This window comes from Narcine bancroftii, chromosome 4, assembly GCF_036971445.1.
Source record: "Narcine bancroftii isolate sNarBan1 chromosome 4, sNarBan1.hap1, whole genome shotgun sequence".
In the NCBI taxonomy this organism is placed as follows: Eukaryota; Metazoa; Chordata; class Chondrichthyes; order Torpediniformes; family Narcinidae; genus Narcine; species Narcine bancroftii.
The window spans coordinates 123,989,532-124,203,834 of NC_091472.1; the positions used below are offsets into that span (position 1 = coordinate 123,989,532).

General features: G+C 42.2%; 4 protein-coding genes across 7 annotated transcripts; 2 read left to right on the top strand and 2 right to left on the bottom strand.

Annotated features, from left to right (window-relative positions):
- The first annotated feature begins 6,928 nt into the window (after nucleotides 1-6,928).
- Nucleotides 6,929-49,596, top strand: LOC138761097 (ubiquitin carboxyl-terminal hydrolase 30-like). Of its 3 annotated transcripts, none has more exons than XM_069932701.1 (13): nucleotides 6,929-7,114; nucleotides 16,965-17,074; nucleotides 20,305-20,487; nucleotides 22,150-22,253; nucleotides 24,100-24,198; nucleotides 26,930-26,975; nucleotides 29,384-29,478; nucleotides 31,157-31,216; nucleotides 35,670-35,756; nucleotides 36,899-36,973; nucleotides 38,065-38,284; nucleotides 39,757-39,850; nucleotides 44,236-49,596. In XM_069932701.1, the coding sequence occupies exons 1-13, from the start codon at nucleotides 7,035-7,037 to the stop codon at nucleotides 44,498-44,500; spliced, it is 1,518 nt and encodes a 505-aa protein (XP_069788802.1). In that variant the 5' UTR covers nucleotides 6,929-7,034; the 3' UTR covers nucleotides 44,501-49,596. The 3 variants fall into 3 exon arrangements, with proteins under 3 accessions (XP_069788802.1, XP_069788803.1, XP_069788804.1); XM_069932702.1 differs by having other exon boundaries at nucleotides 22,165-22,253; XM_069932703.1 differs by having other exon boundaries at nucleotides 7,041-7,119.
- A 6,886-nt stretch (nucleotides 49,597-56,482) lies between these two features.
- Nucleotides 56,483-67,515, bottom strand: alkbh2 (alkB homolog 2, alpha-ketoglutarate dependent dioxygenase). Of its 2 annotated transcripts, none has more exons than XM_069932704.1 (4): nucleotides 67,415-67,515; nucleotides 64,569-64,952; nucleotides 61,641-61,839; nucleotides 56,483-59,476 (listed from the first exon to the last, which is right to left on the bottom strand). In XM_069932704.1, exons 2-4 carry the CDS (start codon nucleotides 64,900-64,902, stop codon nucleotides 59,167-59,169), a joined length of 843 nt encoding a protein of 280 aa, XP_069788805.1. In that variant the 5' UTR covers nucleotides 64,903-64,952; nucleotides 67,415-67,515; the 3' UTR covers nucleotides 56,483-59,166. The 2 variants fall into 2 exon arrangements, with proteins under 2 accessions (XP_069788805.1, XP_069788806.1); XM_069932705.1 differs by having other exon boundaries at nucleotides 64,569-64,907; nucleotides 67,415-67,503.
- A 744-nt stretch (nucleotides 67,516-68,259) lies between these two features.
- On the top strand, nucleotides 68,260-102,820 carry unga (uracil DNA glycosylase a). Its single transcript, XM_069932706.1, has 7 exons — nucleotides 68,260-68,439; nucleotides 69,063-69,284; nucleotides 73,057-73,152; nucleotides 81,605-81,702; nucleotides 83,433-83,521; nucleotides 92,542-92,720; nucleotides 102,327-102,820. Exons 1-7 carry the CDS (start codon nucleotides 68,341-68,343, stop codon nucleotides 102,465-102,467), a joined length of 924 nt encoding a protein of 307 aa, XP_069788807.1. The 5' UTR covers nucleotides 68,260-68,340; the 3' UTR covers nucleotides 102,468-102,820.
- A 1,378-nt stretch (nucleotides 102,821-104,198) lies between these two features.
- myo1ha (myosin IHa) lies at nucleotides 104,199-190,642 on the bottom strand. Its single transcript, XM_069932707.1, has 31 exons — nucleotides 190,505-190,642; nucleotides 188,420-188,535; nucleotides 184,585-184,783; nucleotides 183,440-183,520; nucleotides 177,255-177,434; nucleotides 175,578-175,676; nucleotides 173,875-173,988; nucleotides 170,956-171,027; nucleotides 170,266-170,385; nucleotides 169,463-169,530; nucleotides 166,360-166,465; nucleotides 164,243-164,323; nucleotides 163,257-163,348; nucleotides 160,776-160,870; nucleotides 159,224-159,270; nucleotides 157,535-157,615; nucleotides 155,389-155,494; nucleotides 154,979-155,096; nucleotides 153,036-153,149; nucleotides 150,633-150,709; nucleotides 137,318-137,386; nucleotides 134,530-134,614; nucleotides 132,633-132,795; nucleotides 131,624-131,707; nucleotides 122,528-122,621; nucleotides 122,365-122,420; nucleotides 117,239-117,374; nucleotides 116,522-116,592; nucleotides 112,981-113,078; nucleotides 111,184-111,283; nucleotides 104,199-108,172 (listed from the first exon to the last, which is right to left on the bottom strand). Exons 1-31 carry the CDS (start codon nucleotides 190,628-190,630, stop codon nucleotides 108,146-108,148), a joined length of 3,075 nt encoding a protein of 1,024 aa, XP_069788808.1. The 5' UTR covers nucleotides 190,631-190,642; the 3' UTR covers nucleotides 104,199-108,145.
- Between the last annotated feature and the right edge of the window lie 23,661 nt (nucleotides 190,643-214,303).

Sequence of the window (214,303 nt, forward strand, 5' to 3'; positions counted from 1 at the left end):
ACAAAACCACCTCCCCCGAACAGAACAATTAAGTAAAAACAATACTTAAAAACATTTCAAGTGTAATACACCGCTTTCAAATCCCTATTAACTTGATCATCATCAATGCCGATTTCAGTTAATTTGTGGCATTCCACCTTCTGTGAACCATTCTTCCTCTCTTCTTGAGCTGGCTTCAATTGTTGAGGGAATTGATCTCAACTTCTCTTCTGCTTATTTTCAGGCAATGAATTAGCGAATAAAAGAGTGTCATCTTCATCAGTAAAAAACTGAGTTTGATATTCGCCATAAAAAACCTTGAGAGTAGCAGGGTATCTAAAAACAAATTTACACCCTTTCTTCCAGAATACAGCTTTAGAAGGATTGAACTCTTTACGCTTCTTAATAATAGTTTGGCTCAGCTCTGCATTAAAAAAAAACACTATTATTCTTGACCAACAAAGGGGTCTGATGCTTTCTTGCAATTTGAACAGCAACTCTCAAAATCATTTCTTTCTCTTGATAATGTAGACACCTAATTAAAACGGAACGTGGCAGATGGCCAGGAAAAGGTTTCTTCCAAATTGCTCTATGTGCTCTGTCCAATTCCAAACCATTCGGAAAATATTCTCTCCCCAAAACTTCAGGAATCCAACTCTGAAAAAACTGCACCGTATCTGAGACTTCAAATTCTTCCGGCAAACCAACAATCTTAACATTATTCCCTATGGCTCTGATTTTCCAAAACATCAATATTCTTTAATAAATCATTTCTTTGCACTTCTCAAGCAGTAAAAGAATCCTCCATTTATTATCCGTATCTTTACATTGTACCACATCTTCGTGACAATCTTGAAAATCCTCAATTTTCTGGAATTTAATTTGCACATTTTGCCACATCAGTCTTAATAGTCAACATTTCTTCCTTCATAATACTAAATTGTTCCTTCATTGAAGAAAAACCTTGACTCATTTGGATTGACAATGTTTTCATTTGTTTAGTTAAAATATCAAACTGGCTTGGTGGGTCTACATACATTGGAGGCCCAGTTTTACTCTCAATATATTGAACGTCTTAGTCAAGGGCCTACTCTGATAAATCACTGTTTCCTCTTCTTCAGTTGTTGGAAAGATTTCCTCTTCTTCATCCACTTTGGCGATGTTTTCTTCCTCCTCCTCTGTCAACATGGTCGGCAATTCCACGTCTTCGAGGTCTAGGCCTCTCCCTCAGCCCCTACCCCCTGCACCACAGGGAGAATCGATCCCTGTGCAGCACACATGCGCAGAGTTAAGCGCATGCGCAACTGCTCCTGGGACTCAGAAGGCAGACGTCTCTGAGCTCCAGCGCTATCTTCCTTAAAGCTCTGGTGGGACGGTGCTGGAGTTACCTGGACATTAGGCGGCGACTGTCTCATCGATCTCGGTGGAAGAAGAATCGACTCCGCAGGCTCCGTTTCGAAGTTAGGCCCAAGTTCTTCACTACTTATTGTTTTTATCAAGACAGTTTTTTCCCTCAATCTGTTGCTTTGTTTTCCTCATAGCTGCTTTAAGTAATGTTAATAATGATTCCAAAAAAATCTCTGTATTGTTGTTTTGTTCAGAAAAACTTTTTAGGGTCGGGTTTTGAATATTTCTGCCGGGAGAGATGTCTTCCCACGTCTCCCACCTATGCCATCATGCCATCCCACCCCCCCAACCCCGGTTCGACCGCATACTTTAGTGGGCCACCACATTACCCCCCTCCCTCCCCCAGAACTGGCGCTATAGTCTCCAATGCCCAAGGTCTGAATAAGTCTCTGTTTGGGTGGACTGCCCCTGCACTGGATGACTGGATCTCCACTGGTTGAGTCAAGTCCTCATGGGCCAGTTTGAGTCGGTCTAGCGTAAAAACCTCTCTTCCTCCCCCAATGTCCAGGACGTATATGGACAGGGTATTCCTGATAACCCTGAACAGCCCTCATATGGCCACTGCAAAGGTGTCTGATTTTTCCCCTTCTAACAAACATGACCTCACAGTTCTGCAGGCCCTTGGGTCCACAGGTCTGGGTGTGTCCGTGATGCGAAGTTGGTAAAGGGGCCAAGTTGTCGAGCCACTCGCATAACCTGTCCTGGACTGCTGCAGGTTCTTCTTCCTGCCCCTGCGGGACTGGTATGAATTCACCAGGGATGACCAGGTGTGTTCCATAGACCAGCTCAGCTGACAAGGTGTTCAGGTCTTCCTTGGGGGCTGTGTGGATCCCCAGAAGGACCCAGGGGAGTTTGACTACCCTTCAGATGGCCCATGACAGCCCAGCCGACAGATGGTATGCAGTCACGTGGTGTAGCTGCGTTCCCCACAGGAAGGCAACAGCCAACCACAGGCTGGAGGTGAATTGTGCGCCTCTGTTGGACGTTACGTGGGTCGGTAGTCCGAAATGTGCCACCCAGGTCACGATCAGTGCTCAGCCGAGTACTCGGCCGTGTGTCAATGGGTGGGGCTGCTTCCGGCCATCTGGTGAAGCGGTCCACTATGGTGAGGGGTACCGTGCTCCCCCTGACACTGGGAGGGGACCCACGATATCTGCGGGTGGGTTGAACTGCTGCGGCAGGGCTTTCGTGTGCTACTGTATCTTGGCTGTCTGGCACTGTGTGCAAGCTTTTGCCCAGTCACTGACCTGCTTCCAGAGGCCATGCCAAACAAACTTGCTGGTGACCATCCAAACAGTTGTCCTGATGGAGAGGCGAGCAAGGTTGTGGATAGAGTCGAAACTGCAATTCTGCAGCTGGGCATCTCGCTTTCCTCCCACTGTGTCTCCACTGCATAGTCCAGTCCCTGAGACAAGGCCTGAATCATTGGCCTGGAAAGTGTGTCTGCCATGACATTGTCCTTCCCCAAGACATGTCTAATGTGTACTCAGAGATGTAGGACAGATGTGGCTGTTGGTGGGAAAACAAGGGATCGGACCTCTTGGCAAATGTGAAGGTCAGCGGCTTGTGGTCCGTGAAGGCGGTGAATGCCCTGCCCTCTCGGAAATACCTGGCCAGAGACAATGCCAACATCTCCCTGTCAAAAGCACTGTACTTCAGTTTGGGTGGCCTCAGGCAGCTGCCAGCACAGGGCATGGCTTGATGGCGAAGGAGGAAGAAGTGTAATTCCATATTCCCCCAGTTGGACTAAAAAATACCTGAATTTAAATACTTGGAAAAGTTTTAAAAGTTTGTTTTGAAGTTATCTGAATGTTTAAAGACTGTAATGGGAGCTAATACAAAGAAATCGAAGACACAGATTCAGAAGAAAGTTCACTTGAAAAGTTTAGAAGAAGTGAGGCCTACTTATCAAATGGAATCCTCAGAGTCAACTGGACACCCAACAAAGATGGCGCCAGGCTACCAATATATGTCTGGAGCGCTGCAGAATCACTGAAGTCCATGATGGACCCGACGCGCGGTGCTGCTGCGGGTCCCGGCAGCATGGAGATTCGGGGCAGCATGTCGGAAGACATGCATGCGCGGACCTCTGTGTTGCCGGGCATGCGCGGTGCATCGCGGGTCCGGGAGTTACTAGATAAGGTCTGGGCTGTCAGTGAGGGTCAATGGTGTTCTGAACAAATTGGGTCTGGACCTCTAGGAGTCCAGACCAGAAGCAAGGTTAAATCGAAGGCTGAATTAAAAGAATTGGAAGAGGAATCGTTGATTGTTGTTGAAGAGAAACAGTAGGCCTCAAGGAGAGGACACTAACTTTGAAGTTGTTTTTACTGTTTTGGAATCAATGGCACATCACATGGACAATATGTCAATGCAAAAATCTACTCAGATGGAACATGGATTTATGAATATAACTAAAAAATTGAATAGTATTTCTGATGAAGTTTCTTCTCTTAAAAAGGACATTTTTACTGTTAAAGCCGATGTCAATAAATGTTTGAATTTGGTGGACACAGTTCAAGTTAATTTTAAGAAAATGGAAGGTGCCTTTCAAGTTTGTAAGGACCAAGTGGAATGTAATAAACAGAAAATAGAAAAAGTGGAAGTTTCTTTCGTTGGATGGAAGATCCAGAAGAAAGATTTATTGAAGAAGATAGACTCTCTGGAAAACCAAAGTCGTCGAAATAATGTTAAAATAGTGGGAATTCCTGAAGAAATTGAGGATTCAGATTCAATAAAAAAAATTTTTAAATGAATTTCTGAGGCATTGGGATTGGAGTTTTTTTCCAGAAGGTTTGGAGTTGGATAGGGCTCATAGGGCTTTAAGGAGTAAACCATATCCAGGTCAACCACCATGAGCTGTTTTGATTCACTGTCTAAAATATATCAAGATAGAGAAACTATTTTGAGAGTAGCAGTCCAGAATGCACGTAGATATCAATCCCTGTTGATGGTACAGGGAAATAAGGTTTTTTTCTATCCAGATCTGAGTCAAGAAATTATTAGGAGACGTAAAGAGTTTAATTCTGCTAAAGAGGTGCTTTGGAGAAAGGGTCATAAATTTTCTTTTAGATATCCTGCAGTATTGAAATTTTTTATGGTAATTTTCAATCACAATTTTTTGAGAATGGCTATGGTGCTTTGCTAATTCTCTGCCTGATAGGGCTGTTGAAAGGCACTCTTCACCTAAGAGGAGGATATCTGAGAAGAAGAAAGGCAGCTGCCAGCACCCCACAATTAACTGTTCTAACACCCACTGAATGTTGTGTTGGAGATGTCCACTGTGAGGGCAGTTGGAACGTCTGTCCCGGGGTGTGCTAGCAGCATGGCGCCCACCAAGGCTTCCTTTGCCTTCATGAAGGCAGTCATGGTGGCTTCACCCCAGGTAATATCCTTGTCCTTGCCCATCATTAGGGTGAACAAAGGGCACTTATTTTGGGCTGCTGGGGGGGGGATCAAGCAGTGATAGAAATTTACCATGCCGATAAACCCCTGCAGGCCTTTGACCAAGTTGGGCCTGGTGAATTGGTGGATTGTGTCGACTTTGGCTGGTAGTGCCATGGCCCAGGAAATCAATTGAGTCCACCCCAAATTGGCAATTGGCCAGATTGATGGTAAGGTCGAAATCACGCAGGCAGGTGTAGAGTGCGTGGAGGTGGGACAGATGCTGCTGGCAATCAGGATGTCATCTCAGTAAATGAAAGCTAAGTCCAGGTCACACCCCGCTGCGTCCATCAGCCACTGGAAGTCCTGTGTGGTGTTCTTTAGTCTGAACAGCATGCAGAGAAACTTGAACAAGCCGAATGGGGTGATGATGGTGGTCTTGGGGATGTCTTCCGGTTGTACCAAGATCTGGTGTTATCCCCGGACTAGGTCCACCTTGGAGAAAATTTTAGCCCCTTGCAGGTTTTCAGCGAAGTCCTGAATGTGAGGCACGGGGTAGCGGTCAGGGGTGGTGACCTCATTCAGCCAGTGGTAGTCACCACAGGGTCTCCAGCCCCCTGCTGCCTTGGGCACCATGTGAAAGGGTGAACTCCTCCTTTGCTAGACAGAGCTTGTCTGGGTGCAGTCTGCTGGCTCTGGTATGGAGTGGCGGTCCCTGGGTCGGTATATGGTGCTGCACCCCATGTTTGGCATGAATTGTGGGGCTAGCACCGATGGATAGTCTGCCAGGATTTTGGAGAACTCGTCCCCCAAGAGTGCGACAGAGTCCAAGTGTGGGGTTGGGAGCTTGGCTTCACCTAAAGAGAACATCTGGAACATTTTGGCATGAACCAGTCATTTCCCCTGTAGGTCCACTAGCAGGCTGTTGACTCACAGGAAGTCTGCCCCAGGAGTGGTTGGGCCATGTGAAACAGCTGGTACCAAACTGCAGCTGGACTGTGCGGGTGCCGTAGGTGCATATTGTGCTGCTGTTTGCCACCCTCGAGGTGGGTCCTGTCTTCCTGTTGTGGGTGTCATGCCACATCGGGGGAATCACTCCAATGTCGAGCAAGAAGTGGTGTCTGGACTGTCAGTCCCAGATGTACAGGAGGTTGTCCTGGTGGCCAGCCACCATAGCCATTAGTGGTGGCTGGCCCCAACATTTCCCAGAAACATGCAGGGTGAGCAGCAGTGGCAGGTTCTGTGCCCCATCTCTGGTGGTAGGAACAGCACTGCTCATTGGGTTGGGGACATTCTGCTGTTGGGAGCGGTCAGGGTTGCTGGTAATTTGTGCGACGGACACCGCATTTTCTTTCTTGGCTCTCCATAGCATGTCTGCTTGGGCCACCACCTAACGTGGGTGGCTACAGTGTGTGTCGGCTAGCAGCAGGTTTATGTCTTCTGGTAGTTGTTCCAGGAACGCTTGTTCGAACATGATGCAATCTGTATAAAATCCTCAACCCAGCTTGCTGTTTCATCATCGAGGAAGCTGACTACATAGTAGTAGCTTGTGGAATCTAAGGTTACTTGCTGGATGTTGAACTGTGCCTCTGCCTGGTCAAACCTGGAATGAAGGGTATATGAGGAATGCTTGATCGTACTCCTTAGAGTTCAGAAGAATGGGGGGGGGGGGGGTGTCCTCATAGGAATATTTCAAATGCTGAATGGACTGGACAGAGTAAATGTGGCAAAGTTTCTCATGGTAGGGAAATCTTCGACAACAGGGCAAAAGTTCAGGAGTGAAGGGTGTCCATTTAAAACAGATGTAGAAACATTTCTGTAGACTGAACGTAGTGAACTTCTGGAATCACAGAGGCCAGGTTGTTGGGTGCATTTAAGGCAGAGATTGATGGACATCTGAATAGTTAGGGTATCAAAGGTTATGGGGAGAAGGGGAGTGGGAGAATGGGTCAGCTCAAAATGGAATGGCAGAGCAGACTGGATGGGCTGAGTCGCCTAATTCTGCTCCTTACGCTCCTGACACAGTTTCTCCAGCAGCTCGTAGTGAAGCGGTAGGTGTGGAGGGAGCCGGAGGATTGTTGGCGGAACCTGCGCCTTCCAGCCACCAGGGGGCACCAAGCTCGCCGGCGAGCCCGGCTCAGCCCAGCTTGCTCCTCGTCGCCCCTGGTTGCGGGTGCGTCCGGTAATCAGTCCGCCGGGAGGGGCGGCGCGTCGCCTGGGCCTTTGGTTCCGGCTGCCGGCTCGGAACGAGAGCTGGGTGGAAAGTGATGCCGAGTGGGCCCGGAGCTCGCTCGGAGTCCGGTGACAGGCTGGTGCGAGAGTTTCTGCAGAGCGGAGGGACTGTCAGGTGAGGTGAGCGGACGGTCGGACAGCTCTGGGCCTGGGCTGGTGCTACTTACCCGGGGCAGCAGGCGGACGAGTGGAGAGGTAGAGGGGTGGGTGGGGAAAGAGAGAGAGAAGGTGGGAGGAAGAGTGGAGAGGGAGAGTGGGGTGGAGAGGGGGGAGGGAGAGTGGGAGGAAGAGTGGAGAGGGAGAGTGGGGTGGAGAGGGGGAGGGAGAGTGGGGTGGAGAGGGGGGAGGGAGAGTGGGGTGGAGAGGGGGGAGGGAGAGGGGGGAGGGAGAGTGGGGTGGGGGGGGTGAGAGAGAGGGGGCTGGAGGACGGGGAGTGGGAAGAGGAGAGTTAAAATGGGAGGGGTGAAAGGGCAAATGAGGGTGAGGGAAGGGCAGAGGGAGTTAAGAGGTTGGAGGAGAGAAGGAGCAAGAAAGTGGAAACAATGAGAGGAAGACTGGAGGCAGGAAGGTCAATTGAAAGAGTCCTTTGGTTTATTTTGGAGTTACAAATTGTCTCCCACTGGACAGCAACAATTCCATCTCAGAAGTGCTTCAATTCGCTACAGAGGTTTTGAGCTATGCTGAGACATGAGTCATTTTGTTGCTTTTCTGACTAGCATCTGTAATAAATTCTCAGAAAGAGCTAGAAATTAAAACTTACGGAACAATTTCTGAAACTGGTAGATGATACAGTTGGTGCTTGCATGTTACTGGATAAGTAAATTGCTACTCAGATTAGCTTACCTTGTGTAAATGATACAAAATGATTACAAATTTGTATCGTTATCTTGTAGCTCATTCCAGCAGCTTATTTCTAGTGAATGCAAAATGCTGTTTTTTTACATACAAGGCAACAGTCAGGAGAGGGAAAGGGAACAGGCATTGGACTCAATAACAAGTATACCATTTTGGATACTGGGGGGGGGGGGAAATGCAGAAACGACCGAGCAGGAACAAGCCACTGCGATCAGTGTCTCTGGTATTGAGTCTGGCCCTGTGGCTAAGAAGAGTAGGGAGGAGAAGAGACAAGCTGTAGTGATAGGGGATGCCATCGTTAGGGGAACACATAAGAGGTTCTGTAGAACAGATTGAGAATTCTGGATGATATGTTGCCTCCCAGGTGCTGGGGCCGAGGTATCTCAGATTGAGTTTATGCATTTTCAGGATGGAGCATGAGCAGCCAGATATCATGGTCCATATAGGGGCATGGGTCAGAAGGCCAAGGAGGTCCAGTAGGAGAGTTCAGGGAGTTGGGCACTAGGTTGAAGGACAAGACCTCCAGGGTTGTGATCTCAGGATTACTACGTCTGCTACTGAGGGTAAAAATACAAGGACAATGCAGTTTAACTTGTGCTTAAAGACAAGGTGCAGAAGGGAGGGCTTCAGAATTCTGGATACAGTAATTAGACTCTCTTCCAGGGAAGGTGGGACCTGTTCTGATGGGACGGTTTACATCTGAACTGGAAGGAGAATACTATCCTTGCAGGAAGGTTTGCTGGTGCTGCTCTGGAAGGGGGGGGGGGGGGGGTTTAAACTAGATTTGCAGGGGAATGGAAACCAGAGTGCCAGAGCAGATAGTGGAATGGAAGAGGAAAAAGATGATGTGAAGACTGCATGTAAAGTCAGAAATCAAAGGGTTGAATGTGGTGGAAATGTTCTCAGGTGCATCTATTTCAATACAAGGTGTATTGTAGGAAAGGCAGTCGAGCTTAGAGCATGGATTGGCACGTGGAATTAATGTGGCCATTAGTGAAAGTTGATTGCAGGAGGGGCAGGACTGGCAGCTCATTGTTCCGGGCTTCTGTTGTTTCAGACATGACAGAACAGGAGGGAAAAGGGGAGGAGTAGCATTGCTTATCAGGGAAAATATCACAGCTATGCTCAGGCAGGTCAGACCAGAGGCTCATCGACTGAGACTCTATGGGTGGAGCTGAGGAACAGGAAATGTGAAGTCAGTGGGAAAGACCATTAGGGGCTCTCTTCCTACCATGATAGACATCTACAACACATGATACAGGTGGGAAGCAATAAACATTGTGAAGGACTTCACACATCCCTCATGTAAACTTTTCTCATTCTGCCAGCTGGTAGGATGTACCTAGCACTTGGGCCCTTACATCCAGATTGGACAACAGTTATTTTTTCCCTCAAGCCATCAAGCTCCTGAATTTCCAGAACATATGTGGATAGTGTACTATGAATTTTTACTGTATATGTCTCAATATTTTAACTTCTATCTATGTAAATCTGTTCCGTGGTCCTGGATAAATACTATCTCATCTTTACTGTGCAATGCTTGGTATGAACGATAAATAAAGGTGTCTTGACTTTTATGACCACATTCATGGGGTTGAATTAGAAACTGCCCAATAGTGAGTGAGAATTGGAGGAGCAAATCAGCAGAGAGATAGCAGACAGGTGCAGGAAACATAAAGTTGTGATAGGAGGAGATTTTAACTTTTCACGTGTTAACTAGGACTCCCAAACTGTAAAAGAGTTGTTCAGGAAAGTTTTCTAAACCAATATATTGAGGTACCAACTAGAAAGAGTGCAATACTGGATCTCCTATTAGGGAACGAGACAGGACAGATGACAGAAGTATGTGTAGGGGAAAATTTTGGGTCCAGTGATCATAATGCCATTAGTTTCAAGTTAATTATGGAGGAGGATAGGTCTGGGCCTCAGGATGAGTTTCTAAATTGGAGAAACACCAATTTTGAGGAAATGAGAAAGGATTTAGAATGTGTGGATTAAGATGTTGTTTACGGGCAAGGATATGAAAGGTAAGTGGAAGCCCTTCAAAGACTAAATTTTGAGAGGGCAGAATTTGTATGTTCCTGTCATGATTAAAGGCAAAGTTAACAGGCATAGAGAAACTTGGTTTTCAGGGCATATTGGGGATCTGGTTGAGGTGTAAAGCAAGAAGGGCAACACCGAGCAAATGAGGTACTTGAGGAGTATTTTTAAAATGCAAGAGAAACCTCAAGAAAGAAATCAGGAAAGCTAAAAGAAGACATGAGGATGCTTTGGCAGACCATGTGAATGAAAAACCCTAAGGATTCCTACAGGTATATTAAGAACAAAAGGATAGTAAGGGACAAAATTGTTCCCCTCGAAGAACAGAGGGGTCAGCTGTGTATGGAGCCAGGGGAGATCTTATTTTTTTTTTTGCATCAGTATTTATTCATAAAACTAGCACAGAGTCCAGGGAAGTAAGGAAAACAAACAGTGAGGTCATGGAACCTATACAGATGAAGGAGGAGGAAGTGCTTGCTGTCTTAAAGGAAATAAGGGTGGATGAATCCCCAGAGACTGACAAGACATTCACTTGGTCCTTGAGGGAGGCTAGTGTATAAATTGCAGGGGCTCTGGCAGAAATATTTAAAATGTCCTCAGCCACAGGTGTGGTGCCGGAGGATTGGAGGGTAGCTTATGTTGTTCTGTTGTTTGTTTTTTTAAAAGGCACCGAAAGTAACCCTGGAAATTGCAGGCTGGTGAACCTGACATCAGTAGTATGTAAATTATTGGAAGGTGTTCTAAGATATCAGATATAGAAGTATTTGGATAGCCAGGGATTGAATGGGGATAGTCAACATGGCTTTGTGTGTGGTAAGTCGTGTTTAACCAATCTTATAGTTTTTCAAGGAGGTTACCAGGAAAATTGACAAAGGAAAGGGTATGGATGTTGTCTACATGGACTTTAATAAGGCCTGTCGAGGTCCCACTTGGGAGGTTAGTCAGGAAAGTTCAGATGCTCTGTATTCATGGCGAGGTAGTAAACTGGATTCAACATTGGCTACACAGGAGAAGTCAAAGACTGGTAATGCATGATTCTCAGACTGGAGGCTGTGACTAGTGGTGTGCCTTAGGGATCAGTGCTGGGACCATTATTGTTTTTCATCTATTTCAATGATCTGGATGATAATGTGGTAAATTGGATCAGCAAGTTTTCAGATGACACAAGTTTGGAGCTGTTGAGGACACTGAGGAAGGTTTTCAAAGCTTTTAGAGGGATCTAGACCAGCTGGAAAAATGAGCTGAAAAATGGCAGATGGAATTTAATGTAAACAAGTGTAAGGTGTTGCATTTTGGAAGGACAAACCAAAGTAAGACATACACAGTAAATGATATGGCACTGAGGAGAACGGAGGGATTTGGGAATACAGATACACAAATCCCTGAAAGTGGTATCACAGGTAGATAGGGTTGTAAAGAGAGCTTTTGGCATATTGGCCTTCATAAATCAAAGTATTGAGTATAGGAGTTGTGATGTTATGGTAAAGTTGTATAAGACATTGGTGAGGCCAAATTTGGAGTACTGTGTGCAGTTTTGGTCACCTAACTCCAGGAAAGAAGCCAATACGATTGAAAGAGTGCAGAGAAAATTTACTAGAATGTGCCTGGACTTAGGAAACTGAGTTACAGGGAAAGTTTAAACAGGTTATGACTTTATTCTCTGGAGCATAGAAGAATGAGGGGAGTTTTGATAGGGGTACACAAAACTATGAGGGATATAGATAGAGTAAATGTAAGCTTTCTCTACTGAGGGTAGGTGAGATACAAATCAGAGGACACAGGCTAAGGGTGAAAGGGGTAACTTTTAGAGGGGACATTAGGGGGAATTTCTTCACACAGAGTAGTGGGGATATGAATTGATCTGCTGGCTGAAGTGGTGAATGAAAGCTCAATTTTCACATTTGCCCCTTGCTTCACAGTTTCAAATCAAACAATTAACATATAATTAAAGTGCACATTCCAGATTTTATTCAAGGTTATCTATATATTTTTGGTTTGACCATATAGAAATTACAGCACTTTTTATACATAGTTCCCCCATTTCAGGACACCATAATGTTTGGGACATTTGGCTTCACAAGTGTTTATGAGTACTCGGGTATGTTTAATTATCTCATTGGTGCAGGTATAAGAGAGCTAGACTTGCTTCTAAGCTTTTGATCACCTTTGGAGTCTGTAGTTGCCATTTTTCAACATGAGGACCAGAGTTGTGCCAATGAAAGTCAAGGAAGCCATTATGAGGCTGAAAAACAAGAATAAAACAGTAAAAGACATCGCCCAAACTTTAGAATGACCAAAATCAACAGTTTGGAACATCATTAAGAGGAAAGAGTGTACTGTTGAGCTCAGTAATTGCAAAGGGACTGGCATTGCGAGGAAGATCTCCACAGCTGATGACTGAAGATTTCTCATTATAATGAAGAAAAATCCCCAAATGTATTTACAACAGATCAGAAACAGGAGGCAGGTGTGGATGTGTCAATGACTACTATCTGTAGAAGATTTCATGTACAGCAATACATGGGCTAAACTGCAAGATGCAAACCATGGCAAAGGGGGTATGCTTTGGTTCTTGCACAGTTCCTTTATGTCTCCACACTTTGCTCTTGCCGTCACGCTAATTCAGGTTAATCTTGGTCTCATCTGTCCACAAGACATTTTTTACAGAATTCTGCAGGCTCTTTTAAATACTTCTTGGCAAACTGTAATCTGGCCAGCCTTTCTGTGGCTAACTAGTAGGGTTAGGGTTAGGGTTGCATCTTGCAGTGTAGCCTCTGTATTTCTGCTCATTAAGTCTTCTAGCGACAGAAGTCATTGACACATCCACACCTGCCTCCTGAAGAGTGTTTCTGATCTGTTGAACAGACTTTTGGGGCATTTTCTTCGTTATGATGAGAATTCATCTGTCATCAGTAGTGGAAGTCTTCCTTGGAAAACCAGTCCCTTTGTGATTACTGAGATCACCAGTATGTTCTTTCTTCTTAATGATGTTCCAAACTGTTGATTTTGGTCATCCTAAGGTTTAAGCGATGTCTTTTACTGTTCCTGTTTTTCAGCCTCATAATGGCTCCTTGATTTCCATTGGCAAACTATTGTTCTCATGTTGAAAAATGGCAACTATAGACTCCAAAGGTAATTAAAAGCTTAGAAACAAGCCTAGTTCTTTTTATACCTGTACCAATGAAGCAAATAAACATACCTGAGTACTTACAAACCCCTGTGAAGCCAAATGTCCCAAACATTATGGTGCCCTGAAATGGGGGGGACTATGTATAAAAAGTGCTGTAATTTCTACATGGTCAAATCACCTTGAATAATGGCTGAAATGTTCATTTTAAGTAGATGTGAATTGTTTGATTACAAACTTAAAACTATTAAGCATTGGGGAAATAAAGGAAAAATGTCTGTCTCATGGAGGGCACTGTATTTCTTGATGCATGATGCATTGTAGAATATGGGAAGAGAGGGAATATGTTATTGGGAAAGACGATGTGCCATGTTTGAGTTGAAAGGTGGAGCAGCCTCAAAGGGCTGAATGGCCTTCTCCTATTTTCTCTCTTTCAATCTTTTTATTGAGTTTTATAGAACAATCACATATTGTATAGAGAACACAAGGTTACCAAATATGAAGAATATAAGTACATTTCCAAAAATGAAACAGTGGCGATAGACCCCTCCCCATACAATGTTGTCAGGATGACATTAAAGAAAAAAAACCCAAAGAAAAGAACTCTTACAAGATCAACGCAAATAAAAGTGAAGTGATGCCAATGAGTAATGCAGACTATACAGAATTTTTAAAAAATCACCATTTAAATGGCAAGCACAAACAATCCAATACCTAGGGATCAGGTTAGATAATAACTTAAGCCACTTGTACAAACTAAATAATCAGCCACTAATAAAGAAATTACAGGAAGACTTCGAACATTGGAAAGAATTACCGCTAATGTTGATAGGGAGGGTAAACTGCATTAAAATTAATGTGTTCCCAAAGATACAATACTTATTTCAAACGTTACCAATTCCTTTAACAGAAAAATTCTTTAAGGAACTAAAGAGAATAATAAGGAAACTCTTGTGGAAAGGGAGGAATCCAAGGGTAGCATTAGATAAATTAGCAGAGAGTATAATCAAGGTGGTTTGCAGTTAACAGATTTTAGAAATTATTATAGAGCCGCACAATTAAGGTATTTATCAGATTTTTACCAGACGAGGGAAAAACCAGACTGGACTAAGATAGAACTAGATAAAGTAGGGAAAAAAGTACTGGAACATATACTTTATAAGTGGGATGAAAAGCTGGTGAAATATAAAAACTCACCAGTACTGCATCATTGACTTAATATATGGAAGAAGATCCACTTAGAAAGGAAAAAAATGAATGATCAAATACCAAAATTACTATTGACGCAAAATCTGCTAATCCCTTTTACAATAGACAACCTTTCCTTTAGAGAATGGGAGAGAAAAGGAATCAAAAAATATGAAATAACTCATGGTACAATGTTTGCATATCATCAATTGAAAACTTATTTAAAGGATAAATTGGGAAATAGCTTGAGATTACCTGAAGGAAGCAGTTTTGAATACGTGATTACAGACACATTGATAATTAAAAGATTTATAACCAACATGTACATTAAGCTGCAAGATAAGGAAAATGAAATAAATTATAAACCTAAGCAGAAGTGGAAAAAAGATCTAAACATCAAGATAAAAAATGAAGTATGGGAAAAGTTATGTTGTGGAACTATGAAGAATACAATAAACACAAGGTTACGTATGATACAGTATAATTGGTTACACAGGGTATATATTACTCCTCAAAAACTAAAAAAATGGAGTAATGCATAACCTTGTGTTTATTGTATTCTTCATAGTTCCAGAACATAACTTTCCCATATTTCATTTTTTATCTTTGTTTAGATCTTTTTCCCACTTATGCTTAGGTTTATAATTTATTTCATTTTCCTTATCTTGCAGCTCAAAAATTTAAAAAAATGGACATTGTGTATATTCAAGAGGGAAATGTTTGTGTGTATTTTGGTCAGTATGGTTCATAGTGTGAAAAATAAAAAAAATTAAAAAAACAAAAACATCTATTATCGGATAGATGTTTTCACTGTAAGAAGGAAATGGGAACAACACTACAAGCAACTTGGGCATGTTCGAAAGTAAATAGGTTTTGGGAAGAATTAAATCAGATACTAAATAAAATTACAAAAAATAACATACCAAAAAAAAACCAGATATTTCTTTTAAGTAACACAAGATTGGAGAATTAGGCCTCAAGTTGGATAAAGTGCAAAAATAAATTCATTATGATAGCCTTAGCGATAGCAAAAAAATGTATAATGTCAACTTGGAAAATGGAAGAGAGCCTGAGTATACAGCAATGGTACATGGAAATGAATAAATGTATTCCATTGGAAAAAATAACATATAATTTAAAAAATAAAGTCACAATGTTTGAACAAATTTGGGAACCATACATGGAACATATCAGAGAGAGCTTGCCTCGGACCTCCATCCCCTAAAATGAGAATGAAAATGATAAGACAAAACGACTAGATTCACTGTGTAATAAGTAGATGATGCACTTTTCTTGATTATTTTCCTTTGTGTGAAGATATTGTTTTATGGTTTTTTTTTTGTATTGTAAATGTTGAATATTTATGGGTTTTGGAGGGGGGTGGGTAGAGGGGAGGGAGGGATAGGAGAGAAAAGACCACTGTATAAATTTAATGAGAACGTTTGTACATATTTTGGTTGATATGGTTCAAAGAGTGAAAAATTTAAAAAGAAAAGAATTCGAACCCCCCTATTGAATAAATCTGGAATATTTTGACATAAAATTAGTATAGTTCTGCTGAATTTATAAAACATTACTAATTGAAGGAAAAACTATGTACATAAATTTAATGATCAAGACAAACTGATTTAATGCACACAAAAATTATCCATAAAAGGACTTTAAATTTTATGAAAGTTAGTGTTAGCATACAAAGTGGAACACCTGATCTTTTCTAAATTAAGGCAAGACAAGACATGACATAACCATGGTGGATGGAACAGGATATTTCCATCAAAGTAGAATAGCTCTTCGTGCCATAAGAGTTGAAAATAGTTACTTGATGATCAGATGAAGAAAATAGCTCGTTAATATCATCTAATACTCAACACAAAGCTATTAAGGGATTAGATTCAAGATTAACACATAATATTACTGACAAAAACATGAAAAATCTTCCTCCAATAAGGTCAAGAGCTCGACAAAACCAGAACAATGTATCATGGTTGCTTCCCTGTCGTTATATCTGTCACATCAGGGATTTAGCTCAGGAAATATACGGGATAATTTGTCTTTAGACATGCAAAGCCGATGTACAACCTTGAACTGAATAAGAGAATGTCGAGCACATAGTGAAGAAATGTTAACTAATTTAAGAATCAAATCCCAGTTTTTGTCTGAGATAGAAAACTGTAGATCATGCTCCCATCTTCTTTTAATCTTATCAAGGAAAATTTGATGCGATTTTGAAAGCATATCGTATATAAATGGTATTAAACCCTTCTGGGTTAATAGGCTCCTCCTATTTTCTATGTTTTTGTCATCAGTAACTCTGATGAGGATAGTACCAAATCGCCCATCAGCAACTGGGCTATGTCCCAATAATGAAAACAATAAATTAAAACAAACTTTATCTGGATCCACACAGCAAAGGGAGGATGATGCTCTGTTGAGCTGGGGAAGGATTGAGTTTTTATTGTCATGTGTATTGAGATACAGTGAAAAGCATTGTTTTGCATACTATCCAGGCAAATCAACCTGTACTGATTGACAGAAGACACTAAATAAAATAATGCAGGGTGTAGTGTTACAATGAGAGTGCAGGTTATACAGAAAAGGAAAGTGAAAACAGTCCAAAGGCATAATCTTTGACAAATGAGGTTCGTTTAAGAGTGATAACAGCAGGAAAGGAACTGGCGGTTTGTGTTCTCAAGCTATATGTAGGAAGTAAACTTGACATTGGCAACAAAAATAAATTGCGCTCATCATTTTACAGAAGCAGAATGATGAAGAATTGGGGTGTCATCGGAGGAATAGCCGCAGCTTTGGCCGCAAGCATCTACGTGTTGTGGGGACCAATTACTGAGAGAAAGAAACGCAGGAAAGGTACGTGAATGAGAAATGATACAGACAGAACTTTCACCTGCCCATTCGCTTCTCAGTGTCACACTTTGCAGGGCCTGTTCAGCTGTACTCCAGAAGGAATGTCCTTTTCTGACAAGCTTTACGTGGCGAGTGTAGAGTCTCTGCTAGTGTTTGTGCTCTGTGGGTTTGCACTCCCTGTAAAACAATAAATATATACGTTCTGTATTTCAAGTGTGGCCACAATGTTTCTGGCCATCAGTGATTGACAACTCGCTCTGTGTCCTGGTCTGTGTTGTGAAATTGGCTGGTCTGATCCTTCAGTGCTTGCAGCTTGTACCAGCCCGTTACTCCCCCTGAGGTGACTTTATAAATGTAAATTATCCACTGGAGAAATTAGGTGTTGTAATATTGCTGAGATATAAACTATTTGTAACAAAAATTACAATACTGGAAACATGAGTTGATATTTTAAGCTGGACACCCTCCATTAGATCTTTCACTGGAAATATTAACTGTTGCCTGACTGCTGAGTGTTTCCAGCATTGCACTTACTTCTGATGTCCAGTTTGGGCTGTGGCAAGCACCTCATGTGCTGGTGTTCGTGAAATATTAGTGCTTTCACTCCAAAGCCTCAAAGGGATTACAGGTCTCAGCTGGTGTAGTAGGAGGGACTTTTTTTAGTGATAGTAGCATGTGGCTGCTTAATACCTCATAATATTTATTATAGAGCTTTTGTATTTATTATCAATTTTTAATTTAATATATACCATTGTAGTTTTTCTCTTTGCAAAGTAGGCTGCAGCAAGTAAGAATTTTGGTGCATATGTACATTGCACAATGTACACCATTGTCAAATTATTATCAATATTTTAAGCACCCTGCTGCCTCTTCATGCAGGGTTATTTATAAAAATCACAAAGAGCAGATCCTTGCAGCACTCCACTAATCACTGACCTCCAGGCAGAATACTTTATTTCCACTGCTACTCTCTGCTTTCTTCCTGCGAGCCAATTTTTTATCCACACAGTCAAGGTTCCTCTGATCCCATGCCTCATGACTTTCTGGATGAGTCTCTTGTGGGGAACCTTGTCAAATGCCTTGTTAAAATCCATGTAGATCACATTTACCACCCCATCCTCATCAATTTCTTTTGTTATCTTCTCAAAAAAACTTAATTAGGCTCGTGAGGCATGACCTTCCCTTCACAAAGCTATGCTGACTATCCTTGAGAAGATACTGTGTGTTGGATGGAAAAAATCTTGTACAATTCCTTGAGCCCTCTTTAGACAGAGCTCCCAGTAAATGTCGTATATAGAGGAAAGGGAGACCCCAGTGATCCTCTCATCTGTTTTAATGATCCTCCTTATACACCTCCCTTCTAATGCTTTGCAACAACCTTAACATACCAATGAATGCTTGATCTGTACATACAAATGAACTCCCATAATCTTTTTGAATTCAAAACATCTGATGCACATACACCTGTTCATTCCTATGAACAACAGAGCAAGTTTTCTCTCTCCATTTTTGGTACTTGTTATTATCAGTCTTGTGTGCTTTTGACATCATCTGTTACAAAACTATGAAGGTTACCTTACTCAACAACTGACTTGCAGACAAAATTGTGGACTTCCGTAAAAATAGAACCCTTTTGATAGCCGGGGCGCCCTGAGCTGAGTTGTTTTTAATAATTATCTTGCATTTGCAAATAGGATTGGAGAATGGGAGGTAAGTGCTGAATAGGAAGTTTGAAATAATGTCTTTAAGACAGGGTTGCTCAAGCTGTGGCCTTTGGGGCTGAATATGGCGTCTCACCCCAATGTGAGGCAGCTCTTGGTCCAGACAACTCTTCCACTGACACAACGAAGGCTGAAGTTTGGAAACGATGGTTCATGAAGCTTTTGGCTCTTCCACAAATGTGACAGCACTAAATCTTTTAGCTTTGTAATGTGTGTAGCTTAAAAAATACAATAACTTAAAGACTGCGTGTGTGATGCACGAGTTTAGATGATAGACAGTTATTGACCTTGGTCAATTTTATTTTTGACCAAGGACAGGACTGAACCTACTGCAGGGTATTTGACAGCTGTTAGGAATGTAGTAGCGCTGTCAAAGCATGGGAACCAAGCACCGGAAGTCAGTGGGGTCTCAAGAGAGTGAGCCTGTGGCTTTTAACCTCTCCCCACCACTGGGGAGAGCTGGAGGCACGTGCTGTGCAATTAAAAAGCCCAGCGCCCTGCTTTTGGAGAGTTCAGTCAGTGGATTGGACTGCAGGCCATTGCAGAGTCAGTCTGACTGTGCATGCTCACCTGGCAGCTTCAGTAAGCCAGACGCAGGGTTGCTTTGTTCATGGGTGCTAGCAATGCTGTCTGAAGCTATGTGTCAGTGTGCTCATCCAGTAGTTTCCATGGGAAAAAGAAAACTGAACTACTTGGTCCATGGGTGCTAGCACTGTTGTTCTGACCGCAGTTTGGGAAACTCTGATATGCAGAGTGTATGCAGGACTCTCATTCCCTTTCACGAGGAGGACTTTGTGTGACAAGAGTCATGTGACCACCCAAGCCAGGGTGTCCAAAGGAGAGGGCTTGCATAACAGAAGGTCACTTGTTAACCCTAAAGAGGTCTTTGAAAGACACGTGTGACAGAAGGTCACTTGGTACCCTAAGGAGGGCTTTAGAGGCGTGAACCTTGTGTGGTGACTCGGAGGTAACTATGAAAATTCCCTGGTGAAGGAAGTAAAGGTGGTTGTTGCCACATTAGAAACTCAAGCCAGTCTTGTGTTCCCCTGACAGGGGTAAGTCTATAGGGACCACGGTCACCTGGATCCACCCTCAAACTAAAAGACCAGTGGGCAAGGAAACCAATAATCTCAAGCCTGGAGACCAGATCTGTGAGCTGTTCCTTCTTGACTGACAGACTTGACATGACTGACATGAGGTTTTGTTTTGGGAATTTTTGATTTTTAGGGGCATTTGAGCTTGGTCTGTAATGGTATGGGTTTTTTTTCCCCATATACGCCATATAATAATCTATTGTTTGCATAGAGTTGCCATCAAGGCTTATGCTCAGGTGTTTATTGTTAGTTTGTTAATAAATTGTGTTAAACTTAACCCATTTGTTTATAAGTCTCTCAATTGCAGATGGGGAGCATAACAAGACAGTCTATCCACCTTGCTGGCATTAACAAGGCAGCATGTTAACTGGTTATGAAGTTCTCATCTGTCATTGATTTTTTTTTTGTTCCTCTCCAGGCCTTGTTCCTGGCCTCTTGAACCTTGGAAACACCTGCTTTATGAACTCCTTGCTGCAGGGTCTGGCTGCTTGTCCATCCTTCATTCGCTGGCTCAGTGACTTCACGACACGTTATAGGTTGGACTCATCCCAGGAAGAGCACTGCACATACCTCTCTGTCACGCTTCTCCAATTACTCCGAGGTGAGTCTGTAGGCTGGGAGAATGTGAAGGCCATCTCATCTTCCTAAGGCAGTGGTTCGCAACCTTTTTTTTCTCCACTCACATACCACCTTAAGCAATACCTTACTAACCACAGAGTACCTGTGGCATTAATGTTCTGTTTGAATGTTAATCCAATTCTAAGAAGAGATTAGATTGTCAGCAATTAATCTAAACAATGTCAACAGATAATATCTCCTACCACTAGATTTTAAAAAAAAATTTAGATCTCCATTATTTTTACATTTTTAAAAAATAATCATTTGGAGAACTTTTGTTCTCATTTATTTTCTTGTATCGGCCCTGTTCTTGGAATGATTGAAAGCCAGTACTTATTGCATGTTCTCCTGCTAGTCCTTGCCACAGTTTGCTGTAGTGCTCCCTGAGGTTCTCAGTGGTTCAGTCAAGTAGTTGTAAACAGGAGAGAGTTGCACCTTTTTTGTTTAATGTAGGGTTAGCTGAACTGTGGACTGAGCTGCCTGAAAGGATACTTAAATATTCTGGAACTGAATTGGATAAATATGTAAAAGTGGGGGGAAAAAATGTGTACAGATGTGGGATTAATTGGACAACTCTCAAATAGCTAGCAAAGGATCAATTGGTTGAATGGCTTGATAAAATGAACTAGGATTCTACTCCTTGCATTCAGATCCTGTCCTAGTTGGGAGCAATGATTTTTTTCCCCCCATTTCCCTTCTCTTATTTGGATGCTGTCTCCTATATCACGTAGGTTTCCTCTGGGTGTTCCATTTTCCTCTGGGTGTTTAATTTTCCTCCCCACATCCCAAAGACATGTGGCTTGGTTGATTAATTGGCTGTTGTACTTTCCTTTATTGTGTAGGTGAGTGGTAGACTCTGGGGTGGGGTTGCAAAGAATAAGGAGTGAATAAAAAAAAGGTTAATGTTGGATTAGAATAAATGGATGGTTGATGGTGTTGCAGACTCAATGGGCTGAAGAGCCTGTTTCCCTGCTGTAGCTCTTCATGACTCCATGATGTATCTGAATCCCAGCAAGTCAGCTGCAGAAATGATCTTAATCTAATTAAATAATTAGTTCAAAAGGCTGATATGAATAAACATGTCCATGAAACTACAACCAGATGCTCCTCCATTCCCATTTAAATCATTCCTTTCTCACCTTAAACCTGTTTCTTCTAGTTTTAAACTCCTCTTCCCTGGGAAAAGAGACGGATTTTTACAAGCCTCTATTAGGTCCCCCTCAGCTCTTGCACTCCATCCCAGCCTATCCAGCCTTTCAATTTAAGGTTGCTAGTTCCAGTGACATTCCTCTGAATACACGATGCATGTGATATTTGATGTTGACTCTGAATTGCCCTCTGGAGCAAGCAAGGGTTGGAACTTGGTGTCCTCATCCCATTCATGAAGATCGATGGTTTGTTCTTCAACTGTGTATCAGATTCAGGTATACGCATCAGAGTTCTTATAAAAAGGCAGCTCTTTTTATTTGGTGGTATGGTGAAATGTTCAGGAATTCAACCTTTTGCATATAGCTCATCATCAGCAGCTGTGGCTGAGCTGCACTTGGTCCATTTGATGGCCAAGCTCTCCTGACATGGAAGCAAAGGAATGGAGACGGGATAGAGTGGTGCAAGCTGTGAGTTTCATTGTCTCCTCTGCTGACAGTGTTATCCAATGCAGAGGAGACGTCGGAGGATGTGGTGGATGCAGGAAGTCTCCTGGAGGTCTTGAGGATGTACAAATGCCATATGTCTTCGTTTGAAGAGCAGGTAAGCACTAAGAAGGCAGAAGACGCGGAGCCATGCAGTGAGATGTAATTGTTGAGAGAGAAAGGGGCTTTTCAGCCCTGTCATTTATCTGTACTTACTGAAAAATAACTTCCCAGTTTCATCCCATCTTCTAGCATTAGGCCAACAGCTTCGCAGTTCTTTTGAAGGACGTATCTAAGTACTGTTTAAATGCAGAGAGAAAATTTGCTTCTTCTGTCCTTTCAGGCAATGAGTTCCAAACTCATTCCAGAGCAATGAAGTCTTATCAGATTAAAGTATACTCCAAGAAATACAGGAGCCTTGTGGAACTCCACACTGGTAACAGTTTTCCAATTGCAATAATACCCATCCAACAACTTCTGTTTCCTGCCACTGATCTAATTTTACTTCCAATTATCTTCCATGAATCCTAGGGCGACCAGTACTCCACATGGGATGCTATTGAGAACCTTGTTAAGATCCACACAATATTCCCTTAACCAGTCTATGCTAAGTGTCCTTGATTAGTCTGTGCCATTTTAAATGACGATTTAAACTATTCCTCAGAAATAATTTGCTGTATTTACACTAACTGGTCTGTAGTTAAATGACTTAGTGTCTCTTTGCAAACATGGAGAAATTTATTTGGTTGTTTTCTCTCAGTGGAAGCTGTTGCTCCAGTGAATTAAACCATAATCATAGGTTCTGGTCATTTAGTTCCTGTCACCATTAACAGTCTGAGTGTAGTATTCACAAGCCTATCTTTAAATAGTAGTTTGGCAAAAATTTCAATTTGAAGATTTTTTTTATCATCTAACTCTGCATATGACACCTGATGAAACAGCAGTTTCTCTGAACCACAGTGCGCCCAACACACAGTATATAATAATCACGTACACACACACATACATATATACTCTATCATTTAAGATAAATATTTTGGGATGATTTGCACAGTTACAATCTCACAGCCTGCAAGTGGAAACTATTTCCCAGCGTGGCACTCCTGATTTTAATATTCCAGTACCTCTATCCTGCTGGTAGTGGGTCAAAGATAAATGTCATCATAGAGGAAAGGGAAACACCAGTGATGATCTCGGCCATTTTGATGATCCTCTGTATTGACTTTTTAAACTTGATTATTCCTGCTGTGGAGATCTTTTTTCTTCTCCCAGAATACAGTGTTGATTTATACTCCCAGAATATGATGTTGATTTACACTCTCAGAATAGGAGGTTGATTTGTACTCCCGGAATAGGACGTTGAGTTGTACTCCCGGAATAGGACGTTGAGTTGTACTCCCGGAATAGGACGTTGAGTTGTACTCCCGGAATAGGACGTTGAGTTGTACTCCCGGAATAGGACGTTGAGTTGTACTCCCGGAATAGGACGTTGAGTTGTACTCCCGGAATAGGACGTTGAGTTGTACTCCCGGAATAGGACGTTGAGTTGTACTCCCGGAATTGGACGTTGAGTTGTACTCCCGGAATAGGACGTTGAGTTGTACTCCCGGAATAGGACGTTGAGTTGTACTCCCGGAATAGGACGTTGAGTTGTACTCCCGGAATAGGACGTTGAGTTGTACTCCCGGAATAGGACGTTGAGTTGTACTCCCGGAATAGGACGTTGAGTTGTACTCCCGGAATAGGACGTTGAGTTGTACTCCCGGAATAGGACGTTGAGTTGTACTCCCGGAATAGGACGTTGAGTTGTACTCCCGGAATAGGACGTTGAGTTGTACTCCCGGAATAGGACGTTGAGTTGTACTCCCGGAATAGGACGTTGAGTTGTACTCCCGGAATAGGACGTTGATTTGTACTGTGCTTTTCTCTTTGTTAGCCTGTTGATGCTATTCTTCTGTTTACAGGATGCTCACGAGCTGTTTCACATCCTCACTTCTGGCCTGGAGGATGAACGAGACCGGCAGCCTCGAGTTGCACATCTATTTGACATTCAGTCTCTGGAGGTAAATTGGCTCGTTGCTGGCATTGTGTTCTGACCATTGCAAATGTGACCGTGAGGTGTCTTAGCCCTTTCAGTAAACTGATCACCTTTCAGAGAGCCCAGAACCAAACTTTGCCCAGACCTAAATAACTTGAATGTTTTGCTGTCACATTTCGGCATTTTGCAGAGCATTTCTTTTGTAGAGTGAATTGAAAATAATATATAATTGCATGACAGGTTTTACATCAAGGTGGGTTTAAGAGGATGCTGGAATCTTTCCAGAAGTGTTTACACAAGCTGAGCAAATTACTGTATTTTTATGCTTACAATGCATGCATTATATGCATATTTTACATACCAGGTACCCTTCCCCCCCCTCGCGCTTTATATGCGTGTGCGTGTTATACGAGAATATTTTTACATGTTGAAAGAATGTGCACAATTAATAGTCATAGGTAAGTTGAACTGACAATTTATAGCGAGTGTGGGCATATTAGCGAGCGAGAATATAATATTTGCATTGAAAGAATGTGCACAATTTATAGCAGCCGAGGGAAAGGTATGCTGGCAATTTATAGTGAGCATGGGAATGTTAAGGCGAGTATGAGAATATAATCTTGGCATTGAAAGTATGGGCACAATTTATAGCAGCTTGGGAAAGACGCAATTTATAGCAGCTTGGGAAAGACGCAATTTATAGCAAGCATGAGAATGTAATCAATGAAGGAATGGACACAATTTATAGCAGGCATGGGAAATTTTGATCTTGGGAATATCTCTTTGTACTGAATGCCATGGTATTCCTATAAACAGGACATTCTGGATAGGGCACTATACCTTATCAATAGGCCTTTTCATAGTTAGCCTCTGCAAGGACACCGGCTTAAACCCAAATGAAAAGGTATTTCTTACCTTTTTATGCAAGCCCAGAAAAGCCTGCTCCGATGTCCCCTTTCATCCTGGAGGTGGCTGGGGTATTGGTGCAGCGTTCAGGAGGCGTGGCTATGAGTGCCATGAAGCCATACATATGTGCCGAACAATGCCCGATTTCATTACCCATAATTCCCCCAGGCAGATGGAACCATTGGCCATTACTTGGCAAAGTGTCAGACGGTCCTGAAATGCCAAGGTTGTTCATCACAAGTGTTGGGGCAGCAATGAGAAATTTAAACTTTTACTTGTGTCTGCTCATTGAATCAGGCTGTCAAAAGGCCATGCATGACAGCTCTGGTGTTTGGTCTGGGTCTGGCTGCTGGTGTTTGGGTGGGGGGGGGGCATACTGAGCAGTAGCGGTGCAGGGGATGTTAAGCGGTGGGGAGAGCTGAGTGGTTGGGGGGGGGGGAGGGTTGTTGAGCGAGACACCACTGCCTCTGGGCTGCTGGTGCCCAGCAGCAGTTAGGTGGTGGCTCTGGGTCATGGGCTGATGACAACATTTAGATCCATTCCCAACAGTTCCCTGTTCATAGATCCCTAGCAGGGCCTTCTCCTCAGCCCTGACACTAGCTTTGGGGAGGATCGCTCAAGGCACATCAGTGCAGATGCACCACATTCATAGAGGTAAGTGGAGCGAGGTAGAGGCGGATAATTGCTTGTTCTTTTCCCCACCATGAAAAGACCTGTCCTTGAGGGAGGAGATTAACATATCAAGTGCCTCTGATTTGAGACATTAGAATTAAAATCGTGCTCATCTCTGAAGCCTTTCTTCGATCTATTTAATTGATTCCTCTCCAAAGCCAGAAACTGGTATGTGCTTTGTCTCATTTAAATGCAAATTGCTTTTGCCTACACTCATGTGTTATATGAAAATATTTTTATACAATTTATGATTTTTTGCACGTTCTATGTGTGTGCGTATGAGATGAGTGAAAATATGGTTGTCTTTTATCCCTTCCAGCTGCTGAATTCTTTTGAAGTACTGTCATTATTGTAATAAAGGAAACGTGGCAGCTAATTTGTATATAGTGAGCTCCTACAATGTGATAATTATGACATTTTTCTTCCCTAGAAATGTTGAGTGAGAGATAATGTTGACCTTGATATTGGTACATTTGGGATATTGAGGGATAGTGGTAAAGTTGTTGAGCTCGCAGCCAGAGTTCTAGTTTCAACACAGCAACTGGGGAATTTAAATTCAAACAATTAAATAAATCTGCATTCTTTAAAAACAAACTAGTCTCAGTAACAATTAACTCCAATTCCATCATGTCCTTCAAGGGAAGAAATATGCCATCCTCATCAGTGGGCCCGGAGGTAACTTCAGGCCCACCAATGTATATCCCTAAATAGAGCTGGACATTAAATTCTGCCATAGCCAGCAATGTCCACATCTTGTAAAAAAGCAAATTATTTATAATCCATGGCTGTGTTTTGAGGAAGATTGTCTGTGGTGCCCTGGGCTGATACAAGGTCATTATCATAGTTTTGGTTGAGGCTGCTTGCTAAACACAAATTGACTTCCTTCATTGCATTATTGACCACGCTTCAAACAACTTCATTGTTTGATTTTATTTTTTGGGGGGGATGTACTGTAATTGTGAAATGCACTAAAAGTGTGAGTATACACCAACCCATCTCCCATCTTGTGACAAGTATTGCAACACCAATGTCTTCTCAAACCGAATTTAAACCACCTTTCTTTTGTTTGCCTCAAATGGGTCAGAGGTGAAATCACCAAATCACTTTTTAGTTCAGAAAACAATTGTATTTGCTTTCCATCAGGTTTGGTAATCTGGCTATCTCCTTGGTTTTCGTAGAGTCCACCAGAATCTGAGGAAAACCAGATGAGCTGCAGGAGCAGAGGTAAGAATATTTGTAGCAAAACATAACTTGCACTCAATCTTCAAGTACAAGTTTATCATCTGACTGTACATATATAACCAGACAAGACAGCGTTTCTGCAGACCACAGTGCACATACAAACATATAATACATAGCACATAATAATCACATATATCTACATACAGATATAATTTAAAATAAAGATATCTATTTTGGAATTATGTACTTGGTTACAGGATGCTATTCATCAATCTCAAAGCCTGTGGGACAAAGCTATTTCCTGGCCTGGTGGTCCTTCTTTTGATGGTCCTGTACCTCCTTTTGATTGTATTTGGTTAAAGATAATGTGTGTTGGGTGGAAAGGATTCTCAATAATTCTTTGAGCCTTATTTATGCAATGTTCCTGGTGAATGTCATCAATAGAGAAAAGGGAGATCCCAGTGATCACTGCAATTTCAATGATCCTCTGTATTGACTTCTGGACTGATGCTTTGCAGCTAATAGCTTTATCCTCCTCAATGTCCAATGCAAGAGTGTCAGTGGGAAACCCTGCATAATGTAGGACTGATCATCAATAATAACCTCAGAAATGCAGGGAACAGGATATCCAACACATGTTGGAAAATTGTGGGAAGGAGTTCTGATTTGAAATAAACCACTGTGGTGGGGCCCATTGAGACCCTTAATCTGTGAAGTTTAAAAATACTTTGTATGTTAAAGTTACTCTGTCAATTAAGGAATATTTAGACAATAACCAGAAACTTGGTCAAAAGAGTTTGGGTTTTACAGCATGGCCCAACTTGCTGATACAGACCAAGATGTCTACCCATCCTTGACCCATTTGCCTATGCTCAGCCAATATTTGCTATCCATATAAATTTAAATTTGTACCCACCTCTATCACTTCCTCTGACATCTCATTGTGAAGAATGTGCCCATCAGTTCCCTTTTTAAGTCTTTCTCCCCCACCCCCTTTAATTTTAAATTGCCCAACTCAAGGAAAAAGATAATGACCTGACCATAACATGCGAGGTTCCACAATCTTATCTGTGCCTTCATGATGCTACAAATTTCAGAGGTTGAGTGATGTTTTAAATGCAGAGGGAGAACCGGTGATGACTTAAGTGTGGAGGAATTTTCAGAGCTGGCACCCAGGTAGCTGAAAATGTTGGAGCCAAAACCCAGAGTTCTGATCCATTACCCCACCCCCCTCAAAAAATTAATCTCTGAATTTTGCAGTAGTTGTGGTGAGAATAGGGAATTTTGGGGAATAGTTTTCTATGCTAGCTGCCAACACTAGGTGTTGTAATAGAACCATAGAGCATTACAGTACAGAAGCAGGTCCTTCAGGTAATCTAGTCTGTGCCAAACTCTTATACTGCCTAGGGGGACCCACCGACCTGCACTCAGACCATTGCCCTCCATACTCCTCCCATCAAGTATCACAATCAAGATTGTTGTATCCCAGGTGAGGTAGGGTCAGATTAAGGTGCAATCAACTTAACCCAATTGTGTGCCCCTCCAAGCAGTAGATCCTACCTGAGCAAGGTGGTGTTTAGTTTTTCTGACATCTGTCATACTGAGTGGCAGAGTGAAGTTGACAGCAGCTTGCTGAGCTCCTGTGATAGGAACATCTAACAAACAGATGTGAGCAAATGACACAGTAGCATTCCAAAGTAACCACAGGGGCAGCAAGGAGGTGTTGGTTAGAAATGGCCAACATTTTCTTGGGATAGTTTTATTTTGGGGTCAGATGCTAAGTCACTCCTGCAATGCCAGACATAATCAGTTAATGTGGCTGTGTTCAAGAGATGAAGCCTGGCTTCTTCCTATCCGTCAGTTCGCCGATGAACTGAGCAAGTTGAGGACTATGGGAACAGGCATGGATGTGTAGTTGAGGTAAGCATCAACCATGGAGATGTTGAATGGTGTGATAGGCTTGAGGGGGCTGGTGGTCTACTCTTCCTCCTGTTTTCTCATGTTCTATGATGGCTTGACCATTCCTCCTGCAGGTTGTCACAAAGAACTCGAGTTGATGATAACAGCTCACACAATTATTCATTGTTGCTTTCTTGGTTTCAAATTTGTTTAAGTTTGAATTTTTTTAAACTGTAATCTTTCTTAGGTTGTTTTAAACATGGCTGATGTAATGCTCCCTCAGCCATCCCAATGTGTTTGCAGAATTTCCCTTGCTGTTTGAAAATCAGAAAACCTGCATATGCTGCAAATCTCAAATCCAATAAAAGCCTGCTGAAAACAGCAGGACAGCAGTGTCTGTGGAGAGAAAAGTACAATTAACCTTTTGGGTCTGAAACTTTTTCTAATGAAAGACCTGAAACGTTAACTGTTTCTCTCCCACAGAAGCTGCTGAGTGTTTCCACTGTTTTTGGGTTTTATTTACCCTGCTAATTGATCTCTCTGTTTTTAAGGGCCTTTGCTGCCACCACCAACTCCTTGGAAGTCCCAACACCCTTTCCATGGCCGGCTCACGAGTAACATGGTGTGTAAACAGTGTGAGAAACAGGTGGGTATGTGTGGGGAAAGGGGTGACTGCGCTGAAAAACACTCCGTTGTGTGTGAAGTTCTATTATACCAATGAAATCTTGTGGTGATACAATATGTTCCTTACCTTGCTGATGGGTTCTCTGTGCAACTCTGATTAGGTCAGATATAAAATTAAATCCCAATCTGATCGCAATGAATCCAAACCTAACCTAAATCCAAGGACTTAATAATATTTCTATATTGAGCCTGACCATTGCTCTGGATGTTAGAAGCTGAAATACTATATGGATCTATGGACACCAGATATTGGTCATGAATTGTCAAGATCTGTGATAAGGTACTCGGCTGGTCAGCACAGCCCAACCTGAACCTGAATGTTTTATTAGCATATAAACACAGCCTGTCCCAACTCTTTTCCAGGCCCATAGGCTTAGGTTGGGTGTCTTGATATGAGCAACCTGGAGATGTGCATGCTGACTGGAAGTAAATCATTAGCCTGAGCTGAATGTCTTTTGGGTGAGATGAGTAGGGGAAAGGGGAATTGGATCCTAAATGTTAGTCCATCTATTCAGATATCAGTTGGCTGCCTTGTGTGTCAATAAAATGTCACTATTTTAGGAGGGGTGGTGCTTCATTAACTGTTAGCTTGCAATAAAACTCGGATTATTTGCCACTATATAAACCTCCACCCAGAGACTCCCTGCACTTGCTCTAAAATGAAGATATGTGAAAATCTCTCTGAAACTTTGGGAGATGCATGTTGGTTAGGATCCATGAAGAAGGGGATCATTTGTCTTTCAGTCTCCATCCTCCAATAGTTTGCTACACTGAATGTGACACCATAGCTTTTACTCTTGAGAGAAGTTTTGGCGTCACTGGCTGACCCAGTGAGATCAGAGGAGAGTAAGACATCTTCTTTGAGATGAGAGGAAACAAACCACAACAACTTCTATTAATAATTGGTTATTTTTTTAATTAAAAAGCTGTGAGCATGAATCTTGAGTATAGTTAGATATGAATTATAAGGATTAAATATTGTTTGGTGTGACAGCAGTGTGACCATCAAGCTTGATTGACAGAGAAATTGACCAACCAATTCCAGCCTGGCCACCAAATGCAGCCTAATTGTTATTAGCTGTTTACTGACTTGCTGAGTATTTCCACTGCTCAAGCTTTTAGCACTTTTCAAATTTAAGCCTGGAGGGAGAGAGGAATAAAGTTTTATCATCAATGCTAAGGTAGAGGTTGTTGACGTGCATGTACTCCTTGCAGATTCAATGTGTTGCAGTGAGTGTCACCAGTGGCCTACAGTCACTTGATAACATTTCTCCCAACCCCCCCCCCCAGTGGCCTTTAAGTTTCTCATTGGGTAAATGAAATGAACCAATCAAATTCACAGTGTTAACTAACCTTGTTGTTTTTATAATTATATATTTGTGAAATTAATATCAAGAATCAATCCTGTGCTGGTCTTAGAGCTCTGTATGCTGTCCATTCTGTTCAGCACAGGTCACGTCTGCACTGCCCTTGCTAATTATCAATGGCCCTGACTTCACAGGTTATGAAACTTGGGTTATAGATACACAGACAGACTGTGCCTGTTAAGACTGCAGATACTACTGGTATGACGTCTTAGATATGTCATTGGAATGAGAGTAAGAAACTGTGACAATACTGACTCCATCTTTTCTCATCAGAGTCCTGTCAGGTATGACACGTTCGACAGCCTCTCTCTCAGCATTCCATCTGTGACGTGGGTATGTACTGTGCATTTTGAAAGCTTATTTGTTTTGTACTAAGTACTTGTATAGTATAATCAAAGCCAAATTATTATTTTTAAAGTAGTTTAATGTAATGGAAAGTAAAGACATGAGAACACAATTCCAGGCCACTATGCATATGCAGTATAGACACAGTTGCTGTCTCTTGAATAAGACATTTGACTGAACATCAGCCTGCTCACCTAGATAAAGACTTGTGCCACAACTCAAAGAAGAGGGGGAGTCTGATGAATGTTGATCATTCAAATAATATGGCTAAAGCCATTTTACTCATTGTTATCCCATTGTGGAAGCTTGCTCTGCACAGAAGATGGTAAGATGGGCAAAGATGATAGATGGGATTTAATCTGAATGAATATAGGTGTAACGTTTTTGCAGGACTGGTGAACAAAGAAGAATTGGGGTTAGAACTTGGTGTAAATGTTCAAGAATCCTCAAAGACCAAAACATAGATTCAGAAGGCACACTGAAAACCTGCCTTGGAATAGATCAAAAGGGCAGGATTATATAATTTTAATGCATGGTAAATAGTTTGGCCACAAGTTATAAATGCACTATTATGCCATAGCTTGGCAGTTCACAAAGTGATATCAAGCAAACACTGAGATCAGAATAATGGGAATAGGTAAATATAAATATTCCAAAAGGAAAATTGGTCAACTCTACACATGGAGAACCAGATACCTTTGTCAAACTACCACCAGGTGCTGCCACCTGGTGTACAACTGCATTCTTACTGATCCCATTCTGAAATTCCTGGTATCTGAAATTCAAGCAACTGGCAAAAAAAATCAGGGAAAATAAAGTTTAAAAATTAACATAAATAAGAATAAAATAATAGGTAAAAATATGCAATTTTAAAATTGTAAATGTTTTCTGAAGTAACCTTTGGTGAAGATGGGAGCAAATATTCAGTCAGCGGAGTGCCTTGGTCGTGATTTGCTCATAGCAGCTGTGTTGATGCCATTTTCCATTTGGTGACTCTCTTAAAGTACTTTCTTATCCCTGCTTAGTAAGAGTTTCCCCAGTCAGAGGTTTTATCTGTAAACTTGGGGGAGGGCGGGGGTTAATTATCTACAGTTATTATTTTCTTTTGGGCAGCTCCATGGAAGAGAAGGAGCCTGCGGGCGTAGCAATGGCTAAGTGTTTTCAAAGTATGTGAATGAAAATAAAGTAAAATGCTTTAAGGTTTATATATTCTTACAAGTGAAGTTTATTCAGTGTAATTACACTATAGTATTTTTGTCTTTTAAACTGTTTATTCTTAATGCAGGTGTATTATTTAGGCATTGCAAGAGTGAGTCTCAAGCAACCTGGCATCTACCTGTTTTTAAGCAGGATTTCTATTAAAATTGTTTTCCCAGATGGTTCCAATTGTAGGTGCTGTCTTTACAGCTGAGTTACAGAGATCTGCAGCATCCAATACATTGGTAGAAAATAAATGTATGGACAAGAAATAAAATAGTATTGTTAACTTCAACTACTTAAAAAATCCAAATGTTTTTAGGAGATAAATTGGGAAAGGTTTGTTAGTGTAGGTCACATACAAACATTTTAAAACCGATTTTATTTGAAATACTGGAGCTCTGCTAATGCTAGACATATTGGCCCCATGGCCTTTGCAAGAGCTTTGGAGAGTGCCCAAGAGACTTCACTAATGGATTGTTGTTTACAAAAAGGCAACAGATGAAAGAGCTTGTCGGAGCCACAGACAGTCTGGAGGGAAGCTTTCTGTTTTAGGAGGGTCATGTAGTTTTGCAAGCAGAGAGAGTCAAACAGACTTTGTGTGTGTGTGTGTGTGTGTGTGTGTGTGTGTGTGTGTGTGTGTGTGTGTGTGTGTGTGTGTGTGTGTGTGTGTGTGAGAGAGAGAGAGTGAGAGAGAGACACACACACACAAACACAGATATCACTTCTACAGTGTTACAGTCAGTTACAGCAGCTGGGACTGGAACAGGACAAGCTGGAAATCTTGTGGAAACCCCCATTTGGAAGACTGGTTGTGAGTGCTTAGTTCAGCCTGGTCAAAGCCCTTGTGGTTCATGCAAGAGGAGAGGACTGGTTGTCTAATGTTTCATTTGGAATAAGAGAAACAAAAAGGTACTCTGTGGTGACCTGAAAGAAGGAGGTTATCATCTGGAGAACCCTGAGGGATCAAGTTTCATCAGCAAGACACTGAAGTGGCTGATGGAAGTAAATCAGTTGTGGGTGTCCTGGAACAACAAATCTCTCTCTGAAAACCAACAAGAATCTTCCTGAGTAGTAACCAGTTACCTTTCAAGCACCAAAGCCTGGTGAACTTTATAAATGTTAAATTCTGTACACAGAATTACCTGCAACTAGTGAACTTGGAGGAATGAGAAGTGAGATTGGACTGTGAATCAAAGAACTTTTCTGAACTTACACACACATTACATACACGTGTGCTTAGAATTAGAAGGGGGTTAAGTTAGGTTAGTTAAGTCAATAGTGATAAGTTAAAGTGTGATTCTGTTTTCATGTTTAAAGATAATTAAAAGCAACTTTCATTTAAGTAACCATTTGTCTTGGTGAATATCTAACAGGTGTTTGTGAGTACTCGGGAATGTTTAATTGCTTCATTGATGCTTCATAAGAGAGCTAGGCTGCTTCTAAGCTTTTGATCACATTTGGAGTCTGTAGTTGCCATTTTTCAACATGCGGACTAGAGTTGTACCAAGTCAAGGAAGCCATTATGAGGCTAAAAAACAAGAATAAACAGTCAGAAACATAACCCAAACTTCAGGATTACCAAAATCAACAGCTTGGAACATCATTAGGAAGAACGAACGTACTATGAGTTCAGTAATCACAAAGGGACAGATTTTCCAAGGAAGACCTCCCCTGTTGATGACAGAAGAATTCTCATCATAATGAAGAAAAAGCCCCAAATGCTTGTTCGACAGTTCAGAAACACTCTTGAGGAGGCAGGTGTGGATATGTTGACTAGTGTCCGCATAAGACCTCATGAAAAGAAATACAGTGGCTACACTGCCAGATGCAAATGACTAATTAACCACAGAAAGGATACCTAGATTACATTTACCAAGAAGTATTTAAAAGAGCCTGCAGAATTCTGGAAAAAGATCTTGTGGACAGATGAGTCCAAGAATAACTTGTATCAGAGTGATGGCAAGAGCAAAGTGCAGGGGCAAAAAGGAACTGTCCAAGATCCAAAGCTTACCACCTTTGCCATAGTTTGCATCTTGCAGTGTAGCCTCTGCGTTTCTGTTCATGAAGTTTTCTGTGGACTGTAATCATTCATACATCCATACCTTCCTCCTGAAGAGTGTTTCTGATCTGTGAGCTTTACCCACTCTGAATGAAATGCTTCAGTAATGCATTACCCTACTCAGTACCACAGCTAATAAAGCTGCTGCCTCTCCACTCCAGCAACCCAGGCTAAATCCTGAGGGTCATTGGGTTAAATAAGGCTCAAAGAATTATTGAGGCCCCTTTCCATTCATCACATAATATCTTTGACCTATGGCCATCAGATAGATAGGCACATGGATGTAAGAAAAATAGAGGGTTATGGGTGTGATTTAGGGGAAAAAAATAGATTGTTTACATTGGTTGGCACAACATCATGGACCAAAGGCCCTCTAGTGGAAAGCACAGTATTCCTTGGTATTTATATAAAGGACGACTTATCATGGACCCACGACACCTCATTAGTCAGGAAGACGCAGCAGTGCCTACACTTCCTCAGGAGGTTGAGGAGGGCAATGTTGCTGGCCCCCATCTTGACAACATTTTTATAGGAACACAACTGAGAGTCCTGTCTGACTACATTATTGCGTGGTATGGTAGTTGCAAAGCATTGGAGTCGATACTGAGGATCATCAAAACGGCAGAGAAGATCACTGGGATCTCCCTTTCCTCTACTGATGACATTTACCAGAACTGTTACTTAAGCAGGACTCAAAGAATTATAGAAGACCCTTTCCATCCAGCACACCATATCTTTGATCCATTGTTATCAAGGAGGAAGTACAGGAGCATCAAAATCATATCTGCCAGATGGGTAATAGCTTCTTCCTGCAAGCTGTGAGATTGATAGATGGTATACTGTAACCAAGTAAATCGTCCCAAATTATGCATAAATTTATTTTACATTATATCTTTGTATATATGATTATTTTGTACTGTGTATTGTGTGTGTATATGTGTGCACCGTTGTCTGGGAAAACATTTTGTCGGGTTGTATATGTACAGACAGATGATAATAAACTTGAACTGTAGATGAATGGCAGAATCTGAGGGGAGTTGATGGGAATGTGGGAAGAATGAAATGGGATTGGTGTCGGGTATGAGTAAATGTATGCTTGAAGTTTAGCAAGTACTCAGAGAACAAAGAACTTGTTTCTGTGCTATGTGATTCCATAACTCTGTCACTGTTCGTACCTTCCAGGGCAGGCCTCTGTCACTGGATCTTTGCCTGCAACATTTCATCTCCTCAGAGACCATTCAGGATGTGGTGTGTGAGAACTGTACCAAGGTAAGTAGCACCCCATCACTCATTCCTGTTAATGTTGATGATCTGAAAATAAAAGCATGCAAGACACAGCAAATATTCATTGGCAGATAAACTCTTGAGCCAGAAAGTATAGTTATTTTAGTAGAGAAAGGAGGAATTAAATTTTTGTGGGTAAGATTGAAAGATAGAACTCTTTGTAATGACAGAGGTTGAGGAGTGATCTGATAGAATTGTACAAGATGAGAGGGATTGGTTGTATGGATGCCCATAGACTTTTTCCCAGGGCTGAAATGGCTAACAGAGGGAGCTTCGATTTAAGGGCTTGGGAGCAAGTACAGGAGGAATGTAAGAGGCAAGTTTTTCACTCAAGAGTAGTGAGTGCTTGGAATGCACTGTCGACAACAGTGGTGGAGGCAGGTACTATAGGATCTTTGAAGATATGTCCATGGTACTAAGAAGAAATGGAGGGTTATGCAGCAGGGAAATTCTAAGCAGTTGTTAGAATAAGTTGTTGGGTCGGCACAAGACTGTTGGCCAAAGGGCCTGCACCATGCTACAAATTTTTATGTATGATCTTTCTCAGATGGCCGTATTGGTGAATGTCAAATCACACAAGCCAGCAGAGCCTTCTTTCCATTCTCAGTCCACGTTGAAAGTAGCTAATCTTGATCGTACTAAAATTGACTCCAGGGAGTGAGCAGGGATTTGTTCCTCATCTTGATTTGTAACCTGTTGATGTCACTTGTGAAAGGTGATTGTGGAAGTTTAATTAAAAATGTAGACTAGAATTGTACGGTCTGTCAATCCAGGGACACTGAGAGAGCAGCTATTTTGGATTCCAGCATTCATTTGACCCTTCCAAAATTATAGTCTGAAGAGCCAGAGAATGGTAGGTGGGAAGTTGGATTTAGCCAGCCCATTTATTAAAGGTACACATTTGTTCTGCTTCGTACTCCACAGTCCTTTGGGTAAAATTCCCAGAAATACTTTTGAAACTGATTTTCATGATGTCAGCAGTATATGTGATATAAAGTTCATTACATTAACTTTGGATGAAGCATTACACTGTGCAGTGTGGAATATTGGAGGGATTAACCATCAGGTTGGGATTAAATGATTTTTTTCAGGTTCTGGCAATCTTCAATGTTCTTTAATGTATTCAGGCAGGGGAGAAACAGAATGGACAGACTACGGAAAACCAGAGAACAACCTTCATCAAACAGCTGAAAATCGGAAAGGTGGGTTTGCATCATTGATTGGAAATAGACACGCAGAGCAAGGGCATTAAAGATTCATTTTAATTGAGCATTCATAGGAAAACAGAAAATCATATTTATATGGTTGATCTGGTTGAGCGATTAATGATGGAACCACAATATAGATGGGGGGGGGCCTTGGTGATGGCACCAGGATGTTGATGGGGATGGTGATGGTACCAGGATGTCGATGGTGGGGGACTTGGTGGTGATACCAGCATGTCGATGGTGGGGGGACAGCTTGGTGATGGTACCAGGATGTCGATGGTGGGGGAGTGCTTGGTAATGGTACCAGGATGTTGATTGGGTCATGGAGTGACATGGTATAGAAAAAGGGCTCTATGGCACATCATGTCCATGCTTTTTGCCCATCTATGCTAATCCTATTTGTCTGCATGAGGTGCATATCCTTTTATGCCATGTCTATTTAAGTATCTATCTGAAAGCCTCTTAAACTTTTTAATTGTGCCTAATTGGATCCTATCTTGTGCTGTCGCAATCAGCAGTTCCCATTCACCACCCCCCCCCAACGCTCCTGCAGTTTTGGACCTTACTTTGAGGACCAGCATTACCCCTTCCCATTACTATACTTGAAGCTAACAGAATTGAGGTCACTGTGTGCAAAGTCTTTTCCCATCAACATTTCATCAACATGCCTGGTATTATTTCCACAGATGAGATGAAGAACTAGATGATAATGGCAAGGTGCTTCACGACAGTAATACCCACACCACCTTGTCAGGCAGTGTAGTCCAGACCTTCTTCATTCTCAGGAACATCAGATGAGAAAGGAGTCCAATCCCCTTCTTGTTGCCCAATGGCAATGTTGTGACCAGCTGTGAACAATCAGTCCTGATGAAGGGTTCAAGCCCGAAACTTTGTCCGTTCTTTTTCTCCCACTGATGGTGCTCAACCCACTCAATTCCTCCAGCAGATTATGTTTGGTCAACAATCCTCGTCTCACTTCAAAAGTGACAAACGGCTCCGTGAGATGTCGTTAACTGAGAGAACTGCTGTGCGCTCTTGTTTCACATCCCTGCCCTCCTGACTTGTCCTCCTCTTGTTACTTTAAGCTCCCTCAGTGCCTGTGTATCCACCTGCAAAGGTTGTCGTGGTCCAACCAGGGAACACCCCTGAAGCGCAACGAGCACGTGCAGTTCAGTGAGTTCCTCTCGCTTGATGCCTACAAGTACCGCAGCCCGTCTCAGAGGCTGGGACACCGCAGGATGAGCAGGCCCGCCAGCACGGGGAGCTTTCCACACATGCTGGAAGCAACCATTCTGAGCAAGCCAGGTAATGGTCACAATGATGTTGGCTCTAGTAAGATTAGTTGCAATGACTAGGCAACACTTCCAGTCAATGACGTGAAAATCATTTCAACATTCTTTCTCATGGTTAGCAGATGCTATTGCAGTGCCAGGTTCAAATTCACCACTTTCTGTAAGGAGTTTGTACCTTCTCCCTGTGGCCTTGTGTGTTTCATCCGGGTTCTCCAGTTTCCTCCCACATTCCAAAGATGTACGGGGTTATTAGGTTAATTGTTCATATGGGTGTATTTGGGTGGTGTGGGCTCCTGGGCCAGAAGGGCCTATTGTCATTCCTGTAATCTCTAAAAATTTTTAAATGTATTTCAGACAGAGTGGACATGTGTCCAATTCCAGAGCCTTTAATAAATTAACATCTTCTGGAAAATCTGCATTCTATTAGTGTTTCCACTTCAGCTGCATGGTGTAATGAGGTTAGCTGTAGATTTCTTTCACTGCCATGTCCTCACTCACCCCTTTCATTTCCTTTTTTTATTCTCCCCTTCACCACCATCATCGTCACAACTTTCCTTGATTTTACTTCCACCTTGTCAATCACTTCCTCCTGAAAGACTGATATATATTTAATAACAGCAAGATTGAAGCTGGTACATTTTCTGGGCTGTGCTTTCAGCAACATACAGCAATTATGATCTTTAATTTTAACAGCCAGAGAAGACCTTGGCTTTAATGCACAGAAGATTCACCCAGCATCAGTATCCATCCCAAAGTTACTTGATAATTTTGCTAACTTGATGTACAAACAAATATCACAGATGCATTCCACTTGACCATATGCAGCTCTAATAAGGTTGTCCAGTGGCATAATGAGATGAAACATTCCAGTTGTGTAACAGAGAGCATGGAGATTGTGTCTATTTTGTAAAATGCCAGGTCTGCCCCTGGAGTGCAAGTTTGTGAATTCCTTCCTGTACTCCTCCTGAGATATAACTTGGTCACTATCAATTTCAGGCAAGTTATTTCCTTTCAAGGAAGGGTGATAGATGAGGGATTACCCCAGACCAGCACTTTACCAATGAATATATTAAAGAAGCCAATCTTTCGGGAAGTGTAACCCTTGGTGTGTGGGCCTCCCAGTCAGTGCGAGCCCACCGAGCTCGGGTCCAGGGAGGGAGGCGGGGTAAAAAAAAATTAAAATTAAAAAAAAAATAAACAGGGAAGTGTAACCCTTGAAGACAATTAAAGTTGTCCCACAAGTGAGGAAACAAAACCTTTAGACCACAAATGTAGAAAGATTACGTGTCTCTTTTCAGTGAGTGATAAATCTTCTTAATTTCCATATACTACTTTTTAACTTTTATCCCTACATGTGACAGTCACTTGCTCTTTCAAGTGCTGTCCTCCACAGTCCCAATCATTGCATTGTGTCCCAGCAGGTGTTAGTAACTTATTTTGTAAATGATCCTGTCTTTTTTTTTGTCCCTCTGTGTTTTCATGCAGGTTCCACTCAACCCAGCCTTGGGAAAATGCAGATAACGAATGGAGCATGTTCATCATTGGTAACAACACCAACTTTTGCAACTAGAAGTTACTCGTGAGTCTATTTAATATTAACCCCACCCCAGTTTCTTCTTTACAGTAAATTAAATTAAGGGTACATTTGGATCTACTGCAGACTCAAAAGATATTTTCGAAAATATGTAAAAAAAAATCATATGGTGTCACACAGTAATAATAAAGCAAACAAAGATCCTCAAAGCTAATAAAACATAGCGCTCCCTGTAATGGCGGAAGCAAATTTTGCATCACTTTAGCTTGAACAGCAAACACAATAGATTTTCAATTATATTTGTTTCATAGTTCTGAGGTGTTTATTCTTTATCAGTGCAAAAACTGAATCCAGCATACACTGTGCATGCATTTCTCCTAACTTCTGAGACATTCTCTTAGCATTTGAACTTGGAAAGAGTTGATGTGTGGTAGGAAGTTGATAGATCCTGAAAGAGTTGGTATAGGCAGGGTGGGCTGAATATGCTGGGAGATTCAATGCTGCAGTTGTATGTCACAAATTGTTATCCATTAATGCACATTGTTTCTATTCCAGTACAGTAAAGCTTCAATAATCTGGCATATGTCGCAAATCCTGATAATTGGGTTGGCTCATTAGTTGAGTGTGTGTGCGCCGGGAGTGTTAAGTACTGTACATAGAGGTCAGAGTGAGGTGAAATTAAAAAAAAGCTGAAATTTACCAAATTCTATTTTCCATTTGTCATGTTAGAAGGGTTCAAAGAAAAGCAGATCTGGACAAAGGCTGAATGTAGAAATAATCTTTATTGAAACACATGCAAGTATTCACAATTACACCACATAGTGCAACCAGTCACATCAGACTTATCACGACCGATACCAGTGCAAGCACAGTGCAACCCAGTCACATGGGACAATACTGCTGATACTAGTAACTGTTTATGCAGACATAGCACAATCTAGGACTACTATACGCTAACCCCCATTCCTTGTGTAACATGGGCATGGCTCAGATGCTATCTACAACTATAACAGTATACAAAAGCCCCAGTCCCCATGTAGTGTACACCTTACTAATGACTCCTCCAGCATTGTCCATAGCAGAGTTCGTCTCAGGGCTGAAGAGCAAAATGGAAAGATCTACTGCACGTGGTGGACTTTATAGTACAGAAAGCTGAAGGTCCAGCCAAGGTAATCACTAGGTGATTAATGGGGCCAGTGGTCAGTTGTACACTAATGAGTGGGCAAAATCCAACCTTGATTGGCAGATTATGCAACTTCTGACTAGGTTCCAGGCTGAGAGGTCACGTGACCATCCACGACCCACATTCCCACCAGGTTCCATACAGGGAAGTCACATGACCCTCCACAATCCACACTACACCATTCTTTTCAAATGTGAAAATTAATGGTGTATCTGGGTATTTAGTGAAATAATATCCAACAGCCTGGAAAATCTGCAGCACCACCAAGGTCCAGAGAGGGAGAAATTATTGCAGTTTTATTGTAATAATATATATAAATATATATCTCACTGAAGATGGCTGCATGCGCGATGGAAGGCTTGTTTCTTCTCTGGCCAGGACGGCTTTTTACGAGGCTCTAAAGGCTGTGTATGGCCCCTCACCCCAAGTCCAAAGCCCGCTGCGCAGCTCAGACGGCAAAGTCCTCCTCAGCGACAAGATCTCCATCCTCAACCGATGGTCAGAACACTTCCAATCTTTTTTCAGTGCCAACCGCTCAGTCCAAGAATCCGCCCTGCTCCAGCTCCCTCAACAGCCCCTAAGGCTAGAGCTGGATGAGGTCCTCACCCGGGAAGAGACATATAAGGCAACTGAACAATTGAAAAGTGGCAAAGCAGCAGGTATGGATGGAATCCCCCCCCAGAGGTCTGGAAGGCTGGCGGCAAAACTCTGCATGCCAAACTGCATGAGTTTTTCAAGCTCTGCTGGGACCAAGGAAAGCTGCCTCAGGACCTTCGTGATGCCATCATCATCACCCTGTACAAAAACAAAGGTGAGAAATCAGACTGGTCAAACTACAGGGGAATCACGCTGCTCTCCATTGCAGGCAAAATCTTCGCTAGGATTCTCCTAAATAGAATAATACCTAGTCTCGCCGAGAATGTTCTCCCAGAATCACAGTGCGGCTTTCGCGCAAACAGAGGAACTACTGACATGGTCAATGCCCTCAGACAGCTCCAAGAAAAGTGCAGAGAACAAAACAAAGGACTCTACATCACTTTTGTTGACCTCACCAAAGCCTTCGACACCGTGAGCAGGAAAGGGCTTTGGCAAATACTAGAGCGCCTCGGATGCCCCCCAAAGTTCCTCAACATGGTTATCCAACTGCACGAAAACCAACAAGGTCGGGTCAGATACAGCAATGAGCTCTCTGAACCCTTCTCCATTAACAATGGAGTGAAGCAAGGCTGCGTTCTCGCACCAACCCTCTTTTCAATCTTCTTCAGCATGATGCTGAAACAAGCCATGAAAGACCTCAACAATGAAGACACTGTTTACATCCGGTACCGCACGGATGGCAGTCTCTTCAATCTGAGCCGCCTGAAAGCTCACACCTAGGCACAAGAGCAACTTGTCCGTGAACTACTCTTTGCAGACGATGCCGCTTTAGTTGCCCATTCAGAGCCAGCTCTTCAGCGCTTGACGTCCCGTTTTGTAGAAACTGCCAAAATGTTTGGCCTGGAAGTCAGCCTGAAGAAAACTGAGGTCCTTCATCAGCCAGCTCCCCACCATGACTACCAGCCCCCCCACATCTCCATCGGGCACACAAAACTCAAAACGGTCAACCAGTTTACCTATCTCGGCTGCACCATTTCATCGGATGCAAGGATCGACAACGAGATAGACAACAGACTCGCCAAGGCAAATAGCGTCTTTGGAAGACTACACAAAAGAGTCTGGAAAAACAACCAACTGAAAAACCTCACAAAGATTAGCGTATACAGAGCCGTTGTCATACCTACACTCCTGTTCAGCTCCGAATCATGGGTCCTCTACCGGCATCACCTACGGCTCCTAGAACGCTTCCACCAGCGTTGTCTCTGCTCCATCCTCAACATTCATTGGAGCGACTTCATCCCTAACATCGAAGTACTCAAGATGGCAGAGGCCGACAGCATCGAATCCACGCTGCTGAAGATCCAACTGCGCTGGGCAGGTCACGTCTCCAGAATGGAGATCCATCGCCTTCCCAAGATCGTGTTATAAGGCGAGCTCTCCACTGGCCACTGTGACAGAGGTACACCAAAGAAGAGGTACAAAGTCTGCCTAAAGAAATCTCTTGGTGCCTGCCACATTGACCACCGCCAATGTGCTGATATCGCCTCAAACCGTGCATCTTAGCGCCTCACAGTTCGCCGGGCAGCAACCTCCTTTGAAGAAGACCGCAGAGCCCACCTCACTGACAAAAGACAAAGGAGGAAAAACCCAACACCCAACCCCAACCAACCAATGTTCCCCTGCAACCGTGTCTGCCTGTCCCGCATCGGACTTGTCAACCGCAAACAAGCCTGCAGCTGACGTGGACATTACCCCTCCATAAATCTTCGTCCGCGAAGCCAAGCCAAAGATATATATCTCAATCGAACTTCTATAGTCAGCAATTTTGTCACAAGGTTCTACTGTAGATATGATCTCCCTACTGCCCAGTTAACATAGGCAGTGCGGTGTAACATTATGCAAGCTGAGTGTTGATTAATATTTTGTTGTTCTGACACTCTCCACTAGTACAGACCCATATTCATGCATTAAGGTTGGCATTTGGGTTCCAACAGCATGATGACTATATTACTGGACTAGTAATGCAGTTGTCTGAGTAAATTACACATCATGGAGAACATAAAAATGTGATTATTAAATATATCTGAAAATTTTTATTAAAGCTATTATCAATAGAGGTAATGATGGTATTCTAAAGCTCTGCCTGCTGGCTATAGTTCTTTAGAGGGAAATTTGCTGCTTTGACAAGCTTAATGAGATTGATCTTTACATAAGTTAGTATGGGCTTGGTGGGGTAAATGACCTCTTTTTGTTTCTGTGGTCAGCATCCACCATGTGACAGGTTCTGAACTGCCCTCTGAATTAGCCCAGCAATCCCACATAGTTTGTAGATAATCAGAAATGGGCAGTGACTAATGACCTAGGTAGGGGCACCACCTTCCTTAGAATACATGAATATAAAGATTTAGACATGAAGGAGAATCCTGAGGTTCAAAAAAGTCATGAAGTTGTACAGCATGGACAGGCTCTCTGACAACTCGTGCATGCTGCCAAGTTGAATTTCTGGGCTAGTCCCATTCGACTGAATTTGATCCACATCCTTCTCTTCCTATCCGCACATAATGCCCTTTTAATGCACTTTGGTGGGAATGGGAGGGGTGAGAAGACCTTGCTTCCAAGGCAAACTTGACCTTCTGCTTTAATCCTGCAGCTCTTCCGTCTACTTGTTCCGATTGATGGCCGTGGTAGTCCACCATGGTGACATACACTCAGGACACTTTGTCACATACCGCCGCTCACCTCCCACCTCAAGGAACCCACTGGCAGTGAGCAGCCAGTGGATGTGGATATCAGACGACATGGTGCGCAGAGGAAGTCTGCAGGAAGTCCTCGCCTCCAATGCCTACCTGCTCTTCTATGAGCGCGTTCGACCCCTGGTGAGGCGTGCAAGCCATGAGTTTGTGCCAGAAGAGTGAGTGTGGGCTGGGTGTGGCTGGGCGCATTGCCACAGCTGTAAGGGGACAAATAAGCTTCATCAATGAAGAAATTAATGCCTGAAAAGAGCTGGAGCCTGAAAAATGCTGACCTGATACTTGCCTCAATATCTGTGCAGTGAACCAAAAGGATAAGAGATCTTTTCTAGAAATCAAAGAGTTAATTTATAATTTAAAGGGAGTAATGTGTATACACTATATGGACTTTGTTTGAATGAGTTGAACTCTTGTTACTTCATGTAGCTGAATATTATTGGGAAAAAACTGAACAGTTCTGTTAAGGTTTTCAGTCAGGATCACAAAGGGACAAGTCAATCCAACACACATGGACAAGATGACAACAGTACTTTGGAGGACAATTGTATTACACTGGGACATTTTGCCACAGTCCTGGAGTTTAAAAAAGGTACAAGGATTCCCTTGTGGGTAAGTGCATCCCTATGCAGATCAGAAAGATCCCAGCTCCAGCTGAACTGCACTTGATATCTCCAAGCAACATCAGGGAAGGATGCTGGAATTGGTCATGTTTCGGGAAGGGGAAGGCCTCAATTAATTGCTGCTGGATCGCACATCCTGTGAGGTGAGTCCCTCAACTGCGAGTTCGCAGAGTTGGAGTCAGAGGACCTGCTTGTACTTGGTGATGTTACTGGAGCACCATCAGCTATAAAGACTGCATGAGGGACTGCAAGGTAACCAGTAGATGGCTTCAGGAGAGAGGCATTAATAAATAATAGGCACACTGTGTAATAGGTGAGGTAATGAATTTGTCTGTGTTTAATTTCATGAAATAAAAATAATTAGAGCAGTGCTGATGGAAATGCTGAATGGTCCAATCAAGGCAATTTTTCACCATTAGCTTCTGTGGAGTGCTGGTATTTCAATGCATCTGCCCTCACCCAATAATCTCACAGATAGATAGTATCAAGAAGAGTCAGGAGGGGTTTGTACTCACATGAGTGTCTATACAAAGGGTTGAGGCCTTTAATGAAGTATCTGTAACTTGCCACCCAATTGGGCATCAAAAAAAAAGTCACTGATCATTTTATTCAGTCTTTGGGAGTCGCAGCTGGAAAATAGCATTTCTCTGAGTCTACATTGTTCTAAGGTTTACTGGCCAGAATGCCCAGGTTCATTGTTTGATATTGGCTGGGCATCTGTTGATCTCTAATATAAACACTGAGGAACTCACTAGATCTTGCAGCCTTCATAGGAGATAAAAATGTATTACTCTCATTTCAGTTCTGAGCCCCTCTTCAAGGAATGAAAAAAGCAGGCAGAGTCTAAGTAAAAGAAATGGCAGGGGAGGAATACAGACCAACAGACAAGGTGATATATAGACATGAAGAAAAGGTGAGGGGGGGGTGGTTTGTGAATGCAAAGCTGAGGTAAAAGAGACAGAGGGAAAAGGGAAGAGAGAGGGACAGCTACGGGAAAGGAGACATGAGCAGGGAGTGGCTAATGGAAAGTGGGGTAGTCGATGTTAATGCCATCTGGTTGGAAGATGCTCAGACGGAGTTATCAGTTTTTCACTGTACCCCTCCCCTTACTACATTTCTTTTGTTCAGACACTGCAGCTTTTTCCATACTTTGAAGAAGGGCTCAGGCCTGAAATGTTGGTAATATTCCTTTACCTCCTATGGACTCTGCTGGACCTGCTGAGTTTCTCCGGCATTTCTGTGTTTTAACTACATCACAGCATCTGCAGACTTTCATGTTTCACCCATTGATCTCTGTCTGGATGAGAGAGAGTTGAGGAGGAAATGAGCAAGTTACTTGTTCCTATCCTTTCTGTTCAAACCTCCTCCAGTCAGCAGGTACCTGAATCATCCTCTGGCAATGAGCAAAAGGCCTGGCTTGGTTGAGCCCCACCTTCATTCATTTTCTCTTCAGGGATCAATGGGATGCTTTGCATTGACAGCCACTTGACAATATTGTAATTTTCAGAATGGCTCCTATTTTCATGTCTTTCATTTTGATTTTATTGGCCACCTCATTTTTATTCCCTTCAAATTAGTCACAGCTCCCCCTCACTTCATCCCAACCACTGATTCTTTTCACAACTGGATACTCTTTGATAACTGATATGAATTCCTGTCTGACTGCATCGCAGATACGGGACTGTTGCCATATTTTCTTAATCGGACCAGGTTTATAGAGGTGAACATCATGCACCTTTGAGTTTAAGAATGCAACACCAATACAGGTAAGCACACTGTGTGGCAATATGCTGGTCCAGGTAGACTGCATTCTATTGCTGCATCATGCAGGATTAGCTGGTCCAAGACAGCTTCACATTTAACCAAACTTCCTACAGATTCAAAGGCCTGATGGATGCCCTTCCCAGTGAGCTTCCTTCTATTTACTGCCTTAGGAATGCTGCAGAATGAAATTGTTAGATACCCTCAGCCACCTGTGCATAGTGGGTCAGCACCCAATTGGGCTTGAGTGTGATGCCCTTCATGGTTGAATAGCCATACATGCTGTCTGAGTTGTTGAACCCTCAGTAAGAACTGGTACATTCAGAGTTGTGATAGGAGCCTATAGCCTATAGGAGTCTGGGTACAGTACTCCATACTGTCATTCCTCAAGATGTGAGAGGCCATTGGTCCATCAGGCTGGATAAAACAGCATCTCATGGACATTTCAAGTTGTTTCATGTCCATTGAGCTCCTTGCATTGACAGCCCATAGTATTGCCCCATACACTCTGGGCCCAGAATGAAATTGCCTCCAGTATTGTTACCTCAGCATCTAGTGTTTGTTGAGATGCTTGCATGTCCTACTTGTGTTATTGACAGTGAAGGGTTGGTGGTGGAAATGGGACAGTGGGATTGTCAGTGGGACAAAGCTACTTCCCACTGCTTCACTTGGCTTATCCAGTCCAAGACTGAACTGTACAAGACTGTACAAGTCAGGTTAGCCCGAGATTTAACTGGAACAAGTCAGCCTATCTCCCAAAAGTCCACCTGTAAACCTCTGCAGAGGATAGCATCTAGACATTTATGGTGTGCCTCACACAGGAAGACCGCCTGGTCACCTCTGTGCTTCAGAGCTACTGCTCTGAGATTTATTTTTCACCTTCTGATTTGGTTAAAATCCCAAAATCGGCATGGTGTCTTCTCTAATCATTGGTATATCTGCAAAATCCCTGCCTTTGAATGGCATGCTTTCAAGTCAAAAGGACAGAAAATACTTGGAGGAGGGAATCACTTTGGATAGGATATGTTCAATTAAAAGGGTTTCATGTGAACAGCAGCAATATGTGATCCTTCTGGTACAAGTATGGTGGGGAAATGGACTGGATCAACTGCTCTAATCTTGTATAGCTTCAAAAAAATCCCATATAATTACTGTTTCTATGGATTTCCAGAAGGCAGTCTGAAACACTTATCCATGAGAAATGGAAGCGTGGACCTGGGGTCAATGTATTAACATGGTTGGACTATTGGATAACCAATAGAAGACATAGTTGAGATAAATGGGTGAAATGGGTGTTGCTCTGGTTGGCAATCAGTGGTGAGAGAGATACTGCAGGGGTCCGTGCTGGGCCTGCAACTGTTCACGATGTACATCAATGATTTGGAAGAGAGGACCAAGTTTAGTGTATCAAAGTTTACTGATGACATAAAATTGAGTGGAAAAGCAAATTGTGCAGAGACATAGATGGGTTAAGTGAGTGGAAGGTGGAGTACAATGTTAGTAAATGTAAGGTCTTCAGATTGTTTAAATAGGGAAAGATTGCAGTGTAGTGTTGTGCAGAGGAACTTGAAAGTGCTTCTGAACGAATTGCAAATAGTTTGTAGGTTCGAAGGGCTATCAAGAAGCCAAATGGAATGTTGGCTTTCATTGCTAGAGGGATTGAATTTAAGAATGGAGATTCTGCTGCAACCATACAGGGTACTGGTGAGGCAACATCTGGAATACTGCATACAGTTAAGGTCTCGTTGCTTGAGGAAAGATAGCTTTAGGTGTGGAAGAGGTTCACCAGGTTGATTCTGGAGATGAGGGAGTTGGCTTTGGAGAGATGGAGTTTCCTGATACTATATTTACTGGAATTCCAAAGAATGAGAGGGGATCTTGTAGAAATGTATAGAATTATGAAGGGTTAGATAAGATAAACTTGAAAGTTGTTTTCACTGGTAAATGAAACAAGAACTAGGTCAGGATTTGAGGTGTAAATTTAGGATGGAGATGAGGAGGAACTGTTTTTCCCAAAGAGCAGTGAATTTGTGGAATTCTCTAGCCAAGGAAGAGAATTCCATGAATTCTAAAGACTTGCTCCAACACCCAAGGACAGGAGAGAGTTCTACATTTCTACTTTGCTTTCTATGAAAATGGCTTCTTGTTTTCATCCAATTAACGTGGATCCAAAACCATATTCTAGCGTTGTTAAAATATGTCAGGGCCTAGAGCACCCAAATCCATTCTGCTCATCTGAACAGAGTTTGTGTGTAACCATAAAAACTTTGATCGTGGATGATTTGCTGTATCAGTATTAAATCAAGAACGGATTCTCCTCAAAGTGCCTGTAGCTTTGTATTGTGACAAAGTCTGCTTTATTTTATACTTGTGGCATATGTACTGGATGGAAGGAAGAAGTGTGAAAGAGTGACGATGTGATGCCAGGGTTTCTGCTGTTTCTTCATTGAAAATGACAGTTGTATTCTGCAATGAAACTCGTGTTTTTTAAGAGATTAATCGATGATGAGCAGCAGGATAAGTCTGATTCAGGAGTTTCCAATAGGCCAAGTATTTTGTCCCCATTCGCACCTTGCAGTGCAGACATGTACCAGTGTCAAGTCTTGCCTTAGCAGCTGGTATACACATTCATCTCCACGAAGGTGTAACTACAAAGTTGTGTGTCTTTGTTGACTGTGTATGAGATAGAAAAAATGAATAAGTTAACGTATTTGATTTTTAATACATTTGTGAGAAAGCAATGTTAAGTTCTGATTGTGTAAATGAAAACTTCAAAAAGAAAGCAACTTTTGCACTAACCCAAAAATTGTACATGTATGTGAAATGGTTAAAGGAGAAAGTATTTTCCAAGTGTTTTAATTTATCAAAAAGAAAAGTAATAAAATGTTATTAATCAAACAACAAATCTCCATTTCAAGGTGGATTTATCATTTACTTTAGCAATTTTTGCCCGAGTTTCACTTTTTCTTTGGGACCGAAGCCACAACTGGCAAAAACCCAGCTTGCTTTAACTTGGAGGTAAATAAGATCTGCAGTTGCTGGGGTCTCTGGCAGTACACAAAAGTGCTGGAGAAACTCCACAGGTTAAGGAGCATCCATAGGAAGTAAAAGGAATTGATGTTTCGGGCCTCAGCCCTTCATCAGGAGCGTTGAAAATCTGACGGATGCCTGAAGGTGGGGGAACGGGGAGGAGCACAGGCTAACGGGCAAGAGGTGGATGCAGCTGGGAGGATAGAAGCTGAGAAGTGATGGGAGAGTGGGCAGAAAGCTAAGAAAGATGGATGTGAGAAGGAAAGGATAAAAATTGGTGGCTTATGATCAAGATTGGCTCATTTATGTTTCAGGTCATGATAATGTACTGGCTAGACCAGTGGACTGTTATCCCGAAGCCAGGATTATTGGTCCAGAGTCAATGATTCAAATTCCACAAGAGCAGTTGGCTAATTTAAATTCAAACATAAATATAGCCATACATCGACTTGTGTCCGGGTTATGTTTTGGAAGAGGGGACGCAAATTGATTTGGGCGTAAGTCAATCAGTGTAGGTAAAATATACTGTACAACATAAGCTACCATAACACCCACATATATTTACCAAAACCTCTATATTGTACATACGTATGTCTAAACCTCACTGACAAAAGGCAAAGGAGGAAAAACCCAACCCCAACCAACCAATTTTCCGCTGCAACCGTGTCTGCCTGTCCCGCATCGGACTTGTCAGCCACAAACGAGCCTGCAGCTGACGTGGACATTTACCCCCTCCATAAATCTTCATCCGCGAAGCCAAGCCAAAGAAGATGTCTAAATACCATAGTTAATAAAATGTAAATACAGTACCTATAAAAATATACATACACAGATAATAGTATTAAGACTGTACTGCACTATCATGACTGGTGCTGAAGTGTTGTACGATGTGAAGGGAGCTGTAGAGTGTAAGGACTGTACAGTACTCTTCTAATGCATAGGGCACAGTATTCAACAAAATCAATACGCTTTTGATTCTGATCTTCTATCCATGTTGCAAGCAACTTCTCCGTATCAGTTATAGGCCTCTCTTGCTGCTTAGTCATTGGTGCAGCTCCTTTAACAGCCTGGGTAATTTTCATTCGATTCTTCAAGATTGTGGTTACGGTTGAGTGAAATTTATCACAAGTCACATGCTATAACATTTACAGTTTTACCACTTTCATATTCCTTTAGCTTCTTTTCCAAATTGATGGCATGCCTTCTATGACTCTGGGAGAGTTCTGGGGGCTATGCTGCACTGTATATTTTCAGATGAAATTTAGCCAACGAGATAACATGCAAACAGGAGACCACATGGGACATGATTTGATGCCGGATGTTGGTGTTTTGTATATTATCGAGACTAGAAAAATATTAAATAGTACAGTGCTTTTTCATTTATTAAGGCCCTTGTGGTGACCTCTGGGATCAGATGTTACTTGATTGGGTGCAAGTCGAGGTATGGCTGTAAAACCCAGCTGTTTCCCTGAAGTCCTCAGCGAAGGAAATCCAGACCATCGCAGAATGGAGGAATCTGGCCATTAATAATGACAATAAATTTCCCATGTCTCTTCAACTCAACTTGTCCATGCTGACCAAGCAAGCCTAACTTGCCTGTGTTTGGCCCCATAATCCCTTTCCTATTTAACACTTCCTCAGCCAGCTCATTTCCAGGTACCACCACCACCCTGTGTGTGAAAATTGCCCCTCGAGTTTTTTAAATCTTTCCCCATTTCAAATCTATGCCCTCTAGTTTTTGCTTCCAAAACCCTGGAAGAAAGACTATGACTGTTTACCTTCATGATGCCATCATTGTATAAACCCCTATACAGTTCCCCTCTTGGCTTCCTACACTCTAGGGAGGAAAGTCCCAGCTGCATTTGAGTACCGATAACATTATCCTGAATATTTTCTGCACTTTGTCCAGTGAAATATGAAAAATGCATTGGGAAGGGAAAAGAACCGTTAGCCAGGGCTCCCACCAACCTTTCTGAAAAAGGGGCAAGAGGCTGTACATGTGGCTCTGCTGCCCTACAATATCTGCAAGCATCTGTTTTAATCCTGAATGAGGCATAAATATTGGCCAGCACACTGGAGCCAATTTCCTTCCCTGTTGATTTAGAGCATGAAGTGCTCTACATCCAATTGATCTGAAGGTGCAGCTCTCTCTCTCATCATTGCACTGGGGTTGTTTGAGCATAGGAGCAGGAGTTGGGCACTTGAATACCCTGTCCTGCTATTCATTTAGATTGTGGCTGCTCTATCCAGGCCTCATCTCATCTTCTGTACCAACTCCACATTGCAACCAATTCCCTGGTCTTTCATTTATCTATTTTCATCTTGAAATAGCTCATCAAGTGTATTGTCATTTGATTGTACAAGTATAACCGATGAAACAGTGCGCGCACACACACAACCGGACATAACACATATACAGAAATAATACATACGCAGGACAAATATTAAATCTATAAAAATAAGTAATTTTTAAAAAAGCAATGAGTGCCTCAGATGGTTAGTGTGAGCAGTTCCTTTGGTCGTTCAGTATTCTCATTGGCCTTGGGAAGACCCTGTTCCTCAGGCTACTGGTGCTAGCTCTGATCCTCCTGTATCTCTTCTCCAACAGAAATAGCTGAAAGATGCTATGTGCAGGAGTGAAGTGGTCCTCAATGCTTTTGTGCACCCCCAGATAGATCACGTCAGGGGTGGGGGGGGGGGGGGGAAGACTCTATTGATCCTCTCTGCCACTCTTATGGTCCTGTGGATTGACCTCCAATCCATTTCTCTGCAGCAACTGTACCACACTGTGATGCAGCCGGCCAGAATGCTCTCAATAGAGCTCCTATAGAAGGTTGAAATAATGGTGGCCGGAAGTCTTGTCTACTTCAGTCGTCTCATGAAGTACAGTCGCTGTTGCACCTTTCTGACAAATGAGATGTTGAGTGTCCATGATAGGTCACTGGTTAAGTGAACACCAAGGAACTTGGTTCTCTCCACTCTCTATTATAGTTGTTGATGTGTAGTGGAGGGTGTTCGATCCTGGACCTCCTGAAGTACACGATCATCTCTTTTGTCATGTCCACATTGTGACTTAGGTTGTTATTCTTGCACCATTTCACGAGATTTTCCACCTTTTCTCTGTAGTGTGACTTATTGTTGCTGATGAGGCCCATCTACTATTGTGTCATCTCCAAACTTGATGAAAGTCTTGGAGCTGGATCTGGTGATGCAGTTGTGGGTCAGAAGCGTGAACAGGAGAGGGGTGAGTAAACAGCCCTGAGATGCTCAGCGTGAAAATACTCGATATTTTGCTACCAACCCGGACAGTGTGGTCTTTCCATTAGAAAATCCAGTTACAGAGAGGGGTGTCGAGTTTCAGCAAGGACATCTTCTCCACCAATCTCTAGGGAATGCTCATATTAAACACCGAGCTGAAGTCCACGGACAGAAGCCTGGCGTATGAGACGTTGTTCTCCAAGTGGGCCAGGACTGAATGAAGTGACAAGGCTATAGCATCATTTATGGAACAGTTTCTTCTGTAGGCAAAATGAAATGGATCCAGCATCTCTAGGTGGCGTGCTTTGATGTATTCCATCATCAGACACTTGAAGGTCAGTGCCACAGGGCAGTAGTCATTGAGACCTGTTATTATAACCCACTCAGGTACCAGGATGATGCTGACTGTCTGGAACCCTGCAGGAATGTTGCGCTGCAGTGAGGTGTTGAAGATGTCTGTGAAGATCTCCGTCAATTGGTCTGTGCAGTCTTTCAGTAGCCGACCAGGTATGTTGTCTGGTCCACCACTTTTTATGGGTTCACCTTGGATAAGGTTCTCCTGACCTCAGCAGCAGCAATGCTGGGGGCCTGTTCATCAGGGGGACAGGGAGCTTTCTTTGGCATCATCCTGTTCTTCTCATCAAACCATGCAAAAAATTGTTCAGTCTGTCCGGAAAGGAGGTGTTATTGTCCTTAATTCACAAGGTTGACTTGTGATCCACAATAGTCTTGATCCCTTGCCTCATACTCTTCATGTCATTGGTGTCACACAGCTGCTTGTGGATCTTCTGGGCGTACCCTCGCTTTGCCTTCCAGATTGCACAGGAGAGTTCGGCCCTGGCTGATCTTTGTGCCATCCTATCCCCTGTCATGAAGGCAGCACCATGAGCTCTGAGAAGAGCCCTGATTTCTCCATCCAACCATGGTATCTGGTTAGCCCTGCTTGTGAAGCATTTGATCCCAGTGATATTCTCAATGCACTTGCTGATGTAGCCAGTCATTGAGCTCATGTACTCTGGCTGTTGTAGGTGGCCACCTCCCCGAAATAGCTCCAGTCCATCGTCTCAAAGGAGTCTTGCAGTGCTACTAAGGCAACCCCCTGGCCATGTCCTGATCTCCCTGCAAACTGACCTAGTTTTCCAGCGGTCTGTATGCTGGGGTTAGCAAGACAGATATGTGATCTGAGTAACCAAGGTGGGGGTGAGGTGCAGCCTTGTGCACACCAGATTCAGGGTGTTCTCTCTGGTGGTGAAGTTCATGTGCTGTTGAAACGATAGAAAGACTGTTTTCAGGTTGGTGTGATTGAAGCCACCAGCAACAATCATGGCACTGTCAGCATGGGTGATTACACCACAAAGCTCCTTCACGGCTTCACCCTCATTAGCCAAAGGTGGAACATCCCTGTGCTAATCAATGTGGCCAAGATACCCTAGGCAGGTAGAAGGGTCTGCATTTCACCAAGAGGTATTTTATCTCTGCTGAGCAGAATGCCTTCACAAGAGAGACATTGGTGCACCAGTTCTCACTGATGCAAATGCACAGTCCCCCTCCTCGAGCCTTTCCAGAAGCAGCAGCGTCTGTCTGCCCTGAAGGAGATAAGACTATCCAAATGGATCACTGAGTCTTGAGCCACGTTTCCGTAATCACCAGAGCACAGCAGCCCTGCAGTTCTCTCTGGTTCAGATGCAGCCTCAGCTAATCCATTTTCTTCTCCAGCCATCTTACATTTGAGATTAAGATGCTGGGCTGAAAGGGGTGATCCAATCAACAACTACAGAGGTTCACCACTCTTCAAGAAAATAAATCTCACTGACTCCTAATCTTGAAACTGTATCCCCTCATTCCAATATTCTCCCTGAAGTGGAAACCTCGACAGCTACCTGGCAATGGCCCTTTAGGTTCTTGTGTTCAAAGAATTCTACATTCCAAAGAATGTAGACTTAATTTCATCACCTGCTCCTATTAGGACAATTGTCTTATCCAGAAATTAGCCTGATGAAATTCTTCTGGACTGCCTTTGATCCCAGCATATTCTTTCTTGGATGAGGACCACGGTTAGTGCAACGCTATTACAGCACCAACAGCCCGGGTTCAAATCCAGCACTGTCTGTAGTTTGCACATTCTCTCTGTGCCTGTTTCCTCCCACCTTTCAAAACATATGGGAGTTGTTGGTTAAATTAGGGTATTTGGCCTGTTATCGTGCTGTACGTCTAAATTTAAAATTGTCTGCATGATCTCACCTATAACACGTACAATTGTAACAATGCTTCAGTTCACGGCCCTCTTGTGAACAGAGACCCTGTGTTGTTTACCTTGCTGACTATTTGTTACATCTGCTGACTAACCTTGCAATTCATGCACAGGCACTCCTGGAAATCCCTGTAGAACACACGAGAGACTGCAGATGCTGGAATCTGGAGCAAAAACTCAATAGGTCATAGCATTAGAGAAAGTAGGATCAGGCCATTCAGCCCTTTGAGCCTACACCACTATAAAATACAACCATATGATTTCAGTGCCCTATTCCTGCTTTCTCTCTATATTCAATATGGCCAAATCCAACATCCTTTTGAATATATCCAATATACTGACCTCAACAACTTCCACATGTTCACAACTCTCTGAAGAAGTCTCGCCCAATCTCAGTCCTAAATAACATCTTTTTATCAGTGGACTGTGACCACTTGTTCTGGACTTCTCCAATATTGGGAATATCATCCTGCATCTAGCCTGTCTAGTCCTTTTTGTATCTTTCCATGAACTCAATGCCTTCTATGCTCTATTTGACCACAACAACAAGGAAGAACAACCACTACACACTCCCACATCCCCGATGATCCTCTCCTCTCTGTATCGGAGGATGATGCAAGGGTTGCCTTCAGGAGAGTGAACCCGAGGAAAGTATCCGGCCCAGATGGAGTAGCCGGCCGCGTATTAAAAATGTGTTGATCAACTTGCCAATGTATTCACGGATATCTTTGACATCTCACTCCAGCAGAATGCAGTACCCATCTGTTTCAACAGGTGTCAATCATACTGGTGCCCAAGTGTGGTAACCTGCCTAAATGACTCAACCAGTGGCACTCTTATCAAGAGTGATGAAGTGTTTTGAAAAGCTGGTGTTGAAGCATAACAGTTCCTGTCTGAGTAGTAACACAGATCTGTTCTGATTCACCTATCATAGCAACAAGTCTACGGTGGATGCCATCTCTCTGGCTCTACACAAAGTCCTGGAACACCTGGATAGCAAAGATGCAAACATCAGGATCCTCTTTATCGACCACAGTTTGGCATTTAACACCATCATCCCCATAAAATTGATCAGCAAACTCCAAGACCTGTGACTCAACATCCCACTGAACAACTGGATCCTTGCTTTCCTCACTTCCAGACCACAATCAGTGAGGATTGGTAAGGACATCTCCTCCTGTTGTGATTTTTTTTGATGTCCAAAAATGAGTCAGGAAATGCAGAGAATTCTTCAGAAAAGTTCAAACCTTTATTTGCAAACAAAAACTGAGACAAATCAAAGCCTGGACTCTGAAATGCCTGTTGCTATGAGACACTGCCCTTTTTTTAAAAAATATACAGATTTTCAGTTAATTATCAATGTTTGACTTTGATTGATATTTTGTACCAATTGGCTCATCCTGGGTTTGTTTCTTGGTCATGGTACTCTTATCGCTTCTCCTTGTGCTACACTTATCTTCTTGTAACCGGCCTGTTTCAGAATAAATCACTCACCACTATGGTTCCCCCTACCTTGTCCTGTCTAACTTCTATCTGATCTCCTGTTACTCCCATGTATGTTTTCTCTCTGGACTTGTGCTTTAAAGTTAGTAGTTTTGTGTAACCTTGGGAATTAAAATATTTTCCCTCTTTGTATTTTAAAGTTAGCAGGCTTTGGAGTCAGCAAATTCTACACATACTATAATCAGCCAACTTTTCGACATACTGTGGCTGTCACTTAATTACATTAATATTTCCCATGAACAGTGTAGTTGAAGTACATAGTTATGGATTAATGAATACATAATGAATAGTACATAGGTATATTTTCCATACTCCACAGTCTCCATCAGTAACAGAGGACCATAGGGCTGCATTCTTAGTCCCCTGCTCTACTCACTTTACACCTCTGTCTGTGGCTCAGTATGACAAATTCACTGATAGTATCATGGTAGTAGGTTGTATAAAAAGGAGCAATGAGATTGAAAACTTGGCTGAATGGTGCATCAACAATACCTTGCACTCAATGTCACCAAAACAAAGGAGTTAATTGTTGACTTCAGGAAAGGAAAACCAGAGGTGTACAATCCAGTGATCATTAGGGGTCAGAGGTGGGGAGGGTGAGCAAATTTAGGTTCTTGGGAGTCAGCATATCAGAGGATCTTTCCTGGACCCAACATACTAAAGGCACCCTGAAGAAAGCACGTCAGCGCCTCCACTTCCTCAGGATTTTGTGGAGGTTTGGTAAGGTAAGTTTCTACAGGTGTGGTGGAAAGGCTGCTGACCGTCTGCATCACTCTCTGGTACGGGAACGCCAATACCCCTGAGCGTAAAACCCTGCAAAAGGTAGTGGACACAGCCCAGGACATCACAGACAAATCCCTCACCATCAAGAACATCTACAGGGAATGATGCTGTTGCAGAGCAGCAGCAATCATCAAAGATCCACAGCACCCAGCACGTGCACTGTTCCTCTGCTACCATCAGTATTGAGGTATAGATGCCACAAGACTCGCACCAGCGGGTTCAGGAATAGCTGCTACCCCTCCACCATCAGACTCCTCAACGACAGACTCAATCAGAGACTTGTTTAAGGACTCTTACTTCTGCACTTGATTTTTTTCCGCCTCCCTGTATTGCACAGTTTGTTTACATTTCTTTATTTACATGTACAGTTTTTTTCTTGCACTACCAATAAATGGTAATTCTGGCTCACTCGTACAGAAAAGAATCTCAGGGTTTTATGTGATGTCGTGTATGTACCCTGACAATAAATCTAAGATCCCCTCTCATTCTTCCAAATTCTAATAACCCTAGTCTATTCCAGCCTTTCATCATGCCATCCCAAGAATCACAGTGGCGAACCTTCATTGCACTCCCAGTGGCAAGATCTTGATATTCAGTCCTGACAAAAGGTTCCATCCTGAATCGTTTTCTATTCCTTTTCTCCCAGTGATCCTTCTTGACCAACTGAGGTCCTCTGACAGATTGCTTCTTTTTTTTGCTCTAGATCTCTGCATTTTGCTCATCTACAATCTTCCTCCAATTACATAATAATCTGTCTTCTGATTCTTTCCCCAAAGTGCATAACCTCACTTTCCTATTTTACACTTGTGCTCGAATCATTGGACTTAGAATTAGCCTCTAAGACAAACTGGGACGAGTTGGACAAATCACAGAGGCATATATTAACAGGATGGAATTATTTTAATAATTTAAATATTTATGATGTACACAGACAAATGGATACGAATCCCTCGACTATTCTACCGAAATCATTACCAAAAAGATAAGTCCTTCAATGGACTGAGGCTCATCACTTATTTAAGAAATTTGGTACTAATTGAAAACATTGAGCAGTTACAGATTTCCCTCATATCTATTTCTGTCTGCAGAAACCTATTCAAGTACTCTTTCACTCTGCATCCTCACACCACACCTTAAAAACACAAATAACTGAACCATGTCTGAGTTGAGTTCTTCATCTCAGAAGAAGCAGAAAGGTGCTTGAAATTGTTGGCAAATCGGATCAGATTTTTGTTTGAATGGCATTGCAAATCTCATGTGTTTATAAAACTGTCCACCCCCCCTCCCCCCAACCCATGGTAGCACGTTTCCAAGTTCTTGGATACTTTGGGCTCTAGAATTCGTTTCTGGGGGCTAGGATGTGATTGGGGATTGATGATACCACTGAGAGAGGACAGTTTTCTACTGCTATATCACCAGTAACACTTTCAATGCATCTGTCCAGAGCAAAGGGAAGAGGAGCTCTGCTTTAAGGCCATCATAGTTAAAGAGAGTCCAGTCATCACCACATGAAGGATGTCCCAAGATTGCTGGTGGCAGAAGACCTAAACCCACGAGCTGAAACAGAATAGCTGAATTCAGAAGCAGAGCATGTATCCTTGCCTGTAATCCTGAGGGTCCAGTGCTTAGTTCTTCAGTGAAGGCAGAACCTGGCGGAAGGTCAGGTTGACCCGGGGGGTCAGCACTTTCTTGCGGGCTGGTAGGCTGTGATACCAGTAGACGTTTGTTGGGTAGTTCATCACCAGCAAACTGCCATGACCCAGCAGCAGCTTCACTGGTTCCAGGCGCCGTGAGGCACTTTTCCCCCGTGCATCTCTATGGCGGAAGACAAAATCCCTGCAGGCTCCGAAAGAAACTGATGCGATGGGGCTGTGTGGCTCCAGTTCCTTCTCATCATCCCTGTGCTCCCCAATATGGTCAATCCCATCTTTGTACCTAGTGAGTGGACGTGCAGAAGCATTATGTTTGCTTATTGACACATATACAAGTATAATGTACTGATGCAATGAAAATATTTCTTGCTGCAGCTTTCTTGATACATAAAAAACAAAAAAAAAAACAAACAGACAAAAAGGAAAAATAACTGATATTTATTGATGATTATCAGCTTGCACTCAGCACTGCAACTAGGTGATGGTGCATACTTTCAGAGTGGTTGAAATTGCCTATTCCTTATCCCATTTAACCTCCTGTCAATCTCCAGAGGTACAGTGTTTGGAGATTGGTTTTTAATTTATCAATGGGAATTTATGAAATTGGCAAACTCTGCAGTAATCCCAAAGTAAAACTGCAAATTCTGGAAAGCTGGGAAAGGGAGAGAATTGACCAGAACCATTAACTCTTTCCCTCTCCATAGAGGCTGCTTGTACTGGTGAGTTCTTGCTAATTATCTATTTATATTCCAGCATTTACTGCCCATCCGACATTAGTCTTGCACCAAAAAGGAAACTGAATTAACCTCAGGAATGTGTTTGGAATTACAAGTGGCTGACCAAGTAAAGAATTTTGTTCCTTGTTAAATTCAAGTAGTTCAAGGAATTTTATTTATTTCCCTTGGTCCCCCAATTGCCTCTTGAATGGAGTAGCTTGTTGGGTACTTCAGTGAGCAATTTAGACCATGATATAGCAGTAGAAGTAGGCCGTTTGGCCCATCGGGTCCACTCCACCATTCCATCTCGAGCTGCTCCATTCTCCTGCTCAGCCCCACTCCCCTGCTTTCTCTCCATAACCTTTAATACCCTGACTATTCAGATCCATCATTTCTGCCTTAAATCCACTAAATAATTTAAACAAGTATTAGAGTGGTGGATTTTAAGTTACACACCAGGGAACAGGCCATTTGGCCCAACTTGTCCAAGCTGGTCCCATTTCCCTGAATTTGGTCAATAGCTTTAAAGTGCTTCCTATCCACTAACCATTATGCCAACCTTCTATTGATGTTCTGTTGAGAGTATCCTGGCCGGCTGCATCACAGTGTGGTACAGTTGCCACAGGACCATAAGTGGCAGAGAGGCTCACTGGAGTCTCCCTCCCCAATTGTGATTTACCAGGATTGTTATCTGAAGAGGGTGTGCAAAATAATTGAAAACTCCTTCCACCCTGCACACAGCATCTTTCAGCTGCTCCTTTCGGGAAGAGATACAGGAATATCAGAGCCAGCACCACCAGGATGAGGAACAGTTTCTTCCCACGGACAGTGAGAATGATGGACAACCAAAGGAACTGTTCACATTAACCATCCGAGACTCTCATGTAAAAAACAATATTTTTTTATATAGATAAAATACTTGTCCTGTGTATGTATTATTTGTCTGTATGCAAGCTATGTCTGGTTGTGTGTCTGCATGTTTTTCACCAAGGACCGGAGAATGTTTCGTCGGGTTGTACTTGTTAAGCTTGACCATCCACGTATTTGTTCAGATGTCTTTTGAATGTCAGAATTGTGTCAACTTCTACAGTTTCCTCTGGTGGCTCGTTCCAGATTCTGACCACTTTCCGAGTGAAAAAGTTAACCCTCAGGTTCCTCTTAAACCTCTCCCCACTCTCCTTACACCTATAACCTCTAGTTCTGAAATTGTCTGCCCTCGGTAAAAGACTGTGAGCAATCACTTTATCTGTGTCCTTCACAATTTTATAAATCTCTGTAAGATCACCCCTCAGCCTTCTACACTCTAAGCAATAAAGATCTAGCCTATTCAACACAAGTTCTCCAGCCCTGGAAACATCCTGATCAATCTCCTCTGCGCCCCCTCCAACTTAATGACATCCTTACTTGTAGCTGGGCATCCAGAACTGCTCACAGTGCTCCAAGTGTGGCCTCATCAATGTCTTGTGCATAAGGTCCCAATTTCTGCCAAATGCCTTCTTCACCACCCGAGCTTTTATTAGTCTTGTTCAGATGTTCATTCTCTGCCTCAAAGCAGTCCATCCTTGAAAGAATCAGGATCAGAAACTGCAGGGGTTTCTGATAGGCATTCTGGCTTTCTGCAACATGCCAAACTAGAACCCCCATATACCGATGGATAATCCATAATTTTAGAACAATTTACAGATCCCTCCCCTCCCTCGCTGCCTTATTGACTTTTCATACTTGCCTCACCTGTTGACCAGAACAAAGTTGAAAGGGCATCCAGTTGCCCACATCACTCTCTCTTTTATCCTCTCCAGCACAGGAATCCAAGGCTTCGGCGACAGGGTCACCCCTGAATATCTGTAGGTCAGCCCAGGATCACCGTAGGTCACCTGTTTGCGTGGAATATTGTGCCATTTCCCAAACACCTGCACCTTCGTAAAATCACCTGAAAAGAAGCATAATATTCAGAAACAAAACCAAATGATGTAAAGTCAATGATTACATCAAAGCTACAGGCAAACATCTCAGGAACTAAGGCCATTTAGTCTGACAGATGTGCACCATTTGGTCAGGTCTACATACACAAGCAAGAGGGCACTGCACAGTCAAGGGTGCTAAGGTTTTTGATGTGGATTTAAATCAAAGTCTTACCTATATTGGCAACAAAACATCCTGCAGCACCATTTTGAAGAAATGCGGGGACCTGACCTGAAGACATTTATCTCCCAATCCAAAGAAGTCTGGTTGTTCCTATTTGCGGGAGCTTACTGAGCACAAATTGGCATACATTTCTGCATTTTTCTTGATAATTTCATTTATTTCCTGATCAGCACAGTTAGTGCAGCATTTAGCACAATGCTGTATTAATGCCAGTGACCCAGATTTGAATCCGGCACTGTCTGTAAGGATTTTGTACGTTCTCCCCATGTCTGTGTGGGTTTCCTCTGAGAGCTCCAGTTTCCTCCCACCATTCAAAAACATTCCAGAGTTGCAAGTCAATTGGGTGCATTTAGACAGCAAGGGCTCATGGGCTGGAAGGGCCTATTACTGAGCTGTTCACATGTTTAAATTTTAACGAAAAATGTACACAGCATTTACATTACAGAAAAAGCACAAAATGATGATGTCATGAAAGTGTGAGGGTTTTTAAAACCAGAAAACACAAACAGTTAACATTTTGGGAGACCATTCAGTCCATATTTTCCCGCATAGCAATCCTAACAATCTCATTCCTCTTCTCCCTATTTTCTTGTAGCACTTATGCTCATTCAAACTCCTATTTGGTTCTGTTGCTTCACTCACTCTTACTGACAATGTACAGTCAGCAATTAACCTACTGTCCTATTTCTTTGGCATGTGGGAAGGAACTGGTGAACCTGGTGGATACCCACTCGTTCACAGGGAGAACATGCAACTCCACACAGACAGCACATTTACCCATGAACAGTGCATGAAGCTGTGAAGTAAGAGCACTAAGGTAATAATCGTGCCACCTGTGAAGGTACAAAAATACACAGCAGAATCACAGATTTTATTTGATTCAAGCCAGCAAGAATGAGTAATATTAATGTCAGGTAGCCAGTGCTACCCTAGTTAATACCAGAATCTTATTCGAAGGTTCACGTGCAAACAGTACAATATTTAAAGCATGGAGGTTGGGGGGAGGGTGAGAGGAACTTTTTACTGTGGACCGCCTGAAGGCGGCCCACCTGGACTTATCACAGCCAGTGCAGACGGCCACGCCCAAGTGCCGGAGCCAGATGTCAAAGCGACAGGATGCGTAGCCAGTTCTGGGGGGGGGATTGTGTGGCGGCGCACATCCTCATGGCAAACCAGTCCCGCTTGTATCACCATGTGGCGGGGCAGCCATGGGGAAATGGCATCGTCAGAGATTTCTCTCCGACTCCAGCATCCCTTCCAGCGCGCGCCCTGGGCAGCGATTATGATGTCGCAATGCACCAGGTGACTGAGCTCATGCTGCCCTCATAGGGGCGTTCTGAATTTGAATAAAAACTCTCATTAATGACCCTCAATGTGGTGGCTGTGTTTCTTCCACTGCTCACACTGCTACATTAGCTCATTAAATTAATTTAAATAGCACAGCTTCCATGACAGATGACAGGATTATTTATCTAGGCCTCTGGTTTGGTTATTTTACTGGTACACCACACAAGACGCATGAGCAGAGTTTGGCTAATAAAGTCTACTCTGCCACTCGCATCAAGAGACATCTATCCTTTGGTTTAATGGGCTTCTCCACTAAATCGTTCCACAATATTATTCATTATCACATGTTAAAAGAAATCCTCTACCTTCTTGCACACAAATCCCCGGTATTTGAGCTGTGAAACATCACAAGGATAACTTTGATCAACAGTTTCAATTCCCTTACTAGTACCAAGAATTTCAGTTTGATCAACTCCAAGTTTCTTTCAACAGAAAGGTACAACTGGCTTCACATTTTTTTGGAAGGTTTAACAACTTACAGGGATTTGCTCAGCTATTCATTTTGCATAATTTGATGAAAGTTGTTGGAAAGAAATTTGTTTGTTGGTTTTTAAATCTTCAGAGAGATTAGGGAGGAAAAGCCCTGGAATAATTTAAGAATCAACTATGTGTTGCAATAGAAGTTTTCTGGACAGAGATTCAGAGAAGGGCTAAAGGATGTTCTTGATGCATTGAATGCCTTGAAATGACAGATGGTTAGCATAGCAGTTAGCGCAACAAATGGGGTCCAAACTCAATGCCATCTGTAAGGACTTTGTACGATCTCCCCATGTCTGTGTGCTCAGGTTTCCTCCCACCGTTCAAAAGGTTACCGTGGTCAATTGGGTGTAATTGGACAGCACGGGCTCGTGGGCCAAAAGGGCTTGTTACTGTGCTATATGTATAATTTAAAATTGAAAGATTATGCATTCGGTTTCTCTCTTCACAGAAGCTGCATAACCTGCTGAGTATTTTCAACCCTTGGTTTTTATTAAAAATAAAAATGAGTAACTTTTTTTTGGTCCAACTGGTATCTTCTTGTCAAAAATACACCAGCCCCTCCAAAGAAAGTGGTGGAACATCCAATGTACTATTTGTTGGTCAGGAGTTTCAGTGATTCACCTTGGTAAGGACCAGAACCCAAGTGCCAAAGTCCCCACCAAATAAGTGATCAAGATAGTCATTCACCTGAAAAATACTCCAGCACTTTCTCCAATTCCAAGAACACGTCATCAGCTTCAGGTTTGGGGAACAGTTTGGTGTAGTCACAGTTTAATCCCTCATCTCGGATTTGCTTCCAAGAAAGTTCAACGTTTCTTCCTGGGTTCTGCTGGGCCAAGAGAGATGCTGATGGCCCATCGCCTCCTCCTGTCTCGTTTTCCTTCCGTCTTTTCCTGGGATTCTCTGCTTCCCCCTGGCTCAAAGCCGCCTTCTCCTTCTCCATCTGTCTTGTCATCTCAAGCAGATTTGACATGCAATTTTTAGGATTCTTTGACTTGTTCACAATCAGAAACTTATCCATTGTTTCTATGGTTACACAGAATACAATGAGGTGTAGTATTCAGCAACAGTCTAGTAAGAAAAAAAAACTTTCACCAAGTGTGGACATCGGAAAAGTTCCAATAATCCAGTACCCTTCAGACTTTCATAGTGTTGAACTAACAGCTTTTTTGGACCATTGGGTGTTACTCTCTGCACTTTTGTATTTTATCTGAACTTGCTGAACTTAGTAATACTGGTCTGCTTGCAAAACAACCTCTATCACTACATTTTGATATATTTGTACGTGTGACAATAAACTTGAACAATCCTAGTTCTAGCTGCAGGCCCACCCTTGATCGAATCCAGTTTCTGGATCTGGCTGCACACTCGGGGTGCATTCTGGATTCCGGTTCACATTCAGGACCAATGTGTGAGCCAGATTTCAGACCATCTGGGGTTTCAATCATTGACTGTCAGATTATCAGGATTTTACTGTATTCCTCCAAAGTTGACCCTTCAAGGCATCTCCCATGGTAAAGTCCCTCAACCTCACGTGGTCTACACTAAACAAGTCTAACACAGAATTTCAGAATAGTGTTATGAGCCCAGAGGACCCCCAACACCCAATAGCAATAGAAATTCACCAAGACAAATAGGTAAATAAAGGTTGCTTTTAATTATCTTTAAACATGGAAACAGGATCAAACTTTAACTTATTACTATTAACTTAACCTAACCTCCTTCTAATTCTAAGCGCACGTGTATGTAATGTATGTGTAAGTTCTTTGATTCAAAGTCCAATCTCACTTCTCATTCCTCCAAGTTCACTGGCTGCAGGCAATTCTTATACTATGCACAGAACTTAACATTTATGAATTTCACCAGGCTTTGGTGCTTGAAAGGTAAATGCTTACCACTCAGGAAGGTTCTTGTCGGTTTTCAGAGACCGATTTGTTGCTCATTGGACACCCACAACTGATCCCTTTTGATCAGTGTTTTGCTGAAGAAACTTGCCCCATCAGGGTTTTCCAGATGATAACCTCGTTCTTTAAGGTCACCCAAGAGTTCCTTTTTGTTTCCCTTATTTCAAGTGAAACATTATGCAGCCAGTCCTCTCCTCTTATAGGGACCACAAGGGCTTTGACCAGACTTAACTAAGAACTTCAAAATGGGGTTTTTCCATAAGCTTGCCAGCTTGTCCTGTTCCAGTCCCAGCTGCTGAACAATAGAACTGAATTCTCTTTCCCTCACTCAAAGAAAACCACATGACCCTCTTAGAACAGCCAACTGCACTCAGACAGACTGCGGCTCCGGACCTAATCTTCTGAGTTCTTTCATCTGTTGCCTTCCAAAACAATAATCCATTACTCCACAGGATGTCCAATTAACACCTACTTGTGAAGTCCTTATAGGCATCCTTCAAAGTTTTTGCAAAGTTTCAGAGCCTGAACTGTCTGGCTTGAGGAGAGCTCTGGCATTTTAAATGAGATCTGTTTTGAACCTTCTAAAACTGATATTTATACACCTATCTATATACAATATAAAATATAACATAATCTGTCATAGTAGGCCATTTGGCCTTTTGAGCTTGCTCCATCTCTCAATCTAATCATCCAAATTAGGACATAGAACAGTACAACATAGGAACAGGACCTCCAGAGCACCTTGTCTGTTCTGACCATGATGCCAATCTAAAGTAATCCCATCTGTCTAAACATGATCTATAATCTCTGTTTCCTGTGTAGTTCATGTGCTTGTTTAAATACCTTTTGAACACTGCTATAGTATCTGCAGTGGTACGACCACTAGTAAAAAGAAACCTTGCACATTTCCCTTAAACTTCCTACCTTAAAATTATGTCCTCAAGCATATGACTTTTCCATCCTGGGAAAAAGAACTCGATCCTATTTATGCCTCTCGCAACTCCTATTCAAGAGGCTCGATGTAGCATTAATGACTAAGAGATCAAAGGATAGCAGCAGAAAACAGACTTAGGATCCTGATAAGTTTATAAAGACATGAGAGAGTGGAGGGTGCTTGCTCGAAGTGGTGGAAGCAGTTACCATATCAATACTTCAGCCCCAGAATCCTTAACCTGTGATCTCTCAATCTGCACTTCTTCCCTATTAGAAACTTCCAGCTGCCTAGTCCCGTCGGCACTGTCGGTTTAATTGAGGTCCTCTCTCCTTTTAAATTCTATAACCCAGAAAACAAGTAGAGACCTGCCAACTTTGGGAAGCATAACATGAGTGGGAAGGGAAGGTTGAGAACCACTGTTTTAATCGTACCTCAGTGACTTGTTATGTGCATGGTTTCATAACTCCAAAGGAAATGGGCCAATAACAATTTTTCTCAAGCAAAATATTTCAGTAACAATTGGGTCTCGAGCAGTGGTTGTCAACCTTCCCTTCCCTTCCCACCCACATCCCACTTCAATCAATCCCTTACTCATCACAGAACACCAATGGCATCGGGTTTGCTTAAAGTTGTATGCGAGTAGAAAAAAAAAGGTTGCGAACCACTGCATTAAAGAAATCTTTATTTTTTTTTACCTTGTTGTTCTGCAATTCACCACTCAACTGTTCTCACGCCAAAACCTGCTCCTGTAATCACTCCTTCTTCCGGGATCCTGAGAACATCGAAGCACGTGCCCTAGACCAGCCAATCAGCCTCCAGCGTCAATTTAGTGTTAACCCCATAGTGCCACAAACAAAAGGGATGGGAATGAATACATTGAATGACTTGAGGGGAACATTGTGAACCATTAATCCAGCACTTCATTGCCAGACCTTCAATATTGTGGCAATCGCAGCAGTTGTAAATCTAGTTTTTGTTTTGTTTCAATATCCACCCTAATAGATTTAGGATTTGCAGGAAGACGTAATAAATGCAAAGGATAAAAATGCGAGAGGTTGAAAATGCCCCATTAATATTTGGCTCTATTCTGTTTGCATACAGACATTAGGGAAGCTACGCAAATTTGTTATTGGTGCTGGAGATATTAATCCTGGTTGGTAATAATTAGATTATTATTAGTTATTGTGCAACAGTGAGAAATCGAAGGGATTTAGTAGATTAGACAGTCTCCATGGGTAGAAATGGCCAGGCAACGTTTTGAGTCGGAAACCTCTATGCAGATTTCAGTCTGACCTTTCTCTCCATGAGGCTGTTTGCTCAAGATTCCTGCATCTGCAATTTTCGCGTTTCTCTCTTATAATTGAATAATTCGTTAAAACTTGGGGGTTTCCCCCCCTCTACTCCCTCTGTTGGGGTACTTCACGAGATTTTCTCCCTGTCAGATTGTTTTATCACTAAATCCCCCGAGGGTGGGGGAGTTTTGGTGAAATCTTTGTCCCGCCCCCACGGAAGCTGGCGCGAAAAAATTCACATGGTCTCTTGTTTGGCCGCCTACCGGGTGACGAATTTCTTTAAAAACTTTAAAAATATTACTTCATTTAGAGGGAAACAGTTCTTCAACATGATCGGACAGAAATCCATTATATCCTATTTCAACACTCCGGCGAAGAAAAGGAGTTTATCTGAAGTTACAGAGGAGGAATCTGAGGATAATCAAGAGGTGAAAACTGGGCGATGCTTGTAAAACGTGTGGCGTTATTGTGAATTCATTTTATTTTGAAATGTTTCAGTGGACTTTTAATAGTTTTGGGGCTACTGTTTAACAACATTCGTGGTTTCTTTGCAAACGTTGTTGAATTTTGGGGAGGAAAATTAGTTTGCGTAATAATCAAGGTTATGTTTTATTGAATCAAAGTGAACTTGGCTTGTTCATTGTTCAGGGCATTTTTATTTTAGTTAGATGGAAATATTATAATTGCAACTTTAATTGTGTTTACTGTTAAGTTCACAAAATCCACATTACATACAAGTGTCGTTGAATTTGATTTGATCTGAAGCTTGTATGTTCAATTCATGAAATATTTTGTCGATTTTTAAAAAAAACCAATGTAAAGTTTTCAATCGAGCCTTCATTTGGAGTTGGCGGGAAGATTTTGTTTCTGGGAGGGAAGGTAACAAACTGGGAAGGGATCAGCCAATGCGAGCGAGTAGGCGGGGCTCTGCCTGGATTTGTCAATGGGAACGGAACGGGAAGGAGCTCCGCCGTGAGCGGACGCTTGTGGGTCCGTGTCGATGCGCCGTCTCGGTCCCCTGTTCACCCGCAGGGTTCCTCTCTGTTCCCAGAATGGCAAGTGGACGCCGGCGAAGAAGCTAAAGGTTGGGCTGGAGGAGGAGCAGAACCAGAACAAGCCCTCGTCCCCACTCAGTCCGCAGCAATTGTCCCGCATCGAGAGGAACAAACAAGCGGCTCTGCAGAAGCTTGCGGCCCGGTACGCGCCCACTGGCCTCGGGGAAAGCTGGAAGAAGGAGCTGCTGACCGAGTTCAGTAAGCCTTATTTCATCAGAGTGAGTGAAGAACAATCACCTCTAAACCATGTACTTGTCTCCTGCCAGATCTTGTGTTTACTCGAATTTAAATTGTGAAGTTTGGATTTTAATTGTGCCTGTTGGACCAATGGAGTATTGTGTGCAGTTTTGGTCACCTAACTTCAGGAAGGATATCAATATCCTTAAGTGCAGAGATGATTTACTGGGATGTTGCCCTTACTTCAGGGACTGAGTTACAGAGTAAGTTTAAACTAGTAAGGATTTTATTCCCTGGAGCACAGAAGAATCTGAGGGATAGACAGTAAATGTAGCTTGGCGTTTTCCATTGAGGGTAGGTGAGATTCCAGCAACAGGACATGGGTTAAGGGTGAAAGGGGATAAGTTAAGGAGAACACGAGGGCGAACTTCGTCACTCAGAGTGGTGGGAGTGTGGAATGAGCTTTTAGCAGAAGTTGCAGGCTCAATTTTAACATTTGAGGGAAATTTAGACAGGTACATGGATGGGAGAGGTATGTAGGACTGAGTGCAGATCAGTGGGACTAGGTAAGATAAAGTGGTTCGGCACAGACTAGAGGAACCCGATGTGGCCTGTTCTATGGTTCTAACTTTACATAGGCAAGACCCTGTTACCAAAATATTCATTTCTTATGCAATTAAAATATAAGTATTTAAATTATATTACCACTGATGTTATATTTCACGGACGACTTGGTTCTCCTTAACAGGTCTTTGTTTTGCAGAACTCCCTTATAAAATTCCTTGCACTAACAGTCTTTGTTCCATTTACATTGTAATATAACCTCTGCTGTGGTGACATCCAACTTATTTTGTCCATTGAACATTCATTAATGAGAAAACATGCTGAATATTAGCATAATGAATAGGTGTGCTGAACATGTACTGGCGTAAAATTAGCAACTCTGAGAATTGCTCTTTAAATTTAATTTGTTGAATTACAGAATACTGTCTTTCATGGCATAACTTGCTTTTCCATTCTTTGGGATTATGTTGCATCTCTTGATGAATGCGTATTTTTTTTAAAAAAATGTTGTCCCCTGACAAAAAAAAGAATATTGTGGTCAATTTTTATTCGCTTTTTAACACTACACATGATGATTCCACTTATTCCCATGCTGGAAGAATAAAGGTTTGATTATTGTCATGTAATTGTTACATTTAGAATGTAACATGCATGCAATTCTTTAACTTTTACCTATTCTCAAGCAGATAGAGAGTTGCCACTTTGTTCAGCGCCCCTCACAAAAACCTACAGCACCTGATGTTTCCAGACAGTCTCCCCTCCAAGTACTGACCAGGCCTGAGCCTGCTTGGCTTCTGAGATCAGATAATCCCAGGGTATTTTGGTAAATATACATATAAAAATATTAAATTCTTCAAGAGATGAAATCCATTTCACAGGATAGTCATGGCAAGTGCTGTAAACTACTTCAAGTTGGAATTTCTTTTTCTGTTCAAAAGTAATGTGGTTACTTTTAAGGCAAGCCTTGACACTTAAACGAATTGATGAAAAGTTTATTCCTTTATGCAGTCAGAGTTCCGTTAAGCAATTAAGTATTTCAATAACACTGATCTTGTTTTCAGTTCGCAAAATCCTATTGCTAAAGAGATATTGAAATCTGTGAAGAAGAAATAATTCGGCTTCGCTCAATGGATTATTGAAAAAGTCAACAAGAACTTTCAGGACCTTTCTTTCAGAATTAAAGTATGATTTCAGTGCTTCAAATAAACTGAGGATTCTCTCAACGTCATTTATTAAAGAGACCCAATGGGTTTTAGAATGCGAGAGTACTAAATGCCAACAAAATCACAAAAATCTTTTAATCACTCAGTTCGAACAAAATAAATGCTGAAGTGAAAAAGCGATTCCTTGACGATAACTTCCATGTCAATAGAAAGGACATCAGATGTGATTTGAGCAGCATTAAGCCGAATGTGAGCAGGACACACTCAACACCTTCCATAGAATCGTTCAAGATTTGCTTAACTTTGAATAGACATTGTTCACACCTTTATGCAAATGTCCACCAATATTAGTATTTGTATTATCTCCACCAAAAGATGTTTCTCATTAACGCCTAACTAATTCTCTGCAAAAGCTTGCTATAGTTTCTGTGGTCTCATCTGGAAGGGATTTTACTCACAACAGCTTTATCAGCAAGCCTTTTTATTGGGGGGGGGGGGGGGGGGTACAATTACATAATTAAAGGGAAAAACATTCTGTGTTGTGACTACTTCGTGAAAAGATGAGGCATTTATGTCTTTGACAATCTCTGCAATGGTATATGGAGCAATTACATTTTTTTATTATTGCAGTAAATTTTGTCCTGGCACTTGAAAATTTGGATGCAATTTTGGAATCAGAAAATACTTCCAGTAGAAGTATGGTCGTACAGTCATTTGAGCTGAACAACTGATGATGAACAGTGGAAGGTCATTTCAACTTCTGCAGCTATTATTTTATTTTCTATATTTCTCTTAATCAAGAAATGTTATTTTATCAGTTTATTTTGTAGTCGAGGAAAGTTGTTTGTATATGCTACTTTATATCCAACTTCCTGCCACTTTCATTGCTGAATGAACAGTTGCATATCCCACAAAGAGCCTCAAAACAACTTTCCACTTGTTTAATAAATGTCCATTCTTCAGAGAATTCATCACAAAATTACACTTTCGTTTTGGCATTTTGCGGTTAAATGACAAAACACAAATGAAAAAATGTTTTGCTAGTTTTGCAAGAATTGAAAAAAATCAAGTTTGGTTATTTCACTGATCCATCAGTAACAACTGCCAACAGTATAACTAACGGGCTGGCAGGTGACGGCCAGTGGCTGCAGCCAATGGATGCTCGTGTAACATGTTTCAATGAAATGTGTCTCGTGTGCATTCGTTGGCTGCAGTTTCAAACAAGTTCATTACTTGCCGCAAATACTTGCCGTCTTCGGGTGACTTCCTTCAATGTAATAGTGTAGTTATTTAATGTTTTTGTTTTAAGTAAAATTCAAGTAGTACAAATAAAATTATTAAAAATTCCATATCATGCAGCTCTAAAAACTGCTGAATTTTGCAATTTACTTAAAATGATCTTAATACAGGACATTTAAGGCATTCTGATAAAGTTGATACAGGACACAGGACAAAATCTTTAAATTCAGGACATATCCTGTATATACAGGATGCCTGGTGACCTTACCTGGGGGTTGGTTTGATAAACTTCTGTTACAGGAGTACCCTTCCTTGTTAGCAAGACCCAGACCTATGCTCAATACTCCAGCTGTGGTTTCACCAGAGCCTTTGTGATTATAGTGAAATGCCTTTACTGTATTCTCCATTCCTTAACAACAAATAAATCAGTTAAGGAGGAAGTCTGCAGATGCTGGGGTCGAGTGCAATCTATAAATGTGCTGGAGAAGCTCAGTAGGGCCTGGAACATCCACAGGAAGTAAAAGGCAGAGACTCAAAATGCTGCTGAGTTTCTCCAACTTGTTTGTGTCTTGTATCAATAAACCATTTGTCTTCCTGGTAATATGGTGCATCTGATTGTTAGGTTTATGTAAAAGGAGGCCATATCCTTCTCAAAAAAACTTGTCATCTCTTGCTAGTTTAATTTTTTTAAATCCACTTTTCTCCTCATTTTAAATTCTGTGTCGCCTCTGGTTCGTGGGCAGGATGAACTTGAGCAGCAACCTTTTTTGGGGTGGGGGTTTTTGAAAGCCACTTCTTTTTTGAAGGAGGCTCAACATGTGTTTAATTCCACTTTGTTTATTTGCAGCTGATGGGATTTGTAGCAGCGGAGAGGAATCGTTACACAGTTTATCCACCTCCTCACCAAGTCTTCATGTGGTCAGAGATGTCTCATATTCGTGATGTAAGTGCAATAGTAAACATTGCTGTGTCTGTACTTTACAAGGCAACCCTTTCTGAGGAACCCTTCTGGTGTCCCAGAGGGGTGATCCTTGTAAAATGGCCACCACTCAGGCTGTACCCCTGAAGGTTGTGGCTTGAGCATCTGCTCTGGTATGAACGCTTTGAATGGGGACAAATGTTTGCTCCATGTATCTGGGCCAAAGTTATCAGCTGTTCACTTCATTTGAAGTGGTTTATGGACACTGATCATCTCCATCTTGAGTTCACAAATTAATTCCAGCTTGCTTCTGGTCTCCTTACTTGAGGAAGGATATATTAGCTTTGGAGATGGTGCATAGGAGGTTCACCAGGTTGATTCCAAAGATGAGTGGGTTAGCTTCTGAAGAGAGATCGAGTCATCCGGGGCTGTGCTTGCTGGAATTTAGAAGAATGAGTGGGGATATTTTGGAAATGTACAAAATTATGTAAATTAGATGTAGGTAAGTTGTTTCCATTGGTGGGGAAGACTAGATCTAGGGGACATAGCCCCCAGATTCAGGTTAATGGATGGAGGTGAGGAGCAGGCTTGATGGGGCAGGGTGGCCTACTCCTGCTCATTTCTTATTAGCCATGTTTTTAAAAAAAATAATTATTTAAAACTTTCATAAACAACATAAAATCAATAGCAACAACAGAATTTTTTTTTATATACAATATAATAAACCCCCTCAGCCAACCCCCTCAATGGGAGCAAAAAAAAATAAAACATGTACAATATTTTAAAATATTTCCAAACCCATATATTCTAAATAAGAATTAAAACTACATTACAACAAAAAAGAGTAATTGTCATGTAAATTGTTATTTTCTCCATATAAATATAAGCTCTCAATTCATTCTGCCAATGCCCCATATTAATCTCTACATTGTCTTTCCAAGTAATTGTTACACATTTTCGTGTCACAGATAACGCCAAATGTACAAATGCAATTTGAAACTTATCCAACCCCAAGCCAGCCAAAGAAACTATATAACCCAACATAAAATCTCTGGATCTAATGGTAATTTAATTTTAAATAATTTCTCCAAAACCAACCTAACTTTTTCCCAAAATGGTTGTATCCTATCACAAGACCAAACTGCATGCAAAAAAAGTTCCAGTACTTAACCACATCTAAAACAAAAATCTGAATTACTAAATCCGTATTTTTTTCAATTTCTCAGGAGTCAAATATAACTGATGCAAAAAATTATAATTAACTAAACCATATCTTACATTAGTCAATTTAGATACCCCTTCATGACACATAACCTTCCAATCCTCTTGAGGTATAACACAAGTTAAATCGCTTTCCCATTTATTTCTAGATTTCTCCAAATTCGGTTTTTCCATAGTTTCCTGTAACTATCGATACATATCTGAAATAAAACCTCTCTTTGGTATAAAGGAAATCAAAGATTCAAATTTTGTTAACTTGGGTAAACTCATCTCTTTACCATAATTATCCCTTATCAAAGCTCTAAGTTGATAATTTACCAGTATACCAAATTTCTCCCTCAATTGATTAAAAGAAAGAAACTGTCCTTCAAAACAATCCTGAGTCACTTTTATACCCTGAAAATACCATATCTTTAGATACCTATTAAACATTGAAAAAGGAATAAGCTAATTTTGATATAACAGAGTTTGAATTGATAATTTACCCTTTGTTCCTATAGCATCATTTCTTTTAACCCATATCTTTAACAAATGTTTTAATACTGGCATATCATATCTCTGCAATAAATTCAAATTCCACTGCTGGTGAACATCAGATTCAGAAATACAGGCTAACTCCACCTTAGCCCAACTAGGAGGCTAATTAATATCCATCATTCTACTAACAAACTTCAACTGTGCTGCTTCGCAATAATTTTAAAAGTGAGGCAACTGGAGTGAGTCCACCTAGAGTATATTTCCATGTCAATTTCTGTAAAGCTACTCGAGCTAATTTTCCTTTCCATAAAAATTTCCTCACCACCATATTCAAATCCTGAAAAAAAAACCTTTGAAAGTAAACATGGTATTGACTGAATTAAATATTGAATACGAGGAAAAATATTAATTTTAATACAATTTACTTGACCTATTAATGTTAGTGGAAGATCCTTCCATTTAATCAAATCCATTTTAATCTTTTTCAATAAAGGTACATAATTTAACTTGTATAAAGATTGATAGTTTGCATTCACAGTTAACCTTGAATATTTAATTTTATCAGACCATCTTAATTTTACCATATTTTTACACTCTTTATAATCCCCTTCCAAAATTGACAATATCTCACTCTTATCCCAATTCGCCTTATACCCAGATAGCTCCCCAAATTGAATTAAACATTCTTGTAAATATTTCAAATACTGTTCTGGATGTGTCAAATAAATCAATATATCATTACCAAATAAATTAATCTTCTATTCATCATCTGCAATTCTTATCCCTTTAACCTTATCATTCTGTTGAATTGCCTGAGCTAATGGTTCAATGGCCAATGCAAACAAGGCTGGTGACAATGGACAACCTTGACGAGTTGATCGTGATAATTTAAATAGCAAAGAGGTTTGGCCATTCGTCACCACCCTAGCAATTGGATTTTTATACAACCAGTAAAAAATAAAAAGGGCCGAAATTAAACTTCTCCAACACCTTAAATAAAAAAAATTCCATTCAATCCTGTGAAAAGCTTTTTCTGCATCAAGCGCAACCACCATTGGTTGGTTGGGATGCTGTCTCGATGCACTGATCAACATTATCAATCTAAGAATATTATCAGAAGCACATCCATTCTTAATAACACCTGTTTGATCTGCATGTACCGAGGTAAATATTTAGCAAGTCTATTTGCCAATATTTTAGCCACTATATTATAATCCACATTTAATAAAGTAATTGTTCAATACGAAGCTACATTCAACCGATCTCTATCTTTCTTTGGAATCACTGTAATTATTGCACTAGAACAAGATTCCTGTAGTGACTGATCTTCAGTTATTTGTTGCAACACGTCCCTAAATATTGAAGATAAATCTTCATAAAACACTTTGTAAAATTCCACTGAAAATCTGTCATCACCTGGTGACTTTCCATTCGGCATCACTTCTATAGCTTCTTTAGTCTCAAAATCTGTAAATGGAGCTTCCAATTCCTTTACAAGGATTCAGTAGAACCATCATCCTGTGTTCCCTCAGAAGTATACAATTTCTGATAAAATGAATAAAATTGGTCATTGATTTCCTGAGGTTTATAGGTAACTATTGAATTCTTTTTAACAGCATTAATAGTTCTTGATATTGTTCTGTTTTTTAATTGCCAAGCTAATACCTTATGAACCCTCTCACCCAACTCATAATAACGTTGCTTAGATCTTTGAATTAATCACTCATACTGATAGGTTTGTAAAGTATTATAATGTAATTTCAACTTGGATAATGCTGCCTTCTTATCTTCTGTAACCTTCTTCTGAAATTCCTTTTCAACTCAGTAATTTGTTTCTCCAATGCCAAACTTTCCGCCAAATACTGTTTTTTTTTAACTTTCATAGAATAACTAATAATTTGACCACGCAAATATGCTTTTAAAGCATTCCACATTACAAAATTACTACTTACTGAATTAGTGCTTTCAGCCAGAAATAAAGCAATCTGTTCCTTAACAAAAGTAATAAACTCTGGTTTCTTCAATAACATTACATTAAATCTCCACTGGTAAGTTAATTGCAACACTTCAGAACCTACACAAGAAATAACCAACATAGAATGATCAGATATAACCCTACTCTTATATTCAGCCTGCACTACTCTAACCTGCAAATGTGCCAAAATCGAAAACAAATCTATTCTAGAGATTGAATCATGCCTAGATGAATAAAAAGAAAAGTCCTTTTCTGTCAGATTTATTCTCCTCCAAATTTCAAATTTTTCATCAAAGATCCCACTTGTGTCGCCATCTTTGATTTCCTTATATTTTTCGGAGATCTATCCAGTAATAGATCCAAAACACAATGAAAATCTCTTCCAATCAAAATATTTTCATTGGCCCGATTTAATGTTAAGAAAGCCTCAGATATAAATCGATCATCATCCACATTAGGTGCATAAATATTCAACAATGTCCATGGTTCTGCAAAATTTTTTTACAATACACCATCAAAACCCTACCAGCAATCTCCATAAATGATTCCAACTCATAAATGATTTCTTATGAATCAAAATGACTACACCCCTTGCCTTAGAATTAAAAGAAGCAATCACATATCCAACCTAATCTCTCTTCAATTTTAAATGTTCTTCTTCAGTCAAATGTGTTTCTTGTTTAAAAAAAAAAGCAATATCAACTTTCGTTTTTTTAATATAAGTCAGTACATGTTTATGCTTAATTGGATTATTCAATCCCTGTACATTAAAAGTTGCAAAATTCAAATTAGACATTTCTTTACCCTAACATTACAATCTTCACACTATTACAGAATATTGCTCCCCTTGCTAAAAAAAAATCCCTTGTAAATAAAATAACCCTTGCCCCCCTTATATATATATATATATATATATATATATATAGAAACACCAACCTTTTTAAAAACAAAATAAATTTAAAAAAAAATTCAATCACAAACTACAATAGTGTAGGAACTCCCTAAAAATCTGGGTGTGGTAAAACCCACTAGTGGCAGATAACTATCAAAAGCTTCAGTGTCATCCACCCCCCACCCCCAGTCAAACTATTCCAAAGTACTTAAACATATTCAGACCAATGATTCCAATCTCAATGACTTCCGGATCTTCAATGTCAAGAAGACACTGTGTCAATTCAACTCCCCTTCCCCCTCCTCCCTTTCCCCTCTTCCGTGACGATAATGGTGACCGTCCACTTCCTTGTAAATCTGGCAACGAATTAGCAAAAGTTAATGAATCATGGTCATTCTCAAAAAATTTAGACTGATAATTTCCATAAAAGACTTCTAACGAAAAGCAAATTTATAACCCTTTCTCCACAGTACTTCTTTCGCTGAATTAAATTCTCTGCCTCTTAATAATTTCTTGACTCAAATCAGCATAAAAACACTCTGTTGCCCTGAACCGTCATTGGAGTCTGATTTTGTTGAGCCTTTTGAACTGCAATCCGTAGTATCATTTCTCTGTCCTGGTATCTCAAGCAGCGAATCAAAAGTTAGCGTGGTGGTTAGCCCGGAAAAGGCTTCATCCTCTATGTGCCCGGTCCAATTCCAGACCATCCGTATATATTTAAAAAAAAAATTCACTACCCCGGACATCAGGAATCCACTTCTTGAAGAATTTCACCAGATCTGAGCCTTCAATATCTTCTGGAAGACATACATTATCCCTCTAACCTTGATTTTCTAAGGAATCAATCTTCTTTGACAGTTTCTTCTTCTGAATCCCGCAATCCATGAAAGAATCCTCCACTTTTTCCATTTTTTCTGTTTCGTTCCACTTGATCTTTCCATTCATAAAAAGCTGCTTCAATTTTAAAAAAAATTATCCTGTACAGTATCCACCACCTTTAAACATCTATAACATCACTTTTAACCACATTCATATCATTCTTCACAGAAGACATTTCTTCACAAATATTATTCATTTTCATTTTAATTTCCATAAATCCTTGATTTAACTGTGTAGACACCTGTACTGATATATTTTCCATCTGATGAGCAATCCCTTCCAAAATCGTAAATACAGAATCCAGTCCAGGTGCCATTACTCCCTCTTGAGGCCTAGCTTCCTTGACCCCAGCCTCCAAAGTAAATTCCTCCTGCCTTGATTCCTGCAAGGCATGACTTCCCTCTTCTTCAGCCGCGGTTGCCATTCGTCCAGTGTGGCTGCGGGTCTGCATCCCCGACAACAGCGGGCCGCGCTGCCGTCAGAGTCCCCCCGCAGCCCACACTTTATCCAAAAGCTCCCGGATGCACGAAACACCGCGCATGCCCGGGAGTGTCACCGGCCGCGCAGGTGTGTCGTTCGACACAGCGCTGCACGCTCCTAGACCACCAGTCAATATAGTGGGCTCACGCAACTGTCCTTGCTTGGTCGTCCCGCCCGTGCGCACGTCTTCACGGGCGCGCGAGTTGGAATCGGCCGAACCTAAAACAATGCCGGTGCCAGAGTTGTACTCAGCTGGCCTGGGATACTTTGAGGCTCCTGCAGATGAGCTTGGTAAGTAGGCCTCAGTTCTTCAACACTTCTATGAGGTAATTTCTTCTGTAACTGTGTCTTGGATTTCTTCGCATTTGTAGTCATTTTGATTCTCCTCTGTTCAGAAACCTGTAAAAACTATTGTAACCACTTTCACAACTTTTAAATTCGGGCATTAATTAGTTCAACTGGGGAGAGGTGGAACTGCACGTCTTCTTTCTACGCCATCTTGTCATGCCCACTTATTAGCTATGTTGACGGAATTGCCACAGTGCTGATACGGATCTCACTCTATGACAAGTGTTGCAGGATACTGGTCAGTTCAGGATGTTGCGTGGAGGGGAGGTCTGAGCTAGTAGGTTTCCCATTTGCCTGTACCATGAGATAAATTGCAGCATGGATTTATCACTGTGGATTAAGTTCAATTGCAAGGACTGATTACATGATCTTAATTTTTTTTAAATTTAGATATTGTGGTGAATGTCTGCCAAGTTGCCTGTCTCCCCCTCTGGCGAGCTTTGCTGTACTAACATTGGCTGTGCATTATCTCTACTGTTAAGGACACTCTCCTTGGATATAACTGTATATGCACCTATTGTCTTTCATTATTGTACCATGAGTTTCTGCTAATAAAAGCCATGATTATTGTTTGACCACATCGTCTTTGTCTATTTCATCAACTGGCACTTCAGATATAGAACAGGGTAACATAGAGCTTGTGTTTTTATGCTGCCCCAAATACACCCAATTGACCGACATCTTTGGTATCTTTTTAAATGGTGGGCAGAAACCAGAGCACCTGGAGGAAAATGTACAAACTCCTTGCAGACAGTGCGGGATTTGAATCCCTCTCCCGATCGTTGGCGCTGTAACAGAGTTGCGTTAACCGCTACTCTAACATTGCTGGATTTTGTTGTGTTTTCTGAGTATCAAGGGCCAAGGGTTAAGCAGCTTGAAATCTTGTCTTAAGATAACTGTTCATGAACAGTTTTATGTGAGGGTGGTGGAATTGTAGAACGATACAACTTCACTGAATTATGGAATGGACTCGCAGATGATTGGCGTACTCCATATTCTGTTCATTATAAGTAATGGGTTTGAGAGATGCAATCAAAGAAGCTTTAGTGATTTACTGCACTGCAATTTTGTAGATGCCTGTGGAGGCAGTGATGAAGGAAAAGGTGCTCATCAAATGAGTGACATTGTGAGGTTGCTGAGTATTGTTGACACTCTGTTCCTTCAGATAGGGAAAATGTTTGAGCATTAGCCACTGCTTAAAACCTATTATCTCACAACTTGAGGTAGTAGTAAAAGTTTCAACGTATGTTTCAGACAATGGGGAGAGGTTTAAGTGGATTGGAATTCCATAATGTAACACCACTATTCTTGGAAAGTAGGAGAATGAAAGCAGGAAACTGCCTGCTAATTAGAGCATTGGGAAAATGCTGGAATTCTTCATTAAGGAAATGCTAGTAGAATATTTAGAAAAAATATAAGATATCAATATGATCTCAAAAAGCAGAAGATGAGTTGATGAGTTTATCAGAACTCTGAGGATGTCACAGGCCAGATGGGAAGCTAGTAGATGTAGTTTCTCTGGAGTGACAGAGGTTGAAGAGAGACTTGATGGAAATAAATAAAGTTGAGAGGACTAGATGGGGCAGACAGAATCTTTTCCTCCACGGTAAAAATGTCAACTACTCGGTTGTGCTTTTAGGTGAGAGAAGGCGGGTGTTTTTTTTAAAATAAAGAGCGGTAGGTGCCTGAAATGGCATAGTTGTGCTATAGAAATGGTCTTGAATGTGCCCCCATTGTCTTCTATAAATGTCCATTCCTTCAATTATTGCCTGTACTTGCACCTCTGGGTCACTGATCACATTCATCATCACATCCTTCCATCTCAATTATGCTCTGGCAGATAAAGGGAATGGGTCTACCTGGATTGATGTGTTAATTAATAGTTTTGGACTGGAAGGGCTGAACAACCTCTGGGGCTGTGACCTTTTCAATGTACCTTCAACCAGAGGCAAAACATCTGGTTCACCCTCAGGTCGATGGCAAAGTCCATTCCTCTGGAACTGGTCATTGGAGTTGAGTACAGTCTGTGATTTAATTCTATGATGAATATGGTTAAGTGAAGCAAAGCTGTTTCTGAAGTAGAAGGTGCAATTAAATTGTGGAAAGCTGGTATGTATTTCCTTAGGAGGTCGTAGCTGGAGTATTGGAAGGATTGAGCATGTGGGGAGAATAACAGAATCAAATTAAGTTTTGTTTTTGCCCAGGTGAAGGTGGTGATCCTTGGCCAGGACCCCTACCATGGACCCAACCAGGCTCACGGACTATGTTTTAGTGTCAAGCGCCCTGTGCCACCGCCTCCCAGGTATGCATGGAATTCTAGGCGATTGGGTTTCATCTGCAGCATCCCACCTGTTCTTTAAGGGGTTAATGACCACCTATGTTTGTTTCAGGTTGGTATTGGTGTTCAAGGCACCAGCTTGTATGTTATGACAGCTGGAAGGTTTCTGGTTCATTGAGGCTGACTTGTTCTATCTGTAGTATTGCACCTGGGTGTCTATGCTCTCCTGAGCAAGGTTTACAATGGTAAATTATTCTGGGGAAATTCCTCTGTCCTACCTCAGATTAATGCCAAGATTAACACCTATTCTAATGAGGGGATGTGTGACCACCAGAACTGGGAAACTTCCCAATGAGCCATTGGTCTTGACTGCTATTGAACACCTGAGCAGATTTATCCTTGGTCTTGGCTTCATAATAAACTCGTGATTTGAAGTGAAGCTGGCGGGTTTACAGAAGACGTGTTGTGAAGAGACTGCTCTGTTGGAAGTTGGCAAAATTGCTGCCCTTCCAACATGGTGAGTGTTGCGTTGAGCACAATGGTATAGCAACACCAGCGACCTGGGTTTGAATCCGAAGCTGTCTGTAAGGAGTTTGTATGTTCTCCTCATGAGTTTTTCTGGGTGCTCAGCTTTCCATCCAAAAATGTACAGGATTTGGAGGTGAATTGGTGTATTTGTGTGATACAGGCTTGTGGAGTGGAAGGGTCTATAAATGAGCACTGCTTCAACATTATCCATGTGAAGTAATGGTTGAAGTGCATTCGACATAAACCTCGAGAGATACGGTTGGCAGACACAAGAGGCCGGTGAACTTGTTCCTTCTAGCAAGCCCAAAGAAAGATTAAAATCTCTTCTGCAATTCCTTCCATCTGTTACCCAACAGAAAGTCAGCTCTGGGCCTATGTGCTTGAATGAAGCTGCTATAATTTGTGCAGAAAGTATTTGTACAAGGGTTTGATAACAAACTCATTGTCTTGGTGTCAATATTGAAGAGTTGGGGAGTTTGAGACTGTCAAATCATGAGTTTATTATGAAGCTAAGACCAAGGATAAATCTGCTCAGGTGTTCAGTACCAGGCAAGGCCACTGGCTCATTGGGTGGTCTCCCAGTTCTGGTGGCCACAGTAGAGTACATTTCTCAACTTCTTTCTCCATCCTTCCACCTGTATCTCCATGTTACCTTTGTTCACAGGACATTACAATGTCGAACAGTGTTCTGACCCCTTATTTTACCCCTCCTCAACCTTTTTGTTTAGGCATCTGCCTGAATTTTGACCCTCTTGAAGAAGGGCTCGGGCACTAAACACTGCCCTTCCTTTTTTTGGATATTGCATGATCATCTGAGTTTCTGCAGCAATTTTGGGTACTGCATTTTACCCTAGTATCTTCAGAATTATTTTTTCCTTTGGGCTGCATTCTGTACAGCATGGATCTACACTTTAGAAATATGGTGACTATTGGAAGAATGCTTGAAAAAAAAAATCAATCTTAACATGAAAACAAAATAGGGACTTGGTATTAAAAGGAATATCCAGGTGATATGGATCCACACAAGTGTTGTATATCTATTCAGCAAATATTGAGCCTAATGTATACAATGCAGCAATGTGTCCTGTTCCGTGCAGAAAGCATCCATGGAAGGTATTAGTTTGGAGCTGGTTCCCTTTTTGCAGACAGTGAATAAATAGCCCAGGAGAGGGTGAGGGGTGTTAAAGGATGCTTTGAGGGCTGTAAATTATCCTGTTCTCGTGCAGCCTGGAAAACATGTTCAAGGAGCTGCAATCGGACATTGAAGGCTTTGAGCACCCAGCACATGGGGATCTGACTAGCTGGGCAAAGCAAGGTAAGTTACAAATATTTGCTCTGCTAGAGTTACGCAGAAGAGGTTGGGATTAAAGCTTATTTGCTTTCACTTGAAATCTATACCACCACAACTTGTGTTGAAGGAGGCCAGTGTCCAAATAGGTGAGAAAAGATTGCTCTTCCTTCAACATGAGGTCCATAGCCCTGCAGTTCAACTGCGTGGATACATCTGATGAGACACCCTCCCCCACACCACCCTCTGGATGATCACAGTTTGCCGCATTAACCTTCTAATCCATTCTCCAATTACTTTGCGTTTCTTTCTTCCTCATGGCTGAGAGAAATAGTCCTTCCAATCTTACTACATCTTGATCCTTCACACTTTCGCCTACTTGAAGCTCCCCTCAAAAAAAATTAACCCAGCCTGTCAAATCTTGTAGCTACAATTTCCCAGTCCTGACAGAGGTAGGAAAATTTTGTTGAATGTTTTAATTGTATAGACTAGATTGAAGGGAATGGCAGGCAGTGGTCCCTACCACAAGCTGTGCTAATTCCTTGAGCGGCAGTTGAGCCTTCAAGTGTGAGCAAACACGGCTTCTGTTAAATGAGCTGCTCATTGGTAAGATGGTTAATAGAAAATTGTAGGATCTTATTTTTAATTAGGTCCACCCAAGGAGGATGTGGCCAAATTATGTCAAGGAACTGTTTTGTAATCAGCTAATTCCAGGCTTCATTGCATTTGAATAAGGTTGGTTTGAATTGGAGCTATGACCTTCCTTTGACTTTTATTGTTGATGTTGCTTTTGGAGTGGTGCCAAAGTGCTTGACCTGGTGAATTTCTCCAACACATTTATGTATTACACTTGACCCCAGCATCTGCAGACTTTCTTGCTTGACTTTAAGACAAATGAAATATTTGAAGCAACATTATTGTTATTATGCCAGACATGTGGCAGCCAATCTGCCCAGTGTAGTCCACAATGATGTTTGGTGGAGTTGATTTGAGGAGTCGATGTTCCCTGAGATGCTGGGGAGAGCTTGCTTCCTTAATTAGTGCTGCGATTGTGTAAGTGCACTTGAGGGCGTTTGGTGTCTCCATGTAATGTCTTGCCTAAAAAGAGCAAGACCAAGAGTTGTCACTCTGTGGCAGAATCACCACAGATCAATGTGCCCAAGGGAGACCAATTGTTACATCAATAGAATCAGAAACCACAAGAAATGCTGAGCAGAGCAAGAGGGTGAAATTTCAGATCGATGTATGATGGAGCAGCTTCAAATTCAATGCTAACCTCTGGGGCTCTCTGTGTGCAGTTTGTGTATCCTCCTTTGACCACCCTTGTTTCCTCCCATATCGTGTGGGGAAGTAGGTTGATTGGCCACTGTAAATTGCCCTGAGTGGGTAGGTGAGTGGTAGAAGGGAGGGCATTGGTGGAATGTGGGGAAAATTTGGTTGTATGATGGTCGGTGAGGACTCTGGGCTGGAGGGCCTGTCTCTGTGCTGTATCACTCTGGACTCCGGGAAAGATAAATGAGTATTTTGTGTGGAGGGGAGCAGGGTGGAGAGAAGGGCAGTGCCATGTGCAGTTAGAAAGAGGAAAGAAAGAAGGGGAGACGTCACGTGATGATGTTGGGCCAGGATGAGAAATATAGCTCCTCTGAGAAAAATCAAAGAAAAAAAGCAATGCTGCCAAAGAAAGACAGAAGAATTTGTAGAGAAGAAGGAAGAGAAACAACCAGAAGGACCTACCTTGGAGAAGAAGCTGAGACCTGTAGTGAAGCCTACTTTCTGATCGAAGAGGGCTTCCCTACTCACCTCCCAGTGAGCTGTGGCATTCCTGCAGCAGGGTCGAGTCGGGGAGGGGAGCGACTCGACTGCGCATGCACGAGGAGTCGCACGTGAACAGTCAGCAGCAGTGGGAGGCCCTGTCAGAGGGGCTTACTAAGCCCTCTAGACAGGCTCCCGGGCAATCCAAGAGGCTGTCTGAGAAGGGAAAAATATAAAAGCTGGTAGAAAAAGAAGGAGAGGCGAAGGAGGAGGAAGAAGAACAATAATGTTGGAAGAATAAGAAGGGGTAAGAAAGAAAGTTAAAGCTATCCCTAAAGTTCAAGATACACTGGTTATGATTATGGAAGAGTTAAAGTTAATAAGATGTGATATGAATTTTAGCCTCTGATCTCTTAATAAAGTATGTGAAATTGTCAAAGAGATGCAGAAAAAACACCAGGAAGTGGAAGAAAAAATTCAAAGCATTAATTTGGGAAATCAATTTCTTCAAGGAAAAAGTAGATAAAGTGGATGAAGTGTTCGCAATGAATAAGCAATTGTCTGGAAAAAGTGGATTTATTAGAAAATTTAGTGGAAGAAATAATGTTAAGATTATTGGCCTGAAAGAAGAAGAAGATATTATTCAATTTTTACAATGTTGGATCCCTCAGTCTTTTGGACAAGAGCATTTTAAAGGAGATACTGAGATTGAATAAGCCCTGAGACCTGAACCTCAGCTGGATCAAAAGCCAAGGGCTATTTTGGTCAAATTTCTTCATTATCAAATAAGAAGAAAAATTCTTAGAACTAGCATCCAAACAGGGCTAAAGAAAGAAAAGCACCATTGGAATATGGAGGGAACAAAATCTTCTTTTATCCTGATATAAGCTTTGAATTATTGAAGAAATGGAAGTGTTTTAATCCAGTTAAAAATATACTGTGGAAGAAGGGATATACTTTTATTCTGCGTTAACCTGTAACTTTGCAAGTATTTGTTCAAGGAGGTTCAAGTAGATTTTTTTATGAATCCTAAACATGATCAAGTATATGCAGAAAGTTTGCCGGATATGCGTTAAGAATTGACCCAAAGAGTGGACACTTGAAGCTGGAAAGTTGTATTCTTGTGGTGAAATAAATCTAGAAGTGGTTTGTAATATTGCAGAGATGAGTTTAATATACTCGAAGGAGCCAGAGATATGCTGACTGGTTCCTGCTGAACCATGGACATTAATTTGTGGCTTTAGTCACAACCTGAAAAATGGAGGGTGGTAGCATTGTCAGGGGACTTCATGACGATGCTCAGGTGGGGAGGGAAGGTATTTCTTTTCTATTTCTTTGAATACTTTGGAAAAAAAATTACTATTTTTTATTGGATTTAATGTTATTTTGTTTTTAAGAGGTTGGTGAAGAGCTGGGGACTGATGAAGGGAAATCATGAACGGGAGGGGGGAAAGTGTAAGAATTTTCAAATTTTTACAATGAGTAAAGGATTAAAATTCATGAGTTTTAATGTAAATGGGATTCAAAACCCGATAGAGAGTTTTGACATGTTTTAAAAAAAATTGAAAGTAGATATTGCTATTCTACAAGAAGCACATTTAATTGAAAAAGAGCATCAAAAATTAATAAGGGATTAAGTTGGAATGGTAGTAGCATCACATTTTAATACAAAAACTAGAGAAGTAGCAATTTTGAAAAATAAAAATCTTACAATTAAAATATATAATACAGTTTTAGGCCCATTTGGTTGGTTTGATTTAATAAATTGTCTGATTTTTTTTTCTGAACAGTTGACATTAATGAATATTTCACATCAAATGTGGATGATGGTAAATTTATACGAGAAATATTTTTAAATATGGGGGAAGCTAATGAAAATATCTTAGTGGGTGGAAATTTTAATTTTTCCCTTGACCCTTTATTGTATAGATCGGCAAAGAGTGTGTCAAAATCTAAGGCAGCAAAAATAACCTTGTCTTTAATGCAAGAACTGAATTTGGTTGATGTTTGGAGAAGGATACATCCTAGAAAAAGAGACTATTCATTTTATTCTAACAAATATAATTCATATTCTCGAATTGATGTTTTTGTTATCAGCAAGACTTCAAGGCAGAGTACAACAGGTTCAATATAAGGCAAGGCTTTTATCAGATCATTCTCCTTTGTTTTTAGCTTTATATTTAGAAGATGGAGGTTTAATAATATATTGTTGAAACAAAGATTTTTGTCAGTTTATTGGACATCGATAAAGCAATTCTTGGGCATTAAAGCTGACTCTATGGATAATAAATTTGTTCTTTGGGATCCAATAAAGGCGTATATACGTGGACAGATAATAAGATTTTCTAAAATTAGAAAGGAGTATATGTCTCAAATTAATACAGGTCCTTTATCCGGATCCCTTGGGGGACAATGTGTTCTGGATTTTTACAGACTTCAGAAAGCCAGATTTAAGCCCACCTGAATTGTGCTGCCATATCCACCCCCACCTCCCCCTTGGCCACCCGCCCATCTTGCGCTGCCACCTCTCTCCCCACTTGCTGGATTTTGGAGCTTTCCAGATTTTAGATGTCCGGATAAAGGATCATGTACCTGTAATTTAGAGACAAAAATATCAACTTTAGAAAAGGAATTACAAGAACAGTCGTCAATAGAAAAAAGAATTCTTTGGAATAAAGAATTACAGTATAATACTTTGCAATCTTAGAGCATAAAAAATTATGAGAAATAAACAGATATTATGAACTGGGGGATGACCACATAAAGTTTTGGCATGGCAATTGAAAACTAAACAAGAATCAAAAGCTGTTATTGCAACTAGAGAAGAGACAGGTCACATATCTTGTACACCCTCAGGATATAAATAATTGCTTTAAGCAATTGTATACAAAATGATACAAATCAGAATCTGCAGGATGATAACAAAATTAAGTAAGGAAGAACAGAAAATATTAGGAACCTCTTTTACTGTTGTAGCTTCTTTATAAAATAATAAATCCCCTGTTGAAAATGGATTTACATCAGAATTTTATAAAGAATTTAAAGATGTGCTGATTTCTGTATTTATGAAAGTTTGAACAAAATTGGAAGAAACTGGAAACTTGCCTGATTCCTTTAAGACAGCAATCATAACTGTAATTCCAAAAAAGGTAAAGATCCATTAATGCCATCGTCTTATAGACTGATGTCATTGAATATGGATTATAAGATGGTAGCTAAATTATTAGCAAATAGGCTGGAAAATATTTTACCAAAACTAATTAACAAGGACAAACGGGATTTTTTTTTAAAAATGACGATCAGTGGATAATGTAACTAGGTTGATTAGTTTAATTTGTAGAGCCCAAAAGAAAGAAAATTTACGTGTAGCAGTAGCCTTAGATGCAGAAAAGGCATTTGATAGAGTAAAATGGGACTTTCATTTTAAAATTTGCTAAATTTGGCTTAGGACAAACATTTATAAATTGGATAAAAGCATTATATATTGATCCAAGAGCAAGAATAGTGAGAAATAATCTTGTCTGATTATATTAAATTAACAAGATCAATAAGACAAGGTTGTCCATTATCACCTGCTCTTTTTGTGTTAGTAATTGAACCGTTAGCTGAATTAATTAGAATAGACTTGGATAATAAGGGTATTAACATAGGGGCTAACGAATATTAGTTTATTTGCAGATGATGTAATGGTTTATTTGATCCAGAAAATTCGTTAGATTAAATTACATATGCAATTAGAACAATGCGGAGCAGTTTCAGGATATAAAGTTAATTGTGATAAAAGTGAAATTATGCCATTGACTTTTGGTGACTATACCCAATGTAGGCAAAATAAAACTATGGACCATTGTTTAAGAAAATTGAAGAGGATTTAAAAAAAAGGATTGATTTGTCAATTACATTAACTGGCTTAGTAAATTGTATTAAAATGAATCTTTTCCATGGGTGCAATATTTATTTCAGTCTTTACCCATTGATAGTTCTGGTAAGTGTTTTAAGGATCTAAATAAAATTATAAGGAAATTCTTGTGGAAAGGCAAGATATCAAGGATTTCTATGGATAAATTAACTTGGAGATGGAGATTTGAGTCGTGATGTCTACAACTTCCAAATTTTGAGTATTGTTATAAAGCGGCCCAACTAAGATTTGTTTTTGAGGAAGGAGAAAAAGTGGCTTTGGTTAATATAGAAATGAATAAAATAAGTGAAAAAGAATTTGAAGAATTTCTATATAAATGGAATGAAATATTATTAACTGGAGAAACAGGCTCACCAATATTAAGATATTTGGTTAAAATGTGGCATAATGTACATGTGTTGATTCTGGATTTGTTCCTGAGGATTGGAGGGTGGCAAATGTAACCCCACTTTTTAAGAAGGGAGGGAGAGGAAAAAAAATGGGGAAACTATTAACCAGTTAGCCTGAGATCAGTAGTGGGGAAAATGCTCGTCAGTTATTAAAGATGCGATTGCAGCACATTTGGAAAGTATTGATATCATTGGACAGTCAGCATAGTTTTATGAAGGGAAAATCGTTTTCTGATTAATTATAGAATCTTTTGAGGATGTAACTAGTAGAATGGATAAGGGAGAACCAGTGGATGTGGTATATTTACAATATATATCAATGACTTAGATGAGGGAATAGAAAGCAGCATCTCCAAATTTTCAGGTGACACGAAGCTTGGTGGCAGGGTTAGCTGTGTAGAGGATGTAGGGGTTCTTGGGCAAGTTAGGTGAGTGGCCCAATGCATGGCAGATGCAATATAATGTGAATAAATGTGAGGTTATCCACTTTAGAGGCAAGAACAGAAAAGAAAATTATTACCTAAATGATGTCCGATTGGGAAACGGAGAGATGCAATGAGACCTGGATGTTGCTGTGCACCAGTCATTGAAAGTGGGCATGCAGGTACAGCAGGCAGTGAGGAAAGTGAATGGTATGTTGGCATTCATAGCAAGAGGATCTGAGTACAGAAGCAGAGAGGTTCTACTGCAGCTGTACAGGGCCTTGGTGAGACCACACCTAGCGTATTGTGTACAGTTTTGGTCTCCTTATCTGAGAAAAGACATCCTGGGTATAGAGGGAGTGCAAAGAAGGTTCACTAGATTGATACCGGGGTGGCGGGACCTGCATGAAGAAAGACAGGATTGTGCTCGCTGGAATTTAGAAGATTGGAGGGGGAAGCGTATAAAATTCTTAAGGGATTAGATAGGCTAGATGTAGAAAGGTTGTTCCTGATGTTGGGGAAAACCAGAACCAGGGGTCGTAGTTTATGGAAAAGGAGGAAGTCTTTTAGGACTGAGATGAAAACAAAATTTCTCTCTGAGAGTGGTGAATGTGTGGAATTCTTTGCCACAGGAAGTAGGTTCCTTATCTTTGTTTAAGAGGGAGTTAGATTTGACACTTGTAGCTAAGGGGATCGGGGATATGTGGAGAAGGCAGGTACTGGGTACTGAGTAGATGATCGGCCATGAGCAAAGTGAATGGAGGTGTCGGCTTAAATGGCCAAATGCACCTATTTTCTTTGTTCCTGCGTTAAGGGACATGGTTTAGTGAGGATGTCATTTAGTGCAATAAATTGATCCTGTTTATGTTGAATAATAAAAATTTTGTTAATTGGTCAAAAAAGAAATAAATTTTATTAAAGATTGTTATCAAGGCAGACATTTGACTAATTGAAAGCTAAATATGGAATACAAAATATACAATATTTGGATATCAATTAAAGACTGATCTACAAGAAAGATTTGCATCTTATCTGCTGTTAGATGATGATGAAATAGAAACAATAATATTAAATCCAAATACAAAAAAAGTTCATCAGTTATGTATTTATTACTTTTGAGGGGAGTAAAGAAGAAAGATTTTCATAAATCTAAACAAAGGTGGGAAATGGACGGGTATAGATTTAAATGATAAAAATTGTTAGATATAGAAGGATGCAATACAATTTCATACATTAGTTATGTATTATGCCACCAAAGCTTAATAGATTGAAGTCAGATATTTTGGATGTGTTTTCAATGTAAACAGGACATGGGCACCTTTTTACATTCTACATGGACATGCCCCAAATTGAATTCTTTTTGGACTCATTAAATAGATTTTTTTTTTCAACAGTTAATAGGTATTAAACTCCCAAGTACCCTATGTTTCTTTTTGGGGATGTATCAAGGATGTCCAGATTTAAAATTGGATTGGTTTCAAAAAGAATTTTTAAAGATCGCGTTGGCAGTTGCCAGGAAATGTATAACTGATTCATGGAAATTGAATGTGGATTTGGTATTAGGTGGCAAAGTGAAATGCAAAGTTGTATACCTTTGGGGGGGAAAAGAAAACATACAATTTAAAGAACAAATATGATTTTTTGAAATTTGGCTTCCATAAAAGCAAAAGATTGGTGTTATAAGTAATTACATCATGTCACTTTTGGTAGAATTTGGTGTGAACTTTGTCACTCCCTGGCCTCACCTTATGTTATCTCATTTTATTACTTTATTAGATGTTGTATGTTTTTTAACATGTGTGTATATAATAAATATCAAATATTAAGTATTATACAGTAGTGTTTTATTTCACTATATACTTTATATTTAAAAGATATAATGATGATTGTATGGGTTAGAATAATTAGGTCATAGTTTAACCATAAGGTAATATCCAGTATTGTTTTAAAAATTAGTCTTTTTGGTTTTTTTTGCTTTCTGTGGGGTGGGGGTGCACTTTTTTTTTAAACATGTGGCAATAAAATTTGGAAAAATAAAGAAATGAAACAGATTGATGATGAGTGAGAGTGCAAGTGGTGAACAAGATGAATGAGGGATGAATGGTGCTGCAGCCAAGATACCTCAGTAACCAGTGCGCATTGAATCAGAAATTGTCATGAACCTCGTCACAAAATTCGTTGTTTTGTGGCAGCATTACAGTGCAAACATTTATGTAAACCACCTTACAAAATAGAGGAATGATGTAAAAAGGGTTTAATTCTTCAATCCAGTTTGTTCCAACATGGCTCAATGTAAACTCAGGGTGCAGTATGTACTGGGGGTAAACAAGACTATCTGCAGATGCTGGGCTTTAATGTAGTGCATGAGTGCGGAGAAACTTGGCAGGACATGAGAACTACTGTGTGACCTGCTGATCTTCAGCACTCTAGTGTACTGCAGATGTGTCTTTTCACACATACATGTAAATATTTGCATAAATATGTGTATATGTACTCAGGTCTCCAGACTTGAGAAGACCTGGTCCAGGTGTGATGTTTCACAGCCATGTGTTTTGTTTCCACCAGGTGTACTGCTGCTGAACGCTGTCCTCACGGTGAGGGCACATCAGGCCAATTCGCACAAAGACAAAGGCTGGGAAGAGTTCACGGATGCAGTGGTGTCTTGCCTGAACCACCACCTGGATGGCTTGGTGTTCATGCTTTGGGGAGCGTACGCCCAGCGCAAGGGCAGCATGATTGACAGGGTACATTATGCCTGCTGGTAGTCTGGGGAATCTTCTGACACTTGAAGTTTCCAACTGCAAGCTGTTCCTGGGGAATGAATGTCTTAAAGGACATTTTGGGCAGGTACAGGGATGGAAAAGGTTCAGAAAGCAAGTCTGCAAACACCATGGTTGAAGTTGAATCACAATGCTGGACAAACTCAGCAGGACAAACTGTGTCCTTTATGTAGCAAAGTTAAAGATACATCACCAACGTTTCAGGCTTTAACTTTGCTATATAAAGGACACAGTTTGTCCAGCTGAGTAGTCGGGAGAGGAGAGGGACAGAGAAGAAAAGAGTCGGGGGCAGGTAAGAAAGCTTTTTTAAAAGTCTTACCGGGGCCTGCAGAGAGGAGTCAGCATCGGAGGCGGCCATTGGTCGGGCGGGCGTACAGGAGAGCGTGTCGGGAAGGTAAGATCTTTTTAAGGGCTCTTACTGGGGACAGGGCCTAGCAGTCGGGAGAGGAGAAGGACAGAGAAGAAAAGAGTCGGGGGCAGGTAAGAAAGCTTTTTTTAAAAGTCTCTTACCGGGGCCTGCGGAGAGGAGTCGGCGTCTGAGGTGGCCATTGGTTGGGCGGGCGTACAGGAGAGCGTGTAGGGGCTAATTGGTAAAAGGCCAATAAATAAGAGGGACAGCGAGCGGGCGGGACAGCGAGCGGGCGGGACAGCGAGCGGGCGGGACAGCGAGCGGGCGGGACAGCGAGCGGGCGGGACAGCGAGCGGGCGGGACAGCGAGCGGGCGGGACAGCGAGCGGGCGGGACAGCGAGCGGGCGGGACAGCGAGCGGGCGGGACAGCGAGCGGGCGGGACAGCGAGCGGGCGGGACAGCGAGCGGGCGGGACAGCGAGCGGGCGGGACAGCGAGCGGGCGGGACAGCGAGCGGGCGGGACAGCGAGCGGGCGGGACAGCGAGCGGGCGGGACAGCGAGCGGGCGGGACAGCGAGCGGGCGGGACAGCGAGCGGGCGGGACAGCGAGCGGGCGGGACAGCGAGCGGGCGGGACAGCGAGCGGGCGGGACAGCGAGCGGGCGGGACAGCGAGCGGGCGGGACAGCGAGCGGGCGGGACAGCGAGCGGGCGGGACAGCGAGCGGGCGGGACAGCGAGCGGGCGGGACAGCGAGCGGGCGGGACAGCGAGCGGGCGGGACAGCGAGCGGGCGGGACAGCGAGCGGGCGGGACAGCGAGCGGGCGGGACAGCGAGCGGGCGGGACAGCGAGCGGGCGGGACAGCGAGCGGGCGGGACAGCGAGCGGGCGGGACAGCGAGCGGGCGGGACAGCGAGCGGGCGGGACAGCGAGCGGGCGGGACAGCGAGCGGGCGGGACAGCGAGCGGGCGGGACAGCGAGCGGGCGGGACAGCGAGCGGGCGGGACAGCGAGCGGGCGGGACAGCGAGCGGGCGGGACAGCGAGCGGGCGGGACAGCGAGCGGGCGGGACAGCGAGCGGGCGGGACAGCGAGCGGGCGGGACAGCGAGCGGGCGGGACAGCGAGCGGGCGGGACAGCGAGCGGGCGGGACAGCGAGCGGGCGGGACAGCGAGCGGGCGGGACAGCGAGCGGGCGGGACAGCGAGCGGGCGGGACAGCGAGCGGGCGGGACAGCGAGCGGGCGGGACAGCGAGCGGGCGGGACAGCGAGCGGGCGGGACAGCGAGCGGGCGGGACAGCGAGCGGGCGGGACAGCGAGCGGGCGGGACAGCGAGCGGGCGGGACAGCGAGCGGGCGGGACAGCGAGCGGGCGGGACAGCGAGCGGGCGGGACAGCGAGCGGGCGGGACAGCGAGCGGGCGGGACAGCGAGCGGGCGGGACAGCGAGCGGGCGGGACAGCGAGCGGGCGGGACTTCCAGGCTTTGGCTCATCAGGCTTCGGCAAAAGCAGGCAGAGAGAAAGGTTGGCTGTTTTTATTAGCCCTTCCTAGGTGAGTGCAGAGAGTGAGAAGGTAAGTGACAGGACCTTAAATCTTCCCACAGGACATACCTGCAGGGGATGTAACGAGACACAAGTATTAAAGAATAAAATTAAAGAAATGGAGTTGCAGCTTGATGATCTGAGGCTTATCAGGGAGAGTGAAGAATTTATAGATACAACGCTCAGGCAAGTGCTTACCCCTGGATTGGGGGGGTCAGGTCAGTGGACTACTGTCAGGGGAGAGGGGAAAGTTGTTAGCTCTGTGGTGAGCACCCCTGTGGCTACTGCTCTTAGCAACAAATATAGTGTTTTGGATGTAGTTGGGGAAAATAACCTGCCAGAGGTTGCACCAAGGGAACCGGTGGTGCGGAAAGGAAGGAAGGGGAACAAGGTGGTCATTGGGGACTCCATCGTCAGGGGAACAAACAAAAGATTCTGCGAACCTGACAAGTGTTCGCGTATGGTGTGTTGCCTCCCAGGAGCCAGGGTGCGAAACGTCTCGGATAGGGTTCAGAGTATCCTGGGGGGGAAGGTGAACGGCCAGAAGTCCTGATACACGTGGGTACAAATGACGTAGATAAGATGAAGGAGGAGATCCTGAAGAGGGACTACCGTGAGCTCGGAAGGAGGTTAAGAAGCAGGACCTCCAGGATTGTAATCTCGGTGCTGCGACCTGTGCTGTGCATGGGTGGGGGGCAAAAATAATAAAATCAGGAGGTTAAATGTGTGGCTGGAGGAATGGTGCAGAGTGCAGAGATTCAGGTTCATTGACCATTGGGATCTCTTCTGGGGAAGACAAGACCTCTACAGGAGGGATGGTTTACACCTGAATGCAACGGGGGCCAATATACTGGCAGTTAGGTTTAATAATGCTGTCGGATTTGATTTAAACTAATTTGGCAGGGGGAAGGGAACAGGACTGATAGGGAAGCAGATAGGAGAGTGAATATAGGGGTGGTTCCGTTAGACGGTGAAACAATAAGGAAAAAGGGAACTAAAAGTGATAGGAGTGTAGGGGCAAGTGCATCGAGAACAAAGGTGGAGGGAGAAAGGAGATATGGTATCAAGGTATTGTCTATGAATGCACGGAGTGTAAGGAATAAAATGGATGAGCTTGAGGCGCAAATGGCAATGGGAGGTTATGACATTGTCGGAGTAACGGAGACATGGCTGCGGGAAGGGCAGGATTGGGAAATAAATGTTCCCGGGTACACGTCCTATAGAAAAGACAGAAAGTTAGGAAGAGGAGGTGGGGTAGCTCTGTTGGTAAGAAATAAAATTCAGGTGTTTGAAAGGAAAGGCATTGAAACAGGTGGGGTAGAGTCTGTTTGGATAGAATTAAGAAATTGTAAAGGCATGAGGACCATAATGGGGGTCATTTACAGGCCTCCGAAAAGTAGCTCAGATATCGGTAGAAGTATAAATCAGGAATTAAGAATGGCATGTCAAAGTGGTAGCAATACGGTAATTATGGGGGACTTCAACATGAAGGTGGACTTCAACATAAAGGTGGACTGGGATAATCAGATGGGAGCAGGAACACAAGAGAGTGAGTTTATTGAATGTCTACGAGATACTTTCTTAGAGCAGCTAGTGAAGGAACCTACCAGGGGGAAGTCGATTCTGGACTTGGTGCTGTGCAGCGACGCAGAGTTAATAAGTGACCTCGATGTAGGGGAGCCATTAGGGAATAGTGACCATGGTATGGTTACTTTTGAGCTGCAATTAGAAAGGGAAAAAGAAAGGAAGTCGGAAGCATCTGTACTGCAGTTAAATAAAGGGGATTAGGCAGCTATGAGGGAGGAGCTAGCCAAAATAAAATGGAAAGATACACTAGCTGGGAGGACAACTGGGGGAAAAATGGCAGGTATTTTTGGACATTTTTCACAGGATTCAGGACAAATTTATTCCAAAGTGGAGGAAAGGCTCCAGGAGATGCAAATGGCAGCCATGGCTAACTAATGAAATCAAATGCAATATCAAATCCAAAGGGAGTAAGTATAAGATAGCGAAGCGGAGTGGGAAGTTAGAGGATTGGGAAACCTTCAAAGAGCATCAGAGGGTAACTAAGAAAGTCATAAGAGAGGGGAAAATGAAGTACGAGAGGAAATTAGCAAATAATATAATGGAGGATAGCAAAAGCTTTTTTAAATATGTGAAGAGGAAGAAATTGGTTCGGTCTAAAATTGGTCCATTAAGAATGGAAAAGGGTGAAATTATTACTGGAAACAAGGAGATGGCTGAGGAATTTAACAAATACTTTGCAACTGTCTTCACCAAGGAGGATATAGGTTATGGTCAGTTAGGGGGTAGTGGTCATACGGTATCAAGAGACTTGGGAACTTTTCTGAGGAAGTAGGAGATCTAATGGATATCCGGATCCAGAAGCAGGAGGTTATGAGTAAATTGTTGGGACTGAGGGCTGATAAATCCCCAGGGCCTGATGGGCTGCATCCCAGGGTGCTTAAAGAAGTTGCTATGGAAATTGTGGAGGCACTGGTCGACATTTTCCAAAGTTCCATAGATTCGGGGGAGGTCCCTGAGGATTGGAGAGTGGCTGATGTGGTGCCGCTTTTTAAGAAAGGAGGGAGGGAGAAAACGGGAAATTATAGACCGGTTAGCCTGACATCAGTGGTGGGGAAGATATTGGAGTCCATCATAAAAGGAGTAATAGCAGAACACTTAGGCAGAAATAATAGTATAAGGGCTAGTCAGCATGGATTCCTTGAGGGTAAGTCATGCTTGACTAACCTTCTGGAATTTTTCGAGGATGTGACAAAGAGGGTGGACTTGGGAGAGCCAGTGGATGTAGTGTATTTGGACTTCCAGAAGGCCTTTGATAAGGTACCGCACGGGAGACTAGTGGGCAAGATCAGGGAGCATGGTGTTGGAGGTAAGGTGCTGACATGGATAGCAAATTGGCTAAGAAATAGGAAACAAAGGGTTGGAGTAAGCGGGTCTTTTTCAGGATGGCAGGATGTGACGAGTGGAGTGCCGCAGGGATCGGTATTGGGTCCTCAGTTGTTTGTAATTTATGTAAATGATTTGGATGAGGGGATTATTAATAACATGAGCAAATTTGCAGATGACACTAAACTGTGTGGTGGTGTGAGGAGGATGTCAGGAAAATGCAGAGGGACTTGGACAGGTTGGGGGAGTGGGCTGCTGAATGGAAGATGACGTTCAATGTGAGCAAATGTGAGGTTATCCATTTTGGGGGCAATAATAGGAAAGCTGAGTATTATTTAAATGGAGACAAGCTAGGGAGTGGGGAGGTGTACTTGTTCACCGGTCACTGAAGGCTAACATGCAAGTTCAGAAAGCTGTGAAGAAGGCAAATGGCATGTTGGCTTTCATAAAGAGGGGATTGGAGTATAGGAACAGAGACACCCTTCTGCAGTTGTACAGGGCCCTGGTGAGACCCCACCTGGAGTATTGCGTCCAGTTCTGGTCTCCAATTTTGAGGAAGGACATACTAGCTATAGAGGCTGTGCAGCGCAGATTTACAAGGTTAGTTCCAGGGATGGCGGGGTTGACATATGCTGAAAGGCTAGAAAAACTGGACTTGTATCTGATGGAGTTTAGAAGGATGGGGGGGGGAGGTACATGATTGAGGTATACAAAATTATCAGGGGGATAGACAGGGTGAAGTCGGATTACTTGTTCCCAATGATGGGGGAGACGAGGACTAGAGGGCATAGTTTAAGAATACAGGGTAGGCCCTTTAGGACGGAGATGAGAAAACATTTTTTTATGCAGAGAAGTGTGAATCTGTGGAATGCTCTGCCACAGAGGGTGGTAGAGGCGGATTCGCTTTTTATGTTCAAAAGAGAGTTAGATAAGACTCTAGTGGGCAAAGGAGTTGAGGGTTATAGGGATAAGGCTGGAAAGGGGTACTGATAGTAGTGATCAGCCATGATCTGTAAAATGGCGGTGCTGGCTTGACGGGCCGAAGGGCCTACTCCAGCTCCTATTGTCTAGCATTGTGGTTTTTACTGCAAAGGATATGGGCTGTACACCTGCAAATAAGGGTGGTTAAATTCCCAGGGCCTGACAAGATATTCCCTTGGACATTGAGGGAGGCTAGTATAGAAATTGCTGGGGGTCTGGTGGAATTTTTTTTCAATATTTTTATTGAAATTGAAGTTCCCACATCAAAGAATACATATTAAAAGTCAAAAAATAGTACATTATACTAGGATCATACCAAGTACCTTGCCTTCTCAATTACATAAAATATATTACAGTACTATTTTATTATGAAAAGATCTAAACCCACTACCAAAACAAAGGTATTTGACAAGTAAAGGAAAAAAGAATTCCTTATCAAAGTGATAAATTACCTTGTTAGTCAACACTTCTTCATTCATATCAGATCCGAGATTCTGAAAATAATTCCTAAAAGGTCCCCAGTGTTTGAAAATTTAAATCAGAAATTAAGCATCTAATCTTTTCTAAATGTAAACATGACATTTTTTTTGTGCAGCCATTGAGCTTGAGTAGGTGGGGGTAATGTCTCTCCATCTGAGCAACACCACCTCTCTAGCCATAAGAGAAATAAAAGCTAATACATGCAAATTAGATGCTGTTTGAGTTATGCCCCTCTCTCCAACAATACCAAATGAGGCAGTTAAATGATTAGGGTTAAATTTAACTTCAAAAAGTACAGAAAAAGTTTGAAATACTTAATTCCAGTATTTCTCAAGACTCTGGCATGTCCCAAACATGAATTAATGAACATTTCCTTTGTTGCACCTATCACAATGAGGAGATACATCTGTATAAAAACAGGATAATTTGATTTTGGACATGTGAGCTCTATGGACTACTTTAAATTGTAGGAGGGAGTGATGGGCACATAAAGACGAGGTATTAACCAACTTGAAAATCAAATTCCACGTTTCTTCAGAAGTGGAAATATTTAAAATGTCCTCAGCCACAGGTGTGGTGCTAGAGGATTGGAGGGTAGCTCATGTTGTTCCATTGTTTTTTAAAAAAAAAACCCTCCAAAAGTTACCCTGGAAATTATAGGCCAGTGACCCTGACGTCAGTAGTAGGTAAATTATTGGAGGGTGTTCTAAGAGATTGGATATATACAAATATTTAAATAATCAGGGGCTGATTAGGGATAGTCAACCTAGCTTCGTGCACGTAGGTCATGTTTCACCAATCTTGTAGAATTTTTCAAGGAGGCTACCAGAAAAGTTGATGAAGGAAAACTGTGGATGTTCACCACATGGACTTTAGAAATGCCTTTGACAAGGTCCCACATAGGAGGTTAGGAATGTTCAGACGCTCAGTATTCATGGTGAAGTAGTAAACTGGATTTAACAATGACTGGATGGGGGAAGCCAGAGAATGGTGGTGGAAGATTGCTTTTCAGACTAGAGGCCTGTGACTAGTGGTGTACCTCATGGATCAATGCTGGGACCATTGTTGTTTGTCATCTATATCAATGATCTGGATGATAATGTGGTAAATTGGATCAGCAAGTTTGCAGATGACACTAAGATTGGTGGTGTTGTGAATAGCAAAGGTGGTTTTGAAAGCTTGCAGAGGGATCTGGACCAGCTGGTCAAATGGACTGAAAAATGGCAGATGGAATTCAATGCAGACAAGTGTAAGGTGTTGCATTTTGGAAGGACCAACCAAGAAAGGACATACACGCTAAAGGTTGGGGCATTGAGGAGTGCAGTAGAACAATAGGATCTGGGAATACAGATACATAAATCCCTGAAAGTGACATCACAGTTGGAAAGGGTTGTAAAGAGAGCTTTTGGCATATTGGCCTTCATAAATCAAAATATTGAGTATAGGAGTTGGGATGTGATGGTAAAGTTGTATAAGACATTAGCGAAGCCAAATTTAGAGTATTGTGTGCAGTTTTGGTCACCTAACTACAGGAAAGATATCAGAGTGCAGAGAAGATTTACTAGGATGTTGCCCAGTCTTCAGGAACTGAGTTATAAAGAAAGGTTAAACAAGTTAGGACTTTATTCTTTGGAGTGTTGAAGAATGAGGGGAGATTTGATAGAGGCATTAAAAATTATGAGGGTTTTCGACAGAGTTTAAAAAAAAAGTTTTTTCCACTGAGGGTAAATGAGATACAAACCAGTTGCCATGGGTTAAGGGTGAAAGAGGAAATGTATAGGGTGAACATAAGGGGGTAATTCTTCACACAGAGGGTGGGAATTTGGAATGAACTGCCAGGTGAACTGGTGAATGCTGGCTCAGTTTTAACATGCAAGAAGAATTTGGACTGGTACACAGATGGGAGAGGTATGAGGGATGTGGATTGGGTGCAAGTCAGAGACTAGGCAAAAAAATGGTTCAGCAGAGTCGAAGGGCTGAGGGGGCCTTGTCTGTGCTGTAATGTTCCATGGTTTTAGTATTGTAATGAAAGTGGACAAGACGGGAGGGGAGGGAGAGGAACAAGTTATACTGTTTATAGGAACAAATGCAAGTACATCAGACATTTGAATATTATTGGGGTTTGTTTACCAGGCTGTCCATAAGTTGTGGGGATATTCATAACCCAGGGAGTGCCAGTCAGCAAAGTACGAGTCGGTGCATTTGGGGGGATGTCATCAAAAAATTTTAGCATTTTAAATTTAAATTTTTAAGTTTAGACATAGCATGGTGACAGGCCATTTCAGCCCACAAGTCCATGCCGCCCAATTTACACCCCATAAACCTACACCCCTCCCTGGTATGTTTTTGAAGGGTGGGAGGAAAACTGGAGCCCCCGGAGAAAACCCATGTAGACATGGGGAGAACGTACAAACTCCTTACAGACATTGCGGGACTCGAACCCTGATCACTGGCGCTGTAGAGACATTGTGCTAACCGCTCAAAGAAAATAAAATCAAAAACTGCAGAAGCTGGAAACCAAAGTAGAAAGGTATAAAATGTTAGCTTGTTCCATGGATGCTCCTTGATCTATTGTGTTCCTAGCATTTTCTGAAATTGCTTAGGAAATGTATTCACTTATATGGACAGGCTCTGGGGAAAGGTCATGACAGGAGTGAAATAAGTGACCATTTCATCTACCATGGTTTTGGGAGGGGGAATATGCCGTCATTTCACATGCCCAATCAAAGACCTTGGCTAAAGCCCACCAAGCAAGTCAATGAGTGTTGGCAGGAACACTCAGTATTTGCCTCTTCGACCCTGGCAGGATGAGGACAGTGAGCACATCACTGCTAGCAATTGCCTCCTTGAAGTGATTCCGAGCTTCAGTATTGCATCAAAATCCTGGAATTCCCTGTAGAAGCAGAAAGCATGCCTTGAGGGCAGTGGGGATGTGTAATAAATGCTAATATGCCTGTACAGTTATATCCCATACTGGGATTGAACTAAAGATTCCATAACTCCATTCGAGCTGATAACCAAACCAGAGGACCTAAATGTACGTCCCTACAGTGGATGCAATGGTTTGATGGCAAGCGTTGTCCTGTGATATAATGTCAAGTTGCGTTTATTTGTCGTTCATACCGTAAATATTGCAGTGTACAATGAAAAATAAGATGGTGTTTCTCTAGACCATGAAGCTGGTTATTAACATGGATAAATAACATCCCTTATAACTATCATATACTTGCCTTGTGTACCCCTGGAGTGTGAAAGATTCTTAGACAGATAATTCTCTACTTGCAGATTTTACCCACTGTCTCCCTCTTTGTTACAGAAACGTCACCATGTGCTGCAGACAGTTCATCCATCTCCACTCTCTGCACATAGAGGCTTCTTTGGTTGTAAGCACTTCTCCAGAACAAATGAGTTGTTGAAGAAAGCAGGGAAGACACCGATTGATTGGAAGTTGCTGTGACTCCAGAGATTGTGAGCAGAGAATGTTGTGGGATCGCACTGGATGAGAGATTTACTGTTGCCACGGTTTGACCAAGGTGTGGGTTTTGTGTTAATTGTGAGGCATTGATTGTATATTTATAGGGTCTGAGATCTTGTAAATCTCACTGGACCAAAGCTTTTATTTAACAGATCAGAGTTGGAAATTTGTCCAAATAACATGGGCATATCTGGGTAACTTAGTATTTTAACTACAGTATTTCAACAAAAATACCTGTGAGTCTAGTCCATGACTGAATTTTTTTAAATATAATTTCATTGAACTGTACAGGCATATTTGCATTTATTTTCTTTGTTAATGTTCTGCTTGCTGTAAAACTGCTAAGCATTGAGTTGTGAATATGTTAAATAAAATTTTATTCCTGTCTTTTCACCAAGCTTGTTCATATCATTTGGGAAAACTGCTTGGGCTTTGCACTGCTTGGTAAATGCAGAGAGTTTTTGGGCAGATGCGACTGCCAGTTTTCACAAAGCAAGATGCTGTTCCAGTACCTTTGGTGTCTCATCTCCTACAAGTAGGTGCGTGTGGATGTTAGAATGGATGGGTGAATGTCAAACAGTACTGAATCTATAGTGTAGCTGCAATATCTGGTGTTCTTTATCTTGGCTAGGAGGCTTCATTGGGCAGCTGTGCAATCTGGCAAGGGGTTTGAGCTCTCAGCCATCTGTCAGCAAGAGTTGAGATGCAGCAGCTTCTCCAAGTATTGCCCTGTATTGATTCGCCCTCTGAGATTTCTGGTGAAATTGATAGTTGATATTGGCCTTGTTGGATCAGGACTCCAGTTGTTGACCTTTGGCCCAAGTCATTGAAGGTGATGTAGTTACACAGCATAAAAATGGGCCATTGTCCCAACTCCTCCACTGAGAGCGGGCACATTAATCTCATCTCAGCACTAGGTCTGTGCTGAAGTAATTCAAGAGCTCATCTGAATGCTTACATGGTGTTAATGTTGGGGCATTTCCAAAGTCTCTCCTGCTGTAGCCTGTTGGCTCTGACACTGAAGCAGTGGTTCTACCAACTGTGCCATCATGCTTGGCCCTCTGCCCTCTCTCCTATCTCTTCTCAGCTTTTTTTCCTACCTTTCCACCTATTACCTCTTGCCTGTTAGCCTGTGTTCCTCCTTCTTCCCCCTCCCCCTGTTTTTATTCAGACAGTACCAGATTTTCCTGATGAAGGGCCCAGTCCTGAAACATTGATTGCCCTTCCAGTTTCTATGGATGCTGGGACACCTCCTGAGTTTCTCTAGTATATGCACTCAGCCCCAACATCTGCAGTCTTTAACACTATTCCCAACCCACCCTACTGCAATGTTTGCCTTTGTTATTGATCGATTGTTCCAGATGATCCATTGAACCATCACTGTTGCTTTTTGGCATGAGCTTGTGTGGAATTGACAAGGAAAATGGAGCTTCAGTAAATTTACCTGGAGTTGCCCACCCAGAATCTGTTATCTATTGCAATAGATAACAATCTTTAGAGATTACAGGGTACAGTGTTTATAGTTCAGGCCTCCCATATAAACAGCAAGTGCAACCCCCCCCCCCAGCAGATTTTTTTCCCCCAATCTTGTATAAACTGCTCCCACTTACCACCGGTACTAGTTCAAGTTCCTTACTGGACAGAGGCTGGCAAACAACTTCTAATTTCCTAAACCTAATAATTCTGCTCGAAGATCATTCTAGAAAGCATGACTTTATTTTTCTATGAAGTTTTATAACACCATCATCCTGTACACAATCTCTCTAATACAATAACATTGCTGCTGTAATATTTATTTGTCACATTTTCACACATTAAACTTGATGCAAAGCCCCTGTGCCTTCTAAATCTCAATCTACAATTTTGAAGCAATGCCTTGTGGCTGACATTCTAGTTGATGCATTCCAGGCATTGTGCCACAAGCAGTAGTTAATTAGAGGGATTCAAATTTCAACCTCTGGACAGTTGAGATAAAGATTGTTAAAGGCAATTCAACAGGGTCCAAGGTCTGTGGAGGGCAAGATGGAGAAGTCTTTAGGGAAGGAATTCTCGGGAAAATATATTGGTTACAAGGACTTGTTTGCCATTTGTAAAGTAAAAATTCCAGATAATGCTCGAGTTCAGATCAAGCCCATGTTCATCAGATTCCTGGAAAGACGGTTAAAAGCAGTTCAAGAGGCAGAATTGAGGTCTGGGGGAGCAGATGGAGGGACTTTGGGGGAGGGAATTCTACGCACCTCCATTTGCTCAGGCTCCTACTGCACCTGACCCTCTGCTGTGGGTGAGGCTTAGTAACCATTGGGGGAAGGAGAGAACAAGGCATCAGAGCTGGGTGAACTGTGATGCTGTGTTTGAAATGTGCACCAGGTTAAAATGGGCACTGCAGCTTTCTATATGTGTACTAAAGCACAGAAACCGGCTAACCCTTGATCCTTGCTGACCACATCAATAAAAAAGTGCTGGAGAAACTCAGCAGATCACGCACCATCCATTGGATGTAAAAGTCGGCCAAAGTTTCTACCCTGAGCCCTTCGTCAGGAAGCTGAGAGCTACCTTTGGCTCTGTCTCCCTATACTTTTCAGCTTCTTTATCTTTTACCCACTGTGATGGATTATGTTAGGTTTTAAAGGAGATCTGTTGTGGCAGGCTTTCTAGTGTAGGTCACAAAAAAATGCAAACATTTCAACACAGATCTCATTTAAAATGCCAGAGCTCTGTTCAAGCCAGACAGTTCATGCTCCGAGTGTCTTTGCAAAAACTTTGAAGAATGCCTATAGAAACTTCACATGTAGGTGTTAATTGGACCTGCTGTAGAGTAATGGATTATTGTCTTGGAAAGCAAAAGATGAACGGACTCGGAAGATTGAGTCTGGTGCAGGAGTCTGTCTGAGTGCAGTTGGCTGTTCTCAGAAGGTCATGTGGTTTTCTCTAAGTGAGAGAGAATTCAGCTGGGACTGGAACAGGACAAGCTGGCAGAAAAACCCCATTTTGATGACGGGTTGTGAGTTCTTAGTTCAGCCTTGTCAAAACCCTTGTGGTCCATGCAAGAGGAGATGGCTGGCTGTACAATGTTTCACTTGAAGTAAGGGAAACAAAAAGGAACTCTGGTGACCTGAAAGAAAGAGGTTATCATCGGGGAAACCCTGATGGGGCAAGTTTCTTCAGCAAGACACTGAAGTGGCTGATCAAAAGGAATCAGTTTGTGTCAAACGAGCAACATATCTCTGAAAACTGACAAGAGCTGTCCTGAGTGGTAACCATTTACCTTTTAAGCACCAAAGCCTGGTGGCATTCATAAATGTTAAATTCTGTGCACAGTATAAGAATTGCCTGCAAATGGTGAACTTGGAGGTATGAGATTGGACTGAATCAAAGAACTTTTCTGAACTTGTATACACATTACATGTGTGCTTAGAATTAAAAGGGAGTTAAGTTAATAGTAATATGTTAAAGTTTGATCTTTTATGTTTAAAGAACGTTATAAGTAACTTTTGTTTAAGTAACCATTTGTCTTGGTGAATTTCTATTGCTGCTGGGGTTTGGGGTCCTCTGGGTCTGTAAAACCACCCACCTGTATCCATCTATTAGATCTTACCTGTTAGCCTGTGCTCCTCTCCCCCCACCTTTTTATTCAGACGTTCACCAGTTTTTCCACATTCCTGATGAAAGCCTCAGGCCTTGACAGCCTTTTACTTCCTATGGATGCTTGCGTGACCTGCTGAGTTTCTCCAGCACATTTGTGTATTGCTCTTGAGCCAAGCATCTAGCGATGTTCTTGTTTGACCACATCAAGCACCTGTTTATCCACTCCCTTTTTTTACATTCTCACATTCCCATCTATTTCCTTACGGCAATACGTACTGTCCAATTAACCAACTAACCATCATGACTGTGGGATAAGAGAGGAAAACCCACATGGGTCACGGAAAAACTGCAAACTCCACACACACCGTGCCAGAGATCAGGGTGATTGCCAATCAGTGAGTCCATTCTCGACTGGTTATGTCCCATATTGTTTAGGGGTTTTTAATTGACCTTTAGCTTCAGGACATTCCCATAACTCGTCACTATTCCAGAATCCTAGAGGAAAGTAGCCACACTCCTGGGTAAAAGAGGATTCATATTAGTGGTCATGAAGTTGATAAGAGATGCGGGTCCTTCAGCCCACAATTCATGTTGACCACCAACCCATTGACACTAATCTTACATAAATCCCATTTCTTTACCCCTCAATATTCTCAAACTCTTTCCACCCCCCCCCCCTAGATTTTACCACTCACTGGAAAGACTGGGGTAATTTACAATGGCCAATTAATCCACTAACCAGTATGTTTTTGAGATGTGTGAGGAGCCCAATACAGACACAAGGAGAATGAGCATACAGTCAGCATTTGAGTCTGCTGGAGCTGAGAGGTACTAATGTGAGGCAGGCCACCTTGGGCAAGAAGTGTAGAGCCATGTGAATGGGGCAGGCTATTCAGACCTTTGGGTAATCTAAGTAACTTGGCAACACCTTGTTTATCAGGAATCTGCCTCCCTCTGCCTTAAGCCTATTCAAAGACTCTGCTTTCACTGCCCAAGCCTGAGAAAAACTTTACCTCATCCCCATCTTCTCTGAGCAATTTGTAATCAGTGACCCTAGTTCTAGTTGGTTTTGATAATGTGGGGCAGGGTGCATACAGCTTGGGGGACTGAGAACCCAGTAACGAGACGTTAACCAGAGTATTCGGCTTCCCTGACATATAGAAGTGATGCTGAGGGGATAGAACAAAAGTGTCTGAGAGGTTATTGTGGACGATCTCCTTGTTGGGTGGAATATGGGGCAAGAAACCCCAGTCTGATTGATGAATAGTCTTCAGAACTTAGAGAACAGAGGGTGAGGGAGCAGACCTTAAGGGAGAAAAATTGTGTGCTGGCATTTTGAACCAGTTGAACAAAGGTTGACTGCAGGTTCAGGTTTGGTTCTAATTCCCTCCTGCTCCATGGATGGAATCCTCTCTGGGCCACATACTGTTTTACTTTCCCTTATTTGACGAAAGGTCTCTGACCTGAAATGTTAACCATGTTTCTCTCTCCACAGATGCTGCCTGATCCTCTCAGCATTTCACTTTTCTACCATTCTAAATAATTCGCTTAACCTTTGATTCTTCCTATTTCTCCTGCAATTTAGGTTCCCACAAGGCCCATTACTTCTCCAGTTTTGATATTGATTACATTTGAATCCAGTTGACATTGAAAAACCATTAAAATGACAGCAAAGTACTTCCTCATCCATCCCTCAGCCTACCCAGTAGGGAGGTTGCTGTACAGTAATCTGCAGCTAAAAACCTTGCAGATTCCTCCCACCCAGAGAAGCCAAATGGAACAGAATGATTTCTGAGATCTGGGAAGCAGGTCTGGGACAACTTCGGAGTAGAATCTTCCCCCACATTGAATCAATCCACTCCTGGCTCCTTCTGTTAGCAGGCACGGCAGTGTGACAAAATTGGGCAGGTCCATGACTCCGACACATAATGCACTGGTGGAAGGACAACATTTAGCAGGTCATCATGGTGATGCCTCATTAAGTGGTAACAGGGTTATACAATTAATGGCTTTGAGACGCAGCATGTTTATATTTCCTATGAACTTTGAAACAAAGAGATGAATGATCACGAAGGTCATCGAGATTTTACCCTTGGAGTCATCTGCAAAAGGAAAAGGGTGAAAATTTGTTACAATCCAAAGAGACTTCCACACATCTAGTTTTGCACACCTTGCCTGCGTTTTACCCCCTCATTGCCTTTCAGTAAAGACAACCATGTAAAGTGAAGAGGATTCTCTGATTGGGAATCAAACGCTGTCTCAGGTGCAGAAAGCATTGTGTGATGAGTGTAGAAATTCACCAGATTAGACCTCAATTGTTTCAACTTTGAGGTTCCTTGTTGCAAATTAGAAAACTTTGAAAGGGGTGGCATGGCGTAGCAGTTAGTGGAACCTCTTTACAGCACCAGCGATTAGGACCGGGGTTCGAATCCCATGCTGTCTGTAAGGAGTTTGTATGTTCTTCCTGTGTCTGCGTGTGTTTTCACCAGGGGTTCTGGTTTCCTTCCACTATGCAAAACATACTGGGGGTTAATTGGGTGTAAATTGGGCATCATGGACTTGTGGGCCGAAATGGCCTGTTACCGTACTGTATGTAAATATTTTTTAAAAATTTAATGTTATGGATCAATAAATTAAAGACAATTAACAAAGCAGAGCAGATTGTTGGTTTAAGAAATCAAGGCCAATAGAGTGCTCTTCTATTCACCTCATTGTGAGAAGCATATTATTGCCCAGAAAAGATCAGAAATGTGGATTATGAGGGACCGAGCGGATTAATGGTGAAATGTGGTATTTGGGAGCTTCTAATTATTTTTTTAAAATAATGTCCTGTAGAATAGGCTTACCATGTAGAGTTAGGGTCTGGAATAAAAGGGTCTAGCAGTAGGGACTGCTAATTGGCTTTGTAACAATAAACAGTAGTAATTTGGATAGGTAGGTGCAGTATAGGGGAATTGGCAAGGGGTGGTTGTGACTCAAACTGTGTTCTAAATATGGAGATGACACAAAACTAGGAGACAGCAAAGTGTAGAAGGCCAAGTAGGTATAGCTAAGCTGGTGGAAAAGTGACAAGAAATATACTGTTGAGAGATTATAGAAGTTGAGTTCAGAGTAATAAAATGGTTCAAAAGGCGAACTGGATGCTGGGCCTTGTAAACGGAGGGAGAGAGTAGAAAACAAGTTTGTCGTGATGGACCTTTATAAAACACTTGTTAAGACGTGTTTTAAGACTCGTAGATACTTCAGAGATAGTACAGAAGAGATTTACAGACATGATTCCAGCGATGAGTAACTTTGGTTATATTAATAAACCTGAAAAGCTCTGATCATGTTCCTTGGAACAAAAAAGTTTGCAAATTGGTCTGATGAAGGTGTTTAAATTCCTGAAGGGAAGAGACAGTTGGAAAATTGGCAGAGGGGTAAGGACTGGAGGGTGCAGAATTGAGGTGGTTGTCAAAGTGACACATAGGTTCAGTTGGCGTGCGGTTAGCACAGCATTATTGCAGTGCCTGTGACCAGGGTTTGAATATGGCACGGTCTTCCCGTGACCTGCAGACGTGTTCTCCAGGTGTTCCAGTTTCCTCCCACCCTCCAAAAAAAAAAGGTATGTTAATTGGGTGGCATGGATTTCACAGGCCAGAATATCATTAAAATTAAAAATCTTTATGGGGTACAGGCAGAGCAGATTCAACCATAGTTTTCAAGAGGGAGTTGACAAACATCTGAAAGGAGAGCATTTTAAAAAAATATTTTAATTAAATTTTTTTTAAAATACCGCACAGCACGGATACAGGCTCTTTCAGCCTACAAGCCCGTGCCACCCAATTACATTCAATTGACCTCAAATCCCCGGTTTGATTTGAACAGTAGGAGGAAACCCACACAGATGCGGGAAGAGGACAATTCACACAGTGAATTTTGCAGAGAATGGAGAGGTGCAGTTGGCTTGCTTATCCAGACTGATTCAACCTCAGCACCAGAGGATTTTTGTGGCTCTCTGATAGCTTAAGGACATTCTACTGAAAGGACGTGGACCTGAAATGGTAGTCAGTTGCTCCCTCCGCAGATGCTGCCTTGACCCATTAAGTATTTGGACATTTTCATTTCAGTTTTTCAGAAACTGCGGAATTTTTCCCGCTGGAAAGATTAGAGTCCACTCAATGCACAGGAGGAGGCCACTCATTATGTGTCTCAAACAATTCTGTCCTACACTTTACTCATTTATCCAGTTCCTATTTAAAAAGTAACTAACCCTTGTAAACGAAAATTTAAATGTATGATCTTTCCTAATTGTGACATGCAGACAGCCTGGTTAGAACAGCCTAACAGCCTAGGGTCACATAACTAATGTGGATAGTTCAAAGGGGCACTTTTGATGAACTGACATGAGAGGGAATGTGAGCACACAATAGGACGTGCATCATTTCGAATGAGGCCCCAAGTAAAATTGGTATCATCAATTGATGGGAAAGTCCTGGGTTTAATCAGAAGGATGCAAAATGTCCAGGACTTTTTCACTCATTGCTACTTCTCCTTGGACTGAGATCATGTGCAATATCGGAGTCAGAGATTGAAGGAGCTCAGCATCTTGGAGTTTCCCTGACATTGATAAGTATATTAAACTCTTGATGTTATTGGGAGGCTAATAAATTAGGCTGTATTTGATAGTAGTTGTGAAGACTCTCTTGTGCCCAAGTTACAAGGCTGAATCCAAACTAAACAATAGGATGGGGATATTTCCCACTACAACTCAAGGGCAGGACAATTCTGATCCTAACAAATGAGGCAAAAAATATCTCGATCTCCCTTTTTGTTCCATTTATGTCGGTCTTGTTGACTTTGAAATGCTGCACAGCCACGCTGTCATCGCCCACAAATCTAATTCCATCTGTGGTATCTGACCTCCAGCAATTCTGTACCTCAGTGGTATCTGCAACAGGAGCTGAGCACCAGGCATGTCATTGGCAATGCTCTGTGTAAGTGGCCAGAGGAGATGAATGAGAGTGGGATCTTATCCTTCACTATTTGAAATTTCTCTGCAGAGATTGGGAACTAGCTCTGTTGGTGAAAATCTGCCAAATCTTTCATCCCATTAATAGTGACCCAGTCTTACCACCATCAGGTGACCATTCTTCCCCTTGAAGACCTGTGACTCGTGACCAGACGTGAAATCGACAATACCCTCCTTTCCCGGTTCAATTGTGAATTTCAGGCTGAAATGGGAAAATGCATAAACACACGTCACTGAAACACATTTAAACTATCTGTTATGTGGATTTGTAAGTCCTTTAGAACAGTGTACAACATGTCGCACATCCCTCATTAATTTCCTCAGATGTTAACGACTCACACCACTCCCATGCTTAACATCATTCTTTGTTCCTCCTCTCTTGTAGTACTGATCCAGAATACAGAGATAACTGTTCTGCCGTTCAAGACTACCAGCATAACTTGTGCTACTGCATATGATCGCCTTAAATGTAACTGTATTCCATTCTGTGAAGGATACCGTTGTGACTGCTTCTGTCTGTCCTTGGGGAGAAGGCTTAAGAGTGTGAGAACACACACCAAGAAGCTAAAGGCAGTGTCTTCCCTGCAGCCATCGAGCTCCTGAATAAATCCTATGACAGCTGCCCTTGCATGGGGCAAACTGATTGTCCTTACCATAGCAATCCTATGATGGCTGTATGTAAGACTAGAGACAACCTGTTGGTCTGTTCGCAGAAGAACCTTTCTCACTGTACTAGTTATCACATGACAAATAAACAAACCCTATATCACATTGCAAAAGTGAAGTACTACTGGTGCTCAACATCTGAAATAAAAGTAGCATTACTTTCCTGGTTCTGTCCCCTCCACCCTGGACAGGTGCTGTCCCCACCGTGGACAGGTGCCGTCCCCCACCATAGACAAAATGCTGTCCCCACCGTGGACAGGTGCCATTCCCACCCTCGACAAGTGCTATCCCCAGCCTGGACAGATGCCAACTCCACCCTCGACAGACGCCGTCCCCAATCTGGACAGTGAACAACCTCTGATCCAAGTTTACCAGCAAAAGGCACAATAATAATCAATGGACCTGTTTGGTGGCAAAGCAGGAATCAATCCTTCAAAATACAGAGACAACTTGGGAACAACCTTGTTCTGTGGAAGTCCCAGGGAGGTGGATAGAGTAATACAACAAGACCATTCACCCTCCTCAAGCTTGGTCCACATCCTACAGGGATTTGTTCACAGCATGTGGGTATAGGTATTGGCAGTTGTTGTCAGCATTTACTGCCCATCTTTGTCTGCTCCTGACCAGAGGGGACAATTAAGAGTTAATCCCCTTGATGGGTCTGGAGATTTCCTCACCAGAAGGACAATAGCAAACTACAAGGGTTTTCACAAAAATTGGATGGTTTCCTGGTTACCATTACCAGTTTAAATTCCTGCTGAATTACTGGGATTTAAATTCTCCAGTGTGATTCGAACCAGTCTCTGAGCCAAAACTGGCTGCCTGACCATTAACAACCACCGCACTAACATAACCCTTCCATTTACTCTATTATGACTCAATCCACTCTGGTCTGTAGCCCTCAGTTCCCACACCTAACAAAATTCTACCAATTCCTCCTTCAATTAATTTCTCCATTCAAAGAACTTTTGGGAAGAGAGTCCAACCATGGGGCTCTGCTAAGAATCAAATTGCTTCCTGACGTTAAGTCTGAGTGTCCTGTTCTGTTATTATAGTCAGCAACAAGCAGCCTATTCTCAGCACCATCCAAGGAAACAGTGTCTCTCCACATACAGTGACACACCTCAGATAGATCGCCTGAACCTCAAGGCAACATATGTTTTAGCTGCCTGATCACCTATCACAATTTACTCTTTTTGTCCTGGTGTTTTGTTCTGCAATGTCTTTGCTCACCTGCCCTGAACAATTTTGAAGCTGTTTTGCTTGCTGGCCATTGTGCAGAGCTTGGTCACTGTCTCAAAGATGTAATCACATTGTAGAATGACATCACCCTGCATGTACGAGAGAGACACAGGCAGTGAGGTACCAGGGAGAGTGACAACCCCTCCTACCTTCACGTCTAACACAGATCTTCAATGTGTTTCACATCCATGATGTGTAGCACATAGGAAAACATGTTTACACATGAACTCATGATTGAATTACCTCATCTCTCCACTGTTAGCGGAGTGAAAAATCAGCCTTTTCCCACCACATGGAAAACAAAACAGAAGTCGGAAGTCATGTGGGGGATTGTTCTGATGCATGCTCTGGACTTAAATTGCTTTACAGGAAGCATGCACAGGAATGGAAATTCTGACTGAGTGATAACTTAAATGAAACATAAGAACGTACATGGCCATAACATGCCTCGAGATTATTGGGCTGGAAATTTGCACACCCACTTCATTAATGTTGTTTTTCTATTTTTAACCTAAAAGCAGGGATCTGTTGTGGGACCCCCTCCTCTATGATTTTTTAAAATGACCTGGATGAGGAAGTGAAAGGATGGGTTAGCAAATTTGCAGATGACGTAAAGGTTGGTTATGTAGTGTATAGTCTGGAGGGTTGCCAGAGATTACAAAGGGATATTGATAGAATGCAGAGCTGGGCTGGCAGATGAAATTCACCCAGAAAACTGTCCATTTCGGTAGTTGAAATTTCAATGCAATGTTAATGGGAGAACTCTAAATAGGGCGGACGAACTGAGAGACTTGGGGGTCTGTGACACACTCAAAACTGCTGTACAGGTTGATAATGTTCTTAAGGAGGCGTACATTGTATTGGCCTTCATAAATCATGGGATCAGGTACAAGAACCATGAGGTAATGTTGCAACTCTATAAAACTTGAGATGGACCCCACAAAATATTGTGTTCAGTTCTGGTCACCTCAGTGTAGGAATGATGTGGATGTTACCGAGAGAGTTCAGAGGAGATTTACAAAATTGCTGCCTGGATTGGAGAGCATGCCTTATGAGATTGAATGAACTTGGTCTTTTCTCCTTGAAGCAGTGGATGATGAAGGGGGGCATGATAGAGGTGTATAAGCTGATGAGAGGCATTGATTTTGTGAATGGCCAGAGGTTTTTTCCCCCCCAGGCCTTAAAAGACTAATGCGAGGGGGCTTGGGAGTAAGTACTGGTGATGGAGGCAGGTACAATGGCATCCTTTAAGAGACTTTGGATAGGTACATGGAGTTGAGAAAAATAGAGGGTACTACAGTAGGGGAATTCTAGTTAGTGTAGCTTATTAGGTCAGCACAACACTGGAGACCAAAGGGCCTGTACTGCACAGTGCATTTCTATGGCTGGAGAAAGACTAAAGGCCATCTTATTTGCCTTTGGCCTCACTGAGATCCACAGCACTCATGGCTTATCCATGTATAGCAGCCCCAGGCAAGTCATCTCACAACCTGCATTATATCAGCACTGGATACATTCACATTCCTGAACCAGGAAGAAAGGGAGCACCTGATTAAAAGAGCACCCCAGGGTATTGAGTGGTTTGGGATTTATGTGTCAATTATTACACTAATCATAAACTACTCGACCCCACTAAAAGGCCAGCCTATCCCATTCTAACACCATTTTTTGGATAATGGTAACTGAATATTTATGATCTATCTTTTGTACATAATATCGCTTTTTAATTTAATGTGTACTTTATGTTTTTTTTAAACTAAGTAAGAATGTTGGCTCATATGTACATTGTACAATGTATATGACAATAAACTCATTATCATTAATTAGGATGCAAGCTAAATTGAAACTGACATCACCACCAATGCATCAATAACAATAAGTGTCTATCTGACATGCAGTCATGGCCCAGTACTGAGTGGATGCTTCTCCTGGTCTATTCTAAGTGGGAACCCTGAGGAAGTATCTGGCACCCACTGGGCAGCTGATGAGCTTTGGCTGCATACATATTAGTGCAGTAAAACCTGGTGGGAGGGGATGGCAGGAACACTGGTAATGAAGGAGAGGCAAATACAGGGCATTTGAGGCCCACATTTTTACGGAAGGGCTAGAGGAGACTTCGTCAGGAATTTCACCAATAGAATATAGAACAGCACAGTACAGGCCCTTTGCCCCATAATGTTTGGCCAACTTGTGTAAACCTACTCTACAACAATCCAATCCTTCCTTACCTCACTCACATGCATCACCCTCTATTTGTCTTGCATCGATGTGCCTATCTAAGTCTTTTAAATGTCTCAATTGTATCAGCCTCCACCACCACCCCCGAAATGCATTCCAGGCCCCATCACTTACTGTGTAAAAAAACATACCTCTGACATCTCCCATAAACTTCCCTCCAGTCACCTTAAACAGATGTCTGCTGGTATTTGCTATTGTCACCCCAATATTACAACAAATCTCTGAAGCAGTGGAGACTGAGCGAATACTAGAGAGAAGAGTATAAAATGTATGAGGGACATATATAGGGGAGACAGTCAGAATCTTTCTCCCAGGTAGATACATTTAGGATCAAAGGAAAAAGTTTCAAGGCAATATGCGGGCAAGTTTTATTTTAAACACAGAGAGTGGTAAGTGTTAGAAGCAGATACAATGTAGCATTTCAAAAACTTTTAGATTGACATGAAAATGTAGGGAATGGAGGGATATGTGAAGAAGAGATTTTGTTCAATTTTGCTGTGTTTGAAGAGACATTGTGAGTGAAAGGCCCATCTCTGTTCCATGTTTTTAAATCAACAGTCCAAAAGAAAAATGAACATCAGCATCATCCCCCTTCTTTTCATGAACGCAATGGGAAGAGAACTCAGTGAGAGCCTTCGCCACAGTCTCAGTCTCCAACCATTTTCAATCCCTTACATGCCCTACAATTACTCTTGCTCATTGGTAGGATTCTCTTTTATTTCTCAGTACTTCTTCAGATGATCTCATGGTTTTCTTAATTTCCTTTCTAATTTCATTTTCTACAGAGTTCCAGGCTTTCAGAAATGTTGAGTTTGATACATGCATCTGTTTTTTTTTGTCTACAGACTTTTTCATCAGGGCTTGTGCCACACATTTTCTTTGTGGCAATGCTGATAATAGACACTGCCTTTCAATCTGAAATGGGGCAGCATGGTTAGGGTAGAGGTTAACACAACGCTATTACATCCGGTGTGGTCTGTCAGGAGTTTGTGAATTCTCCCTGTGTCTGCATGTGTTTCTCCAGAAGCACTCTGTTTTATTCCCACCATTCAAAATGTACAGGGGTTGTAGGTTAATGGAATGTAATTGGGTGGCACGGGCTTGTGGGCCGAAAGGGCCAGTTACCGTGATGCATGTCTGCATTTAAATTTTAAATTAAAAAAAAATAAATATTTAACTTCAAGATTCACGGAAACAGAAGCACAGATTTAAATGGTCAGTTGATTCACAACATCGGCATCTTCACAATGTCACCCTAAGCATGAAACAGAATAGGATTGAACAGAATCTTTACTTTCTGCTTGTTGTTTTCACAGGGCACGTGGATAACAAAAACTCCATCGCTCAGGTTGCTGACAGACACACCTAAACAAGACAGAAAAACAGATATTGTTGGAGCCAGCTGTCTGTAGCTGCAGTATTCAGTATACACAATCACACTCCATAGCTTCACATTAAAATTGGATGAAAATGGAAGCGGAAGGGCAAAATACCTGGAGAAACTATCCTCTGAATGAACTGGTAGCATTCTACAAAAGTGATGCAATAGTTATTTAATTTATAGCCCATTATGATCGTCAATCCTTTCAGTCTTCGGAGGTTTGAGCTTTGCTGGCATGGGCTCCATTTATGGGTCATTCCCTGTTGTCTTTGAGGAAGTGGTAATGTGCTGCTTCCATGAGCTATTGCCACCTGTGTGGTGAAGGTATCCCCACTGTGCTGTTGAGTTGGGAGTTCCAGAACTGAGACCCAATGAAGGATTGGTGATACATTTCTGGTTGGGATGGTGTGTGATTTAGAGGGGAAAACCTTCAGGGATTAGTATTCCCATGTTCCTGCTGCTGAAGGCCAAAGACTTTGGAAGAGCTGTTGATGAAATCGTGCAAAGTGTCGCAACACATTGCAGCACCCGACTCAGAGTTGGCACCTTTCCTAAATGGGCAGGGAGAAGGGCCACTTTCCTTCTACACCCATCAGTGGTTTGATGATGGAACTGACTGGAGTCTATTACCTTTGAGAGTCACATATTCAATTTTCTGCTTGATCTTGTCCTCTTCAACTATGTATGCTTTTGTCTGCATCAAGAGCAGTTGCCTTGGTCTGGGTTTGAAGCCCTTTCGATTATATTTAATTACAGGAACACCATACTGGGAACACAAAAGGAGTAATGTCATCAGTCATAAACACATGCAAACTGTTCATACAGTAGCTCTCCTGTAAGCTGCTGAGTTCACCCTCCCCTGCACTTCCATATAGAGTGTTGAGAAAATTTTGGAAACAGTGCAAGCCTTGTGAAGTGTTGTATCATAACCAAGGTCCCAACCAGGAGCAGGGCAGCAGAGTAGACTTGTTGGCCCAATGGACCTGTTTCTATGTAGGATCTCTCCCTGCTCAAGTGTGATTGAGCTTCTCTATGTACGTGCAATACACAAATGTGCTGGAAAAAACTCAGCAGGCCATGTAGCATTCATAGGAAGTAAAGGGTGACCAACATTTCAGGCCTAGGTTCTTTAACAGGTAAGTGATCTGTTGAGTTTCTCCAGCATGTTTGTGTACTGCACTTTACTCCAGGATCTGCAGACTTTCCTGTTTAACTCCTCCGAGTATGTGTCAGCTCTGTAGAGCCAATAAATGATCCCCATCTGTTATATAGTCAGGATAATGTGAACTATTTTGCAATCGTGTAAGAATACATCCTTCTCATTGTAGTAACTGTAGTGGACCACTGTGGAGCGCATGTATATGTATATGGGAGTGTGTGAACAGTTTTCTGAAATAGTGGAAGCCATCAGTAGGTTAAGTCTCTTTTGATTCTTGCATCTATAAGTTATTCAAAAGCCTCCCATGTAACACAGAGGCATTACATAATGGCAGTGGTATAAGAGAACAAGAATAAAGCCATACGATTGATTGCAAATCACTGAAATACAAAGGGGGAAAAGAAAAAAAAATACTGAAAAAAATGGCTGGAGCAACAGCAGTTCACCCAGTGATGAACTGGGAGGCTTAAGACATTGTTGAATCATTTAAAATGTTTCAGCAGAAGTGAAATTTAGCATTCAAAAGCTATTTTAAAAATGCACCAGCAGAGGAGAAAGTCAGTTATATACTTATCTGCACAGGGAACCGAGGCCTTGACTAATAGCTGGCAGCGTACAGAGGTGGAGAAAAATGATCCAAAACAGATATTTGCAAAGTTTGTTTCTCTCCTTGAACCCAGGTCTAATCATAGAATTGAACACTATGAATTTCAAGGCTTAATGCAAGAGACTGGTGATACCATTGATAACTTCCTCACTAGACTAAAAATTGTTGCTGCAAAATGCAGATTTAAGGACAAGAGGAAAGATTAGCTGATCAACTAATATGGGGGAGTGCCCATCCCGAGGTGAAGCTATAGACACAGACAAAGCCTTCGAAGCCATGCGAATGCAAATGAAATCCCTATCTATGCAGACCCACCCACAGCAAAGAGAAGGAAGAGTTGATGCTGTAAAGAACAGTCAGAAAAATGCAAACCCCCAAGACCTGAGGAAGTGTGGCAGACAACACCCCTTTAAAGACTGAAATAAATGCCTCGCATACGGTTCTGAATATAGAGTCTGTGGTAAAGCAAACCACTGGGCGAAGATGTGCAAGTCTGGTATGAAGAAAACAGTAATACCAGTGAAGAAAAAAGACAAAAAGAAGATCCACCACATAAAGGGAAACAACAATGAGGACTCCGACACCCAGATACTGGACATGGAATCCATACACCTTCACGAGATGTCGGGTGAGATGAAAGAAGGAAGGGAGTTGCACACAAGGATCCAAATACAAAGGACAATCCAGAACAAGCCTACGATTTTTAACCTAAAGGTGAAACTGGATACTGGATCACAAAGCAACATCCTTCCACTCAGACTCTACTGCCAGGTGTTCCCAGAGAACATAATAAAAGGGTATCCAAAAGACTGCATTGGAAACAGCAAATGTCACATTAACAGCCTATGGTGAACCCATGATCAAGCAGCTAGGGAGAGCTAAGATCAATGGCTGCCATAAGGGAAAGAACATCCTTTGTACATTCAACGTGGTAGATGCAGACAGACAGCAATTCTATGTCTGGACAGCTGCCAGGAGTTGCAATTGATCTCTGTCAATTATGAGATCCAGATGAAGAAGATATCCAAAAGCATCAACAGACATACAACAAAAAAAGGAAATGATTTCCACAGAAGTACCTTCCATGCACACAGTGAGACCAGACTTGTTCACTGAGAATCAAGACTCTAAGTTTCCATTCGTCAAAAGGGTGAAAGACCTGAGAGTGTCAACTATCACCTCAAAACTGAGAGCACTCCTTGCTGAACAAGGAATACCCCAGCAAATAATATGTGACAATGGAACACAGTTCACATCACAAGAATTCAGAAAGCTAGCTGCAGAGTATGGGTCTGTAATCATTACATCATCCTCACACTACTGCAAAGGTCATGGGTTCATTGAAAGACAAGTGTAAACTGTGAAACGCACACTAGTTAAGTGTCATGAAACAAAAGAAGACCCATACCCAGCTCTTCTATCATTATGAGCAACACCTTTAAGGGCTGAGATGAAGTCCCTGACAGAACTTTTAAATGGCAGGAGATATAAAACAATACTGCCAAGCAAAATACACCCTCCAGAAGACCAGAATGAAACCAGAAGACTGGCTGACACGCATGAAGAAGGATGTCAGCATTATAACAAACATTCACAAACATTGCCAGAACTCTTTAGAGGGCAGCATGTGCATATTCAAGAGCCAATATTGAAAACCTGGACCCCAGCAAAGGTCATCAGAGTAACTGAGACACCAAGGTCATACATTGTCGAGACAGACTCTGGCAATCACCTGAGGAGGAACAGAATTCACATCCGGCCGACACAAGATGTGATGTAGCAGAAATACCAGAAAAGTCTGCAACACCAATATCGTGAGGTATCAAGTGAAGAGACCACGACCATTTATACTGAAACATCAACACAGCAGTTGTCAGGTGAAGCACAACAAGCTACATCACCTACACATGTACCAGAAACACAAAGCCCAACAGTCCACAAAATAGGAAAGCAACATACTGCCACCAATGTGATATCGACAAGAAGTATTTAAAAATAGTTGTGTAAATAAATTAGCGTACAAGTTCAGTTACTTAAGTTGCACTTGAAAGAATGTGATAAAGAACACTACATTTTTCTTTATCTTGAGAAGGTGGGATGTTATATAGTCAGAATAATGTGAACTATTTTGTAACCGCATAAGAATATTTTGTAACTATTTTGCAACCTTCTCACTGTAGTACACCACTGTGGGGCATATGTATATGTATAAGAGTGTGTGTGAATTTTTCTGAAATGGTGGAAGGCATCCGTAAGTAAAATCTCCTCTGTTATTTAAATCTTGCAACTCCAAGTTATTTAAGAAGTCTCCCAAGTAACACAGAGACAATAACACCATCTGATGCTGAACCATCTATACTTTGGTTGGAGTGAGAACATCAAGAAGGTCATCAATGCAGAACACTAACAAAAGAAAGGTTAGTGAAGATCCTACTTCTTTCTTCCATCTTAAACATTGATCAGAACAATTCTAATGAAGTGCATGCAATTTATATGGAGTATAATATAATTGATGTAAAAAATTATATTGTACCATTTGATATCTAACATTAATTGTATTAGTTACACTTTCATAGCATAATTTTGACCATATTTCATCTTGAATCTATATACATGCAGTCTGGCAATGTGAAAGGTAGATAAGTTTTAGAAGGATACAAGTATTTTATTGGGAGGAGTTTTGAAGACGCAAATTTTGAAGGATCCCATAGTATTTTTATTGGGAGATATTTCCCAATTGAAGTTAGATATTTATCAAAATAAGTTGTTAAAGTGTAGCAATAGCAAATAAATCTATAGCTGTAACATGGAAATCTGGTGATACTGTGGGGTTGAACAGATGGAGAACGGAATTATTAAATTGTATACCATTAGAGAGAATAACATATAATTTATGAAATCAACCAGAAAAATTTGATAAGGTTTGGAATCCCTTCATGGATTTTATTGCTACGACTTTACCTGCAGCGTCCACTCCAACCCCCATGCCCCCCACCCCCCCTTCCCCATCCAACCCGGCCAAATTCGTTATAGTTTAAGATTGTTATGTAAACTGCAATTAATTAATTAAAAGATATAGGTTTATTAGTCAGGCTTTTTCTTTTTTTCCTACTTTTTTGGGGAGGGGGAGAAAATATATAAAAAATGTATTATTTCGGTGTCTTAATTTTTATCATTTTTATGTTATGGATAAATACTGTATATGTTTTGACGCAAATAGAAAATAACATTTAAAAAAAGAGAAAGGTTAGTGGAGCCATTTCAGATTTTATTTAAGACTGCTTCATTATTTTTAATTTTTTAAGTATACAAGAGCATACTTTCCTGTCTTCAATGACAAAAGACTTACATTTTTGAACAGTGTTTATATCTTGCAAAGAGGTTCCTGAATTGACATTCAGTAACAGTTAATAGTTCCATTCACAACTTCAGCGTTGACAGCTGGGTGAACAGGAAGTCCACCAGGTGCTGTGGCCATTCTGTGAGGGCAGCCACTTGCCTGGGCTTTCCCCAGGTCCTGTGCTACCCTCAGCCACACTGAAGTGGGTCATTCCAACGAAAGACTGAACAAACGATCCAACATCCAGTGTCTCAACAGCAAAGAGAGAGAGAGAGTGAGCGAGAAAGCGAGTTAGAGAAGGAGAAAGTGAGAGAGTGCGCAGTGGAAATGTAGAAATCACAGGTGCAGGGACCAGTTGGAGTGAAGAATGGAGATGTTGTTTTACACACCAGACTAGATCAGCATCTCATTTATAATGGGCCAGAGAATGTGCTGGAAGAGATAAACACGGCTGAAGCCCTGAGAGGGGCATTAATATTAACTGGTTCAGCTGAATGGACAATCTGATGTCTCAGTCACTCAAAGGTAATTCTAACCTCACCAGATAGGGGAAGGACTCCCCTCACACACAGTTTGGTATGATTCTCTGCTGAAGCCAACAGTGAACATGGTGTAATCCTGACTAACACCCACATTGGGTGAAACCTTACCCTAAGTCTCTCGTGGCGAATCAGCTGGAGAGCCTTCGGGTTGATATCCTGTTCACCTGTGGATGGAAAGCAAGTCATGCTGTGAAGTGGCTGTGCGGTGGGAAAGAGACCTGCGAATGAGTTACTATTTGTGGACACACAGTGGATGTCAGTCTGTACTTACTGAGTCGGCTGTCACTGAAGGGCTTGGTCACACTCTGTGAATAGCCGTCCTTCTTTCCTTTAAACAGTGCACTGGCCACAACCTTCTGTTGCATCTGATTTAAATACATTAATTAAAGAGATCATTGTCAGACCCTCCCCCACTTATAAATTTGTCCGGTTTCCTTTGCAATGGGGAAAAAAAAAGTCACTGTGTACATTATCCAGCATTTGATGACCAGGGCATAGCAAGTCATTAATATGGATGGATACAAGGGTTAGTATGGGCTTGATGGGCCGACGGGCCTGTTTCTGTGCCATATGACTATTGAGCATCTGTGTGTATGCCATTGGGCTATCCAACTGCAGATGGCTTCGCAGCCAACACAACATCTGTCAGCTCAAGAGTCTCCAGATACTGGAATCTGGAAAGAGAACACAAGTTGCTGGAAGAACTCAGTGGGTCAGGCAGCATCTCTGAAGGGAGGTGGAGAGTTGTCTTTATCGAGACTGCCCTTCTGCCATTGCCCAACAGGGTGCAGAGGAGATAACCCAGGATGGGATAGAGCAGTTCAGTTATGAAGAGAGAATGGAGAAGCTAGCTCTGTTCTCTCTGCAGCAGAGGTTAAGAGGGGACAGGATTCAGACATAAAAAACCTATGAGGGGTATAGATAGAGTAGACTAAAGGAAAATATTCCCGATAACAAAGGTGGATAAAATATATCTACTTAACATTAGGGGAAAGAAATACAGAAAGGTTACAAAGGGAACCTTCCTTCACTCAGAGTGGCAAGTACCTGGAATGTTCAAGTTCATTTTCAGGTGTATTATTATCTTGCTGTACATAAACGGCAAGACGAAACTGCATTTCTCTGGACTACATATGCACATAATATTACGTGTATACAGTACCCTCCACAATGTTTGGGGCAAAGACACATTTTTCCTTTATTTGCCCCTGTGCTCCACAATTTTAAATTTGTAATCAAACAATTCGTGTGATTAAAGTGAACATTCCAGATTTTATTTAACATTATTTGTATACATTTTGGTTTGGCCATGTAGAAATTATGGCACTTATTATACATAGTTCCCCCACCCATTCAGGGCACCAAAATGTTTGGAATATTTGGTGTTTGTGATTACTCAAGTGTGTTTAAATTTAAATATACAGCACAATAACAGGCCCTCTCGGCCCACAAGCCCATGGCATCCAATTGATTTACAACCTCCAGTACATTTTGAATGGTGGGAAGAAACTGGAGCACCCGAAGGAAACTCACGCAGACATGGGGAGAACCTAAAAATTCCTTACAGACAGCGTGAGATTCGAACCCTGGACCCGATCGCTGGTGCTGTAACAGCATTATGCTAACCGTGTCTTAATATAGTATAAGAGAGCTCAGCTTGCTTGTAAGCTTTTGATGACCTTTGGAGTCTGTTGTTGCCATTTTTCAACACGAGAACTAGAGTGTGCCAATAACAGTCAAAGAATCCATTATAAGACTAAAAGACAAGAATAAAACAGTAAGAAATATCATCCAAATCACTGTAATGTGTAATTATCTGGTTTTTGCACATCTATTGGCCGGTTGTACCTGTGGTCCCTCCCTACAGGCTCCTGTATAAAGGTGACTGTTCCATAGACTCCTGCAACTCAGTGCAGGACAACCAAGCAGTAAGGATATGCTACGTTCTCAAGTAAATTAAAGGCTATTGGCTTCTCCACAATAGTCTCCTGTGTGATTTTCGCTGGAATATTTACTTGGAATATTATTAAGAAGAAAGACCGTACTGGGGAGCTCAGTATTTGCAAAGGGACTGGTGGGCCAAGGAAGACCTCCACTACTGATGACAGAAGTATTCTCATCATCATTAAGAAAAATCCTCAAATGCCCATCTGACAGATCAGAAACACATTTCAGGGAGCACATGTGAATGTGTCACTATCTACAGAAGTCTTCATAAACAGAAGAACAGAGGCTACACTGCAAGATGCAAACCACTAGTTAGCCACAGAAACAGGATGGACAGATTACAGTTTGCCAAGAAGTATTTACAAGAGCCTGCAGAATTCTTGAAAAATGGTCTTTTGGACAGATGAGACCAAGATTAAGGTGCATCAGAATGATGGCAAGAGCAATGTGGAGACTTAAAGGAACTGCCCAAGATCCAAGGCATACACCTCATCTGTGAAACATGGCGGTGGGGGTGTTATGGCCTGGGCGTGTATGGCTGGCACAGGTATTAGCACATCTTCATTGATGATGTAACTGTTGATGGCAGTAGCAAAATGAGTTCAGTGTACAGAAACATCTTATCTCTTCAAATTTGAGCCTCCAAATTCATTCTTCAGCACTTCATCCCACAGCAAGACAATGATCCCAAACATGCTAAAGCAATAAAAGAGTTTTTCAAAGCTAAAAACTAGAAAATTCTTGAATGGCCAAGTCAGCCACCCCGATCTAAATCCAATTGAGCATGCCTTCCATTTGCTGAAGAGAAAACTTAAGGGGACAAGCCCCTGAAACAAGCAGGAGCTGAAGATGGCAGCAGTAGAGACCTGGCAGAGCATCACCAGAGAAGATGCTCAACACCTGGTGATGTCTATGATCACAGACTTAAAGCAGTTATAACATGACTAATATATGCACTATTGCTAAGTCCCAAATGTTATGGTGCCCTGAAATGAGGGGACTATGTATAAAAAGTATTGTAACTTCTACATGGTCAAACCAAAATATATACAGATACAATTAATAAAATCTGGAAGGTGCACTTTGATTACGTTTAAAACTGGAGCACAGGCGGCAAATAAAGAAAATAATGTCTGTCCCAAACATTATGGAGGGCACTGTACATATAAAATAAATATATATAAATATTTTAGACTAATTTACTAATTTCATTTATAAGAGACCCAAGGATTCATCGGTCTTACAGCCTGTGGGAAGAATGCACTGCCGGAGAAAGTGGTGGAAGCAGTTGTTGCATTGTAGAGGTGTCTTAGTGAGCAGGTGAATGTCTGGGTATAGAAGGCTACTGGCCAGGTGCTGGGCAATGGGAATGATACTGGTGGGTTGCCATCCGTCATCTTGGACTAGTTGACAGAATGACCAGATTCCAATGTGAGGAACTCAGCATTGCTCCTGATGCAGCAAGAAAGGCCACTTTGCTAAAGTGTGCCTCTCCAAACCCACCGGGAGCACTGCAGCCCTTCGCGACCAACCAGGAGCCCCTTCCAACTCTTTGGATGTCTCCATGTGTGGATGCTGGGCAGCTCCATAACTCCGCCTGCATCGGCAACATCCCCTCTGGCTTGGCTGTCCAACCACACCACCACCATGTGTGCCACCATCTTTCATTGTCCAATTCTGCCCGCACCAGTGATGTCACATCTGCCAGTGCTGACAACATCACATCCAGTCGAGTCACTGGACCACGCCAATGCCATGTGTGTCTCCTGGGTGCCGCCATCATGGGCCAGCCAATCCCCGACCACCCCAAATCATCAACTCGCCGACTGGATAATATGGTCAACACACACGTGTGCAAAACCACTCACTCACCACACCCCATGCTCCGAAAGGCACCCATTGGCCGCTATTCGCCACAACCATCGGGAAGCAGTGACTCAGACCCCAAGGCAGTCCTAGTGTCCACCACGCTAACAGAGGACATTCCCCATGGACTCGGCCACTCGATGGACATCGCTGTCAACGGGAAGGTAATAAAATGCCTGTTTGATAGCAGTAGAACTGAGTGCTTTGTGCACCTGAATGTGGTCCATACGCTGAAACTCAAAGTACACCCAGCGAACTTCGCTATCACCTTCGCAGCCCAGGACCACTCCATCATGGCACTAGGGTACTGCTTGGTGAACTTGACAATAGGGGGGGGTGGCATATGAAGGGTTCAGGTTTCTGGTCATGCCCAAGCTCTGTGCCCCGGTTATCCAGGGACTAGACCTCCAGTGTCACCTCCACAGCCTCACCCTTACCTTCGGTGGCCCACTCCCCCCACTCCCCATCCACAGCACAAAGTCCAGTGACTGCCCCCAGTCCACTTGCAGGCTCTCCACCCTATGGGTGCTCCCTCCATCCCTCTTCAACTACCTGACGCCGGACTGCATCTATAGCCGCCAAGACCAGGCACTATTATGTGGCTGACAGAATCTTTATCAAGGCTGAGGTGAGACAGATTCAGGTGGAAGGAGTTATAGAATCCAGCACCAGCCCCTGGAGAGCCCAGGTCCTAAAAGAGGGAAGCAAACTGAGGATAGTCATCAACTAGAACCAGACCATCAACTGGTACATCCAGCTGGACGCCTACCCTCATGGTCAATGAGATAGCCCAGTACAGGGTCTTCTCTGTGATTGACCTGAAGTCGGCCTATCATCAACTCCCCATCCATACCCAGGGTAAACCTTACACTGCCTTTGAGGCAGATGGATGCCTCTATCAGTTCCACTAGGTCCCGTTTGAGGTCACAAATGGGGTCTCTGTGTTTCAGCAGGAGATGGACCGCATGGTAGACCATCGCAACTTAAGAGTGACCTTTCTGTACCTGGACAATGTCACCACCTGTAGCCACAACCAGCAGGACCACAATGCCATCCTGGAGAGATTTCTCCGGTTGGGAGAGGCACTGAACCTCACCTACAACAAGGAGAAGTGAGTGTTCAGCACCCAACACCTCATCATCCTGGGGTGCATTGTGGAACATGGTGTTATCATTCTCAACCCTGGATGCATGTGCCCCTTAATGGAACTGTTCCTCCCCCACACACTCAAGGCCCTCTGCAGGTGTCTAGGGGTCTTCTCTTACTACTTCCAGTGGGTCCACCCACTGGCCCAGGCCACCACTTTTCCCCTCCCTGCCAAGGCACAAGCAGCCTTCACTCACATCAGAAAGGATATTAGCAATGCCACGATACATTCCGTGGATGAGGACACCCCATTCCAGATGGAGTGCGATGCCTCTGAAGTTGCCCTCGCTGCTACCCTCAACCAGGGGGGCAGACCCGTAGCCTTTTCCTCCAGGACCCTCCATGGTTCAGAGCTCGGACACTCTGCCATCGAAAAGGAGGCCCAGGTGATCATGGAAGCAGTCCACCACAGGCGCCACTACTTGACAGGCAGAAGGTTCACCCTTCTCACAGATCCAGTGCACAGTGGCTTTCATGTTCAGCACCACCCACAGAGGCAAAAAAAACCAACAAGATTTTGCACTGGAGAGTCGAGCTGGCCATGTACAGCTACGACATCCAGTATAAGCCAGGGAAACTCAATGACTTCCCTGATACCCTGTCCCAGGCACGCTCCAGTGCACAGTTTGAACAGCTTCAGGTGCTGCACAACACACTTTGCCACCTGGGCATCACACGCCTGTACCACTTCATTAAGTCCCGGAACCTCCCGCTGACAGCCCAAGAAGTCCGGACCATGACTGAATCCTGCAGGGTCTCTGTAGAGTGCAAACCGCACTTCTGCCCCGCCATAGGCCCGTATAGTGAAGGCCACTCGGCCCTTCGAGTGACTCAGCGCTGACTTCAAGGCACCACTGCCTTCCACGAATAAGAATGTCTGTTTTCTCTTGGTCATAAATGAATACTCTCGTGTTCCCTTCACCATCCCTTGCCCTGACACTTCTACAGCTACCATTATCAGGGCACTGATGCAGATATTCACCATGTTTGGATACCTGGCATTCGTCCACAGGGACCAGGGTCCAGCTTCATAAGTGAGGAGCTGCACCAGTACCTGATGGTGTGAGGTATTGCAGCTAGTCACATGACTAGCTACAACTCCAGGGGCAATGGGTAGGCAGAGTGTGAAAACAGGGTAATCTGGAAGGCCCTGAGGTCAAAAGGATGGTCCATAAACTATTGACAGAGGCCCCACCGAAGCAATCCATGCCACATAGTTGCTCTTGTGCACAGCTACCAGTCAGACCCATCACAAACACCTTTTCTCCTTTCCTAGGAAATCAGTGACTGGCATCACCCTGGCAGTGTGGCTGACATCTCTGGGACCAGTACTCCTCTGTAAACATGCGAGGACCCACAAATCTGACCCCCTGGTCAAGCAGGTGCACCTCCTCCACTCAAACCCAAATTATGCCTACGTCAGGTACCCCAGTGGACGTGAGGACACCATCTTGACCAGGGACCTGGCACCAGCAGGGGCCTAGCCCTCTCACCCCAGGCACCCCTGGCCCATCTAAGATCCCCCAGGCACCCCTGGCCTATCCAAGATCCCCCAGGCACCCCTGGCCTATCCAAGATCCCCCAGGAGCCAACACGCTCTTTCCGCCTCTCCAGAGGCCCCCACTCCCCGTGAACCTGCCCCACACCTACTCCCCCACTCTGCCAGACACCATCCCGCCCACACCACCGGCTGCCCTGGACCCAGCCAACTCTCAGGTGGCCCTGCCCCTACCGACCATTGACCAGGAGCCTGCCCTGGGACGGTCCGAGAGGCACAGATGACTGCCGGACTGCCTGAACCTGTAGATACTACCCTGCTACTGAGGACACCGCTTCCCCCCCACCCCCGCCATGACTCATTTTAAGGGGGTGAATGTGGTGATACAACCAGCACACTGGCCACACTCCTACCAGCCTACTGCAGGGGGAAACCACCATACCTGCAGGAAGGTAACCTGGGAGGCTGTCCCCACCTGTTGGCTGTTAATCACCAGCCCGTATAAAGACATGAGCCAGCTCTTTTGGAGAGCCAGATACATGGAACCAGCAAAGATACTAAGACTGGTATGTACAAGTTTAAGCTAATTAAAGCCTGGGTACGTACTGTGGACTTTGTGTCAGAATCATTCACACAGCAGCACTCACAATAGTGGTAATTGATTTTTTTTCAATGTTACTCTGTAATTATCCTCTAGTTCTTTATACTAGGAATGTTACAGTTAACCTGCTAGGCTGCTCGCAGAGAGCCTTTCTCACTGTACTAGGTAATAAATGTGACAAATAAACTTAAATGGTATTTAGAAAAATCAGAGGGCAAAGTGAAGTGCCAAGAGTTTTCCTTCCTCCACAGCAGCTGTTCAGCTTTGGCGATGATGAGGAGGGTTTATTTTCATATACATAAGTACAATGTACAGATGCACTGAAATTCTTAGTTGCTGCAGCCACTCAGCTTCATGGAATACACCAACAATATGTTCAAACTAAATGACCACACAAGAGAAAAGAAGAAAAAAATAGATAAGTATTCACAGTTGCCGTTAAAGAATGTTGCAATGGCTCATATAATATCATACATAATTGATGATCTTACAGATCCATCAACAAATAACAGGCCTGATTAAGATGTGTGAGATCAGTTTTTTGATGTGCATGGATTATTGGGCAGGTTTCTCACCGATACCTCCAGTATCATCCAAAGCGGTTAAAGATTCTGGGTACTGTCCGCCACCTCATCAAACCCACCAGCACTCTTCCCCTTATTCTTTGACCATCCTCCTTTTCCTTCCTAAACTCCTGAACTGTGCTGCCTCTGTCCCAACTCTCACCTGTTCACCCATCGACCCAGCATGCATTGCTTCTCATTGACTACAGGTGAAGCAACACCTTGACTTTAAATTTCTCATACTTGTTCCCATCCATCCCCATCCCTATCCCTATCAGCTTTACAACCTTCCAGGGGATAATAGGGATCCTCCAGTTCTGGCCTCTCACACACTCCTGAACTTAATCCATCACACCTGCCACATCCATTGCCGCTGCTGTTGACATAAATCAGTTTTTGATGATACTGACTCCCATTTGCTTGCTTTTGACCCATTTCCCTCTATACCTTTCCTAACTATGTCCAAATGCCTTTTAAATGTTATAATTCTACCCACCTGTAATGGAAGATTCTAACCTATTTTTTAAACTGTTTTTTCTTAATTTCCAGCTCTTGGTTCTGCAGAGCTGAGAACCTTTTTTTTAAACTTGCAGCTTTGGGTTCTGCAAGGCTGAGAACCTAATTGTTTTTAGACTCAGCAGACATAAGCTAAATTCCACCAAGGGGCCAAAGATGCTGTTATCTGACGAAAGGACATCTGTGTACCAAGAACATTTAATCTTCCTGCTTGTTTTGGTCACAGACTGTCAGAGACCTAGCCTTGATGTAGAATAAACCATTGTATTAAAAATGATAAGCTGAAAATTATGTTATTCATTAATTAACCTAGCATGCTAGCTTGCTTGCTTATCTTTCTTGCTGTGCTGGGAATAGGTGCTTGGGAAAGCAGTTTTTGGGTAATATAAGGCATGGTCCCGCTGCTGAAGGGGGAGACTCTCCGAGAGGTGGCAACATCTCTCAGCAAGAAGAAGAAGAACTTCTGGAGTCCAGCAACGTCCCGGTCAGGGGAGGTGGAGAAGCTGCTACCGGCGCTCTGACAACCTACTACAAGTGTGCAGTCGTTGCCTCGCTTCGGCAGTTGGGACCAGTCCAAGCATTGATAAGTATAGTTGGGAAGGGCTTGCATATTGTAGTGTGAAATCAGCTTTTGAATTTGTAATAAACATTTGTATAAACTGAACTGCTCTCGGTGTGTGTCTATTTTCTTTCGGTAGCTCAAACACTGTGACCAATCTAAAACGAACAAAATGAGAGGTATAAGTTTACCCAAGACACCACCTCTACCACTTCCACTGGCAGCTAATTCCTGATACTCACCACCCTCTGTGTGATAGTTTCCCCTTAGGACCCCTTGAAATCTTTCCCCTCTCACCTTAAAACTATACTTCTCATTTTCAGCTACCCTAACTTTGGAAGGAGATTAACCACTGAACTACACCCCTCATAATTCTATCAGGTCACTCTTTGAGCCCCTTTTGCACCAAGGAAAACAGCCCCAGCCTAACCAGTCTCTCCTTATAACTCAAACCTGTCATTCCTGGCAACATCCTTGTTAATCTTATCTGCACCCTCTCTTGCTTAATCACATCCTTCCGAAAGCATAGGACCAAGAACAAGGATAGTGAATTTAGTTGGCTAACTCTTTCCTATAGTGAGATAGCAAGAAGTCTAGTCACCCACTTTGCTATGAGATCTTTTGATACCCCCTTACATTGGTCTAGGGGTCACTTTAAAAAGTGTACGTACCTGTAGCTTACGTTGGGCTGAGATCCCCTTGCAGTATTTTCGAACAAGGGTTCGCATCTGCAACTTCCTCAGTAGCTCCGAGGTCTGTTGGAGCAAAATGTTCTGGAAATGTTGACATTCCTTGGTTCAGGCCCTACCTTTCTAAATTGACTGTTTTGTCTGCCCAATCATCCACTGTGTTCTTCAGTCAGCCACTAGGGGGCAGATCCCACTCATTCCTTAAATCTTATCTCCTAGGCTGAAAGGAATCTGGAGCTCACCCTCCTGGGTTCTCAATAAATAAAGATTTATTTCTTGGTCAATCCTGCTAGAAATTAAAACGTAGCAGTAGCAAAATAATTTTCATATTTTGTTAACTTTATTTACATCATGTAAGGTTATTTGGCCACAGGAAAATCCTCTGGGGTAGGTTAGTGGCAAACAAATCCAAAGGGAGTTGATCAGCTTATGTGAGAGAGAATAAGTCACAGGAGCACAGTGGGATAAGGAGAGGGGGGAATGGGACAATAGGATTGCTGTGCAGGGAGCCAGCATGAAGTCAGCAGGCTGAATGGCCTTCTTCTAGGTTCTAAACAAATAGTTATGAAAATATTGGATGCAGGAAGTTAGACCATTGTGTTGGGATTGGGAGTTTGTGCACTGAAAACTTCAGGAGAAAGAAGGATCATTCACCATGATTGTCCCATGTACCAAGGTGCAATGACCTGAATAGTTCAACCAGATTTGGCAGCAGCAGGGGCCAAATAACTTCCACTGGTTTTGGTTTAATCAAGGATTTCATTTGAAGAGACATTGAAAGCTCTCCCATCTGAAATATTCACACTCCACAGATACTATCTGACCTGCTGTATTGGTTCTGCATTCTCTATGTTTTCTTAAATTGAACATCGATGGGAGAGAAACAATTGTCAGATGTTAAAATAACTCGTGGTCTATAAGCACTGCCCTTTGGCAGTTATCCTGCAATGAAATGAGGTAAAATGCTGGTTGAAGAACTTCTATATCTTACCGTCTCTAGAAAGGCAGGAGGCTTGAGCCACGTTGTTTTATCCAAAACTTTCTTCGGCAGCTTTTTCCTGAGGTTCATTAGGTAGTTATACCGAGCAAAGGACAAGAAGTCTTTATTTTCTGGACAGACTGGTTGATTTCTGAGAATGAAGCCTTTAATAAATCTGAGAAAAATACAAAGCAGGACAAATGTGTATCTTAAAGGACTATATTCTTGAAAGCAGCAGTGGAGCCATATTCAATTAGACAGCCCCCAAATGACCTGTGTTGTAGAATGGTTGAATTTTTTGACTCTCATCATATTCACTTATGGATCATGGGCATTGGTAGGTAGCAAGGCCAACATTTATTACATGTCCCACATTGCCTCTGGAAAGGTGATGAATTTCCTTCTTGAACTGCTGCAGTTTGCATGGCAAGAGTTATTAGACAAGACATTTCAGGAGTTTAAAACTGAATTCAATTGTTTTTTTGTCACGTGTACCAAAATGCAGCAAAGAAGCTTAGTTTTGCATGCAATCCAGGCAAGTCAACTCATCAAACAGGTAGTAGAACAATAATAAAAACAAATAAACATACAGAAGTAGAGTTACAATATGACAAGTAGTGGAGGGTCTGGAGAATACAATAGAGTTACAATATGACAAGTAGTGGAGGGTCTGGAGAAAAGTGTAGTTAAAACACTTCAAGGCATCATCGTCTGCCAGTGGGAAAGATCATTTTAAGAGTTTAATAATAACGGGAAAAAAAGGCCTTTTCCTTATTCTGAAACAACGATTCAGATTTCCAGGCAGAGAAAACATCATCAAGGACATCCATCACCCTGGTCACAACATTTTCTCGCTACTACCTTCGGGCTGAAGGTACAGAAGCCTAAATTCAGCACCTCTAGGTTCAAGAACCATAGTTTTTCAACAGCAATGAGGATCTTGAACCTCCCTGTAATACCTTTACCCTAACCAGAAACTACTCCAGGACCACCAAATGATCTGTCTGAACTGTTGAGACATCACTTTTTCTCTTGAATTAATTGCAACTGTGAACATTTATTTATCAATCCCTTTTATTTATTATTTATTTTTCTGTCTTTGCATATTGTGGAAATTTAATGTATGCTATTGTAGTTGATGTATCTTGCGTACCTGCGTGGCTGCTTCAAGCAAGAATCTTAGTGCATGTGAAACTCTGTACTTATGTATATGACAATAAATTCTCATCTCATCCTGACATCTACACTGCAAGAATTTTGCAAGCTCAGTCAGATCACCTCTCATTCATCTATATTCTTGAGACTGTAGACCTAGCCTACTCAATCTCTCTTCATAAGGCAAACACACCATCCCAGGAACCAGTCTTGTGAATTTTCTCTGTACTTTCTTAATGGTAAGGACATCCTTTACTATGTCAGGAAACCAAAACTGCATACCTATAACATCTTTACCTTGGAAATCCAATCCTTTCATAATAGGCTTGGCACAGTTAGCACAACGGTATTCCAGACGCCCGGGTTCAAATTTGGCACTCTCTTAAGGAGTTTGTATGTTTTCCCTCTGTGTGGGTCTCCTCCGAGTGCTCCAGTTTCCTCCCACCCTCCAAAAAAAGCATGCAGATTGTAATTTAATTGGTGTATTTGGGGAACATCAACTCATGGGTCAGAAGAGCCGTAAGTCTAAAAAAAATAAAGGCCAATATATAATTTGTCTCCTGAATTGTAAGCTTTCAATATTTTGTGGATCCTTCTTCCCAACGCTATCTGTGTCATACGGAAGGAAATTGTAAGTCAACTTGATTAAGGTTTTTGGATAAAACTTCACATGATACTCTAGCTGCAGTTTCACCAAAACGAAGATCGCAGTTGGACATCTTTACGGTTTAAGGGGGAAGATAAGAACGCGTACTTTTTGATTACTTTTACAGCCCAGGCTCTCTTTCCTGCATCCTGCCGTGCTTGAATTCCTCTCCAGCATGTCTCGATCTTGATTGCTGGAAGAAATATAAGTGTACAATCAGCACCTTTCTAACCAATGGGATGGTGCTGAGAGAGACTGCACAATCAGAAACAAATAAAAAGAATAAATCCTTAAACTTGCATTGCTAATTTTAGTTGAATCAATTCTAGAACATTGAACATTACATCACAGCCCTTCAGCCCACAATGTTATGTTGACCTATGTAAACCTACTCCACAACAATCTAATCTTTCCCTACCACATGCCCAGAACCCTCTTTTTCTTACTATGAGATATGATGTGACCAATCCCTATACCATATAACTGTTTACAGCACAGAAACAGGCCATGTTGGCCCTTCGAGTCCGCACCGGTTCACCAGAACAAACTCCACTAGCTCAACCCTCCCGCTCACTGCTCATAACCCTCCAACCGCCTCACCTCCATTTACACATTCAACCTTCTCTTAAATGACAGAAGGGACCCTGCCTCAACTATCTCATTGGAAGATCATTCTATTCTGCTACCACTCGCTGAGTGAAAAAGCATCCTCTAATATTTCTCCTAAACTTTTGCCCCCTTACCCTTAACTCATATCCTCTTGTTCCATCCTCCCCTGCCCTCAGGGGAAAGAGTCTGTTTATGTCTAGTCTATCTATTCCTTTCATAATTTGTAATTCCTCTATCAAGTCCCCTCTCAGTCATCTACATTTCAATGAATAAAGTCCCAGTCTCCTTAATCTCTCCCTGTAATCCAGATGTTGTAAGCCAGGCAACATTCTTGTAAACCTTCTTTGCACCCTCTCCACCTTATCTATATCCTTTCTATAATATGGAGACAAGAACTGAGCACAGTACTCCAAACCAGGCCTCACCAACACCTTAACCAGCTGCAGCATCACTTCCCAGCTCCTATACTCTATACTATGATTTATGAAGGCCAGCATATCATATGCCTTCTTAACCACCCTGTCTACATGGGAATCGACCTTCAGTGAACTCTGTACCATAACCCCCAGGTCCCTCTGCTCCTCTGCATGCCCTAATGCCCTCCCTTAACTGCATATGTCCTATTCTGGTTATTTTTACCAAAATGCAACACCTTGCACTTGTAAAGACATTTTTACCCTGGAATTCCAATCCTCTCATAATAGGGTTCTCACAATTAGCGTAGCGGTTAGCACAAAGGTATTCCAGCGACCCGGGTTAGAATCTGGCACTCTCTTAAGGAGTTTGTACATTTTCCCCATGTTTGTGTGGGTCTCCTCCAGGTGCCATGATGTCATGCTGACCTATGTCAACCCACTTCACAACAAACTAATCCTTCCCTACGCTTGGTGAATTTCTTCTGCACTCTTTCCAATGTTACCACATCCTTCTTGTAATGGTGCAACCAAGACTCCAAATACAGCCTAACAGATTGATAAATCTGTAACAGATGTCCCAACTCTTATACACAATGCTTTGCCCTTTGAAGACAAACATGCCAAATATTTTCTTTACTGCCCTCACCACCTGTGTTGCCATTTCCTATGAACTTGCAATCCAAAGTCTCTGTACATCAACACTTCCTGAATCATAGTCATCAAGCCAAACAGCATGGGTACAGGCCTTTCAGCTCAACTTGCCCAAGTTCACCAAGATGTCCCACTTATGCTGGTCTCACCTGCCTGCCTCTGGCCCATATTCCTCTAAACCAATCCCATTTATGTGCCCGCCCAAATTTTTCTTGAACGTTGCAATAGTACCTACTTCAACCACCTCCTCTGGCAGGTTGTTCCATATACCTACCACCTTCTGTGTAAAAATGTTACCCCTCTGGATCCTGTTAAATGTCTCCCATCTATGTCCTTTGGATACCAATGCCACTTCTCTGGGCAAAAGAATTTACTGTATATGTCCTGCAGGTATTTGATGTTAAAAAATGCATCACCTTATACTTGTCTGGATTAAATTCCATGTGCCACTGCTCAGCCTAACTTTCCAGTTGATCTATCTCCTATATCCTTTGATAGCCTGTTTTCAGATCTAGAAACCCCACTTTTTATTGTAGTCAGCAAACTTACCAGTCGGAGCATCTAAACTCTCATCCAAGTAAATTAAATATATAATAAACAACAAACGTTTCAGCACTGATCCCTGCTGAACACTACATCAACCTTCCACAAGCCTCTTCCTCCTACCACCAAGCCAATTTTGAATCCAATACAGACCTCAAATCCCAAGTGCTTTAGCCTTCTGCCCCATAGTGTGGGACGTTGTCAAAAGCCTTGCTGAACTCCCTGTAAACTCGATCTACCATTCTCCCTACATCAATTTTCTCAGTTGCCTCCTCAATAAAGCTCACTTAGTTTTGTGACTAAATGCCCTGCTCAGAAGTATGCTGCCCCCTTCTTTAATCAGTCCAAGTGGCTTTCCAAGTCAACATGGTTCCTGTCCTTTAGAAAGGTTTCCAATAATTAAGAGAAGATGCACTGAATGGTTTAGGAACCTCATGGACAACTTTATTTCAAAGAACTCTTGGGAAAGTGTTGCTCACACCTTGAGGTCAGGTAATGATTCAGGCTTTACACCTATTCAGTACTAACACTGCATGGTTTTGATATTGAATTTAGAGAATCAGCAATACAATACACCCTGCCGGTTTCCCTTCGGGTTAACAGTCTAGCTAAAGTCCACAGAGGTAAAACGAAGGAAAGTATTGTAGCTGCACAGATGCTCCTTTTTTTTTCCTTACCTGCTTTTTTCTGCTTCTGAAACTCCCCCTTCTGGACTTTGCCTTTGTACTTGGCCTGAAGCTTCGCAACTGAAAGACAGAACCCAATTGAAAGCCCTCACAGTTGGCAACACACGGAGAAGTTCCAATTACTCTTTAATTGAAACTTCATGATCCAAATGAGCATGCTCTCACTGAGGCAAAAGTATACTCAGCCAAGAAATCCATCGCAGTGTGACTGCACCAAAAAATGCTAGTCCACTGATGTGTTCTGAAATTCATTCTGCAAGTGTCTTGATTGGTCACAGTGCAATGTACTGGCATGATTTAATGTTACCCAGGATACTTTTAACTTTATTCTCCTCTTCAAAATAAACATTTGAAATAGAGCCCTTCAAATTTGACAATTAATTGCCCTTGCTTTTGATGTAACAAAATAATGTCTGGAGCAACACACCAAGTGCAAAGTATTGCAGTATTTTGTACGTGGCTCCAGTTTTCCGGCATCTGCAGGCTTCTTGAACAATGTCCGAATGCGGTCTTCAAAGGAGCAACCCAGAGGGGTGTAGGGAGTAGAATCGAGTGGTCAGGGTCTGGGCAACTGAAGTGATGGAAGTGAGGGAGCCCCGACATTGAGAAGCACAGATTGTGCTTGTACAGGTCTCAAGGAGGTTCCAGAGGTAGGGAGGGGGAGACCTTACGTGCCAAAACAGCAATTTAAATTCCAAGGTGTTGTTGATGCACAAGGCCAATGTTTTGTCAGTTGAAGTAGGGCAAAAGACAGGAAAATGAAACCCTATTCCCGTCTTTGCATCTTAGATCAAGAAGGCAAACAGCAGCTGGGATTCTGTCCACTGACCACTCACAGTTTCTGAGTGAACTGTTCCAGCAAGTGTATAGGAATCAGTTTTGGCTGCAGTACACACATAGAAGAACATAGAAATCAACAGCACTGCACTGCACGATGTGGTGCCAACTTTTTAGCCAACACTAACAACTTCTGAATTTCCATGCTGCATAACCTTCCATGTTTTTCAGTTGCATGAACATGTCTAATAGTCTCTTCAAAGATTCTACTGTACCTGCCTCCACCACCATTGCCAGCAGAGCATTCCACGTACCCACCACTTTCATTTCAAAAGATTTACCGGTATCTATTAACATAACATAACAATTACAGCACGGAAACGGGCCATTAGGCCCTTCTAGTCCGCACCGAACCAAACACCCCTTTCTAATCCCACCTCCCTGCACAATGCCCATAACCCTCCATCTTCTTCTCATCCATATACCTGTCCAACCTTTTCTTAAATAATACAATTGACTCCGCCGCCACTATTTCTCCCGGAAGATCATTCTGCACAGCTACCACTCTCTGAGTAAAGAAATTCCCCCTCATGTTACCTCTAAACCTCTGCCCCTTAATTCTTGACTCATGTCCTCTTGTTTTAAACTTTCCTCCTCTTAACGGAAATAGTCTATCCACATCCATTCTGTCTATCCCTTTCATAATCTTAAATACTTCTATCAAATCCCCTCTCAACCTTCTACGCTCCAAAGAATAAAGACCCAATCTGTCCAATCTCTCCCCATACTCCAGATGCTTAAACCCAGGCAACATTCTGGTAAACCTTCTCTGCACTCTCTCCACTCTGTTTATATCCTTCCTATAATTAGGCGACCAGAACTGCACACAGAACTCCAAATTAGGCCGCACCAACGTCTTATACAATCTCAACATCACCTCCCAACTCCTATATTCCATGCAATGATTGATAAAGGCCAGCATACTAAAAGCCGCCTTCACCTCCCTATTCACGTGAGTTTCTACCTTCAGGGAATGATGTACCGTCACTCCTAAATCTTTCTGCTCTTCTGTATTCCTCAATGCTCTCCCATTTACCACATATGTCCTATTCTGATTCTTCTTACCAAAATTCCATCTGCCATTTTTCAGCCCACTTTTCTAAGCAGCCCAAATCCCTCTGCAATCCTTGAAAACCTTCTTCATTATCCACTATTCCACCTATCTTAGTATCGTCTGCATATTTACTAATCCAATTCACCACCCCATCATCTAGATCATTAATGTATATAACGAACAACAATGGGCCCAATACAGATCCTTGAGGCACACCACTGGTCACCGGCCTCCAACCTGACAGACAATTATCCACTACCACTCTCTGGCCTCTCCCTTTCAGCCAATGTTCAATCCATTTGACTATCTCAAAATTTATACCTAAAGACTGCACCTTCCTAACTAACCTTCCATGTGGTACCTTATCGAAGACCTTACTGAAGTCCATATAGACAACATCCACTGCACTACCCTCATCCACATTCCTAGTCACCTCTTCAAAAAATTCAATCAGATTGGTCAAACATGACCTTCCTCCCACAAATCCATGTTGAGTGCTCCTGATCAGACCCTGTCTATCCAGATGTTTATAAGTACTATCTCTAAGAATTTTCTCCATTAATTTACCTACCACAGACGTCAAACTTACAGGCCGATAGTTGCCAGGCTTCCTCCTTGAACCCTTTTTAAATAACGGAACCACATGCGCAATGCGCCAATCCTCCGGCACTATCCCCATATCTAATGACATTTGAAAAATTACCGCCAGAGCCTCTGCTATTTCCTCCTTCACTTCTCTCAATGTCCTGGGGAAGATCCCGTCTGGTCCCGGAGACTTATCCACCTTTATATTCTTCAAAAGCCTTAAAACTACACCTTTTGTAATCTCTATATTCCCCATATTTACCCAATTTGCTTTTTTTATCCCACATCTCCCAATATCCTTCTCCTTAGTGAATACCGAAGAAAAGAAACTGTTCAATATCTCCCCCATTTCTCTAGGTTCCACACACAGTTTTCCACTCTGATTTTCTAAGGGACCAATTTTGTCTCTAGCTTTCCTCTTACCATTAACATATTTGTAGAACTCTTTTGGATTAGTTTTCACCCTGCTTGCCATAGTTTTCTCGTACCTTCTTTTAGCTTTCCTAATTCCTCTCTTAAGATTCCTCTTACATTCAATGTATCTTTCAAACATCTCCTTAACTCCATGCTTCTTATATCTAATGTACGCCTCCCTTTTTCTTCGAACCAAGTTTCCAATATTCCTTGAAAACCACGGCTCTCTCAAACCTTTTGCCCCTCCTTTTAACCTAACAGGAACATAAAGCTTTTGCACTCTCAAAATCTGATCTTTAAAAGACTTCCATCTCTCTACTACATCCTGCCCATAAAACAAATTGTCCCAATGCACACCCTGCAAGTCCTTTCGCATCTCCTCAAATCTAGCTTTTCCCCAATCAAAAACCTCAATCCTTGGCCCTGATTTCTCTCTTTCCATAATGACATTGAAGCTGATGGCATTATGATCACTGGACCCGAAGTGCTCGCCAACACTAACCTCCGTCACTTGACCCATCCCATTTGCCAACAGTAGATCTAACACTGCTCCTTCTCTGGTCGGCACCTCTACATATTGTTGTAAAAAACTATCTTGCACACATTTCACAAACTCTAACCCATCCATTCCTTTCACAGAATGTGTTTCCCAATCTATATGTGGAAAATTAAAATCTCCCATAATTACAACCCTGTGCTTATCACAAATATCTACTACCTCCCTACAGATTTGCTCCTCTAGGTCTCGGTCCCCTCCGGGTGGTCTATAATACACCCCTACAAGTGTAACCTCTCCTTTCCTACTCCTCAGTTCCACCCAAATAGCCTCCGTGGATGTGCCCTCTAATCTATCCTTCCTAGGCACCGCTGTAATATTTTCCCTGACAAGCAATGCAACCCCACCTCCTCTTGCCCCTCCGACTCTATCACACCTAAAACAACGAAACCCAGGGATATTCAGTTGCCAATCACATCCCTCCTGCAACCATGTCTCACTAATCGCTACCACATCATACTTCCAAGTATCAATCCACACCTTCAGCTCATCCACCTTTTTTACAATACTCCTGGCATTAAAATATATGAATTTCAGGGATTTCCCATTTTTTAATCCCTGTTTTCCCTCATCTTTAAGAACAACATTATTTACTTTTCCTGCCAATTGCCCTTCATCTTCTTCCAGAGCATTTCCCTTCTCTATCACCTGCCCATCCATATTCAAATACTTACTACAAACTTTCATTGTTTGCATTCTAACCTTCTCCTTACTGCTCTGTACTATTTTGTTCCCTCCCCCCAACCATTCTAGTTTAAAGGATCCTGAGTAGCCCTAGCAAATACCTCTGCCAGGATTCTGGTCCCCCTGGGATTTAAGTGTAACCCGTCCTTACTGTACAGGTCACATCTCCCACAAAAAAGGTCCCAGTTATCCAGAAACTTAAAACCCTTCCCCTTTCTCCACCCCTTCAGCCACGTGTTAATCCTCCACCTCATTCTATTTCTATTCACACTGTCACGTGGCACAGGGAGTAATCCAGAGATTACCCCCTTTGCGGTCCTTCTTTTTAACTCCCTACCTAACTGCCTGTACTCACTTTTTAGGACCTCTTCTCTAATTCTCCCTATGTCATTGGTACCTACATGTACCACGACCTCTGGCTCCTGTCCCTCCCACTTTAGGATATCTGGGACACGAGCAGCAACATCCCGGACCCTGGCACCAGGGAGGCAAACCACCATCCGGTTCTCCTTGCTGCGTCCGCAGAATCCCCTATCCGTCCTCTTAACTATGGAGTCTCCTACCACAATTGCCCTCCTCTTCCTTTCCCTCCCTTTCTGAGCTACAGGGGCCGACCTCGTGCCGGAGGCACAGCCACTGTCACTCCCCCCAACCTTGATGTCCCCCTCAACAGTGCTCAAAGAGGCGTACTTATTGCTGAGGGTTACATTCACAGGGCTCGTCTCTGGCACCTTACGTTCTTTTGTCCCTCTCCTAACAGTTACCCACCTTTCATCCTCCCGTGGCCCTGGCGTGACCACCTGGCTGTAACTCCTGTCTATGACTACCTCTGTTTCCCTAACCAGCCTGAGGTCATCGAGCTGCAGCTCTAGTTCCCTAACACGGTCCCTGACAATCTGCAGCTCGACACACCTAGTGCAGATATGGACATCCGGGAGTCTGGAAGACTCCAGGACCTCCCACATCCGGCACTCCCGACAACACACAGCCTTAACACTCATTCCTTACCCCAATGAAGAAGTAATGAATACTATCTTAGCTTTCTCTCCGCCTGCTTTCGCCGAAGCCTGATGAGCCAAAGCCTGGAAGTCCCACTCCTTCACTGGGCCTGATGAGCCAAAGCCTGGAAGTCCCACTCCTTCACTGGGCCTGATGAGCCAAAGCCTGGAAGTCCATACATACCATCCTCCCCCCAATCCTGTACATCCTCCCAAGCACGTTAAAACTATGCCCCCTAATGGTAACCGTTTCAGCCTTGGGAAAAAGCCATCCACACAATCAATGCCTCTCATCATCTTATACACCCTTATGGGATCAGACCTCATCCTCCGTCGCTCCAAGGAGACATGACCAAGTTGACTCAGAAAAGACCAAGTTCACTCACATGCTAAATTGTCTATTCACATTGGGTGTTGTGGATTCCTTGTGACAAACGCTGGAAGACTGGTCACAACCTCGTCACCAGAGTGGATAATTTGTATAATGAGTATAATTTTACATGTGGTCCAAATTTCTTTATTAATCCCTTTCTTTCTCATGTTTACCTGATACTTAAAACAGATCTGGAGCATTTACCTGGGTGAATGCAGAGCCTTTCTCATTTCCTGAATCCTACATCCTTTTCCCAGAACATGGCCTCAGTTTCTCCCTTCCTCAGCAAGGATGGAACTGAGGGGAATGAGATTCTGATAATCTTTCAGTGTAGGAAATCTCCGTGCTGATACTCGGTGTTATTGAGATGTACTTGATTAGAATATTTTCCGTCAAAGATGAAATGCAAATCGGGGGGAGTCACGTGATGGAGTAGTGGCCGGACGGTGAACTCCAGCCCTCTCCAGAAAAGTCGGGAAAAACAAGAGAAAATACAAAGGCACAGAAATACAAGTTAAAGAAAAGTGAGTATAAAGGTGGAAAGAAGATGGAGACAAAAGGAGAAAAATCAAAATCAACGGAAAGAAGAGAGGAAGAGAAGACAACGGAGGAAAAAGGTGAAGGCCTTACCTGTCCGAAGAGGCCCGCTGTGGAGAGAGGGCCCCACTACCTCAGGTCGGTAGAAAAAGAACTACAACAATGGCTCACAGAGCCGAGTAAAAGTGCGCAACCGCGCATGCGCGACTCCTCGCGCATGCGCGATGCGCATGCAAAAAAACACACCGACGGGAGGGGGGACCAGCTGGGGAGTCGATCTCCACAGCCGGCAACGACAGCTGCAGAACACCTGCAGCAAGAAGAGACCACAGAAGACAATGGAAACAAGAAAGAAGAGGAGGAAAGGGCAGCAAAGAAACAACAGATGGCCAACCCAGAGGAAGAAGAAGAGGAAGAATACAGTGAAATAGATAAAGGGAAAGGCAAGGTAAAGGATATACTTGCTCTTGTTAGAGGATACATGGAGTCATTTAAAGAATGGCAAACACAGGAATTCAATGATTTAAGAAGAAGAATAAACAACACAGAAGAGAAAATAAATAAAATGGATATGACCTTAACAGAAATGGGGAAAAAAATGGACAAGATGGAAGAGCGGGCAGTAGCAGCAGAAATGGAGGTAGAAGACTTAAAAAAGAAATTGGAGGAATCTAATAAAAAAACTAAAGAGACACAAGAATTACTAGCCCAAAAAATAGATATAATGGAAAATTATAACAGAAGAAATAACATAAAGATAGTGGGCCTTAAGGAAGATGAAGAAGGCAAGAATATGAGGGAGTTTATAAAAGAATGGATCCCTAAGGCCCTAGGATGTCCAGAACTACAGCAAGAAATGGAAATAGAAAGGGCACATAGAGCATTGGCCCCTAAACCACAACCACAACAAAAACCAAGATCTATTGTAGTAAAATTCCTAAGATATACTACAAGAGAAAAGGTACTGGAGAAGACAATGGAAAAAGTAAGAGAGGGCAACAAACCACTGGAGTATAAAGGGCAAAAAATCTTCATTTATCCAGATATAAGCTTTGAACTCCTAAAGAAGAGAAAAGAGTTCAATACAGCAAAAGCGATTTTATGGAAGAAAGGATATAAATTTACACTGAAGCATCCTGCGGTATTGAAAATATTTATTCCAGGACAACAAAACAGACTATTCTCGGATCCAGAAGAAGCACGAAAATTTGCAGAACAATTACAAAAATAGACTGAGGGATGAAGACGGGTAATGAGAGCAAAAATTATCACGATTGATATGTATGTGGGTAAAGACAAAAATAGACTGAGGGATGAAGAAGGGTAAGGAGGGTAAAAATGACCACGATTGATATGTATGCGGGTAAAGAGGTATAAGAGTGAATAGAGACAATGGGCATATGTGAAAGTATCTGTAATTAGAGGAAAACATAGAGAGTATAGACAAGAATTAATAAGAGAAGGCAATGGAATAGAGAGAATAAGGAGGGAATTAAAAGAGTGACCTTTGTGACATATAAAAAGCGAAATCTTTTCTGGGGGGGGCTGGGTGGGGGAAAAGAGCGGTCACTGCAAAATCAGTTGACGCTTGCGAGTGGATTCGCAAATCCAAATGGAGAGGGGAGATGTGGTTGTCCGACAAGGGATAAAGGGCAACTCAGGAGGGGAAGGGGAGACTGGGGATAAAGAAGATAGAAATAGGAGAATAAGGAAAATGTTGGATGTTGTAGGAATGTTGTCTGGTAAAGAGTTGAAAATAAGAAAACAGAAATGGAAAAGGAGGAAAGGTAATGATGGAAAAACGGAAAGAGAAGATAAACAAAATATAAAATGGCTACGCTGAACTATATGACTCTAAATATTAATGGAATACATAACCAAATTAAAAGGAAGAAACTACTAAATTTACTGAAAAAGGAAAAAATAGATATAGCATTTGTCCAAGAAACACACTTAACTGAATTGGAGCACAAGAAATTAAAGAGAGATTGGGTAGGACATGTAACAGCAGCATCGTATAATTCAAAAGCAAGAGGAGTGGCTATATTAATTAGCAAAAATGTGCCATTTAAAATAGAAGAGGAAATAATAGATCCAGCAGGGAGATATGTTATGATAAAATGTCAGATATATTCGGAGCTTTGGAATCTACTTAATATATATTCACCTAACGAAGAAGATCAAAAGTTTATGCAAGATATCTTTTTGAAGGTAGCTAATACGCAAGGGAACATACTAATAGGAGGGGATTTCAACCTGAATTTGGATCCAAATATGGATAAAACGGGGAAAAAAATTAACAGGAAGAACAAAGTAACCAAATTTATAATTAAATCAATGCAAGAAATGAAACTTGTGGACATATGGAGGAAACAAAACCCAAAGGAAAAGGAATACTCATACTACTCGACTAGACATAAAACATACTCAAGGATAGACCTATTCCTGTTATCAGCCCACATTCAAGGGAGAGTTAGGAAAACGGAATATAAAGCTAGACTATTATCGGACCACTCACCCCTGTTATTGGCAATAGAGCTAGAGGACATCCCTCCAAGAATGTATAGATGGAGATTAAACCCCATGCTACTTAAAAGACAGGATTTTAGAGAATTTATTGAAAAACAATTAAAAATGTACTTTGAAGTAAATACGGAATCAGTGGAAGATAAGTTTATACTATGGGACGCAATGAAAGCATTCATTAGAGGACAAATAATAAGTTATGCAACCAAGATGAAGAAGGACTATAATCAGGAAACAGAGCAGTTGGAAAGGGAAATAATAAACATAGAAAAAAAATTAGCAATAAAGGAAGATACAACCAAAAGAAGAGAATTGGCGGATAAAAAAATAAAATATGAAACATTACAAACATATAAGGTGGAGAAGAATATAATGAAGACAAAACAGAAATATTATGAACTAGGTGAAAAAACACACAAAATCTTAGCATGGCAGCTTAAGACAGAGCAAACTAAGAAAATGGTATTGGCAACAAGGAAAAAAGACAAACAAATTACATATAATCCAAAAGAAATTAAGGAAAACTTCAGAGAATTCTATGAACAATTATACCGAACCGAAAACGAAGGGAAAGAAGGGAAAATAGATGAATTTTTGACTAAAATTGAACTACCAAAACTACAAATAGAGGAACAAAATAAATTAACAGAACCATTTGGAACAGTAGAAATACAAGAGATAATAAAAAATTTACCAAATAATAAGACACCAGGAGAGGATGGACTCCCAATAGAATTCTACAAAACATTTAAAGACCTAATAATACCGCCCCTCCTGGATGTAATCAACCAGATTGATGAGACACAAAACTTACCAGATTCATGTAAAACAGCAATAATTACAGTGATACTAAAACAAGGGAAAGATCCACTCTCACCAGCGTCATATAGACCAATATCTCTGCTAAACACAGATTATAAGATAATAGCTAAACTATTAGCAAACAGATTAGCAGAACAGGTACCGAAAATGGTAAATTTAGACCAAACTGGATTTATCAAAAAAAGACGCACAACAGACAATATTTGTAAATTTATTAACTTAATTCATGCAGTAGAAGGAAATAAAGCACCCGCAGTAGCAGTTGCTTTAGACGCAGAGAAGGCCTTCGACAGAGTAGAATGGAATTACTTGTTCAAAGTATTGCAAAAATTCAGTTTACCGGAGAAGTATATTAATTGGATTAAAGCATTATATAAGGGACCGTTAGCGAAAGTGACAGTAAATGGACATGTATCAAAGCAATTTAACTTAAGCAGGTCAACGCGGCAGGGTACCCACTATCACCATTATTGTTTGCGCTAGCTATAGAACCACTAGCAGAATCGATAAGAAGAGATAATAATATAAAAGGAATAAAAATAAAAGACAGGGAATATAAAATCAGTCTGTTTGCGGATGATGTGATAGTGTACTTAACAGAACCAGAACTATCAATAAAAGAACTATATAAGAAATTGAAGGAATATGGAGAAGTGTCGGGATACAAGATAAACGTAAATAAAAGTGAAGCAATGCCTATGAATAACGCGGATTTCTCAAAATTTAAGGAGGAATCCCCATTCAGATGGCAAACGCAGGCAATAAGATACCTAGGTGTGCAAATAAACAAAAATCTAGGCCAATTATATAAACTCAATTACAATCCACTAATGAAAAAATTACAGGACGATTTAGAGCATTGGAAAGAGCTACCACTAACACTGATAGGAAGGATAAACTGTATTAAAATGAACATTTTTCCAAGGATACTATACTTATTTCAGGCATTGCCAATACAACTGACAGAAAAATTCTTCAAAGAGTTAAAGAAAATAATAAGGAGATTTTTATGGAGAGGGGGGAAACCGAGGATAGCACTAGATAAATTAACAGAATGGTATAAACAAGGAGGCTTACAATTGCCAAACTTCAAAAATTATTATAGAGCCGCACAATTAAGGTACCTATCAGATTTTTATCAAACAAGGGAAAAACCAGACTGGACGAGACTAGAATTAGATAAAATAGGGGAAAAGATACCTGAACACATATTATATAAATGGGACGAAAAATTGGTACAACATAGAACTTCTCCAGTATTACACCATCTCCTCAATATATGGAAGAAGATTCATGTAGAAAGAAATAAAATAAATTACCAAATACCAAAACTAATATTGACGCAAAATAAGCTACTCCCTTTTACAATAGACAACCTTGCCTTTAGAAAATGGGAAAAAAAAGGGATTAAAAGAATAGAAAATTGTTTTTCAGGAAGTAGATTCTTATCCTTTGAACAAATGAGAGATAAGTACAATATAACTGGAGATACAGCGCTGGCATATTACCAACTGAGATCCTACTTGAAAGATAAATTAGGAAGCAACTTGAGTTTACCAGAGGGAAGTAACCTTGAATATGTGATTACAGATACAATGTTAATCAAAAGATTTATAAAAAATATGTATATTAAACTGCAAGAAAAGGAGAATGAGGAAACAAATGGTAAAACTAAACAAAAATGGGAACAAGATTTAAATATAAAGATAAAAAAGGAAACATGGGAGAAGTTATGCTCTGGAACGATGAGAAATACAATAAATACGAGGCTGCGTATGATACAATATAATTGGTTACACAGACTATACATTACACCGCAAAAGTTAAATAAATGGGACCCAACAGTATCTGATAGATGTTTTCGATGTAAAAAAGAAAGGGGAACAACAATTCATGCAATCTGGACATGTGAGAGAGTAGAAAAATTTTGGGATGATCTCAATCAGATATTAAATAAAATAACAGAAAACAATATACCAAAGAATCCAGAGATCTTTCTCCTAAGTAACATAAAAAATAAAGAATTTGGAATTGACTTGGAAGATGCACAAAAAAGATTTGTCAAGATAGCCCTAGCCGTAGCAAAAAAATGTATTATGTCAACCTGGAAAATGGAAGATAATTTGAAAATACAACAATGGTATATAGAAATGAATAAATGTATTCCATTAGAAAAAATAACATATAGTTTAAGAAATAATATTGAAATATTCGAACAAGTATGGGAGCCTTACATTAAATACAATAGCGAAAACCTACCGGGAACAAACATTACCTAAGTTGATGGAAGGAGAAGAAAAGAAAAGAATGGACTAAGTAGAATTTCTGGTGTATTTTTGTTGAATGACAACATTGTCTAACTGAATTAATGCAACCTAGATTGTATACCTAAAATGGATGAGAGGGGGGGGGGTGGGGGGGTGGCTTGGGAGGAGGGAGGGGGGAGGGAGAAAAAGTCACTGTAAATGTGTGGAAAAGAAAAAGTGTACATCATGGCTATTGTGATTTATGGTGTGAAAAATAAAAAAATTAAAAAAAAAAAAAAAAAAAAAAAAGATGAAATGCAAATCCAACTGCAGAGTACAGATTGTCGGTTTTTTAATTCGGAACATTTCTGCTGTTCATTATGTCCAGGGCATATCATTTTAAAATGGTGACAATTGAATTAGTTGAGCCTGTTGTGAAGTACTGTATATCCTGGTGAGATAATAGACCAGCATCATCAGCTCATCCCATCACTTGCACCATTCCTGTGTGTGATGTTGTAGAATGAAGACGCTGTTTACATCTGGCAGTCTCTTCAATCTGAGGCGCCTGAAAGCTCACACCAAGACACAAGAGCAACTTGTCCGTGAACTACTCTTTACAGACGATGCCGCTTTAGTTGCCCATTCAGAGCCAGCTCTTAAGCGCTTGACGTCTTGTTTTGCAGAAACTGCCAAAATGTTTGGCCTGGAAGTCAGCCTGAAGAAAACTGAGGTCCTCCATCAGCCAGCTCCCCACCATGACTACCAGCCCCCCCACATCTCCATCGGGCACACAAAACTCAAAATGGTCAACCAGTTTACCTATCTTGGCTGCACCATTTCATCGGATGCAAAAATCGACAACGAGATAGACAACAGACTCGCCAAGGCAAATAGCGCCTTTGGAAGACTACACAAAAGAGTCTGGAAAAACAACCAACTGAAAAACCGCACAAAGATAAGCGTATACAGAGCTGTTGTCATACCCACACTCCTGTTCAGCTCCGAATCATGGGTCCTCTATCGGCATCATCTACGGCTCCTAGAACGCTTCCACCAGCGTTGTCTCCGCTCCATCCTCAACATTCATTGGAGCGACTTCATCCCTAACATCGAAGTACTCGAGATGGCAGAGGCTGACAGCATCAAATCCACGCTGTTGAAGATCCAACTGCGCTGGGTAGGTCACGTCTCCAGAATGGAGGACCATCGCCTCCCCAAGATCGTGTTATATGGCGAGCTCTCCACTGGCCATCATGTCAGAGGTGCACCAAAGAAGAGGTACAAGGACTGCCTAAAGAAATCTCTTGGTTCCTGCCACATTGACCACCGCCAGTGGGCTGATATCGCCTCAAACCGTGCATCTTGGCGCCTCACAGTTCGGCGGGCAGCAACCTCCTTTGAAGAAGACTGCAGAGCCCACCTCACTGACAAAAGACAAAGGAGGAAAAACCCAACACCCAACCCCAACCAACCAATTTTCCCCTGCAACCACTGCAACCGTGTCTGCCTGTCCCGCATTGGACTTGTCAGCCACAAACGAGCCTGCAGCTGACGTGGACATTTACCCCTCCATAAATCTTCATCCACGAAGCCATGCCAAAGAAGGAAGAAGAAAATCACTTGCTTTTAACATCGTGTAGGAAATTAAAGAGGGAAAGTCTGTGGACTCACCCATGGCATTTTTGCTGGCTTGATATGCATCTTCAGTGGCAAACAATGTCTTTGGAAAACGAATAAATATCTTTGTTCTGTAAAACAAAATAAACCTGTTAGTACGTTTTTTAGAAAATGTCTGCAAATGTTGGCACGGCAGCGTCCTAATCCCAAATGCTTTAGTTGGATGGAATTGGTGATTGAGGGGAGGGGGGTTGATTTTAAGTAGGCAACAAGACACTAGTGTTATGGTCAAGTTGTGTAAGGCATTGTGAGTATTGTGTGCCATTTTGATCACCTAACCATAGGAAGGATATCAATAAGATTGAAAGAGTTGAAAGAGTGCAGAGAAGATTTACTAGGATGTTTCCAGGACTTGGAGAACTGAGTTACAGGGAAAAAAGAATGAGGGTAGATTTGATAGAGGTGTACAAAATTATGATGGGTATAGATAGAGTAAATGCAAGCAGGTTATTTTTACAGTGAGGTGAGATAAAAAATAGAGGACATGAGTTAAGGGTGAAAGGGGAAAAGTTTAAAGGGAACATTAGGGGGAACTTCTTCACCCAGAGAGTGGTGGTCAGCTGAATTGGTGAATGAAAATTCAATTTTGACATTTAGAAAAATTTGGACGTAGATTGGAGGGGTTTGGAGGAATGTGGTTCGCGTGCAGGTCAGTGGGACTATGCAGAAAAATAGTTCAGGACAGACTAGAAGGGCCAAAATGCCTGTTTCTGTGCTGTAATGTTCTAAGGAAATGGAGGGAGTCTTTCATATTGGACTTTTATTTCATAGTGGATATCAACCAAAAACTCAACAGACTGATGCACTTTCTCCAGGAAGTATTCGAATTAGGGCAGTCAGGTAATGATAAGGCGGTCACTCCCATGTGGAATTGGGAGGAATTCTTTGGGATTGGTTTGAGTTGCCTTTGATTTTATCAATCTGTCCATTGCTGGCAAGGCTGCCATGAAATGTCCTTTGAACCAACTGACTTGCTGTTCAATTCAGAGGACATATAATATGCTGGCATATTCAGCAATGACCACACCCATGGGCCTGGAGCCACATATGTGGTCCCTGCCAAACATGCCAGTGTACTTTGTCTCTAATTATTCCTGAAATAAGGAGGATGTGAAAAGTTAACCTCCTCAATAGGCATGAGTCACATTCAGGTTTCCTCCTCCGAAAAAAAAGATAGATTTTTATGACAATTCTGTGGTTTAATTGTCATCATTAATAGGTTTATTCTTTAAATTCCAGATAACTGTGTTTACTGAATTTAAATTTAAAAAAAATTAAACCTACGGCATGGTAACAGTCCCTCTGACCCACTAAACATGCCTTCCAAATACCCCAATTAACCTACAACCCTGGTATGTTTTTGAATGGTGGGAGTAAACTAGACCCTTCGGAAGAAATCCATGCAGACATGGTGAAAACGTTGATCCTTACAGACAGCGCCAGATTTGAACCCGATTTGCTGGTGTTGCGAGAGTGTTGCACTAACTGCTAACTAACCAGGCCACCCTGGTCCCATACTGGTGGAATTTGAACAAATCTCTGATTATACTTGAGGGCTAGTTGATCAAACACAAGATGGAGAGAAAGACAGCGAATAGCGTTAGCTGATGAGCCTTTTGCAGTACAAATGCCATCATTGAACAGCTGATCCAAGAGGTCTTCCTGTTCTGTAAATTCAATGTAATTTGTGCCTGCGGTTTGTGCTGCGAACCATGATGGCCTTTGCAATCTTTAGGAGCATGACTGGCAAGAGTTCAAATCCACTTGTTGATTATTCACTGGGGTCACACTCCTTCGGAAGAGGCCCTCAGATTGAGGTAGCTTCCAGATGGGTAAGTAAGGATAAGGTTATGTGTGTTTCTTCACAGCTTGATCAGAGGTTCTCTGCTGTATTTCTCAAATATTTGGTGGAGTTGGTAGCTTGAAGTTTGTTGGGGTGAGATGTTTATGCATATAACATTAAAGATAATGTGCCCACAACATGGATACTTCATGCTCAACTGGTTAGGACTAAAGCCTCTCAATAATTGGTGTGAGGTATTGCAGGAGTTGATGAATGATAGAGTCAAAGAATCACACAGCACAGTAAGGGTCTCTTTAGTCCAACAGGCCCACATCAAACATTTTGCCTCTCTACACCAATCCCATTAGAGGTGCCCTGCAGCTATCATCCTCTCCCTGTGTAACACGCAGATGGGAGAAGTGCTCTTTTTAACTTGGGATTCTTCAAAGTACATTCAACTCTCCCCCTTCTCTACAACCTAAGCCAAGTGTACGTTCAAAGTTTTCCAATTTTGATAGACGATTAACTTTGTTTCTCTCTCCATAGGATATTTCCAGAATTTCCCTTTTCATTATATTTTTAGAGGAACTGATGGTAGGGGACTCTTTACGTACTTCCCCATTTTGTATTCCTCCTGTTTGTAGCCGATATGTTTCACCAGCCTTGCAACTCCCTCTGAAGCGGGTCCATGCCAGTTTGGCCACGTGTCAGGACACAGTAACTTGTACCTGCAGGACAAGAACATTGATGTTTGACTATATAACATTTCATCATCCTTATACTTTGTACCCTGCCATTTACAGTCCCAATTTTCTGCCACTTACGTTTGGATAGCCTGCTCTCAAGATCAAACCAGCAGAGAAAGGGATCAAGAATGAGGTTTTCCTTTCAAGATAATTTAACTCAATGGTGCCTGAGAGCCACTGTTCATTATCACAAGAATGTAGTGGCCCATCTGCCAGAGTAGATGCTAATTGCCTCGAGTCATGAGAGATACAGCATTGAAACACATCCCAAGCCCCACTGAGTCATGGTGACTGTCCAGCACCCACTTACACTGCATCTACATTTGTAATGTGTGTCGAGAGAATCAAAGACTTGTTGATCCAAACCAAGGCTTTTATTAAATAAAAGACTGGAGCATATCACAAGTAGGTCGACCAGTCCAGAATGACCTGGTCTGGCTAGGAGCAATCCTTTAAGACCTGTCAGTAGGTGTGGCTACACTCTCAGCCAATCACAGTCATCCTACACTACCATCTGTACATATGTACATATACACATTGGTGATAGAATCTGTACTATCACAACATTAATCCCATTTAATCTTCGCTATTATAGTACCAGCAACCCAGGTTTGATTCCGGTGCTATCTGTAAGGAGTTTGTACGTTCTCTCGGGGTCTGCGTGGGTTTCCTCCGAGTGCTCTGGTTCCTCCCATGTTCCAAAGATGATCAGGGGGTGTCAGGTTAATTTGTCGTGTAGGTATATTTGGGCAACACACCCTTGTGGGCCAGAAGGGCCTGTTAGCATGTTGTATCTCCGAATTAAAAATAAATATTTTCATCAATAACCCAAATTTCACCACTCACCTATGCATTGGAGATTAACAGTGGCCAATTAACCTACCATTTTGGAATGTGGGAAGGAACAGGCGCATGTGGAAGAAACCCACTTGGTCACAGAGAGAACTTGCAAACTCTACACAAACAGCACTCGGTTAGGATTGAACCTGAGTCTTTGACACTGCGAGGTAGTGGCTCTATCAGTTGTGTCACTGAACCAGCCACACTACCGGAAGATAACAGGTACAACTCACAGAAACTGCTCACCTTCCCTCCCCTCCTTCAGTTGGTGAAAGCCACGAGGAAACAAATAGGAAATGGGAAGCTCTTCATTGTAAGGGAAAGGAACAACTGTTCACAAAATTTGCTCCAATACTGTTCATTTGGGACTCTCTCCAGCTCCCAGTTGAATAACTATGAACAAGAGACTAACATGGTTGATACATTGTCACAAACCCACATTCCACTTTCCTGCTCTGGCTTTTTCTTCCCCCTCATGTACTGCTTTTGGACCAGTAAGCCCAGTGGTCAATTAGTTTTACCTTGAGTGCCCTTGATTTAAGATTGTGATTACAAAAAAGTGCAGACCCTATTAGAAAGACGAGGATGAGTCCCTGTTGTGAAGACACTCCTCAGTTTGGATATCCTGTTAATCCCCATTGTTGAGCATCATTGGGGTCTCCCTTTCTTCTGAAGATGACATTCACTGGGAGCATTGCTTAAATAAAGCTCAAAGAATTGTTGAGGATCCTTACCATCATTCACACAGATTATTATCACATATTGTATCAACCACAGAATATTTTGCCATTATCACTAAAGGAACTTGCAATATGCAAATTAGTTTCCCAGATTACATCAGTGATAGTGATCAAGAGAATTTCATTGGTTGGAAAAGACTTAGCAACACCCCTGACAAATACACGAGTTTCATTCTTCCTCTCCGTTTTACACTAGATAATTCAACAGCACTACTTGGCTTAAATTATTACCTTTTCAAGAATGCATCATACTTTCTCCGGTAAGCAAAGCCTGCTCGTCTCACTCGTAGATGTTCCATGAGGCCTAGGTACTTTACCTGATGCCTCACTAATGCGTTGTCAAACCGGCCTGCAAGGGGAACGAGAGGGAAGGGGGATAGAAGGAGAATGAGGAGTGGGGATGAGGAGAGGGGTGGTGAAATGAAGAAGAAGAAAAATTTCTACTGGTTAGTTTTGCTTCCTTACCAAAAAAAAAGAAATACAAATGCTGGTATCATACTACAAAGGTAGACAGTCATGCAGTCATAAAAGTGCAGTATATTACAGAAAATAATCCATTTTAGACATAATCAATGCATACAATTGGAAGACACTCACATTTTAACCATTTACAACATCCTGGTCCAAAGTTGGCAGCTTACCCGGCTGTTTGGCATCATTTGGTTTGACACATCGGACATACGAAGGCTCCTTTGACATCAAGATGTCAATCAGGCCCATCAAACTGTACTTGAACTGTGTTGCCACCTACATTCCAGGAGAAATAATTGTACAAATGATCACTGGACATGGTCCAGGCTTAACTTGGAATTCCATGCAATTCCAGCAAAAAAAAAAGGCTGGATTTAATGACAATGTTGTCAGCAGGCCAGGCTGGAGTTGAGAGGCTAATTTCCCCATTAGTTCTATTCTGGTGACTGCATCCCTGTAAGTGAGTTAAACAAAAAAGTCCGCAGATGCTGGGGTCAAGTCCAGTATACAAATGCACTGGAGAAACTCAGCAGGTCACACAGCATCCAAATGGTAAAGGGTAACTAATGCTTTGTGCCTGGGCCTTTAAGCGACTTAAAGTTACTTTCTCTCCTTGTAACTTTCTAGGAAAAGCGTCTGGGGTTTTGGTCAATAATTGATGATTCCTGCACTCTTTAAACTTAATCTGCTTTCTGAGTAAACTGAAACAAACAGGACATGTTAGAAATCATGAGGAGGCTGGGTGCAATTAATAGAGCATTAAGGATTTGGTCAATGATCTTTCATCAGAACTCAGTGAAAATTACCATTTCAGGTTTCCAAAACTGGTGGTGTTTTGTTTTCAAATTTGATGGATATCTGTATGCTATGTGGCAAATGAATATCATTTTCAGCCAATGCACCTGTTGCACTACCTCATGAGCATTTTATCACCAATTTCCCAGGAAGGTCACATGGCAATTAAAAGTTTCCCCAGTTGAAACTGGCTGATATCAAGTACGGGGGAACTAGAGGGACAGGGCTTAATCTCAGCCTTATGGGTCACCCAATAATTACTCGATTTATCAGAAGAGGTGTTCTCCCACAAAACCTTTATGCTTGAGCAAAATTATGGAAAAAGGCCAGGTAAAAAGCTTCATAGTAACTTTTAAAAAAAAATTTGAGGACGTCACTAGCAGCCCAACTCTTATTGTCCATTCCGAATTGAACTGGGTCTTCTGCCAAGCTATATCAAAATTAGTGCCAGGGGAAGACACTGAAATCACATAGAGATCCGTAAAGCACCAGAGCACAGAAACAGGCTCTTTTGACCATCTATTCTTCTGCCTAGACCCATTGACCAGCACCCAGACCATAGCCTTAATAGAACCATAGAGAAGTGTAGGTAAGGATTTGTAAATCAAATGAATTTTGACAATAATCTGATTGTTCTTGTGGTTTTTCTTTCCAAATTATCTCTTCTCTCTTCTCACAGCTGCCTTGGTGGGATGTGAACTTGGCTCTTTGGGCATTCACTTAATCCCTGTTTTTACTTCAATCATGGTGTCTGCAGACTTTCATATTTTACTCTAAACAATTCTAGAACTGGAGGACATAGGTTTAACATGAGAGGGGAAAAATGAAGAGGGACCTGAAAGGCAACTTTGTTCATTCAGAAGGTGGTGCGTTTCTGGAATGAGCTGCCAGAGGACAGTGTAGATGCCATTACAACAACATTCATAAGGCATTTAGACAGATATGTGGCTAGGAGAGGCTTGCAGGGATATGAACCAAATGCAGTCAAACGTGATTAGCCCAGAATGCCAATTTAGCATTCAGTGATGTATGACTACGACTCTATAAGTGATCTACTCAAAACCACAAGAAACTACAGGGAATTGCAAACATAGTTCAGACAATCACACAAATCCCTTCCCCTCCTACTCCATCTACATCTGCAACTACCTTGGAAAAGCAGCTAACACAAAAGACTCATCCCTCCCTGGCCACATTCTCTTCTCCCTCCTCCTATTGGGAATAATATTTAAAAGTGTGAGATTTCGTGCCACCAGATTCAAGGACCCACTTTTCTTGCCGTTATTAGACTCCTGAATAAACCTCACACAAGCAAAAGTAATGGCATCTCCCTGCACTCTACTGTGCTTGACTTATGTATTTTGTATGGGTTGACTAGTTGGACTTACAAAACAAACTTTGTCACTGCGCCTTGATACATATGACAAAAACCTGAACTTAAACTAACACATCTTTGTAATCCAGCCTGTGCAATAATGTATCTACAGCCAGTCTCCAACCAAGTGTGCAGTTGGTACTCACAGTCTCAGGTCTTTTCTTGGTGTCCAGCTCAAGGGTGCTGAAACATTCTTTAACAATGAAGTTTGTGGAGCTGCACATCACCTGTAGAGACAGAGATAGTTGTGGCACATACATTGTTTGGTACTGCCAAAGTTACATTGCTTTCACTGAGCCACAGTGCCAGATATAAGACTGTGGGTAATTCTGTGGCCTGAGTCAGAAGTGTAGAGACCTGACTTTCAGACTGAGTCTCACTGTAGGAATGCTGTATTCCGAGGTGCTCTCCCTTGGATGAGATCTAAAACAAGATCCTCTATGCTCTTTCAGTACTGCATCAAAGATCACATGACTTTATTCCAGAGGATGAATGGGCAAATTATTCACAATTTATCTTTAGAACAACATCACTGTAAAACAGCTAATCTGGTCATTCACATATTGGTATTTGTGGGAGCTTGCTGTGTACCAGCTGTGACTCATCATCACTCTGTCTTCATGTCAAAAGACTGCAGATGCTGGAATCGAGGCTTGTTTTTGCTTTCGCGGCACAGTTATTTCATTGCCCGCGAATTACCTTATTCTCAAAAGGAAGTGAAGTTGCCTTTCTACACCATCTGTTTTGTCCTTGAGAATTAAGGGTGTCAGAGCAGGATGCACTGAGTTCTGCACTTCAAAGCATCTCTTAAGATGCTGCAAACAATTGAGGCAACATGAAACTTCCATAAGGAATGAGCAAGACTAATCTCTTTCCTACCTCACCATCCATTTTAGTGTACTTCGGCAGAAAGTCCAGTCCAAGGCATCAACATGGATTGCCTGCAAAGACTCAGGGCTAGCAGGAAGCTCTTACAGTAGTTGAATTGCATGAAACAAGGCCCATCTCTAACACTGTTCTACCCCACCTGTGGGGATGGATGCTCCATGACCAAATAATGTAAAACCTGAGGAAACTCTGGTCAATCATGGATTTTAAAAAAAACTTTTCAGCTAAAACACGATTGAGAACCATTTCTATTCGATTTCTGAGAATCCTCAAGATTCACTGAATATTCTGCCCTATTGTAGCATCACATTTCTTTTTCACGAACTGCAATGTGAATATTTATTTTATCATTGATATTTAGCTTATATTTGTATATTTTATATATTTTTTCTGGTGTGGTCGTTTAATTTATATAATGTGTTGTTTTGCTGGTGTTTTTGGTACCTAATATAGCTTCAGCAAGCACATATTTCAGTAAATGTGTATGTTATATTTGTGTGTATGACAATAAACTCTTATTGCATCTCATCCTCTTTAAATACAATTTGCTAATTTACCGCTGGAGGCACATGAATACAAGTCATAGAGTTAACTTTTGTTTTCCCATTCACTCCCCTTATCCCCTGGACTGACCACTGACTTTCTCCAAGCATCCTTCATTAAAGAGACAATCATTCAGAAGAAGTATGAATAACCTGTCTGTTTAGCCGCGTGCCCCCCCCCCACCCACCCTAATTCCACAACAACTCTCACAAAGGATCTTGCAGACAATGATAGCTTCTCCCAACTTGCATTCTCCTATTTCCTTTATTGCTAAACCTGAAGACCTCTTGCCATCTAACCGTAGGGTACCGCTGAGATGGTCTTAGAATGTATGCCGTAAATGATTCACGGTTGGAAGGTAACATGTATACCTCAAAGTATTTTTTTCTCTGGGTGGAGCTTACCTCTTTTAGATTCCTGTACAGGAGATCATTATTTTTATCCAGAAACCCTGGAAGAAAGGGAAAGAAATATCCTCTTAGAATTGGAATAATCATATTTTAATTTTTTAAGCTAATCAGGAAGGAAATCTCTGACACCAGCAGGTATATTCACCCACAAGGTAAAGGCAGTGTCTTAGAGTCAAGTCATATAGCATGGAACAGGCCCTTCAGCCCAGCTTGACCATGCTAACAAAAATGATATCCTGGGAAAGTTAATTATGTATCAAATTGAATTTTTACCATTAAGTTTAACTGTTTCGAGGAAGTGCATTGCCATTACTTGGAAATCAAATGCCGATATAGGAATGGAGAGATGGCATGCTGAATTGTGTTCTTGAATTCCACTTGAGAAAATAACTTATAAGTTGCATAATAAATATCATTCTTTTTGAAAATATGGAGCCCATACCCACAATCTGTTAGTTTGAAAATTTGAAGGACTCTCTGAAAACTCGCCACACTGGGAACCCTTAGCTTCAGTGCTATGTGAAGTGAGATTTTTTTTTTCTTTTTTGGCATTCTCCTTACTTATACATTTTTATTTATTGATTTTAGGGTGCCAGGCAACAGTGGCTAACAGCCACAAACTCAAAAATGGACTCTTATGACTGGTGATGGGGGGAGACCAGCAGGATGACTGGAAAGGGGTGGGGGTGGATACGGCAGCACAATTCGGGTGGGCTTAAATTCTGTTTTCCTTGTTCCTGAATCATGACATATATGCATCTGTTCCGCGACTCGGCTGTAAAGTGGTATGAAATCTTGGACCCCAACTATCACGTTCTATCGAGGTTTTAGTGTGTGTGTGTGTGTGTGTGTGTGTGTGTGTGTGTGTGTGTGTGTGTGTGTGTGTGTGTGTGTGTGTGTGTGTGTGTGTGTGTGTGTGTGTATGAGTGACATATGTATTATGTATATATATCACACACACACATATATATATATCACTTATGTATTTTTAAAAATTTATCCATTAATAATTGTAGAGATGGTTTTAAAATACTGAAATAAAATATTTTTAAAAAGCTAGTATCCTGGGCTAGTCCCACTTGCCTGCAATTGGCCCAAACCCATCCAAGCCCTTCCTATCCATACATTTGTCCAAAGGATTCTTAAATATCAAAATTCTCTGGTACAGCATGGAATTGGACCCTTCAGACCACTGTGTCCATGCTGTCCATCAAGGACCTGTATACACTAATGCTATGCTAATTCCATTTTGTTCTCTCCAGCTTTTCTTCAACTCCTCCAAATTCTATGATTTGCCTGCACACTAAGGGCAATTTATAGTGGCCATTAATCCTACCAACCTGCACATCTTTGGAAAGCTGGTAAAACGAGGTCACCCAGGTGAAACTCAGTCAATCACAGGGATAATGTGGAAACTCCCATGCAGAGGTGGGGAATGACCTCAGGTCACTGGACCTGTGAGTCTATTCAGATGGTGGTACTAGGTTGGACTCAAGGAGGATTCGGCATGTGAGGTCTTGCTCTCAGTGCACAGCTCCTGACTCACCTATTACATTGTAAGTCACTTCTCCTGCATAGTGCAACAGCCTGAAGTCACCCCTGCACATAGTCTTCCTTGTTTTCTGATCAGCCAGCTTGTGTCTGCAAAGTACAGCACAGCAAAAAAATAACCTCAGCTGGAATGCACCCTCTGCAAACTCCACAACACAGTGCACTCTCTGTGAGGTTTTTGTTCCAATGGAAATTTTCCCGAGATGCCTGTCAACGGAAGAGCCACATGCAAATTCATCTCAGGTGACATTTTTACCTCAGGGGTTTGCAAATCTGTCGCATTTATAGCCCAAGAGTTATAGATTTGGACAGCTCAGGCCATTCAGCCCTTCACATCCATTCACCCACATTCAGTTTATGCCTTCCAGCACTCACAGAACAACCATGCTTTGAAGATCTTGGTCTTTATGAAGCTTGTACAACCAGCATAGTGCTGCTCTAATGCAATTAAAAAAAGCAGGAAAACAATTTTGGGATCCCTTTTGAGATCCATCACTTATTTTCAATACAATTTAAAGATTCTTGGTCACGAGTTCCCGAAGATGCTAATTTTAGATATGAATTAAATCAGCTTTACACCAGTCTTCCTTTTAGCTCTGGGGCAGCTATGAACTTCTCATGAAGACATCCTCTAGTAAATTCACCCAATCATCATGGGGCAGGTCAAGCTGACGGTTGAACCCCTTCAGATGAATGGAAAAAATTGTCTAACAAGAGAAAGTTACATACATTTTTATGTGATTTAATTAAATTTATTAGATATTTTAATTAATTTTAAGTGTGGGTATGAGCTTTTTAAAATTCTCACAACAATTTGAATTGTTTTCACATTACTTGTAGTTTATACAGGCCCTGTATGATTTTGAGTGCTTTTGAATCTCATTCAATAACAGCAGCAGCTTTGACAGCCAGTGATCTTGGAGGCGGGGCCTCCTGGATAACAAAGACCTCACTAGGAAATGGCCTGTCACTGGAAGCTTCTACTCAGGACTGCACTTGCAAGGAGCAGTGCAGACTGGAGACAAGTAGACTCTGAACTGGTCGAGCCTGAGCCGATTTGAATCCAGTTCATCCTATTGAAGGATCTGGACATCACGGGTTACTTCTCTGTGTACCTGAGTGCAACCGCCCCTTGGTGAAAGATAATTAGTAACATCCAGCATGAGTTGCTAGAAGAATGATCAAGCCGTGCTCAGCCATTACGGTGGACTATTAATCCAGACATTCGTCTGTTCCAGACAACCAAACTTCATTTTCAAATCTCTTTTATTGAGAATGTTCCTTTCCCCATGACGTCAAATAAATCTTTGAAATTTACTCCAGTGTCTCTGTATCTTTCTTAAGTTAGAACATAGAATATTACTGCACGTAGAGGCACTTTGGCCCAGGATGTGGTGCTGACCTATGTAAACCTACTCCACAATGATCTGACCCTTCCCTACCTCACACCCATAATCTATTTTTCTTCCATCCATGTGCTATCTAAGAGTCTTTTGAATGTCCCTATGGTGCCAGCCTCCATCACCACCCCAGCAATGCATTCCAGACACCAGCACTCTGAGTAAAAAAAAAACTTACCTCTGAAATCTCCCCTGAACTTTCCTTTTTAAAATATCTTTTTGAGTTTAACAAAAAAAACATACACACATATTAATCTAATACATGGGATGAAATATAAGAAAAGACAGATCATTTGTACTTCTCAAATAATACCTTGACATACATGGTATAAATTATGTGTAGCCTTCTCAAACAAATCAATTTTCAAAATATTTGAAAAAAAGAAAAATCTCTCCCTCTAAACAAGGTTAATTTGTATAATTAATATACATAGGAAACGAATGATGACATTCGGAAACCAGACAAGACTGTTCAGCAGCATCTCCCCTGAACTTTCCTCCACTCACCTTAGACCAATGTCCTCTGGTATTTGCTATTGTTGCCCTGGGTTTAAAAAAAAAGGTGTTGCTTCCCACCCTTTCTAAGCCCCTCAAAATCTTAGATACTTCTATTAAGTCGCCTTTCATCCTTTGTCACTCCAAAGAGCCTCAGCTCTATCAACTTTGTTCTCCAATCAAGGCAATATTCTGGTAAATCTTCTCTTCCTCTGCTCTATATCTTCTGTAATGAGGCAACAAGAAATGAACGCAATGCACCAAGTGTGATCTAACCATGGTCTTACAGAACTGCAACATTACCTTGCACTCTTGAACTCAGTCCCCTAATAAAGGCCAGCATACCATCCATTATTAATAAAATAATGTATGGTGAGCCAAGGCAGTTCTTTCTGCTCTGTACCAACTTCATAGAGACAGAAAAACTTCTACACCTCACTGTGTTGCAAAGGCCGCAAGTCATGTGGTATATTTCTTAAAAAGGAATAGTCCTCCCATAGCAAAGATTTTACACTTGTCAAGTGTGATACAGTCAGAGGATGTCAACAGAAGTTGTGGTCTCACACACCACAGGTACCCACGTTAGGAAGTGAGGATGGGCTCCCACTTTCTCCTCCAGCCTATCCAAAAATGTAAAATCGGTGGCTTCCCCAGGTCTCAGACATTCTTCATCCTTCCAGAGAAGAGAAAAACAAAATCACTCAATACTTCTGCCATTATGTTAGAATAAAGTCATGGTTACACTGTTGGAATGCCAGTTAGTACTGTGGACTCCTGATCCAGCGAAACTACACCCCAGCATTCAGGAGTTCAAATTCAAGCAAATAAATAAAGCAGAATTACATATCTGACTCTTGTCCCACAGCTGTGTAATCCTGTTTCCCTTATTATAGTGGAGTAATTACCATTTTTTCAAGTTCTGAGTTCCAGCTTAAGCCTAAATTTATAAAATATTTTCCTCACACCCCAAGAGAGTTGCCCCTCAGGCATTAACGTTGGTTTCAATTGGATTAATATATGTATATTCATTAAAATGTCAAAGGCAGTTCCATGCACATTTTTTTATAAATTTAAATTTAGACCTATAGCCCGGTAACAGGCCATTTTAGCCCATGGGTCTGTTCTGCTCAATTTACATCCAATTAACCTACACCCCAGGCACGTTTTGAAGAGTGGGAGGAAACTGGAGCCCCCAGGGAAAACCCACGCAGACACAGGGAGAACATACAAACTCCTTACAGACAGCGTGGAATTCGAAACCTGGTCCCGATCACTGGTGCTGTAAAGGCGTTGCACTAACCGCTATGCCGACCATGCCGCCCCATGTCCTCTCATAGGCAGGAGAATGATATTGGAGTCAGTGAATGGGATCATAGGAATTAATTACAACTGGAAGTGACTTAAAATAAAAATATATATCACTCTTAATTCATTTGAAAAGAACTCAGAAATTGTTAGATACACAGGAACCTCAGAGGACTTTGCCTGATACTGCAAAATAAACAGAAAATTAAATCACAGTTGTTGTTATAAGATTGTCGTGCAGTGAAAGGGCTGAATTTCTTACCAGGATAGAGATAATTCCTTTGTGTTTTTCTTCCACAAGGTCGCAGATGATCTTGTTGTTGAAGTATTGGATTGGCTCCCACTGTTTTAAAAAGAATAACAAGGTCATGTAGTGACATCTACAATGAATTAGGGTGACCCTAGTTCAGTTGAAGGCCACTTCTGCCAATAGGCTGGTTTAGCTGCACAGACACCATCTACATCCTAGGAAAAGCAACCAACATAGTGAAGGACTCATTACACCCTGGACACAGTCTCCTCCTTTCTCCCGTAAGGGAGAAGGTTCAAGAATGTGAAAGCACACACCAACAGGCTTAAAGGCAGTTTCTTCTCTGCAGTCATCGGACTCCTGAATGAACCCCACAACTATGCTATCTTGATGCCCTTGCTCGGTACTAATTGATCTTTCTTTTCATTGCATCTCTAAACTCTATAAATTGTGTTACTTATGAATATTAGAGATAACCTTTTAGCCTGCTTGCAGAAGAATTCTTTTCACTGTATTAGTTATAATGTGACAAATAAACAAATTAAATTATTTATACAGACCCACCCTGCTGCCCTACAATTTATTTCTCTCTAATTATTATTCCTCTATAAATTAATATTTATTCTACTTTTGTTGTATTTTCAGGCATTGCATTCATAATCACAACATTAAGATATGCCTTTAATTTCATGGTTTGGGTCTGCTCCAGAGGTTTGTGGGGTACATTACAGCAACGAGGTGAAAATGCACATTGCTGGGGCACTGGCATCTGCCCTGGAGAGACAACACACAGTTTTCATGTTATGGAGTGTCCAACTGTGGGCTGGCACATTGCAGAGGCGACCTTCCGGAAATGTCAGTGCAATTGCATGCCTGGGAATCTCAGCAGGTTATGCAGAGCGTCACTCAGCAACTCAGCAGGGTGCATGACCTGCTGAGTTTCGCCAGCACTTCTGTGTACTGCACTAGACCCCAACATCTACAGACTTTTTTCCTTTCCTTCAGGGAAGTCCAACTGAAGTACATATAACACTTAAAGACAGTCAAGCAAGACATTCTGTATATGTCAGGGTCAAGTGCAATTCACAAATATGCTGGAAAAACTCAACAGGTCACACAGCATCCTTAGGACAAAGTAAAGGGTCTGGGCCTGAAACGCTGGGTACCCTTTACTTCTGCTTTATGCCGCACGACCTGCTGAGTTTCTCCAGCACATTTGTGTAAACACTTAAATTCATTTTGAGAAACCAAGATTGAAAATCGAACAGGTAACTTTGTCCACAGACATGAAATAAAAAAAAATTGAATTTATATTTCATCTTTCATTTTTCAGGGATTTGTCAATAAATCATTTCTGTTGTAAATTATAGCTGAACTTTTTTTTGAATAACTAAACAAAATTGAATTTTAGCGATCAATGAGAAGCTGGAGGGACAGTGTGGGTCGAGCAACATCCAGCGAGAGGTAGATGATGGGTCCTGATCTGAAATGTTGACTGTCCATTTCTATCCACGGATGCTGCCTGAACCATTGACTTCCTCTAACTTCTCATTGATTGGATTCCAATGTCTGCAGTTTGTGTGTTTTTCTGAAATGTAGCAATGCAACCAGTGCAAACACCATTATTAGCTATTTTATGAGATAAGTTCCTCCACCTGAGCCCAGCTTTTGAGGCAGATGGACCAATGCAAACTTGCAACCACACAAGTATGGATGATAAATCATCGATAATCGTGTGAATGACATTGCCACAATGTGTCAGGCTGTAAGGTGGAGAATAATTATTGGAAATTTCTCATGGGGGTGGAAGTCACCTTGATCCATGGTGATTAATGAGTCATTGAGTCTGTTTAATTTTTTAAAAAATGTATAGGCACAGCATGGTAACAGCCCCTTCCAGCCATGAGCAAAGACACCCAAATTAATCTATACACTCCATAAGCCTTTAGAATGTGAGAGGAAACGGGAGCATCAGAGGAAGCCAGACACGAGGAGAACGTACAAACTCCTCGCAGACACTGTTAGATATGTACCTGGATTGCTGGTGCTGTAATGGCGTTGTGCTAACCTCTACACTAACTCAACTGGAACTGTGCTGTTTAAATTAATGCAAGAGAATGGACTGGTACCTGGATTCCTTCCACTTTGTATTCCTCCTGCTCTGATTTCAGGGTCAATTCAATCAGCAGTTGCTGCAGCTTCTCATTACAGTAATTAATACAGAATTGCTCAAAACTGGAGAAAAAGAAAACATTCATGATTGAATTCCAAGTGATAGAACAATGTTTCATTGAAGTTTTCTAGTCTGAATTACTTTGGCATCATTCTCTATTCTCCTAGCTTCCTAATAGATATTGCTTGAACTCAAATAGCAAATGATTCCCTTTAATATCTGTGGATTGAGTTGCCTCTTCATTTTATCTGGGGGGGGGGGGGGCACATCATTCACATGCCTGACACCAGACTCCTGGATCAGACACTCTATTCTGAGCACTGCCATGGACGGAGACTGGTGGACAGAGGAAAAAAATTATGGATGTGGTTAAAGTCTTGAAGAACTGTAACATCATGATCAACTCATGAACCTCAAGGGAATGCACTAGGAGCACTCAGACACCCATAGCAAGTAAGGAGCAAAAAACCCAATTTGTCCACTCTTTCAGCCACTACCTACCACATCTGTAGGGGAGTCTGCAGCCCTCATAGAACCTCATCAGTCACCCCAAACCCCACAAAACCTCAACTCAAAAGAGACTTCCTGAATAGAATGAGATGTGGTCAATGTTTGGCTTGGTGTGTGTGCGCGCGCGCGCACTGTGGATGGCCACATGCATGTGCGTCTGTGTTTTCTATTCCCCACACAGTTGTTCTCTTTCTCTCATCTTGCTCTCATTAAGACATGTTCTAATCTTACAGCCTTCAGTGCTTTGTGTGATGACCATATATTCTACATAGCTTATAGAGTGGTGACTGGTTATTTGATAATAGGACAGTACATCTACCCAACTCTTAGCATTAGCTGATGACCCAGGTGAATATTTTCAAGACCAGGTTCAGGAGGAAAACACCTCACTGATCTCCCTCTCTCTCCCCACCCCCCCTCCCCCAGCTCCCCACCTCCCCCCCCCCCCCCCCCCCCCCAGCCTCCCCCACTACTTCTGAGCTGAGGATGCAGAGGCAAGACACATCTCCTGTCTCTACCTCTGCTGTAAGAAAACATGCTCCAGGAGCTGGGGATTCCTCTCCCATTGGCTCAGTTACAAACTGAAGCTCCATGGCAGTGTGAGTAATCAAGGGGATAGAATCGAGTGTTCAATGATTACAGGATTACAGTTACTCCCACAGCTAATGTATCTTGAGTAGCCATGTACTGAGGTGTCATGTTCACTGAATGCATGAGAGGAGGTACTCAGCCTGTTGTTACTGTACCAGTGACAGATGTATGAAGAAAAATGGATATTCACCAGCATCTCTGCAAGAAAGGATTTGCAGCCATGTTGCTTGAACTGGAGGATGAGTTATAAGGAGACATTGGATAGGCTAGCATTGCTTTCCCCTGAGCGAATGAGGCTGAGTGGGAACCTTAGAGGTTTATCAAAATATGAAGAACAATAAATAGGGTAGAGAAATCTAAACCTAGAGCCCATAGGATTAAGGTGAGAGGGGAAAGGTTTGAAGGGATCTGAGGAGCAAGTTTTATTTTACACAGAGGGTGGGTGTAATGGAACATGGTGGTGTAGGTGAGTAATATGTAATGCTTAAAAGACATTTGGATAGGGGAAGTACATTGGAATCCGGGGAAGTCTATTGGCATGGATCGAAAATTGGTTGTCTGACAGGAGGCAGAGAGTCGGGATAAGTGGGAGTTTTTCAGGTTGGCAGAGAGTGGTAAGTGGGGTGCCGCAGGGGTCAGTGCTAGGCCCACAACTGTTCATCATTTACATTGATGACTTGGAGGAGGGGACAAAATGTGGTGTAGCTAAGTTTGCGGATGACACCAAATTGAGTGGAAGAGCAAATTGAAATGAGGATGTGGAGAGTCTGCAGAGGGATAGAGTTAAGCTGGATGAGTGGGCAAAGGTCTGGCAGATGGAGTACAATGTTAGTAAGTGAGAGGTTATCCACTTTGGAAAGAAAAATGAAAGAGCTGAATATTATTTCAAGGGTGAAAAACTACAGCATGCTGTTGTGCAGGGGGACTTGGAGTGCTTGTGCATGAATCGCAAAAGGTTAGGTTGCAGGTGCAGCAGGTTATTAAGAAGGCAAATGGAATGTTGGCCTTCATCGCTAGAGGAATTGAATTCAGGAGTAGGGAGGTAATGTTGCAACTGTATAAGGTACTGGTGAGACCGCACCTGGATAATAGTGTCCAGTTCTGGTCTCCATATTTGAGGAAGGATATACTGGCTTTGGAGACGGTCCAGAGGAGGTTTACTAGGTTGATCCCTGGGATGGATTGACTTATGATGAAAGATTAAATCGTCTAGGATTGTATTCGCTCGAGTTCAGAAGAATGAGAGGAGATCTTATAGAAACATATAGGATTATGAAGGGTATGGATAGGATAGATGTAGGAAGGTTTTTTGAGCTGGCCGGGGAAACTAAAACGAGAGGACACAGTCTCAAGATTCGGGGGAGTAGATTTAGGACAGAGATGAGGAAAAATAGTTTTTCCCAGAGAGTAGTGAATGTTTGGAATTCTCTAACCAGGGAAGTGGTTGAGGCTGCCTCATTAAACATATTTAAAATTCAGTTAGATAAATTTTTACATGATAGAGGAATTAGGGGACATGGGGAGAAGGCAGGTAGGTGGAGTTAGGTCATAAATTAGATCAGCCATGATCTTATTGAATGGCAGAGCAGGCTCGATGGGCCATTTTTGGCCTACTCCTGTTCCTACTTCCTATGTTCCTATGTTTACATAGGTAGAAAAGAGTGCAGAGGGGTTTGGGCTGACACAGGCAGATGGAATTAGTGGAGATAGGCATCTTGATCGGAATGGTTAGGTTAAACCAATCGGCCTCCTCTTGTTCACCTTGTTCTGTTCATCCTTCATTGTATGGAAGCAGGACACAGTGATTCGAGTTGTACTTGAGTTCAATGTTGGCTGCAGTTGCTCAAAATTAACAAAAAAAAAGGATTTTGAAAAATGACCAGGTGCATGACGTTTCTCTCCTGACCTTGTTGCTGTTAAACTTCCTTTAAAGGGTGTGGGGAATCAAAAATTCTTACCTGTTCACATCAAAAACTTCAAATCCATAGATATCCAATAGTCCAATCACTGTTTTTCTGCTAGGGTCCTACAACAAAGTGAAGAGATCATCAATTGCTCTAAGTCTCTCAGTGAAGGTAGCTGAATCTGAACTAGGAAATCGAGACTTAGTTGGCCATCTCAGCTTGGAATCAGTGGGAAGGAGGTTAAAAATATCCATGCAGCAGTAGTCAGTCACTTGAGGGTTGTGCTCTCGTCTGGCAGGGAGGAGGCTGCCTTGTTGTGAATCAAACATCTGGCTGCGAGTTCAAGGATTCCGAACAGGTTGATAGGATAGTTAAGAAGGCCTATGGGATGCTGGTCTTCATTAGCTGGGAAATTGTGTTCAAGAGTCAAGAGGTCATGTGGCAACTCTACAAATCTCTGGTAAGACCACTCTTAGAATATTGTGTTCAGTTCTGGTCACTTGATTATAGGAAAGTGCTTCTCCTCCTCCTCCTGTGTTGTGGGTAGAACTAGTCACAGCAATTCCTATTAGTGGACTTGTTAACGTCAGACCTGATGTTTCTAGTTTGTGGTGCCAATGAAAGGCAAACTTTTACCTTAGGTCTCCAAGTAGAAAAACCATCCATTCTAAAACCTTGGACTAACACAGTAGCGGAATCAATAGAATGGGCCTTGAAATTCCGTACTGCCCAGTAGTGTTCAACATGTCATACAGTACCGGCAGGTTTATAACTCTGCCTCCATCCAACTTAGTGACAAGTGGGGATGAATTTCCAGGCAGAGAGATTTTTTAAATATAAAAAATGTTTTTCCTTACCTGATTAGCTAGTGATTCATTGATCTTGTTAACAAGCCAAGTGAATGTACGTCCATAAATGGCTTTTGCTAATGCATCGCGTGCACAGAATGCCTGTTCAACACTCAGAGGGCTCAGAACCTTCCAAAGGAAAACCCAAAATGTACATTAATAGCCATTTAAGGAGTGTTATTCCCTCTTCCAATAACGTTCTCTTTCTAATCTTGCTTGTTTGGTTTTCAGGGAAGTGGATCAACATTTTGATTTGAAATGAGAAGGATTAGGATAAATTGCTGCTCTGTAAAGCAGGAATGTGATGGCTAAAACTCCAAATCCTCAGGACCATGGGATTAGGTTAGGACAAAAACTGGGAATCCCAGTTTGGTCAGTCCAATTCCTGTTAGTTGACCCTTAGTCAGTCCTAAAGCTGGAAGCAGGAAATACAACCGCATTTCTAGTCAGACAGGTATCCAAATTAAAACAAGATTTTAATCTTAAAAATTCTTTTCAGGTCTCTCAGTGTCTTGATCACCATTCTCAAGCATTTGCATCCCCTTTCTCTGCTTTAATTGACCTGAATTATTAACCCTGTTTCCCTCGCCAGAGATACTGGCCGACCTGGTGAATAGTTCCAGCACTTGCTGGTTATACTTTGGATTTCTAGCACTTTGTTCAACTGCAGCACAGTTTCAGAAGCCACATATCAGTTACCTCGTCGGCTTTTGCTTCAATCTTCTTGTAGGTCAGACCCTCTTGCAGGACCAAGACATGGATACCCAGCAGCTACAGGCAGACCGTGAAGAAGGGTGAGATGAAACACACTGTCAACATGGAACGATCAATACATACTGCCTCATGAGACGCAAGAGCCCAGGGTATCAGGAGCAGGAGTAGGCCTGCCAGACCCTTGCCATTTAATATGAGGCCGGAGGCCTCAACTTCTCTTCTCCATCAGTTCCTCACAACCCTCAATTCCTTCATCTTTATTTATTTACTTCTAGCATCTGCAGCCCTGAATCTAGAGATTCACCATTCAAGAAATTCACCATTCAAGAAATTCTTGCATATTTTTGCTTTAAATGGCTTATACCCTTATATGGTAACCCCTGACCCCTGTTCAAGACTCTCTCACCATTGGAAATATCTTAATACCATCTTGTCATGCACTCTTATCATAAGATTTCTCCTCATTTTTCTAAACTCCAAAGCATGCGACCTAACTTCATCAGCTGCCTGTGACAGGACAGCATTTTCTTCCCAGGAATTAGCCCAGGAGTTTTTTTTTCTGGATTGCTTCCAAAGGCAACACCCAGAGTGCAGGAGGAACCCAGCAGGTCAGGCAGTCTGCCTAATGTTTTCCATCCAGCTGCCTGACCCACTGGGTTCCTCCAGCTCTCTGGATGTTGCTCCAGGTTTCCAGCAGGTGCAGACCTTGTGTTTACCTCCAATGGTAACATTTCCTTGTGTAGATAAGGGGGCCTAGGCTGCACACAGTCCTCCAGGTGTGACCTTGCGGCGCTTTCAATTAGAGCCAACAGACCAGGTCGGGATTAATAGGCTTTAGTCACTATAAATGAACAGGCGTACCTTACATGGCCCGATTCCAAGGCAGTACTGAGGGAGGGGATTGGGTGATATTGCCTTTATTAGGAGTCCAGAGGGGGGGGGAGGAGTTACAGTATCAGGGACTGACCAACCAGTACAATGCCTGTAATACAGTGTTCCACCACATACTCACTAGACACTCTGCACAATTCTAACAAAACTAAACTCCAACTCCCTACAATAAAGGCTGATGTGGCATTTTGTCCCCAAACTACTTGCTGCATCTGCCTCCTAACCCTTGGTAATTCATGCACAAGGACACTGTGTACTCCATTCATTTGCAGTCCCTCTTCATTTAATCAGGGGTGGCCAACCTTTTAATTTTTAATTTAGGCGTACAGCATGGTAACAGACCATTTTGGCCCACCAGTCCTTGCCACCCAATTAACCTACACCCCTGGTACATTCTCGTGGGCCAAAATGGCCTGTTACCGTGCTGTATGTCCAAATTAAAAACTAAAAGGTTGGCCACCTCTGATTTCGATGATAATGTACCTTTTGATTCTTCTTACTGAAGGCTTTCCCCACATTAAACACGATTACCCAGTTTCTAAAGACTTTCTCAACCTACCGACACCCTGTTGCAGAACCCCAAACTCTCCCACCTACGCTCATGTCATCATCCTGCTCATTAATGTACATAGTAAATATTTGAAGGCTTATTTCACTACTTACATCAGATCCATTTATTCTGAATTACTGTCTGCTGCGTGAAAACCAATCATCAATCCATGAATCCATCCCAACAACCCCCTCCCCCAACACACACAATACCAAGACCTCTTGTTTTGTGCACCAGCCTTTTGTCCACCACAGACAACATGTGGCCTCACATACCACTTACTTACAGCCTGATAGCACCATGCACACATTGCAGATTATTTTCCTTTTGCCTTCAGTTGTACTGGGATACTGAAGCCACTGTAGCACCTGCCCTGAAATCAGACAGTTTGGTAGGCCAGAAATCATGCATAGACCTTCTTGCCTCTGTCAGACTTAGCTTCAGAAAGAAAAGTGCCAGAGACTCAATGGCCATCATATAAGACCACCACAATTCCTTGTCATAAAACCACACAGCACCGGATCAGGCTCTGCTATGCTCACTGCACCTTTTTTTGCCCATCAACATGAAAACGAGTATGGGCCTAAGGTGGGATATCACCTGCATGAGGTCCTTAATCTTATCTGGCTGTCCAAGTGCCTTTTAAATGTTGTGATTGTATCTCATTCCACTACCTGCTCTGGCAGTATATTCCCAATATCCATGACTATCTGGATTAACAATTTACTCCTGAGGTCCGCTTTAAAACTTCTTCCTCTCTCCTTATACCTCTGGCCTTGGAAAAGAGATTCTTACTATTAATACAGAACACCACAGCACAGAAACAGGCCTATCAGCCCATCTAGTGTGTGCCAAACTATTATTCTGTTTCACCTCATTGACCTGCACCTGGACTCTAGCCCTCCAGACCCACCCCATCTATGTACTGTACTGATCTAATATTTTCTTAAATGTCAAAACAAGCCAAAGTCTCCACGTGAACTGGCAGCTTGCTCCACAATCCTCCCACTCTCTGCATGAAGAAGATCCACCTAAAGTTCCCTTCAAACACTTCATCTTTCACCCTTAACCCATATCTAGTTCTTATAGGACAAAATGCTTCATACTAGATGTGCAATTAATTAAACAGTGCCACGCTGTATATTAAGATAAAGTATTTTGCCCTGGGTGGTATTGCTCTTTACGTAAAATTAAGCATATTAGGAATCTTCTTAACTCAAACACACCAGCAGGGATTCAGCTCCTTAAACATAGCCATCTGTTCAATCAGATCTGATTATGTTGACTACAAAACCAAGGAAGGTTTTAAAATCTCAGTTCTGATATTTGATCCCAATCTTCAATCAGTGTTTGTGTGAAGAAATGTTCCCTGAAGGACTTGATCCTAACTCTCACCTTCTGGCCCCCCTCTTCGCAGCCCCTCATTTTTTCACCCCTCTGTCTATTTGCCCTGGCAGCTTTACCTTGGAGATCCATCTGATTTGCTTGTCGACGATGATGTTGGCACATCCTTGATTATCAGCAATGAACTGAATGTTTCCCATGTGCAAAACGCTGGCAATGACCTCCAACAGGTTCTGTGGGCAGATGCAGGTTAACAGTACTTGAAGAGATGCCATAAAATGGAACATTAACATACCTTATCAAGGGAAGACTGTTTATGTTCACCAGACCTCATCAGATCTAAGAAGCTGAACACCCAGCAATATGTAATAGGTTCAAGATTCCTTTTATTGTCACATAAAAATACAATATATATGATATGCTTCAACTTTTATCTGTTGTAACGCAAACAAAGAATCACCATGAGCATTGCCTGGTGCCCCTAACAATGAGAGAATAGCAATCAATATGAAATATAAGAACTTACTAGGTGTATGGATTGGTCATGATGTGTCTCCAACAATGCCCAAAGCACCACTTACAATGAAGTGTAACCCATGATTAGCTTGCGGATGGCAGACCACACAATTAATACAGAGACGAAAGAATTGAGGAGATGAATATTGGGAGCTCTCCCTGCCTTTTGAATATCAGCTGGGAATCTTTAGCATTAGTTGCCATGACAGCAGTAGTGTTCCCAGCTAGAAGATCTTACAGGGAAATAAAAGTTAGGTAACTGATGATGTAATTGATGACAACATTGAGACTTCCATGTGTGTGTCCAATTTCCAAAGTTGCGGTCCCTGCTCGCAGTACTTTCCAGGATGGTACTCATGAAGTGCAGAGTGTCAGTGTGAAATTATAATAATCCCACCTTAATAAATTGTCGTGTCAGATCTGGAGGCACAAACACCTTCCCTGCTTACTTTGAATGATGAAGAATGGTTTTAAAGGACTAAGGTAATTTTTGTTCACCATCTTAAGATTTTTAAAGTATTAATTGCATTTAAAAGTTTTTAAATGCTAATTTACTATTAAATTTGTTTAAGTAATATTTAGTGGTTTTAATTGTCAGTAGTCAAAGATTTATCTGACTGGCTAAGCAGAGTTGTGGTGTAGCCAACTGATGGATTTTACAACTGATTTGAGGGCTGGGATTATTGTAGTAAGATTTTCCTCTTGGATGATGTCAGTTATGCTACAGTCCACACAGGATTGTGTTGCAATAAATAATCACAGGGATAACTGAACAAGGTAGGTGCAATCTATTTTGTACATTAGCAGGGAATTCCAACAATGCTTGGTGGGTCCCAAATTCAAAGGCAACATGCAGTTTATATACATTCACAGGTTAAATCAGCAGCTCCATGAATGAAGGAAAAATGAAGACAACTAGAATTACTTAAAACATTGACACTCAAAGCAACAGAGTACAAAATGGAGACAGAATGGTGCAGTGTCCTACAAACAGAATTTGGGTGTTATTGCAGGAGGACAAAACCATGCTAAGTAAATGTCAGACCATTCTGGACTGGAGTGACAACCTGACAGCGAGTCCTGGAATGGAATTGGACCCATGACCTGTTTGCTCAGATGCTGGGTCTGAACAAGCAAGCTGCTCTCATCTGTCAATTCCAGCCACACATTACCCAGCCATCAGAGTGATGCTGAAATCTCTTGGGAGCGCCTCCTTAGGAGTATCATCCAACACTTTGTCAATAACAATCAGGTATGAGCAAGATCAGCAACACCCACAGCTGGAAAATGAATAGAAAGCACTCACGTCAATATCGCCTTCAGTAAAATCAATTACAGACAATGCTTTTCGAACAGTTTTCCAACCACTTTTGTCATTGATGGAGCTCACTTTGGCACACTCACCCTATTAAGACACAATAGAAAGACACATTTTGTGACAGAACATGTTGCAACATCAGGGCAGTAAATCATTGGAAACTTGAAGCTAAAGACTTGGACCTGTTAAGGTCAAATGGTTCTCTGAGTACTGGCTAATTTCTTCTTGGTGGTCAGCCCCTAAGGATCAAGGATAACTTGCATCCACTCTGGGTTTCTGTGTGGCTATGAGATTATTATGGGGCATGCTGCCTCTTGCACGTATGGAGCAGAAGGTGGCCATGTAGTTGATCTGTCCTCCTGATGCATGCACCGAGGTGCTCATTACCATTCTCAGTGCATCTTCTCCATGTTGAACAGTCATGGGACAGACCTTCCCAGAGGTTAGTGGGACCGATACATTTCTTCAAGGAAGTTTAGAGCACATTCCTAATCTTTTCTTCTGTCCACTTGGCAATCTCTTCCTCCCAATAGACTGTCAATATCAGGAGTCCAGTGATAGGACATGCAAACCAAAAACAGGAACACTCGCATAATGTGTCTTCCTCTGTTCACAGGTTTTCATTTGAAATTAAAGCGAAAATGCTGGAAAAACTCAGCAAGCCAGGTGGTATCTGCAAGAAGAGAATCAGAGTTCACATATCAGGTCAAAGAACTAGCATCAGACCTGAAATATTAACCTCGTTTCTCTTTCCATGGATGCTGCCTGATCTGCTGAGTGTTCCTTTTTGTTTCAGATTTCCTGCATCTGCGACATTTTAGTCTTCATTCTAAAGGTTGGACCTTTTGCTCTCAATGTCCCAGGCAGCTCATCCAGTTGAGTCATTGAAATCAGGAAGGATCCTTCTGCAAGGATGAAATTTGTCCATAAGTATCCTGTCTGGATGCATAATGGCTTGGTACAGGAATTGATCTGCAGAAGACCAGAGCTCAGATTATCACGCAAAGCAACTGTCTCTACCTCGACTCAGACCAACCAATGAGAACCTCTGTACAGTTATCGGATGATCCCTAATCAGGGGACACTAATAGCAGAGGAAGTAGAGAGCAACTCCTCCACATAATAGGCTGCTCTGACATGGGAGGCACCACCCAGAGGGTTTTTAGATCCAACAAATGTTATTTTTTTCAGATTTACATTTTCTGCAATATTTTACTATAAATAGGTTAAATCATTAGTTCTTTCAAAGGGGATTGGATATATCATAGAAAATATAAAAACCGAAGAGTGATTAACTCAAGGTAATTGAAAGAACTGGCACAAATATAAGGGGCCTCCTTCATCTGGCAGTGCCTGATAGGATTTTTTACATTCTCCTCGTTAACCAAATGGGTTTCCTTTGGGTGTTTCAGATTCCTCCCACCCTCCAAAACATAGGCGGTAGTCGGCTAAGTGGGCTTCATGGCCTTCTTCCATGCTGCATCATTAACATTTAATTAAGAACATTGCTGAGGTAATTCCTTGAACATGGAAGGTGTTGGCACAGTGTGGAATGTTTTCCTGTGACACGCATGAGAATGAGCTCCAACAGGCTTACTTCATGGTGGGGAACTTGTTCCAGGGACACATTTGATGCCTCAGCCCATCACTGTTTCTTTTTTTTACCTGGGCAAGGTAGTGGTATAGCAGTGGGTTATGATCCAGACCCAACCAACGAAGCAGCTCATCATCTCCTCCCTCCAGCAGCTGGTAGAAGATGTGAAAGTTGCGCTCTCCATGGTTCTGATGGGCCACTCTTGACTTCTCCAGGAGATAACTCAGGATATGTCCTCCAACTGGAGCTCCCTGGAAAAGAGTATCGAGTAGGGCTTGTAATTACACTGATAAAGTAGGGAGCGAGGCTTCATTTCAATGCAACATCTCTATTACATTAAGAGTTTAATACTAGGGATTGCAGGATTTAAAAAAAAAACAAGAATTGCATTCATGTAGTGTGATTGAAATACCACATTACTTCACAGAGGTGTTCTCAGATAAAATTTGATGCCAACCCTTTTAATGAGATCTTAGATCAGAGATCAAAGGATTGAGCAAAGAAATGAGGAATATTGAAGGCATGGAGGTTGAGAGAGGGAATTCTAGAGTCTATGGGTCAGGACCTGAAGGTTTGACCATTTGTTGTGGGCATCAACAAACTCCGGATGGATAAGGGACCAGAAATAGGAGAGCACAGCCATTGGACAGGGGTGAAGGACTGCAGGAGGTTACTGGGATAGAAAAGATGCAGTAATGAAATTAATATTTTAACCATGGGGCTCTGTCGCTCTGTTCTATTACTTCTTGCTTTTGGTTGGGCATGGTGTCTTCAGGGAATGACGAGGTTTGGCAATTCATGAAACTCATGGGGGGGGGGTGTTGGAACCCCCTAATACTAGACTACTTCATTGTGGACAGCTACCTTTAATACAAGAGACCAATTGGCTTGGACCTTGTGCTGAAATTAGATTCCTCCCCTGTAGCACGGGGAAGGGGGAGGAGCAGGAGCACGTGCTCACAGGTAAGAGGCTGTAGGCGGATACAGGTGGGAGGGCTGATGAGAAACAGTTAAGTGGTAGTAGGAAACAGGTAAGGGGTCATAAGTTGATACAGGTGAGAGAGCAGAAGAGGAAGGAGCTGAGAAGTAATGGGGAGAGAACAGAGGGTTAAGAAAGATAGCTCTGTGATGGGAGAAGGAAGGGAAGGGGTTGGGGAGCTGGAAGAAGGGACACAGAGGGAAAGAGAGACTGGGGAGGGGGGTTTAATGGAAATTGGAGAAGTTGATATGGATGCTGTCTGGTTGGAGACTGCCAAGACAGACAAGGTGTTAAATGCACATACACAAAAGTGCAGGAGAAATTCTCAGCTCACACAGCATTCTTTATTTTGCCAAGATATATATCCAGTGTTTTGGGGCTGAACCCTTAATCAGGATATGACCAAAAAGCAGGAACTTGAATAAAATGGTGGAGGAAGGGGCAGGAGCACAGGCCCAGAGGCAAGAGGGTCTAGGTGGATATGGGTGGGAGGGCTCAAGATAAAAATGATGGGAAGTGACAGGGTTTTTTTTTTAAATCCAATTTGCAGTTGACCTCCAAGTTGATGTCATATTTATATTTATTTACATTTTAATATATATATTAGTTCATATTTATACAACTATTGGATTGGATGATGATAATATAGAGCAGGAGTACTAACGACCAACACTGACTCCTCAACGAGTGGGTCAAATGCTACAACTTATACCTTCAAAAAACACAGCATATCTCCCAACTTCCGCAAATGTTCTTCCTGTAAATACACAATCTGAAGGATCCAGTGATTGTTTATGGTGAGTAGAACCTAATGACATTGTTTATTTTGTTTCCATTTTATTTCCATTCTCACTTTTTAACAGTGATTTTAACAAAATATTTCTTTGTGAAGTCCCAATTTCATGAAAGATGTTATATAAAAATGCAAGTCTTTCATCATTTGTCGGGCATTAAACACCGAAGTAGACTTCAGTATATTTTCCCATGTGTTCAAAGTGTGAGTTGCAGTTGCTGTGTATCAGTTGAATATCAGCACCCACCTGCTTCATCCCATTTTTAATTCCCCTGCCCCCCCACCCCAGATTCAACCATGCACCTACACAAGATGGAGCAATTAAACTACCAATCTGCAGATCTGTGGGTGGAAACTCGAACATATGGGCAATGCTCAAAGTTATAGTGACAATGTGCAAACTGCACACAGTGTTCAAGGTCAGGTTTGAACCTGGGTCATTGGAGCAACAACACCTAATATTCCATCTGGGCATGAACATCGACTTCTCTGGTTTCTCTTAGGCCCCTCCCCTATAACGCTCTCTTTCTCCATCCCTCTGTCTCCTTTCCTCTAGCTCCCCAGCCCCCTCCATTCAGAGTGCTACCCTCTCCCCTATCACTTCTCAGCATCTTTCTCTTCTCTCTTCCCACCATATCAAACGGAGGCATCTTACCTGTCCTCTTCCCCCTGCCCCTCTTCCCTCCTCTCCTCTCTCTCCCACCCCCCCCCCACATTTTTATTCAGATGCCTGTCTGCCTTTTGTTCATACTTGACAAAGGGCTCAGTTCACAAAACGTTGGTTACTCTTTGTTTCCAATAGGTGCTGCGTGACCTGGTAGGTTTCTCCTTCACTTTTGTGTATTGCATATCTTCAATGCTTATTGTTTCTCACAGGTCAGATCACCTGACTATTCAGGAAGTTGATTAATTTATTTTGTTCCCAATCTCCAACATTTCATCTCTCCAAATTAACCTTCTTTCAAACGTGGTCCTGATTGTTATCAGAGCTCTTACTGTTTCACAGACCACCAATAATACTTGCCAACATCAAACAATGCCTGTATTCAATGTTGAATTACTGCACTGTAAATAGTGCTGGAATTTGACACAATTAAATTCACTCTAAATATTTCATTCTGTACTGCAACAAAATACTCCTTGACTGGTCCACAGGACAATGCAATAATGTAATATGAATAGGGCCCAAAACATTAGAATGGTGCTGGCAGAAGCGAACGGCTATAAGCCAAGGATATTAATACCAGCAAATCAGTTCTCTGGGCCGCATTGAACCACAGCCAAAAATCGATCTGGGAACAGAAAGATAATTTGACAGAGAGTAGCAAACCATAGACTTGGGTGTGAAATGAGCATTCTAGCAGTGGGTGCTTGTAAATCTATTGTAAACTTATAAGATCTGAATTTACACTGGAATTATCCTACACAGGTCTCAAGCCCAAATCATCGACTGTCTTTTCCTTCCTACGGATGCTGAGTAGCCCACTGAGTTTTTCCTGCACTCCTGAGTACTGCACTAGGCCTCAGCTTGTGCAGATTTTCTTGTTTAACTCCATCCAGCTGATCCACTGCAAAGTTTCTTTGAGGAATGCCTACCCTGAAGAACTTCTCCTCCTCTCTTCAAAGAGAGTGCTTTGAGAGTCTCCCACTGCTCCCCTATGTTATCTACACTTCTCTCAGGCTCTGAAGTGCTCAGGCCCAAATCATTGATCAACTTTTACTTCCTATGAATGCTGTGGGACCTGCTTAAGTTTCTCCAGCACTTTTGTGTACTGCAGTTATCCTCTATTTTTTTTATTCAGTTTTGGAAAGTGGGTGGCATTAGCAAGACCAGCATTTATTGCTCAACCCTAATTACCATGAGCCGTGAACTTCAACCATTGCAATCCATCAGGCGAGAATGCTCCCATGATACTGTTGGACAAAGAGGGCGAAGGTTTGGACCCAGGGACGAGGAAAGGCTGGTGATATATTCCCAGGTCAAGCTGGTGTACAACATGGAGGGGAGACTGCAGGTAGAGCTGTTCCCTTATAGCTTTTGCTCTGCCTGGTGGTAGCAGTCCCAGATTCGAGAACTGCTAACAGAGTTGTCTTGGTGAGTCAATGTTAGTGTGTCTTGTTAGTGGGTCACACTGCAGGCACTGTATTTGGTGGATGCAGTGACTGTTTAAAGTGGTTGATGAGGTGTTAATCAAGCAAACTGCTTTCTCCTGGATGGTGTTGAGCTTCATTCCCTCTTAAGCTTCATGACACTACATCTGTTGATGTAAGTGAAGAATGGTGCCTTGTAGATGATGGAAATACCCTCGAGAGCCAAAGTTAGGACTTCTCTTGCAGCAATAGTACTTATGTGTTCAGTCCAGATGAGTTTCTGAACAGTGGTGACCTCATTTATGGATAATGTCATTGAACGTCAAGGGTAGATGGTGAGATTCTCTCATCCTGGATTTGGTCATTGTTAAGCTCTCCTGTAAAGCAATGTTACTTTTCACTTCTCAGCCCATCCTAGATATTGTTGATGTCTTGCAGCATGGATACTTAATTTACTGAGGAGCCGTGAATGGAAAGGAACATTTGCCATCACCAACAAACTTCCCCGTCTCTGAAGAAGAAGGTCATTGATGATGTAGGACACAGCCCTGAGGTGCATTTGCAGAGATCCTGCATTGATTACCTCTGGATCAACATTGTTGTGAGTACCTCAGCCATTTTTATAGCATTGCTTAGGTGCTCACATTTAAGGATGCAGTCTTCTTTTCCCATCAGCTGTTTAATAGCCTACCACCACTTACTGCCATTTGTGGGATGATGGAATATTGATATAATCCATCAGTTGCAATATTATTTAGTACCTTTTCTGTTTAAACATAGTGATACTGGTGATATGGATACTAGCATGGAACAATTTGATGGGCCATCCCAGAGGTATTTAAGAGTTAACCATGAGGGGTAGGATCAGACAGATGTCCTGCCCTGAAGGGCATTAGTGAACCATTTGGGTTTTTAAAACACTCGTGGTTATTTAGATTATTAAACCAGGTCTCTTGATTATTAGTCTGCTAAATTAATCACTGCACCGACACTGTTCCCCTATCATTAAATGTACCCCCACATTAGTTTCAGCAGAAAGTACAAATGCTATCATTTCATTATCTCCAAAGCTCATCTGGTTAAACTGATTGGTTTTGACCAGCCCCATCTTTGATTCACATGGAGGGGCTATATGGTAACATAGCTGACCTTGATTGTGCATTAATGAAGTAACATGGATGGAACTTATCTCCAAACTTAATCCAACACAAATGTAAGAAAAAGAGAGGGCTATGGGTGTGAGTTGGGGGAAAAATTTGATTGTTATGGAGTAGTTTTACAAGGGTCCACACAACATTGTGGGCAGAAGGGCCTGTACTGTGCTGTAATGTTCTAACCCACTCATACTCTGGAAATGTTGAATGTTGACAGAATGGAGCTTTACTCCATATCTAATCCATCGCCAGAGAAACACTATAGTCATGGTTCACTTAGAAATTAATATGCACTATACCTGGGGATCATATAAATAGATCCCAGTGGGGAGCTAATTGTTCATTATTCTGTTAAAAATGTGTTAGGTCTAACTTTATACAATACACCTTTATAAATACATTCTCACTTTGGAAGCAGAACTCATCAAGTTTCACTTAATTCCACTCATGCATGCTTCCCTTCCCTTCCCCCCATACCCCCCCTCCCCCAACCAGTGGCACTCTTTGGCTTTCCTTTTGGGAGACCCAAGTACAAGTTTGACATTAAATGAGGTTTGCTTTTTAATTTACACATACACCCCCCCACACACACACACACACACACACACACACACACACACACACACAGTAAAACAGAACAAAGAACATAAAACATACAGCACAAGAACAGGCCCTTTAACCCATGTGTCTATGATGTCCACCAAAAACTAAAACTCTGATGCTTGCACTAATAGATCTCCCTCAACCTCTTTCATATCCTTGTGTCTATCTTGAAGCCTCTTGAACACTATTATTATATCTGCTTCCATCACTACTCCTAGCAGCCCATTCCAGGCACCCACCACTCTGTGTAAACACTCTGCTCTGCACATTTCCCTTAAACTTCCTCCCACTATTCTTAAGTACATGTTCAATAGTGTGTAAGGCTTTTAACCTGAGGAAAATGTACCAACTATCCACTCTACCAACACCTATCATGATTTTAGAAACTTCATTCTGGTTGCCCCTGATCCTTCTATACTCCAGAGAAAATAGCCCAAGCTCTCCCCTATAACTCATACACTCTAAGACAGGCAGCATCCTGGCAAACCTGTTCTGTACCCTTTCCAAGGTCTCCACATCCTTTCTGTAATGGAGTGACCATCTTGGCCTGAATTCCTGGCATCAGTGATAATTTAACACCATGGCCTTAGGCCATTTCTGTGTGAGACAGAAACTTGAAAATTATCAGGGTCGTACCATGTAGCTGAATTGAATGTCCATATATTTCCCAAACCGGCTGGAATTATCATTCTTGAGGGTCTTGGCATTTCCAAAAGCCTGAAGTAAGATGTGGAGAGTTAATACATTATAGGAAAATGTTATTAAACAAATATTGATTGGGAGTAAAGCCAAGGAATATGGATTGTTTGTCTTTTTTTGAGACTATGTTCCTCCAGAGTTTTACCTTTTGTAATTCATGGCAGTGGAGGCATTGAGTCCACTGGGCTTTCCTGAGCTTTTGAGATCAATAACCAAAGCAGCTTACATTTATATAGGACCTTTAATATAGCAAAAAACATTCCAAAGCATGTTGTGTGGGTGTAATCTCCAGAAAGTGATGGTGAACCACAAAAGGAGATATTGGGCTAGATAGTTCAAGCTTGGCCAAGGGAATGTTTTAAGAAGTGTATTACATGGGGAGAAGAACTGGAAAGGTTCAGGGCAGGAGAGCCAGAGATGAGTGGTTTCTCAGCTCACAGTACAACTATCAGTGGAACAATGATTATGTTTGAGGATGCAAGAGGTTGGTAATGGAGGAGCACAGAAATCTCAGCAGTTTGTGGATCTGGAACAGGTTACATTGATAAGGAGTCATGAAGCTTTGGAGAATAAGATGTGAGTTTTAAAATGGGGGCATTGTTGAACTGGGAGGCAAATGAGGCATTGAGCACAAAGTTGATGGGTGAATGGGATTTGGAAAGCAGTCTTGGATCAGCTCCTGGTTATAGTGGGGAATATATGGTGCACTAATTACATGAAGAGAGTCCACAAATAACAGGCCTGTCACTGAGAGTTTGTTGGCACAGAATATAGGACAGTGAGCACAGCCCTCAAAGGCAGTTGGTGTTCTTCACAGGGGCTCAGGTACATTGTAACTGTGCACAGTCAGAAACAAAGCTGGGGTTAGGAGTCGGTAGCTGCAAATTCCTGATGAGATGTTGAAGGACACAACACTACTGAAGACTCCCGAAAGATCAAAGTGCAACCTCTCATCAGAAAGATCACTGCTTTCCAGGAATCTTCCCTATAATAATGCACTTCCAGGGAGTGCCTCAACAACCCACAGTATTGTGGACAGAGGCACCAGTTTCATTCCCTTGTAACCGCGATTCTGGGCTCACCTCCATGACGGGGTTAGACAGTAGGAGACGATCTTGCACCACCTGCAGCTGTTCTGTGATCTGGCAGGTCTTGGCATAGAACTCCAATATTTTCTTTGAGGCCTCAGTCTTCCCTGCTCCACTCTCTCCAGAGATCAGGATGAAATGGTTGTTGTACTCTGTACACATCACTCGATATACATTATCAGCAACTGCGTAGCTGAAGGGTTTGGGGGGGGGGGGGGGGGGGAAATACATAAAAATTTCACAACAAGCTATTCTTTTCACCCAAATCTTCTATCCAGAAGATAGGATGGGAATGCCATCACCAAGTTCAAGTCTAAGGTCACATGAACTGAGATACAGTGAGAAAGTTTGTTTTGTGAGCAATCCAACTAGTCAACCCATATATAGTATAGCAGTGAAAACAGCACAGAGTTACAGAGAGAGAGAGAGAGAGAGAGAGAGATCAGTTCAGCCATTCTCAACAGGGGTCCACAACACTTGTGTTCTATTCACCTCATGTAATATAATTTTTTATGTAGTCGGTCAGAGAGAAGTATGTAAGAAACTAAAATTTGACTGCTTCACTGGGAAAGAGGCCCATAAACTTTGAGCAGAGTCCTCAGGGGTTTATAGCCAAAATAAAAAGGTAGAGTTGGAAGAGAGCAAAGGCAACTCTACTTTACTAGGCTCTCTCCAAAGTCCCACATTGTCCTGACTGGAATAAATAACACCATTATCATTGGGGTGAAAATATGGAAGACACTCAATGTCTCTGGGCACTGAGCAGGCCCTTCTACTGGGCACTGAGCAGGCCCTTCTACTGGGCACTGAGCAGGCCCTTCTACTGGGCACTGAGCAGGCCCTTCTACTGGGCACTGAGCAGGCCCTTCTACTGGGCACTGAGCAGGCCCTTCTACTGGGCACTGAGCAGGCCCTTCTACTGGGCACTGAGCAGGCCCTTCTACTGGGCACTGAGCAGGCCCTTCTACTGGGCACTGAGCAGGCCCTTCTACTGGGCACTGAGCAGGCCCTTCTACTGGGCACTGAGCAGGCCCTTCTACTGGGCACTGAGCAGGCCCTTCTACTGGGCACTGAGCAGGCCCTTCTACTGGGCACTGAGCAGGCCCTTCTACTGGGCACTGAGCAGGCCCTTCTACTGGGCACTGAGCAGGCCCTTCTACTGGGCACTGAGCAGGCCCTTCTACTGGGCACTGAGCAGGCCCTTCTACTGGGCACTGAGCAGGCCCTTCTACTGGGCACTGAGCAGGCCCTTCTACTGGGCACTGAGCAGGCCCTTCTACTGGGCACTGAGCAGGCCCTTCTACTGGGCACTGAGCAGGCCCTTCTACTGGGCACTGAGCAGGCCCTTCTACTGGGCACTGAGCAGGCCCTTCTACTGGGCACTGAGCAGGCCCTTCTACTGGGCACTGAGCAGGCCCTTCTACTGGGCACTGAGCAGGCCCTTCTACTGGGCACTGAGCAGGCCCTTCTACTGGGCACTGAGCAGGCCCTTCTACTGGGCACTGAGCAGGCCCTTCTACTGGGCACTGAGCAGGCCCTTCTACTGGGCACTGAGCAGGCCCTTCTACTGGGCACTGAGCAGGCCCTTCTACTGGGCACTGAGCAGGCCCTTCTACTGGGCACTGAGCAGGCCCTTCTACTGGGCACTGAGCAGGCCCTTCTACTGGGCACTGAGCAGGCCCTTCTACTGGGCACTGAGCAGGCCCTTCTACTGGGCACTGAGCAGGCCCTTCTACTGGGCACTGAGCAGGCCCTTCTACTGGGCACTGAGCAGGCCCTTCTACTGCACAGACTGTAGCTGTAAAAGACCCATTACTGCTTCAAGGGAATCAGGGAAAGATGATAGTTGTATTACAGCCTAGAATCCAATGATCTTTTGGCAACTCAGTGAAACTAACTGCATTTGCCTCAGTAGATAGAATCATCCCTTCCCATTCCCTATTATATACTTGACTCTGTTGGGCTCAGTGGTAACCCTGGTGAAGTCATTTCCAGAAACAGTCCTCATTTTTCTTGGAAAATTAAGGGACATCTTTGGAGGGTTCTCTAATTGGGCAGATGACATTGTTGAGTGGGAAAAGCTGGTGGATTTCAACCAGAGGTCGTGATGCTGTGATTATATTTTGATAACCATGGATATTAAGAGATATGGGACCATGGTGGGCAGATAGAGTCAAATCATTGGTCAACCAAGTAGTAGTTAAATCTGGGGCCAAATGGTGGTCTTCTGCTCCTCTGTGCTTGATATGGAGCAGGACAGAGATGAAGCACATTGAAACCCTGATATGCTTCTGCACAGAGCAGCAGAAGAAACAGGTCCCCCCTCTCCATTAGAGTCTCAGCCTGGGTAACAGACGATGTTGTGTTTTTCCCAAAGAAGGAGAAATCCCCAAAGATTTTGGTGACAGCCTGGTGTGGAAATCAGACAAAAAGTTAACCAGAGAGAAACACAAAGACTGTTGATGCTGGAATCTTGAGCAAACAATGAGCTGCTAGAGGAACCCAGCGTGTCAAGGCAGCATCCATGGATAGAAATAGTCAGTCAATGTTTCAAGTTGGGCCCTTTACCAAGACTAAAGTTAAAAAAAAAGGAGTGAAATTCCATTCCATACATGAAGGGGGAAAGGAGCTGGGGAGGGGCAAGCTGATTGGATATTGGTCAAGAAGTGGAGAAACAGGAAGTGGGACTGTTCACAGGGATGGGGAGGGGATGGGGGTTTAAAGAGAGAAATGTAAGAAGAGTGGTAGGTAAATAAGAGATAGAACCAAGTTGGGGTGAGGGGATGACCTAAAATCAGAAAAATCAATATTACTGTCTTTGGGTTTAAGACTGACCTGGAGGAATATGGTGTGTTGTTCCTAGAGTTTACATTTAGCTTCACACTGACAAGGGATGAGGCCAAGGACAGAGACGTCAGTGTGGAAATGCAAACTATTTCATCTTAAAATAGTCAAAACATTTGGAGAAGTTCTGGTTTCTCAATATAGGAAGGATGCCATTAAATTGGAAAGGGTGCAGAAAAGATTCACCAGATTCTTACCAGAACAGGTTGCTTGAGTTAAAGGGAGAGGGAGGATAGGCTGGGTTTTTATTAATTGGAACCAGAGACTGAAGGGTGACTGAGAGTTACATAAAATCATGAGGGGGTCACAGATAAATTGAGTGATCACAATTTATTCCCCAGAGTAGAAGATTGTCAAACTAGAGGATGTTGGTTTAGGTGAGAGGGAAGAAACTTAAGAAAGTTCTGAAGGACAAATTTCTCACTCAGAGTGTGGTTCACATCTGGAACGAGCTGCTAGATGAAACTCTACAATCAGAATGTTTATAAGACATTGGGATAGATATTTGGATGGAAAGTCTGAGAAGGATATGGGCTAAATGCAGGCAAATGTTACTAGCCAGAGTGGCAACTTGGCTGATATGGCTGACACAGGCCAAATGGTCTGTTCTGTTCTGTGTGGCTTTATGACTATATCAGTCCACTACTCCTTCCTTTAACCCTGTGAGTTAATTCTTTTGCAAATGTTCATTCAAATTGAAGGTTATGATTGGATTAGTTCATTCAACATTTTGGATTACAACTCAGAGTTTAAGTAAAACCTCTTCATCTCCTGCCAATTACTTTTGGCTTTGTTTCTCTCCATTACTACCACCGACCCCTAAGTTCCCAACATACCTCAGTCAATGTTCAAATAATACTGTAAATAGTTACAGAACATTCAAGGGGGAAATGAGGGAGGAAATGTCTCACTCACCTATAAAAACTGAATTTGGAAGGATGAAGAGAAAAATTAGAACAATTTACTGTATAATTCTACAACTCACATGTGAGGTGGGAGTTCAAAGAAATTCACTCCTTGGTACAGCTCCTTCTTTTTGGTAGTGTATATATCCAACTCCTTATATGGATTCACAGATACTAGAAGAGTGCCGATATAAGTCTGAGAAATAAAAGAGGTTCCATGAAAAGGAAGGGCAACAAATATTTCATTGGTTCTTTTCAAAGTTTTGAATCAGATTAAATGGTTACACAGCTGCAAATACTTCACTTTATTTAATCTGCCATGTAAATACCATTTAGCAATATCAATGAGTATTAATAGACGATAAGGGGCTTGGATTTTGCTGAGGAACTCTAGCCATGGCATTGTCCTGTTCCCATGAGCCACTGCTCTTGGATGCTTTCTTAGATCTTGTGATTTAGGCCAACACACACACCATAGAAACTACAGCACAGAAACAGTCTCTTTGGCCCATATTAGTCCATGCTGAACTATAACTTTGCCGAGTCCCATTGATGTGCACCTGGACCATAGCTCTCCATACTCCTCCCACCTGTTCAAATTTTTTATTATATGTCAAAAGGGACCCTGCATTCACCACTTCAACTGGCAGTTCCACATTCTCTGCATGGTCCCCCTAAACATATCACCTCTCAGACTCCTGTTGTAACCGCTGCAAGATTTTGATTGGGGCTCCATCTGCCTGAGAAATGACAGGCAGCCTGACCTGCCTCTGGGGTTGGCTACGCAGCCATGGCCAAAGGCTCAAGGGCTCTCAGGCCCTGCAGCTCAAGCATCAAAGGGATAATCCCAGCTGCTTCTCAGATGCCTGGGGCTGAGCATTGATCCGGACAGCAGCTGCACGTTTAATCCCAATCTTCAACTAAATTACTGTGGGCTGTGGCCAAACCTAACTGAAGCAGCGATGAAACAAGGAGAATTAGTTTTCTCAAACTGGTCAAGTTTTAAAAAAAATCTGCCAAACACCCCACACTTTTAATCATTGTGAGCAGGTGTTAGAGGTTTAACAATGGGCAGTCATTCTGCAGTAAGCAATGTGGGACATTCAGATTTAGCACCCCCTCAGGTGAGGAGGAGGCACTTACGCTCCCAGTTCCTCTGGCCAAGCTAGCTCCCTTAAATAAATTATCCAAATTAACCCATAATGAACTAAATTGGAAAATGTTATTTCCAGCTAACATAATTTCCAATTACAGCTAAAAGGAAATTAAAAGTAGCAGTTAAGAATAAAGCATCCTGCCTCATTCACAGTCCTCACACTACATAGGAATAAGTAAAGTCCATTTTATTTGTCAATGTATTTCCTGTTTCTGGAATAGATGAGGGCCCCCCCTATTCTTCATCCCTCCTCCTTCCCCGCCACCCCAGGTATCTGGGTGTGTACCCTCCCTGGTCCTACCCTCTGTATATACTGTCCCATCAACTGAAGACATTTATGTGAGGAGTGACCTGCTACCTTTGAGAAGAAGGTTCAGAATCCTGAAGACCAGGACCTCGAGGCTCAATAACAGCTTCCTTCCAACAGCTAGCAGACTCTTGAACCTCTCCTTACTACACGAGTCAGAAACTATTCCCACATCACAAACAAGGTAATGTGCACTATTAGAACGCCATTTTTTTTTCTTGGTAACTGAATGTTTATTATCTGTTTAGCATTTAACTTAATTTACTAGGTACTTTAATAGTTATTTTTAAATAAAGTACCTGTTTGGCTGCAGCAAGTAAGAATTTTGGGGTATTTGTACATTTTTAATGTATATGACAATAAACTCATCATTACCCTATCCTCCATCCCTCTCCATCTCTCATCTTAAAAACTCAGCTTAAAATCTGACCAGTTTTTAATAGTCTCCTTCTTTGATCAAGGGTTAATATTATCTAGTTTCTCTCCTTACAAAGCCCTTTGGAATGTTTTATTGTGTGGGACACCTCAGCTGGAATCTAGTGGATGGGGGCATGTGCTTGTTTATACACCTGGGGCCCTTCTTTCTGCTTCTAGCTAACATGAGCTTCAATGAAGTTAGAATTCAATCCACTTAAATTGCAACGTCAAGCTCTACTAGCCTACGTTCTTCGGTGGGAAAAGACAATATGGAGTAGCAGTTACATAGATGAGGTTCTCCCGGAAGCGTTTACGGAGGTTGTCCAGAAAGGCCATCTCGCTTGTGTAAGTGTCGAGTAGCACAAAGTCTTGCACTCCCACTCTGTCTCGAGCTGTCAAGGCTCCTTCCATATTGACCTGGAATCTGCTTCTGGTTTCCTTCTTCTGGAAGAGAAAGAGAGAGGCAATGAGATTGGCTTTAGGCCACGAGCAACATCACGAAAATGTATACATTCCACACATATCATTGTTAGTCCAGAACACTGTGAAACATAGTACAGCACGCGAGCAGGCTTTTCAGCTCCTGTGTCTGCACCGAACATTTTCCTTCTATTTCTTCATATTCATATGTCTATCTAGGAACCTCTTAAACACCAAGACCTTCTGTGTAAAAAGTCCAGGCATTTGGCTCATTGGGAGGGAGAAAGTTGCTATTCAGAGAGGTTCCAGGAGAATGAAATTATGCTGTTGGTAAGTGCTGCTCAGAATTAGACTGCTGATCTGTGCTGAGTTACAAGTCAGGACAGAGAGGGAAAATCTGTTTCAGTTCTGCTGGATTAGACAGGGAGGGGATCTGACTTCTGATGTTAGGGAGTTCATGGGCTTCTCTGGAAGTGAATCAGGGTTGTTCACTTTGATTATCTCTGGTCAAGCAGCCTGTGATCCTCGCTCTTTGGAACAGATTCTCAAGTAGTGTGTGATGGAATGTGTCAGTATTTTCAGGCAGAGAATGTGATGCAAGCTTATTGTTGGGGGAGTGCTCCATATATTTAAAACTATTTGATTGGGTCCTATTGTTTTTCCTTAAGTAAAATCTCAAATAATGAGACTAAAAATAATACAATGTCCCAAATATTAACACACAAATGTAAACGGTGAGATCAGGAATCCTGACAGCCAGCAGTGGCTCACAATGGGCTCACAATAATTCCAAGAAAAATTCTACAGAATTAATTTTATTAATCAACTTCTAGAAACATCAACATTTACTTTTTTGTGCTTCTAGTATTTCTTCGTTGTCCAACAATGCTGCTGCATGGTAGCCTGGAAGGTTTTTTAAAATTCTTTCAAGGTGCTGTAGAGGTTGCAAAGTGTTGACAAATGTGGCACCCAATTTCCATTCCTACAGAAGTCACCAATAATTTGTACCAAGCGTAAGACATATCCCGCTCCCCGTCTGATCATTGTGCGTCTCTTTCTAATGACTTTTACAATTGAGAGAAGGGGAGGGAGAGAGATTTGTGTAGGAGAGAGGGAGAAAGAGAGTAGGAAAGGAAGAAAGGAGAGAGAAAGAAAGATGAGCAAGGGAGAGAAAAGAGTGAAACAGGAAAAGAGAATGAGAGCGGGAGGGGGAGAGGGAGTCTGAGAGAGAAAGAGAGAAAGATTTTGGTGGATTGTCAATGCCCATAAGATGATTTACATTCACTGAGGGAAAGTCCATTGAGAATAATTGGGCACGTTTTGGGGCATAATCAAGTTCTGAGAAATGCAAACCTCCCATTTATATTTTCCTTCATCATTAAACCAGTGCATTTTGAGCAACCTATTTTAGTTCTAGTTACCTAAACTCATGTTTCTAAAAATACTTCTTTCTTCTACAATTTCCGGAGACCTCTCTTGTTCCAGCAACAGTTATCTCCAAGTGAGGAAAGCAATTTTCTGAGTAACTTTCTTTTTGCAAGCTGATGAAATGTCTTTCTACAAGCTTGAGTGAAAGGTTAGATTGTCTGAGATGCATTATGACATTTCAGATGCCATCTGTGGTTTTCTACCAGACTAGTGTCCATGAGACACTAGACATGGAGATAGCAGGAACAAAATACAAATCTTGTAGGATATGGGAAACTTACTAAAGATGTCAGCAAGCATTTACACAGTGTTAACATGCTAAAATTCCAATATCCAGGTATCTGGTGTTTTCATATAATCCTAGAGTAATTGCATCCAGATTCATTACAGTAAGGAACTGAGCTTAACAAAAATACTACTGACATTTTGCTATCGTTACATCAATACCCTGTCCATTATATTTATCTATCAACTGCATTCTAAGCAATGAATTATTGAATGCTGTGATTTTAAGCAAGCATGATGGTAATTTTTTAAAAGGATTTTTAATTCAGACATACAGCACAGTAACAGAGCCATCCAGCCCAAAATAGCCTAATTAACCTGCAACCCCGTACATTTTAAATGGTAGAAGGAAACTGGACAACCCAGAATAAACCCAAACAGACATTGAGAGAACATAGAAATTTCTTTCAGACAGCACCAGATTCCAACCCGGATTTCTGGCGCTGTAACTGTGTTGCACTATCCACTACACTAACCATGCTGCCCATTCTGTGATGACAAGCTCTACAGAGTGGTTGATCTAATTTTGAAGGCATCTGTTGCAATGAATCACCAGAGAAAATGCTGTATTTGTCCTGATCAGAGCTCCACACATTTTAATGTTCAGTTGAGGAGTAAAAGGACGGATTAACTTAACTAATTAAGCAGTAATATTGGTATAAACAGCTCAAATGGCTATTTTCATTAGCTCTCCATTCATTCTGGAGAGCAATAGCAAGTTAGAGCAAGAACAAGATGTGCAAAATTATAGAGTTATAAAGAAATACAAAGGATTATCCAATCAAAAATCAGAATAGCCTCAGAATTTTCACAATGCAAATAATTATCTATCCAATGTCCCATGCAAGGCAGGAGTGTGTCAGAAGGGAAGAGAATTTGTAGACTGGCTGGTGAGTACTGGGACAGTTCCAGCCCAAGGAAATACATTCTGAGCATGCACAGTTCAGAGAGGCCATTTAGTTATGCTTCCATTGAAGCTCATCTCACCTCATCAATTAACATTCTACAGCACAGAAACAGGCCCTTCAGCTGATCTAGACTGTGCTGAACTATTATTCTGCCCAATCGCAATGATCTGCACCTGGACCATAGCCCTCTGCAACCATCATGTACCTGTCCAAATTTTTCTTGAATGTCAAAATTGAATGCGCTTTTGCCATTCAGCCGGCAGCTCATTCATGTCAGGCCTCCGCCTTGAGGCTGGCTACAGGAGCAGATGGAAAACTAAGAACTTACCTTTCAGACAGCAGCCCAAAAAAGCTGCTCCAGTGTCCCATTCATATCCAGAGGTGGGGCGCCATCCATCATATATACACGGCAGAACAATGGCCATCTTCCCTACCCATAATCCCAAACACAGATGGAACCGCTCTGTGATTCCCAGAACAGTTCCAGCTGCATGGGAGAATTATGGGTAGGGAAGATGCCCATTGTTCTGCCATATTTTGAGCCACAGAGAGTGGCCCCAAAGGCCAAAGTGGCCAAAGTGGCCCAGTGTGGCTGTCTCATCCTGCACCAGCCACCCCCTGATGGCTCCCGCCTGCTCCAACAGTGCCCACTGCCCTGCCAGCTCCTGCTAACAACTCTGGCTACCCCTGATTTAAGGGAGAGGAGTGAGTGGGGAGATGGGTCGCAGGCTGTTGGCATCATCAGCCCACCTCGAACTAGCCACGCAGCAGCTGTACTTTCAGGTCAGGAGGTAGAGTGCAGCACTCCGCTGATTATCCTTCCCCGAGAAGGGTTGGAATTGGCGCCTCGGAGCATCTGGCGCCATGGTGCATTCAGAAGCTTACTGCCTTTACAAATGAGTGTTTGGTCTACCCGATAGTACATAATGTTTCCTTTAAACATTTCACCTTTCACCCTTAACATATGGCCTCTAACATTTGTCTCACCTAACACCTGCTTGCATTTATTTTGTCTACTTCCCTCCATCTATACCCCTTAAATACAATTGCATGGTCTTGATTGCTAATGTATTGCCCAGAGGAATACAAAACCCAACAGCAATAGATATTCACCAAGACAAATGGTTACTTAAACAAAAGTTGCTTTTAATTATCATTAAACATGAAAACAGGATCAAACTTTATATTATCTCTAATTAACCTAATTTAACCCCCTTCTAATTCTAAACGCACATGTATGTAAGTTCAGAAAAGTTCTTTGATTCACAGTCCCATCTCACTTCTAATTCCTTCAAGTTTACTGGTTGCAGGCAATTCTTATACTGTGCACAGAAATGAACATTTATGAATTTCACTAGGCTTTGGTGCTTGAAAGGTATATGGTTACCACTCTGGAAAGTTTTTGTTGATTTTCAGAGAGAGAGATGTGTTCTTCCAGGACACAAACTGATACCTTCTAATCAGCTACATCAGTATCTTGCTGAAGAAACTTGCCCCATCAGGGTTTTCCAGATGATAACCTCTTTCTTTCAGGTCACCGCAGAGTCCCTTTTTGTTTCTCTTATTTCAAGTGAAACATCAGGCAGCCAGTCCTCTCCTCTTGCATGAACCACAAGGGCTTTGACAAGGCTGAACTAAACACTCACAACTCGTCTTCCAAATGGCATTTTTCCACAAGCTTTCCAGCTTGTCCTGTTCCAATTCAAGCTCTGCTGCTGACTGTAAACCTGCAGAACTGAATTCCACCCCCCCTCTCTCTCTCTCATAGAGAAAAAGCCTGTTTTTCTCTCTCTGCTTGCAAAACCACATGATCCTCTTAGAACAGCAAGTTCCACTCCAGACAGCCTGCAGTTCCAGTGAGTTCTTCTGTTGCCTTTTTGTAAACAACAATACATTAGTGAAGTCTCTTGGGCCCTCTCCAAAGCTTTTGCAAAGGCTCTTGGAGCCAGACTGTCTAACATGAGCAGAGCTCCAGTATTTTAAATGAGATCTATTTTGAAGTGTTTGTATGTGACCTACACTAAAAAAAACTGCCCCAATTTATCTCCCAAAAATATATCTATAATCTGTCACACTATTCAGAGCTACACTATTCAGAGCTACAACAAATGTAGACTATTTGAAATGCTGCTTTGCTGTGTGTTTTCCAAAAATTGTAAAAAGCTACAGACAGATTCGTCAGGATCAGGTGGAAGCCTGTCTGTCAATGTAGAGAGATCATGGCTTATTTGATTGTAACATCAATCACAAATATTCACTGTAATCTTTCACCTCCTAACTTGTTAGAAATCTATCAGAGTTTAGTTTATTGTCATACTTAGTGAAAAGCTTTGGTTTCCATGCGATCAAGGCATTGGAAAGTACTTACCACTCTCCTGCACCACTTAGGATATAAAGAGAAAGCAAAGTACTGTAATTAGACTAATCGTGACAAGGGTCAAATCAGACAAATCAGTTTCATCCCCAGCAGCTCCCTGTCATCCTAGGAGTCGCTCAGTCCTCAGCAGGAGAATAGGAATCCAGCACAAACAGGGCTGTCGGTCACTGTCCTGGCTCGGAAGCCACTTGTGTTATCATCATACATTTCCCCTGTCATCTCACCCCACTCCACCTATCCACCCCCCTCAGCAACTACTCTTATTCTTCCAACGTCCAGCACCACTCCCATGGCTGCTATGACCATGACTACTATGCAATGTGGGCTTGAACCCCTCCCCACTGTTTAAGACCTTGCCAAGAGATAGGAGTACCCCCTTTGCCTTGAAGGACGTACTTTTGCTGTCTTACATGGAAGAGAATTCCGAAGATTCACGAACCAAAGAGTGAAAATAACTTGCCTCTTCCCTGTTTAAAATAGGCAATTGCTCATGTATAAAGATTGACCCCCCTAGTTCCAGATCTTCCCACAGAGGAAACTCCTCTCCATGTTAGCTTGTCCAGTCCGCTCTGAATTTGACAAAAATCATTCGTCTCACTCCCCCACTTCAGCTGAAACAAGCCTAGCTTTTCCAACGATATCAGGATATCTATCTATTCCAGCTATCAGACCAGTAAACCTTTTCTGGATGGTTCCCAATGCAAAAACATCCTTTCTTGATTAAGGAGGCTTGTATTCTACTGTACCAGTAAGTCTCCTCCATGGACAGCTTTTTCCAAACACACGGCCTCCACCTGTTAAGGACAGGGCAGCAAAAGCATGGGGAACACCATCATCTGGAAATTGCTCTCATACACTGTCTTGACTTGGAAACATATCACCCACCATTCCTTCACCTTCATGGGGTCAAAATCCCAGAGCTCCCTCTCTAACCGCACTGTGCATATACTCATAGCCCAAGGACTGCAGTGGTTAAGAATCACCACCATCTCAAAGGCAATTAGGGATGGACATTAAATGCCCACTTGGCCTGCAAAGCTCACATTCCTAAGTGAATGGAGAAAATTGTTCAATGATAGTTTCCAGCACACCAAATACAGAATTGAATGGCCAACACAATACCTCTGCAATGAATCACCACAGCCAGACTATTTAAATGCAGTTCTGTTTAAAATCACATTTATTTAAATGTTCTATTCTTTCTTCAAATGAATGTCTTTTTTTGTTCTTGCCTGACCTGTCTGATTGGACATACAAAAGTCTTTCCACAGAGACTACCAGCATGTTACCAGAGCAAGGCAGATTGTTTGAAACCTGCCAAAGCACCATTCCCATCTCTGCAAACCTCTTCAAAATAGCTAGAACATAGAACATGACAGCATAATTCTGGCCCTTCAGTCCACGATGATGTGCCAATCCATAGAAACATACTACACAACTCCAAACATCTGATTTTTTACTCCTGCACACCCTTTCTAAAATTCTGTCAATTGTTCAAATCTCTCAAACACTGGGTTTGATTTCTCTACCTAAAGATCAAAAGGTGTGGCTGCCGGAGGTGCTCGCAGAACGGCAGCAGATGCAATCTCCAATTTTAGGGAGCAAGTTCACAATAAAACCTTTTACACAAAAGCTGCATCGAGTGAAAAAGGAACCACATTAACCACATTAAGGTGCAGTAACAGACCCGTTCTAAAAGAAAATGACACAGTCAGTCCCTGCAAAGAGAAAAGCGAGGTTAATTATTTGAGGGAGGTAATCTTTTTTATCAAAGACCTCTTTTGCTTAATTCTGGAGGGAAAACAGCCTCAGCACTTTCTACTTCCTCTAATTTTCAACATGAACAGCTTCTTGTTCACCTACACATTAGTCCCATAAACTTACCTCTCGCGTTTCCTGTGACTTCAGACTGTGATGTGTTTTCTCTGCTTTGCTACTCAGAGATCTTGCAAGAGCTGTGCCTGTGAATTCCTGCAGACTCCCTACATAATCTTGTAAAGCAGGATCCAGTGTGGTGGAGGATATTTTGGGGATTCAGCTCTGGCTCCGCCACAAGGAAGGCAATGCCATCATTCATTGTGAGCTGAAGGGTGGATGTTGGGGGAGGACACCAGACATGCAATGTGAACAACCGGCACTGATAACACCAAGGGCCAGATAATGCAAAGCAAAATGTAGGGTGAAGACCATTGGACAGAAAATCAATAACAGAGACCAATGTTGTTGCCAGCTTGAATTGAAGTGGTTTAAGATAAAGATGGAAAGAGTGTTCAAGGACACTGTGCAAATGGGCAAATAAAGTGTTGAGGCTGTAGAAGCTATTAATTTACTGTAAATATTATTCAAAATAAGTAAACAACTATAAGAAAGAATCAGAGGATTTAATGCCCATCATCTGTAATGTTAATGATTTGGTGTCAGGAAGCAACAGTCATTCCTTCTCTCCTGTATAGAGTTGAATCCTAGACTACATGAAGCAGGCACTCAAAGTACTTGTGAGGTACCTCCATTGGTGTCTCTGCAAAATCCACTGGCACGGTAAGCAAACTAACATTGGTGTCGTCTGTGGGCTAAATGTACCCAGCGTTGAGGTACTAATTATGTTCATCAAGGACACATTTCAAAGAATTGGTGTCACAGGGTTACAGATATGCTGAGGGCAAAACAATATTAAATATTCAGGATTATGCAATCCCATAACTAAAGGCTCTGTTCTCCTGCCACATCTAGTTGTGAATGTTGGGGACAAACATCTAGGCCTTGGAGCATCGCTAATGTATCCATCTTCAATCCTGGGATCTAGCCTGTGAGTGTTAAAGAGAAGACAGTCATAGTGTTGGAGAACACTTCCTTTTCTGACAGAACTTCACCATCTCCCCATGTCGTGACTGTGTTGCTGGAGGTGTTAAGCATGGTTTGAATTGTGACTCAGTTGGTAATTCTCTTACATTTGAGGCAGAAAGTTGTGGGTTCACTCCCCACTTCCAAAACTGGTGCCTAAATATCCAGGCAGTACTGTTGGATCTCTGCATTGCTGTTGCCCTTTACTTCAGAGTCTGAACTGAGGTTGTGTCTACTCTCCATTTCAGTTCTATCTGTGTACCTGTTCCAATAGTAATCCTTCAAACAATATCGTCAGAAGTGCCTTATGTGGGAGCTTGCTGTGCTCAAAGTGACCCTTGTACGTCAGACATCAGTTTCTATATCTTAAAAGTTCTTCACTGGTTCTAAGGTCCAAGTGACACCTTTAAAACATTCAAGGCTCTTGGAACATAGAACAATAGAGCACAGGAAGAGATCATTTAGCCTACCATCTCTGCACTGACCATGATGTCCAGCTAACCCATCCCATCTGTCTGCACAAGGATCATATCTCCAGTCTCCCTGCTTGTTCTTGTGTCTGTCTAAATGCTTCTTAAACATACCACCATACTTGCTTCTACCACCTCCCCTGGCAGTGCATTGCAGGCACTTGCTGTTCTTTATAAACCAAACCTGCCTCTTAACTCCTCTTTAAATTGACCCTCTCTTACCTTAAGCCTCTTCTCCCTAGTATTTGGGGTGAAACACGAAAGTCTGCAGATGCCCTGATTGTAATGAAAACCACAGAATAACTGGTGGAACTCAGCAGGCCTTGCAGCACCCATGGGAGGAAGAGGCTATTTCAGGCCTTCTTCAAGGTATGGGAAAAGAAAGGCAGGCAGCGCCTGAATAAAAGAATTGGCAGGGGGAGGAGTGTACAGGCCATCAGACTAAAGGTGGTCATTGGATATGGAGAAGAGGCCAGGAGAAAGAAAAAGTGAGAATTGATTGGGGGAGGGGGGTGTAGGTTCTGTGAATGCAAAGATGGGGTAAAGGAGACAGAAGGAAAAGGAAAAAGAGAGAGAGAACTACAGGAAAGGAGACATGGGTGGGGGGGGGGGAGGGGGGTGGGGCAGGTGGCTAATAGAAACCAGAGAAGTCAATGTTAATGCCATCAGGTTGGAGGTTGTCTAGACAGAATGTGAGGTTTGTTCCTTCAATTTGCGGTTGATCTCAGCCTGGCACTGCATGAGACAGTGGACAGACATGTTGATAAGCAAATGGGGAAGGGAATTAAAATAGGTGGCCAGTGGGAGATCCCCACTATTGCGGCAGACAGAGCCGAGGTGCCCAAAGAAGTGATCTCCCAGTTTGTGTCCAGTCTCTCCCATGTAGAGGTGACCAGAAAGGCTGCACTGGATGCAGTAGATGACCCATACAGATTCACAAGTGAAGTGTTGCTTCACTTGGAATGAGTTTGGGGCCTGGAATGCTGGTGAGGGAGGAAGTGTGGGCACAAGTGGAACATCTTGTGTTCACAGGGGTAGGTGCCAAGGGAGGAATGGATGAGGGAGTCATGGAGGGAGTGGTCCCTGCGAAAAGTGGAGAGGGCAAGAGCTGGAAGATATGTCGGGTGGTGGGATCACAAAATAGATGGCATAAGTGATGGAGAATGATATGTTTGATGTGGAGGCTAATAACAACCATATAACCATTTATGGAGCGGAAACAGGCCATGTTGGCCTTTCGAGTCCACACCGGTTCACTGATTTTGTGCGCCCTCTTCAGGCATTGGTCCCGGTAGATCTTCATTCAATAACGATGGGCGAATTCAATGCAGGTGGAATCTTATTGAAATTGAAAGCAAGATTGTTGTCCTGGCACCACACACCCAGATTCTTGATCTCCATCCTGCTTTCTGACTCATGGTCATCAACTTGGATCTCCGAAAATCTTATCGACTAAAACTTACCTTGATAAACATTAAGCAGTCTCAGCGGATTGCAGCTACTTGAGGATGGAAGTCCCAAAGTAAATTAAGACTCAAGAACATTACCTTCAAAGTTGGTGCAAAGAAGTGAGATATAATGTGTAATCTTGAGACCCAGCTCACTAATATCGTCACCCACCTGCATCAAGGAGGACACAAATAGACAAATCCTACCTGGATCTAGCGGCAGTGTCCGGAATTGAACACTAGGACTATATGGACCAGGACCTTTACTTGTATGACCTCGCACTCTGACATCATAAGTGGTGTCTGGTTTTAGGTTGACAAGCTTCAAAGTTGTCTCAGGTGAAGCCACAGAGAACTTATTTAAGATGCAATCATTAAGTTATGGAATTTTATGAAATTATCAAGTTCGATCATACAGTTTTACTGACCAGAATAGGCAAGGCTTTAAGCCCAATTGGTCCATGCCAACCAAAGTGAGGTCCCTTTGACTGTGTTGGCCCATATCCTCCTAAACCTTTCTTACCCATTTACCTGTCTAAATATATTTTGATCATTGCAATTTCATCCTCCACCATTTCATTTACCTACCACTACTCTCTGTGACAAAGGTGCACTTTCAATCCCCTTAATTCTTTTGTTTCTCACTTTAAATCTATCCCCCTTAATTTCAGATTCCGCAACCCAAGGAAAGAGATTATAAATATTTATTTCATACATGCTCCTCGTGATTTTATATAACTCCATAAGTATCACATGAACACTAATCCAAACAAGACACCCAAATTGTTATTTGAAACATGCAATACTTTTTCAGAATATTGGATCAAAGCACTTCAAAATGTTAATACCTCAAGAGATTTCTTTTCCATTTATTCTCCTTCTCCTCCACTTTATACAAAATCTGCCGAGAGTTTTGAAGGTAAACCTTCCATCCATTTAAAGTAGGACAATTGGAATCCTGTTCTTGTTATGTGTGGGGGTGGAGGGAACCAGGTCAGATGTACAGGTAATGGAATACAAGCAGGTGAGGACTGAGTTGATGGTGGTAGAGGGGAAGCCATGTTGTTTGAAGGAGGAGGACATCTCTGATAATCCCAAGACATCATCTTGGGAGACCATAGCCCTGCATAACCCTCCCATCCACGTACCTATACAAATTTCTCTTAAATGTTGAAATCAAATCCACATCCATCACCTCCACTGGCAGCTTATTCCACACTCTCACCAATCTCTGAGTGAAGAAGTTCTCCTAATGATCACCTTTCACCCTTAACCCATGTCCTCTAATTTTTATTTCACTCAACTTCAGTGGAAAAAGGCTCCTTCCATTGACTATACCCCTCATAATTTTGTATTCCTCTATCAAATCTCCACTCACTCTCCAACACTCCCAGGAAAAATGTTCTAACCTGTTCCATCCTTCCCTATAACTCAGCTCCTTAAGTCCCAGCAACATCCTTGTAAATCTTCTCTGCATTTTTTCAATCTTATTCCTTCTCTCTCTTTCTTTCCTCCATTCTCCTTTCTTTCTTTTTAATCCTTCTTCTCTTCTTCATGTTTTACTTATTTAATGTTTTTCTCTTTCTTCTATTTTTCCTACTTTCTTTCCTTCTTTTGTTTTTGCTCTAAATTAACCCAGGTCTTCATGGGGTAGTGGACTGTTTTTTAATATTCTGAAGTTCATCACATCTTCTCTACTCCAGTCATGCTTTATTCAGTAATCTTCAGCTGCGGCCTAACGCCCTTGGAGTTCAGCCACCAGTGGACCAGATAAAAATTGTGCTCCAGTCAGTCAGAGATTTACTTTGTTGACCTTATAATTCTTTTGAATAAATTCAGGAAATAGCAGCATTGCGCGTCAAACAAATCTGCAGTTTAATCTTTTAGGCTTTGCATTTAGCTTACTGCGAGGGGATGGAATTTGGGTTCTCATAACCCTGACCTAGCCTCACTTTGTTTCGTTTGGCCTCACTATCAAGAAGGGAAACCAAAAGCAGGAAATCCTTCTTTGCTTGTTGGCCAGAGGCCCATCAGGTAGAGGCAAGCTATAATAATCAGTGGGATGAAATTCTAAATCTAACTCAGTCCGCTCAGTCCATGCCTTTCCTTGCTGAGTTCCAAAGGTGCCTGAGTTAAAGTTCAGACAATGAGTGTTTTCACCTCTGCAGCTTTTGGAGGCCTTACAGTGGAATATGATCGTGCCTTCAGCTGAACACAACAGACTGAATCTCCAGTCCACTTTGATGGAAAGTAATCAGAAACATGAGACATGGCTGATTTCATTTTCTTAATCCTATTAAGTGGCATGGAAACTAAACGTGGAGTCTCCACACCTGAGGCTGTTCCTGGTATTGGGTGGGACGGAAGCTTGGCGAGTGGGTGTGACAGAAATCAAGGGTCTACCTCACAGCCTTTCATCGGCAGTGCACCAACCCAGATTTCCTGAAGTTTTGGAGATTGCAGGCAAGGCAAATACAGGTCAATATTATGAGGATTTATTGGGAAATTTGTTTCACAGACTACTGCTCAGGAATCTGGCACAGGTTATTCCTGGTTCCACTGATGTAATAACTCTGACATCTCAGTTACGTATTTTTACCTTTGCTATATAAAGGAAACTGCTTGACCTGCTGAGTTTCTCCAGCTTTGTGTTTTTACTTCAACCTCCATGACTGCAGATTTTTGTGTTTTATTTCAATCATTCCTTATGTGCCACATGCTGAACTTTTTTTGGAGTTGTAATGTGAGGTGAAATGAAATTCAATGTGTTCTGTACCTCGTCATTTGGATGTCTGGCTGCTCACTTTCTTGACTTGATATTTGAAGAGTCAGGATTTCTTTGTGAACATTGGCTTTGGTTTCATTTCATCTTTACAGCAGCTTTTATTCACACTTTGAAGTTTAGCTCTCCAGCAAGGCAAGGGCAATTTTACTAGAGTGAAATTGATATGCAAACTACCACTAGAGGAGGCTGGTTCACAGACAACATACATCAGCACACATCTACACCTAACTTGAACAAATGCCCCCGGATCTCATATAGGCGCATAAATACTCAAAACACATGCATATGGAGCAGATTACCCACACACACACACACACACACACACACACACACACACACACACAAAGTCAGACACATGCATCAAAGCATGTACTGTTTCACACTGTTCTATACAGATGAAGTTGCTATTAGACAAATATTGAAAATAGAGTTAATTCTACATATATTTTACTGCCCATTTTTACATTTTCTAGAGTTCTATTAGTGTTATTACTGCCTGTCTGTAAACATATGTAGGAAGACGAAGTTTACAATTTGACATCACCTGTTGGCAAAATTCACCAATCACAGTGTGATCTCCGTGACGAGACATCAGTGAATATAATCAGCTACTTTGACTACTTTTCTTTCAAATCCAGTTCATAATTTGTGTGCATCAAAGTTATTCAGTCCACTGTGCCTGCTGCTTCCACAGATCCATTCACTCCATTTAATGTCCCAGAGAGAAGTTCTCCCTGCCTTTTCTCTTTAAGTCAAGTAAAATTCCAGACTGCTGGTGGAAGTAAGATAATAAGAGGCACATGTGGGACAGCAATACCAGCAAGCTATTCAGACCAAATTGTCTATTTTTGACCTGTAACTTCAATGTAATATTATATAAGGAATTGTGTCATTAGTGATTAGTGATGGAGATACTGAGCCACTACTTCTTTCTCCAAGAAAGTCTGGAAATAAAAGGAAAGCACTTAATAAGAGGGGTCTCCTATTTTGAAAAGAGCTGAGCTATTCTTTACACGGGGATAGTGAATACTTGGAATTCTCTGTTCTAGGGATTTCTTTAGCACCAAAGGATATGGGGATGACATGGGACCTGATCAGATTTATTGAATGATCACAATTCCTATCCTGCTCCTATTTCTTTTGTCCTTCATCTTACATTCTACACGTTGATATATAGGACTAAGTGTTACAATCCCTGACATTTCAGTATTGGTTCGATTGATCCTCTCTAATCAAGAGATTATGGTCGGTTGCTTCAATTATAATAATGGAGGATGAGCTCTACGGAATATTAACCAGTATCAGCCGCATCTTCTGTTGTTTTCCCTGGTATCATTGGGGGTTTCCGCCTTTTAAACACAAGACACCCTCTGCCAAGGCAGGCCCACTACAGGCTGATCAGACCTGGGTGTGTGTCCCATATCCATTTCTCCTAGTGGCCATTTCTCCTAGTGGAGCCCAGATAGGATCCCTCCTTTTTAGTGACTGCTCATTTCAGCTGAATTGGATAGGGATTTAATTGCCTTTCTGAAGGCCTACCCTATGATTCCTACTTCCTTCAGAAACTTGGTCATGGATTTAGCAACAAATCCTTTAAACCGTCTTCAACAAGCACACCTTCACTCTCCAGCCTCACTCTTCTGCTTCGATTAGTGTCTTCCGTTCTTGCGCCTCATCTATGGTGCCCTCCCAAGGAACCGTCAACTCAATAATGAAGATAATCTGCTGAGAGCTAGACCGAAGTACCAGATCTGGTCTCAGGTTGGTGCTGACAATTTCCAGTTGAACGATGAGTCACTGGCCGAGGTCCACAAGCAATTTCCAGCCTCTGGCTGTGTTCAGTTGGCCTATGTTTCAGAGTGAAGGGGTATGGGTCCTGTGACTTATTCCCTCCTGAATGAAAGGTTCTGGGTGTTTGACAGCAGTATATTCATTTTTCTTTGTGTTCAACAGCTAGACATCTCAGCGCTTGATTTTGTCACCAGGTATATTGGCCTTGGGTAAATCTGCCATTGCGCTCAACCAAAATGTGTTTGAGGATAGCAGGAACTGCGCAGAGGAGACATGCTGGGTCCTCTCCAACCCACAAATTTAGGTTTGTGGGAGAGGGCAGGACATCATATGTGGCTCTGATAATTAAGCTTCTTCTATTTGACTCTTTATTCCACTGGGCCTTCCAAGTTAGCCTCCTCCTTTCATGCCCTCCCATCTTGTCTGTTGCCCTTGTTTAGGTTGAGATATGGCTTTGGCAAACCTGTGGTTGCTTCTTCTTGTTGGTGCATTTCCTCCACCACCAACTGCCTTCGTTCAGATGGACTTACTTTCTGCCAGGTTGGTTTCTTTATTTCTAAGCCAAAGCCCTCTCTACCTTGTTGCTCATACTCCACTATGTCCCAGTGTCAGAGTGTTGATTTTGCATTCTATACTGCTGCAGCCAGCATCCATTTTCTGCCTGTTAATAAGGCTGGGGCAGCACCTCTTATTCACAGGTCTCGTGATTCTCTGAGTGTCATCTCCAGCCTCAGTTTGGTACATTTGTATTCCTCCACAAGGCTAGACAATGGCAACGACAGGATTCCATCTCCATAAAGCCCTACTCTTCTATTAAGACATCTGGCTAGCCTGAACCATTTCCTCATTTGTTAGCCAATCAGTCTCTCCATTTTCTAAACATTTGATAGAGATGCTTTGTATATTGTTAATGGCCACATGAGACATGGTAGCAGGCCAAACTGGAGATACCACACCTTTAGCTTCCCTAGGAGAGTAGTGTTGTTAATTTGCTTTAGCCCACTGAGTATATCCTGCCTGAGTTGGTCAATCTGCTCAGTTACCTTTAGGGTTGCATTATACCAATGTCCGAGGCTTTTGATTGGTTTCTCCAGGATGGTTGGTATTGGTTCTTCATTATTGAAATACCTTTCGTCTACAAGCCTGCCCTTGACTATGGAAATACTGTGAAATTTGCTTGGTTTAATTTCCATTCGTGCCTATTTGATGTTGTTATGAAGCTTATTGAGGAGCCGCTTAGTACAGGCTTTTGTTTATGTGGTCATGTGCTCTTATTGGAGGAAAACAAATCCCTCTCTTCAGATGCTCCCTTCCTACCACCCAACGTGATGCATGGATGATGAACTCCATTGCCATGGTGAAAGCAAGGTGGAGAGATGAAGCGATGTGCCACTATGCCTATTTCCAGGTGCTGCCAAGCAGTGGTATATTCCTGTGTTGTAATGGAGAACTGGAGATCCTGAAAATACACTTGGATGAGATGCATGATGGCCTCTGGAACCTTGAAGAAGTTGAAGGCTGTCCAGGGCATCTTATGAGGGACTAATCCAAAGGCATTGGCTAGATCTAAAAATACTATGTGCAAGTCTTTGTTGTTCCCTCTTTGCTGTTGATATCTGGTACCAGATGATGCTTGTGTATTCTAAGCATCCCAAGAATCCCTGTACACCTGCCTTCCACACTGATATATCAGCAAACATATTGTTCACCAGGTACGTAGAGAGTCATTGAGCCATGGCACTGAAGAAAATCTTCCCTTTCATGTTCAGAAGACTGATCTGTTGAAATTAACTGATGGCTGAGGAGTTCTTTCTTTCGGTATCAATATCCCTCCTGCTCTTCACCATGCCTTAGGTATGATTCCTTTCCCCCATGCCACTCTCATCAGATTCCATCTGTTATTATAGACCCTGCATGAAATTCCATTGGGCCCTGGGGCTGATGCTGTTCTCACCTGGTTTACCATGCTCTTCACCTCTTTCCTTGTAAGAGCCCTTTCGTCCAGCTGACGTTCTGGTTGGTGAATTGGTGGCATGTCAGGGGGATGATTTCTCAGGCTATCTGCATGGGTCTTCCTCAAGATCACTCCTTGGCACTCTAAGTGTCCCACTCTTTTTTACAGTGACAATGTCTTTATTTGGAGGCACCTGCTACAATCCCAGTAAATCAAGGACAAGAAATTTATGCACAGCAGTTGATCATGAAACAATTCTTAACAACAGATCATGAGATCAGGACCCATGTCCTCACAGATGTATGTTCCGCAAGATGATCTTCCAACTTCCGTCATACAAATTTGGACCATAAGACCAGAAGATATAGGAGGAGAAGTAGGTTATTCAGCCCTTTGCATCTTCTCCTCCATTTCATGAGAAGCTGATCCATTCTCCCATTCAGCCCCTCTTCCCTGCCTTTTGCCCATAACCTTTGATACCCTGACTATTCAAGTGCTTATCAATCTCTGCTTTAAATGTACTTAACAACCTGTTCTCCACTGCCACCTGTGGAAGCAAGTTCCAGAGGTTCCCCACTCTCTGGCGACAGAAATTACTCCGTGTCTCTGTTTTAAATGGGTGCCCTTCAATCCTGAAGTAGTGCTCTCTTGTCCTTCACTGCCCTCCTATGGGAAATAGCTTTGCCACATCTATTTTGTCCAGGCTTTTCAATATCCAAAATGCTTCTATGACTGATCTCCAAGGAGTACAGTCTAAGAGCCATCAAACGTTCCTCATATGCTAAACCATTCATTCCAGGAATCATTCTTGTAAATCTTCTCTAAACCCTCTTCAATGCCAGCATATAACCATATACAGCACAGAACAGGCCATTTTGACCCTACGAGTCCATGCCGGAACAAATCCCCACCCTCCTTGTCCCACTGACCAGCACCTGGTCCATACCCCTCCAATCCTCTCCCCTCCATGTAATTATCCAGTCTTTCCTTAAATGTAAATAACATCCTTGCTTCAACCACATCTGCTATCCTTTCTTAAAGAGCCAAAACTGTACCCTGTACTCTGTGATCCCTCACCTGCACCTTATAAAGCTGCAACGTCACATCCCTGCTCTTGTATTCTATTCCTCTAAATGACAATATTGAATTCGCCTTCTTCACCACTGACTCAACCTGGAGGTTAACCTTTCGGGTATCCTGCACGAAGACTCCCAAATCCCTTTGTACCTCCGAATTTTGAATGTTCTCCTCATTCAAATAATAGTCGGCACTTTTATTCCTTCTACCGAAGTGCATGACATTACACTTTCGAACATTGTATTTCATTTGTTACTTCTCTGCCCATTCTCCTAATCTATTCAAGTCTCTCTGCAGCCTTTCTGTTTTCTCATCACTACCTTCCACCTTCACCTATCTTTGTCTCATCTGCAAACTTAGCCACAAAGCCATTTATTCCACAGTTTAAATCATTAACATAGAATGTGAAAAGAAGTGGCCCCAGCACTGACCCCTTTGCAACACAACCAGTAACCGGTGGCGAACCAGAAAAGGATGCCTTTATTCCCACTACCCATTTCCTGCCAATCAGCCAGTGTTCTACCCCTGCTGGTATCTTTCCTGTTCTATGGGCTCACATTTTGTGAAGCAGCCTCATGTGCGGCACCTTATCCAAGGCCTTTTGAAAGTCCAAATATGCAACATCCACTCCATTTCTAAATGTAGTATTACGTGACAATAATGGAACCTTTGCCTTTACCTTTTATGTCCTTTGTCTTGCCTGCTTGTGGTTTCCTCAAAAAATTGCAGGAGGTTGGTCAGGCAAGATTTTCCCTCAAGGAAACCATGCTGACTTTGACGGATCTTGTCATGCATCTTCTAGGTACTCCGTAATCTCATTCTTGACAATCAACTTTAACAACTTCCCAACCACTGATGTTAGGCTAACGGGTCTATAATTTCCTTTCTGCTGCCTCCCTCCTTTTTTAAATAGCGGAGTGACCTTTGCAATTTTCCAGTCCTTTGGAAACATGCCAGAATCTATTGATTCTTGGAAGATCAATACTAGTGCCTCCACAATCTCTATAAAGCCTCCTTTTACACCAGGTTGCCTTAACAAAAATCATACAATTTTCTTAAGTTAAAACACAAAATGCTGGAGAAGCTCAGCAGGTCATACTGTGTCCTTTATGTAGCAAAGGTAAAGATACAGAACCAACATTTCGGGCTTGAGCCCTTCATCAAAGTTTTCTTTGTCAAGAGAGAGGCCACACAACACATGCAGGCTAGTAAAGGAGATTTTATAGCTTAGAGACACAGCACAGTTACAGGCCCTTCCAGCCCATGGGCCCTTTACGTCTTTGGAAGGTGGGAGGGAACCAGAGCACCCGGTCACAGGGGGAACATACAAACTCCTTACAGAGAGCAGTTATTGTTCATCATCAATGTTGAAATGTAATATTTCAGTCTCCATTGCCCTTTCAGACAGTGAGTTCCAGAGTCCCACTGTTCTTCTGGTAAACATTTATTTTCTTTAATTCTTTTACTGATTATTTTATATCTGTGCTCCCCAGTTACTCATATTTCTGCTGAAAATTGTGAACTATTTTAGCCAAGGTTTCATCCCACACATATATAGAGGAAACAGGATAGGTCACGTTTTTTGGGAAATTTACCAGGGATCGCAATCTAGATTACCCACCTGCATCCGTCCTGCCTATAATTGAAGAAGAATTTTCATGAGGAAAATCCTGAGTTTTCTTCAATCTCCTCCAATAGACAAGAAGTGTTAGACGTTGTGAGGGGTGGGGGGGTGGGTAGATTCCCTTCTAGGTTATTGTCTGAAGGTATTGCCTGTTTGTTGTTAGCTTTGTTTAAACCAGCTTCACATCAACTGAATGCTTCTAATGAATGGTTTTACACTCCATTTTTCATCTGTTGTTTCACTAAAGTGCCGAAAAGCTGCCCATTGGCACTGCATTGTGTTATGGCATAAACAAATCATTAAGACAGCAAAACTAGACAACGGTGAACTTATCTGCACAATGACTGGAACATGGAGATCAGTGTCAGCCTTGGCTCAGTAGCAACACTCTTCCACTCTGACTTCAGAGGCTGTGGGTTCAACCTCCACTCTATGAACATGTAATCTTTCAAGCTACTTGCTCAGTCATTTGTAGAGGAAGCCTTTGGTAGGGAAGGTTAAATAGCGACCTGATTCTAATGGATCTGAACAATCCTCTAGCACTGTTTCAAAACAGGTTTGCAAGATTCCCTTCTGGTCCTTAAGCAAAATCCCAAGCATAGATTATAAGGCCATTTATTTCATTGCTGTTAATTGGACTGTACAGGAGTTACATGCTTGACATCAGACCCCGAAACAGATACTCTGTTCCAAGCTCTGTCACAGGAAGGTGGCAGAGCCAAAAGATTCAAAGATGGCTTGAAGCCTCCTGAAAGAAATGGAACATAACCCATCGACTGCTCAAAGTGGAGAAGGAGCATTTGGGAGGGAGCTGATAAACTTTAATCTTTGGGAGCACTCGGCTCTGCAAAACTGCCAGAAGGAGAACTGCACCTTGCAACCAACCCAGTCTGATCCCACTCGGGTCTCATCAGCCATCTCAGAACCCACAAAATTGGAGTGGAAGAAAGTAATCTTTGACCTTGAGGGACTGGCCAAGGAGAAGCAGCAACTGAGCCACATTCTGAGGTTGTGTGAGATGCTTTGAAACATAGATTGTAATAATGCCAGCAAGAGAGCTAATTTAACCAAAGATTCTCTTGAACAATTTCAAATGTGTCTGGAATTATTTTGCTTAGGTTAAGAATTGATCAATTTTTGTTTGAAAATCTACCTTCTTTAGCACTAACTCACGCCTGCTTCAGTACACAAAAGTACTGGAGAAACTCAGCAGGTCACACATTGTCTAGACGAAGCAAAGGGATATAACCAACATTTCGGGCTTGAGCCCTTTGTCGAGGAAAGATTTATTTGCTTCAACTGCTTTTAATTTAACTTCTTTGTAAATGCCACATGTCTATCCACTCCAGCTTCCCACCACACCAGGCAAAGCCCATTGTTGCCACAAAAAGCACTATTTGGGGTGTGGAAGGAAACTGGAGCACTTGGAGGAAATCCACTCAGTTGCAGGGAGCACGTGCAAACTGCTCACAGGCAGGATTGAACTGGCATCTCTGGAGCTGTAAGATGAAAACTCAGCAGAGCCTTCTGGTATAGATCACTTCAGATCTCTTTCCCAACCACTTCCTATTCCAGATTAACCCTTCCTGATCATCTCTCTGTCCAGTCACCTGGACCAGGCCACCATGGGTGACACCAATGACTGATGGCCCAGAAGAGACTTCAGATTCACATGTAAGGTGCTCAGGGACTAACAGCGGGTGTCCAAAGTCAGATGATCCTATTCAGGAGGGTTCAGGGGCCATTCCCCCAACCTTCTGCAAGCCAACCCATTATGGAGGATGATTCACTGAGCCCAACTCTGTCAGAACCATTGCAATCCAATTCACCTCTAATCCCACTTCCCCTCCCTCTGCCCTCCATCAGCTTACAGCTAAACCAGTTGAAGCGAGTATCACTTCAAGAACTATGGGCCATAACAGGCAGGACTCTAGCAGGCAGGTGTGCATAGGTGTGGGATGGGTTTTCCAAAGGTAAATTCCTAATTAAGGACATAAAGCCTTGCTATAAGGAAATAAACAATGAGAAAACCCTGACTCCTAATACTTTGAATCCATTCTAATCCCAAAGCCACATCCTGGAGAACTAGTACAGGGCAAGGGTTGATACAGGGAGTTATGATGGCTGCAGAGGATCTTTAAGATGATCAATGTGCCAACACACAGGAGAGAAATAGGAAGCACAATGTGGGAATTGGCCTGTAAAACCAAATTAGCAGTGGGGAGTGGATAATTAATGGTGGATGGCATCCACTGCCTAGCTATGATGGTCAATGGAACAATGGAGCAAACAGCATGCGGAATATGGAAGCACCTTGTCCCTTGGGAAGTCGAATATTTGAAAAGTCTGATAGGAAATTACCGTGTGAAGCAATACAAGCTGATAGGCCTACAAACTTCTGAAATAAATGAGCTAATCTTCAGAAAACAGAGATGTAAGGAATGTTGTACAAATCATTCATTACTGATAATGAAGCACTGTAGAAACTAGAGAAAAGATTCAGAAGGTTGGCATCAGAATTGAAAGGGTGCAACTTCAGGGCAAGTTTGACCAGGTGCGAAGGGAAAAAGGAAGTGATAGGGAAAGAAGGTGGTTGGATAATCATCTGATCACAAAGGGGTAGAAAGGAAAGGTTAGGTTAAGAGAGAGTGAAAAGAGAACTGAATATCAAGAGGTCACCTGATAAAATTAGTTGCCATGATTACCAAGGTGATCCATCATCCAGATTCGGAAATATTGTTTCGACTTCGGATTGAGTTCTGGGCAAGGATAATGAACAGATTAAAAAATGAGATTTGGAAGGGGTTTCTTTGTACTGAATATGTGCAAGATAGTTTTTATGACCACATGTCTAGGCAAGGCATACAGGCTTGATGCCAAGAATATTAACAAGACATTGAACAGGTCAATATTGGATTTATACACCTCACTCGTCTCCTCCATGTTAATATATTTTATTTATTAGTTGAGGAGATTCCAGCATCACTGCCAAAGCTGAAATTTATCATCCATCACAAATTGTCTCCCAAGTTGACTGTTTTCTTGGACCATGAACAAGGACTGTTACAAGTTGCTAAATTTGAAATCACATAGATCAGACCAGCTAAAGATGGGATATTTCCTTCCCGAAAGAACTATAGTGAACCACATATTTGGCTAACAATCATTTCATGGTCTGTAATACTGATACCGGACTTATTCTTTCAAATTAAAGAGCAACCACAGGAAAATCCAACTCAATAGGCCCAGAAGAGTAGTTCAGTAACTTGATCGCTATGCTGTAATGCCCCTGTTAATCCAACCCTATCAACTTCATATGCATGGAACATCAAAATAGTAATGAAGGATGGAAGAGTTTGGGGGAAGAGAATGGGGTGGAGGGGTTTGGAGTAGGAAGGGGTATCAACCAGCAATCACCAAATAGGGTAAGTGACACACTTCTGGCTGTGAGATTCTTTGCACTCTCTTCCATTTGCTCCTGTCACCACTTATGCATATTTTTTTAAAATAATTTTTTAAAATCTTAAATAAAAATAATACAAATGAACACAAATCTAAACTTCCTCTCAGAGGAAGTCTAAAACGCTGGGAGGAATTAAGATTGATCAGCTTCTGACTCACTGGCAGAGGGCAGCAGTGAAGGGGTTAATCTAAAGCAGACCGTCTGAGGAAATTTAAGCTAAACTATCAGTTTTTCCCTTAAAAGCTTTGAATATAAAAGCAGAATAATGATTATAAATCCCTTGACCCTTTGTGAGAAAACTTTCAGACTATCAATGGGATCTTTTCACAGGCCTTCCTTTAGAGTAATTCACATTTTGTCAACAGATGCTCCGATTCTGCATTTTATATTTAAAGCCCTATGTTCAAAATCCTTTGAACCAAATTGTGTGGATAATTGAGAAAACCTCAGCACTTTCCTTTGTAAAATAGAAGTTCTAAAGTGTAACAATCCACTACAAAAATATTTCAAAATTTGCTTTGAATATATATTCATTAGAAAGCATTTAATGTCAGGGCACATTTCACACTGGCTAGTTTCAACACTGCTGCTCACAAAGGAATGCCTCTTTTCCCTTTTATAAGCCACTGAAGGCCCACTTCTAATCTGAGAGACTCAGAATGAGGCGGGGTCTACTCCAAACAACAGGCAGACTGGCCGTGCAGTTAACGGTCGGAGACCCTTACCCGCTGGGACTCTCATTTAAAACTGTTAGGAACAATGGGGGCTTGTTCTCAGAGGCTCCCTGCTTCGTCATATGGTCGACACTGTTTAGGCCAATCGACGTAAAGAGTCAAGGAGGGCGACTCCGCTTTCTCCACCTGTCAGGCAGACAAGTGTAGGGGTCCTCCTGACCCTTCACTGCAAGTCATTCCTTCCCCCTCCCCAAATTTCACCACTCACTGACCCGCCTTGCCTCTGCTCTCGTACCTCCACAAACCCTCCCCCAAGTCAGTCTGCCCTCATTTTAACCAAATGAGACAGGTGAACAATATCATTAAACCAGCACCATTACAAGTGTCAGGTCCAATATCACAATTGTCCATCACATCCACAGGCAGACTGGGACTGAGCTTCCGCAGCAGTACAAGGAGTCTCTGTTCTGCAAATGGGATTTCCTGCATCTCAAGAAATATTTAAGAAAGAGCTGAAGAAAGAGGTGGAGGGGTGGATA

Coding starts and splice junctions, on each gene's coding strand:
- LOC138761097 (XM_069932701.1), top strand. CDS start 7,035: ATGCCGAGTGGGCCCGGAGCTCGCTCGGAGTCCGGTGACAGGCTGGTG. Junction 17,075..20,304: donor GAGAAAGAAACGCAGGAAAG/GTACGTGAATGA, acceptor GTTCCTCTCCAG/GCCTTGTTCCTGGCCTCTTG. Junction 22,254..24,099: donor TGTCTTCGTTTGAAGAGCAG/GTAAGCACTAAG, acceptor TTCTGTTTACAG/GATGCTCACGAGCTGTTTCA.
- alkbh2 (XM_069932704.1), bottom strand. CDS start 64,902: ATGGATAAGTTTCTGATTGTGAACAAGTCAAAGAATCCTAAAAATTGC. Junction 61,840..64,568: donor AGTGCTGGAGTATTTTTCAG/GTGAATGACTAT, acceptor GCTTCTTTTCAG/GTGATTTTACGAAGGTGCAG. Junction 59,477..61,640: donor AACTTTGTTCTGGTCAACAG/GTGAGGCAAGTA, acceptor TCCACTCACTAG/GTACAAAGATGGGATTGACC.
- unga (XM_069932706.1), top strand. CDS start 68,341: ATGATCGGACAGAAATCCATTATATCCTATTTCAACACTCCGGCGAAG. Junction 73,153..81,604: donor AGATGTCTCATATTCGTGAT/GTAAGTGCAATA, acceptor GTTTTTGCCCAG/GTGAAGGTGGTGATCCTTGG. Junction 81,703..83,432: donor CCTGTGCCACCGCCTCCCAG/GTATGCATGGAA, acceptor GTTCTCGTGCAG/CCTGGAAAACATGTTCAAGG.
- myo1ha (XM_069932707.1), bottom strand. CDS start 190,630: ATGGAAGGAGCCTTGACAGCTCGAGACAGAGTGGGAGTGCAAGACTTT. Junction 188,536..190,504: donor TCCGGGAGAACCTCATCTAT/GTAACTGCTACT, acceptor TTTATTTCTCAG/ACTTATATCGGCACTCTTCT. Junction 108,173..111,183: donor AGAATGGTCACCTGATGGTG/GTAAGACTGGGT, acceptor TTCCTTTTGCAG/ATGACTCCAAGGGTAAAATC.